Genomic DNA, 281,894 nt, shown 5'->3' with positions numbered 1-281,894 from the left:
GACCCTGGACTCCGGCAGGCCACTGTTTGCAGTATACTCTACAGGCCATGTCCATGCTGACACTGCTATTGTGGAGGGCCTGACGAGCCTGGTATGGGGCTCCTGGGGCTACAGACCCGGATCCATGCCAATCTGCTACAGAAACAGCTCAGGACCATGGACATCACCATTGGACTCACCTCTTGCTTTGTTTTCTCCTGCCATGGGCTGGGTCTTGTCACATTTGGAGAGCTACAGGAAGCAGGAGTGAGGGGGACTGTCCTCTCCTTCACCTTGTGACGTGACCATCCCTGGTCTGGTCTGTCCTCATCATGTCTGCTGAATTCCTAGCTGGCCTCCCTTGGATCATGGCCTTCAGTTACAATGACCTCTTCTATAATCATGACCTGTTGATTTTCCATAGTGACATCCTGGGACCACATGTATCAGTTTATAAGACCCTGCTCTGTAGCCCCCCCCCCCCTTGTAACAATGTCTACTTAAACCTTGAAAAAATATATAGACATCTGTTTAAAGGTTTGCAGTTCAAATAGCTCAGGTGAACTTACCACAAAATATTTGTTGAAGCTGTGCCAAAGACCAATACAGCTGTCATGACTAACAGTTGAATCTTTGTGGTGCATTAAGAACCCATGGCCCAGGGGTGCCTGGGTGGCTCAGTCGTTCAAGCATCTGACTTCAGCTCAGGTCATGATTTCATGGCTTGTAGTTCAAGCCCCTCATCAGGCTCTCTGCTGTTAGCAGAGCCTGCTTCAGATCCTGTCTCCCTCGCTCTCTGCCCCTCCTCCATTCACTCTCTCTCCCTCTCTCAAAAATAAACATACGCACACAAACCAATGGTTCCAGTACAATCATTTGAAGAGCTCTAAAAACACAGTTGTCTGTTCTCCTCCCCCAGAGACTGAGAAAACTGGGAAGGGATCTTGGCATTGTTTATATGAAGAGTTTTGCTTTCTTTTTTATTTCTTTGGATGAGTCTAATATACAGCTCCTGTTCAAGACATACTCACTGTCTGAGACCAAAACAAAAATACTAATGCATGATTCCCAATCATGGTCCAGAATTCTATGGAACTTAAAAATATATTGGAGAATTTATAAAGTGATGGCACACACTTGATGCAAAGAGTCATGCAGTATTGTGGTAAGCTTTTCTACCAGTGTTTTGGAGATTGAGAATGTTAAATCCATCAAGAAGGAAATCAACACTAGATAATCTTAATAAGACTAGAACGCTTACTACCCATGGTGAACAAACATACCAGTTTGATTATTTTATGGGTGCAGTTACTCTCGTAGGAGTACTTTATCTCATGATTCCACCTCCCCAAAGAAAAGTTTTTTTATTTTGTTACTTTATAAAGTTTTTTTTTAATATGAAATTTATTGTCAAATTGGTCTCCATTCAACACCCAGTGCTCATCCCAACAGATGCCCTCCTCAATGCCCATCTCCCACCCCTCATCAACCCTCAGTTTATTCTCAGTTTTTTAAGAGTTTCTTATGGTTTGCCTCCTTCCCTCTCTGTAACTTTTTTTTTCTCTCCCCCTCCCCCATGGTCTTCTGTTAAAGAAAAGCTTTTTAACCAATTATAAAAGCTTTGAAATAGAATCATATTCTAAACTTAGGAAATCACACTTTTACTTTAAAACTGGTAGCACCTTTAAAACGAGAAAGGTCACGTGGTGACTCCATGAATTAGATGTTGTTTCTGCAGTTCAGTTTATTCTCTATCCTGGCACTTTCAAAAAAATAAAATATCTGGCATATTTCCATGAAAAGCACTCAACAGGTTTTACTTCATTTCAGGTGTGGTTGCAAATAAAGGGACTTACTTAGTAAGCCACTTCGGGATATAAGTCTGTTTTTCTCACTTCTGGAAGCAGATATCATTGGCTAGTTATGGATCCTAGGATGCTTGCTCTTTCCCTAAAATCCCTGAAGCACTTTCTATATTTGCCATTTATCTAATCCCGTATTTACTGCTTATTGTATCGTGATGTGAATATGAAACAAATGACTCAATGTAACACACAGGTCTTCTATCCGTCAGTTTTAACCTCCCCCTCAATCTAATACAGTTAGATTAATTTCACCTTTCCCTTTATAAAGAGCGCTTTGAACTATTAAATAGCCATAGACAAAACAGGAATAATTCACAACTTGGATACTTCATTCCTAAATAATCAAAAAACATGAACCTTGCAATCTGAAACTTAGTAATTATTTTTTTGGAAGTACTGAATTACTCCTACTCTATTTTAATATTTCTACTACCAAGACAATCTGGTCTTGAAAGATAGAGATGGACTGAGCATTTACTTACCAAATCCCCAAACACTACAATTTGAAGTATAAGAGATAAAATCTACTTCAATAAAAAGCAATTACTATTTAATAAGACAAATGGTAAGCTCACAAACCTTGCATTATGTCAAGCATTTATAAAGTGAAAAAAAATTGAAATCGTTTTCTTAAATCGTTTTCAAACTACCACTGCCTCAAGAGTAACCAAATAAAGAAACTGCTCAATGATTTCCCCCAAATTATCCTCTTTTTTTCTGAGAAGCAGTATAATGGAATGATAGAGCTGGAGATCTGAAGCCAGACAGCCTGGATTCATATCCTGGGTCTTCCACGTGCTTGCTGTGGAACCACGGGCAAGTTCTTAACTCCTGTGCTTAATTCAGGTTTCCTCATGTTCACTCAGAATCACTCAGAAAGGGGTAAATCGCTCAGAAAGCGGTATCTGCAGTATGCATACTACCAGTTAAGTGCTCAAAAGATGCCAAGTGATTGGGTTACCCGACCCTCACAGAAAAAGGCATTTCAAATTGCTGCCTACTTGGAAGATTTCGGTGTACTGTAGCACAAGATGTATCATTTCAGTCACTAGAGCTTTGGAAGAAGTAAAGGGAAAGTGAGACTGCCTGCCTGGAGAAGGATCTGACCTTGCCGCTTTTGAGGCAACAAACATACCCGCTCTATCTTTCGAGGAAAGCTTGCTGTGGAATGTTCAGCCTTCCATTCGAATCAAATCAGACTTCAACGCTGAGGCTGGTAGAACACGTTTAGATTTTCGGTAGCTCATACAAACTGATAAAAACCTTTCAATAATGCCATTTCCATTCCTTGGCCTAGCTAGACAATACCATGAAACGTGTCATTTGTGAGAAGCAAATGACAGTGGTTAGGAACAAAGGAAGCAGATGCCTGGTTACCCCTGGCTCTGCTGCTTAGCAGGTGTGTGACCTTAACAGGCAAGTTACTTTTCACTTCTCTACCTCAGTGTCCTTATCTGTAAAGCCTGGATAATTGTTTTCTTAGGGTTGTTTAGAGGATGAAATGAGTTAATTCGTGTAAAGCTCTTAGAAGAAGGCCCAACAGAATAAGCACCAAAAGAGGTTATGGTTATTATTAAAATCTATTCGTGTAAAATATTTCCTTGGTATTAATGCCATTACTGTATAAAAATACATCTTGATCCCACCCAGAAAAAAAAAAGAAAAAGAAAAAAAATCCTAAAATCTGAGATTTCCATGTTTTAGTTATTTGTATTGGTACCAGACATGAGGTAGGAAGTACAAATGCAAAGGAGGAAGTACAAGGATCACATCTTCATGCAGTTAACCTGTTGCCTGAAGACTGGACCTTAGGCCAGAAAAGAAACTCACAAGGCTGATGACCTGGTAGGATGTTAGAGTGGTGTCACACATCTGACAGAGACTGGACGAAATATTTTCACTGAACACCTCGTTTCCATCTTCCGTGTGTGAGATTTCTCAACTTCCAAACATGGAGTTTCTTTCCCAAGTAATTTTTAAAAAACCAAAGGCATTAATAATGCTGATAATGCCAGTAGCCTTACCAAAAGGAAGCACAAACTTTGTTTATCAAGACAGCCATCACCTCAATAATTGTATGCCAATTTCTCACAAACTGATAGCAAGCAAGCATAAATAGTTGGCTTAGTTTACAAGGTTGAACTGGTGTTTTAGTTTGAAGAATTTTAAAGCAAGCCAGGTAACTGTATAAAATTTAAATTTTATGACCATGTTTGGACCTTTTTACATGAAGCACAATGGAAATTTTCATATTTATTTTCTTCCCCAAAGGAAAAATTTCTGAATCATCACTATGTTGCACAGTGGAATAAAAATAGGAGTTCAGGTACTTATTCAAGTTTCTAAAGAATGCAAATAACAGACACGATTTTACTTCCAAAAGCTGAAGTCATCAACATGATTCTGTAGTACTGTATCTCAGGCTTCATTTAAAAAGTCATTATTATTCCGATAAAGAGAGCCCCCTGGTCACACTTTTTAGAAAGCCTCTGCCCCACCACCACTTCCTGAGATCTGTGAAGAAACTGCAGTCTTGTGATCAGGTTCCATATAGCACTGGCAGTTTTGTACTGTAAGGAAAAATGGTGACCGATTTGATTTTACGTGTCAATCAGTTGTAGTCTGCTGATCTGATTGGAAGCCTTGACGAATGCCTGGTGGCGATTGCAAATAACTGCCAAGCATATGGGGATAATACAATAGCCCACCGTTTTGGGGTCAGCTCTTGTACAAGAATAAAGGAACAAAAACATCTGTAAGTAAGGGATCAGGAAAATAATCGTCCAAAACCAAAACGGCAGGGAGAGTAACCGAGCTTTCAGGGAGTGGGTCCATGTGGTTCCTTCAAGGGGCTCTTCCGGGTGCTGCTGAATGTGTTCCAAGGCCAGCCTGTTGTAAGTCTCATTGATTTCAAAAACATAGTAAAATGCTGCTGCACTCGCTAACAAATACAATCCCACTCCAATCCATCCCATCCTCTGACGGAAGTTCATCATTCTCCATGCTCTGTGCCTTCAAATTTAAAAAGAAATTACAAATTAGGGTCTAGTAAGGCGGTCATGGCAACTATTCCATTAATGCATTTAAAGTTCAAAATCATTAGATTTACATTTTCCAAGAAACGTAAACAACTCACGGCTTCTTTTATGTAATAATTACGAAGAAGTAAGGTTTCACTGCATATTGAGAGTGCTTTTTATGTGACTCCCACAGAAAAAAATCAAATCACTATATTCCGGCTGAAACGGGTCCAGCACAACTTCCCTTGAGAAAGTGGAATTAAACTGGTTTCCTACGGAACACTTCACTTTTATAGTTCAAATACTTTCTGGCTTAAACAGTACTGTTTCAGTAATGTTTTACGTGAACATTCGATTCTCCAAGCCAAACCAATGTCGGAGCCCCCAAGTTAAGACAGTAACTCTTAAACACTTACAATGGTCCCGAAAATCTTCCTGTTCCCACGGCAAGCGTTAAAGAGTCACTCAGTTCTGAATAATCGGGTGGTTTTGGCATTTCAGAGAAAGCCACCATAAGAGAAATCCCCGGGGTCACCGGCTGGGAGAAATGGGAGCGCGGCCAGCCCGGAGCACAAGCTAATTGTGATTAAGCACAGCGTGACTGCGGCCAGTCACGCGGCGGCCGGGCCACTGTGGCTGCGGCCGGAGCCCCAGCCCGTGTCACCCGGCCGGGCCGGGAGGCTCCCCAGCCCCCCGGGCCTCCCCGGCAGCCGGCCCCGCCCCCCGCCGCGGTGCAGCGCCGGCGGCCGCGACCAAGGGCTGCGCGGGCGGCGCCGGGCCCGGGCCTCTCCGCCTCGCCGCGCCGGGAACCCAGCGCCGGACAGCGGCCACCGGCCGAGCCTGCAGGAACGAGCAGCGCCCGGATCTCACCTTCCTGTCCCGTTTGGCCCGCCCGCCCGCCGTCCCGGATGCTACCACGGTCGGGACTTCCGGCTCGGGCCGGAAGGGCGCGCGCTCCTCCCCGTCGTGACGCCGCGCCGCCTCCCCGCGCGCCGGGACCGGGGACCGCAGCTGCGACCCCGGGGGTCGGGGCGCATCCCTTTCCGGGGGCGGCCGTCTGGGCCGGGCGACTCCGGAGCTCCTCGGCCCGGTCCCCGGTGGCTCGCCGCGGACAGCAGCGCGGCTACGGGGCGGACCGCCGTACCCCGGTTGCGCCTGGCGGAGGATAGCGGCGAGGGGCGCCCGCGGCCGCAGAGAGGGTGAGACGGCCGCCTGTTGCAGTGGGACCGGTGCGGGGCCTCTCGGGGCCGGGGTCACTGACACCTGCAGCTAACCTGACTGCTTTGTCCTCGCAGGCCGCCGGTCGGGACGTTGACGGCACTTAACCTGGGGTGCCGCAGAGAAACGCCGTGAATTGCGGGGGCATCAGTACCCCGGCCAAATTAGAATTTAAATCCGTTGTTTTGAGCACCATGACGCTGAGACTTTTAGAAGACTGGTGCAGGGGGATGGATGTGAACCCTCGGAAGGCGCTGTTGATTGCCGGCATCCCCCCGACCTGCACTGTGGCGGAAATCGAGGAGGCTCTGCGGGCTGGTTTAGCGCCCTTGGGCGAGTACTCACTGCTGGGGAGGATGTTCCGGCGGGTGGAGAACTGGAATGTAGCCTTAGTAGGGCTAACCGAGGAGACTAGTCATGCTCTGGTCCCTAAGGAGATCCCTGGAAAAGGGGGTGTCTGGAGAGTGATCTTTAAGCCTCCGGACCCGGATAATGAATTTTTAAGCAGATTAAACGAATTCTTAGAGGGAGAGGGTACAACACTGGGTGAGTTGACCAGAGCTCTTGGATATGGAAACGACCGTTCCGACCTAGACCAGGACAGGATCCCAGAAATACAGGCCCCTGTGTTGGCACAGGCATTAGATGAGGCTCTTCAGCCTGCCCTGCAATACCTGAAATACAAAAAGCTGAGAGTGTTCTCAGGCAGCGATCCTCCAGAACCAGGAGAAGAAGAATTTGAATCTTGGCTGTTTCATACCACTCAGATGATGAAGACATGGCAGGTGTCAGATGCAGAGAAAAGAAGGCGATTGCTAGAGAGCCTTAGAGGCCCAGCATTTGATGTTATTCGAGTCCTTAAGATAAACAATCCTTCCATTACAGTCGCTGAATGCCTGCGGGCCCTTGAGCAGGTTTTTGGGGTTATCGACAATCCTAGGGAATTGCAGGTCAGATATCTGACCACTTATCAGAAGGATGAAGAAAAACTGTCCGCTTACGTGTTAAGGTTGGAGCCTTTATTACAGAAGCTGGTAGAGAGAGGAGCAATCGAGAAAGATGTTGTGAATCAGGCCCGCCTAGACCAAATCTTTGCCGGAGCAATCCACAGAACGCTTCGCAGGAAGCTTCCCGTGCCAAAGGACGGCCCCGCCCCTGGCTTTTTGGAATTACTGGCACTGATAAAGGATGAAGAGGCAGCTGAGGAGGAGGAGGCCCTTCTGTTAATGTTTCCTAAGTGTGTCATAGACTAGGAAGGATGTAGTTCTGCACTAGTATTTATGTATTTAAATTTACCCCTGTGAATTTGCCATATAAAATTGTACAGAGGGTCTGGCACCGCATACATATGGTGCTCCGAGAGGACAGGCAAGGCTCAGTTGCATGTGCTGACCGTTGAGATGTCAGCTTCTGTGGTAACAGGTGCAAAGATAGCATGTTGGATGTGATTATTATAGATTTTAGATGTGTGTTGTCTATTATGAAGATATGAGCAGTGGTTAAGATGCTAAGGTATTTTCTGTTTCAATCACAATTTTACTGATTCTGTGCAATCAGAACAAGAGGCGGAATCAAATGCTGAGGTTGATAAGTTTGTCAGCTGTTCCCTCGAACCCCAGATTCCTGATATGTGTCGTCAGAACATCCGTGCCGAATGCCATTTTAATAGGTGTTATAAGATGACCTGTGTGAACTTCTAAAATAAAGGAATGCTGATAAAATGACCTTTTTTAAAAAAATCTGTTTTATTTATATCAAGATTCCAAGAGAGATTTCATCTGAACATACGGTTCCAGCCCCGCCTGGGTGGCTCCATCCGATAAGCATCCATCTTCTGCTCCGGTGATGATCTCACAGCTCTCTTGAGTTCAAGCCCTGCTTCAGGCTCTGTGCTGACAGCTCGGAGCCTGGAGCCTGCTTCAGATTCTGTGTCTCCTCTCTCTGCCCATCCCCCGCTTGTGCTCTGTCTCTCTCTGTCTCTAAATGAATGAATGAATGAATGAATGAATGAATGAATCTTGGGCACCTGGGTGGCTCAGTAGATTGAGTGTCCAACTTCAGCTTAGGTCATGTTCTCACAGTTCATGAGTTTGGGCCCTACCGTGGGCTCTGTGCTGACAGCTCAGAGCCTGGAGCCTGCTTCGGATTCTGTCTCCCTCTCTCTCTCTCTGCCCCTCACCTGCTCGTGCTCTGTCTCTCTTTCTCTCTTAAAAATAAACAAACATTAAAAAAAAAAAAAAGAAGTGGGAGATGCACGGGACGCCTGGGTGGCTCAGTCGGTTAAGCGTCTGACTTCGACTCAGGTGAGTTCAAGCCCGCGTCGGGCTCTGTGCTGACAGCTCAGAGCCTGGAGCCTGCTTCAGATTCCGTGTCTCCCTCTCTCTCTGCTCTTCCCCCGCTCGTGCTCTGTCTCTCTGTCTCTGTCTCTCTCTCTCTCAAAAATAAATAAACAAAAAAAGGGTTCCAAAAGCATAAATCTGAAAAACACCAGGGTTAACACAATCTTACTCCCTTGGATATTTTCCTCTTAGTGCCGAGGGGTAGGGAGTAGTTTTCTAAGTGAGATTGCCAGGGGACCTTGTATTGATGCACAGTGGAATGAACAAGATCATACACAAATTAGTGCATCAGTGGAAACCAATGCATCCGTATGTCGAATTTGGGGAGTGAAAGGAAAGAGATGAAGGTTGTGTGCTTGTCCATGACAGACTGGATGAAATTAAAGCTTTCCCATATGTTTTCTCATGTAATCTTAAAAATCCTGCAGTATAGGAAAACTCAGCTTCTCGCTTGTAGAAATGGGCACAGGAAGGTTAAAAAATGCTTGCCCAAGGCGAAACAACTAGTAAGTAGCGGGGCCAGAATTCTATCCTCTGCCCTACCGCACGGCCCATATTCTTTCTGTTGCCAGAAAGAGAAGCAATCATAAGGGTGTCTGCACCCAACAGCCTCACAAGGGAAACACGGCAGATGTTAACCCCATTTCATAAATGTCTTCTATGCATTATGTAGAGTACGTTGTTCCGAATCATTACTGCAAACGAGACATTATTAGAAGTAGGGAGTATGAGAACCTGTAAGTCCTAGGGGCAGCCAGGTGGGTGGGCATGGGTTAGTGATTTGGTTCCTAAAAAAACAAAAAAATCACAGCATGAAGAAAGTTTGAAAAGTGGGAGAAAAGTCTTCCTCTTTAAGAGGTAGCTGGGTGGCTCAGTCAGTTGAGTGTCTGACTCTGATCTCTGCTCAGGTCTGGATCTCAGGGTCGTGAGTTCTAGCTCTATGCCGAGTGTGGAGCCTACTTTAAAGAAAAAAAGAGTCTTCCTCTTTAGTAAAACTAGCCCAAGAATTTTGGGATTTACATCATCGGTTTAGATTCAAGGGCGTAGTAAAATGTTTGTGTTAATGTCATCATGGGACACCTGGGTGGCTGTTGATTTCGGCTCAGGTCGTGATCGCACAGTTGGTGAGATCAAGCCCTGCGTCAGGCTCCGAGCTGACCATGTGGAGCCTACTTGGGATTCTCTCTTTCCCTCTCTCTTCCCCTCCCTCACTTGCATGTTTGTGCATCCTCTCTCTCAAAATAAATAAATAAACATAAAAAAAAAAAAGACTCAATGTCCTGGTTTCATTCTTTATCAAGTCCTCCCACCATGGGAAGCTAAATACAGATCAAACCATCACATTATACACCATATATATATATATATATATATATATATATATATATATATATATATAAAATTTTTACTTGTCAATTAAGGCGAGAAACAAGAAGCTAAATGCTAGATGGCATAGACTAGATAAATTCAAAGGTACAATTCTGATCTTGTTTGTAAGGTGCTTCGTTACCTTAGTCCTGGGGAGTGGCACCTGCAATTTGCTGATAAACAGACACTGTGCTCACACACAGGTGTTAGTTAGTATTCACTGTACCCCTCCTGTATATAAGGCACTGAGATGGGCGGTTGGACTATATAGTTAAATTTAGGTTATAATGCCTGCCATGGAGGTCTAACCAGGGTTAATAATAACAGATGACATCAAACACTTGCCGTGGGCACCGCTGCACACATTTAATCCAACAATACTGAGAGGCAAGGCTGTTTGCTTTCCCCATTTTACAGATGAAACCGAGGCACAGAGAGGTTAGGTAACTTGCCCAGGTTTTCCCAGCTAATAAGTGGCAGAGTCAGGCTTTACACTCAGGCCATCTATTTCCAGAGTCTTGGCCTATGATGCCTGGTTAAAATCTCACAGAAATCTGTAGAACAGACCATCATTTCCCTGTTTTATAAATGAGAGGCTTCAGGCTCAGATTCAGTGCCAGGAGCAAGGGCACATAGTCTGACTCCAGAGAACTTTTCTTAAGGTATTCTGACTTCTGCATCTGGTAAACACTACATAATTATCAAAAATGGCAGGTATGTTTATGAAATCATGTGAAGTAGTAAAAATATATTCTTTAAAAGCTGTTTCTGGGCCCCTGGGTGGTTCAGTCAGCTGAGCATCTAACTTGGTTTCAGCTCAGGTCATGATCTCACAGTTTCATGAGTTCAAGCCCCGCATCTGGCTCTACACTGGAAGCACAGAGACTGCTTGGGATTCTCTCCCTCTCCCTCTCTCTCTGCCCCTCCCCTGCTCACGCTGTATCTGTCCCTCTCAAAGTAAATAAACTTTTTTAAAAAAGTTTTTTAAAGCTATGTTTCAAAAACGTGAACGACAAAAAAAAACACTAAAAAGCTAACTAGTTGTATTGGGATGATGGAATTGTAAAGGTAATTTCATTTTCTTTTGCTTCCTAAAAGTGTTTTTTCTTAATGTTTATTTACTTATTTTTGAGAGAGAGAGCACAAGTGGGGGAAGGACAGAAAGAGAGAGAGAGACACAGGATCTGAAGCAGATTCCAGCCTCTGAGCTGTCAGCATGGAGCCCAATGCGGGGCTCGAACTCATGACCTGAGCCAAAGTGGGATGCTCAACCGACTGAGCCACCCAGGGACCCCGAAAAGTGTTTTTTTAAAGTAAGTTCTACGCCCAATGTGAGGCTTGAACTCATGACCCCAATATCGAGAGTCAACGGAGCTAGCCAGGTGCCCCTAAAAGTGTTGTTTTTCTTTTTAATTTTTTTTTAACGTTTATTTATTTTTGAGACAGAGAGAGACAGAGCATGAACGGGGGAGGGGCAGAGAGAGAGGGAGACACAGAATCGGAAGCAGGCTCCAGGCTCTGAGCCATCAGCCCAGAGCCCGACACAGGGCTCGAACTCATGGACCGTGAGATCGTGACCTGAGCTGAAGTCGGACGCCCAACCGACTGAGCCACCCAGGCGCCCCAAAAGTGTTTTTTAAATGAAAAATAAATACGCAAAGGAAGTGCTCAAAAAAAAGGAAGGCACAATGTCAGAAGGACAACAGGAACCAGCCTGAAAGAGCTCCCACTGGTGAAAGCTACAATTTGAACAAAACGAATAGCACAGCATTCGGTTATTACCCAAAGTATAAAATAAATATCCACAAGTTCATGCTGATATAAATACACGACTGTATAAGTACATGCGGGAGAAGAGTTAAATTTTCCTTCATTCAATTTCAAATCATTTATGTGGATACTCCCCCTTCAGGAGGTGGAGTTTATTCCCTTCTCCCCCTGAAGTATGGCCTGAATTTGGGAATGGGGTATGGAAAGGGAGAAATAGTAACTTTTCAGTGGAGAAAACTGGCAAGTTCTAGTTAACATCTAATTAACTAATTAACTAACAGCTAATTAACATCAAGGTTGACATCAGAGAATGCACAATTTGGTCTGAGAAAAATACCAACAAACTAAAATTGAAGGGTATTCTACACTCTTCAAAACTGTCAAGAGCATGAAAAACAAAGAAAGAGAAATTGTCACAGACCAGAGGAGACTAAGGAACCTTGGTAGCTAAATGGAACATGATATACTGGAAGGGCTTTTGGAACAGATAAAAAGGACTTTAGTGGAAAAGTAAAATCTGAAATAATCTGGAGTTTAGTTAATAGTAATATATCAATGTCGGTTTCTTGGAGGCGACAAATGTACCATGGTAAGATAAGGTGTTAACGATAAGGGAAAAGTAGGTGTGTATGTGTATAGGAACTCTCCGTACTATCTTTGTAAGTTTTCTGTAAATCTAAACTATTCTAAAATAAAATGTTCATCGAGGGGCGCCCAGCTGGCTCAGAGCATGCGACTCTTGATCTCTAGGTCGTGAGTTCGAGCTCCATGATGGGTGTAGAGATTATGTAAATAAATGAACAAACAAAAATAAATAAAATATTCACTGAAATACATACACAGATACTTGCATACATACATGCACAAGTAAATAACAAACGACCTGGCATGCCAACCAGTGAAATAAGTCACTAAGGAGTGAATAACTGGAGTGCCCACCCTGCCTAAAGACGGCTATTCATCTAAACACCACCAGGTGGCAGTAGGTACTAAGAGTAGTGTGCGTCCAGGCCAAGCAGAAAGGGATTATGTCTTATATAAGTGGTGTCATACTTGCCCCCGTCAAAGACTGGAAATTTTCTCAAGCCCTTATGTGGAAAAATATTTAAATGCTCAGTCTGGGCCAGTGACTTCCTCTCTAGTCCCTGACACTTCTAGAATCTTCTAATTAGCTTGTCAGAGAGGCCTGGCCTAGGCAAATGGACTAATCTATGTAAGTGAGAACATCCTTAATGATTGCATTTCACTTCCAGCCAGAACATTTCCTAAAATTGGAAACTAGATGGTTTTAGAATTCAACTTCAGAAATTCTCTTATTTTAAGGAGTATGACATGTAGGTCTAAGGTACTCTTTAGCTGTGGTGGGTTTCCCAAATACTATCCTGCTTATGCTACCAACAAGCCTAACTCTGCTTTTAGAGATGTTAATTTTCTTATGTACACATGGATTACCATATAAACTGGACCGATATATTAAATAATTCAGCGTCCAGTAGGGTGGTAAGGCTCTCAGTCATCATTCTGAGAGTGGGTCAGAAGGCGGGGTTCTAAGCAGCACCTGGCTGGCTCAGTTGGTGGAGCATGCGACTCTTGATCTCAGGGTTGTGAGTTCGAGTCTCACGTTGGATATAAAGATTACTTAAAACTAAAATCTTGAGGGAGGAGGAAGTGGAGGAGGGGGAGGAGGAGAAGGCTGGCATCTAAAATGATAGAATTTGCCAATGAAGTGAGGCCAGAGATAAGTGGCTTGCTCAAGAACGTACAGCTAGTTAGTGGCAGAGCCCCAACTTGAACCCGATCTGAGCCTCCTTCTGGCTTGCTCTATGACCTGCAAGGAAAGGCATTAAATTCCTCTTGGAATTTGAATTAAATTCCTCTTGGTTTACTAACCTCCAAAATCTATGGTCTCTTTTAGCTCTAAAACTGTATGACTCAAAAGATATCCTAGTTACCTTTATTTGGATATCCTTAATTTAAAAACTGACTCTAAATTCTTAATATGCCTAACATAGGTCACTTAACATGTGTTCCCAAATATTATCGGAATATCTTTGGATGAGTGTGCTTTCTAGCTCCGCAACTAAATTCTATGTTCCTCTTGATATCAAGGGATGTTATATCCCATATAAGCCCAACATGGTGTCTCACACTTGGAAGGCAATATTTCACAACTAACTAGTAAGGCCCTGATGTGCCTTATATATAAAAATAATCATGGCAATCTCGCTAAGCTCTTCCTCTGTGCCAAGCATGGTGCTAAATGCTGTACACATGTTACCTCATTTAATTCTGACCACAGTCCTTGTGGGTTGATTACGATCCCTAATTTCAAACGAGGAAACAGACCTTGGATGGGTAAAGTGGTTTGTCTGGAGCCACACAGCTGAAAACTACCAAGATCTCTGGTTCCAGAGCCAGTACCACTATGCTAGACAGCCTCCAAGAGTATCTTGGCTCTGAACCAAACTACCACCTTGTCAAGAGTGGTGCATGAATATAATCACCGGTGAACCAGTTTCGGGCCATATAACCCGAATCTTATCCATCACCACTTCCTGCTGTTTCCCTCCAAAAATAAATAATAATAATAATAATAAATACAACCCAATGTTTGCTGCAGAAGAGACAGCACTATTAGCTACTGCCCAGCCACCATGAGTCCTTTTCCTCCTTTGTGTCTAAGCCAGATTGTTCACCCATTTCGCAGAACCATAATTTCAGGGGAAACCCAGCTGTTCCATAGCCCCCGCAGAAAGCGGGGGTGGTAAATTTTGATTAAAGATGAGCCCATGCCCTTTGCCAGACTGCTTGTTTTAGGCGTGGGCAAATAATGCGATTATAGCCAGTGGAATATGAGCAGCTGTTTTTAAACCTTTATTTATGTGAGCAGGGCTCTGACTCCAGAACGCCTCAGTTCGCATGCCAGCTTCACTATTTCCTAGCTCTGTGACTCTGGGTGGGTTTATTTACCCTTCGGGGGCCTCAGTTTGTCCAAATGAAAACGAGGGTAAGAATGGCACTTACAGCGTCATTGTGTAGACCAGATGAAATAATCATGTAAAGTGCCAGGGACTGTATCTGCCACGTGGCAAGTACAGGGAAGCAGCCACTGTAAGTGCTCCCTACTGCTGCACAAAACCTACCCCGAAACCCTGTGCCTGAAAACAGTTGTTATTTCGAAGTGTCTGTGGATCAAGAGTCTGGGAGCAACTGAACAGGGAGGGCCCGGCTCCCTCGCAGACTGCAACAGAGGTGTTGGCCAAGGCCGTGGCCATCTCTTGGGAGAACTTCCCAGCCCACCCGTGGGGGCCTCTCCACAGAGCTGCCTCATGACACAGCAGCTGATTTCTGCCTGAAGCAAGCCGTCCAAGAGGGAGTGAGAGAATATCCCAAGATGGAAGCCACAGTCTTTTTAGAGTCTCATCTCCAAAGTGACACCCCATCACTTCCGGCCTATTCTATCCACTAGAAGCAAACTCACAATCCCAGCGCCACTCAAGGGGAGGAAATGACACAAGGGTGTGAATTCCAGGAGGTGAGAACCCTGGGGGTCAACCTAAAGGCTGCCTCTGGCAGCTATTGTTACTTTTCTTTACAAATGCAGAGAACAAGCTTGTGCTTTTGTTACCTTCTACTTTATATTTTCCCTTTAAATGATAGAATTCCTCTACAGAGATCCAGGCTGGAAGAAAAAAAAGCCTCCATTACCTTCCCTGTCACTAACTCGCTCATGTATCACAGCAACAAACACAGGAGGCTTCTTTGTCCACTCCAAGGCCGCCATGGGCCCTCTTGGGTTTTACAACCAGCACGTATGTTCAGCTTTTTAGAGCACAGGCATAACTACCCCTGCAAACTCTCTCTACACCAAGCAGTAAATGTCCGGCTGCATCTCAGTTTCCAATTCCCTTCTGATCTCGCCTCTCTCCCTTTTGAGTGGCCTTTTAGGAGAAGCAATAACCCGCAGGGCCCCTGACACTCCCATCCTCCCGGCAGCGGGGAGATTTACCTCGTACCAAGCAGCTTCTGGCTTCTCAGAAACTATACCTCTAATAGACAAGAGAAGCTTTTTAAAAAAATTTCAATGTTTATTTTGAGAGAGAGACAGAGACAGAGCTCGAGTGGGGGAGGGGGAGAGAGAAAGAGAGAGAGAGAGAGAGGAAGACACAGAATCCGAAGCAGAGTCCAGGCTCTGTGCTGACAGCTCAGCACAGAGAGTATGGGGCTCGAACCCACAAGCAGATTCTGACCTGAGCCAAAGTCGGACCTTTAACCAACTGAGCCACTCAGGTGCCCCTGCAACAGAAGCTTTTAAAATGTTCCTTTTATCTAATTTATAGAAATGGCCCCTAAGAAACTAAGACAGGATGTCCACAAAGAGTGGGTTAAGTTTTCCCTTGTAATTTTTTTTGTATCGTTGTGAAAAGCTAGAAATTATATAAATGCCCAAAACAAGTGACAGGTTGAGTAGACTATCCCATGTCCAAAGGGTAGTATATTCTCTGCAGCCATTAAAACAAAATTGTGTTGGATGGAACATGATGGCTGTTTTCGTGGGTCAAAACTGGTTAAATTGTGGTAATTTCATATGGTTCAGCCTAATAGGAGGATATTTCTTGGTATGCGAATGCAAAACAGTAGTTCTCTTTCGGGGACTGAATTATGGGAAATTTTACCCTTTAAAAAAATGGGGTTCCTGCTTTTCTCCAGTGAATACTTCCCATCAGTGTAATGTGTACAGATTCTTAACTAAAAAAAAAAAATCATGAGATAAATTTCAAGAGGCAAACACAATATTCTCTTATTTTGTATTAGTGATTTATAATGATTAGGCAAAGCAGGGGGGAGGCAGCTTCACCAGAGGGAGCAGATGTACCAGTTCTAGCCGGCTGGAGGGCATTCATCTCAGTCCTGCAGAATGACCTCGCCTGGGTCACTCAGAAGACAAGTTTTGTCTCTAAGTGCCTGATCCCCGTTTGGGTTTAACTGAGACCAGCACAACTAAAGAAATGTGCATATTTGGAGGGCCTGGCTGGCTCCGTCGGAAGAGCTAGTGACTTTTGCTCTTGGGGTTGTGAGTTCAAGCCCCATGTTGAGTGTAGGAGATCACTTAAATAAGTAAATGAGTAAGTAAGTGAGTGAGTGAGTAAATAAATAAATAAATAAATAGGGGCGCCTGAGTGGCTCAGTCGGTGAAGCCTCTGACTTTGGCTCAGGTCACCATCTCATGGCTCTTGGGTTCAAGCGCCGTATCAGGCTCTCTGCTGTCAGCATAGAACACGCTCTGAATCCTCTGCCCCTTCCCTGCTCATGCTCTCTCTCTCTCTCTCTCTTTCTTCAGGATCTGGTGTGGGTTTTACTCGCAGATTCCCTCTCCCATGGCTCAGCCACAGTTTAGGGCATGGATGGGTGGCCTAGACCCAGGCTAATCAGTGAATCACACTTGCACAAGGTGAGCATGAGATGGGATCAAAGCCAGAGCAAGAAGTCCACGGCCCCAGCAACCTCGTCCAGGCTTTGTGGTGCATTTTCTTTTCTTTTTCTTTTTTTTAAGTAGGCTCCATGCCCAACATGGAGCCCAGCGTGGAGCCCAACATGGGGGCTCACACTCAGGACCCTGAGATCGAGACCTGAGCTGAAATCAAGAGTCAGACGCTTAACCCACCGATCCACCCACGCACCCCTGTGGTGAGTTTTCCATTCACTTACAGCACTACTTTCCTCACGCTTGTTCCTCCTGTGTGATCATTCCATGTGTATTCATTTAATGGCTTATTATCTCTCATGGTTTCTTTGGGTCAGGAATTCAGACAGGGCTTAGTGGGGCTATTGCATGACATCTGGAGCCTCAGCTAGAAGACCCTAAGGCAGGGGCTAGAAGCCTCTGAAGTCTTGGCACTCATTTGGCCACAGACGGTGGTGTCGGCCCAGGGCCTACCTGGGGATGCTGTCTGCCAGGCCTTTCCTTGTAGCCTAGGCTTCCTTGCCACATGGTGGTTGGGTTCATGGGCAAATGTCCCAAGAGTCAGGCAGGAGCTGTATCCCTTTTATGACCTAGCCCCAGAAGCCATACAGCATCATCTGTGCTGGATTCCCTGGATTACTGGTTGGGCAGTCGCATGGCCTCTCCCAACCCAGATTTTAATAAGAGTAGAGATTCCAGGTCAGTGCCACCGTGAGAAGGACATGTAAAATGGGATAGACAGATCACTGGAAAATGCATTCCGTCTCAGGGGCTGATTGCCCTTTATTCCTGCTCTTGGCACATTTATTCCAGTTTGGTGGTTGCTGTTGCTGGCTTTTTAGTTTATTTTTTAGTTTTCTAGTCTTCCCTACCGTGTTATTGTTTCCTCAAGTAGATCCATCCCTTGGGTAAGGCAAAAGGAACAGCTGTCCTGAGCCTCTCACTTGGTAGCAACGCTCAGGGGGCTGCATCTCATGACATTTATGTCCCGTCTATGGGTAGCCCTGCATCCAAGTTTCTTTTTTCTATTTTCTTCTCCCTTCCGTGTTGGAAGCTTTTTTCTAATGAGTCTGAGAGAATGTATGGTGTATTCTCAAATGCATCGTGCTCCTCAGCTGTCGGTCAATTCTCCTCTAAATAGCTGATCCTGGGGCACCTGGGTAGCTCGGTCGATTGGGCGTCCGCTTCGGCTCAGGTCATGATCTCGCCGTCCGTGAGTTCGAGCCCCGCGTCAGGCTCTGTGCTGACCACTCAGAGCCTGGAGCCTGCTTTGAGTTCTGTGTCTCCCTCTCTCTGCCCCTTCCCTGCTCATGCTCTGTCTCTCTGTCTCTCTCTCAAAAATAAAGAGTAAACAATTTTAAATAAATAAATAAATAGCTGATCGTAAGTGCTGTTTTCGTAGATGCGACTGGTGGTGGGACAGCAGGTCAGCTTTTTGGCTGGGGGACCCCCGAATGTCAGTAGCTGACGGTCTTCTCTCTCAGGCTGTTCGGTTTCTCCAGGGAACAATCGTTTCTCTCCTGCCCAAAGGGGTATCGCCTGACTACTTACTTTCGGGGGCCAGGTGGGAAACAGAGGCCCTGGGTCTCCCTGTTGGGAATGCAGACCCTTGTCAGTCTCCTGGTTTTCGGTCAGGAGCCTCCCCTGCACCCCACACTGTGTCTGGTGTCCCTGGGTCAGGAGCATCTCAGGTTCAAATTAAACTCATCCAGAGAGTAAATCTCCCATCTCCTGCCAAGGGAGCAGCACAGGGTAGAATGGGGCTCCAGGTGTCTTACAGCACCTTCTATCTGACACATTCCTTATATCTGGCAAACTCTGAGTAGCTCCCTGTGGCCACTATGGCAACTTACCATTCACATGGCCTTCTCTTCCATGTCTGTGTCAAATCCCCTCTGCTTCTTTTAATAAGGAGTACATTTTGGAAGGTCCCTGAGGGGTGAATATTTGCTTTCGTTTTGTTTTTTTTTTTAATGTTTATTTATTTGAGAGAGAGAGAGAGAGAACAAGCATCTCAAGCAGACTCCACACTCAGTGCAGAGCCCAATCCCACAACCCTGGGACCATGCCCTGAGCTGAAATTAGAAGTCAGTCACTCAACCAACTGAGCCACCCTAGGCCTTTTGCTTGCTTTCTTTCTTTCTTTCTTTCTTTCTTTCTTTCTTTCTTTCTTTTGTGCTTGTTTTTGAGAGACAGAGAGAGAGAGCAAGAGAGAGCATGAGCAGGGAAGGAACAGAGAGAGGGAGACAGAGGATCCAAAGCAAGCTCTGTGCTGACAGCACAGAGCCCAATTCAGGGCTCAAACCCATGAACCACGAGATCATGATCTGACCTAGAGTCAGACACTTAACTGACTGAACCACCCAGGTACCCCAAAATTTGCTCTCACTGGGTCCCCTCTGCAGGGCCTTATGGTGTAGCTTCCTCTGCTCTACTAGGTCAGTACTATTCCCTCAAGACAGGCATAGTCAGGGGCGCCTGGGTGGCGCAGTCGGTTAAGCGTCCGACTTCAGCCAGGTCACGATCTCGCGGTCCGTGAGTTCGAGCCCCGCGTCAGGCTCTGGGCTGATGGCTCGGAGCCTGGAGCCTGTTTCCGATTCTGTGTCTCCCTCTCTCTCTCTGCCCCTCCCCCGTTCATGCTCTGTCTCTCTCTGTCCCAAAAATAAATAAAAAAAAAAAAAAAAAAAAAAGTTGGAAAAAAAAAAAAAAAAGAAGAAAAGACAGGCATAGTCAGAGATATTGTGGGTTCGGTTCCAGACCACTGCAACAAAGTGAAAATTGCACTAAAGTGAGCCAAATGAACTTTTTGGTTTCCCAGTGCCTATAACAGTTACGTTTACAGGGTGCCTGGGTGGCTCACTTGGTTAAGTGTCCGACTCTTGATCTCAGCTCAGGTCACAATCTCAAGGTTTGTGGGATGGAGTCCTACCTCGGGCTCTGCGCTGGCATCACGGAGCCTGCTTGGGATTCTCTCTCTCCCTCTCTGTCTGCCCCTCCCTCACTTGCTGTGCTCTCCCTCTCAAAATAAACAAATAAACATTTTTTTAAAAGTTGCGTTTACATGATACTGTAGTCTATTAAGTGTGCAATTGCATCGTGACTAAAAAAAAGTATATCCTTTAACTTAAAAGTACTTTATTGCTACAAACTGCTAACCATCATCTAAACTTTCAGTGAATCATAATCACTGATCTCAGACCACCAAAACAAATATGATAATAATGAAAACGTTAGAAATATTGTGAGATGGGGTGCCTGGGTGGCTCAGTAGGTTAAGAGTCTGACTCTTGGTCTACAACCCAGCAATTGCACTACTAGGCATTTATCCATGGGATACAGGGGTGCTGTTTCAAAGGGACACAGGCACCCCAATGTTTATAGCAGAGCTATCGACAATAGCCAAAGTGTGGAAAGAGCCCAAATGTCCATTGATGGATGAATGCATAAAGAAGATGTGGTATCTATATACAATGGAGTATTACTTGGCAATCAGAAAGAATGAAATCTTGCCATTTGCAACTACGTGGATGGAACTGGAGTGTATTATGCTGAGTGAAATTAGTCAGAGAAAGACAAATATCATATGACTTCGCTCATGTGAGGAATTTAAGATACAAAACACATGAACAGAGAAGGACAAAATGTAAGAGATTCTTAAATACAGAGAACAAACTGAGGGTTGCTGAAGGGGTGTGTGGGAGGGGGGATGGGCTAAATGGGCAAGGGGCATTAAGGAAGACACTTCTCGGAATGAGTACTGGGTGTTACACGTAGGGAATGAATCACTGGAATAATGAGATCATTATTGCAGTATACACTAAGTAAATTGGATGTAAATTTAAAAATAAATTAATTAATTAACTAATTAATTTTAAAAAAAGGAGTCTGGCTCTTGGTTTCAGCTCAGGTAATGATCTCACGGTTTGTGAATTTGAGCCCCGTGTGAGCACGATAAAACCAGGAACGCCCGGACTTCTCCACGTTCCAAAAAGGTGTTGACATCTTGCTATGGTCTGAATGTGTGTGGCTCCCAAAGTGTTACGTGTTGACATCCTAACCCCCAGAGGTGATGGTATTAGGAGGTGGGACTTTGGGGAGATGGCTGGGTCACGAGGGTGGAGTCTCGTGAATGGGCTTAGTCCCCTGGAAAAGAGACCCCGAGACCTTCCGCCCTGTGAGGACAAGGCGAGAATTCTGCGATGCAGAAGCCCTCACCCAGCCATGCTGGCTCTCTGATCTTGGACTTTGAGCTTCCACACTGTAAGGAATAAAGGTCTGCTGTTTATAAGCTCCCAGTCTTCCTGAGTGGACTGAGCATACTTCTTGGCAGTGGATGTAACCCGCCTCCTTGTTCTGGGAGGCTTACACTTGTTTTGGTCCTTGACTGTCATTTTGGATGAGTTTCAAGTGGAAATAAATATTAACATATGTGTTTAATATACAGTGTGTAACCACATGTCTCTCCACTGGTTTTAAATATTTTTACAAATAGCTTTATTACTTCTTCCATTTGTTACAATATTTATTTGCTTGTTTTCAAAAATAGTCTCATACTAAGGGTAGGACAACGAAACGCTAGAAATCACGCCTCTTACCTAAATGCAATGGTTGAAATTCAAGTCCACTGTTAACCATGTTTTTTAAAGCATATCCCAAACGTTATGGCATTTTTGTCTTTACATACTTTGTACCTCTTTTAAAAATCTCCCTTTTCTTATAATGCCAATATCACATCTGATAAAATTGTAAGTAATGACTTGATCATCTAATATCCAGTTCATTTTCAATTTTCTCTGATTACCTCAAAAATATCTTCTCACGGTTGATGGGAACCGGGATCGGTTCCAAACAAGGACCACACGCGACTCTTGGTGTCTCTAGAGTCTCTTAGCTAAAGCGGCTCCCTCCCTTTTCCTCATGCCATTGCCTAGTTGAATCTCCAACTTTAAGAAGACACTAAAGTTGGGTGGCTCAGTTGGTTGAGCGACTGACTCTTAATTTTGGCTCACATCATGATCCCAGGGGCGTGGGATCAAGCCCTATGTCTGGCTCCGTGCTGAGTGTGGAGCCTGCTTAAGATTCTCTCTCTGTCTCTGTCTCTGTGTGTCTCTCTCTCAAAAACATTTTTTTTATATTCCCTACAGTGCTCCAAAATGGCTTTGAGAGTCTAACGGAGCGCACTATTCCTCCATAGAAAGACGTGTGAGGGCAACTAACAAGTCTAACGGAATCAGCTAGGTCTTGCTCCGATACCAAACTCCACCCCAGACATGTTGTCCCCACACAGCCCTTTTACTCTGAAATTCAGACTTTTTGAAAAGGCATCTGCTTTTCACCCCCAGATCTTAAGTAGCCCTATCCAGGCAGTTATTTTTGGATCAAATACAATCCAGGAGAAGGCGGAGACCCCAGATAACAAATTCCTTCTGCAGGGCACGCTCGCTGCCCTTGGTGAATTTCCTCACAGTTGCGTACAAACCGCTGTTACAGAAGAAAGTTTAAGGATCTGCCTCTTGAATTGCTTCAGAATATTACTGAAACAAGTATGAGAAAAGGAAGTTTCTCTTTTTTGCTGGAGGAAGAGAGGTGGCTCCCATACCTTCCTCTTATATTTGAGGGTCTGCCCACTGTATTGGTTTCCTCGAGCCACCGTCACAAAGTTCCACAAACGGGGGGCTGAAAACAACAGCAACGTATTCCACAATTCTGGAGGCTCAAAGTGCAAACTTGGGGCGCCTGGGCGGCTCAGCTGGTGAAGCATCGTACTTGAAGCATCAGGTCATGATCGCACAGTCTGGGAGTTTGAGCCCTGCATGGGGCTCTGCGCTGACAGCTCAGAGCCTGGAGGCTTCTTCAGATTTTGTGTCTCCCTCTCTCTCTGCCCCTCCCCCGCTCACACTCTGTCTCTCTCTCTCTCTCAAAACTAAATAAAACATTAAAAAATTAATAAATAAAAAATAAAAATAAATAAAAGTGCAAAATCAAGGTGTCAGCAGGGCCATGACCTCTCAGAAGTCTCTAGGGAAGGATCGGTTTCATGCTTCTCTTCCAGCTTCTGGTGTTGCCGGCAAGGTGTTCCAGCTCCTTGGGGTTCCTGGGCTTATAGACGTATCACTCCAATCTCTGCCTCCAGCATCATGTGGCCTTCTGCCTTAGGTGTCTCTTTCTTGGTTTTCTCTTCTTTTTTTATTTTTTTAAATTTATTTTTTTTAACGTTTATTTATTTTTGAGACAGAGAGAGACAGAGCGTGAACGGGGGAGGGTCAGAGAGAGGGAGACACAGAATCTGAAACAGGCTCCAGGCTCTGAGCTGTCAGAGCAGAGCCCGATGCGGGGCTCGAACTCACGGACTGCGAGATCATGACCTGAGCGGAAGTCGGCCGCTTAACCGACTGAGCCGACTGAGCCACCCAGGCGCCCCCCCTTGGTTTCCTCCTCTTATGAGAACACCAGTCTCAGGTGCCTGGGTGGCCAGTCAGTTAAGGATCTGACTCTCGGTTTCGGATTGCGTCACGGTCTCGTGGTTCGTGGGTTTGGTCCCCACGTCAGGCTCTGTGCTGACCGTGGGGAGCCTTCTTGGGATTCTCTCTTTCTTCATCTCTCTCTGCTGCTCCCCCACTCACTCTCTCATTCTCTAAAAATAAATAAATAAACTTGAAGAAAATTTAAAAACACCAGTGTCTGGGTTAAGGCCCACCCTGATCCAATATGACTTCATCCTAACGACTTACATTGCAAAGGTCCTATTCCAAATAAGGCCACGTTCTGAGTTTCCAGGGGGCCATGAATTCGTGGAGAACACTATTCAACCCGGTGTGCAGTTGAGATACAGAAACTATGGAGCCAACCTTCTTTTGTAGAAAATGAAAACTCCTGGTGAACATTTTCCTCGTCTCCCTGTCAGGTACCACACAGATGTGAGACCTGGGCTTGGCCAGTAAAACACCCCTGCATAGGATTCTGTATCTGGACCTAGAGCTTTTTCATAAAAAAGCAGGAGAGGAGAAGGGGTACTCGGGTGGCTCAGACGGTTAAGCGTCTGACTCTTGGTTTTTGGCTCAGGTCTTGACCTCACGGTTTCATGAGTTCGAACCCTGCCATCAGGCTCCACGCTGACAGTACAGAGCCTGCTTGGGATTCTCTGTCTTCCTCTCTCTCTGCTCCTCCCCTACGTGCACTGTCTCTGTCTCTTTCAAAAATAAACTTATAAAAAAGGGGGGGGGGCGCCTGGGTGGCTCAGTTGGCTGGGCATCTGACTTCGGCTCAGGTCATGATCTTGCAGTCCATGAGTTCAAGCCCCGCATCGGGCTCTGCTCTGACAGCTCAGAGCCTGGAGCCTGCTTCGGATTCTGTGTCTCCCTTTCTCTCTCTGCCCCTCCTCTGCTCACTCTCTCTCTCTCTCTCTCCAAAAATAAGTAAACATTGAAAAAAATTAAAGAAAAAAAAAGAAGTTGGCCCATTAAAAAAAAAACAGGGGGCGCCTGGGTGGCTCAGTTGGTTAAGCGTCTGACTTCAGCTCAGGTCATGATCTCATGGTTTATGAGTTCGAGCCCCGTGTCAGGTTCTGTGCTGACAGCTCAGAGCCTGGAGCCTGCTTCAGATTCTGTGTCTCCCTCCCTCTCTCTCTGCTCCTCCCCCACTCATACTCTGTCTCTCTCTCTCTCTCAAAAATAATACACACTAAAAAAAAAAAAAAAAGCAGGAGAGGAGAGATTCTTCTAGGTGGTCATGTGCACTTGTCAGCTTCTATCATGGTAAAAAAAAATACACCCCAAATCTCAGTGATTTCCACCAGCAAATATGTTCCTCACTCACAGTCCTGTGGACAGGATGTTGGCGACCTGTGGTTGGGCTGGTTTCTATTGGACTCCCAGAGGCTGGGCTCCAGGCTGCAAGTTGGGTTCAAGTGTGCTTCATGTCTTTGCAGGGCTGTGGCTGGAGGAGCCGCAGCTCCAGGGAGTATGTTCTCCTCATGCAAGAGGGCAGGAGAGTGGGGCAGGAACGCTGCTCAGAAAGGGCACACCATCATTTCAGCCATATTCCATGGGCAGGGCAGATCCCATGGCCACGCCCAAAGCCAGTGGGTCAGGGAGGCTTGGGGTGGAAGCAGAGAGAAGGAATCCCTCCTGGAAAGTAACAGAATCTAGCACGCCACGGCAGCATCAGATGCCGTATGGCAGCAGTGTCCTTCTGATCTGGTTCTGAGCCAATTTCTAATCTCGTTTCTCAAGCCAGTTCTGTGAGATACCCAAAAGCCTTTGGTAAATTCCTTTGCAGCTTCAACTGGCCAAAGTCAGCTTCTCTAGCTTGCAACTAAGAGTCTTGAATGAGATGCAGGATATTAACTCCTCTTTGGCTTTAAGCACGTCTTGGTGGTCACTGGCCCAGTGTCTCTCAGCTCCCAGCCCACCTGTCTACCTGCTCTGTTGCTGGGACTCTGAAAACTATACTCCAGAATCCTTGGCCAGCTGATTTTCCAATGGATCCAGCCCCTGTAAAGAAAGACTGGCAGGGAGAAAGACTTTCCCGTTGTTGCTTGACCCTCTTGTCTGCGTTGTCTTGGCAACAGTGGTCAGTTCCCAGCTTCTGTGTTCCTTCAGCACCTCTGAACCTACTCCATGGTGCCCTCACAATGCACCAGCAGTGGCTGGACAGTGCCCCCTTTCCAAGTGTGTTTTCCCAATAGGGCCAGTTGGTGACTGGGTCACCCCCGAGGTTAGGGACCTCCAGGTTGAGTACGTTCTCCCATGAGTGCAGCTTTGAGGCCTCCTCTCTTCCCTGTTGTGGGAGGGACTTGGGGCTCTCAGGGGTCCCGGAGCGTTTCAAGAAGGCGTCTACACTGCATGGTCACACCAGGACAGAACACAGTCTTGTGGCATCACTGGGTGCCATCCCCACTGGGCAGTCGCCGGTGAGAACCTGACCCTGTCCTGCATGCAGATCACAGAGGTGTCTGTATCCAGAGTTCCCCTACGGAAATCTGGGAAAATTCCAGCACAGTCCCTGGACTCTCAATAGAGCTTCACATGCAGCCCTTCCCTCTTAGTCCCCTCGCACAATAGCCCCACTCTCTTTTCTTTCCTGGTAGACCCTGATGGGCCAATAAAACCGGACACTAAATCATTACCCTTTGATAAACTGGCTTTGCTTGCCCAGAGGGCTGGAAGAATTCATTCTGCATTTACCACTGGAAAGAGAAGGGAAATATTTGGAAATATTTGCACTGGGGTGAATGCTTGGAGGTGAAGGGGAGTCCCCCTTCTTAAATTGTATTGAACCCTTCCAAAGCAGGGATGAAAATGAGGAAAAACAAAACTTAAATTTCCATATTTAAAAAGTTCATATGCTGTCTCAGCTTTAAACCAAAAAAAAAAAAAAAAAAAAAAACTTAAAAATACAAACAAAAAGTCATAGCTGTTAAATGAACAATATTAAATCAAAGTGACGGGTGATGTTTTACTGAAACTGAATCACTGTGAATCACTGGTGTGTGGTTTAATGGGGGAAGAAGGTGTATTTTCAACTTGAGTTTTGCTTTGTTTTGGATAACGGACCATTATTTGAATCACTGACATTATTACTGTTTATTCTTTTTATGAATAATAAACTCCTTTTTAACCACCTAGTCATAATTTTAATGAGTCAGTCCATTTAATCATGTACCCCCAAATTATAACATAGAGGGGCACCTGGCTGGCTCAGTTGGTAGAGCATGAAACTCTTGATCTTGGGGTTGTGAGCTCAAGTCCCACGTTGGTTGGAGAACCCACTTAAAAACAAAACAGGGGCGCCTGAGTGGCTCAGTCGGTTGAGCGTCTGACTTCAGCTTACGTCATTATCTGGCGGTTCTGTGAGTTCAAGCCCCACATTGGGCTCTGTGTTGACGGCTCAGAGTCTGGAGCCTGCTTCGGATTCTGTGTTTCCCTCTCTTTCTGTCCTTCCCCTGCTTAGGCTCTGTCTCACTCTCAAAAATAAATAAACATAAAAAACCCACAAAATATAATAAGGAAAATATTTAAATAGTATTTCGTAGAAGCTCTTCATGGTTTATTTATAAACCTTACTGTTAGTACCTACTGTCACATTGGATGGGAAGACGATTAGAGCTGCAAAACCCTTCATTTCATAGGACCATCTTTCTCTTGCCATCTTTCTCTATTTGAACTTCAGTGAGACATTTGCCTTTGATGATACTGCATACTGATTCATCTGCCATGAACATGACCCTAGTCCAAATGGAAAACCAGGTTTTAAAATCACGAGGGGCCCTTGGTTCTGGGGTGGGCATCCAGATGACCCAAAAATGAAAACACAACATTTGAAACTTTTGGTAGAATTCAGAGACCACCGCCCCCTCCCCGGCCCCGCCTCAGAATATACCTACAGACCCTAGTTTGAAAAGTACCACCCTGAGTTATGAAGGGAGAAGGTTAGGATGAAAAGAGGTTGCTCAGGGGCTGCAGGCATGGGTCCTGGAGGTATCCACTGCCGCCCTGCAAAAACAGGCTAGGAAGACTCCAATAGAGGAAGGAAGTGGGAGTGAATTTCCAAGGACAAGAACAGATAACTCCTATCCATGCAAGGAAGAAGTGGCTTCCTCCAGGCAGCCTGGTGCAATCCTACCCAAAGTGGGGCTCCTTCTGGAAGTAAATAACATAAGATATATGATTGCAGGGGTGCCTGGCTGGCTTGGTCAGTAGATCATGTGACTCTTGATCTCGAGGTTATGAGTTTGAGCCCCACGATGGGTATAGAGATAGCTTAAAAATAAAAAAAATCTTTAAAAAAATGTTCAAAGGGTGATGTCAACTATACTTCAAAAATAAAAAAACAAGGGGCACCTGGGTGGCTCAGTCGGTTGAGTGTCCAACTCTTGATTTTGGCTCAGGTCATGATCCCAGAGTCATGGGGTAGAGCCCTGGGTCAGGCTCCGCATTGTGTGTGGGGCCTGCTTCAGATTCTCTCTCTCCCTCTGCCCCTCTCCCCTGCTCACACATGCTCTCTCTCTAAAAAAGAAAAAAAAATCTTAAAAACAAAACGATATATAATTGCCTTTCCACTGTGCTTTCCTGAAACTTAAGCTGCAAACTTCTCAAAATCTCAAAAATGGTGGAGTTAAAAGATTTAAGTAAATCTAGTATAGTGTAATTACATTTTATGTGAATTTTAATTATGCAATCTGAATTACAGTAATGTAAAAATATGAGTAAGGCCTCATGTTATGTCCCATCATTGAAATACAAAACGCACCAATTAAAAAATTAATAAATACAGGAGCCTGAGTGGTTCAGTTGGTTGAACAGTGGACTCTTGATTTCTACTGGGGTCATGATCCCAGGCTTGCGACATGGAGCCCTGCCCTTGGCTGTGTGCTGAGTGTGAAGCCTGCTTAAGATTCTCCCCCTCCTTCAGGGTCCCTGGGTGGCTCAGTTAAGCCTCTGACTTCAGCTCTGGTCATGACCTCGAGGTTTGTGAGTTCAAGCCCCACATCAGGCTCTGTGCTGATGGCTTGGAGCCTGGAGCCTGCTTTGGATTCTGTGTTTTCTTCTCTCTCTGCCCCTCCCCTGCTCAAGCTCTGTCTCTCTCTGTCCCTCAAAAGTAAATAAAACGTTAAAAAAAAAAAAAAGATTTTCTCTCCCTCTGTCACGCCCCTGCTTGAGTGCACTCTCCCCCCCCCACTTCTCTTGAGAAATAAAAATAAATCTAAAATTAAAAAAATGAATATTTATTTATTTTTGAGAGAGAGAGAGAGAGAAAGAGAGAGGGAGAATGCAAGTGGGGGAGGGGCAGAGAGAGAGGGAGACACAGGATCCAAAGTAGGCGCCAGGCTCTGAGCTGTCAGTACAGAGCCTGACATGGGGCTCCAACCCACAGACTGCAAGATCATGACCTGAGCCGAAGTTGGATGCTTAACCAACTGACTCCCAGACGCCCCTAAAAAGTTAAAAAAATATATTCAAGAATCCCTTAATTGCACAACTGGAGGGACAGGGGATTGTACACTATTCATGAAGTTGCCACAGGGTGGCGCCACTTTAGTGGATAAACAGAAGTCCACCTCCTGAGTCAGCCTCAGGGCTGTTTGGGTGTTCTGGGACTTCTGAGTTCAAGTGTCTTGGAAGTGCTGAAGCTGAAAGATGCATCATTGTTGTAATCACTTCCATGGAAAGGTCAGCTGAGATAAAGTGCTATGAAGGACAGTCACTGTGATAGCTCTTGGTTGCTATTCCTGTATGTGTGAGCATTTTGCAAAATACCAGAGACGGCACAGAGAGCAAATTGTTCAGGGGCACCTGGCTGGATCAGCCAGTAGAGCACGTGACTCTTGATCTCCAGGTTGTAAGTTTGAGCTTCGTGTGGGGTGTAGAGATTCCCTAAAAAAATTAAATCTTAAAAAAAAAGTTCAAAGGATGATGTCAACTCTACTTCGATAATAAAGGTTAAAAAACCAAGGGGCTCCTGGGTGGCTCAGTTGGTTAAGTGTCCAACTCTTGATTTTAGCTCAGGTTGTAATTTCACCGTTCATGAGTTTGAGTTTGAGCCTTGAATCCTCTGTGCACTGACCGTGTGGAGCCTGCTCGGGATTTTCTCTCTCCTTCTCTCTGCCACTCCCACACTTACACACGTGTGTGTGCGCGTGTGTGTGCTCTTTCTCTCAAAATAAAATAAACTTAAAAAAAATTTAAAATAAGACACATTTTTAAAAAGTTCAGCGGGAGTACAACACTACAATGGCTGTAGAATTTGTGCTCTGAGGCTCAAGCCCCCAACATTACAGTTATTCTTACAGGAAAATTATTCTTGACTTATTGGGTTTTAAATGGTACAAGTCTCCTTGTCATTAAATGTGATGGATCAGATTCTGATTCTTAGCAGTAGATCAGCTCTGCTGGAAAGGGAGCCCTCCCAGCCTGTCCCAGAAAACCCAATTCACTCCAGGATACACTAAAAGAAACAGGCAGGGTTTTTTTTTTTTTTAATTTTATTTATTTATTTGAGCCATCTCTACACCCAACAAGGGGCTCAAACTCCTGACTCTAAGACCAAGAGTTTCTTGCTCTTCCAAATGAGCCAGGCAGGCACCCCAAAACAAGCAGTTTCTCAGCTCCATTTCCTAGTATGTTATTTTTATCCACCTCCCCTCATTGAATCCTTCGAGTCCTACCTGGTACTGTTCTACACCTGTCCACCCTACAGGTGATCTCTTGTCCATTTCTTTCCTTCCTGCAACAGACAAGGAAGCTGAGGCTCAGAGAGGTTGGTTAATTTGCCCAAGACCCCACAGCTGGCTATTTGTGGAGCTGGGATTTGAACTCACATCAAGTTGACACCCAAGCCTGCTTTATTCCTCCACATCAGCGTGCCATTAAGCTATGCTCGGTGCTGTTATCTCTGCCATCAGAAATTCAGCAGAAATAAACAGGTGTCTGTGTGTGATAGGGTGGAGAGAAGGCATTTCTCAACGAGATATCATGGCTCTTTCATAAACCATTAGAACATTCGAAGAGTCCTTGGACAAGGTGATTTTAAAGATTATTTCAGCAGAAGTCACACCTCTCCAGACATAATGTCACCGTGTGTGGTTAACAGCAATGGCATGTCCATCAGCAAACTTCCCAATCAGTGATTCACTTGCAAGGTTTCAGTCTAGTTGAGTCAGCAGCCTGGTAATTTCATGGAGTCAAGGAGAGGTTGACGGAGGCAGGACAGAAAGGGTAGAGAATTGTGATAAAGCAGGAAGATCACAAACCACAAATGCTTCCCAATCCTTTGGGACACTGTAATGTTATTTATCCATCCACTAACCAAACACAAATGAGGAAGTAAAAGCATGAGATCCTGGATCACTTATTGCCAGGTTAACACCAGCCAGCTGCCGTGTAAAACAGCATCATTCTGGTTGTGCTCTTGATTAAACTAAAAATAGAGATGAAGTTGAATCCCCTAAGTATGATTATAGGGGACATACATACTACGTTTTTCTTTTCAAAACGTTTTTACACCTGTTGTCTTATCTCTGCACAACCTCCCTGCCTTGACGAAATTTTTATTACAGCACCATTGCCCTGTAGTTAATGTTTAGTGCGTATGTCCGTCTCTCCCAGTGGTTTATGGCCTTCTTCAGGGCAGAGACCTTGCCATATTTATGCATTTAGAAAGCCCTAGCATTTGGCAAGCTATTGGCTAGGGCTTGTTTCGTTGAGAAAGATAGAAACCCACTGGATGCAATTTAAGCAAAAAGGGGCTTTGTTTCAAGGAGCCCCAGGGCAGGGGTGCAGCCACATCCCAGGAGAACAGGCACCAGGCTCTCTCACTGTTCCTCATCTGCCTCATTCACACCTCCTCCGTGCAGAAGTGTCTTTCCCTGCTTCGTGGACCCCTCGACTAAAACCCGGGCTGCCAGCATAGCTCCTGAGTCAAGGAGCGACTAGTCCAACCGGGAGCCCGGAGCCTCATCACCCCCGCCAACTCCCTAGTCCCCAGGGGTTGAGACTCTGATTGGCCCAACCTCGGTGAGGTGTTCACCTCCAGTCCAATCAACTGTGGCCAGAGGGGTGTGGTCCAATCGCAGGAGCAAGGTTGTTCCTATGGTAACCACGTGGCAAGGGCAGGAAGGAAGAAGGCACAATTCCCTGAAAAAAAGGGGAAGGGGCGGGGTAGTCGAACAATAGGGGGCCATATCCCGTATATACTTGGTGCTCCATAAATGCTTAGCGATCTGCCTGGCTCTAAAGGCTGCAGGGTGTTGGCCTTCTTTTAGCTCCCCAAGTACAGTGGGACCTCTTTCTGGTCTCAGGGCCCCCAGACTCTTTTCCCCTTGGCTCTTCTGCACCTGCACCCCCTCGGCGTGGCTAATTCCTGCTCCTCAGTCTAGGTTCAACACCTCTTCAGATGGCCTCTCCTGACCCCCTTCCAGAATATCCTGCTCTAGGGGCGCCTGGGTGGCTCAGTCAGTTAAGCGTCCAACTTTGGCTCAGGTCATGATCTCATGGTGTGAGTTCGAGCCCCGCGTCAGGCTCTGTGCTGACAGCTCAGAGCCTGGAGCCTGCTTCAGATTCTGTGTCTCCCTTTCTCTCTGCCCCTACCCCCCCCCCTCCGCCCCCCTTCATGCTCTCTCTCTCTCTCTCAAAAATTAACGCTTTTTAAAAATTTAAAAAAAGAAAAGACTATCCTGCTCTATTTCTTCAAAACATTTATGACCGGGTGGTTCCTTGTTCACCTCTAGCCTTCCCCCCAAGATTCTTCCAGCCTGGGCAGAAGCTCCAATAACTCTTCCCACAAAGGAATAACCCTTGTACCCTTGGGGTGGGGGATAGCAGGGAAGTTCAGTCCCCAGTAGTCAAACTTTGACCAATAGGAGGTGGGAGAAGCAGCTAAATTCTTACCCTTTTCCCCTCAATGGACTGTCCTGAAGTGAAATTTATGTGGCTTTTGAGAAGCAGGTCCTGCATGATGGAGCCCCCTCGTATTGGTGGCCCCTCCCTCACTTCTCTGTCCCTCAGGCCAGAGGCTCTGTCGTAGGTCCCCACCCCCCCCCACCCAACCCCCGCCCCATGTGGGTTTTCTGGGCGTCAGTCCTTCTTCTCTTCCCTGCCTTAGCAATCGCACTGTGATCCGTCCTTAACTCTGTGAGTCCTGGGCCTAGAGGAGTTCGTTCTCAATCATCCCTAATGCCTGGTAAGAGAAGCCACCACACATTCCACACTCACCACACCAGGGAAGGAGTCTAAGTGCTTGATGGTTATTGACTCATTTCATCCGCAGAGCAAACACCCTCTGAGAGCAATGGATTGACCTTGCCTGGAACACAATTTGAAAAAAGTCACGGTGAAAGACCTTTTGGAGATCTTTAGGCAAATCTGAATGTGGACTGGGGATTTGATGACAAAAAGGAATTGTTTTCACTTCTGTGAACTGTGAAAATAATATTGTGGTTACTGTAGGGAGAAATATTATTTTGAAGCACAGTCATCAAAAACATTTTTTTTTTAACATTTATTCATTTTTTGAGACAGAGAGAGACAGAGCATGAGTCGGGGAGGGGCAGAGAGCGAGGGAGGCAGAATCTGAAGCAGGCTCCGAGCTGTCAGCACAGAGCCCAGCGTGGGGCTCAATCTCACAAACCATGAGATTGTGACCTGAGCCAAAGTCGGACGCTTAACCGACTGAGCCACCCAGGTGCCCCAGCGTAATCAATCATTTCGAGGTGAAGTTTAATGATGCCTCTCCTTGTATTATTAAAAAAAATTTTTTTAATGTTTTTTATTTTGAGAGACGGTGTGAGAACGGAGGAGGGACAGAGAGAGGGAGACATAGGATCTGAAGTGGGCCTTGTGCTGATGGCAGAGAGCCTGATGCAAGGCTCGAGCTCAAAAACTGTGTGGGATCATGACCTGAGCCAAAGTTGGATGCTCAACCAACCGAGCCACCCAGGTGCCGTGATGTCTCTGCTTTTGAATAATTCAATAACACTGACAACTAAATGAAACAAATATGGCAAAATGCTAAAAACTGTTAAACGTAGGTCATGGTATATGGGTGTTCATTAGAATATTGTTTCTACTTTGGTGTACATTTGAACCTTTTATAATAAAGGGCAAAAAAAATTAATGAGACAGAAGTAATATCAGTAATCCCATTTTACAGGTGAGAAAGCTGAGGCTTGAAGAGGTCAGATAGCCTCCCCAAGGTCACAGAGCCTGAGTGGCAGAGCCAGGATGGAGTCCCAATGCCTGCAGTACCTACTGCCTTGTTCTATACCCGGTGCATGCTCATGGTTTCTGGATTGATTCGGCCCCTGCCTCACCCCTAGTGTCCTAAGGTTTCCCTGGAGGGCAGCCAGAGGGACCTTTCTGCAGTGTGGTTCTGACCCTGGAGCTGCCCTACTTCAAAACCTCCCTGCGTTTTCCACCTAAGATTGTGTTGCCATTGTTGCTGTTGCTTTATCTTGAAAAAAAATTTTTTTACGTCTCTTTTACTTCTCTGAATAAGTAATAACGAACACAACTTTAAAATTCAAAAAACGCAGGGGCCCCTGGGTGGCTCAGTTGGTTAAGCGTCTCACTCCTGATTTCGGCTCAGTTCATGATCTCATCGTTGTGGGAACCAGTGCTGAGTCAGGTTCCATGCTGGGCATGGAACCTGCTTGGGATTCTCTCTCTCCCTTTCCCTCTGCCCTTCTCCCACTCATGGGCAAGCTCTCTCTCAAGAAAATTATTTAATTTATTTTAATGTTTATTTATTTATGAGAGAGAGACAGACAGAGCGCAAGCAGGGGAGGAACAGAGAGAGAGGAAGACACAGACTCCAAAGCAGGCTCCAGCCTCTGACCTATCAGCACAGAGTCCAATGCAGGGCTCGAATCTATGAACCACGGGATCATGACCTGAGCCGCAGTTGGATGCTTAACCGTTTGAGTCACCCAGGTGCCCCTCAAAAGTGGTTTTTAAATAATATTCAAAAAATACAAAAGAAAATCTAGTAAAAACTGATCCCCCCCCCCCCCATCCATTCAGCCACCTGGTCCCTCTGCCTAGAGGCTACCACTCTACCCAGTGTCCCGTGTATCTTTCCAGAGCTGGTCCACATGTATGGAAGCAAATAGGGAGGGGGAGAAGGAGCAGGACCTTCTTTTGCTCCAACTCTCACCCTGTCTACCAAGGAGCTCCATTTTGCTTTTTATAGCTTGTCCTCTTGTATGACATTTAAAACAATTTAAAAAAAATTTTTTAAAGTTTATTATTTTTGAGAGAAAGAGAGAGAGAGACAGCATGAGCTGGGGAGGGGCAGAGAGAGAGGGGAACAGAGGTTCTGAAGCTGGCTATGTGCTGACAGCAGTGAGCCCGATGCGGAGCTTGAACTCACAAATGGAGAGCTCGTGACCTGAGCTGAAGTCAGATGCTCAACCGACTGAGCCACCGAGGCGCCCCACGACATTTCACTTGAACACATTCCTAGTGCTAAGAAAGGTTTGAAGCCACTGACTACATGGATGATGGCATCCACAGCCCTTCTCCTGCCTGGTCCATCCGGACAGCTGTGTACTGTCCCCTTCCAGCCAGCTTGAGCTCTGGCCACACCAAGCTGCTGTTGCCATTTATGTCCTGCACTTTTCTGCCTACAGCTTTGCATCTGGTACTGCTAGAATGACCCGCTCTGTTAGCCTTTCTTTGTTTCTGCTCGGTTAGTTCGTTCTTGAACATCTGCCTCAAGTATCACCTCCTGTGTCAGCCACCGATTGCTCTCTTGCTCTGTAACAAAGTGCCTGGAAACTCTGCACTTAAAACAACAAATGTTTATCACCTCCCCCTCCCACGCCTCCTTTTCAAGGGTCAGGAATCTGAGATTGGCTCAGCTGGGTGGTTTGGGCTCCCGGTGTCTCATGAGGTTGCAGTCAAGCAGGGCTGCAGTCTTCTCTGAAGGACTCACTGGGGCGGGAGGATCCACATGCGAGCCCACTGGCATGGCTGTTGGCAGAAGGCTTCAGTTCTTGGCTGAATGGACCTTTTCTATGCCTATCATGTGGCGGATGGCTTCCTCCAGAGCAAGTGACCCAAGAGAGCAAGACAGAGCCTACTCAAGGTGGAAGCCACAGTCTTGCATCACCTGTATCATCTCTTCACACACACACACACACACACACACACACACACACGAGAGCAGTGTGGGAAGGAACTACACCCCGGGCAGGGACCCCTCAGCTGCCTGTCGCAGTCCTCAGGGGATCCACCCTTTACACATACTTCTTGCCAAGCTTTTGTCCCACTTTGTTATGGGTGCTCTGCCTCACTTCCGTACTGCAAACTTTTTTTTTTTTTTGAGGGCAGTGATTAAATTTTATCCGTTCTTCCCCTTATTTTTAGCTCCATGTATGGCCTAATATAGAGTATATAGTAAATAAATGCCAAATTAATGTTGAAACCATGGACGAGTAAGTGAATTAGTGGCTATCTGGATGGGCAGTTCAATAGACTAGGGAGCATGAACTATTATGTGATGAATTTCCCCCAGTTTCTGCGGGCCAAGACATCTCAGGAGTCGGTTGCTCAGAGTTGGCTTCCTTTTACTCTGGTTACTTCTCCTTCCCTGATACCCAGAGGCAACAGCGTCAGGGGCCTGGTCGCCATCTTGGTGTAAGGCCATCCTCACAGCTGATTGGACCGGAGCTGAGCACCTGACCTAAGCTCGACCAATGGACTCCTTCCCCAGGGAATTTGAAACTGGGACTGGGAGGCCAAGCTTGTCTGGCTGCTTTCTGTCGAGAGGGTCCTGAAAACCTGGAAACTGTTGGCGATAGCGATTCTTTGCTGCATGGATTCGGGGGCAGAGAAAGCCAGTCTGCCACAAAGGAAGGAGAGAAGAGCAAGAGGAAGGATAGCCCATGTTGCAAAAGCACGCCACGTCCTGCTCCCAGTCCGATCAGAGACCCAGCTACAACTCCAACTTGGTCCCCGCGACATAGGCTTGTATTTTTATTATAAATGGGGCTTGAGCGATGCTGCAGCTGGCTCATACTGGAAGTTTACTGTACATATTTCTTCGATGGCATCACAATGGCAGCTTAAAATAGGTCACCGCGGCAGTGTTTACACCGCAGAAAATGGCAAATACTACGGATCCCTCGCTAAAAGCTGGTTATTAAACATTTGCGAGCATGCCACTGGGTTTAAGACAGTTCCAAGGGGCTTCTGTAACTTACAGCCCAAAGAGTTTTTCCGACTAAAACATCTGGGCAAACTCCTGCTCAGACTTCAGGACCCAGTGCATCTCCTATGAGAAGCCTCCCCTGGTGTTTGTGAGAAGCTAGTTCTGTATGTACTCAGTGCCTAGGAGACAATCCAGAACTCAGTTGCATGATATAGGACATGGGTAAAACAGACACCCCACCTAGGCAATAAATGCCTATTGCCTTTGAGTGAAGTCCATGCTCCTTAACATGGCAGGCTGGCCCTCAGTCGGTGGCCCTTGCCCTCCCTACCTCTCTCCAGGCTTTTTCCTGCCAGCTCCTTCCCTGCCCGCCCCATCCCCACCCCATCCCCACCACCCAGGCTTCCTCTGCCTTCTCAGCCTGTAGCCCAGAGTCTCTGCCCCACCGGTTGTCAATCACCTGGGGAATCTGATAAAGATCTCGGACCTTCACCCCAGAGGAGACACACGGACATGCACACATCCATTTGCATATAGTTTCAGGAGATTTGTGGACAAATATCCTCTTTCCTCTGAAGACTGTCTTGATTCCCACATCCTGTGTGCCCTCGCCACCAACCACAATCTCATCACCTTCAGTGCTTCTACATTTTAGGTTTTTTTTTTTTTTAATGTTTATTTATTTATTTTGAGAGAGAGAGCACACAAGCAGGGTAGGGGCAGAGAGAGAGGGAGAGAAAATCCCAAGCAGGCTCCTTGCTGCCAGTGCGGAGCCCCATGTGGGGCTCAAACTCACAAACCATGAGATCATAACCCGAGCCAAAGTCAAGAGTTGGTCACTTAACCGACTGAGCCACCGAGGTGCCCCCACATTTGGTTATTTTCGAGTCTTTTGCTACACTGGGAGTTTCCCTGTGGAAGCACTGACTATCGTCTTATTAATGACTACATAGGTGACTGAGGGATGACAGGTGTGTCCTGACACCCAAGTTCTAACCTTGAAATTGGGGTGCAGCTTCAGACACAGCCTGCTGTCTAAGCACAAAGGTGCGTCATTGAGGATGGCACCACCGTTGCTAAAGGGAGAAAATGCCAACCAAAGACAGGCCGTGACACACACAGAGAATGAGGGGCAGGGATCGCTATGGCCAGTATATTCAGGGTGCGGGCGGTGCCTTGGGCAAAGGAGGAGGAGCACCGTGGGAAGAACCTGAACTTTGGGGTCCCGGATTCTGACTCTGTCACTAAGGCTTGTGACCATGAGCAAGTCACTTTGTCTCTGAACCTCCGTTTTCTCTTTATTGAGTCACTGTTAAGATTAAAAGAGACGATGTATATGAAGTGCCTGGGATACAGGAGATGGTCAATAAAAGCCAATTTCTCCTTTTCCTGTGTTCCTGTCTTGTTAGTCCTACCCCCCAAAAGCAACTCTGTTAAACTAAAGCAACACAAGAAATTTATTTGTAGGAGAGGCAGAGGCTGCTGACTGTCCCTCAATTTCTGTCATTCCTTTCTTACCATGACAAAATAATTTTTTACCTGGGGGCATAGCTGCTCAGCTAAACACTGCATTTCTGTCCCCACCCCCCAACCCCACCGGCCTCCCTTACAGATTGACATGACTTGGTTGGTGACTGTGGCCTGGAGGTGAGATGTGATTGGAAGTGATATATACAACTTCTAGGTCAAGTCCTAAAAGGGAAGGCACATACTTACCTCTTCCTTCTTTTCTCTCATCCTTCTGGCTGGAACAGAGATGTGCTGGCAGAGGTGGAGCAGCCATACTAGCCCATGAGGTAGAAGATGAGTATTGAGGAAAAACTAGACAGAGGGAGCCCCGTGTCCCTAATGACTTAGCAAAGGAGAAACACCACACTAGCTTAAAAACTCCGACTGCCAAGTGCAAGAGAATTAAACTTCTATTTGTTTAATTAGAACACTTCTATTCTCAACCTTTGGGTTTTGTTACAGCAACCAAACCTATCCTATATTCTGCCTAAAACTCAATGCTATAGACTAAATGTTTGTGTTCTTCTAAAATTCATATATTAGGGGCGCCTGGGTGGCTCAGTCGGCTGAGCGTCTGACTTTGGCTCAGGTCATGATCTCATGGCTCGTGAGTTCAAGCTCTGTGTCGGGCTCCGTACTGAAAGCTCAGAGCCTGGAGCCTGCTTTGGATTCTGTGTCTCCTTCTTTCTCTGCCCCTCCCCTGCTTGCACTCTGTCTCTCTTTCTCTCTCTCTAAAAAATAAATAACCATAAATCAATCAATCAATCAATCAATCTATCTCATATGTTAGATCCAAACTCCAGTATGATGGCATTTGGAGGTGGGGAGTTTGAGAGGTGATTAGGTCATGAGGGCAGAGCCCCCCTGAATGGGATTAGTGCCCTAATTGAGACCCCAGAGAGCTCCCTTGTCCTTTCTACCAAGTGAGGATACAGGGAAAGATGGCAGGTGGGCTCTCACCAGAAATGGAATCTGCCAGCACCTTGATCTTGGACTTCCCAACCTCCAGAACTCTAAGAAACAAATTTCAGTTGCCATCCAGTCTATGGTATTATGTATAGCAGCCGAGCAGACTAAGACACTCAGTGAACCACTAAGGAGCTCACAGCACCCAAAAAAGAGCCAGACAGATATTTCTGTTGTTTCGGCTTTGACTATCGGGAGCTCGTTCTGTTGGCTCTTGTGTTATTTTGGTATATATGCACCATTTTGTTTTTTGAATATTTCCTTACATTTGGCCCAAGGTGTTCCAGGCTCATCTTGTAGTTTCCATGCCTCAGCCTTGGAATTAGCCATTTCGGTGATGAGTTTGAGTTGTGCTAGTGGGGAACGGTAATCAGAAAGCAGATTCTGGGTATGCTAATTGTTACTGAGCTGTCACTGCCACTAGGCTGTCCAGCAGACAGAACTGGGAAGTGTGTGTGTGTGTGTGTGTGTGTGTGTGTAGACAACGCATACATCTAATATCAACTTCTGTATCTCTGTGTATATTTAAAAACCGTGAGTTAACGCCAATATCTCCAATTCTAACTCATACACAGGTTTACTCTAGTCTTCCCCTTTTCCCTAGGAAGTTCCTCTCTTCTCTGACAGTTAGAAGTAGGGTCCCATCATCTTCACTCTATTTCCGTGTTTGCTCAGTCCCATGTGCGAACCAGCCCCTTGACCGCTCAGGTCCTTCCTCTGGCCTGGCCCTGTCATGTCCTCAGTCTAAGGAAAAGGGGAAGTGACCAGATGCATATTTTAATAACAATCCCTTTCCTTTCCCCCTGCTCATCAAACTGCTTCCTTGTTACAATTTGGCCACCCATTTAGCTTGCTTATAGGTACAGAAAAAACTGACCTTCTGGAGAAGTCACTTCCTCCTCATCCCTGTGCTACAGGAAGCTGGGATTGGATTTGCCTTCTGTTTGAAGACAAAAAGGTGCTAATTAAAAGGACGCTTTTGCAGGAGGACCCCAGAGGCACAAAACCTGGATGCTTCTCCACCACTAGCCCCGGGTTGGGGTTCCTTTCCTTACTAGGGAGCCCAACGCTCAGGGAGCTGTTCTTTGAGAGAGAGTCCAGCTAACCCCGTTCTCATCCTCTGAGCCTGTCCTCAAGTACAAGTACAAGAACAGAAGAAGTATCTATGCCAGGTGTTGTGCTGGAGGCTTTGCATATATTATCTCTTTTATTTTAATTTAATTGTTTTAAGGCTTATTTTATTTTAACGTTTATTTATTATTTTTGAGAGACAGAGCATGAGCAGGGAAGGGGCAGAGAGAGAGGGAGACACAGAATCCAAAGCAGATTTCAGGCTCTGAGCTGTCAGCACAGAGACCAACCTGGGGCTTGAACTCACAAACTGAGAGATCATGACCTGAGCCGAAGTTGGATACTTAACTGAGTGAGCCACCCAGGCGTCCCCTGATTTATTTTATTTCTTAAAGAGAGAGTGTGTGTGCGGGCTGGAAAGAGAGGCAGAGGGAGAGAGAGAGAGAGAAAGAGGGAGAGAATTTCAATCAAGCTGCATGCCCAGCACCGACCCTGACATGGGGCTCGATCCCATGACCCTGGGATAATGACCTGAGCTGAAATCAAGAGTCGGACGCTCAAACGACTGGGCCACTGAGGCACCCCTGCATATATTATCTCTTTTTGTCTTCACAGCAATATTAGGGGGTGGCACTGTTTTGGTCCCCATTTCACAGATGAGAATACTGAGTCTTAGAGAAGTGACTGAACCTATCCAAGGCCACATAACAAACATCAAGGCCAGAACTTGAACCCTGGCCTAGCAGTTCTACTGTCCTGCTTTGGCCCTTGACTCCTCACGTCACTTCTTCTGTTGGCCTGAAGCTGCCTGTGATCTGGCTAGTTCTGGCTTGGTCCTGGGCTCACTGAAGCTTTCAGTGCCAAGCTTTATTTTTGAGACAGAGAGAGACAGAGCATGAACGGGGGAGGGTCAGAGAGAGGGAGACACAGAATCTGAAACAGGCTCCAGGCTCTGAGCCATCAGCCCAGAGCCCGACGCGGCGCTCGAACTCACGGAACGCGAGATCGTGACCTGAGCCGAAGTCGGACGCTTAACCGACTGAGCCACCCAGGAGCCCCATCCAAGCTTTTTTTAAAAAGTGCTATTGGGGAGCCTGGGTGGCTCAGTCGGTTAAGCGTCCGACTTCGGCTCAGGTCACGATCTCGCGTTCCGTGAGTTCGAGCGCCGCGTCGGGCTCTGGGCTGATGGCTCAGAGCCTGGAGGCTGCTTCCGATTCTGTGTCTCCCTCTCTCTGACCCTCCCCCGTTCATGCTCTGTCTCTCTCTGTCTCAAAAATAAATAAAAAAACGTTAAAAAAAATAAAAAAAAAGTGCTATTATGTGATATTTAACACAGGGGGAAAAGGTATCATACATATGTAAGTTATAAATCATCATAATAAAACAACCCCCATGTCCCCATCCCTACCTCCTAACTTAAAAATACACTAACAAGTTTAAAACAAATAAGCTTCATCCTTTCTATTTTTAGAGATCTGCTGTGTTTCCAAAATGTAAAACCTTTTCCAGTTTAATCTCCTAACTGGAAACCTGAATATCCCCCGTGGGTTAACCAGCTGCCTCCCTCTGTCATTCTTTCTCTGAGGAGAAAGCCCTGGACTACTGTGTGTGTGTGTGTGTGTGTGTGTGTGTGTGTGTGTTTTACATCACACTTTCATCAACAAATCCTGTGGGTTTTACTGTCAAAATGCATCACAAATCTGACCACCTCTTGCTCCCCCATCCGTCATGGCTGGACCACGGCAGTAATTTCCTACCTTCTCTCCATTGGCCACCACAGTGAGCTTTAAAAAAACAGCGGGGGAGGGGGACTCGTGGATGGCTCAGTTGTTTAAGCGTCTGACTCTTAATTTCAACTCAGGTCATGACTTCACGGTTCGTTGGATCAAGCCCCGTGTCAGGCTCTGCAATGATAGCACAGAGCCTGCCCGAGACTCTCTCTCTCCCTCTCTCAAAATGAATAAACATTGAAAAAAAGGGGGGGGATGGGAATCAGATTATATCTCTCCCTTGCGCCATCCTGGGGACATGCCTGTCCTGCCACCTCAATCCTGAATCCTCGGTGCTGACCAACGGGCAGGGCCAGATTCCCTGGTCTCTGCCATGGTTGACAAGGCCCTTTCCATGGATGTTCCTCTCTCTTTTGACTCAGGTGTTTTCACACTCACTGTTCCTTCTGCCTGGAACGCTGTTCCCCAGATAAGCTCGTGGGTCCTTTCTTCCTCTGCAGGACCTCTGCTCATTTGCACGTTTGCCCAAATGCTCCTTTTATAAATTTCACAGCATGAAATATATTGACAGATAATGAAATCTACCTAAGCACATACTTTAAAAAATCAATAGGGCACATTGTAATTTAAAAAACTGATGAAAGAAAGTTAATATTTAATAATTTGATATGTATCTTAATATATGAATGTTCTTACAGCAACCTGTTTTTATACCTGGAGGTATTATAAGTGTGACAGTGACAAAGATATGATATATATATTCTTTAATGTTTATTTTTGAGAGAGAGAGAGTGAGTGAGCATGAGCAGGGGAAGGGGTGGGGAAGAGAGAATTTGAAGAGAGGATTTGAAGCAGGGTCTATGCTGACAGCAGAGAACCTAATGAAGGGCTTGAACTCATGAACCATGAACTCATGACCTGAGCCGAAGGCTTAACTGACTGATGTGATATGTTGACTCAAATTCCACACGGATGGGATTTCCTAAAACAGTGACCAACTCTTAGTGGAGTCCCGAACAAAACAAAGTATAACTTTCCCTCTGTATATGTAGTTCTTGAATGCCTGGAGATGCAGTGAATGTGCAGTTTGTGCACAAAATACTTTGCGCTCAATTATAAAACCAAGTTAGGGGGTGCTTGGGTGGCTCAGTTGGTTAAGCATCTGACTTCAGGTCAGCCCAGGTCATGAGCTCACGGTTTGTTGGTTCGAGCCCCGCGTCGGGTTCTGTGCTGACAGCTTAGAGCCTGGAGGCTGCTTCTGATTCTGTGTGTGTGTGTGTGTGTGTGTGTCTCTCTCTGCCCCTCCCCCACTCACACTCTGTCTCTCTCTGTCTCTCAAAAATAAATAAATGTAAAAATAAAAATAAATAAATATTTTATAAAACCAAGTTAGGTTCCAGGCTTGTATTATAAGTATATTATAAGCAGATTTTTCATCCACATGGATGTCTGTTGGAACATTCCAGAATTGCATGAAGGGGGTTGGTCCTCAGCACTTCATCCTTTCATCTGTCTTGTGTGTCCTAGAATGTCTGGTGTCCACGACACAGGTCAGCTAAACTAGTGTGTTCCCCACAATGTGACAACCCCGGGCATTTCCAGAATATCCGCTAGGTGTCGCTATCGTCCAGAAAGAACCATAGCTGGGCCTTCGTTTTATTTTTCTTAGCAGCCACCATTCCCTGATCTTGGAGACTACATTTTTTAATATGTGTAGTGCCTGTTGCCAATACTAGAATGTGAGCTGGGAGGGGTGGAGAGTGGCGGCAGGGCTTTGTTTCTGTCGCTAATGCATACCCGAGGCCTAGAAAGCGCCTTGCTCATGTGGGCACTCTGAAGTAGTGGGTAAAGGAGTGGTGTCCAGGGTCACCCTAATTTCAATCCCTAGAACTCTGCCTTACAGTGCGGTCACAATCGTCTCAAAGAGGATACAAGATTTGAAAGTCAAAGTAGGTCAAAGTTGGCTTACGTCCAACCCCCAACTTTGTACAACTTCGAGATTTTTTTTTTTTTTTTAAGTAGGCTTCACACCCAGCACGGAACCCAATGTGGGGCTTGAACTCACACCCTGAGATCAAGACCTGAGCTGAGATCAAGAGTTGGATGCGTAACCAACTGAGCTACCCAGGCACCCCCAACGCTGAGATTTGTAACAGAGTGACCACCCCCATCCCTTTCTTTGCTCAAATCACATTTTAAGCAGATCTTAGAATAACAATAGTTCGCGGTAGTCACTAAACGCTGATCATGTGACCAGCACTGGTCAAGTACAGCATAAGGATCATCTCTTTGATCTTCTGGGAAATCCCTTGAGGGAGGTGCTAGCGTTATCTCCATTTTACAAGTGGGAAACTGAGACCCAGTAGAGAGGCTGGGAAACATTCTCAATGTCACGTACCCAACCCAAAACCTAGGTTTTTGAACACCAGGCACTCAACCGTCCACATGTGGAGCCACGAAGCTACACGCCCCTCTTGAAATACTCCGAGCGGCACAGAGTAAAAAGAAGTCTGGCTTAGGAACCAGAGTCCTGGGTTCAAGGTGTTGTTTTACCACCAACTTGCCATGTGACATTGGGCAGGCCACTGAGCCTCAGCCTCCTTATCCAGGAAGTGAAGGGGTCGAGCCAGTCATAAAAGCTACTGACCAGAGGCCGCAGACATAGGCACATTGCTCTCTACTTCAAGAGAATTCAACTCTGCCTGGAGGCAGCCAGGGGGGCTCAGGGGGGCCTCGGAAGTGGCTCAGAAGGCAGCACCAGCTAGAGGAAATAGGGCCATTCTGGCCTGGGGACCGAAGACCGGAGGGGAGGCGGGGTAAGGGTGGGGTGACTGTCTTCTTCTCTCTGTAGGGCAGCCCAGAGGGCAGAGTTGCTGTACTGGCTTTCCACAAATCCCAGTAGTATCCAGTGCTCCTGACCCATGGTCAGGGTCCAGCAGAGAGGTCAAGGTTCACACGGCAGAAGTCAGAGAGGAGGCTCCGCAGAGTATCCTCGGTCTAAGGTTAGTAGATAAGATCTCCTGAGTCCACCTGAGGCAGCTGGAGGTGAGGCGCTAAAAGACAGAAGTGCTTTCTGGAAGTCCGGGTGTGGATGCCAAGTGGGCTGCCCTGGGGGGAGAGGAGCACTCTGGGTGAGGAGAGGTTCTAACAGGTCTTTGGGGTCCTTCCACACCACAGCGCTGGGGAGATGGTCCCTGACATCTCTTTCAGACTGGCCTCCCTGCGTGGGCCCCCAATGGTCTGCATCTCAAGGCTGAGTGCTGTTTTTCTCTCCCCACCCGCACGGCCTTGAAAATCCTTGAGGGGCTTTCCTCAGGGATGACATGAAAAAAGCCACTTCTGACTTATTCCACCAGCTCATTTGGGCCCAGGCCTAGCTGGATATTTCTGGCTCTCCCAAAAGAAAACAAATCTTTACCCACTAATGTAAGCGGGCAAAATCTTTACCCAACAAAACAAGCAAACTAGCTCTTCTAGGCCTGGCCCAGCTTCCCGAATATGACATCAGGGATTATATCCTTGGAAGCCAATCAACATGGATAGTCCCACTCCCAGAAGAAGAGGGACTAACCCCAGGTGGCCCACAAAGGTCACATTCACACTGAGGTGGCTTCAAAGATTGGATGGGGCTTTTCAGGGGTAAGGTTGTCAGATAAAATACTGGCGGCCCAGTTAAATTGGAATATCCTATGAAAACCGAATTTTAAAACAGTGTAAGTATATCCCACAACCCATTTGGGATATACTTATACTAAAAAATTATTCACTGTGTATTAGAGATTCAAATTTAACCGGGCTTCCTGTATTTTTATTTATCCAATGTCTCAACTTTGGGGGCTACATGTAAATAAATATGGTAAGCAATCAGGGGCTAAAACCAGTGTCTTTAAAGCAAGTGAGCGAGCACCTGTCAAAGAAGGACGTCCCTGGTAACGCTGGTAATTCGAGGCTACAGCACATTTGCATATGAAAACTCGGCGCCATTTGCACTAGAAATAGCGGACGCAGACGCGGATATGGCCTCTCTGAGAGTGGGAATCACCAACTAAAAAGCCTTTGCAGGAAGCTCAAGTCCGTGCTAGCCTTTGGGAAATTCCGTTGACTTTTTGCCATTGAAGCAGTTTGACCCCGTTACTCCCCTCCGAGGAGTCATTTCCAAGGACAACATCACAAGTGAGCTTTGGGGATGAAGACAGCCAGCACGATCTATGATCATTGCTAATATGTCCAGGGCAGTGCTGTGCTTAAGCGAATTGCTTACTCCTCACAGTAAGACGAGAATAACTCTGGTGTTCAATATCAGGGGACTAGTTAAGTGAGGTGGTGGCCTAATCACTAGGCAGAATAGTAGGTCATTAAAACTAATGATTTTTGAGGCTGTTCCAACGTAGAGGATGCTTAATGAGTGGGGAGAACACAGGAAAAACAATTAAAATAAAACTCGTTACCAATTTACAGAGAAGACACTGGAAGGGAAGGAAGTCCACGCTAACTGGGATCGTTAGATAGTTTTTGCTTCCACGGTCTCTTTTTTCCGGAAATCCTTTAATGAGTGTGTATTAATTTGATCATCAACAAACAAAACAAAACGGAAGAGTCCTCTCGTAGGTAGAAGGTAAACGTGCAGAATCCAGAATCTACCCATGGTTATGCCACAGAGGCCTACACTATAATTCTCTCACCTTGCCTCCCGTCCTCCATTAAATTCAAAATAACATTTAATCAACACCTCCTCGGTAAGAGGCACGGGCCTACAACAGAGCAGTTGAAAAATGGAGTTGAAAAACACACAAGGCGGCCCTAGAGGGTGCTAATTACAGCAAAATGTGTTTATGTAGCACCTGCTACTTAGCCTGCTCGACCCGCCTCTTCCAGGATGCCTTCCAGGATACCCTGTCCTTGTGTTCCCGTAAAGCTCCCTACATACTTACCTAATTTTCCCATTAGATCATGAGCTTCTGGAGGCCAACCAAGGCTGTGCCTCTTTCCACTGACTCCCCAGGGAGTGTATTTTTGCTAAGTGGATGCTTCATATATCCTACGAACGCACAGAGTTTGTGGAGGGTACCTCTCTCTTTTTAGTTTGTCATTTTCCTTTTCTTAGTCAGGTGCTTGCTTCAGGCCCGGCCTAGCCTAGCCTCCAGAGGACTGTTGCCAGATAGACATACACGAGAAAGGTGAATCTTCCTGTTGCTCTGTTTTTGTGGCCTCGCACATTAGTGCATTCACGTTCATTCGCCGCTTGAAGTGATCCACCAGAAATCTTGGACAAGCAATCAGCTGATTTACCGTTAAATGACTCTGTAAAAGCAACTTTATACATGTTCCCATTTAGCATAGCGTGGGGGGTGTGTGTGTGTGGAAACAGTAGTCAGTTAAAGTGTATAAAAAAGAAAAGTGGAGAATTTACAAACTGCGTGACCATTCAGAGCAGGGGTCAGCTAACCTTTTCTGGAAAGGCCCAGAAGTAAACATTTGAAGCGCTGCAGGCCGTCCGGTCCCCGTGGCGATTATTCAGCTCTGTAATTACAGCAGAAGCCTCGGCCACGGACAAGACGGAGAACGGGCGGCTGTGTGCCAATAAAACTTGATTTGTGGACACGGAAATCCGAATTTTGAATAATTTTCACATGTCATAAATTCTTCTTTGGATTTTTTCCCTCCACCATTTAAGAATGGAAGAACCATTCTTAAATGGCCCAGCTGATGGGCCGTATAAAAACCAGATGCAGGTAAGGTTTGGCCAGGCTCTAGTTTGCTGGTCCCAGTTTATAGTGTGGACTCAGGGGCCAGCTCCACATTCACCAGCCACTTATTCTCACTCCTTTAGCCTCTTAGTCCCTCAGTGTCCTTGGGTGTCAAACGGGAGGAATTAGCTGTGGCCCCTGCAAAGTGTCCTCATGAGGACTGAAGGCTGCATGTACACGGTCAGAACCTTATAAATATCTGCATGTGTCCCGTGTCAAACGGGAGGAATTAGCTGTGGCCCCTGCAAAGTGTCCTCATGAGGACTGAAGGCTGCATGTACACGGTCAGAACCTTATAAATATCTGCATGTGTGCCTGGGAGCTATTTTTTTTTTTCCTTTTTTTTTTCTTTCAGCATTTTATTATTTAAAGGTTTTTCATTCAGTTTTTTTTTTTTTAATGCTTATTTATTTATGAGCGAGAGAGAGAACGTGAGCCAGGGAGGGGCAGAGAGAGAGGGAGACAAAGAATCCCAAGCAGGCTCCACGCACTCAGTGCAGAGCCCAATGCGAGGCTCGAACCCATGAATCGTGAGATCATGACCTGAATGGAAACCAAGAGTTGGATGCTTAACCTACTGAGCCAGCCAGGCTCCCCTAATAAGCTTTTTATTTTAATTTCAGTATAGTTTACATATAGTGTTTAATAGTGTTTACTGTATCAGTTTCAGGTGTACAAGATAGGGATTTAACAATTCTATACTTATTCAGTGTACTTCATGATAACTGTACTTATTTCTTTTTTTGGAGAGAATCTCAGGCAGTCTCCTTGCTCTGCGTGGAGCTGGATGTGGGGACACAATCGTGACTTGAGCCGAAACCAAGAGTCACAGGTTTAACTGACTGAGCCACCCAGATGCCCCTGTACTTTTTTAAAAAAATGTTTACTTTTTTTTGAGAGAGAAAGAAACAGAGCATGAGTGAGGGAGGGGCAGAGAGAGAGAGAGAGGGAGACACAGCATCCAACCGGGCTCCAGGCTCTGAGCTGTCAGCACAGAGCCCGACACGGGGCTCGAACTCACGAACTGTGGGATCATGACCTGAGCTGAAGTCAGACGCTTAACTGACTGAGCCACCCAGGCATCCCTTTTTTTTTTTTTTAACTGTAAAGAATATTGGGTACCTGATTATAGATGATGATGATGATGATGATGGTGGTAATTTAAAAAAAATTTTTTAATGTTTATTTATTTTTGAGAGAGACAGAGACAGAATGCCAGTGAGTTAGGGGCAGAGAGAGAGGGAGACACAGAAGCAGAAGCAGGCTCCAGGCTCCGAGCTGTCAGCACAGAGCCGACGAGGGGCTCGAACTCACAAGCTGTGAGATCATGACCTGAGCCGAAGTCGGACACTGAACTGACTGAGCCACCCAGGCGCCCCGTGGTGGTGATTTTATGACTCATTTCCCCCCTGGACTGGTATAGTGCAATAGTTCTCTATCCCATGTGCCTCCAAGTATCTTGGGGAAGACTGTTTCGTTTCTTGCATTTCTTAATATTGATCTTAGGAGCAGACGATTTTAAGAATTGTTGCCTTCGTTGCACTTCATCATTGCTGGTACGTGCAGAATGCTGCTCTCATTTATTTTTTTATTTTGAATCTCCCTCCACAGAAGAATTCTGATCCATTGGTCTGGGCGGGGCGCCGACAGAGATATTTGTTTTTAAAAGATCTTCAGGAGCGTGTGGGTGGCTCAGTCAGTTAAGCAGTGGACATCAGATCAGGTCATGATCTCACAGTTCAGTTCGTGAGTTCGAGCCCTGCCTTGGGCTGTCAGCATGGAGCTTGCTTCAGACCCTCTGTCCCCCTCTTTCTCTGCTCCTCCTCTGTTCATTCTCTCTCTCTCTCTCTGTCTCAAATAAATAAATAAACCTAAAAAAAAAGTCATCGGATTAAAAAATAATAAAATAAAACTCTTCGGTGATTCTAATGTGCAGTCAGGGAACCAGTGAATTGGTGTTTTATTATAGTTGTTAGTATGTTGCTGGTAAAAGTCACCCATGGACCGGTAGCAGCATCTCTTGCTAGAAATGCAGGGTCCCGGCTCCCACCCCCGGGCCCAGTGAGTCAAAACCTGTACCTTACCAAGATTCCAAGGGATTTTTGTGCTCTTTGAAGCTGAAGAAGAACACAGCTCTTGTACCGTGTGTGGGTTATGCTTCCCTTTCTGCAATCGACGTGTGCTTGAAAGTGGTGTTTGAGAGACCGTGCTGTAGATGGAATCACGTTTCAGACCCAAGTGGGGCAGGTGCGGCTGGTAAAGCACCGGCCATTGAGGTCCATGTGCTGTGAACTTGTTTTGTTTTGTTTTTCCTTTTTTAATTTAGGTTTCTGGTAAAGCAAGGTCCCTCTGCAGTTCTCTGTCTGGCACAGCCCAGAGGGCTGGACTGTGCCAGGAAAAGCAATTTAGGACTCAAGAGGCCACCAGGGGCCTCTTTCCCCATGACCCCAGAGAGTGGACGTCACTGGGGCTCAAGGGGCTGACGGGGGTGGGCTGTGGATGGCATTTCTTAATATAGTTAGTCAATAGCTATGTTTTCTAAGTGCCACAGAGGATTAAAAGAATGTCACTAAATGTTTGGCGTGGAGGAAACTGATGGTTTTGAGAGGGACATTTCCCAGGCCTTGGAAGGAGAACAGATATCATAGAAGGGGGCTTTCATGGAGACAAATCCCCACGCATGGGCCTGATCACTGCTTTTGAACACTTTGGCTCAGGGTTTGAATAGAATGGCGCGGGCAGAGAACTAGCATTGCTCGAGGAAGCTCTCTGCGCCTGCAGTCCTTGGAGCCTGGCTTTGCTCAGCTTGCAGGAGAGCTGGAGGCTGCGGCCTTCCTCCCTGTGCCGTGGTGTATTGGCCCGGATCAAGGGCGCGTTGCCCCAGCTAGCAGCATTTCGAAATTGGATTGCACTGTCTCGTTTCTGTATTTCCTTCCTTCTTTCCTCTGGAGGTCTTGAGAAGAAGGTTCCTGCCCTCAACTCCTCTTTGCCACTTCCCACAGTAACAGGAAAGAGGGAGGAAAAGCCCAGCATGGGGTCCAGGCCCCACTCTGCCATCGAGGTGTGACCTTCACCTGGGCGTTTCACCCCGGAGGCCCTCATTGGCTACAGTGGGAGACACACTGCCTTCTCTGTGACGTCCTTACTCCAAGTATCGAAGGGTTCTTTGCCCACCAGGCTCAGGGGCTCATTAGCTGTGTATCGTCTACATGAACATCTCTTGAATTGAATCAGCTCCCTCCCACTGCACCTGCAAGGTCACACCAAGTCTCTCTTACCTCACTTTTTCTGGGGATGACTGCTGACTTGAGAGTTTGGTCAGTTGTGCAACTCTTGAGGAAATCATGGGCTCGGGCAAAATTACCAATTTCTTTTTGGCGTTCAAACCATAGGAGGTGTATCAGCAAGGGAAAGGATGACAAAACTGTGACACGTTCACTCAATGAAATAAGACAATAATGGGGAAAACTCTTGATACACACAACAATACGTATGCATCTCGCAGACAATACTGAGTGAAGGAGTTTATGCTATAAAATTCCATTTATATGAAATATAGAAGCAGGCCATCATCTGGGAAGGGGCAGGAGGGGAAACCAGCCTCTGAGTTAGGAACAGTGTCTATCTCGATTTGGGCTATGGTAACGTGGGTGGATACATGTGTAAAAATCCTAGCACAAGCAGACCTAATGTATTATTTTTTTAAATGTTTATTTTTGAGAGAGAGAGACAGAGCATGAGCAGAAGAAGGACAGAGAGGGAGACAGAACTGGAAGTGGGCTCCAGGCTCTGTGCTGTCAGCACAGAGCCTGGAGTGGGGCTCAAGCCCACAAACTGCGACATCATTGCTTTAGCCAAAGTCAGAGTCTTAACCGACTATTGAACCACCCAGGTGCCCCAGACTTTATGTATTTTCTAATGTACAAATACCATCTATAATTTTTTTTCAGCCAAAAGCTTTTTTTTTTAAAGTTTATTTATTAAAAAAAATAAAATAAAATAAAGTTTATTTATTTATTTTGAGAGAGCAAGTGATCAGGGGAGAGGCAGAGAGAGAGGGAGAGAGAGAGAATCCCAAGCAGGCTCCTCATTGACGGCATGGAGCCTGATGTGGGGCTTGAACTCATGAGCCATGAGACTGTGACCCGAGCTGAACCAAAGAGTCGGATGCTTAACTGACTGAGCCACCCAGGTGCCTCTAAAGCTTTTTATCTTTTTAAAGTTTATTTATTTATTTTGAGAGACAGATTGAGAGAGAGAGAGAGAGAGCACATGCTCAAGAGAGCAGGGGAGGAGCAGAGAGAGGGAGAGACAGAATCCCAAGCAGGCTCCTCGCTGCCAGCACAGAGCCCAATGCAGGGTCTGATGTGGGAGCTCAACCTGGAGCTCGAGCTCACCAACTGTGAGATCATGATCTGAGCCGAGGGCAAGAGTCAAATGCTTAACTGACTGAGCCACTCAGGTGCCCCTCAGCCAAAAGCTTTCAATTTGATTCTAATCAAGTCTTTAGGTCTAACTTCCAGTTTCCAGGAAGTGTAGGGATAGATTGGCCGGCTAAATGCACCACGATGATGCAGACAAATCCAGAAGGTTGGTCCTTCTGCAGGACAACCAACCTAGTCTCTTTCACAAGGTGAACTGGTCAAGATCAGAAGAGATCAGGAGACATCCCAACCAAGGGCAATTTGAGGTCTCAGTCTGAATCCGGTTTGGCCAAACCAGGCATAAAGGCAGATTTTAGAGGCAATTAGGGGTATTTAAATATGGATCAAGTTTTAGATGACAGTAAAGAATTATTTTCCATGTTTTAAAGTATGATATTGCTAATTTGGTTCAATTAGAATATGTTTATATATTGTTTTTAAGTTTATTTGTTTATTTATTTTGAGAGAAAGAGAGACAGAGAGCACAGAAGGGGCAGAGACAGGAAGGGAGAGAGAATCCCAAGCAGGCTCAGCACCATCAGCACAGAGCCCAGTACAGGGCTCAAGCTCACGAACTGTGAGATCATGACCTGAGCCGAAGTCAGTGGCCTGAGTCACCTAGGCACCCCAGAAAATGTTATTTTAGAAAGGTGCATACCAGAAAACAATTCTGATCCATTTCCTGCTGGAAGTTCAAGCCAACCCACAGGAGTGCCTTTCTTTACTTTTTTAATTTTAATTTTTATTTATTTTTGAGAGAGAGAGAGGGCAGGGGAGGGGCAGAGAGGGGGACAGAGGATCCAAAGCAGGCCCCACACTGACAGCAGTGAGCCCGATGCTGGGCTCGAACTCACGAGCCTCGAGATCATAACCTGAGCCGAAGTCAGACACTCAACCCACCGAGCCACTCAAGGTGCCACTCACTCTGTTGAGTGCGTTTCAACAGAAAATGTACGTTTATTGGAAATTGCTGTGTGCCAGTGTTTCTCTACTTTCTGACTTCATTCATTATAATCATATGTTTTTCCCTTTTGTAACTATTTTTAATTGAAAAAGTAATCCATGTTTGATAAAAACTACTTTAATTGCCAAACAAATATGCAATGAAATATGAGCCCCCTCTCACAGCGGGGGGGCCCGTTCTCCTCCCCCCCTCCCCCCCCCCCCCGCTTCCTCTCCCCAAAGGCAACCACTGTTAATGTTTCTTGTGTATCTTTTCAGAAACACACAACATATATGTGGATATGTGGCCCTCGACTTTTTTGCTTGGTGGCAGCCTATCGTGTGTACTGAATTACATTTGTGGGGTTTTTTGTGTGTGTTTGTTTTTGTTTTTGTTTTTTTACTTAACGTATTTGAGAGACTCTTCAATACTCAGTCTCAGGAAGGACACCAGTGATCTCCCACTGTCAGGTCCAAGGTCACCTGTCTATCTCTCCATCGTTCCACTAGCTGATTGCTCCTTCCTCCTGGAGTACTTCCCTCATGTGGCTCCCAGGGCTAGAACTCTCCTGGGTTTCCTCCTGTCTCTTCAGCTCTTTTTCCGGTTCTTCTGCTCCTCCCTGACCTCTGTACATGGTCATGCCCCTGAGGCCCATCCTTGAACTTTTCTCCACCTACACTCACACCCTTGGTGATCTCACCCAAGTTCACAGCTTTCAGTACCATCTGGGTGCTGACAACTCCTGATTTTATATCTCTTGCTTGAGTCATGCCCCCGAACTCCAGATTCCTTATCGAAATGGCCTACTTGATATCCCTCAGACAGATATCTCAAACCTAACCATTCAAAACCGAACTGATGTAATCCCCAAACCCTCACCTACTTCTGTCTTCCCCCATTTCAACTGTTGGCAGCTCTGTTTTTCCAGCTGCCAGGCCCCAGACCTCAGACTTCCATAATTTCTCTCTTGCGCTCAACCCCATTTCCCATTTCCCAGCAAATCCCACCGCCCCTTCCTTCAAGTTCCATCTGTAATGTGACCGCGTCTCACCGCCTACACTGCTATGGCCTGGGTCTGAGCCACCATCGCTCCCGGGCTAGATTATTGCAAATGAATCTTAACCATCTCTTTCCCCCATCCTTGCTGCCTCACTGGGTCTCTCCTGCACACAGTGGGATCCCAGTAAAACCAGAGGCGGTCCTGTGCTCCTTCAAGGAATCCCGTCTTGCTGGGCGGAAAAGGCCTTCACGGTGGCCTGTGAGCCCTGCGTGATCTGGCCGTTCTCTCTCTGGCTCTTCCTCTTCCTCCCTCTTCTGTTCATTTTGCTCCTGCCAGACTGGCTTCCTTGTCAACACTCAGGCCTGAGCCTGTTTTAGGGCATTTGCTGTTCTATCTTTACGACTTGCTTGCTCACCTTCGTCACATGTTTGCTCAAATGTCACCTTCCAGTGGGATTTACTCTGATCACACAATTAAGATCACAGTCCGCTATTTCCTGTCTCCCTTAGTGTGGCTTGTTGTGTGTAGTATGTATCACATGGGTAACATACTACACAATTTATTTACTTATTTTGTATATTCTTTGCCCACTCCAGGAGAATATAAGTTCCATGAGGGCCCAGATTCGGTTTTTGTCACTGTGGTATCCCTAATGCCTAGAATATAGAATATATTGTGCCTAGAGTATACCCCTATGGCCTGGCACATAGTAGGTGCTTAGACAATATTTAGCGAATGACTGAATGAACCGATATAATTCTATTTGATTCTTTTAATCGCTGCAGAGGCCCACACTATGGATGATGTAGTATAGCAGCACAGCAGTGGCTAACACTTATAAGACATGTCTGATACAGTCCTTCATGAATTTACCTCCTTTACAGATTTATAGTCCTTTACATACCTACACCCATTTAAACTTCTCGACGATCCTATGAACTAGGTTTGATCATTACTCCCATTTATTTTTATTTTATTTTCAAAGTAACCTAATTTTGGTTGTTCCCATTTAATAGATTACAAAACTGAGGCTCAGACAGATTTATTAATTTGCCCACAGTCACACAGATAATAAATGGTCAGGCCAGGCTGGCTGCGTCTTGAACGAGCACATTTAATCCCTTGTGCCAAACCATTGCAGAATGGGTATACCGCGACTAACTTTTTAAAAAAATGTTTATTTACTTTTGAGAGAGATCCCCGTGTGCATGCACGCGTGAGCACGGTGAGCGTGTGCTAGTGGGGGAGGGGTGGAGAAAGGGAGACAGGATCCTAAGTGAAGCTGGCTCTGCACTGACAGTAGTGAGTCCAACTCGGGGCTCGAAGTCAGTGACAGTGAGATAGTGACCTGAGCTGAAGTCTGACCCTCAACCGACTGAGCCACCCAGGCGCCCTGCCGCGACTTTCTTAACCAGTCTCCTTGTAATAGATACCATTTGAAGGGTCTCAGACGAGGTGAGCAAGGCTCAGAGAGGTTAAGTAGATTGTTCAATGTCCATCAGCCGCATCCAAGGTCGGAATTCTCAATTACTTCATTGTCTTACTTTCCAAAGCCCTAGTTTCCCCCGGGGAGAAAGATTGGGGTTAGGAGAGCTTCCCAGGTGAACAACTTCTACCCCTTGGCACTGCTCTTCCGCCCCAAGGCCCTCCCTCTACTATGGGTCCACTTCCAACTCTGGAATAATCCTTTCCCAGATGGCCCCAGGCCATGGACACACAATAGCTCCTTTAATCCCTTAATGGTCCATCTGCTTCCCAGAGGGAATGTAGATGTCTCCAGGTTCCTGTTCTGGAGTTTTCCTAGTTTTGCCTCTCTTACCTCAGGTGAGGTCAGGGACTGCCTGGGGGGGGACTAACCTGACATTCATTTATTCAGTCACTTTTATGGAGCAGTTTGGCTTCCGGTGCATCCAGACAGAACCCAGACTCTCAGCCACTGTCTACTATTGTGCTATCCGCTGGATATTGTGGTGGGAAGAGGAAAACACAGTTCCTGCCCTCGAGGGCTCACAGTTAGTGGTGGGACAAACATTAGTAAAATACTCAGCCCCAGTAAGGGTCCAAGTCTGATTACCATCCGGGTCATTGAACTAGACTGGTTGAGATGACAGGAAGGGACCCCTGGGCTGGGAGCCGGTGGATGAGTTAATAAGTAAAAAGAGGGAAGAACGTACCAGAACAATGAACTGAATGGCTAAGGGCCCTAGGGACAGCAGGGATCACGGAGGCCAGGTTGGTGGGGGCAAGGTGAGGAGATGAGGCTGGGAAGCAAGGAGTTTTGGCTTTTATTCCAAGTACAGTGGATTTGTATTCTGAATACTGTTCTGGCTGGAGTGGAGAACAGACCAGCTGGGACTACAAGGGGACAGACAAGTAGGGAAGGGTTGACAGGCTTTGTGGCACTCAAAGAAGTGGAGGAAGTCGCGAACCGAGCAATACTTGGCCCGAGGTTTTGCCTCTCCCCAGGGGTCAGCTCGTGCCCAAAGACCGATGGATTGGGCTGGAATGAGGCCGGCAAAATGGTTCACTCCTTTAGTCCAAGTGGGACAGCTCTGCAGCATGGTTTTACCCCCAGAGCCCCCTGTGGGATGACCAGGATCTTAAAACAGAGATAAAACCCATAGAAGTTCCCATTCTCTGTGGAGAGGAGGCTTGAGGCCAGCACCTGCCCAGGGCTCCAGGGAAATGTAGGTGGGGCCCTGGTCCCAGCGGTGCGTATGGAGGATCCCGCTATACCCCGGGCGGCCGTCTGCTTCTCAGAACCTGTCCCTTCTCTCTCTCATCCCTCCTACCTCCAGAAGGATGGTGGCCTGGGGTTGCTGGTCCTGGCTTTCCCACTTACTTGCTCGGTGGCCTTGGGCAAATCCCCTTCCTTCTCTGGGCCCATTTCTTCCTGATAAGAAAGTAAGCTGGAGGGGCACCTGGGTGGCTCAGTCGGTTAAACGTCCGACTCTTGATTTCAACTCTCGATCTCATGATTTGTGAGTTTGAGTCCCGAGCTGGACTCTGTGCTGACAGTGCGGAGCCTGCTTGGGATTCTCTCTCTCCCTCTCTCTCTGCCCCTCCCCCGCTCACGTGCACCCTCTCTCTCTCAAAATAAATAAGTAAACTTAAAAAGAAAGCACATTGGAGTAATTAGTGACGCTAGGGCTTGCTTGGGCAGCACATATGCTAAACTTGGAGTAACTATAATGATTTTTTTTACATTTTTTAAATGTGTATTCATTTTTGAGGCAGAGAGAGAGAGAGACAGAGACAGAGACAGAGACAGAGTGTGAGTGGGGGAAAGGGCAGAGAGAGAGGGAGACACAAAATCTGAAGCAGGCTCCAGGCTCTGAGCTATCAGCACAGAGCCTGATGAGGGGCTCGAATCCACGAACAGTGAGATCATGACCTGAGCTGAAGTCGGACGCCCAACCAACCGAGCCACCCGCGTGTCCCTGGAGTCATTAGTGATTCTTAACTTCTGGGGCAAATCACAGAGTCACAGAGTTTGTAAAAAGCTCTGAACATTATGTACATGATTTCTGGCAGCTGCAGGAGTTCCTGAAGCCCTGGGGGTGGGGGTCGGGGGGCTCTCAACTGGGCTTCAAGTGAAGAATCCTTAGGTTCTTGGATCCTGGGATAAGTCAGTAACGAGCAGCATTTTTGAAGGCCTGCTGAGGACCAATCCATGACCTTGTTCTAATCCGTGCTGCAATCTTTGACGCTCCGAGGACTAGACTGACTTGCCCAGGTGCTGAAGTGGGGCTCCCAAGTCTGGTTCTTTCAGAAGCCAAAGACCGTTCTTCCCATTTCGTGAGAGACATCTCTACTCTCATCTTCTTTCCATCCCCTCACGCCCCACAACATCATGCCTTTTAGACCCCACAGCCACTGCTCTTTTGCAGTCTGAAGTGCTCTCACCGCTTATCTCTTGAGGTAAAGATGGAGGACCCGAGGCTCAGACGGGCTGAGCGGACCGCGAGGTCACACAGCGAGCACAAGGTGAGGTGAGTGGTGGAGTGCAAGCAGAGAGGTGCAGTTAGCGATGTGTGATCACTCCTGAAGTCCCGGAGTGGGCCGGCCTCTCCTAGTTGCAACTTGGAAGGCCAGCCAGAAGAAGGCTGGGGAGGTTGTAATTAGGGGAAGAAGGCAGACCCCTAGGGCTGGGCCTTAAAGAATGAGCCCAAGTTTGGTCAAGGAGAGTCTGTCAGCCCTAACAACTTGGTTCTTTCTCCCTGCCTCAATTGTAGCTATTCTCCCTTCTAGGGCCTACCAAAATCGTCCTTATTTTCCGAGGCCAGCTTAAATTCTCCCCTGAAACTTTGAGCCCCACCCCTCACTCATTTTTCCTGCCGTTTTTCTCCTCCTAGACCCGGGGCTCTTTGAAGGCTGGATGCTCCCCTACTGTCCCACAGGGCTGGAGCAGGGCAGAGCGGGGTTCAGTGAATCAAGGACCTGGAGGCTGCTGCTGGCTTGCGCTCCAAAGGGAAAGGGGCTCCTGGGAGTGTTCCACCCCCATTTTAGATGTTTCTAGTTCCTGCCTTGTCCCCACTCAGTGGGAAGGGACCAGAGAGGCAGTCAACACCCTACGTGTGAGAAGGCCCTGGGTGCTCAGGTCACCACCCCAGAGGGCCCCGTCCTGGGCCTGGGTCTGTCTCCTCAAGGGAAGAGAGATGATCTCATTAAATGTCCGTATCCCCCCCCCCCCGCCCCCCACCCGCTGCTGTTCCAGTGAATTACCCAGCGTGTTGGGGGGGGGCGCTGAATACTGCTGGGGGTACAGAGATGCTTTTGATTTAAGAAACTCGCAACGGACAGGCCGCAAATGCCCACAGCACGACTCCTCTCGCTCCTTTAGAAAGCAAAACCCACTTGGCAATGGCCGCCCCAAACCCAGTCCCGCGCCCTCCGACCCGAAGCTCATAAGCCTGAGCCCCGACGCAAACAACCCCAAACGGCCAGCCGGGAGGGCGCGGCGCCTTTAAGAGGCGGCGGGCGGTGCTGCCCCCTAGCGGCCGTCGCTGCGGCGCTTCCTCCGCCGCGGCGGGGTCCAGCGGGCCGCCCGGCCGGGTCAGCGCGGCGGCGGCGGCGGCGGCCGGGTTCGGCGGGGGCGCGGGCTGCGCGCGGGGGCGAAGACGAGGACCGGGAGGCGGCGGCGGCGGCGGCGGCGGGTGAGGACGGTGGGCCGGGGCGGGGCGGGGCGGCGCGGGGGGCCCGGGCGGCCGCGTGCGCCCCGCGGGGTCCGAGCGCGCCGGGAAGGGCACGCGCCCGGCTCGCAGCGGCCGATCGCACCGCCCCGGGCTCGGAGTCCGGGGCCGCCGGCGCGGGCGGGAGGGGGGGAGGAGGGGCCTCGAGGGGCGCGGGGGCCGGGCCTGCGCCGCCAGGGCCGCCGTGGGGGGCGTGGGGGGGGCGCGTGCGGCGCGGCCCCCGGGCTCCGGGCCCCGGCCCCCGACCCGGCCCGGCGCTGGCGATCTGGCGCGCCGGCGAGCCCCGCGGGCGGCGGGGGCGTGGGCGGTGGCGGCAGCGGCAGCCAGTGGCACGCCGCGCTGAGCGCCGCTCCCTCCGCCCGGGCGCCCGCCCCGGCCCGCCCCTCCCGGCAGGACTGCGCGCCCCGAGTCCCGTTCCGCGTCCCCGCCGCCGGAGGAGGTGCCCGCACGCTCGCGGCGCGCGCCGGGCCGCCACACTCGGCCTGTGGGCGATTTCCTCCGGACCCGAGCTCCCCGCCCGAGGAGGAAGATGCAGACCTTTCTGAAAGGGAAGAGAGTTGGCTACTGGCTGAGCGAGAAGAAAATCAAGAAGCTGAATTTCCAGGCCTTCGCCGAGCTGTGCAGGTAAGGAGGGACGGGGCCCCGCCGCCCGGGGACCCCCGGCCCGAGCCCGGTTCAGCCTCAGCCGCTGTTTTGGGAGGCCGGAGCGTTCGGGAAGGAGCGGTGCTCGGGGACATCGAGTCCCAGCGATCAGGTGGTTGTGGTGGCCGCCGGCGGTGCTCGAGGGGAGCGGCGGCCAGGATGGGCGGTGTGGCGCGGACCGGGGCTTCCAGGTGCACCGTGACCCTCGGTGGGGAAGCCCCCAGCTGCCTAGAGCGCGTTGGGAACGCTGCTAAAGGTGGCAGAGGGACCTGGGAAATCGGGGGATCCACGCTGTCTGCCTGTGGCTGGAGGTTACTTTTGGACTGGAGTGTTTTTCCTCCTTCCTTCCCTTCCCTTGGTGGAGAAGGGCAGCACTGTTTATATGTTTGCAGACCACCTACTGTGTGCCCCGCGTGTGCAGCCCTTGAAGCTGCCATTGCGTGTCACTGGGTTAAGCCTCTGTGCAGCGAGTAGCAATACTTGGCATGTATGTGATGATTTGCTGTCTCATTAGAGCGTCGCACCAGCTTTGAGAATTGACCGGGGTGGTGATTCTGGGCCATGTGTCTGAGAAGGGGGAGCTATCTGCAGAGAGGTAGGGTACCCTGCCCCGGGTCCCACAGCTAGGGAGTGTCTGGTGCAGAGGAGGTGGGGTAAATGCATGTGGTGTAGAATGGCCTTCCTCCCTCCGACAGGCTTCCCCACCCCCGCCCACCCCCACCCCCAAGCTGGTGCTCAGTGGTGGAGATTCATGGTGTTTTAATAAGATTACATTCCTAGTCTATTATGGAAGCATCCACTCTTGGGTCAGGTATACCTCACCTTGTTCTACAACTGTGGCTTTGCCTCTGGGAAGCTGTTAGTGAAATCCTGTTCTTATCGAAAGCCTAAGAGAATCTGGTTCCCCAAGCCTTTTGCAAAGTCTTGATGGAATCCTTTTGTTATGCAGTGTCCCCACTTGGTAGATTTGATTCTGGGAAATGTGTTCCACTTACATTTTTGTCCCTGTTGGGTCCCCAAACATGTTGCAGAATTGAACAATTGGGCTTCCTTATCTCCTGGTGCTCAGAACAAGTGGTGAGTCTGAGCTGGCCTTCACATGCTGGCCTGGCTTGTGCACTTCTGTGCCCCTGATGCCTGTCCCAAGGCTTGTTGCTCCTTTGCCTTGGCAAGCCCTGCAGGCACTCTTGTCCCTGCAGCCAGAGGGGCGCACCTTGTGTAAAACAGCTCCTGGCTCTGCATTTTTTGGCCTGGGGATGGAGTTGGCTGCCATTTCTCAGGCTGGTCTCTTAAGGAGAAAGCAAGCTTTTCATGGTCGGTAGGGCATGCCAAGCAGCCCGGGAATTCACAAGGAAATCAGGAAATCAGGAGGAGCTTGCAGCCAGAACTTTGAAAATGGGTCCGAGGACTTTTGGAACGTTAAAAAAGGACACTTGAAGTTTGCGCCACAGATACATACAGGGAAAAAGTGCCCTAGACACAGGAGAAATGTGAAGCCCCTTTGACATGTTTTGCAAGCCCCTTTCTGCTCTTGGACTCCAGAGTCATCTCAGACTTGGTAGATCCCAGTTAATACCTTGCACCCTTTTTTCCCCAAGGTCTGTCTGTATTTGTGTCATCCTGTGTCTGCAGCTAAAGCATGAGGCTTGTCATCTGGCTGGTATGTTTTGCTCGTTAATTAGGAGGCTCTCGCAAAAACAGTTCCAGCCCAGACTCGGGGCTGGGTCCTGCTGCTGGACTTGCAGATTGCCTTCCCTTCCCACAGACACCCCCTGCCTTTAAGCAGGGCTGGAGGGGTGTTCAGGGCAAGCCCTGAGATGTTAACCATTCTGAGGGAAGTCCAGCATGGAGGGTTAATTTCTCTGAAAAGGTTGTTGCCTTCAAAGTCTGGATGCCTACTTCTGGCCGGAATATTGGCTTCAAAGAGAAGACAGAGAGCGTCTGGGTCATTCTAGAACCTCAGGAAGCCCACTTGTGTTTTCATTAGGGAAGCTCTAGATATAGTGTCTTTTAAGCTAAAGAGGGAAAAGAAAACACCAAGAAAGAGTTTTTCTTTTTTTTCTCTTCTTTATTACTTTCAGGGCAGCGCCCCCTTGTGGCCACGTTTCTATACTTGATGCAGAAAGCTCCCATTCTTGACCCGGTGGCCAGAGCCCTTGGAGGTTGCTGTGCTCTTGGTAGGGAAAGCTGCTTCGATTTCAGTGACCCGAGAGGTGATGTGGATGGACATGTCACGTTTTTGACATTCACAGTCTGGAGGTGCAATGCTCCTGCTTTGATGGATGATGAATTGCCTGTGACTTTCTCTGATGAGAAAGTCCAGGAATGTTTGAAAATGATCTGAAGCTCTGCTCCGAATGTTTAGGGCAGTGTCAGCGCCAGAGAGCATGACCTGAATGGACCAGATGAGTTGTTTAGTTGGATGTCAGGCCTTGTAAAAACCTTCGAGCCGGAAGGGATGTTGGGGATCATCTCCTCCAGCCCATTTGTTTTACAGATGGGGAAGCAGGCATGAGAAGGGGTAGGTTCCGTACTTTTGTTCTTTTTTGTTTCACTTCTAGAATGAGCCCAACTTCATGACCTGGAGACCCCCACAGAAAGCCCTTTCTACTTGGGCACCTCCCAACAGTAAGGCGGAGCCCCTCTTCCCTTCACAAGGGTCCAGCTGCTGCCCTGTTATCCCGGAGATGCTTCCTTGCCTTGTTCCGCCAGGGGGGGCATCGCATGTGGATGGTGGCCGTAGGGGGCTGGTACCTGGGCCTGGATACGGCAGGTGGGCATAAGGGCCCACCCTTCACACCCTTGGGGCACCTCGATAGGACAGCCCTCTGACTGACTAGTCAACAGATGGGCCTTTGACTCCGCTTGTTTTTAGTGGTACTGTTTGTTCCTGTCACTGTCCTCGGTTTCTTCTCCCCTCAGGGACGGGGACATGGATGAGGCTCTGGTTTGTGTTCTCTTTTCCTCTGCCATCCTCCTTGCCCTTCTGCTCATAGTGGAACAGCCTCACAGTTCCTTCACATCCTCTCCTGTGCCCTTTTCTTTCGTTTTCTTCTTCTTTTTTAATGTTTATTCATTTTTGAGGGTGGGGAGGGGCAGAGAGAGAGGGAGACACAGAATCCGAAGCAGGCTCCAGGCTCTGAGCTGTCAGCACAGAGCCCGATGCGGGGCTCAGACCCATGAACCGTGAGATCATGACCTGAGCTGAAGTTGGACGCTTAACCGACTGAGCCACCAAGGTGCCCCTTTAAAAAAATTTTTTTTTATAAATGTTTTCCTTGTACCCTTTTCAAGATGCCCAGAAGGGACTCCCAAGGGGAAGCCAAGAAATGAAGCTGGTAGTTGGGAATGTTGGGGGGTTTTTGATTTTTGATTTTTGAACTTCTCTGATGTCTCGTTTGGAAGTGCTGGCTGGCCCCCACCTCTCTGTTCCCTTTGTTTTCTGTGTCTCTCCTCCATTTCCTCACCCTCCTACCCTTTTCTGTCCTGTGCTTGAACCTGTACTGGGGGAGGTAGTGAAAAGTCACAGGATGTCACAAAGCATTTTGGTGTAAGATGTGGGCGGCCCGCTGTCTGTCTTTACTGTTCTGTCAGCTGCCTTTCTAATGCAGTCCTTCCTGGTACCTCATGTCACTTCATGCTCCCAGCAGCCCGGGACGGAGGCATGGGGACACCGAGGCCTGGGGAGTAGAAGGAAGAGGCTCCCACAGCCCGTTCAGCTTTCCTGTGCCCGGTCCTGAGGCCCCTTCACCGGGGGACATGGCTTCCGTGTTAAGTCTCTTCTGTGCCCAGGTTAGGCCGGGGCTTCCTGGAGGCTCCAAAAGCAGAAGAATGTCTGTGAGGTTCTCTTCCTTGAGAACCTTAGAGGCCAGCACGGCCCACTGGGCCCACAGGAAACGTGTTTATGGAGCAATCTCAGGCCACATTATCATCGCAGACCGTCCCACCAGGGAACCTTTATTCAGTTCCCTCAGAGGGAATGGGGACTGGGGTCCACTGAGGCTCAGGTTGACTGAGCACCTTCTGGGGGGGGGGGCAGCAGGTTGGGGAGCAGCAGGGCAGAGCCCCTGTCCTTGTGGAACTGGGAGTGTGGTGTTGACAGCAACCTGGGCTAGGGAAGCGTGCCAGGGAGGGCATGAGGGTGCCATCAGGCCTTCCCCTCCCCTCCTCGTCCTACATTCCTTCCTTGAAGAGGGGGCATCTCGAAGGTCCCTTTCTGCTGGGATGGCTGAGAATTCTGGGCTGGAGTTCTTTCAGGAGATTCTTAGGGGGAAGAAGGAGCATCTTTTCCAGGATTAAGTGATGCTGGTCTGTGGGTAGGTGTTGCTCTCTTTGTCTCAATGTCTGGATGTGCACCATTTTGGGGGTGTGGGGGTGGGAGGAGGTACTGACCAGGTTTCCTTTGCACCAGTGCCCCGAGACTGTCCATAACTCAGCCTTGCAAAGAAACGCTTCCTTCCCGCCTCCAAGGGAGAGAACTGGACTTACCGGTGGCAGAAGATGTCCATCTGGACAGTGTTGGTCCCCAGCCTGCTCCACAACAGACCATCCATGTGACCCTGGGCCCTCTGTGCCTCAGTTTCCCCACCTGCCAAGCGAGGGTGTTAGCACTACATAGCGCAGGGTGGTTGTGTACGTGAAAGGAGTCAGGACTCCGGGCATGTGAAGTGCCTGCAAACTGTAGATGGTGCCCGCTGCTTGTTTTTAGAGCTGTCCTTGGGGAGTAGGGGAGTGGGCTTCCGCCCAGGGATGCCTCTCTGTTCCAAGATCTTTGGCACTTGGGGGTCTAGCATTCTTGGCCTGGGCCATTTGCGAGGGACTCTGAAGCCCATGATGGGTGCTGCCCGATCACCCTGCTGGGTGTGGGCTCTGTGGGGCCATCAGAAGCAGCCAAGGCGGTGCCCATCCGGTGGGGTGTTCTCCTTTAACACGGGCTCCCCCCCACCGGGAGGCAGGGGTGCCGTCCTCCCCTCATTTACGGATGAGGAACCTGAGAAAATCATACACTAATGCAAGATGGCACTTCCATTTTTTATTAAAGTTTGGAGATTCAGGGTGCCTGGGTGGTTCAGTCGGTTAAGCATCTGACTTGGGCCCAGGTCATGATCTCACGGCAGGTGGGTTCCGGCCCTGCATTGGAAAATTGTGCTGGACTTCCAGAAGATGCTGAGTCTTGATGAACAATCGTGTTACTATTAATGGTAACTCTTATCGTTTTCTTTATCTTTGTGAACACTTAATACGTGCATACGTCAAAAAAAATATGAAGAATACTCAGAGGACAACAAAAAGTCAGTGGCTCCCTTGTTCCCGGGTTCCTGTCACTCAGGGACAGCTGCTGTCGGCAGCCTCTCTCTGTAGATGTTCTGTGCAGACGGGCACACGCGTGTTCTGGTCTCTGCATATGTACCATTCTGCCCGCGTCTCATTTCACGGAACACCGTGTCTTAGAGAAATAGCACATCTCTGCTCCTTTGGGAGGTAGATCCATATCGTGACCCTCCTTTATTTACTGGCCGAGTGGTCCAGCTCCTAACATGATGGACTAGATCTCGCCCCCTCTGGTTGGCCTCTGCCGGTGTAGACAGTGGGGCAGCGAGCGCCCTGCCCCATCGCCTGGGCACTCCCTGCCAGATGAGTGAATGCTGGGTCAGAGGGCACAGGTGGCTCACTTTTCCAGGGCAGTCGTAAAGCTGCTTACAGAGAGATAGCACTGCCCACAAGCGTTAGCAAATGGGAGAGCCTGTTAACCACACCCTCCCCAGAGCAGCCCCTGGCAAACGTTTTTGATCTTGGCCATGTGCAGGGGTGAGGTGGTACTTTTGATTTGCATGTCTCTTTTGACAGTGAGATTGATTCATGCTGTCTAGGCAGGGTGGGGTGGGGGCGACTGCATGAGGCAGGCGCCAGCAGGCACGGCGGCCTGGGACCTCCATTCCTAACCACCAGGCCATCCTGCCTCCACTGGTTATGTCTCCCGCATGGTTTCACAGGCTCAGGGCATTCAGTAAATGCTTAGTGAAGTGCCTCATGAGTGCAGTTCCCGAACAGTTGGAAGTAAATAGGGTTTCTGTTCCCACTCGTATTGTGAATTCGGCTGGTAAGCTAGCTTTTTGAGGGAATGTTCTGGTACCTCCTTTTTTAAAAAGTAAGATTCAGTTTAGAAAGCCAGGCATCATTCCGGAGCTGTGCACCCACTCCTTCGCTCTTCCTGCGTGAATCGGGCCGACCTCAGCCTTTCACCCTCCACCGGCCCTGGGGAAGCTGGCCTGGGCTTGTGTGGCCTTGCGTGGGGAGAGTGTTGGTTGGGTTCCCAAGGGGGAGACCCAGGCCTGGCGGGGTGGGGCAGCTTGTTCCAGGTCACACAGTGAGATGTGTGTGTTGGGGGGGCTTACCTGCTCCAAGACCACCGTGCCCTCCCCACTGCCCGCCAATGCCTCTTAAACAGTACTTCCTCCGGAGTTACGGACCGGGGTGCCTGGGGAGCAGCCAGGCCCTTCCCGTTGGGCCGTTCGAATTCCGCCTGCTGCTTTGTCTTGCCTGCTGCAGGCCTCCCTCAGAAAGCAGTCGCCCTGTGGCCCGCACCTCCCCAGCTGGGCCTCACGGGCTGGTTTGTGTAGGCCCGTCATGTGCCAGGCTGAGGATTGTGACAGCTCCTGGGGGTGGCTCTGGCACTGCCTGTGGAGATTGGAGAATCACTCCCATGAGGAAGTCCCAGGCCGACCCTGTCGACCGCTCTCCGTGCTCCAGGCCGGCCCTCCGGCCCCTGCAGGGAGAGTCAGGACACGCAGTCAGGCTGCGGTCCCTCCAAAAGGTAGCTTCTGAGAGGTACCTTTTATTTCCCTTTCTCTTGGAATCTTCAGCCCCCGGTGGGTTTGTTCTTTGTCTCCGGATTTGCGTGTTGTCCTTGAAGGTGCTTCCGTAAAGGCGGAGACCGACCGGCAGTTGTGTTCGGGCAGAGACCCAGGGCCTCCGATAGCGCCCGTGGTGGGAGCACCAGAGGGTATCTCTTCGTGGATGAGGGAACTGACTGGTGGGTTGCGGAAGCCTTTTGCACGTCCGTGTGGCTCAGCCAGGAGCCACTTGTGGCTCTGGAGTGCTCTGGGCCCAGATGGAAACCCTGGGGTGAGAGGAGAAGGGGGAGCCCAGGCCAGGGAGGAGCCCCTGAGCTCCGTTCCTTCGTTCTTTTATCCACAGAGCAAGTCTCGAGCACGCACCCAGCCAGCCCGTGTGCTGGGTGCCGGTCCCCGCCCTCAGGCACCTGCATACCTGGTAAGGAGATGAAGGTGAGGGCAGCACACAGACCACTTCAGTGCTGCACCGTGTAGCTCGTGCCGGGAAGCCCGCAAACAGGAGAGAGCCGTGGCCAGGGGCGGCTGAGGCCACCGAAGCGCTGTGTGGTCACAGGAGGCCTCTCTGAGGAGGTGACGTTTGACCAAAGAGGCCGAGAACCCCGTTCTTCTAGGAGCTGAAGAGCTACAGGGTGGGCTCCGTCTGCTGCCTAGAGGCCACACGCCCCCCCGGCCCGCCTCTTTTGTAGCCCTGGCTTCTGTGTGGACTGTGGGCAGCTGTCTTGGGAAGGGCCGGCTGGTTTCCACTTCAGACAGGTGGCCCAAGGAGGCACTAGAGTGTCCTTGGTGTCCTTGTTCCCGGACGGTGTGATGGGGGGCCAGGTGGGTGGCCCAGGGACCTTCTTTCCACCTGAGGCCGTAGCTGTGATCTGGGGGCCGGGACAGGAGGCCACATGCTCCCCTAGGGTCAGGCCCAGTCCGGCCTCTGTGTTCAGAAGGAGCAGTGAGCCGGGAGCCTTGGGGATCCCCTGGCCCTTATTGGTAGTCCCTAGGCCAGCTGACCTTTCCCCTTCCCCAAAGCTCAGGTTTGGCCTCAAGGCGGAGTCTAGGGGTGGCGGATGGAGGTCACCGAAGCTTGCTCTCTTTAGTTTACCTTCCTCCAGGCCAGTGTTGGCGAACCTGCCCCTCAGAAGTGGCACCTGGAGGCCCTGCTGAAACATGCACATCCTTCAGTCTTCCCTCTCCGGAGAAGGGGCCTGGCGGCTTTCTCTTAACATCAGTGCCCTGGTGATTCTTCGGGGAAACCCAGAGTACGTTACTAGGCCTCACCCCCAAACTGTTAGCCACGTTTGTGTCGAGTTAAACAGGCGAGAAGTGGTCTCTCGGGGACAGGTCCTCTCCAGGAGGGCATCTGGATGTAAAGGTTCCCCGGCCGGTCCGTCTTGGGGGTCCCCATGGGGCACTTGTGTTCCTCGGAGCACACCCGCCCAGCTCTGCTTGCTGGTTGCTGCCCTTCGGACAGTCTTCTCTCCTCTTTTAAACATTTCTGACCTCTAGCTGCCAGTCTGTGCTGGAATTATTTAAAGGTGGATCCCGAGGGACTGGCCTGGCCAGATGTCACACCGGTCAGCGGTCCAGGGCCCGGAGCAGAGGCAGTGGCACAGCCCGTGGTATTTCCCTTCGCGGTTTGCTCTGCACCCCCATTGGCTTCCCATCAGAGGTCTGTGTGCTTGGGTCTTGGAGCCCGAGCCATGAAGCCGGGACTTGGGGCTCGCCCACGCGGCCCTCCAGGCTTCAGCAGGACTGTGGTGATATTCCGCCCCATCCCCAGATCGGTGGCTCACATCAGAGCCCCGCGAGAACCCACCACGGGTCGGGCACTGTTGCAGGTCGGAAGTCTGCCCTCCAAGGTGGCTGGCGTGTGTCCACGTGCCAGATGAGAGTGGCAGGGCTGGGATTTGCCCCAGGGGCTAGCTGACCCCTGAAACCACGCCGTTTCTACCCTGTTCGGTGGCCTTCGCCTCCACCTTGAACGTAACATCCGAGTACCATTGGCTTGATAACCACTTCAGAAGAAAAGCAAGGCGTTCTTTTCTGAGCACTCTCTGTGTACAGTTACGGGGCCCAGAGGGGTGGCGGGTGGTGGGGACGGCAGTGAACTCGGAACACAAGTCTCGCCCATCCGTTTGTAGATGACTAGACAAGCCACTCTGCCTCCCCTGAGCCTCTGATCCTCTGCCTGTAAAGTGGGCATAATTCAGCCACCTCTAGGGCTGACGAGGATGGCAGATGCTTAATAAACGATAGCATTCCCCCTGTGCCCCAGGAGGCCACCTCCCCAACCTTCCTACCTGTCCAAGCTGGGGCCTGGGGCCTCTGACATATCTCTGGTGGGAGCCCTCGGCCCAGGGCAGACAGGTGGCCTCCCTGCCTCCCTTCCTGATCCTTTTCCTGGTGTGGGGGGTCCTCCAGTGTCAGTGGCCAGGACGTGCCTCTGGCCTCCCAGCTCACTGCTTCCTGGGAGGGCCTGGGGGTGGTGGGTGGGTGCTGAGAGTTTCGCTTTCATTTCTGCCTCACACCGTATTTCCATCCAACATTGGAGGGCTGGGGTGTGGAGGTGAGGAAACATCTGGGCCCCCACCCTGGGGTGCTTGTCCTAGCGAAGGTTCAATTATTGAGTGCCTGCTACATGCTGGCCAGTCTTGGGTTCTAGGGACCCATATAGCAGTGAGCACCCTCTGCCCCCAGGGGCAGCCCCAGCCCTTCTAGGGAATGTTTGCTGCACTGGGCCCTGACGAGGGGCGGGTGCTACAGGGAGGTGCGGGTTGTGTGGAGTTCTGTTCTCCCAGGGGTCTGGGGAGAGAAGGGACATGTTGGTGTGTGTGGGACGGTGTTTGTGAGACCCCAGGTGCCCATCCTGGAAGGGCTGGCTCCTGCCCTTGTAGGATCCTGGGCATCTTTATGAGGAACATTCAGTGCTGTGGGATTGTTGGTTTCTCTCTAGGCTCTTTACTTTTAATTTAACAAATTTTTAATTTTATTTATTTATTTATTTATTTATTTATTTATTTATTTATTTATTAAAAGTAATCTCTGTGCCCAGTGTGGGCTTGAACTCACAACCCCAAGATCAGGAGTCATCTGCTCTACTGACTGAGCAAGGAGCAAGCCAGGCGCCCCTCTCTTGGTTTCTGTCTGGAATTTCCTCTTTGCACCCACCCATCTTACAGATGGGGAAATGAAGGCCCAGCAAGGAAATGTAGCCCCAGAGTTGTAGAGCTGGTGGGAGGGGCAGCTTGGAATTGAACGTGGCCTTGCTGACACTAAAGTTTATTTTCTTTAATATTGGATTCTTTTTCTGTTTGTTTGTTTGGTTGTTTAAGGTTTATTCATTTTTCAGAGACTGAGAGACAGAGAGTGAGCAGGGGAGGGGCAGAGAGAGAGAGGGAGACACAGAATCCGAAGCAGGCTCCAGGCTCTGAGCTGTCCTCAGACAGGGCTCGAACTCACGGACTGTGAGATCATGACCTGAGCTGAAGTCGGACGCTTAACCGACTGAGCCACCCAGGTGCCCCAGTGTTTATTTATTTTTGAGAGGGTGGGGTGGAGGGGCAGAGAGAGAGGGGGACAGAGGATGTGAAGCAAGCTCTGTGCTGGTGTAGAGCCTGATACAGGGCTCAAACTCTCATGAACCTTGAGATCATGACCTGAGCCGAAGTCGGAGGCCCAACCGACTGAGCCACCCAGGTGCCCCAATATTTTATTCTTAAAATTAAAAAAAAATTTTTTTAAATGTTTTTATTTATTTTTGAGACAGAGAGAGACAGCGTATGAGCAGGGGAGGGGCAGAGGGAGAGGGGGACACTGAATCTTAAGCAGACTTCAGGCTCTGAGCTGTCAGCACAGAGCCCGACGCGGGGCTCAGACTCATGGACCGTGAGATCATGACCTGAGCTGAAGTCGGACGCTTAACCGACTGAGCCACCCAGGCGCCCCTTAAATCTTTATCTTAAAATTCATTGCAGGATTCTTGAAAAGAAAAGGAACTCTGACCATTCCCTCAGAGGCCTGTTCCTGCCTCTTTGTGAGCAGGTATGGGCAGGGCTTTGGGGTCCTGTTGGGAAGGAGTTCTGCTTCCTGAGGAATCAGCCTCCAGACCTCTTGGCCCTCACCTTGACTTGGGCGCAGCCAAGCTGTGGACTTTGCTCAGGGCGCTTTGGGTCCCTGGTTCCTCACTGCTCTGGGGAGGAAGGTCCAGGCTTGAGCCTTTGGGCCTCATGGAGGCCTTTGTCTGTAAATTGGGAAGTGTCCCTGCAGTGAGGAGGGTGCTTCCTCCGTCCCCTGGGGTCGCCGATGTGCCTGCCTCTGGTGTGGAGGGGCGCTGTGGGGTCCTCCTCCAGAAGCGCAGCCAGCCTCTGCCAGAGACAGCAGAATGTCCCTGTGGCATTATTTTCAGCAAAATAAGAACAGTTCAGCCCCAAAGTAACAGCGCTCTGGGCCTGTCACTGTGCTCTGAGTCTTTCAGTCCATAGTTTGAAATTGAGGCTCCAGGAGGGTAAGCGACCTTCCCGGCTCTCATGGCTGCTGTCTCCTGGGGGTAGGAGTTGAACAGCGGTCTGCATGAATCCAAAGCTGTCCCCTTGACCATGATGGAGGTGTGTTGTTTTTGGTAGGTGGATCCAGAGGATGACAGGATGGCTTTCCTTTTGTTTGTGCTCTTTTCCAGCGCCTCATCCTCAGCGCCCATAGGTTATTGGCTTTTTTCCATGTCCCTCTCAGTTCCATTTGGATGTCCTCCTTGCCCAGAGTCAGGAAATTTAGGTGCTGACTCTGTTGATCTCTGCTCAGCTGGGGAGGCTGGCCATGGATTCCGAGTGATGTCCTGGGGACAGTTGTGATCTGCTTGGTGGTGGGGTTTGAACCCTGGTTTGGCCTCTTACTGGATGGGTGGCCCTGGGTGCGTTGCATCCCCTTGCTGGGCCTTGATTTCTTCCTTGTTAAGAGTCGGCTTTGTGCCCGTGCGCAGGAGGTGCTCAGCGTGCAGACCTCCTCCTTTCTTGAAGGGGCCAGAGACCATCCTTGAAGGAAAAGGGGGGCTGTCCCTCACTTCCCTCACCTGTCATCAGACCCTCCGTGTCTACAGGTGACAGCAGAGAAAACGTCCTCTGTTGAAGTACAGAGGTTTGCGATCTTGGAGGAGTAATTTTCCAGAACCTTTGAGCTACAAGGGGTCTTTGCAGATGAGGATTTACAGCTCGGGGCGCAGGCCTTGCAGCTTGGTGCCCACAGCTGTGTGGCGGGCCAGGCTGGGCCTCTGCTCCGGAGCCCACACATGCCCCCACTTTGGCCTTCAGGGAACCGTGTGTGAGGGTGAGGCAGGGTCTGTTCTGTTCCGGGCTGTTGTTGGCAGACCCCAACCCTGGTCAGGATGAATTGTTTCGGTCCCGGGGCCCAGAAGGTTGGGGTCCCTCTGCCACCACTCACCCCTGCAGTCTTTCCCATCTTTCCTCCAGCCTTGCTGGGAGTGCTGAAGGGCCAGCTCTTTGGATTCCGGAAGCTTCCCTGGGAAGGGTAGGGGAGTGGGCAGCCGTGTGGGACGCGGGCAGTTCTGTGGGTGCTTCTGCACCGTCAGCGGACGGGGGCTCCCCTAAGAGCGAAACCTGTGGACCTGGCCATGTGCCCGCAAATCTGTCCCCATTGCTGAGGACACCGTGGCAGCTGTGTCATCTAGTCCTCTTCCTCTCTCAATCAGTGTCGACGATGTCAGAATGAAGTTAATGACCTGAGCAGAAAGTCAACTGTATGATTGATTCCTACAAGTCACAGAGATGATGGGTTCCTGCGGAAACCTCAGTGCCAACTAGGTTCAGTAATGATGGGGCTCTCTGTAAGTGTTCTCTCCATGGAGAGTTCTGGCTTCAGGCATAGGTGGAATCAGGTGCTCAAACGATGTCTCAGGACCTGGCCTCTCATGTTGGCTTTGTTCCCAGTCTGGATGGTTCCAGGTGAGTCCTCACTCTGACCTTTATCCTGAACCAGGCAGTGTGCCGAGTCCCTCGTGTCCTCTCGTGTGATCTGCACTAAAGCCTGTGAGGGTGTGGGCTTGTACCCCTGTCTTCTAATAGGAGAAATGGAGGTACAGAGAGGTTGGATAACTTGCCCAGATCACACAGCTAGCAGGTGGCAGAGCTGGGATTCAGGCCTGGGTAGGTTGGCCCCAGGGCCTCCCTCCAGCCTGGGTGCAGGTCCCAAGGGACCCAGGATTCATTCTGAGTGGCCCTGATGGATCAGCCTGAGCCACATGCCTGTCCCTGAGCCAGCTGCTGGGGCCAGGGAGTGCCTCTTTCCCGGCCACATGGTCTGGGTGTGGGCAGGGCGGACCCCACACAGGAAGTTGGGGACTGCTTGCTGAGTAGACTGTGATGGCTGTTGGGCAGTCAGGGTGGCAGGGGTGCTTCCTGGTTCTGGGTTCTCTGGCCGGCTGGGGTGAGGGTGGGGGCTGCTTTCTGCCAGCCTGAGGGGCCACACACGTGGTCTCCTGGGCTAGGGTGGTGCTCCGGAGAGGGGAGTGAAGAGAAACCCCACAAGTCAGAGCCAGAGGCCGGGCCCCTGGCTCCATCTTTGTCCTCAGATAAACCCACAGCCAGCTGGACACAGGTAGATTCCGAGGGCCCGGGGCCCAGGGGTCTGGCAGACGCTGGGCATCCTGGAGAAAGAGCTTATGTAATTCTGCCTCTAGGGATGGAGTTTGATGGGACCTTGGGGAAAGGCCAAGGCTGCCAGGATTCCAGTGTGAAGGCTGATGATGTCCTCCCTGCCCCACTGTGCTGTGTGGAACCTTGTTGTTGGACAGTGTTTTGGGGTAAACCAGCCCCATGTTATGTAAACGATTGCTGATGGCCTTGTCCCGTGCCCAAGGAACGTTTAGAAAGTGTCTTTCTTTCCCAGACCAGGAGCCTGGAGAATATCGCAGCTACAAACTGTCCGATTGGGGAACTGTGGAGCTGGAGGGGGGCTCAGTCCACCCTGAGGTGGGGAGTGTGGGTGCAGGGCACGTAGCTGTCCTGTCCTGTCCCTTCCACCCTGAAGAGGCCCGGTGGGAGCTGCGGGGAGGACACACTGGGAGTGGTTACACCTGGAAGGGGGAGGAAGTGAATGGTGAGTGTCCACATCCAGGCTTGCACACTTCTCAGGGGCCCAGTCCTGCAGGCCCCGGGTGAAGGGGCTAGGCTGAGGCTGGGAGAAGGCTCAGTGTGGTGGGGCCCGGTTAGCGCTTGAGGTCCCTTGTGGTTCCTTTCTGGAACTGGTGAGGAAGTGAGGAGCATTGAGGGCCCAGAGCCCTTGTCCTGCGTGGCAGGTACCTCCACCTGGGTGTTCCAGAATTTTCACAGGCCGGTGGCTCTTCTTAGTGGCATGACCTTCTGAGGCAGATAGATAGAGGTGGTACTTGCGGGACAGGAGTGGAAGTGAGGGCGATCCTGGGCTCTCCCTTTTGCTGTGCCCGCTACAGACAGCAGGCAAAGCTGGCCTGATCTTTGTGAGCCCCAGAGGACCTTCTTGGTGCTGTACAAGGTGGCAGGAGCCCGGGTCAGGGAGCTGAGGTCCTGCTGTTTAGTCGTGGGGCCCTCATAGGAGTTCTTATTTGAGGACCCTCTCTCAGAGTCCTGGGAAATGAATTTGTGACCCACTGCTTTCGGTGTAGCTGGTGAGACTGCTGTTTGGACCTGAGCTGTCACGCCAGACAGGGAGAACTGAGGGAAGTATTTCGTATCTGTTACGTGAGGCTGCGAGGAGGGGTCATTTCAGTTTGTTGACTGATAAAAATAGAGCTCTTGAAACCAAGTTCAGGGAGTTCGCTGACTTGTCTGCATGAAATTCCAGAGTTTCTCTTGAGTACATTCATACGTGACTTGTGAATACTAAAAAGAAAAAAACAAAAAAAACCCTTTCTTCTTTTTCTTCTTCTTCTTTTTTTTTTTTTTTTTTAATTTGAGAGAAAGAGAGGAAGGAAGAGAGTGGCAGAGGGAGAGAGAGAGAGAGAGAGAGAGAGAGAGAGAGAGAGAGAGAGAGAATCTCAAGCAGGTTTCATGCTCAATGCAGAGCCTGATGCAGGGCTTGATCCCGTGACCCTGGGATCAAGACCTGAGCTGAAATCAAGAGTTGGACACTCAACCAACTGAGCCATCCAGGTGCCCCTAAAAAAACAAAACAAAATACCTTTTCTTAAAAAGTAACATTTCAGGGCTGCCTGGGTGGCTTAGTCGGTTAAGCGTCCGACTCCTGATTTGGCTCAGGTCATGATCTCACGGTTCATAAGGTTGAGCCCTGTTTTGGGCTCTGCGCTGAGAGCCTACTTGGGATTCTCTGTCTCCCTGTCTCTGCCCCTCTCCCATGTACTCACGCTCGGGCTCTCTCTCTCTTTCTCAAAATCAATAAATAAACTTAAAAGAAAAAAGAACACTGAGCCTCGAGCGGGGAATGGCGAATTTCTGTGAAGGACCAAATGGTAAATATTTAGAAAAACAACAACAACAACAACATTTCAAAGTGAAATTCTGCCAAGGGCACAGAATAAAAAAGTATTCTTCCTCACATTTGACCCTCATCCCTGGAGGCAACCCTCATTCCACAATCTTGCCTCCTCTTGGACGTGTGCTGAGTCTCACAAGCCAGCGTGTGTGCACACCCACACACAGCCTTCCACTTTCGTTTCCACACCAGTGGTGGCCCATTACCTGTGCTCTCCCACCTTTAACTTTTTATTCATTTAGTATAGCATAGAGACGACTCTGGACCTACACTGTATCTACACTACGCAGGGCCCCTTGTCAGCCTCTGTGTGGGGTTCTAGGCTTGCCCCCAGGGCTTACGCTTTACCTTCTTCCTTAAAATAAGCTCGGGCTATTATGACAAATACCACAGACTGGGTAGCTTGAACAACAGGCGTGTATTCCTCATGGTTCCGGAGGTTGAAAGTCCAGTCCTTGGGGAGAGCTTTCTTCCTAGTTTCTAGACAGCTGCCTTTTTCCCGTGACCTCACACGGAGGTGGGGCACTTATAGTGCCTTTCATATAAGGGTACTAACCCCATTATGGGACTCTGCCCTTCTGAGCTCATCTAACCCGGATCTCCTCCCGAAGGCCCCACCTCCAGATACCATCACATTAGAGGTTAGGGCTTTCATATGAATTTTGAGAGGACTCAAATATTTAGTCCATAGCATCTCTCCTGGTGGGGGTTATTTATACAGCACCAGCTGCTATCTGTCTAAGTGTGGGAGGGGCCTCAGCCTGGTTTGGTCCCTCTGCCTCCTCCCCCTCCTGCACGTGGCCCCAGTGCAGGTGCTGCCTGGGGAAGGAGGCTGAACAGGTGTGCTGGCCGGTGACTTCTGAACCCAGCCCCAGCGCCCAGGGCATGGCTGACTTTGGGCAGGTGAGGGGGCTCCCTTTCCTCCTCTGTAAAATGGGTACATCAACACCCAAGTGCGGGGCAGATTGGGTGATCAGAGAGATGATGGCTGAATTGCTGGAGGTGGGTTCTAGCACATAGCGGGGGATCTGATTGTCATCCCCCCCCCTTTTGTTCTGTCTGAAGATAAATCTTAGAGAGCTGAGTGTCATTTCTGATCTTAAAACTGGCCAAAGGAAGGGGCTGCTGGCGTGATCCCTTAAACTTGGGAAGGACAGATCTTGGTCGATAGCCCCCCACCACCCCTCACTCTTCCCTGCCTTCCGGCCAGCCGGGGTGGGAGACACTGGCCCTTGAGGGGGCCTGAGGGTCCCCTCCACAGCCTGCCTGTGGCTTCCCAGCCCCACACCCTGCCGGAGGGCCCCCCCACCAGCTAGCGCCTCCTTCATGCTGAGCCCCAGCTGAAGGAAGTGAAAGAATGTGTCATCCTTTTTCCTGAATTTTTTTTTTTGTCCTCTGTGAAGACAGTTTAACATTATGAGAGCAGAATTTGAAGAGACAAATCATCCCTCTCGCCACCCCCTCCACGTCTTTCCCTCTTTCCCTCTTTCTGTTTTGTGTGTAAGAGTCACAGGGTTGAAATCATTATGTGCACAGCATTTTGACTTTTGTTTTCTGCACGTACCGTGGCATTTTGTTTTTGCTTTCTGTACATAGCATTGTGGTGTAAACAAATTCCGTGTTTCTACACAGTTTTCAGAATGATCGTCCTAAAATGTAGTTTTTATGAACCTTTAATATGAAAATTTCCAACATATGCAAAAGAAAGAATAAAAAATGAACACAGCTCCCCCCCCACCTCAATAATATGTGTTAACCGTTATTGACTTATGGCTAATCTTGTTTTTTATCTGCCCCATGTGATTTTGAAGCAAATTGCAGGCATATAATTTCGTACGTAAATATTTCAGCATGGCCTTTAAAACATAAACGTAGTGCTGTTACCACACCTGAAAATAAAGTACAACAGAACATGATCCTTTAAAATTTTTTTTTTTATTTAGAGAGGGTGGGGGGATGGGCAGAAGGAAAGAGAGAGAAAATCTCAAGCAGGCTCCACGCTTAGTGCGGAGCCCAGCGGGGAGCCTGATAAGGGCTTGGTCCATGACCTTGGGATCATGACCCGACCGAATGAGCCACCTAGGAACCCCAGAGCATAATCCTTGAATCACTGTGGAATAGTTCTTTTTATTGGACATCTGTACTCTGATACAGTAAGCTGTAATCTTATTACTGAATATTTAGATTATTTCTGCTTTTCTTGCTGGTGTAGATAATGCTGCCTCGGACATCTCTGCGTGAATATAAATGTCTTCCTTCCCTTTCTGATCCATTTTGTGTAAGGAAGAGTTTGATTAGTTAACGTAGAGTAACAGACCATCTGAGTGTTGCGGCTTGAAGCGGTAACCATTGGTTTGACTCACCATTCAGTGGGGTGACAGTTCAGACCAGACTCCCTGGTGGATTTGCATCAGCTGTAGGTCAGGGTTGCCCTGGGCAGGGAATGACTGGCCACGTGTGTTCATCCTCCCGCATGTGGCCTCAGTGTGTTCTTACCCAGGAGGCAAGGATTCAAGACACACTGGGCATGTCAGAGGCTTCTGGAGGCCTGATGGCTCGACCACGTCTGTTGGCCAAAACAAGGCACAGGGCCAGCCTAGATTCAAGGAGTCAAAATGAATTTCACCTCTTTTTTTGTTTTTTTTTTTTAAAGCAATAAATGGAACTTATTGGAGGAAATATAGTCTTTCACATAAATCACCTGTTTCTGTAGAACAGAACTTCTTAGCCTTTCTTGGGGGTTATCGATACCTTTGAGATTCAGATGAGAGCTATGGAACCTACTCCTAGAGGGGCTCCTGGGTGGCTCTGTCAGTCAAGCGTCCGACTTTGGCTTAGATCATGATCTTGCAGTTCGTGAGATCAAGACCCGCGTCGGGCTCTGTGCTCACAGCTCGGAGCCTGGAGCCTGCTTCGGGTTCTCTGTCTCCCTCTTTCTCTGCCTCTCCCCTGCTTGTGCGCTCCATCTCTCTCTCTCTCTCTCTCTCTCTCTCTCTCAAAAAATAAACTTAAAAAAAAAAAAAAACACCTAATTCCTAGAAAAACACTTGTAGTGGTACCAACATATAAATAATGCCACAGATTCTCTGAAGTCAAGGTTCTAGGGATCCGAGAGAGACTTTTCTTGTTTGACACTTGTGGTTTAGATTTTTGGGAAAGACAATATACAAGCATTCTTCACAACAGGATTTCTTACAAGATAACTCGCTAAAGAATTTCTGTGGTCACATAAGTTTGGGGAGCAATGTATCCCGTGAGATTGAAAACACATTTTATCTTTGTTTAACTTAGTGTTTTGCATTTGACGTATTAGCATCTCAAAGAAGACATTTGGGGAGATGTGGGCAAATACAACTTGGTCCGCTACCTGCCTGTTCTGCAGTTTACTAGCTTTGTGACCTTTGTCAAAGCACTTAGTTCTGTGAACCTCGGTTTTGTAATCTGTGACATTTGGACGGTGACACTAATACGATGCCACAGTGCTTAGCTTGCACAGTGAACAGCACCTCTTGAGCAGAGCATAAAGTCATTGCAAAGGGCACAGACCCTGAACGGGGTCAAGAATTGAGGTCATTTCTGTACACAAGGGTGTGGGATCTGGCCGTGTGTGCCAGCCGGGCACCCCACAGACCCCTCCTTCTTTGGTACCTGGCAGGTGCTCAGAGGGTGCTGTGCTGGGCACGGAGGGGGTGGAAAAGACGTACCACCTTGGGAGACCCCAGGGTGCTCGTTCCTGAGCGGACTCATGAGGGATGGATGCCTGTTTATTGTTCAGGAGACATTTCTGGAAACACACTCTGTGCCCAGCTCCAGCCAGGTGCTCTGTGGCCTGGTCCTCTGGAAACTTGGTGTCAGCTTACGGAGAGGACGCTCGCATTGGTGACTGATGAGGGGGGACCTTGGCAGGCATGGTTGCCCTGTGTGCGGTGCTGGGTTTTGGTCCCGGTTTGTAGCCTGGGGTTACCTGTGTGGCAGCCCCTCTTGCTGAACCTCATTTTATTTAGCTGAAAGAAGAGAAAGAACAGAGGAGCACCCGAGTGCTAGACTGTTCCAACTGGGCGAGCCCCTGGGGTGTTCGGTAGGGAAACCAGCAGGAATCCGGCCACCACTGCCTCCTGCACTGGCGGGGGCCATCATACTTCTGCACTGCTTCCAGGCCCGGTGTCTCCTTGTTGGTCTGCTTCTGTGTGCTTCCAATGGGGCACCTCCGGCATCCCCCCCGTCCGAGTGTCTGTTCGCAGACATCTGTTGGCATCCCTCCGTGCCAGGCCTCGTGAGCCACCGTGGACGTATGTGAGAGACCGGTGGCAGCGAGGTGGACAAGTCCTTTGCAACTTCAGTCTGTGGGGACAAGTTGGAGGAGAGGTGGTGACAGGTAATGTCAGCCGGCAAGTTAAAGGGGGTCATTTCAGCAGGGATGCGAAGAGGATGGGTGACTGTCCTCAGGGTGGACACAGAAGGCCTTTTTAAAGGAGAGAGACCTGGGGCTGTGGCCTGACTGGTTAGAAAGGAGTTATCTGAAAGGCTGGGGCCAGAGCCTCTCAGGTAGGGGCAACAGCAAATGCAAAGTTCCTGCGGTGCTTTTGAGCAAGGGCTTTGGTGTATTTGTGGAGCATCAGGGAGGAGGGCATGGCTGGAGATGTGAGGGAGGGAACAATAGAGAGGCAGGTGGGGGCCAGATTGTTCAGGGCTTTCCAGGCCATGGTGTGTGGTGTAAGTTTTACTTAAGGGCGGGGGGGGGGGGCAAAGGCTCGCATCCAATTACTACACAAAACAGTCTGTGGACCTTGATGACCTTTTTAAAAGCTTTGGGCAGAGGGCCATGTGGGTGGCTCAGTCGGTTTGAGCGTCCGATTTCGACTCAGGTCCTGATCTCACGGTTCATGAGTTCAAGCCTCGCACTGGGCTCAGAGTCAGAGTCTGGTGCCTGCTTCGGATCCTCTGTCCCCCTCTCTCTCATTGCCCCTCCCCTGCTCTCTCTCGCTGTCTTTGTCTCTCCCTCTGTCTGAAAAGTAAATACATAATTAAAAAAAAATAAGCTTTGGGCAGCGTTCACTAACAATAGGGCGGTTTTCCAGAGTCCCATGCTCAGGTGCACAGGCTGTGCCTATTAGGGTGTTAAATGGCACCTGCAAGAGCAGTGCTCCCACCATCCCTGGGGCTGTGCTCAGCCCTCAGATGGGTGACTGTGCCCTGGAGCAGGCAGTTCTGGGCTGGGCGGACTCCTCTGTCCACACGGGGCAGCCTGGGCTGTCTTCCCTCCAGCTGCCAGCCAGGCTGCCCAGGCCGGCCTCGGAAGGAGGGCCCTTGCTGCTGTCACTGTCCAGCTCTGTGGTTTTGGGCCAGTTCTTGAGCTTCTTTGTGCCTCCCGTTTCTACGTCTGTAGGACAAGCTTGCGCCGAACCTTAACGGTTGGTGTGTCAGTTGGAATAACAAGCGTAAGGCCCTGCAGTTCACTCTCTGCCACATTTATTTATTTATAACTTTGAGAAACACCCCACTGGAGCTCCTCGGTAAATGGTAGGTGGATGGTATTATCACTGCGATGGGGGTGTCACTCAGTGCTGTGGGTCTGTGTTAAGACACGGCGCTAGGTGCTGGGGATGCAGACATTCCCACGCCCTGGGAGCTCAGGTGGGAGGGCGCCTTGAAGACTTGCTCAAGGAACGGCGGAGGTGGGGGGGGGCACTTTCTCTGTCTGGGAAGGTTGAGGAAGGCTTCGTGCAGGCGGTGACCCTCAGCTGGGTCTTTGAGGGTCAGGAGGAGCTCGCTGGGCCGACAAGTGTGGGTGCAAAGTACTTCCAGTGGTGAGCCAGCACAGGTGAAGGTGTGATGCTGTGAGGTCAGGGGCCCTCAAGCAGGGACTCTGGGCATGTCGGGTTGGGGGACAGATGGGGGCTGAGGGAGCCCCTGGAAGCCTGGGCTGAGAACGTCTGGAGAGCAGCAAAATAGAGCGTAGGGGGAGGAGTGTGCCTAGGACCGTGGCAGGTCTCGTCCACTTTGTGAGTGGCAGGCGTGGACTACACCCACACCGAGTAGTTAGGAGCCTGGAGCCCAGAGGTGGCCCCCTGGCTTGGATCCTGGCTGCCCCACCGGGAGGCCACTGCAGGTCTGTAAGCTTCAGCGGGGGATGATGACAGGGCCCATCTCCCTCAGCTGCTTTCGGGGGACCGGAGGTCCATGCAGAGCACTGAGCACGAGGCAAGCACTTGATGATAAAATGGTGGCTTTTAAACCTGCTCCTGGAGGGTGAGTCTGGCTGACAGCCTCTCGTTGATGCAGCCGCAGGGGTGGTGTGCGGGGGTGGGGGGAGGTCCCCTCTCGGCCTCCTCTGAGCTGTGGGCACAGATGAGTTTCCAGAGCAGACTGACAGAGGTGCGGCCCTGCTTCTTGTTTCCTTTCCTTCTCATTCTGAAGCGGTCCGCAGAGCAGCCACCTTCCTGTGTCTGCCCCAAGCCCCCTGCCCTGGCAGTCTCTCCCCACCACGGGAATGTTCCCGGCTGGGAGCAGGCAGGAGGGGATGCCCACATCGTCAGGCGTGGTCGTCCTGGCATTGAACGGATGGGGAGGCCAGAAGTTGAGTATCTTCCACTGGGGGGACCCCCCCGGCCCCTCCCTCCTGGGGTAGGTGGAGCTGAGGCCGCAGATGCCCCTAGGAGCCTCCAGGAGCCTCGGCGTGAGGGGTGAGCCCGGGGCAAGGCCAGGTGGCACAGGGTCCTGTAAGCCATCATTGTGCGCCTGGCCTTTGTCTCGGAGGCTGTGGGAGCCCTAGCAGGCCAGTCGGCAGGGCGGGCCGAGGCCCCTGTGGGCTCTGCCAGCTCCTCGGAGGACAGACCGGAGATGACGAGACTGGGGCTCTGGGCTGCAGGGTGGGAGGCTGCTGTGGTTGACCAGGCAGCGGGGAGGGGCCGGACTGCTGGCCAGATGTGAGGACTCACTAGGACCTCGCCACTCGGGGTGTGGTCCAGCGTGGGCTCGTGAGAACTGCAGCATCTCCTCGCACCCAGACCAGCTGATCAGGATCCGAATTTTAGCAGGGCCCCCAGGAGGTCATGTGCCTGTTGTACACTCATCTCTAAGGAGCACTGGTTTAGAAAACCTGCTGCCGCTTGGGTGCGGGCCTGGGAGAGGGAAGGAGGGGTGAGGCCGACAGGGGCCCGGTGGGGAAGTGGGCTGTGCAGGTGAGGGGGCCGGCGGGAGGAGACCACGTAGGATTTGGGATGTTCAGTGTACTCAGGTTCCCATCGCAACCCCCCCGCCAGGGGAGTGTGAGGACCACAGGGGTCACTGAGAAGGCCTAAAAGGGTTGGGCTCTGCGAGGCTGCCCACTGTACCCAGTTCTGCCCTCGGGGCTCTGGAACCTGGAGGCCCGTCCCCTGTGAAGCTTCTCTTTAAACCTGGGATGTGTCTACCCCCTGCAGAGTTAGGCGTTTATCTCCTTATTGGGCCAGGAAATGGGCCTTGAGTCCATAAGTGCATGGGTAGTGGGTCATAGGAAAGAACAAAGTCCTGCTTTTATGAGTGGTCATTCCAGGAGGGTGGGGCAGAGGGTGCAGAGTGCGCAGGGGCGAAGGCTGGGGGAGGAGGGGGGAGGGTCAACCTGAGGACCAAAGGAAGCACCTTCCAGAAAGGCTGGCCGGATGTCCGCCAGGCCTTGGTGAAGTATGTTTCTTTGGGGGACGTGGTTAACATGATGGGGGGCGGATCTGGGGAGGCAGGTGCCCCTGGCAAGAGGACTGGGTGACTTTAGTGCCTGGCGCCCGGGAGTAGAGCTGAGGCAGGGTGAGCACGCCCTTCCAGCCCGCCTTCTGGATTCCTGGCTCCTTGCCCCTCTGGAGTCCGCTGGTGCTGAGGCCCAGTGGGGCTCAGGCCAGTGAGTGCACGCTGCCTTCCGCTGAGGCTGGTTGTAACGGGATGGAAATTTGGCTGGCCTGGTTGGCATCAGCCGGGACTGTAGCGTGGCCAGCTTGGGCTGGGTCACCCCACAGGCTCTGCCATCAGCCGTACCCTGATTGGGGCTGCCAGAGGCCCAGCTTTGTGCGTGTAGGTGGGGTGGGCACGTTGGGGGGACGCGTGGAAACTCTCTGTGCCTCTTTGCACATCTGACTCGAGGCTCTAGTTCGTTCTTAGTAAGGTGTTTTGGGGTGGTTGACCTTGGGTTATTGTGCTCAAGAGGCTTTCAAAATGTGGAGGTTGGGGAGTTGAGGGAGACTGTGCACATGCACAGGAAGTGTTATTTTTGACAGAATGCATGTGCATTGAAATAGACAATACAGTCCCATGATTCAAATCAAAAGGTAAGAAAGGACTTACAGTGAAAAGGGTCTTGTCCTAGCTGTGCCCCCTTCACCCCTAGCTGCCCCCTCAGAATCGCTTCTTGTTTTTTTTTATCCTTCCAGGGTATTCTAGTACATGCAAACCACACGGGCATGCATATATCCACGTTTACATAAATGCGTATGTACGTACACACATACATATTTATTTAGTTGAAAGTTCTGGTTTTTTGAACCAACTGCAGGTCTCGGCAGATCCGTGTGCTTGTTCACAGACGAATGTAGCTCGGGGCTCCTCAGCTTGGGCACTGTTTGCATTTTGGGGCTGGATCCTTCCATCTTGTTAGGGCTGTCCTGGGGCATTGAAGGATATTCAGCAGCATGCCTGGTCTCCATGCTCAGGGTGCCATTCCCTGCCCGCCCCCCTCCCCCCGAGTTGTGACAACCAGAAATGTCTCCAGACATTGCCAGATGTCCCCTGGGGGGCTGTCCCTCTCAGTAAGAACCAGTGCTAGCTGTGCCCCCCCCCCCCCCAAAATGGCTCCTGTCTGGCTCCCAGCCTGGCTTTGTTGCTACCCGGTCACAGGTCTGGCCTGCTTTGTTTGCCGCTCACTGTTCTCACACACCTGTCGAGGCCCTCATGGCTGTGTGCTCATGGCTACTTAGGGTGGCCGGATCTCTGGCCTGCAAGAAGGGAGGCCCGGATGGAAAATCACGGCCCTCCCTTGTTGGGGACCCTGAACCTGTCCTGTTAGGCTCCTCCAAACCTCGGTGTTCTCATCTTTCTGTCTTTGGGTGCTGGTGCGGATTGTGGATGCTGGTGTGTGGTCCTCCCCATCCCCCAGTAGTCGGCTGTCATGGGTGCCTGATGACAGTTAGTTGATCTCCTGACTCTCCCATGACCTTAAGTCCCTCTCAGTCTTGGCCTTGGTTCTGTTGTGTGTGAAATGGGGGGACCCAGTGCGGTGCAGGCTCCCGAGTTAGGGGGCACCTTCTGGTGAGAGAGGGGAGTAATGGAGGCCGGCCACCCAGCCGGAGCCTGTGATGTGTCAGAACGCAGACCCCTGAAGAGGGTCGTGTGCTTAAAGCTGGGGAGGGCCAGGCTGCCACCCGCCGTCCGAATGTACACTGAGAAGCTCAGAGGGACACCTTTTCCACCGTCCCCTGAGCCTAGCAAGGATGCAGCGTGACACAGGTGTGGAGCTTGGACTCAGGTAGAGCTGTGTTTGCATGCCTGCTCTTCACCCACTCTGTCGGTGTCTCCTGTATGCTGAGCCCCAGGTCCACATTTGTAGAGCCAGCCAGTGTTCTTCGAGGGTTCAGTGGGAGGAGGGGGAGGGGGATTGCGGTGGCATCGACAGGGCACGCACTGTGTGCTAGGCATCATTCTCTCCTCATGTGATGAGTTCCACGCCATCAACACGCCCATTTACAGATGGGAAAACTGAGGCGCGGAGTGCAGCACTTGGCCGTAGGAGGCATCCAGTAAGTGAAGCTGCCCTTGTTATTAACTGGCTGCTCTTGGGATCTGAGTCTGAATATCAAGGACTCTGAAGATCCAGAAAGAGAGAAGAAAGAAGAAAGGTGTGCCTCGTGCCTTCCTGGGGAGGGCCCTGTGCTGGCGGTGGAGGGAGTGAGGCCGGTTCCCAACGTGCTGGGGTTCCTGGGCTGGTGCTTCCCCTGGGCAGCTGGGAGCGCTTCTCCGGGAGCGGGAGCTGTCTGTCTGGCTCCAGCGCCTCTGTTGGCTTCGTTATTTTTTGCCTGCAGGGGCCTGAATGATCTGAGCTGACGATAAAACATTTGTCGGGCTGACGCTGTAATCACACTGCAAGGGACACTTGAAATTATATCCGCATTTGGGAAGCTAATTTTAAAGAGCGTTTGCCTTCATAATTATATGCAATCAACCAGCCAGTGTTATTGGGGGTTCTCTTTTCCCCTCAGCCGAGAGGCCATCTGTTTTTCCTCTTCCTGCTTCTCCTTCCAGCATGCGTAGGCCACCTCCCTGGGGGAGGGACCCCCAGGCCTTGGCTGCCTAGAGGCGCAAATGAAAGCTTTTTGTGGTGACTGATGGGGTGGGGGATGAGGGAGAGGAGAGGTGGGGGGGGATGCCGGGCTTCAGCTGGGCTGCTGGATGGGTGCTGGTGTTGCCATCAAGTTTGAGGCACAGGTTGTTGGCAAAGGTGGTAGAATGTGATGCTTTGGTTTGGATGTTGTGAAAGCCAGGATTCTTGTGGATGTGAATGACAGAACACCCAGTTCAGATGAGTTTAAGCAAAAAGGGAATTTCTTGGCCCAGGTTACCAAATGGCACAGGAACAGCCCCTGAGGGCCCCAAGATGTGCCTCTTGCCTCTCTCTCCCTGCACTGTGATCTTTTCTCAGTTCTTCAGCTGCTCGAAACTCTTTCCTACCTCAGGACCTTTGCACATGATGCTGTTCCTGCTTCTCACAGGCACCCCCCCCCCCCCCCACTATTGGCCTCTTAGCCTTTAGACCTCAGCACAGTCCCACCTTCTCTGTCTCAGCCCCTTGAGTGGTCTTTTCAGAACATGTCACACGTTGTATTTATTTCAGGCGTTTGCTTGTTCACCCTTCCCTTTATGCTCTAAGTTCCTTCAGGATAGGAATCCTTTCTACTGTCTTTACTGTCGTATCCCCGGTAGCGAAACCATGCAGGGCACATAGTAGGTGCTCAGGAAGTATGCATGAAATAACGTGCGTGAATGAATAAAAGAATGCTCTGGACAGAAAGGCAGTTTGTGAGAAAGCAAGTTATCAGGAGGAATTTAGTTTAAGACAACCCTGGCCAAAAAAAAAAAAAAAAAAAAAAGCCCCCTCTGTCTCCCCCTGCTAACTGGGCTCATTCCTTTCTGTCTGGAGTTCTTATCCTGGCAATGACCATCATTCCTGGAGAGCTGTCCAGCAGAGTAGCATCCTGAGTCAGGACAGTGGGCTGGGATGTTTAGAGGTCCCGCCGTACTCAAGGATGGGCGTGGGCTGTGGGTCTTACCTTTGGTAAGGAGTCTGGTTCTGGTTGTGCTCTGACTCCCTGGGCTCCTCATGGGCCTTCCCCTTGGGCCGCCCCCTGGGTTCTGTTGCGGGTGAGGGTGGCACGGGGAGTGGGGGGCTGCCCGCGTGGGCAGGGAGTCGGAAGTGTGAGAGCAGTGGCCTGTGGGGGAGGGCATGGAGCCAGGTATGCTGGGGACAGAGCTGCCAGCAGGGGTGAGGTTCCCTGGACCAGGAGGGAGGCACCTGTCACAGAGGCCTCGGTGCCAGTGGGGGTTGGGGGAAGCCGCAGCCGATTTGGGGGTGCGGTGAGGTGATGAGTCATGTCTTCAGTGTAGATGTCACAGGCTGGGGGAGTGGGGCTTGCGGAGACAGCAGGCTGGTGGCCTCCGGGGTAGGGAGGCTGCCCTTTGCCCAGACTCAGGCTTCTCCCTTCTGAGGAATCAGGGCCTTCTCTTTTTGGCGTTTTTCACTTCTGCGCAGGGCCCAGGCTCTTGGCTTTAGGTTGCGGCTGTGACACCCTGCGTGGGGCTCTCTGAGGGATTTGTCGAGACGTTTGGGGCCCGTTGCCATGGCTTGCGGCTGCAGAGCCCGGCAGGGTGGGAGCCCGAACGTGAAGGAGGTGGGGGGGGGGGTGTGCCTGTCACCGGGAGCAGGCACTGGGTCCCCCGAGGCCTGACCGGCCTGTGCTTCCGGGCGCCTTTGTGGTCTCCTTGAGTCCAGTGACCTGGCCAGCTGCTCTCTCTCTTGATGGTGGATTCAGAACCTTCCTCAGACATCGGTCCGCCACCTTCCCTGTGTACCAGGGTCCCCACCCTGATGGCGGGTGTTCAGCCCCTGCAGTCGGGCCAGTCACCGTCTGCCTTCCTTGGGGAGCCGCAACCCTTCCGGCGACAGGGCTGAGCTCTGCTTCCATGGTCCTTCTGCTTGGAGCACGTGGGTTCCAAGTGACACCCTAGTCAGTCAGCCTTGTGGAGAAGGGACAGACAGGTGTCCTGTGGCGCGTCCAGTCCCCACTCCACGGGGTCTCGGCACATCTGAGACCGGTCACAGCCCCTGGAAGTGCCTTCTGGCTCTTCACCCACAGGGCTCCCCCGACCTCCCCAGGGTCAAGTGTGGAGGAGGGGTTTCGGCCCAGGGTTGGGGCAGTTGGTGGCATGGGGGGTGGGGGGCAGCTGTGTCCGGAACTGTTGTGCCTCCAGAAACCCCAGAAGCCTCACCCCCAAGACCTGGCTGGACCCCTGCCCTCCCAGGCCACGGAGTGAGGAAGGTCTTTGCTGACAGACGCAGCTTTAGATTGTGGTTCTGCTGTGACTTACTTGCTTTGAGCTTTTGGACGAGTTTCTTTTTATTTTTTTAAATACGTGTATATTCTTTCCAGCTTTATTGAGGTATAACTGGAAAATAAAACTGTAACGTATTTAAAGTGTACGATGTGGAGGGCGCCTTGGTGGCTCAGTTGGTTACGCGCCCGACTTCAGCTCAGGTCATGATCTCACTTCATGGTGTTCGAGCCCCGTGTTGGGCTCAGTGCTGACAGCTCAGAGCCTGGAGCCTGCTTCGGATTCTGTGTCTCCCTGTCTCCCTCTGCCCCTCCTCCACTTGTGCTCTGTCTCTCTCCATCTCAAAAGTAAATAAAACATTAAAAAAAAAAAAAGTGTACGATGTGATTTGTTGTATGCATAAATTGCGAGATGATTGTCACAACGGAGTTAATTAACACATCCATTGCCTCACGTATTTGTTTCTGTTGGAGCTGGTGAGGACAGTTAAGTCCCACTCTCGGTAAACTTCAGTAGTCACCATGTCCTATACTGGATCCTCAGATCTTATTCATCTTGGAACGGAAAGCTTGTCCCTTTCACCAGCCTCCCCCCATTTCTTTTCTGGTCTCTGTTCTATGAGCTGAATTTTTTTTTTTTTTTTTTAGATTTCACATGTAAGTAACACCATGCAGTCTGTGTCTTTCTCTGTCCAGCTTCTTCCATTTAGCATAACATTTGGGTGAGCTTCTTGACCTCTCTGAATTCCCTCACTTGAAAAAAAATAGGACCGTCATACCCCTTAATGGAACCTGTGAAGTGAGTGCCCTTTCTGGCCCCTGTCTCCTCCCTTGTCCCCTCTCCCGGGCTCGGGGAGACCAGGCCTGAATGGGGAGTGAGGGGACTCAGGAATTAACTGCCTTTGCCAATCATTTGTTCGGGTTGTGCCAGGGCTTCGGAACCTCCCCTAAATTTGAGGGCTCCAGGAGCGCCAGATGAAGCCATTGCCTGTTTCTAGAGTTGATTGTGTCTGGGAAGGGGGCGGAGGCCAGGGCCTAGCACCCCTGGGCCTGTCAGTGGGGGACCCAGCAGGCCCCTGTTGGCTTTGGCATGCCTCGTGCTGGGCTCAGGTTCCAAACACCTCTCTTTGGGAGGTGTCTGTCACTGCTCAGAGTCACTTGGCAGGGTCTGAGGGACTTGGCCTTCAGTGAAGCCAGGTGGCCTTGAAGTGAGCGGTGGGTAGGCCTGTCTGGTCTGGGCATCTCTCATGGGCTTTACGGTGGGCCCAGGGGTCAGGAATATTACCCCTCCCCGCAACTTAGGGCCAAGGCTTCCGGGTCTGGGGCCTTAGGTCTCTATCACCCAGGCCCAGGGCGCTTCTCCCCATCAGGGATCCCTGTGTCGGTGTTTGGTTTTGCTCAGTGTCTCTTTATGTGTTTCTTATTTCTTTATTTTATTTTTTTAAAGTTTATGTATTTACTTTGAGACAGATGAGAGAGAGCGAGAGAGCAGGAGCAGGGGAGGGAGGGAGGGAGGGAGGGAGAGAGAGAGAGAGAGAGAGAGAGAGAAAATCCCTAGCAGGCTCTGCACTGACAGTGCAGAGCCTGACATGGGGCTTGAACTCACAAACCTCGAGATCATGACCTGGGCCAAAATCAAGATTTGGATGCTTAACTGAAGTGTCCAGGCACCCTGCCCATTGTCTCTTTAGAATCCTGTGAGCACGTGGGGGCTGAGTTCCCATATCCTCCTTGGTGACTGTTGAAGCTCCTAACGAAACTGGATGAATCCTGATCTGCACCCGGCCTGCCTCTGAACACTGCAAGGGAGTGTCCGAGATTCGTGGGATGGCCGAGAGCTGCAAGAGCCTTGTGTTGGGCTAGACAGAATAAAGTCCCCCCAACAGGTGTCCTCAGAACCTGTGAATATGGTCCCTGACATGCAGAGGAGCTTTGCGGATGTGGCTAAGGTCCAGGATCTTGAGGTCGGAGAGCATCTTGGATCACCTGAGTGGGCCCAGCGTAACCGCACCAGTCCTTGTAAGAGGGAGACAGGAGGGGCGGAAGGAGATGCGACCACGAAGCAGAGGTCAAAGCAGTGTGGCCACAAGCTGAGGGATACAGGTGGCCTCAGAACCCGGGAACGGTAAAGGCGTGATGTCTCTGGAGAGCCTCCAGAAGGAAAACGCAGCCCTGCTGACCTGTTCCTGACCTCCAGAACCGAAGAGAAGTTTGTGTTGTGCTCAGCCACTGCATTTGCGGTGGTTTGTCACAACAGCAATAGGAAATGAATACCGTGTTCCTACGCACTGCCTTTCTCTTCCCCCCGGCTGGGGGCTGGTCTGTAGGAGGGACTTGGGTCAAGCAAGGTCAGAGTCAGGCTCTGACTCCCTGTCCTTCATCACAGACCAAAGGATAAGGCTGTGACTTGACTGACTTCTTGGACCTGGACACCACTGCCATCCTGTAAATAGCTTATTCAAAATAAATTTTGAATAAGGCGCTTCGTGGTTTAAGTTTTCTGAAATCGGGGCGGGGGTAACCTCACCTTTCCTTTGATGGGACTGTAACCCTGGTGCCTATGGCAGAGGGACCCAGGGAACCCCAGTGTCCAGAAGGCCTGGCTTTGCCCCGGCTGTGTCTGGTGCTTGGCACGCCCAGGCAGCCTCCTTCCCGGTCACTCTCAGGGCTCAGCTCCAACAGCAATCTTAAGTAACCTTCCTGTGCCCCCTCCCATCCCCCAGATGTTTGCTGTATTCAGGGGCCTTGTGGCCACCAACATCTCTAGGCGGGGACTGGTGGTTTGGGGTCCCCTCTGTGACTAGGCCAGCCCAGCAAATGTTTGACGGCAGTCATGTGGGGAGCTCTGCGCTTCTGTGGTGGGAGGCCGGGCAGCAGGGCAGACACCCCCCCCCCCCACCCCAACCGCAAGGGCTCAAAGAACCCTTCTCATGCTCTTGGAATCCAGCCGTCTGGCCGGAAGGGAGATTTCAAATGCAAGGGAGTGTTAGCAGCAGGGTCTGGGCGGATGGAGATGTGTCACGTAATGTATGCTGGAACGCAGCCTTTGAGAGTGTCACCATCCCAGATGTAGGCCCAGGACACACACTTGTGCAGTTATTTTAAGGGTGTGTGGTGCCTTGAGGATAGGTGCTACAAAAATCAGACATTCCTGGGCAGGCGTCTCTCTCCCCCGGTGGCTCCAAAGCAGGGAAATGTCAGCGCTGGGACTCCTGTTTCTCTTCCTGCTCTAGCTTAAAATGACTTTGCACTCTTGGGAATGAGAATCTGCTGGGGAGAGAACAGGTTGAGTCATTAGCCCCCAGGCAGGCCAACTGACAACTGGGTGGAAGGTGGTAGGTAGGGTTGGTTTTGCTGGAACCAACCCTTCCTGCAGCCCCTGTGGGTCTCCGCTTCTAGAAACACCCTCCCCACCCCCCACCCCCCACCTCCTGCAATTTAGGGCTCCTCCCTAATTAGAAGAAAGAAAAATTATGGCACCTGTAAGGGGGTAGTAAAAGACTCAAAAAGAATTTGTTAGAGAATTTTTATATTAAAAAGTGGGGGGATGCCTGGGGGGGCTCAGTCGGTTGAGTGTCCGACTTCAGCTCAGGTCACGATCTTGCGGTTCCTGAGTTTGAGCCCCGCATTGGGCTCTGTGCTGAAAGCTCAGAGCCTGGAGCCTGCTTCGGATTCTGTGCCTCTTTCTCTCTGCCCCTCCCCCACTCACACTCTGTCTCTCTCTCTTGCTGTAAAAAAATAAACATAAAAAAATTAAATACTAAAAAGTGGGAGCGTGGCTGGCTCAGTCAGAAAAGTATGTGACTCGGGGCGCCTGGGTGGCTTGGTCAGTTAAGCGTCCGACTTCGGCTCGGGTCATGATCTCACGGTCCGTGAGTTCGAGCCCCGCGTCGGGCTCTGGGCTGACAGCTCAGAGCCTGGAGCCTGTTTCAGATTCTGTGTCTCCCTCTCTCTCTGCCCCTTCCCTGTTCATGCTCTGTCTCTGTCTCAAAAATAAATAAACGTTAAAAAAAAAAAAATTTAGAAGAGTATGTGACTCTTGATCTTGGGGTCGTGAGTTTGAGCGCCACTTTGGGTGTAAAGATGACATAAATAAATGAACTTAAAAAAAAGCCAGAATGTGTTGAGTGCCATTAAGGGGTCTCAACATTTGTTTTCAGATGAAAAGTTGGAGTGATCTGAAATGGTGACACTTAAAAAAAAAATTTTTTTTTTAATTTATTTTGAGAGAGAGAGAAAGCACGAGCACGGGAGAGGCAGAGAGAGAGAGAGAGAGAGAGAGAGAGAGAGAGAGAGAGAATCCCAAGCTAGCTCCACACTGTTAGCACAGAGCCCGACGTGGGGCTCCATCCCATGAACTGTGAGATCATGCCCTGAGCCGAAATCAAGAGTCCGATGCTTAACCGACTGAGCCGTCCAGCTGCTCCTGAAATGATGACACTTTGGATGCACTTCCTTGGGGGATATCTAGCCCCCCACCCCCCGCCTCAATTTCCCTATCCTGAAAGTTAGGGGTGGGATTTGTGCTCTCATGTGCCAGTTAGTCCTGGCGGTTCTGCTTTCCTCCAGGAGGAGCTGGGGAGGTGAGTCACTAGCCCTGCCTCTCGCCCACCTCCTGGGTTCCTGAGGGAAAGCTGCTTCCAGGGACCCCTTGGGTTTGTCCTAGGTCTGAAAGAACACGCTGACTCACGCTACGGTGTCTGCACTGAGGAACCTGTGGCCTGCCTGTCTCCTCCAGGTGGGGCACCTAGTATGGGGGCAGGTCTTCAGTTAGGAGGGGTGGTGGCTGTCCAGTCAGGGGAATGGCTCTCCCTTCCCCTCCCCCCCAAGGAGAAAAAAAAAAAAGACATATGGCAGCTTCCAGTTTATCTGGTTCTTTGCTGGGGCTGTCCAAACAATTCAAATGTTTGTACTGGCTTTGAAATCCTGTTCGTATGTTGCCTTTATATTGGGCCATTTCAGTTTCTGGCATTGTAATAAGAGGGAAATCCAAGTTACAAGACCATCAGCAAGTGAACCAGACTGCCGCAGAAGCAGATGGGCAGGGATGGCTCAGGGTCAGAGCCTTGGCACCGGGAGGCTGGGACATCCATTCAGGAAGAGCTTGCAGGGCTCCTGCCAGGTTAAGGGTCCACGGTGGGCAGGGTGCCGAAATAAATAACACAGTCCCTGCCCTTGGGGGTGGAGGCTCCTGGTCTGAAACGGAGCACAGAGCAGTTCTAAGTATCAGATGGCTGTATGGCTAAAGAGCCGTCATTTCTGCCCCGGGGAAGGGGCAGGGGAACAGCCTTCAGCAGGAGTGATGTTTGAGCTGTTTTTGATGGCTGAGCAAGAGTTTGCCAGGGGAGGAAGGGCATGGCAGGCAGAGAGAACAGTTTGTGCAAAGGCACAGAGTTTTGTCAGGCTCAGGCGGGTTTAGAAAATGGGGTCCTTCCTGGGAGGGTTTCATGAGAAGGACTCGTGCTGCTTTCCCCCCAGTGCCTTTATGCTGCACCTCCAAATGCTACGTGTCAGGTGTTGTGCTCAGAATTTGGCGTGTAGACAGAGGCCACAAGCCCTGTTTCTTCAAGGGGCGTTTATTGGTCAGGATAGGCTGCGAAAACAACCCCAAGAAGTTTGCGACAGTAGATTTATTTATAGCTCGTTCATAGTCCGGTGGCTCCTTGCTGGTCTCCACACCCCGGCATTTCTCAGCCTTGGCACCGTGGACAGTTTAGGCTGGAGGGTCTTTGTTCTAGGGGGCTGTGCATTGTAGGGCCTCTACCCTCTGGATGGCAGTAGGCCTTCCCCTCATGTGACCATCAGAAATGTCTCCAGGTGTTGCTAAGCGTCTCCTGGAAGTAAAATTGCCCCAGTGGAGAACAGCCACTAGCTGAAGGTCCTCTTAACAGTTTCCTTCTGGTTCCCAGCCTGGCTTTGTTGCCACTCGGTCAGGTTTTCTTTTCAGGAGTGGGTCTGGGCCAGCTTTGGGGGCCATCTGCGTCCTCGTGCTCCCACGAGGATGTCCTGGAGGACTGGCTGGGGAGTTGGACCCTGGCAGTTGAAAGTGTCTGCTTGGAAATGACATGGGTCACTTCTGTGCGCATTTCATTGGCCAAAGCGAGCCGCGTGGCCATGCCTAATTTGGTGGGGGGCGTGGGGCCAAGGGAGCGCCCAGCAGAACCGCCAGCAGTGGTGGCCACCATTCACGTCCACCGCAGTGCCCTTAGCCTAGTAGGAGTCAGTGACACGGAGCCAGGCAGCCTCTAAGGTCTGCGCTCAGTGCTGGGGTTCCGGGGACTCTGAGGAGTTTGGGAGCCAAGGAAGGAAGGTTCCTAAGGAAGTGACCTCGAGTGGGGTTAGCTGGTGACCTTGGGGCTGCACTTGAGGCAGTGGGAGGCATGTCCCTCTGCGCACACTGGTGAGGGAAGAGGCCCCGCTGCCTATTCAGGGAACCCCAAGTCCTCCGGAGGCACTCCGGGGCCTACCCTCTGGGGGGAGGAAGGAGGCAGGAAGCGGGGAGGTTGCCTGCCTGCCTCGTGGGTGTTAAAGGGCGTTATTATTCGGGGCTCCTAAAATCTGGCAGTTACCAAACTGCGCTACAAATGGCTTGGATGAACGTGTGCCTGGCTTTCCACTTGAATAATTACACACTTCCCGTCTCTAAGTGGTTTTCAGCTCTGGGTGCAGGTGCAGCGTCTTTCTCCTCCCCTGTCGGTGGGAGGGAGCCTGCGTTTCCGGGTTGATTCCCTCTGCTATGAAATTGCTCCAAGGAGGCCTGGCCTCCCTCCGCAGCTGGGTTATCCTGTAGGGCCCCTTTCAATAGCAGCTTGCCCCCTGTGGCCGGTCCTCAGCTGTGTCTGGGTAGGAGGCAAGTGACTGTGCCCTGGCAGATTGCAAGAAACCGGTTCTTTTTTTTTTTTTTTAAATGTTTATTTTTGAGAGAGAGACAGAGAGAGAACAAACGGGGAGGGACAGAGAGAGAGGGACAGAAGATCTGAAGCAGGCTCCATGCTGACAGCAGAGAACCATGAGATCATGACCTGAGCTGAAGTTGGACCCTCAACAGACTGAGCCACCCAGGTGCCCCGAAAGCAGTTCTTGATGAGCCCGAGCGTCCCCTTTTTTGACAGACTGAATTATTTGATTGCCACTCTGCTCTCTCTGAGTGCCTGCAGTTCTCGCTGTCACCACCAGGCTTTTCTCTCCTTATTAGTCAGAGGGCACCTCTGTGTCTCAGCATCACCCTCTCTCTCTCCCTTGCTGATTCACCATCTCATGTGCTTTACACACATGTCTGCAGTCGTCAGGTCTTACACCTGCCCTAGAAGGTTCTGTTGGGCCAGAAGGATCACACCCATTTACCAGATAGGAAAGCTGAGACCCAGGTCCGTGTCTGCTGCTGGTTTCTACAGGGCCCTGCTCTGCAGTGAGGCAGGCCTCCCGCTTGACGGGAGTCGTCCCAAGATATCCTGTGTTACCCTTCTTAGTGCCATATGCAGTGGCCAAGGCCCAGGCCTTATGTGGCCTCCTTGTGGGGGCCTCCTTGTGGTATGGGTTCGTGGACACTTCTCCGTCTAGGTGTTCTGCCTCCCTGGCTTCTGGGACCTTCTATTTCTCCTGCTTTTGACCCTCTTCATTGGGCCCCTTTGTTGTCTCCTTTCCTCCCACGCTGGGTTATCCGGGTAGTTTTGTCACCTTCAGGAAGTGGTAGCTGTTGTCACTTACTGAGCACCTGCTGTAGTAAGCAAGACAGTGACCAGTGACAGAGACTCAGGGTAAACTGGCTTAAGCAGATAATCTGCAAGTGCAAGTCTGGAGAGGACAGGCTCCAGGCCGGCTGGATCGGGTCTGGAGCTCCAGCAAGAGGGTTACGGCTTTTCCTTCTGGTGCGGGCTCCTCCTTGTGAGTCTGGCCACAGAGAGGTGATGGCGTGCCAATGCCCCTGGCCGTGTTCTTTGTGCTGTGGACAGTCCCCCAGGACCTGTCCTGGCAGGGACCAGGACTGGCCTGGCTCAGGTCCTGTTCCTGTCCTTCATCTTACCGAGGTGCCAGGCCACGTGCCACCCCTGGAGAGGGTGCGGCCCTCCCCTGCGTGGTTTGCTTGCTTATCAGAATCACGTGAGATCAAGGAGGGATAGTTCTGGAAGGCTGGAGGGTAGTACAGAGCAAAGTAACAGAAGCCCACATTCCTAGTGTGGGCCCCAATAGCCCTGTGAGGTGAGTTGCAGGATTCTTCTCACCTGACAGATGGGGAAACGGAGGCACAGGTACAGTTAGGTCTGGTTCCATGGTCTCCTCTTAGGGACGCACCCCGCCTCTTACCTTTCACCTGCCTCCCTGATTGCATTTTCTGAGCCCTGAGCTGTCACTCAGCTCAGTTCTGGGTTTCTGATCACCTGCTGGCACGACCATGGTCGGGAAGATGGAAGACTTGACCGTCGTCATGCAGCGTGCTCTCCGTCCTCTGCTGGCGCTGGCACGTGACCTTGGCCTGCTGCGCCCAGACTATGAGTGTCACAGCTATTGTAGTTCTTGCATGTCCTTTAGTCCTGTCCCCGAGACCTGGAAGGGCTGCACCTGAAGGAACACCTCCCGGCCTCCCCTCCCCCAGTCTGGTCCTGCTACTCCTCAAGCGCAAGCTGCTGCTGCTTCTCACACCTGGCTGCCCCCTGAGCAACAGCTGGGGCTCGAACAAGCCCCGAATCCCTCCCTGGCCTTAGACCTTAGACCTCCGGAATCAGAGTCTGCAGGACTAGACCTTGAATGGGTATTTTTGACAAACCCCAGTGGTGATTCTTAGTCATCCACCCTGGTATTTGGGACCCACTGGCCCACAGGGTAAGGGCCAGGCTGCGCTGTGATATTCTGGGCCTCTGGGCCTTGCTCGCATCTTCTGTCCACTTCTCATTGCCCCTGCCCACTCCTCGTAGTGGATCTTATGCTCCCACACTCCCTTTTGGGAAGGGGGGCACTCCTCATGTTATTCCTCTTTAATCTCTCCTCCCTAGTGTTGGTCTGTAGTTTCCCTTCAGTTGTCTTCCAAATGGCCAATGCCGCCTCCTCCCGGAAGTTTTCCCTGATTGCTCTCCGTCCTGTCCTGAAAGGCTAGTTTGTTTTGCAAGTGAGCATTTAAAATTCCTCAAGGCTGTGCTCTCCTTAGGCTTCTGGTGAGGAAGGGTCTTTTTACGATATAGATCCTCCCTTCACAGCTATCCAGTTTTTGGAAAAACATTTGGAAAAAGTTTATGAGTTGTGGGGGTAGATCTCTGTCCAAAACTTATCAATGTAATAGGTACTGAGAAAGTGACAGTTTTAGAGCCTGTAGAAGTTTTCTCCAGGTGCAGGCTTTTTAATAAACTCCTTTGATTATTTAACTTTAACTTTTAGTGTTACTTTTTCTATCATTTTGGGAGTAATATCTATCCTTATTGTAGGAAACTAGAAAATACACAGAAACGTATGGGGCGCCTGGGTGGCTCAGTCGGTTGGGCGTCCGACTTCAGCTCAGGTCACGATCTCGCGTCCATGGGTTCGAGCCCCGCGTCGGGCTCTGGGCTGATGGCTCAGAGCCTGGAGCCTGCTTCCGATTCTGTGTCTCCCTCTCTCTCTGACCCTCCCCCGTTCATGCTCTGTCTCTCTGTCTCAAAAATAAATAAACATTACAAAAAAAATTAAAAAAAAAAAAAAAAGAAAATACACGGAAATGTAAAGGAAAAAAAGCCACCCGTCACTTTTCTGCTGTGTCCACAGTTTACAGGCTTTGTGCTCCCTCCTGGTCTGTTTTTCAGATACTCGAATATTGAAATGCCCTTAGAATCCAGACTGAATGCTCCTTCTAGGGCAGTCTGGTGATTCCAGAATGGGCATTGTTTCAGCTCCTCTTTGAGCACAACTTGGAAGCTTTTCTAGATGAATCCTGAACTCCTGCTTCACTTTACTGATTGATTGATTGACTCATGCTTTATCAGGCATTTACCTTATGCCAAGTACTGAGAATGCTGGCAGCTGGAGCTTTACCTTTATTCATTCATTCATTCATTCATTCATTTATTCATTTATCTATCTACCTACCTATTTATTTAAAATATTTATTTTGAGGGAGAGAGAAAATGAGTGAGTGGGGGAGGCCAGAGAGAGAGGAAGAGAGAATCCTAAGCCCGACGTGAGGCTTGAACTCATGAACCATGAGATCGTGATCTGAGCCCAAATCAAGAGTCAGATGCTTAACCGACTGAGCCACCCAGGCGCCACTGGAGTTTTACCTATTATTTACAAGACAATTCAAAAAACACACTCCTCTAGTTTTTGAGAATATGTTGTTGGATGCACGTGGCACAGAGCTCAAGCATGAGAGAGCACAGTGAAAAAAAAGTCTTCTCACCCCACCCCCCGGCTGCCCTTGCCCTTGACCAGAGGCCATCCCACTACTGTTTTCTTGTGGTACTTTCAGATTCATTCTGTATATATGCAAGCCCTCCTTCTTGTGCTGGATGCTGTTCTGAACGCAGGTAATTGCACACCGCACACGGGGTTTTGCACCTTGTATTTTCACATAGCAGTGTCTCAGCGAGAAAGCCTTGAGGGTGCATGGAGGACTTCTGCATTCTTTTTACTCACTGCCTAGTATTTCTCTGACCACGTGTGGTTTGTTAAAGGTCTCTTAGGGTGTGTAAGTTGCTACTGGTCTTCTGCTGTCACAGCGTGGCAATTAACAGCCACAGCCTGGAACACTGCACATTTGAGGACGTCTGTGGGGTGCGATGAGGGACTGGAGTTTTCAGGGGGAGCAGTTAATCACTTGACAACGAGTTCTCTGGTTTATCTTCCCCTCCGTCTTCCCCTTGGGCGTCCTGAACCAAATTCTGAACGTTTGGGATTTCAGGAGCCTGCTGTTTGGAAAATGAGGGTTGTTGGTCGTTTTTGGGTTGGGTTTCCGTTCTCCTTTCCCAAGTGGGCCACAGTGGTGTGCGTAGGGTCCTGCCACCATGGGCCATGTGGTTTTCTGCCGGCCTCCTCGCCTCCCCTCTTACACCGAGGCCCTGCAGCATGGAGACCAGGCTGGTCCATCTCAGTGTCTCCTGTGCCGGCTCTGCTGGGCCTGTCAGTTGCCACCCAGGTGTGGGCGAGCCTGGCTGCAGAGCCACTGCGCGCACTTCCTGAGATCACCCAGCCTCCGCTTGCTCATCTGAGTAATGGGTCATCACTGCCCCTCCCTGGTTGGGCTGCGGAAGCCGTCAGTGAGCAGAGAGCATCCGTCACACCATAGCTGCCCTCGCCTTGAGGGTGTCTCGCGTACTTGTGTGGCCTGATGTGGGCTGAAAGGGGAGCCGCGCCCCCTCCTTTCTGCCAGAGTCACAATTTATCCTGTTCTTGGAGCTCTGAGGCGCAGAGGAACTGGTCTGGCCCCTGACAGCTCAGCCACACTTAAGATTTTCAGCCTGCCTGTTCTCAGGATTACTGTTTTGTTTTATGTTATGGGTCTCTTGTGTTTTCAGAGTTAGCTCAAAGTCAGCATCCTGTTTGTTTTTTAGGACCGGGGGAGGGAGAGCTGACTGGGATGAGGTCAGATGTAGACGGATTGGAAGTGACCCGCAGTTGGCTTCATAAGGAGATGAGAGCCACACGCCGGGATAATCGGGATGCCGTGAGGATTAACGAAGAGGGAAAACCCAGGTCTGGGCTGCAGCCCAGCGGAAGCCCTTTTCTACCTGGTGCGGGTCACGTCTACTTGCGCCCTCTGTCTCCTTCAGTGCTGTCCATTTTTCCTGAGGTGTGGCTCCAAGTCCTTTGGGACTGGCTGAGGGGGGCTGCTCCCTTAGCTGTTTGAAATTTCTGTCCTGGGGCAGGGACAAAGTGCGGAGTCACACTGAACCTTACCTGGCTGGTCACAGTCCTGAGCCAAGTGCCCTAGGACCGGTTCCTATCACCCATGCTCCGTGGGGCGGGACAATCTGGGAATGAGGCCAATGCATTGAGGTGTCCACAGGGCTCAGAGATGATGTGGGTTGTGAGCTGGTGCAGATTTCTCAGGGCGCCGTCTGCCCCCCTGCTGTGGGTGCTGGTGGCCCAGGGCTGTGCTCTTGTGCCCAGTCTCCCCTCCATGAAGTCATGGCAGTACATCGGTATTGGCTGTCATTCCTTCTGGAACTCTAGAGAAGCTGAGTGATGGTGGAGACCCCGGAGAGCATCAACCACTGTGGTTTTCCCACTGGGTTCCTTGGGACCCGAGGTTGTGTTGAGGTTGTTGGGGGTTAAGGGGAGGGCCGGTTTGGCGTATCCTGCAGTGCGAGCCGGTCCGCCCTCTTGGACTGACCTCATGGCTTCCTTCGGAGGTTCCACTTGGTGCCCGGCTCTCAGAAGGTAACGTGAGATTGGTAGCTGTCACCTCAGCTGTGTTGTGTGAGGGAATGGTGTCGGTGCCCACTCACTGGTGCCCAGAGACTTCCCGGGGGCTTTGTGCCCACCTCCTCCCCTAGACCGTGAGCCCCTCCAGGGCCCGAGCGATGGCTGTCGCATTTATTGTGCCCCTGAGTGCTGGGCCAGTCTGGGCATGGGAACCCGAGCGAGGTGTTTATGTACTTACGTTTAGGGAGTGTCTGTATGCCGGGCGGGCCCCATAAGTAGGCACAGGGTACACACAGCCATTGAATCTGCCATAGTCCCTGCTCTAATTTCTGACCTTTCCTGGTCACGGGTCCTTTGAGCGTCCGTGGGCGGCCTAGCCTTTCTTCTCAGGAAAACACTTGTGGGCATGGCCATTGGCAAGCCATCTGCATTCCATGCATCCTGCGCCTTCCCTAGCATCCTGCCCCAGGCGACAGCCCACTGGGGCTCTGGAACGAAGGGCTGGGATATAGTGGTAGCCCCAAGTTCTCGGGAATATTCTGGCTCTGGGTGGGTCAGTGGGGCGAGGATGTCGTGGGTCAGGGAAGGCTTCCTGGGAGAACTTCTGTCTGAGCCACATCCTGAAAGCTGGGCTGGAAAGTGTGGACCAAGACTTGGAGAAGGGGCATGGCCCTGTGCCCAAAGGCTTTCAGTGAGGAATGTAGGGCAGGGGAGGTAAAGGTGGGTGTGTGGCAGGGGGCCTTTGTGCACTGCTCAGAGCCCCTGATCCTGTCTGTAATGGGGTGGGGTCATTAGGGCATGTGTGTAGGTGAATATTGGCCATGGGATTGTGGGTGAGAGATGGAAGAGGCAGGGCCCGGGCTTGCAGGAATATTGGCGAGGCCCGTGATGGTTGAGTCAGGGTGGAAGGATGCATAGGGGGTCAGTGGGGGCTAAAGATGGCCAGGATTGCACTGAACTGAGCAGGGCTGAAGGGTTTGGGGAACTCCTGCCGTGTGGGAGAGCAGATGGGCTGAGGCAGACCTGGGAGGCCAGGCCGAGGTAGTAGACCTGATATGGGAAGAAATGGGGAGCCATGGGAGGTGGTTGAGTCCAGGAGGGAAGGTCAGGCCATTGGGGGTAAATAAGGTGGAGGGAAGGGTACAGGGGTGATCCAGGCTGGAGCTGTGCCCATGAAGGGCTGGCCCTGAGATTGGAGAGCGGGATGCCTATGAGGAAAGCCAGCAAACTTGGGGTCCTTGTAGAACTACAGCCAGGTCCCTCTCAGGAAACAACTCTCTCTCTCTCTCTCTCTCTCTCTCTCTCTCTCTCTCTGCCTGCCTGAAGGTGGCTTTGAGGACTGGCTAGGAGTTTGCAGACTTTCCCTTTGCAAATGAGGCTGTTCTGGGGATCGTGTTTGAGAGGTGCAGCTGCAGCCTGTCCTGCCATCAGCTGGCTGTAGTGAATGTTCTGGAAGGATGCTTCCTGGCTGCCTGAGTAACCTTTGTTTTCTTTGTTTCTCTCCACAGGAAGCGGGGGATAGAAGTCGTGCAGGTGAGTACAGACCATACCTTCACTGTTGTTCGCGTGGGCGGGCCTTTTAGGGCCCCCTTTCCCCTTCTCCCTCAAGAATCTGGGTGCTTTTTTTTTTAAAATTTTTTTTTTTACATTTATTTATTTTTGATAGACAGATACAGAGCACAAGTGGGGGAGGTGCAGAGAGAGAAGGAGACACAGAATCTGAAATGGGCTCCAGGCTCTGAGCTGTCAGCACAGAGCCCGACGCAGGGCTCGAACTCACAAACCGTGAAATCATGACCTGAGCCGAAGTCGGATGCTTAACCGACTGAGCTGCCCGGGCGCCCCAAGAGTCTGGGTGCTTAGCTTCTTCACTTGCATGTCATTTTTAACTTCTCCCCCTGTGGAATCTCTGTGGTTTCTGCCCTGGCAGAACGTGGGTCATGCTTGGTGGTCTCTGGGTCTTGTGGAGTTGCAGTGGGGTCATCGGTGGAAGGAGCTGGCTTGGGGGAGAAGTGGGGCTCTGGGTGGGAGTGGGGGTACAGGGTGCGGGAGCTTAGCCACCCCGCCAGACATCCGTGGTCCTGATGCCCCCACGGTTGGTCCATGCCTGCCCTCCGTCTTTGCTGAGGGAGCACGAGTCCCCCTGGGCCCCTGCCTTGGCTGTTCAGCCCTCTGAGGGTGAGTCTTCTCCTATCTTGGACCATTCTTGTGAGTGGTATCATCTCCAAGAGTACTCTTTCCCCTCTCCTTTCCCCCTCCCCCTCCCCAGGTCAGGTGCATCCCCATCCTGCTATCAGTTGGTGACACCCAATCTTCTCTGTGGGCCACTGGCTCCTGGAAGGTGGACCGAGTCAGTATGGGGGGCTCCTGACCCTTGGGCTGCCTCACTCTGGGGCAGACTTAAGTCAGGTGCTCATTGGCTGGAGAAGGAGGGATGGATGGAGAGAGAATCCCTCCCAGGGCCTGGGGCGGGCTCTGTGGCCCCAAAATAGATGTACCTGCTCTGACATTGGCCATTGGGGGTGGTTGGTGGGGTGGGGCTGGGTGGCTCTGTCTGGAAGCCTTGGTCTCCCTCTGGTCTCCCTCCTTGTAGCAGGTTGAACTTGTCACCTGGAGGCTGAGGTTGGTTTTGGGGGAGGAGGCAGTTTCTGGAAGCCCCTCATCAACTGTAGAGTTTTCAACCAGGCTCATTTTGGCTCTGCAAAGTTGTGTGATCTGCACTGAGTTTTTCTGTGGACCTTAATTTCTTACACATTAAAAGAGGGAAGTCGGAATTCAGGAATGGCTGAGAAGTATGCTTTCGGGGCCGCTTCTGATTGATTGGTAGTGGCTGCCTGGAGGAATCTAAATCTGTGAGTGGCTGAGGGCAGGGGTTGATTGATAATGCCTGTCAGGGGTCCAGCAGTGGGCAGAGGAAGTGCAGTTGTACCTTGGTCATTCTGGGGCCAGGTGTCTCACATCGGTCCTGCTCCAGGATGCTTTGGCTTATTTTGGTCTCTTAGTCCTTACCTACGGTTACCTTGGATGTCACCAGATCCTTTGCAGATGCTGCTGTACCCACCATCAAGTCCTGGCCTTAAAGTTGGAGCTGTAGCTGGAGGTTGCTAAGAGAAGGTCCAGGTGCTTCCCTGAGGTTAACTATAGCGCTTGTCCAGGTTCACGAAGAAATTTCTGCGGGGGAGCGATATTTAGAGGAAGTGAATTCACGTGCTCACCAATAAACACGTTACTTAAAAGGGGAAAAAATGTGCCCTTCCCCCAATACCTGATTCCTGTCCTGGAAAATCTTAGACTAACACAGTAGGGTGCCACTACCCCTACCAAAAGAGGGAGGGGGGGAGGGGAGAAGAGGGGAGAGGGACTTGGAATTTCAGGATGTGAGGAATAACCTGGGGGTTCAGTGTGTTTGCTTTTACATGGCTTCCTGGGAAGGTTTAGATGAAAACCTCTAGTTATTTATTTATTCAATTTTTTTTAAAGTTTTTTTTTTTTTTTTTAATTTGAGAGAGAGAGAGAGTGCATGTGTGAGTGTGAGTGGGGGAGGGGCAGAGAGAGGGTGAGAGAGAGAGAGAGAGAGAGAGACACAGAGAGAGAGAGAGAGAGAGAGAGAGAGAGAGAGCATCCTAAGCAGGCTCCATGCTGTCAGCACAGAGCCCAACGCGGGGCTGGGACCTCACAAACTGTGAGATCACGACCTGAGCCAAAATCAAGAGTCGGATGCTTAACTGAGCCACCAGGGCGCCCGGGACTAAAACCTTGGAGCCATTGTTACGGAGTGTACCGGGCAGAAGAGTTACGAAATGCTTCCTTGATGTGTCTGCTGTTCCTTTTGGTGATGACTTCGGGGAGGAAGTGGTGACCGGGCACCAGAGAGAAGCCAAACTGGACGCTTTCCACGCCAGTATCTAAAAATAAAACCCACCGCGACGCCTCCCTGTTCACCTCCTCCTGGCAGCCCCGAGTGTTTGGAGAACTTGAAATTTCAAGATGTAGAGAAAGACTCTTTGCAAAATCTGGAAGCCAAGGCACTTGGCTGGGTTTTCAAAATTAGCCAGGCCTCTGTGCGCCAGATCCCCGGGCTGGTGGGCCGCTGGGTGCTGGAGATGGTGGGTGCTCGCCAGATACGAGGTGTCAGTGACTGAGGGGGCGGAGAGGAAGCGTGCCGTCAGCCAACATCTAGTATCTCTTGTGTCTGGTCGCCCAGTGGCAATGTCCCTTTTTGTGCAGCCGTCCAGTGACACGAGTAGTGTTTTCATGCCCATCTTAGAGACGAGCCTCCATTGAGGCTCAGGATGTTGTGACTTCCCCTGGGGGAACTCAGCTGGTAAGTGGTAGAGTTGGGTTTTGACTGTGGGTCAGTTTGTCTCCAGAGCCCGTGGTTTTTCTGCTCCATTTATTGACTGTTTCCAGGCCTGTTGTCACCTGGGCTTTGGCTTCTATTTAGAAAAAGGATATTGGGGTCCGGGGTCAGGAACCGAGACTGTAGAGTGCTGGTAAGATCCCAAGGTACCCTCCCGTCAGGGAAGTTATTTCTCTGCCTGGGATTTAAAGGCAGTAGTAACAACGTGAGTGTCGACATTTATCGGGGACTGTGGTGTACCAGGCACTGATACCGTTTACTTGACAGAAACATCTGTGGGTAACCTCTCCAAGGTAGGATGGGAGCACATTCAAGAAGGCAAAATTTGGGGCGCCTGGGTGGCTCAGTCTGTTAAGCGTCTGACTTCGGCTCAGGTCTTGATCTCGCGGTTCAGGAGTTCGAGCCTCACCTTGGGCTCTCTGCTGTCAGCACAGAGCCTGGAGCCTGCTTCAGATTCTGTGTCTCCCTCTCTTCTCTGCCCTTCCCCCGCTCGCACGCTCTCTTTCCCTGTCTCAAAAATAAATAATATTAAAATTAACAAAAACAAAAGAAAGCAAAATTTGCAGGTCCTCAACTTCCTCATGTGCTCATTTCCTCACCACATCTGCTTGGGAAGGAGCCTGTAAACCCTCCTTCCTGGCACCCTTTCCACATTGGCCTCCTCCCACTTCTGCGGAGGCAGTGCATGCAGCAGTGAGGGTTAGGATCACCTGGGCCCAGGTTTCTGGCTGTGTGACCTTGCACTAGATGCCTGACCACTCGGAGCCTCAGTCTCCCTGTCTGTAAAATGGGGACAATACTTGTGCCTGTCCCCCGGGATCACCTGAGACCTAATTGAGTTAATTTGGGTAAGGCAGCTGGTACCATACTTCGCACACAGCAAGCTTGTTATTTACATTGTCAAGGCAGATACGACCCTGGGGCATAAAACCCACCTGGGCCTTGTCACCCATGGTCCCCCTGGGGCAGGTAAGGTTTCTCCAGTTCTTCCCTTGCAACAAAATTGAAAGAGGATCTGAACGAGTTGTCAGCTGATAGATTTTTGATAACAAATGACTATAATTCTTAGCATATACTTTTGAAGGAATTCAGAGAATTTGCTATGTAAATCTCTTCCCATCCCATCCTTTTGCTTGAAGAAGGGGTGTTAGCGCTTGCATCTATAAACATTGAAAAATACAACTGACAGTGAGCTCTGCCTTCATCTGTGGGTACTTGAAATACTTTTGAAAAATTCCCACTCGTCTCTTCTGAGATGTGTTCCTAATAAGCTGTGATGTTTTTCCTTGTACAGTCAGTGATGTTTCGGTCATGTGCATCCGTTATGTACTGATAGTAATTGTAATAATAATTCAAGCCAGAAGAAAATTTCTGACACTTAGAGCTTAATGGTCACACGAAATTAAAAAATTGAAACCTTTATATACATACAGTTCTTTTTTGCCTAGTAGTGTAATAGACTACTCAGTAAAAGGCTTTTAAACATAGAATTCACTGAAGGATGCGGGTTGGGTATTGGGCTTGGAGGAGGCAAAGGGAACTTTTCTAAATCTCCCAGTGTTTAAGAGCACTGGATTCTGTAATTTTAGGATGGATGGTGGTGGACCTCAAATCGCTATGGTATTTAGATTCCACTGGATCCATTTAAAAGAGAAACAGGAACAGTTTTATTTTGAAATGTTAATATTTACAATATGTTGGAAATTACATCCTTTCCAAGTATTTAAACTTACGATGAGAAATTTTAGATGTCAACTGGAAAATGCACAAAAAGATACGTAATTGTAAACATTTATTCTGGGGGCTTTGGTTGGAAGGCCACTGCTTTAGGACGCTACCCCATTGACTTCTCAGAACTGGGCTCAGAGGCAGGTGCCATCTCCGAGGGGGCAGTGGCTTGGCTCCTAGGCCATCCAGACGCTGGGGCCTGTGCGGCCACTGAGACCCAGAAAAGCCTTGGCAACGGGCCTGTCTGCGGGCCGACTGGTGTCCCCTAACCTGGGCCTGTTAGGCCAGGTGGTGCTGTAATTAGGAAAACCTGCTGTTCTCTGCTCATGTAGCAGGAGAAGCCCCCAGTCCGGGAGGAGTGCTGCCTTGTGTTTAATGTCGGGGCTCAGGCAAGAAGACAAGGGGAGAGTGAGGCACACTGTGAGATGGGGTGCCCTCTGCTCCCAGCTCCGGAGGGGCTGCCTGTCATGACAGTGATGGTCGCAGGCACCTGTTTGCCTCGGTTTCTTCCTCGGTATTATTGTAATGAGGATGCCGGACACGCCCTGACTCCTCCATTTCAGGCCTTGCTTAGCCACTGAGGCCCCTCACGGCCAGCAGGTGTGGGTTGGGAAGACTGGGCTCTCCCCGTAGCGGCATTCAGCGCATCTTTCTTGGGTGCCTGCGGTGCGCCAGGCCGCGGGTGTGGGGGACTCACCGTGCCAAAGCCTGGTTCCTTCCTTCTGAAGTCTGCAGTCTGCGGTCGGCATCCAGAGCCAGAGTTGGTGGGGGTCACTTGCACAGGCGTGCAAGAGATAAAGTCAGGAAGGCGTCCCAGAGAAAGGCAGAGTAAGCCTTGCTCATGGCTATAGGCCTCGTCCACCTGACAGAGCCTAGCTGAGAGCCACGTTCAAACCCATGGTCCCGACAGGTGCTTCACCTATGTCCCAGGCTGTTCTGCTCCTGCTCCTGCAACACACAGGTTGCAGAAATGACCAAATGCAAGCTGTGGCACAGCCATCAGTGTCCCTCCACCCACTGAGCCTTCATTTGGAGAAAACATTTCTTGACCTCCTGGGTCATCTGTGGCCTCGGGGGCCTAGGGTGTGAGCCTAGGGCTCTGCCGAAGGCCAAGCAGGAAGTTTGCATCAGCCTTGAAGGATGGCGTTACCTTGGGAGCATTTTCCACTCTGACCTGATCTGTGGGGAAGGCTTGGGAGGGAAGCCTGGGAGGTTCTTTGTCCCTGGACCCCATTGCCCCTTTCTAGGGCAGCCCTGAACTTAAGGGAAGGAGATCTGGAAAGAACAACTCATCTGTTGTCCTGCCACCTCCAGCCTCAGCATCCTCGGGAAGGTGTGTTTTGCATCCCTGCCTCGCACATTATGGGGGCTCTCACCAGTTTGCAAAGCCCAAGGGGAGAAGGAGAGGGCTGTTTGCAGGAGAGGGGGCCGGAGTTGTATTTTAAAATGCAAACGAACAAGCTGTAAGTGTGGGAAGTACAGCCACCCGTCATAGATTCACTGCCTTCCTTCCAAATTCTTTGAGAATCCAGACATTACGAAACCCAGTCCCCGGAGCAGCCGCTGTTTCTCAAGTGGGCAAGGACGAAAGAAGTTTCCCCAGCTTGCCGGGCAGGCGGCAGGCCTTTGCTCCGGGTTTCTCCAGAATTGTTGCTTGCTTGAGATGTTGGAGTGCTTTGTATACATGTTTGCACTGTTCCTGTGCGAACCATTCGGGAAAGGAGGTTGGGTGGTGGTCCCTCAAGCAGAAAGGGAAAGACGGGCTGAGAGCTGGAGGGGGCGTGCCAGGCGGTCTAGGGCTCGTCTGTGCTGTGGTGGGGGCCTGTGAGGACACAGGGGTGGACGGTTAGGGGAGGGTGGACAAAGGATGAGGAAAGCCTTGTAGGGAAGTTGATGCTTCTTGATACAGGATATACCCAGCTTAGGTTGGGGGGCGGGTAAGATATTTGAATGTCGTTACAGGCAGAGAGCACATGTGAACAAGGACCCAGAAGCTGGGCAAGGGGGTCTTTTGTCTGTGAGAGGCTTGGAAACACTGGGTCCTTGGCCCCGATGGAGTTGGCAAGTAGTCAGGCCGGAAAGGGTGGCGGGGCCAGACCTAGAAAGGGCTGGTGATCTGTTCATGGGTGTGGGTTCAGTGGGCATTAAAGGGCTTTTGTGTCGGAGAGGTGTGTGCTCCAGTGAGAAGGCATGACAGGAGATCCCACTGCAGGGCATATGGAGGATGGTTAGATAAAGACTGGGCTGGAAGGCAGAGAACTGGGTCTTCTGGAAGGAGCCCGGGACCATGGCCTGCAGTGGTGGTGGTCATGGTGATGGGGTCTGGCTGGGATTAATTCAGTAGTGGAAGGCAAGGGGAGACAGATGATGGGACGTGGGTGGATGTGGCGGGTGAGTGAGATTGAGGGTCACTTCCCAGACTTCTCACTTGTTTCTGGACATGCATGGGGGTGCAAGGAGAGGACCAGTGAGGGGGGAGGGCTGGTTCAGATAGGCACGTTGAATCCGGTAACTGGCTTATTGAAAGCCAGAGGGAGAGAGTCTGTTGGCTGAGCAGGGTGCTTCTTTCCAAGGTTTACAGATGTTGAGTTCTCTGGCCAGCTGTAAGAAATATATTTGTTATTTGGGTAATATTTTCAGTGGTTCAGAAATTGCTTTAAAAGGTATGTACTTAGAGACGCCTGGGTGGCTCAGTCAGTTCAGCATCTGACTTCAGCTCAGGTCATGATCTTACGGTTTGTGAGTTGGAACCCTTGTGTTGGGCTCTGTGCTGGCAGCTCAGAGCCTGGAGCCTGCTTCGGATTCTGTGTCTCCCTCTCTTGCTCTGCCTCTCCCCTGCTCATGCTCTCTCTCTCTCTCTCTCTCTCAAAAATAAAAACATTAAAAAAAAAAAAAAGGTACGTACTTAAAAGTGTCAGATGATTTAATCCTCGCCTGGGTTCACTCTGCCACCAACACCGTCTGCACGGTGCTTTTGCTGCCTGGCCTCGTGCCCTCACTAGATTTTATTTCCAGGTGGTTGGGGCCCACGAGGGGTGGACATTCTGCCTTTTGTCCATCCCCTCTGCCGGGTGTTTGGGAGCCAAATACAGGGGCTCCGAGAATACAGGTTGTCTTGGTGTTTACTGGGGGCCTGACGTCCTCGTAGCTGGAAGAGCTCATGGCAGTTATCGAGCTGTCTCGTCATGGGCGGGGGCTATTCTCAAGGCTACCAGAATGTGACTCTGACCCTGACCTCTGATAGCAGGCAGCAGCACCTCTAGGGAGCATGGCCATGAGATTGGGAAGTCGACTCTATGAAGAACGTTTCCATGGTTGTTTGGGTCTGTGATTGGGATACAGATTACTCTTTTTTTTTTTCAATAAAAAAATTTTTTTTAATGTTTATTTATTTTAGAGAGAGAGGGAAAGAGAGAGAGCGAGCGAGCGAGCCAGTAGGGGAGGGGCAGAGGGAGAGGGAGGCAAGAATCTGAAGCAGGCTCCAGGCTCCGAGCTGTCAGCACAGAGCCTGATGTGGGGCTTGAACTCACGAACCGCGAGATCGTGACCTGAGCTGAAGTTGGATGCTTAACCAACTGAGCCACCCAGGTGCCCCCAGGTATACAGATTGTTCTTGTCTGTGCTTGACCTTCCCGAGGAGCCCAGAGACCTGAGTTTGAGTTTCCATTAGTTTGTCTTCTGAGTATGTGATCCTACCTTAATCATCTTTAAAATGGGAGGACATTTACTACACAGGACCTAAGACACCTGATGGAAGCTTAAGGAGTACGGGTTTATTGTCCCCTCATCCTTTGTTACGAACCATGTGGCTTAAGGGTGGAGGGGCACAGCCGTAAGTGAGGCAGTGCTTAGAAAAATACGTTGTCTACTGATCTCTTTGCTTTGCCCTCCCCACCTTCCATCATCCAAGTAACACTTTTTGGTTTCTAGCTGTGTGAATTTAGCTTAACTCCTTTTTTATTTATACTTTATTTTTTTATTTTTGAGAGAGAGAGAGAGTGAGTGGGAGGGGGCAGAGAGAGAGGGAGACACAGGATCCAAAGTGGTCTCTGTGCTGTCCACCGGATGCAGGGCTCGAACTCAGAAACTGGGAGATCATGACCCGAGTTGAAATCAGATGCTTAACCGACTGAGCCACCCAGGCACCTCTGAATTCCTTTTTAAAAGATACATGTTATTTCTTACCATTTGAAATGCAGGTATTTGTATTTCTTTTTTTCAAAACATTGAAAAGTATTTTCATTCTCCGTCATTTACTTAGCATATATATGTAACAGAGTCAGACAAGTTTATGTGAAAACATCAGGGTATTTTTTACAATAATGGTGCATGGGGCGGGGGAAATGTTCTTTAAATCAGGGTCTGCTCTTATCAGATGTTTTTAGGAGCTGTTAAGAGACGCATCTTGGAGGACGACATGGGAAAATGCTCATGAGCTGCTACGTGCTGCCCATGTACGCTGAATGGTTTCAGTTCTGTCAGTTTTATTTTTATTCTTGAGCTTTTTAGGCTTGCTGTTGCAAATAGAAACTGTCTCTGGCGTCGGGGCAGTCCTGTGTGGCTTCGGAGGCCTGTGATTCTCAGTTCTGGGGTGTTCTTTCCCCAGCCTTTGACTCGGTGAGTCAACTTGAACTTATCCTTAAAACAGAAAGCGGCCCTGCCAGGGAAGCCGGGCACCGGTGCTCCACGGTGCCAGGGTGTGCCCTGTCAGGACCCAGGCTTCTCCATACCATTCCACACGGAGTCGGGGCCCTGGGTCCCTGGTCCCCTTCCGCGTAGTGACCATACAAGCGAAGAGATGAAAAGAGGCACGTGGGGGAAATAGGAAGGGAGGAAAAGGGCAACCGAAAGCCGTTGCCTGTTTTGAGGTTGCTTGGAGGTGGTGTTGTCCAGGGCGTCACTCCTCAAAATGTGGTCCTGTTGGAGTGGCCAGCCCAGAGCTGCTCAGTCCCGGTCCTCCGTGCAGTTGTAGGAGTGCCAGTGCAGCTGGGAGGGGGGGCCCTCTGGGGGCTGAGACTGGGCGAGGCGGGGCATTGACTGGAGGGCCCTGGGCGCACGGCCTGCGCTATGAGAAGCAGGCATTGCCTTCGGCTCAGGCTCGCGGACCACCAAGCGGCTTGAGTCTTTCATTGGCCAAGAAGCTGGCATCACCCTCCCCACTGCCATGTTTTTATTTGTGCCGTTAGACGTGTGCTCAGGTGTCACCTTGCCCGTGACACCTTCCTGGCTCTCTCAGCGGATCCCCCCCACCCCCGGCTTCCCATGCCTAGCTGGAGCTACAAGTCGATGTCTTCTCCTGGGCCAGAACTTTCTTGTCTCTGGGGAGTGCAGGGCCTGGCCCTGGTGTGTGCTCCATTTACTGGGTGATGTGGGTGATGGAAACCCTTGATTATTCTTTCTTCATGAAGTACTATGTGTTCGTTTCTGAAATTTGGGGAGAGAAAGACCGGCTTAAAGATGCAAGCCCAGAGATAATCTTTGAAACACTTATTTCGGTCTTTTTTCGTACCTTTACCTAAAATACGTTGTTAAGTATTGTGTGAATCCAGGTTGGGCTTTTCTTATCTGTAGGTTTTCTGACCTGCGTTTGGAGGATGGACACACGTTGATTTGCTTGTGCTGTTTACTCCCCTTGGAAATGATCCTTGCGAGGGCGGCACCAGTTTTCTGCCGTCCCGCTGTCTCAGCCTCAGGAACCTTTGCTCTGCTCTGGAACCCTAGGTTCTAGTGGTTTCTGGTTTGCTGTTCCGAACAGTGCTGCCGTTCTCTCTTTGGTTCTCTGTTTGGATCGCCCTCTAGAAGTGACGTTACTGAGTCTGAGGCACCAGGATCTTACAGTGTGTGGAGCCCTGTGGCCTGTAGACCGTTTGTGGCCCTGAGCCGCTGCCCACGGTGTGGACTCAGTGGTGGTTTATCACAGTGTCCCCTTGCCTGGCTCTGTGCCAGCAGTGGGGGGGGGGGGTGGTTAGGGGACCCAGGGACGGACAGGCAGCCTTGGCAGTGGCTGATGCCTCTGAAAGGCTGTGTGTGGCTGCCACTCGGCCACCCTGCCTGAAGATTGCAGTGGCTGCCCCTGCACTGTGCTAGTCTCTGGCCTCTGGGAGGTGAGGGAGGACAGTGCTGGGGCAGGTCTTTGAGGCCCCTGGGCCTAGAGGGAGGGGCAGACCGTTAGAAGCCCAGGCTGTGGGAGAATTGATTGGGTCCTGAGGAACCCAGTCAGATGGGCAACTCCTTAGGGAGGGGTCACTATAACGGGTGGGGGAGGTGATCAAAGCAGATGTGCACACAGCCTCGTGTGGTCTGGGAACTTCCGTAAGCATTTACTACGTTAACTAATTTAATCCCCACGACAATCCAGAGAAGGACGGTTAGTACTCTTATAGGTGCTGTTTAATGGATAAACTTCTGTTATCCCCACTTTACAGATGAGGCAACTGAGTCCGAGAGAGCTCGCCCCAGTCCCTGAGCTAGCACGAGGCAGAGAAAACCCAGCACGCTGGCTCCCTGGTCCATCTGTGACCCTCCGCGCCCCACTGCTGGTTTTGCATGATTCTGAAAGCAGCGCTTCCTTGCGATTCCTTTGCCTGCGGTGTCTTGAACCCTCTCCTGGACCGGGCCCATCTGTCTGCTGGCCAGCTGCTCAAGTGCTCTTTCTCACACAAGCCCCATCTTGACCCAGCGAGGCCGCAGCACCAGGGGGACAGGGTGATGTCCCATCCCTTGGAGGGGTTCATGAAGCCCTTGACAGTTGGTTCCCACTCCAGGGAACCTAACCCGGGCCGCTTCCTCAAGTGCACCCCAAAGCACCCCGTGCAGAGGCCCAGCAGCCTGTGGCGAGGCCTGGTCCTCCGCATGCCCTCTCCTGGCAGCCCGCCATGCCTCTCCTTGTCCATCTGGCTGACACTTATTAATCTGTCTGAACGAGCTCCCGGCCGCCAGCTCCTTAAGCCTTCCTGGATACCCTAGGCCGAGAGAGCCCCTCCCTCTTGTGGGCCGCAACATACCCTGTGCGCCCCACCTCCCAGACACAGAAGCTTCCATTGCATGGTGTAATCGTGGACTGTGGGGGCTTTTCCCACTTCTCCGGAGCCTCTGTAGGGCCGTGGACCATGCCTTGTTTTTCTGGAGACTGTGCAGGCCTAGCATTCTGGCTCATAGATGCGCCTGATCAAGAACTCTTTGGAAATCAATGGAAACTAATTAAATATTACAGAAATACATGAATTGGCAAAGTTCCCCATCATCTTATTCTCTAGAGGTAATCACTACGAACCTCTCCATTGGTTTTCTCTGGCTATAGTAACATACTTTTTTTTTTTTATTCTTTTGGTTCCTTAAAACCTACTTAAAACCCCTTTTTTAAAAAAATAATTTATTGTCAAATTGGCTTCCATACAACACCCAGTGCTCAGCCCAACAAGTGCTCTCCTCAATGCCCATCACCCACTTTCCTTCCCCTCCCACCCACCCCCCCATCCACCCTCAGTTTGTTCTCTGTATTTAAGAGTCTCTTATGTTTTGCCTTTAAAAACCTTTTAATGAGTGTGTAATGTGATGGTTCTGACTGACAGTGCCTTTGAACCGACGAAATACGGTAATAGCATACTTGTATATTGTGGAAATTTCTTAATCTGTGCCTGCTAATGTGTAAAGGCAGGGCCCGGCTGAGAGATCTTGGCATGTCTTTTTCAGCAACAGGTTGATGTGTCATGTGGCACTGCTTTGAAAGGTCAGAAAGTATACATGAGTTGGAGAATCTTCCTCGTTCTTACAAAGTGCTAACTTAGGAGATAATTTGCCATTTTAGCTACTCAAAGAACGAGCTTTCATGAATTTGATAGTCTAGGAGATTCCTCCCTTTTAGCGTTCTGTATGCTTGACGCTCTCTCGCTTTCCCCAAAGGAAAGGTTAGTAACACAGAAGAAGTAAATCGAGGTGAGGAACAGAGGAGATGTAATATTGGCTGTCGGGCCTGGTGCTGTGAGGACACACTAGAGTGGTGCTGAGCTTCCTGGTAGCCAGTGCGTGCAGAGAAATGAGATTAGAACTCTCAAGTCATCAGGAGAGAGAGAGAGTAAAATCTATGGAGAGGCTTGAACCATCCTTCCTAAACTGTTGAAGAACATAGAGTCACAAATAGGACATGGTTGTCTTGATGTGCATGAAAACAGAAAATTGTAAGACAAGCAGAAATATGTGGCCTGAGCACATTCTCCATGACTCTCCGTGAGAGTCATGCCAAGGATATTGTGTTTTGGGGGGATCTCTGCCTGGCCGGCTTTCATCCTCCTAACACCCCTCCACCTGCAGCTTCACTGTGGAGCCGTCAGGATTGATATTTGGCTGCCAGTAGCAGATTGGGAATAGCAGTGGCTTAAATAAAATCTTACATTTATTTCTCTCTATGCCAAAGAAACCGGATGCAGGCTAATCTGGGGCTGGTGCAGGGGCTCCATAAAGTTTTAAAGAACCCCCTTTTCTCTGTTTGTGCCGCACTATCTTCTAGGCCCAAGCTCACCTCCTTGTAAAAGTGGCTGCTGAGGCTCCAGCCGTTGTGTATACATCCCAGGTCATGGGAAAGCAGTATGGGAATAGGGCACCCCTGCCACACACATGAATCTATTCTCATTAGGTGATCTCCTTAGAGATCCCGTGTTATACTGCTGCCCATGCTGGCCTTGGTCAGAGTCGAACGTTCTAATACCTGGAGGCCAGCAGGGTGGGAAGTGCCGTCTTTCTGCTGGGCATGCTGTCACCTCACAGGAGCTTGGGGTTTTGTTACTGAAGAAGAGGAGAATCGGGAATGGGTGTTGGGCTGCAGCTAGCCGTGCCCAGTGCCCTTGGGCCCAGTGACCCTCAGTTTCCTCATTTACAAAATGGCAATAATAATGGAGCCAGCCTCAGAGGTGGGACATGGACGTGATACGGCTGAGGAGCAGCCCAGAGCCTGGCACACGGCACGTTCTCAGAAGGAGCTGCTCCTTTTTATTCGCTGGTGCCACCATTGTTGATGTTATCCTTAGGGGCCCATGGAAATCAGTAGGAGTTTAAATGAGGTGTATTATTGAGTGATTGGATGGGTAGATGAGCCAAAATAAAAGGACCCTTGTTGTTTGATTTGTTGTCACAAGAAAAGAAGCTGGAAATGTTATCGTGTAAGTTGTATCCATCTGGTTTGCTTAGGGAGGGGCCGACAGGGGTAATGTTCCTGCTGTGGGCCAGCGGGGTCCCAGCTCAGGGTGTTCCCTCCTGACTGTGGAAGCCCGAGGCCTTCTCCTCGATGCGGGGGCGAGTGCAGCCTGCTTTGTGGTGCCCCCCAGGATCAGAGAAGAGTCTGCCCTGGCTGGGGTGCGTTCGAGGGCATAGGCTGATATATTTACTTCCTCCCTCTGCATCTCCAGTTCCAGCCACGGTGGGGTAAAGGCATCATCATCTCTGAGAGTATGACTTCCTGACCCTGGACACATAAGACCCCCGTCCCCCGTACTGGCTGGGGGCAGGTCCTGGGAGTCCTGTGCGCAGCTGAGATTTCACTGCTTTTCCCCAAATTTTGCAAATCCAGAGCCATAACTTGGCTCACTTTCTTTCTTTCTTTCTCTCCTTCCTTCCTTCCTTCCTTCCTTCCTTCCTTCCTTCCTTCCTTCCCCCTTCCTTCTTTCTTTTCTCTTTTCTTTTCTTTTCTTTTCTTTTCTTTTCTTTTCTTTTCTTTTCTTTTCTTTTCTTTTCTTTTCTTTTCTTTTCTTTTCTTTTCTTTGTTTCTCCCTTTCAGCCACCCTTGCCTGGAGAACTCCCCCAGGAAGCACCACAGCCCCATCCTACCCCTGAGTTCTCTGATGTCCTATACAAGTGGCTGGCAGGGTAGCCCTTTCAGGGACCTGGTTGTTCTGGGTCCCTTGTTCCCTGTCTGCACAGGGCAGGACTGTCGGTATTTCTCTCTCTGAACTTTCTATGATGGCCTTAGAGCAACCACCCTATAAGGAGATCCTGGCTCGCGCTGTGTCTGCGACTTGGCGGTGCAGCAGGGCACGGTCATCGCTCGCAGAAGTCACTTGGGAGGCGCTCCGGGGTTAGGTGGGGGTTGGGTGGTGTTTGATCAGGGGTCCTGGGGGAACATGTAGGGCGGGGCTCCCAGACATCCAGGCAGTAATCACCTAGTAAGATCGCTTCGGAGGTCTGAGATGCCCTCAGAATAATTTCAAAATGCTTTGGTGTCTTTCCAGCCCGGATAGCAACAGTGACAGCTCCCGTTTGTGCCTTGCTTGCCGGGTGCCACTGTTAGTGTCCCCGCTTGCCAAGTGAGAGCGCTGAGGTTCAGACACCTGGAGTGCCTTTGCCTTGCACCATCCAGCAAGTGAGCAGCAGAGTGGGACTGGACTCCACGGGTGGGCGATGGCAAAGCCAATGCCTTCAGGCTGCCTGTCTGGACTGAGAGTCTGCTGATGTGCAGCCCTGGGAAGTGGCAAAACCCCTCGGAGGCCCACCTCCCAGATAGCGACAAGACAGACGAATGAGATAGGGCAGGGTTAGGTGAGCAGGCCCTCCTTAGGGGGTGCATGAGCACCTGAAGTCAGGGATGGGGTGTAGGGTGGTATGTAGGGTTGTGGGGTAGTAAGGACCTCTCGGCAGCTCACTGGTTTTCTTGTTCCTGAAATGACTTGAGGGGTCTTATAAAGCCCACCCCCTGTCTAATTGGGCAGAAGTTTGGCCTCGACACTGAGCCTTTCCCATCCTTGGTAGGTGGGGGCCCGGGGGGGTCTCTGGGCAGGATGAGTGTGGGTTTCCTGGCGTGGAGAGGTAGCCCCTGCCTGGATGATATTTTTTGCTGCAGGCCCTGCCAAGTGGAAATAAGTTATTTACAGTGTTTTGACAGGATCATCAAAAGCCTGGATAGGAAAGGATGCCTTTGGGACTGAGCTAATGGCCTAGGAGTGTGGCCTGGGGGGAGGGGAGCCTGGTATGGGAGAGAGAGGAGAGACACTTAGTGGGGGCTAGGGGCATGCTTGATTGAGCTTCATAAATGTGAAGGCCTTCCCTCCCCTAAGCTGAGGGCCTGATAAAGTTGTGTGCTGATTGGCTATTCCGGGCTGACCATTTTGGGCACACATGTTCATTAGACCTGGGTGTCCCCAAGCCAGCTCTGGGCCTCAGCCTCCTAATTTTGCTGTGTGAGGCCTTGGTGCTGTCATTTGTCTAATGGGGACAAGGGCCTCTGCCCAGCCAGCGTGTCCTGGGGAGAAGGGGAAACAAAGACAAAACAGGAGCCTTTGATCCTCCAGAAGGGGTTTGAAAGGGGTTTGAAAATGTGTTTCAAGGGGCACCTGGGTGACTCAGTCGTTTAAGCATCCAACTTCAGCTCAGGTCATGATCTCACGGTTCATGGGTTCGAGCCCCGCGTCAGGCTCTGTGCTGACAGCTCACAGCCTGGAGACTGCTTTGGATTCTGTGTCCCCCCTCCTCCCCCCGCCCCTCCCCCACTTGTGCACACTCTCTCTCTCTCTTTCTCGAAAATAAATAAGCATTAAAATAAGAAAGAGAGAAAATGTCTTTCAAGAAGGTCCAGAAGCCCCTCCGGGGTAGCTGGTAGTCCAGAGATAACCAGCAGTCAGACTTCAGGAACGCCCTTGAGTTTTTTCTCTGCATGTAGAAATGGAAGACGTATTTATATATTTTAAACAAAATTGTTATCCTTTTGTAATCTGCTCCCCACAAACACGCTTAGCATATTGTTAGTGTTTCCCCTTTTGTTAAATGTTCGATTTAGGCTTGTGTTCTTAGTCGCCACATAATCTATCCTCTCTGTAACCAGAGTTACTGCGTTCCCTCCGTGGATGTTGGTGGGGGTTCTGGCTTGTCGCTGTGATGCTGCTGTCATGACCATCTGGTTCTGATAGCATTCGGGCAAGTCTGTGATTATTTCTTGGGCTATATAAATAATAAGTCGTATTTATTGTTTTTGCAGTTTATAAAAGGAACATGAACTTCTTGGGGGAAAAGCCCTGAACATTATAGAGAATTGAGGAAAGACACCATTGTTTTAGAGTTTGCCCTTCTGGATTTTTGAATGCACCCAGATCTTAGGCAGAGTCTGTTTCTCTCCCTTTTACCTTCTGTCTCCCCCTGTTCTTTTTCATCCATGCCCCAGACCCTCCTCTCTGCCCATTGTGGCTGTGGGCCTGGGCCAGGCTGCAGCCCTGCCCCTGGGCATTTTGCCTGACCCAGGGAAAGGGACAGGGAGTGTGCGCTGGTGGGGAGGTGGCTGGTCCCTGGGTAGTCCCCAGTCCTGCTTCTTTCCAGCACAGCAGGCTGCTCCCCACGCCTGGCCTGTCTGCACTGTGGTCCTACCCACCGCCGCCCCCCCCAACCCCGCCCTTCCTGCTGGCCTGTGCTTTACTCTGGTTTACATGTATATGCAGGTTGCTAGCCAAGGGGAAATTCTGACCAGACCAGGTAAGTGAGCTGGGGGAGCTACCACCCCTGCTAACTCCCCCTCCCCCTCAGCAAGCATTGTGCTCCAGGGACCAGCCTTTACCACACAACTGTTGGTGGCCATGGGCTAGTTCTTTAGCCCTGGGCCTCAGCCTCCTTGCCTAGAGGGGGTTGTCAATCACCTACCCCCTAAGGTTGAGAAGACTAATTGAGATAGAGTGTCAGAGCACTTACTACAAAGCCTGGCCCAAAATCTATGTTCAGTGATCCGTGACCAGCTGCCAGGTTGTATTCAGGGAACTGAGGACTGGGAAAGGAGCTTTTGAAAAGGCATATCAAACACCACTTGCGTGCCTGCTTCCCTCTGGGCTGGGGGAGTTGGATGTAGCCGTGAGTTAATCTACTGCTTCCCTGATGGGGTGGGTCCAGCCCAGACTTGGGAGGAGAATTTCCAGTGTGGATATGGGCCACCGGCCCCCAGTGAATTCTGACCACATGGCTTTGAGCTAATTCCTGGTCTTTGCTGAGCCTGGGTCCACATCTTTCTTGGACAGTTTTACTTTATCAGACAGACTGTCTCTGTGATGTGGGATCTCTTTATTATTCAGATGAAGAAATTGAGGCTCAGATATGTCACTTGCTTAAGGATGAATCTGAGGTCACGGAGCCAGCAAGGACCAACTGCTGTGGTCTTTGAACCCAGGCGGGCTTGATCCCAATGGCCTGGGCTCTCTCTGTTCCAGTCACCCTCCCTACCCCAGCCCTCGTGCTAATCTGACCTCGCTCGTTTCCCGTAGAAACCTGTTGTGCCCTTCCTGAATTTTCCAAGGCTGCCGTGAACCCAGCCCTCAATATCTTTTTTTTTTTTAATGTTTATTCATTTTTGAGAGAGTGTGATTGGGGGAGGGACGGGGGGGGGGGACAGAGGATCCAAAGTGGGCTCTGTGCTCGAACTCATGAACCGTGAGATTATGATCTGAGCCGAAGTTGGACACTGAATCAACTGAGCCACCCAGGCGCCCCTGCAGCCCTCAGTATCTTGCGTGGGCCTTTGCAACAGAGCTGGGCCACTCCCATTCCTGAGCTCTGTCCACTGTCCCCCATGCTGATGCTCACCTGTTCCAGCCTTCAACTGCTCAACCTGCCCTCACTGCAGGTGAGAAGGTTCACACCCTGTCTGCTCTGAACAGCGGTTTTATACTCCTCTTTCTGACTCATTTGTTCCCATTGTTCTGATCCTAATACTGTTTGAGGACTTGGACCCGTCCCTGCTGAACCTCCTCTACGTGGCTCTGGTGATGTGACTTTAATGTGGGGACTACATGCAGAGGCGTGGGCAGGGTGAAGGGACCAGAGCGGGCTGGAGAGGCTCCAGGAGCCTAGCTGTGTGGGAACTGTTACCGTTCCCAGGGCCGGCGAGGCAACTGTAGTTGTGCTGGGCTGAAGCCCCTGCCCAAGGCATGTTGTTGAAGCGGGGAGAGGAGGGATAAATACCCCAGCCTCACTTTCTTCCTGCCCTCTGATCTTCTGGTACCTTCTGTTGGGCAGATGTAGCTGGAAGTCCAGAGGTCCTCAGAGGTAAGCCTCCAGGAATGGAGCAAGGTGGAGGGGGGGGCGGGGGGGGGGGCGGTCAGCAAGGAGTGACCCGCACCCCTCTCTCCCCTGCTTTGTGATTCGGTGGACCCCAGGGCAGAGCAGGATTGTGTCCTGTGGCCCAGAGGTGCCATCCCTGGGCTCTTGGGAGGGCGACTCAGGGTCCTCTGTCCCTAGGCTCTGGCATGACCCCCCAGCTCTGACTTTCTTGTCTGACCCTCCCAGATGTCCCTGTGGCTGTTATCCTACACAGGCCCATTTTGTGATTTTGATTGAGAGAGTTGACACTTGCAGGACTAAGGCCTGGGGCTGGTCCCTTGATTCTTTGCATCACAGGGTGCTTGCTTGGGCCCCTGCCAGTCGACCCTCTGTTGTCCTCTGGGAACACCGACATAACCCAGTCTCCCAGGGTTCAGCCACCTTGGTGCCCGTGCCTCTGGGAGGCAGACAACCCTAGGGCTGCATCAGAAGAGCAGGAGAAGGGCAGGCCCTTGCCTTGACCTGGGGGCTGGGGAGCTCTCCTGTCAGCACAGCGTGCCCGGAGCTGGTGTGTCTTCCCCCACCCACCTGTTTGTGGCCTCTTGAGATGATTAGTCTATGGCTGAACTGGAAACTCGGGTCGCGGAGCCAGCAAGCCTGGAGAGAGTGACCAGGAGAGCACTTGCAGGTGCTTCCGAGATATATGATGCTTGTGGGAAGAAAGGACGTTATTAGGTCAAGGTGGCTGGCTCTGGGGGTCCCTGGCCCGGGCAGCAGGAGCTCCAGGCTCGCTGTCTGCCTGTCGTGCAGCTGGGCTGGGTTCTGGTTCCTTCTCTGTGAAACAGGCTAATGCCCCTGATGGGATCTCTGGCGTTTTATCTCACTCTCCCCTCTTGTGAATCTCCGAAATCTTCAGAAAGCAGGGGTAGGAAGCCTCCCCCATGCTCTCTCCATCTCTGTCTGCTTATTTCTTAGTCTTTCATCTTGAAGACAGCCTGGTGGAGTTGCCTCAGGGATCTGAGCCTGCCTGCCCCCTGGGTGAATTTGTTGATCTGTTTGAAGCAATCCCCTTTGATGCTATTTAAGTAGGACAGATTTCTAGAGAATACAGCCAACTCCCCACATCAGACTCACTTGGGTGCAATTCGTGTGTTGTAGGCAAATGCACATGTGGCTGCCTGTGTGTGCACAGTGTTTTTGGAGTTGGGCTGGCCTGAGTTTGCATCCTCTCTCTGACCTTGACCAGTTCTGTGTGACCTTGAGCAAGTCGCTGTGCTGCAGGCTCTTCGTCGATTTCAAGGCTCATCCTCATTATGGTGTTATTCCTACTTGCCCCAGTGTCTCACAGGCAGCAGGTGGGTCAACGCAGGTGCTTTATAAACTGTAAAGTGCTCTCTGAGGTCAGCAGATGTGAGGACGTGCTCTCCACAGCAGCACCAGCTTTGGAGTCTCAGGGAGCATTCCTGGCAAGGCCCAGTTTTTAGTCTCGAAACATCATGCTCAAAAAATGCTCGCATGCGGTTTATTTAACTTTAAGTGGGGCAAATTCTGAAATGGGTTGTTTATTGTCCAAGCTGAATTTTTAATTTCTCATAAATTCCCCACAAATTGCTGTAGTACATCTATATTTATTGAATCTGTCAGGGTTGTTTATGGCACAGAGGCCTGGGCTCCTGTGTTTGCGGTTGTTGCCATGGTGACGCTGGGGTCTGAGGCTCTAGAGGAGAGGCGCAGTTCTGAAGCAGCATGGAAGGTTCTGGAACAGGCTGGCCGTGTGAAGTAGAGCAGTGGCTGCCACACTGAGGGCCAGCCTTGGGTCAGGCGACGTGTTGAAGACTCTGCATTCCATTCCACCTTTACCTATCTTCGTTGGTCCCTCTTCCCTTGGGGTGCGGGGGTGGGGGATATACGGCTTCAGTCTCCATTTCTGTGCCACACCCTTGCTACCCCAACTGTGTCTGGTGACCTCTCTGTGAGGGTGACCTCTCTGCGACACCCCCAGGGTTCCATTACCCTTAGGACAGAGCCCAGAGGTCTTGGCCTGGCAGTTCTTTGTCCCCGCCACCGTCCTACCCCATGATCTTTCTAATTCATCTCCCTCATTTCCTTATGTCCTGCCAGGAGTGGACATTTCCCCTCAACCCCTCCATATCCAGCCCAGCCCTCTGTCTCGCACACGTCAGTCTCTGCCTGTGCTTCCCGCCCCAGCCTTATGTCTCTGGGGAATAACAGGCATCCCAGAAGAGGCAGGCCCTGAGACCTCCATCTTTCTGTGAGGCCCTCTCTGCTTTGCCTGGACCGGGTCAGGGCCAGCTTTGCTCCAGCTCCCCCGCGCCCAGAGGCCTCCCCTGCCCCAGCCTTATGGGGCTGTTTGACCCACTTCCCCAGCTCACTCCTCTGACCTTGAGCTTGCTGGTGCTCTGACTGCTGTCTGCCTGTCTCCTGGGGGCGTGGCCTGCAGCCTGCACTCAAGAATGCCACTCCAGTCAGCCGGCTTTCACAGAGCCAAGACTTGAGCCTGGATTTTTCCCAGGAGCCTTTACGTTCCATCCTGGGGAAGGGACTCTGTGCAGCAGCAATGGTGGGGATTGGTGGGGGGCCCAGTCTTTGCTCAAGGCCTAATTGTTAGCTATGGCTAGAGACTGGAAGAGGGTGTGAGGGGGTCTTCCTGGGCTTTGGGAAGGCACCCACGGGAGGAGGGGACCAAGGGGACAGCTGAGAGGTCCCCTGAGCTCCTGTGTGCAGGAGAGAATGCAGGAGCTCAGTTGCCCTACAGGTGTTTTTCCAGCACCTGCTCTGGGCTGGGCAGAGTCAGGGCTCAGGGGGCCCTGTGGTGCCCAGACCTGCTCTCAACGCGCACCCACATCTAGAAGGATGAGAGACCAAACACAGGCAAATGAGGATGTGAAGTGAGGATGATGGTCGACATGGATAGGAAAGGAAATGAAGCAGGGCAAGGGGCTGGAGGTTGATAGGGGTTTTGGAACATGCTTTCCTTAAAGCTGAGCATGTGCTACCTTTGGACTCGGCCATTGCACCCTCGATAGAGTGCTTATGTCCACCAAGAGGCAGACATAGAGTGTTCCAAGCAGCACTTGGCCTAATAGCCTCAAAGTGGAAACCGCCCAAGTGTCCATCAGCTGTAAAATGGGTACATATAATGTGTTATATTTGCATGTTGTAATTCTATTAAAAAGCTTTTTTTAAAGTTTTGTTTATTTGCTTTGAGAGAGAGAAAGAGAGAGAGTGAGGTGGGGAGGGGCAGAGAGAGAGAGAGAGAATCCTAAGCAGACCTCCAGCGTGGAGCCCAGTGGCAGGGCTTGAACTCACAAACTGCGAGATTATGACCTGAGCCTAAATCTAGAGTCGAATGCTTAACCAACTGAGCCACCCAGGTGCCCCTTAAAAAATTTTTTTTAATGTTTATTTATTTTGAGAGAGAGAGGTAGAATGTGTGTGTGAGCGAGGGGGGCAGAGAGAGGGAGAGAGAGAATCCCAGGCAGGCTCCTCACTGTCAATTCAGAGCCCGACACGGGGCTCCATCTCAAGAGCTGTGAGATCATGACTTGAGCCAAAATCAAGAGTGAAATGCTTAACCGACTGAGCCACCCAGGCGTCCCGCCTGTGTGGTGTAATTCTATATAGCAGTGAGAATGAGCCAATGGCCGCTCCATGGAAACCATGGATGAGTCCCATAGACATAGTGTTCAGCCAGAGAAGCTGGCCCAGAGGAGTGCTTGACGTATGATTCCATGTAAGTGAGGTTCTCGAAAAGGCAGAACTGCTCTGTGGGAAAGAAGACAGGTTTGTGGTTACCTTTGGGGATAGGGTAGGTAGGCGGGAACATGACAGATCTGCTGGGTCCTGCAGGGATCTCTTCTCAGGCTTGATCTCGGGTGTCAGTTTGAATATTCAAGCTGCTCGCTCATGATACACGCTTTCTCATTTATCATTCGTTAGACAGTAAAACGCTTATAAAACAAAAGGCAAAAAAAGCCACAGGAGGCAGGGGCGTGCAGTTTTCTGTAATATGTACTCTTGGGGTCTCTCTAGAGCATTGGTTCTCAAGCAGCAGTGCCTGTCAGGACTGAGTGTCCCTCTTCTTGAGGCTCCCCTCTAGGAAAGATGCTCCCCTTGTCACTGACGGTACAGGGTCCAGAGGAGACCGCCCTGGAGGAGATCTTGCCCTTCACGGGCCTGGAGCCTCCCTCTAATCAAAGGAATGCAAGTTCTGCGCTCTCCCCGCCTCTGGCCCGGAACAGGTGCTCTGTGAACATTTATGGGATGAGGGGTGTTTCTGTCCCGGTGCGTCCAGCCTGTCTTTGGTAACGTAGACATGGAAGGAGAGGATTCCCTCTTTTTTTTTCAAAAACATTTTTGAACGTTTATTTATTTTTGAGAGACAGAGAGACAGAGCACGAGTAGGGGAGGGGCAGAGAGAGAGGTAGACACAGAATCTGAGGCAGGCGCCAGGCTCTGAGCTGTCAGCACGGAGCCCGACGCGGGCTCGAACTCACAGACCGAGCCGTGAGATTGTGACCTGAACCAAAGTCAGACACTTAACCGACTGAGCCATCCAGGCACCCCGAGAGGATTCCCTCTTGTGTTCTGCTCTCTAACTCTGGCTTCCAAGCCAGAGAGGTGGTGTTGGCAGGAGATGAGAACGTTCGTTGTCTGGACGCCGTTTTCTGTGGAGCAGACACGGGCTCCAGTTTGCACCGGCCAGTTGAGGGCAACCTGTGTTTATTGTGTGTTTACTCTGTGCTAGGCGCTGTATTCCCATTCCAGCGTCTTAATACCTTCTGTTTCCAGGTGAGGAGACAGGTGAAAGCAGGCACACGCTGGGGACATGCTCAGGTTCACGTACTAGCTAGTGGGGACTGTGGTTGACCCCGGGTGGGTAGAGTGATGCTCAGGCCAGCGTTTGCTGCACTGAGTACACTAGAGGGGGAGGAGTTAAGGCAGATGCTGGGAAGGAAGAAGTTAAAAGCAGAGTTGGAATGAATGAGTCCTTCCCCGCTTCCTTCCCCACTCTGTCTCTCCCTCCTTCAGTCACGAGTATGACTTCTTTCCTTCCATCATCTTCTTTGACTGCTTCCGACCTGCTGACTCTGAAGCCTGGCTGTCCTGCCTCCGGTTCCACAGACTACAGGATTACAGTCACCCGGGAACTTCTAGGGCTGTATATTCCCAGCACCCCTACCCCACAGCCTTCCCCCAATCAACAACCCCCACCAGGGGAATGAACCGGACACATCATAGTCACCCAAAGCCCCTAGTTTGCCTTGGGGTTCACTCTTGGTGTTGTCCGTTCCTATGGGCTCTAACAAATGTGTGATGACACGTACCCCTTGTAGTATCGTATCCTGATATCATACACCTTATGGTATTGCCCAGCTTCACTGCCCTAAAAATCCTCTGTGTTTCTCATATTTCTTTTTTTAATACTTGAAACAAACAAACCAACAACCCCCCACCACTGGGGCGTCATCAGGTATCTGGGTGGGTCCTGAGCATTGGCTTGTGTGAAAGCTCCAGGGTGACTCTGATACACAGCCGGGTGCGGCTCGTTGGATGCCAGCTGTGGTTCTCAAACTTGAGTGTCACCGGAATCCTTGGGAGGGTCTTCAACTAGGTGGTGGCCTCATGCAAGTCTCTGAACCGGTATGTGTTTCCTGGTGATGTTGATGCTGCTGGTCTGGGGACCCTCATCTTAGAGCCCCTGGCTTTTTTTTTTTTTTTTAATTTTTTTTTTCTTAACGTTTTATTTATTTTTGAGACAGCGAGAGACAGAGCATGAACAGGGGAGGGTCAGAGAGAGAGGGAGACACAGAATCTGAAACAGGCTTCAGGCTCTGAGCTGTCAGCACAGAGCCTGATGCGGGGCTCGAGCTCACGGACCACGAGATCATGACCTGAGCCGAAGTCGGACGCTCAACCGACTGAGCCACCCAGGCTCCCCTAGAGCCCCTGGCTTTAAACGGTGGAGGTGGAAGATGTCCTGAGGCTAGATGTGCCTCATGCAGAAAGCCACTGGAGCTCTTTCTGAGTCTTTTGGGGCATCTGGGGGTTCTGCCTGGGCGCTTTTCATAGATGCACTGCCTGCTGTCAGACTAGGGACTGAATCTGGGATGGCAGGTAGAGTGCATCTTGTCTGTGTCCGAGCCCATGCACTGCAGCCACCGGCCCCTTGGGGATCCTGAGTTTGGGAGGAGGGGGGTGGTGCCGGCGGGTATTACACCGAATGCAGGGTGGGCCCGGGGAGCAGAGGGGATTGGAGGCCAGGTGAGCTTCCAGCTTGCTGAATATCACTCAGGCAGTTTCTGGGGTTTCTTTAGTATTCCCACCGGGACACGTGTGCCCCCAAGGGTAAGGGCAACCCAGACCAGCCTCCCTGGATGGGGATGTCCGTCAGGTCTGATATCAAGACATGGAGCCTGTACAGAGCCCAGGATCAGGTATAGAAGACCTTTAGCAGAAACTGGTCTGCTCTGCTCTGCTTGAACTTCTAACAGCCCGATAGTAAAATCATGTAAAATACAGCTAACATTTGGGAGTGCTTTATAAAGCACTTGAAAAAAATCCCTCGTATAAACCCGACAGTCCCATGAGCTGTAGGGATGAGTAATTGTCCTGCCTCTTAGATGTGGAATCTGTAGGGTCACCGAGCTGCTAATTGGCAGAGCTGGGATTTGAGCCCAGATCGCCTTCTGCTGCCTCAGCCTTCCCCTTGCCCCCAGGTGCACTCCCCCCTCCCCCCCCCCCCCCCCCCCCCCCCCCCCCCCCCGCCGCAAAGAGACGAAGGCTCTTCCCAGGCAAACTCTGGCTACAAAAGTGAAGTTGCTGGTGCTTCCAGGGGTGGAATGTGCTAGAATTTCTTAGAACAGAGTTGTTCTTGAAACGGGTGATAATTCTTGCCCTCCTCCCAAAAGGTGTGGAAACGAGCACCCCATGTCGGTGACAGTGGCAGGGATTGGTGAGTTGCTCAGCTTTCAGATCGGAAGGTTCCTGCTATGTCAGCTGTTAACTTCTCCCACGCTGGAGAGTTGTGAGGCACGGGGGTTTTCAAGCTCATTGGATTCGGGTTAGCAAGGGGATAGCACAGCAGTTTCCAAACTGGGCTCTTTGAGGAACCTAGGGGGTTCCTTGAAGGGGGCGTGCCTGCTTTTCCAAGGGGCACGCTGATCCCCAAACACAACAGCCTCCCTTCAAGTAACAGCAACTTTGATCTGTTTTTGATTTGGGAGTCAGATTTCATTTCAGGCACGACACTGGAGTTCAGGGGTGTTTGAAAACCACTTTTCTGGGGGACAGAGCCAGGAGGCGGGAGCCAGGGTCCTGGAAGCAGGGCTATGGTCCCTGAGGCGAGGTGTATGCGGAGCGCAGTGGGGCTGCTGGGTGAGCAGGACGGCCTCGGCTGGGAGGTCTTGGGAGTGGAGGCTGGCCACCCCTGGCTCGGCGTATTCCTGGGCTGTTTGTCACCTTCGTTTGCCTGCCGGACCTGGTGGGCCCTGTGCTGAGCATGGGGGGAGGGCGGGGGGTGGGGGGGGTGGGGATGCAGTTGAGAACAGAATTGTCTCAGTCATGGAGCTTCCAGTCACTGGGAAGACAGATGCTGGCTTTGGTAGACCTTCAGTCTCTTTCAGCACCTCTGGGCGCTATTATCAAAGAGGGTAGCATTTTAATCTGCACAGATACTGCCGCTGCTCTCATTTCTGCTGACAAGTCAGCGTGACTGGTCAGCATCACTCACTTCCTCTCCAGACCTCGAGGGTGCGCCACCTACTGGACACTGCCGGTCATAGCGGCTCTACGGTCTGGTCGGCTGGGGCTCCCTGGGTCTCTAACCCACCCTCTTCGGACTCCATCTTTCCAAGAGTAATGCTTGCCAAACCTCTCACCACCCAGGACTTTGATTTGCCACCTTTCTGAGTGGGTGACGGGGGAGGAAATGTTACTCATGCGAAAAGAAGCGGAGGCCAGGTAGGACCTTGCAGCATGGGGACGGGGTGCTTTCAAAGGCCAGCTGCAGGAGATGCCCACTTGGCCACTCCTGACCCCTGGTATCAGCCTTTGTTCCTTTGACTCTCGTGGTGACCAGGGCCGAAGTTGCATTTTGGGACTCTCGGAGAACCATCTGGAATGCATGGTGCCCTAGAGTGAAGGGCCTCCTTGTACAGGACAGGGACCTGGTGGTTTATAGGGCAAGCGGAGTGGAAGTGCCGGCCTCCCACCCCTGCTGCACGGATGTGGTCGAGATAAGAGGTGGTATCCTGCCCACTCGAGGCTCTTGGAAGACAAGACTTTTACAAATGCAAGCTCAGTTCCGATTTTACAGGCTGGCAGCACGCACGGGACAACCAGCATGACCACTGGGCTTTCTTTAAAACATGCCTTGTGGGGGCCCGGAGCGCCACCCAGCCCTCCTTGTGTAAACTCTTGCACACCAGCCAGAGCAGCTTGCTTCTATTTAAGGCAGTCAGAAGATCTTCCTCAGCTTGCTGCCCCCTGGCCCTCCCCTGCCCCAGGAAGGCTGTTCCTCACACGGCCGTTTGCAATTGGGCGAAACTGGGCGGAGGGTGCACTTCCCAGAAGGGAGGTCCATTCAGTCTTCCAGCCCCCCACTCCCCACCAGCGGGCCTACGATGTTTGGGAAGCACCTCGGTCTGGAGGCATCATTTTCTGTAACTTGACTCACTCTTTTCCTTTCCAAACCTGCATCCTCTCCTGTTTTCTTGGGTCATGATGAAGGTCCTGTCTCCCACCCAGGCAGCCTGCCCAGATGCCGCTGGCCCTCCACATCATCCACGGTCTCATCGGTTTGCGGGGCCTGTCGGTTCTCCCTCCGGACTCTTCCTTGCCCGCTCCCACCTACATCCTCTTGTCCTAGGTCCCCCGTCCCCCCTTACCCAGTATTGCCAGCCCTGGCGGGTGTCCCTGCCTCCTGGCCCACCCCTTGCCTTGCAGACTGGTCTTTCCTGAAGAACACCTGCATCTCTCCCCTGCTTTCCGTTGTCTTTAGGTGAAAGTCTAGGCCTTGAGGATGGTTTATGGAGCTCTTCCAGTTTTGCCGTGCCAGCCTCGCCACCTCACCTGCCACTCCCAAGTCGAACACCCGCAACCCCCCACTGTCGCCGTCTCTACACCGCTGCACACACGCCCTTTATGGCCCATCTTGGCACACCCAGCCAGGTGTCCTTGCTGGCAGAAGCATTCCCAGACTCCCCCTTTGTCTCCTTCCTCCGGCTGCCTCTGCCGGTGCCCAGGCTCCTCGGGCTCTCTCCAGGCTCTCCGCTGTTTTGGAGGGATGGCTCTCTTTTACTCTTCCCTGTGAGGTACCTCGAGGGCAAGGAAGGGTACTCGGCAAGGAACTTGGCACATGGGGAGCCCTTGATAAATGATTCTTAGGTATTTGTTGAATTTACCCCAAGGTCAAAGTAAAAGCCACAGGTTTTTTGTTTGTTTTTTTAGGACTTTCAGGGGCACAGGGACTCCATAATTTATTATCTTTACTATCTGGGGAGTTGCCCTCCCAGTACATCGTCTCTCTCCATCTTGTACACAGTCCCTGTTTTGTTCCAGGTAGCATTGGTGATTGACACAGGCCTGTCATGAAAACACAGTTCCCATTGTCAGAGACTCGCATCCCAAGCCTTCCTTGCGCCCAGGGGCACCCATGTCTTGTAGTTCTGACCAGTAAGATATAAGGAGAAAGAGTATTTCCTCTCGAGAGGGGTAGCTCCTTGGCTTTCATCCCCTTTTCACTGCCTTCCAGATACCCTCTGGGGATAGAGTACCTGGAGCTTTGGCAGCTGTTTTGTGACCATGAGGTAAGAGGAATGAGGACAGAAATCTACCATAGTAAGCATGGCAGAATAAAAACTTGAAAAGAGCCTGGGGTTCTTGCTGACATCGAGCCGTTGAAACACCAGAGACCCTCCAAACTTTCTGTCCTTATGTTGTAAGCCATTCTTAGGCAGCATTTCTTTTTCTTTTTTCTTTTTTAAATGTTTATTTATTTTTGAGACAGAGAGAAACAGAGCATGAATGGGGGAGGGTCAGAGAGAGAGGGAGACATAGAATCTGAAGCAGGCTCTGGGCTCTGAGCCATCAGCACAGAGCCCGATGCGGGGCTTGAACACACAGACCATGAGATCATGACCTGAGCTGAAGTCGGACGCTTAACCGACTGAGCCACCCAGGTGCCCCTGGCAGCATTTCTTTTTTTTTTTTTTTTTTTTTTTTTTTTTTAAATTTTTTTTTAATGTTTATTTATTTTTGAGACAGAGAGAGACAGAACATGAATGGGGGACGGGCAGAGAGAGAGGGAGACACAGAATCGGAAGCAGGCTCCAGGCTCTGAGCCATCAGCCCAGAGCCCGACGTGGGGCTCGAACTCACGGACCGCGAGATCGTGACCTGAGCTGAAGTCGGACGCTTAACCGACTGCGCTACCCAGGCGCCCCTGGCAGCATTTCTTAAAATCAAACATATCTTCTCTGATTCTTCTGAGCTTGGCTGATTGTTTTTTGTTGTTGTTCTCAACAATCAAGTGCACCTTTGGGATAAGGACTGGCCATCACAAAACTTTGAAGGCTGAAGGTGTGTGCCAAAGAGAAGGACACTGATGCTTGAGTGTTGTTAGCATTTGTGTTGTAAGTGTAGGTGCCCGAGGTGACTGTTGGGGACCCCTGTTCATTTGGACATATGTTATGTTAAAAAACTAAATTGTATGCGATGAAACTTAAAAGGCTCTTCAGGTTGTAAGCAACAGATTTCCATTATGGAAGGAAAGACTTCAGGAACTATGGGTAAATAGAGCTAGTTAGCAGGGATGTCTCATAAAGTCCAGAGGGGAAGTGTGGCCAGTTGCAGGCCCTTGGGGACTCGAATTTATGTCATCAGGCATAGTTTTACTTCCCAGCCTCCTCGTGTGGGGCACATTGGGGGAGGTTGGCCAAGTCCCGTGGAAATGATGGCTAGCGGCTCCAGCCCGTCAGCATGACAACCTCGCGGGATACAAGCCTCTCCCCCTGCCCCGAGTTCCCAGGAAAGTGGCTGGTGCTTGCCGGTTCTGACTGCTCTGGCTCAAGTTACCTGCCTCTCCTATTAGTTTCCTGCCTAACAAATTGAAACAACAGAAATGTATTCTCCGTCCTGGAGGCTAGGAGTTGGAACTCAAGGCTTGGCAGGGCCACTTTCCACCTGATCCTTCTTTGCCTCTTCTGGCTTCTGGTGGCTCCAGGAGTTCCTTGACTCGTGACAGCATCACTCTGGTCATTGCCCCCATCTTCACATGGCCTTGCTCTCCCTGTGTGTCTGTGTCTTCACCAGGCGGTTTCCAGTTCTTCTAAGGACACCAGCCGTGTTGGTTCCGGGCCCTCCGTAATGGCCCCATCTCAACTTGATTACATCTGCCAAGACGCTGTTTCCACATAAGGTCACACTCGCAGGTGTGGGGGTAGGGACTTCAGCCTGTCTCGGTGGGGGGAACACAGTTCAACCCATAGCACCTGTTCGCAAACCATTCGCTTAGGTCTGGATGATGTGATGTTCTCATTGCCCTGTCCTGAGTTGCATGCCCACGCCGGAAGTGAGTGGGGGCGGGGGTCAACTCTCTGGAATTCTGTGGCTTGAAAGTGGGAGAAGCGAGTTCTCCAAGGGGACTAGATTAGGGCAGGCCACGGATGCAAGGCTGGCAGGAACAGTTCTGGTGGTTTGCTGGCCGCTGGCTGCGGGGGCCCTGGTGCTTCAGGTTATGTGTGGTGGGTCTGTCGGTCTGATTCTTCTCCCCCTCTTCTGGCACCTTCCATCCTTGGCCTCCAGGGAGGGGGGCGGTTCATTCCCTTGGGAGGCGGATGGAGCGAGCACGCAGAGCAGTAGCCCGGAGGCCTCTGGTTTGCTTCCTCCCCGCTCACCTGGGGCGGAGGCTTCCAGCGGGCGGGCAGCCGGGCACACAGCACCCTGGCTGTTCATCCCTCAGGTGGTTCTGCTGACAAGAGCTACTGTTGTGGGGACGCAGACCCGGTCGGCTAGTTAGAAGTTGAGCTTTGCCGATAAGGAACAGTGCCGTTTTTGTTTATTGGAGGTTCTCGGCTGCCGTGGAGGCCGGAGTAATATCCTGGGGCGGGACGAGGGCCGCTGAGTGTTCAAGCCCATGGAGAAGTGGAAAAATACCGATTCCCCGATGCCATCCCTTGCTTTCCAGTTGACCACTCATTCGGAGATATTTTTGTTTGCACTGTTTTCCCCCCGTCCGTTGGGCCGTCCCTCCCTCCTCGGCCCTCCCCTGAGGGTCCCAAAGCCCCAGAGCACCCGGATTCTCTGGACACCAAATTGAGTCCAGCCGTTTCCCCACTTCCTGTATGCTGGCCTTATCTCTTTTATGACGGGGACACGGTTCATAGTTTTCTTTTATCTAGAGCACATGAGGGGGCACATGGTAGAGGAAACTTGAGCCAGGCCGACCGGGCGCGGGTCCCGGTGCCACCACCGCGCGGCCCTTGGGGCCCTGGGTGAGCGCTGTTTCTGAGTCTCCGTTTCCTCCTCTACGAAATAGAAAATGATACTAGCCCCTGGCCTGCTTACTGGTTGTGGTTTTTCCTGTAAGCAGTTTCCTGTAAGCAAGTTTGTGCGTGTCTGAGACCCTGAGCGAGCACAGGCCACAAAAAAGTCTTAGGTGGAGCCTATGGTTGGCCGGGGAGGTGAGATCAAGATGCTCAGAGAGTTAAGACAGAGGTGTGTGGCTTGCTTTAAAGCACACATGGGTGTTCACAGAAGAGACGGTGAGGAGGGGTCAGAGAGGGCTCTGTGTGTGCGTAGGCTGAGGGCTTGGGTCAGGTTCAGGGACCAGGGGTGGACCAGTCCAACCAGAGCAGTGAGCTGTGAGTGTGGTTCCTGGTCTCGTGGCAGTGGGGAGCCACTGAATGTTTTTGACTGTGTGAGAAGAGCAGTTTCAGGATGGGTACCCTGGCAGTTCTGACCCAGGGTAGGATTAGGTTTTGCCCAGGCTGTAGATGAGGCTCTGATATCAGTTCTGAAGCAGTAAAAGGTCTGAATTAGAAACTTTAAATAGTAAGAAGATCGTGTAATTTTAATGACTGGTCCTTGTTAATCACTTCTCTGGTTTACGTGTAAACCGGGGTCTCTAACTGGCTTTTGAGAGCTGAAGGACCTTTTAGCTAGGCGCCCTGCCTCCTTCCCTCTGCCTTTCCCCCCATGCTATTGAAGGGGGAGGCCCAGCATATGCTTCAGGCCTCTGGGCTGCAGTGGTGTTCTCTGGGGTCCTTGAGGAACTGAGTTAAAATAGAAGGCAGCACCAGCCTGGCCCCCGCCATTTCCCGCTGGCCGAGTGGCCCAGCACCTCGAGGAGCTGTGTGGCAGGTGGGTCCCAACAGGCAAGGAGAGAGGATCCTGAAGGTCTGTCCAGAGAGGAACCTGGCCTCCCTGCTTGTTTCTGAGAGGCAAAGCGTGAGGGTTTGATCTGGTCTAGGAACACTGTGCATATGAGGGTGAGGACAGTGGTGCCTGGTGAATCACCAAACCCTCTAAATGCAGGTGCAGACTTTAATCTTAGTCTGAAAGGCCATATGGCCTGGGCTGTGAAGTCAGGGTCCTGGTTTTTTAGGGTACATCTTAGGGTGGGAGCCGTTAGATGCCCCTTCCTCCCACCTCCCTGGCTCCATAGCCAGACTGGTCCAGGCCCCGGAGCCCAGGCCCTGGAGGGTCCGGCCGGGGTTCCTGGAGTTGGAGCTGGTGGGTCACGTGGTCATTGCTTCTCTCTCCTCATCCGGCCTGGGTGCTTGAGGTGACCCGTCACACGGGGCTGGGATGCAGACCACACCCTCTTAACCACCCTGCAGTGCCAGTGTCCCCTTGGCTACTGTCCCTCCCTCCTGCCGGATCTGAGATCCCCATGGGGTTGGGGGATGGTCAGCATTGGTTACTTATTGCATACAGATCTATCCCAGCTGTCAGTCCTGTATCTGGAAGGCCCTGTGGATCATCCCAGTCTGAGTTCCCATCTGCCCTGTCCCTCCCCAGGGCCACAGTTGAGCAGGTGGGGGAGGTGGTTAATTAGCACTGGTCTAGGCTTTGGGCTGAATTCTGTTCTGGACTTTCTTAGTAATTACCGATGTGACCTTTGTCATGTTCCCCTTCCTTGTGGCTGAGCCTCAGCTTCCCCATCTGTGCAGAGCCGGGTGGACCAGGTCACAAACTGGTGACTTGGATGGTATCTGGCCTGCAGGTGACTCACTTGGCCCACACAGGGCTCTTACATCCTTTCCTTTGAATTACTTGCCAGTTTTTTTTTTTAAGGTTTATTTTATTTTGAGAGAGAGAGAGAGAGAGAGAGAGAGAGAGCGCGCGCATACAAGCAGGGGAGAGGGGCAGCGGGAGAAAGAAGTGACTGTTAAGCAGGCTCCATACTCAGCATGGAGCCCAACACAGGGCTCGATCCCATGATGCTAGGATCATGACCTGAGCCAAAATCAATGTCACATGCTCAACTGACTGAGCCGCCCAGGCGCCCCAAGTTGCCAGTGTTTAAACCACTTGCCCACAGTCCCTGCCACTGCCTGCTGTCCCACACCAGCTGCCATATTTACATTTCTTCTCTCTTCCATTTACTTCTAGGCCCCTCCTGTCTCGAATTTCCCTGCTGCCTCTGGCTCTGGCCTCCCTGGGTAATGGGGCAGAGGTGAGAGGCTGGCCATTTACTAGCCCTAGCCATATTCCAGAATGGTGGGAGTCGAGGGCTCTGGGGGGCGAAGAGAAGGTTCTCCATGTGCTCAGAAGTCAGGGTGGGGATGCTGCTTGAATAGTGGACTTTGAGGCAGCAGACATCTCAGGGACAAAGTGGAAACCGGGACTGTAGGCAGGTGTGCACGGGGCTCTCAGGTGGAAGGGGGGTGTGGTGTGGGAAGGGCCAGCGGGCAGCTCCCTGTAGGGGTCTGGGCAGGATGCCAGGCCTGCCGTGACAAGTCCAGAAAGATTGTGGTTTAGGTATGACCCCCCAGAGCCCTGATGTGCTGCAGTAACATATACCTGATTACAGCATCCCCAGCCCCAGGGCTTAAAGATCTTGGTAATCAAGTCTGCCTTTAATCAGGCCACAGATAAGAGCCTCCTCCCAGCCAGGCTGGGGCTGGCCGAGGCCGGGTGCACATTCCTGCCTGGTGCACTTTGTTCTTCCAGGGAAGGTAGGGCTGCGTGGGGTGGGGCTGCCCTGCTACTGGGGCTCCAGGATGGCATTTTCCCTGCTTGGCAGGGCCCTGTGGAATTTCCTGCTGGGAATGGCCCCAAAGGAAAGCATGGTCAGTGGGTTGACTCATGTGTATTCATTTCTTGCAGTGACCCCAAAGAGCGTGGGGCTTTTGCCGCCTTCTGCCGGTGCTCCTGCCTGTAGAAATCCACCTGGCCTGCCTGGTTATATGCCTCCCTCGGGCCTGCACACACAAGGACGGCTTTAATCCTGGCCTCCCTAGCTGTGTGATCTCGGGCAAGTCATTTCACCTCGCCGAGACCCAGCTTCATAGCTGTGTGTGCCGCGAACCCACCTCGGGCCCCGGTGGCCAAGCCGGGTCAGCGTTTTGTGCAAGTGCCAAGAAGTTTCTAAGACTTGGCTCAGAGTGTGGGCCTTGGTGGATGGCCTGGTTTTCTTATCCTGGCAGTAGCTATGTGAGAAAGGGTTTGGACTTCCAGTCAGTTTGTAGGGATGGGGTTGGAACTTTTAATTTTCTTCTCCTTGTCTGAGGCCCCTCTTCCTTTCTCTGTCTATTAGCACTCCCTCTGTTCCTGAGCCCCCCCCCCCCCCATTGTGCAGCCAGTACCCGGCTCACCTCACAAGCCCCAGGTCCCCTGGAAAGGCAGGCAGCACACAGGTCGAGTTTCAGAACTTTTCTCCAAAGCCCTGTTAGGACCCAGTTCTACTCTGGCCCAGTTCCCAGCCCTGTCCCTGGTGAGGGTGTTCGACCCACACCCTCAAAACGGGGGAGATCACAGCCCCAAGCAACTCCTTTTGCCAAACGGCTACACATCAGAGGGGTGTTTGGTGACCTGAAAAAAGTACCGGGTGTTTTCCAACCCCCCCCCGCTCCCCCCCCCCCCCAGCACCAAGGCCCACCCAAGCACTGGGATCAAAGCTGCCTGGCTGAGGAGAAGGGGACCGACTCATTTTTGTTCTTAGTGACACATTCTCTTCATCCATGGCTATCATTCATTCAGTGAACATTCAGTATAACACAAAGACAGGCAGGTTCTGTGAGCACAGAATTGACCAGGGGGCTGACATGAGCAGAGAAAAGGGCCACGCTGAAAGGTCACTGTGCAGCTCAGGGACCGCAGGAGGCCAAAAGCGCCATGCCCAGAAACGGGACCTCAGCAAGAGAAGCTGCACCCAGAAGCACAAGGCAAGTGGGCCCCACAGTGTCCGATGGAGGACCCGCCACCCAGCCCAAAGCCACGCACACAGCACACGCCGTCCCAGCTGGCACCCACCTCTGCAGCTGAGCCCTCGTGACGAAGGCTCCCTGTCCCTGCCTCCCAAACACTAAATTCTCATTCTAAATTTGTATATTTTATTTTAAATTTTAAAAAATGTTCATTTATTTATTTTGAGAGAGAGAGAGAGAGAGAGAGAGAGAGTGTGTGTGTGTGTGTGTGTGTGTGTGTGTGTGTGTGCGTACCAGCAGGGGAGGGGCAGAGACGGAGAGAATCCCCAGCAGGCTCCATGCTGCCCTGCACAGAGCTGGACGAGCGGCTTGAATTCGTGAACCAAGAGATCATGACCTGAGCTGAAACCAAGAGTCGGTCACTTAACCGACTGAGCCACCCAGCCACCCCTGCAATATAATATTCTAATATGAGGCAGTGGAGTAGGAAGAAACCCATGTTTCAAGTTTGTTAGACCTGTGTTTGAACCTTGGATCTGTTACTGTGAGATCCAGGGTATTTCAATCATCTCTACTCTAGAAGGTTAATTTCCTTAACCTAAAATAATGATTTTAGTTGCATCCACTGCAGTGGGTGTCCCAAAGATTGAGATACGAAGGTGCCTGCTGGTGGCTGGTGTGTAATAGGCAGTCAGTGCTGCTGTTGTCATTTTGTAAGGCGGCCTGTGGCTATCGGAGGCCGTGGGCCACAGGCTGGGTGAGGTGAAGTCTTTGCTACCAAGAGCTCATGATCAGAGAGGGTCAGTGTGAGGCCACTGTAGAGTTTTGCTGTGTTTGGGGGCCTCCCAGTATCTGAACCTCCTCCCAGTTGACATCTGAGGAATTCTCTTCCATATGGGTCATTGGAAGCCAGGCCAGAAGGGCCTTCCTGGATCTCGCCCGTCCTGCATATGGACATGGGCACATGCTGGGTGTGGGCACCTGCCTGGGAACCTGCCAGCCCCATGTGCCACCTGGCTTTAGTGTTCGGGAGGCAGGGACAGGGAGCAGCACACTCCTGCTAGGGGGCCAGGGTCATGATCCCTGCTCTGTATTGATTAGTGGGGATGGGGGGAGTGGGGGGAGAGGTGTGTTTATGGCTTCTGCCCTGAGCTCAGTGAGGCACCCGTCTGGTTTAATCTCCATGACACCCTGTGGAGGACGTTAGATCTGAAGAGACGGCCTCAGTTAAGTAACTCACCCTGTTCCCAAGGCCATCCAGCCAGTGGGGCAGGACTTTCTGTCCAGCCCCCCTGCCTCCCAAGCCTGGCAGTTTCCAAGTCCCCACATGACCATGCTTGGGGGAAAGAGAAGGGCAGTGTGCCAGGGTGGGCTGGGATGCACAGGGATGCTTCCCGAGGAGGGAGCGTATGAATGGCCCCTTTGGAGGATGCTGGGAGCTCACCAGGCAGGTGAGGATGAGGGGGAGGAAGCCCCAGAGGCCCAAGCCAGCATTGGCCTTTGGGGGGAGCTGGGTTTGGGGTGACTGGCCTGTGCTGTGTTTGTGGGGGTGCCCAGGCAGGAGTGGTGGGCAGAGCGGCGTGACAGAGGACCCTGTGTGCTCTGGTCGGGGACTTGGGCCTCATCCTGTCGTCGGTAGGAGCTGGTGCAGGTGAGGGTTGGCATTGGTGGCCGAAGACCTGTGTGCCCCCAGCCCCCATCCTTATACCTCAGGGCCATGGCCAAGAGCCCTGCACACAGGCCCCACTTTCCTAGCAGGGGTAACCATCCTGGGGTGGGCCTGGGGCCACTCCTCTCGAGCCTTGCACACACCCTCTGAGTCTCCCTTTCTGTGGTCTGTAGAATGGCTGTGGAATCACCTTTCTTCACCCAGGGAGATAATGAGGGTGAAGAGCCTGTGTATGTGTGAATATGTAGTTTTTAAAACGAAGTGTCTTTTACTCAAGAGGAACAAAACGTGTCAATATAGAAAAGGCACTGTGTGGGAGCGCCTGGGTGGCTCAGTCGGTTAAGCGTCTGACTTCGGCTTGGGTCATGATCTCACAGTCTGTGAGTTCGAGCCCCGCGTCAGGCTCTGTGCTGACAGCTCGGGGCCTGGAGCCTGCTTTGGACTCTGTGTCTCCCTCTCTCTCTGCCCCTCCCCCACTCATGCGCGCGCTCTCTCTCTCTCTCTCTGTCTCTCTCTCTCTCTGTCTCTCTCTCTCTCTCTCTGTCTCTCTCTGTCAAAAGTAAATAAACACTAAAAAAAAAATTTTTTTTTTTTTTTTAAAAGAAAAGGCACTGTGTGTTCTTCCATTGGCCTGCCCTGGAGGTGAGGCACCTCCCAGTGTGGTCGGGCATGGGGGACACCAGTGTGTACTGTGACCTCATCCAGGGAGTCAGGTGGAGAGCATGTAGGTCTGCAGAGCAGGGACCCTCCCCCCACCCCTGGGAAGAGTCCCTGCACGGCGGGGCCGGCGAGGGCAGAGGAGGTCCTAGAGGGGGAAGTGAAAGTGTCCCTGTTCCCCTCTGCACCCCTAGACTTTGTGTCCTGCCACCGCGTAAGCCCGGGAGAAGTGCGGTTCTCTCGTCACATCGCTGGCCCGTCGCACCACCAGCTGGTGGGGGTACCGAGCTGGGAGGGCATGGTGGGTGCTCAGGAGGCTGACATCTGTCAGGAATGACTTGACAGTGACCCTTGAGGGGTTGGTGCCTCCTCTGGCCCATAGCAGAGTTAAGTGACCACCTGGGGCCGGGGGGGGGGGGTCTGTGGGCCCGACGCCAAGCTCCTTAGGTTTACAAAGCCGCAGGCATGGAGTGGAGGTGTGGGATTCCCGTAGAAGTCGATCCGGGAAAGCCTGTTTGAGACAAGGAGGTGGTGGGGTGGTGCAGGGCGTTTCTGGGAAGCAGTGAGCAATAGTCTTGCTTGGATGGCAGGTGCATGGGGTGAAGTGGGGGGAAGGGAGCCCGTGGCAGGTTGGGGCCAGATCCGGCCGAGAGGCCAGGCACCCAGGGACTGCAGGCTTCATTTGTAGGACGAGGGGAGTTGGTGGTGGGCTTTGGTGCAGCAGTGCCCCCACGAGAGCTGGCTGCGGGAAGATGCCACAGTGGCTGGTGGTGTCCACAGATCAGTGGCAGTAGTAGTCAGCTCGCTCCAGAACTTGGGGTATGTCTTGTTTTGGGGCTCAGTTCAGAGAAAAAGAGAGTGAGAGAAAGGTCACAGGTTTCAGGAATTGTTATTGAACATTTTATTTTCTGGCATGACAAGGAAATGCAGTTTTCCACTAAATGTGCTTCAAAAAAAATTTTTTTGGTGTTTTATTTATGTTTGAGAGAGAGAGAGAGTGCATATGCACAAGTGGGAGAGGGGTGGGGTGGGGGTGGGGGACACAGAATCCGAAGCAGGCTCCAGGCTCTGAGCTATCAGCACAGAGCCCGACGCGGGGCTTGAACCCACGGACCGTGAGATCATGACCTGAGCCCCAGTCGGACACTTAACCTACTGAGCCACCCATGCGCCCATGGATCCTACTTTGTAATTAAACATGCTGTCATGTCCGACTTCGACTCAGGTCTTGATCTCATGGTCCGTGGGTTCGAGCCCCAGGTCGGGCTCTGTGCTGATAGCTCGGAGCCTGGAGCCTGCTTCGGCTTCTGTGTCTCTCTCTCCTTCTCTGTCTCTGCCCCTCCTCTGCTAGTGCTCTCTCTCTGTCTGTCTCTCTCCCCCTCAAAAATAAAAAAACTTAAAAAAAAAAAAAAGAAAAGCTAGGATCCAAATCTGTTTATGTGGTTATGGTCCCAGCTGGGGGGAAAAATATTTCCAAAATTGGAGGGATGTATGCAAAATACCATTGGTTGATCAAGGAAGAGTTGTCTGGTGTGAATAAGTTAACTTGGAATTCAAACACCTCTTCCCGTGAGCCTTTGTTAATTTGACCGGGATTTTTTTTTTTTTTAAGCTGCATTATGTTATAGCCACATCTGGTGTCCGTCCACACTGCCCGAATTTCACCGTCTCCACACGGGGACACTCTAGATTCTGAGTTCCCAGGTGAGCTCCATCTCCCCTTTGGGGTCTTACGGGGTGCCAAGTGGCATTGCTCTGGGGCTTTCGGACCACACCTTCCAGAAGCCAGGTATGTGTTCGGCCCTGCGACCTCTAGTGGGTGTTCTGGAGTCCTAGGCCCTTTGTGAAGTGGGGACAGAGCCTGCAGGTGGCTCAGTGGTTCAGGCTGTTCCATCCTGGGGTCGAGCCTGGAGCCTGGAGCCTGGAGCCTGGAGCCTGGAGCCTGGAGCCTGGAGCCTGGAGCCTGGCCGGGCCTTCAGCTGCAGCTACCATTTCATTCTGACAGTGACACCCAACCTTCACGTTTCTTGAAATACCTTTAATCCAATCCCTACTAAAGTTTGAATTTTTATTAGATGTTGGTATGAATTTGACCCTTGGTCACATCTTGGGAAGGAGGGTAGGACCACGGTCGCATGCCCCCATCCCCTGCCCTTGTAAAACAGCAGGTGGGATCTGACCTCAGAGGTGAGGTCATTGCTGCCCTGCTAATAACCATGCAGGGGACACAGAGGTGGCTTTGCCTTGGGGTCAGGGGTTCCGCTCTGGTTAAGGGGTTTCCGTGTGGCCCCCGGGGACTGAGACTGACTTTACCCGGCTATGCCCTAGAGCAGGGAGCCACCCAGGGAGCAGGGGGGAACAGCCCTCAGAGGTGGCCTTGTTAGACAACAGAGCCCTGGCAAGTGGGGTCGCTGCCCAAGAACAAAGGAAGTGTTGAGAGGGTGGGGGTGGGGAGAACAGCGGGGTCATCCCTGGCAGGAGGGCAGGCAGGAGGGCAGGAGATCGAGTTCCCTGACCCAGCTCCCAGGCAGTACACATTGCACTCTCTGGCAGGTAGGTCCTTTTTCTTCCTCCAAGGTTGCCTTTGCTGAGTTAGCTGCGCCCCTCCCAGCTCCTCCTGTCTCTGTGCTGGGGAGAGTTTTTCTTAGCATTTCCCAGTTCTTGGAGCCGCGTCCTCCCCCTGCTCCCAGTATTGAGATGACAGCACATGTTTTTGGTCGTGATCCCAGAGCCTAGAGAATAGGGTCAGTGTTCCCAGGGCAAGTAATTATCGGAGCTGGCGGGGCGAGCCCTGTACTCCGCTGATGAGCCCTGCTCCTCCCTCTCCAGGAAGGTGGCTATTCAGAAAGCTGGCCAGGCTTGCGGGGGAGCAGTGGGGAGGTGCCGCCCGCAAACAGCAAGGGCCCGTGGGTCGGATGGGCCACCTGCCCCGCCAGTGTCTCGGAAGCAGTCATGCATATTGAGACACATGTCACATTTCTGTTCGTTCTCTTGGTGCCTCTGACTTTATCTTAAACCCCAGTGAGACATTTGTGGTTTTTCTCCTGTCACAGAGAAGCTGACCACTGTGGCCTTGACCAGGCGCCCTTTGGATGTTTCTGTCCCTTGTACCTGGGCATCGGCAGTGCCCCGTAGACCAGCTTCCCATTCGCCACCCCTCTCTCCTGACAGCCCTGCTCTCTATTTTATTTTTATTTATTTATTTTTAATGTTTATTGTTTATTTTTGAGAGAGAAAGAGACAGAGCATGAGCAGGGGAGGGGCAGAGACAGAGGGAGACACAGAATCCGAAGCAGGCTCCAGGCTCTGAGCTGTCAGCCCAGAGCCCGATGCAGGGCTCGAACTCACGAGCCATGTGACCTGAGCTGAAGTTGGACGCTCAACTGACTGAGCCACCCAGGTGCCCCCCCCCCCCACTTTTTAAAACTCTTTAAATGTTTATTATTTATTTTTGAGAGAGAGAGAGAGAGAGAGAGAGAGAGAGAGAGAAGCTCTGCTCTCTAAACCTCATTTCCAAGGCAGTGCTGCCCGATTGGCCGACTGCTGACCCCACATCTCCCCCTGGACTTGAGGTACAGAATTTCTATAGCACTGCAGTCTGCAGTGTTGGCTTGGGCCTACTTGGCGTGTGTTGGCAGATGGCACATGAGGGCACTGGGCCCACCATCTCCTCGGCTCTGCTCACCAGCCACCTCCTCTGGGTTGACGTCCTGACCCCCACTTGAGTAACCTCACCTTCCTTTGTGCCCTCACTGTATTCTTTCCGGTCATTCAGGAAGAGCCCCAGCCTCTTTCGCCTCACGGCCGTGATGGCGGCTGTGTCTCCTCCTGTGTGGGGTTAGGTACACGGTGAGTGCTTGGCTTTCATATGTTGAGTGAATGACAGTGAAGTGGTGTGACGAAGGTCCCAGAGACCCTCGGCGGCGGGGTGGCAGTGTTTGTTTCAAAGGAGATGGTGGGCGGGGGAGAGCAGGGCCCTGTCCTGGGAGACAGGCACCCAGAGAGGTGTGTGCTGGCCATGGCATGGGTGCCTGGGGAACGTCAGTGCCACCTGTGGTGGGACGGGGAGGGGGGGAGGCCTGCGGAGGTGCTGCGGCCCGAGAGGTGAGGGAGATGACAGGAGGGCCCGCGCATCGAGGTGGAGGGAACCGTGGAAGCCTGGGCCCCTCGGCCACTGCCCACTGCCTGTGTGTGGAGCCATGGCACCTTCTCGACCGTAGGCACGACTCATCCACTCCACCCTTGGTGAGTTCGCGCTCGTGGTTCTCCCCTCAGAATCTTGGTGGGTCATCGGGCGTCCATTCAACCAGCCACACACGTTTGCCAGATCCCCACCTCCTACGGGTTCTAGGTCTCAGGGGTACCCGGGTGATTAGGATGCATCCTGCCCTGTGAGGGGGGTTGCATAGCAGACAGATGATCCCAACCCAGGACCGTCGCAGCTGTGGTAGAGGCCACCTCCTAGTTCCTTTCCTGGTGGAAGGTTCTGGAAAAGCACACAAATGAGTAAAGGCATAGCTGGGTAGAGGGACTGGAGTCACCTTCTGAGGAGCCCTGTGGGATCCCCAGAGGGAAGAAGCGTTATCTGCGCCTGAAGCAAGGAACTTAAGGGCCTCTTTGCGTTCAAGTAAACCCAGTGGCTTTGCTCTTGGTTGGTATGGGTTTTCCCAGGATTTCCTGTGTCTTCCTCTTCTGCAGAGAGGGAGGGGTGGTTGCCATGGGAACCACCGTTGCTGTAGGTGCCTGTATGCCCAGGGGGAAGCCACTTCCTCAGTCAGTCAGCCCTTGGGGGGGCCCGCTGGGGTGGGATGCTGAGGGAGGGCACCTGAGGGAAAGGTGTTGGGTCATGGGTTAGGCGGGACCTGCCAGAAAAATACTAGACTGCTTTAGCAGGCTCACGCTTCGGTTTGGGGGCTGGGATCCCAGTAGCAGAACCCACTCTTTTCTCCCCATTCTTGGCTTTGGGGAAAGACTGCTGGCCAGCACTCTCCTACCCCACCTCTTGGTGGGAATCTGTCCTCTGTGTGCACCCACCCCATCCTTGGTCCTGGCCACTCAGTCACTGTCTCTGCCTCTCTCTCCCCCCACCATTACTGCCCTGGTTCTAGATACTTCTGTTCACCCCTCTGCTCTGTCCAGGAGCCCTCCTGTGCCTGGGACTTAACCCTGCCACCCACACATAGGCCATTCTCTCCCATTATGAATCCTCCCTGGCTCCCGAGGCCCTGGGAATCTGTATGACCCTCTTTTGAGCCACTGTCCTCTGTCCTGGCAGGCCCCACCGCTTGTCTGACCTGAGCCTCTTCACTCAAGGGCCCAGTGCTCCACACTCAGGAGCCAGTTCTGACATTGCCTCGTCCCTGACAAAGCTTCCTGTCTTTTGATTTCACCAGCAGGAGGGACTACCCTGCCCGTGGCTCCCTAATGCCTCACACATCCTGCACTCCTGTCCTGGCCAGCCCGGTGGTCACTGTCTCTGGATTCACTGGTCTGCTTCCTCTCTGTGCTGGCCCTGGTTCTTGTGTCTGGACCCAGCATGGGGTCCGGCCCAGGGAAGGTGCTGGGGGGTGTGGGAGGGGGCAGAGTAAGTCTGTGGCTCCTGGGAAGATGAGAAGCGGCAGTGACGTTACGGGAGGCAACCCTGCCGGTTGATGCAATGGCTGTTTCTTTGAGCTGCTGGAGGTGCACCCGTGCTAACGCACAGTTAGTTTAAACTTGAAAGCAACCGCTCTAGGAAACCTTCCTTGACCCTGTCCCCCACCCCACAGACGTGGCTCAGATGACCCTGGGGTCTTCCTCTCATCGGTAGGACTGTAGGAACTTAGGCCTTGGGGCAGAATCTGTGACACAACAAATCCAAATTTGCTGATCTAATTTGTAGACTCTGGGAAAGCCCGATGCCTGATTTCATTCCACCACTCTGCTCTAGAAAACCATGCCTTTCACGTGACCTGAAGGCCTTTTCACATCTCTGCTTTCATTCTGAGTCCCTTGTGGGCGTCTCTGTGTCTCGGCCTGAGCGGCTCCCGAGCAGCTGCTGCCACAGTGAGAGGCCACCCATCAGGCCCTTTGCAGAGGCCCAGGCTCACCCTGCAGAGAAGGACCAGCTTTGCCGGGTACATGAGCCGTCCTGGCTGTGCTCACCCATTGACTGAGCTTAAAACCTGAGTTTAGGGGCGCCTGGGTGGCTCAGTTGGTTGGACATCCGACTTTAACTCAGGTCACGATCTCACAGTTCATGAGTTCGAGCCCTGCGTCGGGCTCTGTGCTGACAGTTCAGAGCCTGGAGCCCCTTGCTTCGGATTCTGTGTCTCCCTCTCTCTCTGCCCCTCCCCCATGTGTACTCTGCCTCTTTCTCTTTCAAAAGTAAATAAGACATTAAAAATAAATAAATAAAAGCTGAGCTGAGAAGCAGCTGCTCAGAGCCACGGTCTGTAGAATACAGTCTCCCCATCCGTGAGTCCTAGCAACTCAATGAGGTCACCACAGGCTAGTGCAGTACATCATTAAGCAGGAGCTAGTCAAGGGCATCGAGCTGCCCCCTTGCTGCTGGTATGTACACGATCCATGGGGATTTCCTCTCATTGCAGAGCTGGGGTGGGTCACGTGCATTTTCTAGGCTCCCCCATGATGATCCAGTCACGTTTCTAAATTTCTGCGACCTGGCATTATTCTCTAGAATTTTCCCAAGTGAGTTTGGGGTCCCTCTGTGTCAATCTCCAGTGAACACGGGCATTTTAAAGTACCCAAGAAGTCCTGTGCCAAAGACACCTGTTTAACTTGACCCAAGGCAGCACCATTTCAAGTGATTTTGAGTACTGAACTTCTCTTTATCATGGAATGTGTTTAAGTTTTTTAAAAGGCCCTTTCATTAATATTACATCAAATGCCAGCTTGGAAAGTGCCTGAAGGAATGGTCTTTTTGGACTGGAAATAAGTGAATATAGAAAGAGTACTGCTTTGGGGCTTAAAAATAATCTATGCAGGCTTTGTAGCAGTTTGACTCAGAGTTTTCCTGCCTTATTGTTAAAGGGGTGCACAGAATGTATGTATTTTTGGCTCGGAGAATGCTTGGCCGTTCGTGGCCTGGGCTGCCAGTTGCCGTCCTGGGAGGAACGTGGAGATAAAGGACACATTGAGATGTGTTTTCCGTTGTCAGCAGAGAAAAACATCCTGGGCTGTGAGCCAAAGTTGGGTGGGGAAGAAGGGAGCATGGTTTGGGACATGAAGTGGGGTTCCTGGCTGGGAGCGGGTGGCTTTTCTCATACCAGGAGCTCCTAGAGCCAGATCCCTGGACCTCAGTGGGGTCTGGGACCCTCATGGTAAAGACTGGGCCCCCAGGATACAGAGGACTCAGTGCCAGGCCTCTGACCCACGACTCCTTGCTCTCTTCAAAGCATCCTAGAGTTTGAAATTCTTACCTAAGCCCCTTGTTTTGTGGGGGCCACAAAAATGACAAGCTGCCAGGGTGCCTGGGTGGTTCAGTCAGTTAAGTGTCTGACTTCAGCTCAGGTCGTGATCTCAGGGTTCATGAGTTTGAGCCCTGAGTTGGACTCTGCTCTCAGCACGGAACCTGCTTTGGATCCTCTGTCCCCCTCTCTCTTTGCCTGTCTCTCTCTCTCTTTCTGTCAAAAATAAATAAACTTAAAAAAAAGACAGCTGCCAAGTATTAAGTGCTTACAATACGTATGAGGCAGGGTGTTGACGCCTGACAAGTGTTAACTTCCAGAGTGGTCTCTCCAAAAGGAACTGAGAGCATAACTCCCTGCCCGACGCCCTTCAGCGGCTTCCCCTCCCCCCGGGAACACGTTCTGCGCAACCTGCCCCCTGTCCTTGTCCCCCTCGCCTTCAGACCCACGAAACATAACCTCTGCTCTGGGTTCTGCACTGACTTTCCCAGCTCCTTGCAGCTCTCGTCCCTCGGATCTTTCCTGGGCCCTTCTCCTCGTTCTGGTTTCTAATCAGATGGTGCTTCCTTAGGGAGCCTTGCACGATTTCCCTGGGCTGATGTAACAAATTTCCACAGCCTGGGGCCTGAACAACAAACCAGTTGTCCCGCAGTTCTGGAGGCTGGATGCCGAGACCAGATGTGGGTAGAGCTGGTTCCTTCTCAGGCTGTGAGGTAGAGTGGGTCCACGCCTGTCCTTCAGCGTCTGGTTTTGCTGGCAGCCTCTGGTATTCCTTGGGTTGTGAGTGCATCCCGGTGATCTCCAGCTTCATGCTCGTGTAACATTTTCCGTGAGTGTGTGTCCGGGCCGGAATTTCCCCTTTTTGTAAGGACACCAGTCCTATTGGATTAGGGGCCCTCCCTACTCCAGTATGTCCTCATCCTAACTAATGTTGCGTCTGCAGTGACCCGTTCCCAAATAGGTCACATCCTGAGATACTGGGGGTTAAGACTTCAATATAACATTTTGAGGGAACACAGCTGAACCCATAACAGGCCCCCTACCCTTCCCACCTTGCTGTTTGCACTGATTTCATTGCTGTAATGCTTGGTGGTCATCTGGAACAATTTTCCGTGTGTTCGTTGTCCATCCCCCCCCCCCCCCCCCCCCCCCCCCGCCCACTAGAGTAAGAGCCTAGAAGCATGGACCTCGGCCATCTTGTCTACTGCTGTCTTCAGGGCCTGGACAATGCCAGGCACAAAGTGTTCACTTACAGGAATGAACGAATGAATGAATGAATGAATGGGGGAGTGAATGAACGGATGGATGAAAACACAGCCCTGTGAAGCAGATACTCTTGTCCCCATTTACCACCCACACGAACCGAGATTTCAAGAAAACAACAGACTAAAGGACAGTCCTTTACGTGTGATTCGTGAACGGTAGCGGATTCTCTTTTATTTAAATCTGAAGGAGCAGAAGCAAGGATTGCTGTTACTACATTCTCGATGTTCTGAGACTTTGTCAAACGGGGCGCGTCTCCCCTCGTTTTGTTTTTGCGTTTTCCCACCAGTTTCTGCTGAAAACACACGTTCACCCTGGTAGCCCGCGGGGTGCTGCTTCTGTCGCGCCTCAGTCACCACGTGTATCTGATCATGCCGTTCGTGTGAGGCTTTGGTGGGTCAGGAGGAGGGTGCAAATGCGTTGGGCACCAACTTCAAGTTTACTATGTGGGACGGAGGTTGGGATCCAGGTCTGGCAGTAGGGCTCGGTCTGAAATCTCCCGTAGGAAGTGACAGGAGAGCGCAGTTGGGGGGGCCTGGCAGGGGGGTGGGAGCCTTTGACTTCGTCTGGCTGGGAGCTCAGATGGAGACCCGTACCTCACGGGAGCTCAGGCTTTTAGCTTTGGGAGATGGTCAGACAAGGAGTGCTGAAGCTTGTGTATGGGCCTCCTTTCTTTGTCCACCTTCTTTATTTTTTAAGTTTATTTATTTATCCATTTATAATTTATTTTTATTAAAAAAAATTTTTTTAACGTTTATTCATTTTTGAGACAGAGAGAGACAGAGCATGAATGGGGGAAGGTCAGAGAGAGAGGGAGACATAGAATCTGAAACAGGCTCCAGGCTCTGAGCTGTCAGCACAGAGCCTGACGCGGGGCTCGAACCCACGGACCGCGAGATCATGACCTGAGCCGAAGTCGGATGCCCAACCGACTGAGCCACCCAGGCGCCCCATATTTTTAATGTTTGTTTATTTTTGAGACAGAGACACAGCATGAGCGGGAGAGGGGCAGAGAGGGCGACACAGAATCCAAAGCAGGCACCAGGCTCTGAGCTGTCAACACAAAGCCCGATGTGGGGCTTGAACTCATCAGTCACGAGATCATGCCCTGAGCTGAAGTTGGATGCTTAACTGACTGAGCCACCCAGGCACCCCTAAGTTTATTTACTTTGGAGAGAGAGAGTGGGAGGGGCAGAGAGAGAGGAAGACCGAGAATCCCAAGCAGGCTTTGCACTGTCAGCGCAGAGCCGGACGCGGGGCTTGAACTCACCAGCTCTGAGATCATGACCTGAGTCGAAATCAAGAGCCAGTCGCTGAACCGACTGAGCCACCCACGTGCCCCTTTTTATCCACCTTCTTGGGTCTCTGAGACTCAGTCTCAGAGAGGCTGGTGACTCTTCCGTCCTGCATTATGCTCAGCTTAGACACCTAGAGTCAGGGGCTCTCGAGATGCACATGGTCTGCTTGGGAGGACAAGACTCAGGCCTAGGAAGCCGTGCGAGCAACTGAGGTGTGGCAGCTCTTCCCTGTGCCCCTTTGTGTTGTGCTTCGAGCCCTGACGTCTCTGGCACCCAGAGGTTGGAGCCTGTTGGTTTGGCTAAAGACACAGTTGCTGTATAGCCCTTAGGCCTCTCGGACTCCATGGAAGCCCCATCTCTTTCTGCAAGGTGTATGTCCTGGGGCTGGAACCAGGTGTCCATGTCATCTCGTCCATTCCCTGGGCTTGTATGTCCTTGATTGCTCCATCAAGGAGGCTCCCTTGACTGTCCAAACCACCCCCTCACCCCCCGCCCCCGCCCCTGCCTCAGAGTGTCTGCAGCTTGTTCCTGGGGCCACACAGGACTTGAGGAGTCTTTGAAGAAATGCCGTGGAGCACTTCCCCTCTCCCAGCCCAACACAGGCTTACTCAGCTTGGAGGCCCTGGGGGTCCAGGCCCTCGGTGGATCGGTCTGCTCAAGACAGAATGAGGTGTGATGGCCCTGGGGAAAGGGGTGGGTAAGAGTTTGTGGTCAGAAATCCCTTGGGCCTGCCCCCTATTGGCAGTGATCTAGGCCAAGTGAATCTCTCTATGTCTTGTTTTCTTTCTTTTTTTTTTTTTTTTTTTTTTTAAGTTTATTTATTTTGAGAGACAGACAGAGTGCAATGCAAGAGTGCACTTGCACGGGAGCAGGGGAGGGGCAGAGAGGGGGAGAGAATCCCAAGCAGGCTTGTGCTGTCCACGTGGAGCCTGATGCAGGGCTTGATCCCACGAACCTATGAAATCATGACCTGAGCTGAAACCGAGTCAGATGCTTAACTGACTGAGCCACTCAGATGCCCCTTTCTGTCTCATTTTTTTTTTTTTTAATGGAGAATGTGGATAACATGTACATGGAGGGGTGGTTTTATAAGCGCTCAATAAACATGGTGTGCATGGATGGTGGGTGAATGGATGCTATGAGTCTTCAGCCTCAGGGATTCATGTTTGCTGACCCCTGGCATAGCCAGGCACTGTGCCAAGGCCATGCGGAGTCACAGGGAGGAGTAGGACACAGTTCCTGACCTTGGCAAGGATGGACAGGCCACAGGGAAGTCTTTTTCTGCAACTCATCAGTCGTGTAAGCACCACGCTTGGGAACCAGAGTGTTTGGAAAGTCCATTCTGACCTGAATGGCAGTTACTGGTGGCATCAGGGGCTAGCAAAAACTGAGACTGATGAGGGTCTGGTGGCACTGAGAGCAGAAAAATCTCCAGGAAGGGAGAGCTGGTGGCCTGCTCCTTGGGATCCTGCTTTCTAGAAGGCCTGCCGTGGGCCCGGCATGGTCTGGGCTTCACCACCCCTGTCTCGTCGAATGCGGAGGCAGGTGTCGTTGGCTCCATTTTATAGATGAGGAAACGGAGGCTGGAAGGGATTGGAGGTCACTGACTGAAGGCCCAGGCTCTGCCCACAACTGCCTGCCTTCCTCCGTTTGTCCCCAGCACCAGAGACTTGGCATTTGGCACACAGTGACAGATGTCCTGGGCAGAGATTCTCCTGGCTGGGTGTGTTTGTCAACAGAGGCCAAGCTGAGCCACTGTAACAAACCCGATGTCTCAGAGGTTTAATACAGCGAAGGTTCTATCTCTTGCTTGTGTCACGTTCTGACGGAGTCTCGTGGTCTCTCTGGAAAGTAACTCCAGGCTGTGGGTTGCCTCTATCGTGTGACTCTCATCCTGGAGTCCTTCTCTCTAGTGACGTGGATGAAGTCAGGGGAAGCCGCACCGGTCTTCAGAGATCTGAGCTCCCCTAGCCTGGGCGCATGGTGCTGCAGGTTCCCGCTGACGTCCTCTAATGGTGGAAAACCAAGAACCAGCTCCTCCTTCTCCGCGGCTCCCTGGGTGACAATGCACTGACACCAGTGTGTGAGGAGAAGAGGGCGGGAGGATTCCCTCCGGCTTTGACACCCCACACAGTGAGTGGGGGGAATTTTCCAGTGGACCCCTTGCTGCTCTTGACAAAACCAGGCTGGTTGGATGGACATGGCTGGGAATGAGCAGTTACCATGTCTGAGTTGGGGATGGGGCCAGGTGGCAATGGAGGCCACTGCCCTTTGCGGTTGGCGGTCCCATTGCTGACTGGGTGTGTGTGTGTTCCAGGACCTGGGCGATTAGTAATGAGAGGGCGTGTGTGTGCGGTTGTCCACGTGCACGTTGTTGAATTGTCTGTGTCGTGGGCGTTCGGAGCCATAGTCTCTGGAGTCCGCTTCTCCAGCTGTCTGGCTCCTCTGTCTCCCTGGTGGCCTATCCTGGTTCCTCCCTGATTAGCTGTGTGAACGGGGCCGGTTGTTCACCTTCTCCAAACCTTGGGGTCTTCATCTGTGTAACGGGAATAATAATCGTCTTGCCTCACAGGTGGTTGTGAGGCTAATTCATGTAAAGTGCTTATTACAGCAGTCTGGCACACAGCAGGTGCTCAGTGTATGTTAGATATTGGCTGGATTTGGATTCAGGTCCGACTGCGAACACGTGCTCGTTATACATGCTGCTTACCTGGTAATTTAAAAATTTACGTAAAGATACATGCCACTGGTTGGAAATGAAAAAGCTCACAACTGCTCCCGGTAAAGGCTCCTGGTTCTTCTCTCTGGAGAGTGCCACTCTGACCAGTTTCTTGTGAACTTCGTTAAGATACGCTCCCCATTGTAGCACTCTGTACTTGGTGATCTGTACCTTCTTGGAGGTCTCTCCTCAGTACGGAAGACACTCCCCGTTCCTTTTTTTATGGCTGTGTAGTGTTCCACGTTCAGGGTTACCATTAGTGCCTCAAGCAGCCCCTCTTGGTGGACTTGTGTCTCCGTCTCCCTCCTCCTTCCTCCTTTCTTCTTCTTGTCCTCCTCCTCCTCTGCTGTGCAGCCACGCATAGCAAATGCAACAGCAATGCCTAACCTAGCACTTCACCTGGGATCAGTTCCTCGAGTTGGACCTGCTGACCAGAGGGCGACTTAAAATTGAGACAAGATACTCCCAACTTGCCTCCTGTTGAGATGATTCGAATTTGCACTCCCCACCGCCAGGGGTTTCAGCGCTTGTTTCCCCGTACCCCAAGAGTGTTTTATCAGTTTCTCAGACTTTAGCCAATATGGTGCACAAAATACAAAAAGTGGTAATTCCCTTTTGTCTTCTCTGTGACGTTTAGCATTTTTAACATTTATACATTTGGAGCCATTTTTCTTTTCTTTACTTATGTCTGAACGTATCTTTTGTTCATTGTAATTTCTATAGCGTTGTCTCTTTCTTAGCAGTTTGTTGGAGCTTATTATATATGAAAAAAATAGACGTTGGTGATGTGAGCTGCAAATACAGCATACCGTGTTCTTCTCGGTAGGACAAGTCAACATCAAACCATGAGTTTTCTCTAAATCATCTGTAAATGTAACTCACCCCCAGTCCCAGTCCTATTCTAGAAGGCATGTAGACAAAAAGAAATGAGCGTGACTCTCAGGGACATTCCAAAAAAAGAAGAGTGAGGGGGAACTAGCTTTTCTAGGTATTAAACCATATCCTACAGATACTGTAATTAAAATAGTGTGGGCGGGGAAATGAAACAAAGCCAAACCACTGTGGTATTGGTGCCAGACTATACAAATTAATGGAGAATCCAAAAAGGGCAAAAAAAAAAAAAAAAAAAAAAAAAAAAAGAAAAAAATACACACACACACACACACACACACACAGGGATTTTTTAAAAATATATATGGGAATTAACATATGAAAATAGTGGAGGCATTTTTGAGTCTGTCAGGGGCCTGGATTCTAGATTTTTCCATCCTGCCTGCTGCCCACGCAGTATGCCACGGTCCGCTCCACAGAAGCTCCCCAGCCAAGTGGGCTGACACTGGCACCTCCACCAGGTAGGAGCAAAGGCACCCATGGCGCGGTGATGACACCTGTGTAACATCCTCACTTTGTGACCCTTTTCACCTGACTCGAGGTGATTTTGCTACCAAGCAGGCTCTGCGTTGTCAGCACAGAGCCCGATGCGGGGCTCGAAGCCAGGAACCATGAGATCATGACCTGAGCCAGAATCAAGAGTAGGATGACTGAGCCACCCAGGGTACCCCTGATGTTTTCATTTTTTGATTCTTAATGCCCAAAAGCATTTCTTTTCTTTTCTTTTTTTTTAATTTTATTTTTTAAAATTTACATCCAAATTAGTTAGCATCTAGTGCAACAATGATTTCAGGAGTAGATTCCTTAGTGCCCCTTCCCCATTGAGCCCATCCCCCCTCCCACAACCCCTCCTGCAACCTTGTTTGTTCTCCATATTTAAGAGTCTCTTCTGTTTTGTCCCCCTCCCTGTTTTTATATTATTTTTTTTCCCTTACCTTATGTTCATCTGTTTTGTCTCTTAAAGTCCTCAGATGAGTGAAGTCATATGATTTTTGTCTTTCTCTGACTAATTTCACTTAGCATAATACCCTCCAGTTCCATCCACTTAGTTGCAGATGGCAATATTTCATCTTTTTTGATTGGTGAGTAATACTCTATTTTGTGTGTGTGTGTGTGTGTGTGTGTGTGTGTGTGTGTGTGTGTGTGTATCTATATCTATGTCTATGTCTATATCTATATCTATCTATCTATCTATACACACACATACGTACATGCATACATACATACGTGCCACATCTTTTTTATCCATTCATCCATCGATGGACATTTGGGCTCTTTCCATGCTTTGGCTATTGTTGATAGTGCTGCTATAAACATGGGGTGCCTGTGTCCCTTCGAAACAGCACACCTGTATCCCTTGGATAAATGCCTAGTAGTGCAATTTCTGGGTCGTAGGGTAGTTCTATTTTTAGTTTTTTCAGGAACCTCCATGCTGTTTTCCAGAGTGGCTGCACCAGCTTGCATTCCCACCAACAATGCAAAAGAGATCCTCTTTCTCCGCACCCTCGCCAACATCTGTTGTTGCCCGAGTTGTTAATGTTAGCCATTCTGACAGGGGTGAGGTGGTATCTCGTGGTGGTTTTGATTTGTATTTCCCCGATGATGAATGATGTTGCGCATTTTTTCAAGTGTCAGTTGGCCATGTGGATGTCTTCTTTGGAAAGGTGTCTATTCGTGTCTTCTGCCCATTTCTTCACTGGATTATTTGTTTTTTGGGTGTTGAGTTTGATCAGTTCCTTATAGATTTTGGATACTAACCCTTTATCTGATATGTCATTTGCAAATATCTTCTATTCTGTCGGTTGCCTTTTAGTTTTGCTGATTGTTTCCTTCGCTGGGCAGAAGCTTTTCATTTTGAGGAGGTCCCAGTAGTTCATTTTGGCTTTTGTTTCCCTTGCCTCCGGAGACGTGTTGAGTAAGAAGTTGCTGAGGCCAAGATCAAAGAGGTTTTTGCCTGCTTTCTCCTCGAGGATTTTGATGGCTTCCTGTCTTACATTTAGGTCTTTCATCCATTTTGAGTTTATTTTTGTGTCTGGGGTAAGAAAGTGGTCCAGGTTCATTCTTCTGCATGTCGCTGTCCAGTTTTCCCAGCGCTGCTTGCTGAAGAGACTGTCTTTATTCCATTGGATATTCTTTCCTGCTTTGTCAAAGATTAGCTGGCCATACGCTTGTGGGTCCATTTCTGGGTTCTCTGTTCTGTTCCATTGATCTGAGTGTCTGTTCTTGTGCCAGCCCCAAAGTATTTCTTAAATTTTCTCGTGGTTTCTCCAGGTATTTCTGTTTTCAGCTTGTTTTTTTTTTTTTATCATTAAATCTTTGCTTGCTTCAATTCTTTGCACTTAGAATTTATTTATGTGGAAGATAGGAGGTGTGCATCTCCATGTATTCTTTTTTCCAGATGGATATTGAATTACCCCAGGACGTTTATTAATAGTCCATCTTTTATCCCCTATTTTCAAATGCCACTATTTTCATATATTAACTCCCACATTTATTTTGCTCTTTTTGGAGCCTTGGGCAAGACCATGTACCTGTCTGTGGTGACCCCAGGCAGACACAGTCCTGCCTCCAGTCCCGGTGGGTGGGAGTGGCCTGCAGACTGTGTCTTAGATCACATTGCAGCCACCGCAGCCCATTGCTGTCACCTTGAGGAAAGATATCTCTCTGGCCACTCCACTTCCTAAGGAAAGCAGAGGGCTTAGGAACATCTGTCCTGGAGCCATAGGGACTGGGGGGAGGGAGGTGGAGACCTGTGTCCCCCACTTGCTTACTGCTTATATAACCTTTGACAGCTGCCTTTGCCTCCTGGAACCTTCCTTGCTGCATCTGCCTGGGGGTGACAGCCACCCCTGCTTCCTAGCGACATTGTGAGGATGAGATGGAATGGGTTGTGAGGTGCTTAGCACAGCGCCTGGGATGTCCTACGAGTCCTGGTGGTGGTGATTATTGGGATTGAGCTGGCAGAGAGGCAAACAAGGCAGGAGAGGCTTAACTTGAACCTAGAGAAAATTCAGCCTCCCGTAAGGAGGAACATCCTAATGACTGACATCTGTGCACTGTGTACAGGTCCGTTCACACAGGGAGCCCGTGCCTGTCTCCTCGTGGCATGCTGGTGATGGTTTTAGGAAGGATGTCTCTTTACCTCTTTCCTCACTCTGCAGGTGGGGAAGCACGCTGAGGGAGGTGAGGGAAGAACCCTCCCTGGGCTGGAAACCTTTGCGCCCTTCTGCCTGGGGTGGGTGCGGGATGCCTCTGAGCTTCTGGCGGCTCAGGAAGAGAATTGGCCTGCAGGAAAGCAGGGTGTGCTAAGGACAAGGGGACTCTGGGTTTCCTCCTCTGGACTGGGGACAGGGGATTGAGTGGGGGACCCCCCCCATCCTGACTCTCTCTCTCTCTCTCTCTCTCTCTCTCTCTCTCTCTGCAGTCAGCCGTTGTTAACATGGCCTTTGACTCTTCTTCCCCTGGGCCCAGATCTGCCAGCCCTTTTCATGCTGTTTTCTTTCTTTTTTGCCAGTCTTGGTTCGAGCTTTTTCCTCAGGACAGGACCAGGCTGGTGCCTGGCACCAAATGGGAGGGTCTCGTTTCCACTGCCCTGACTCCTGCCAGCAGCCACCACTGTGAACCGTAGCGAGTTGGAAGCAGCCTGTTTAGCTGAGCCACAGAGGGTCGAGGGACTCCTTGGGCAGTTTAGGGGACTGTTGGTGGACTTTTCTGGGGTGCTGGAGAGCAGCCACTTCATGGTGTGGGTCCATTCAAGATTTCTCCCTTCCAATCCTAGAGGATTGGACATTGAATCTTTCCCCCTTATAGGATAAATTCCTGTTGTCATATTGCATCCAAATACTGAATTATTACTTAAAAAAAAAAAAAAAAGCCCAGTCTCAACCTGATAGGTTACCTGTAAGTTATTATTTGCTTTCATTTACTTTTCTCCCCCTTTCCCCTGCCCTTCCACCACTGCTGTTTGAACAAATGAAAAAGAGAAAATTTAGGACTAGGGTGTGCTGTGTTAACAAATAACCCCAAGTCTTAGCAGCCTAAAACAGGGGGGTTGTTATGTCTCACTCATGGGGGGCAGCTGGGGCCTCTGTTCATAATTGCTGAGAGATCAAGGCTCCCCCTTGAACATCGCTATTGCTGTGCCAGCGGGAAAGAGAGGGTACTGGAGGCTCTGGCCCTTGCAGGTAAATGTTCTGCCAGGAGGTGACGGTTCGCCACCTCACAGGTCATTGGCCAGAACAGTCACGTGATTGGGCCCAGTTGCAAGGGAATCAGGAAGTACATCCTGCCCTGTTCCCAGATGGGCTTTAGACCCACAATGACTCCTCTATGCCCAGGATCCTCTCGTGTTCGGGTTTCCTTTCCAGCTTTGTCCACAGCAAGTGTGGGTTCACATGGTTGGGACACACCTTCACACTTGTCTCCCTGAGGCCTTGTCCATCTAGTAATTCTTCAGTGTCTTCTGGTGTGGGGGTGCCTGTTGTTACCTATCCAGTCCCCCGTTTGGGGACATGTATTCTGTGTCCTGTGCCTTTTGTCAGTGTGGCCTCAGCGAATGTTCCTGGGCCAGGAGTGATTTTCCACCTGTTGATTTTTTTCTTAGGCCAGCTTCCCAGGAGTTGGCTTACTGGGTCAAAGGGCATGGGTGTGTTTATCTTTTTAATCTACTCTTGAACCTGGCTCCCTGGCATTGGGTCAGGGCCAGGGTTTTCTTAGCTCCTGAGAACCTGGGGTCAGCCTTGTTCTTAAGGAATCACGCTTGCTGAGTGGGTATAAGCTTTTTGGCTCTTTGAAATAAAGTCAGCTTGCAAATGGCCAGAACTTTGGAACTGTAAGGTACATTTGTCATGGTTCCATTTAGTCAACTTTGGCTCCTCATTCATCTCCTAGGGGAGAAAGGTTATTCACTCTTCTGCCTTAACCAGATCGCTGTTTCTTATTACCCAGTAACTGGAAACCAGTTACTAAGAAACTGGGGAATCGGGTCAGGGAGTGTTGGTGACAGTTCCTCTCCTCCTCCTGGGGCAGGAGCTACTGGGGTGACCAGCCCTGTCCTTGACCCTGCCTGCTGGTCTTGGTGGTCAGCCCCACGTGCCCTCCAGCTCCTGACCTCTCTGAGGGCCACTTTGAGCTCCTTTGGGAGTGAGAGCTGCCCTTGCTGGGGAAAAGCCTTCAGTCTTCTCTCCCCGAGAAAAGGCTTGGGGAGTCCCAAACTTGTCTTTTGGGACCAATCCTGCTGAAGAAATGCACGACCCGCGCTGCATCCTCCGAGGCCAGGTTCCCATTTGAAGTCTGACCGTGAGGCACCAGACCCGACTTTTCTTCCGCGGAGACCTGCCCCCTGCGTGGCGAGGCTTTAAGTGTTGGAGATGGCCGCTCTATCCCAGATGCCCAGACCCATGGAGAGTGCAGAGGAATAAAACAGACTGGCGCCCCCTCGCCTTTCATCCGGGCTGTTTCATCTGGACCTTGGTTGAGACAAAACTTTTCATCTAGTGACTTCGATCGGAAGTCACTGCTGAAACCATACCACTCTGCAGGGGTGGATTAAGGGAAAACGGGATGGAAGGAAAGCCCCAGGCACCCAGGACACCCTTTGGTTTAGAGGTTAATTGTCTGGCTTTGGCAGGAGAGAGATGCGAGTCTCATGCAGCTGTAACCATGACCCCGAGCACGTTACTTGACCTCTCTGTGACTCAGTGTCCTCATCTGTACCTCACGCGGTGGGCTCTTGTTAGCGTAGTATGTGGCCCAAAGTCAGAACTTTGTAAATGTTCATCATCATCAACAATGACAATACATTTTACTGTGGGAGCAAGCACTTTGAAGTCTAATGTGAGTCAGTACAAGTGACCTAGCTTTGCAAAATTCAAATTCTGACTTGTATTTGAGTCCTTCTTGATAGAAAAGTCAGGGAAATTTCCACTGGTCAGCAGTCATGTGAAGAATGAGAATAGGGAAATGTAATAGCTGGTATTTATGGATTGTGCTATCGAGTAGGGAAAACGCACCTCCCGTGTTTCTCGTTTGCTGTCATCACACTTCTTCACAATCAAAACGCTTCTAACACTAGGTGTGCGGGAATGTTTTCCCACACCAAGCAGTGCCATAACCCCCGTTGGGTGTCTTGCAATGTAACCCAGTTCTGATGCCCTCTACCGGGGGGTGGTGTTGGATCCCACAGGCAAAGGGCTCAGTCCCACAAGACTGTCCTTTGGCTCGCACCCTTCAGATGCTACTCTCCAGTCCAGCTTGTCATCCGTGTTCCTGACCAGCCGGCTCTCAGTTGGAAGGACCCCCTTGTCAGGTTTGATTAATTTGATTAATTTGCTAGAGTGGCTCACAGAACTCAGGAACAAATCACTTCCTGTTTGCTGGCTTTATTATAAAGGGATATGATGAAGGACCTACTTGAGCATCCAGGTGGAAGAGACGTGCAGGGCAAGGTGTGTGGGGAAGGATGTGGATTCTCCCTGTCCTCTCGGAGCCCCTTAGCACCTCCTTGTGTTCACCGACGCTCCCCAAGCCCCGTACCTTTGGGCTTTTTATGGAGTGTTCATCATGTTGGCATGATCGATCATCAGCTCAGTTTTCAGCCCCTCTCCTCTTGCTGGAGGACAGGAGATGGGGCTGAAAGTTCCAGAGTTCTCATCATGGCTTGGTCTTTCTGGTGACCAGCCCTCATCTGGAGGCCCCCAAGCTGTGCGTCATTAGAACAAAAGACCGTGCTAACACCCAGGGAGTCCCACGGGGTTGTTTCACCACCGTGCTGTTGGCTGGGAATGGTTAAGAGTCTGTGTGCGCTGTGAGTCCTTGGTGTGTTATTCAATCCCTGTGCCTATAGTGGGTCCCCATCTCAGGCTGTTGCAAGAACTATATGATAAGCTATACGTGTAAAGTGCTTAGAACAGGGCCCAGCTCAGAGCAAGTGGGCGAGAGCTGCGTCCTGGCCACAGGACAATGGGTCTTTGCACCGTGAAGCTGAGGTTCCGGGAGGAAGGTCCTTAAGCCTGTCCGACTCCCACGTGGGCTGCACTTGCAGCCCGTCTGACCGTTCAGAGAGGCGTAGATTGTTTTCAGCAGCCCAGGCTTCTGAGGTCATAGGACACCCTGCATCTTGTATCCAGAGGATGAGCGGCCCCAGCATGGGTTGGGAGCCAGTTTTCCCCGGGTCCCCAGCCTCCCTGATGAGCCCCAGAGATGGTTTTACATTTTTGTTATATCTGGCTGCTTATTGATCCTGTCAGGGAAGCACGTGTGGAAGTTTAGGTGAGAAGGAAGAGCTGGAGCTCCCTGCCCTGTTCTCATCTTGGGGGGCCCTTCTCCTCACTCCACACACACACTGTCCTTGGGGACTATATTCGGGGAGGCAAACTTTCAGCCTACAACCTACAGATTTTGCCTTAACACACTCGAGATTTATTAGGTGTTCACCCCACAGCACAACTGTGGTCGTGGGAGGTGCCTGGCTCCCTAGGATCCCCTGTTTCCAGCCTGCAGATGCAGCATGAGAGAGGGGTGGTCATGGGCCACCCCTGCCAGGGTGGCATTCAGGGGTCAGTGCCGTAGGACAAGCTCCTTCTGCAGAGGGTAGCCTGTGGCACGTGATGCATTTGGACTTGACAAGTGTCAGTAGGCCTGCGTTACACCTGTCTTCCTCCAGCCACCTCTGGAGGTCCCGTTTTGCTCTCTCCCTCCTCCTCCAGGAGGCCATTTGTAACCCCCTGAGGAGGAGAGCGTCACCCTGCTTCACGGGATGCCCCTTCCGGTAGGCCTGCATCGTTCACTGTGTTCTTCAGAACTTCTGGTTGTGTTTAGCACACGTTAGCAAGCTCTTCCCTGGGGATGCCAGGCCCAGCCCTGGTGTTTGGGGATCTCAGGATCTGGTGGACGAGGCAGGATTAGAGGAAGGACTTTATTTTATTTTCTTTTAATATTTTTTAATGTTTGTTTATCTTTGAGAGAGAGAGAGTGAGACAGAGTATGAGCGGGGGAGGGCCAGAGAGAGGGAGACACAGAATCCGAAGCAGGCTCCAGGCTCTGAGCTGTCAGCACAGAGCCCGACACGGGGCTCGAACTCACGGACCTCGAATTCATGGACTGCGAGGTCATGACCTGAGCTGAAGTTGGATGCCCAACTGACTGAGCCACCCAGGCACCCTAGGAAGGACTTTATATTTAGAAGTTAGGTAGCAGTCCCTGAAGGATACGCAGGGGGTCCCAGGGATATGGGTGAGACCAGGGAGCCATTAAATCTTCCTGTTTGGGGTAGAACGAGTTGAGAAGTCTGGAAAAGGATTGAGCTTTGGAGCTGGGACTTGTCACTGTGGGGACAAGGGGACGTGGGGCCAGGGGATATTCTGGGCAGAGGGGCGGCTCAGACACAGGAGCTCGTCTCCCATGTGGGGCCTGGAGTGACATGTAGCTGTATAGCTTGAGCCACCTTCCACAGTGAGCTGGGACACTCACTGGGTTACTGACAGCCTTGAGAGGGGAGCACAGGGACTCTGCATCTAGTGCCCAGGAGGTGCCCAGGGGATACTTGTCAAATGAGTAGGCAGAGGCGGGTGCTTAGTTGTCTAAGCACCCAGAGCAGTATTAATGCACCTACTGGACATCTACCCTGTGCCCCATCCATAAATGGGATGTTCTAATCCCAAAATAGCCCAGTAAGGTAACATCCTCATTTTGTGGAAACTGAGGTGCAGAGCAGTTAAATCCCCTGCCCAGCCCAGGAGCAGCTGAGCTGTGATGGGGTTTCCAGGCTTCTGCCATGCACATCTTCCTCCCAGACCGGGTGGTGGGAGACGTGGGGATAGTCAGAGTCTAGCTCACCTTGGATCCTAGGCTGGGCATGATTGGGTTGCTTGCTTCGGGAGTCAGAGGTAACTTTCTGGCCATTGGGGTTTGCAGGCCTTTGTCCCAACTGCTCCCGGCGCCCCCTGCCCCCCATCTCCAGTCGGCCTCCTGCCTACGTAGCTGAGGGAAACAGTGGGTCCTTGTTTCATCCGAATCCTGAGCTCTGAGCTCTGTGCAGAACAGCGTCCGGCATTGGCCTCACAGGATGGCGTGACTTGGAAGCATGGCACCCACAGACCTCCTCTGGCCACAGCGGGCAGCCCTTTCATTGAGACATCCTTGTTCCTGGCTGAGGGACAGATCAGACCCTTTCCGCAGAAGAGAACAAGTTCCTGGGAAAGTTCCCTTTTCTGGAGGCAGAGTGTGGTCAGAAAAACAAAATGACAGTTGAACGAGTTCCCTTCTGCCTGAGTCCCCCCTCCCCACCCCATCTTGAGAAATGAAACCTGGCCCACCAGGGTCCCCTCTTCTGCCGTGTCCTGGCTTCTTGGGAGCCAGCCCCTCTCCCAGCATGACCCTGCCTGAGTGCCCACCTCCTCCTTCCCAGCCAGCAGTGAGAGACCAGAGTCCCCTCGAGGCATTTGTAGGAGGATAGATCCCTTAGGGCGATCATGGCTTATCTGGCTACTTGAGGAGAAGATGTGCTGGGGAACCTTCTGGAACCAGTGACAGCTCCACTCAGGCCTCAGCAGAGATGCTGCCGTGAGAGAGACGGCCGAGCCAGGACCAGACCAGGCCTGATGTGTGTCCCAAGTTGCCGTTCTCGTGAAAGGGTTTTACTGGCATAAAAATGCTTGGAAAATATACAAAGGAAGGTGGCTGGCTTCCAGAACTCAACTGTTTACCTTCAGTGGAGCGGCCGGGAACGTGGAGAGCTTGTTTTCCAAACAGCCCATGCCTGTCAGGTCTGCAGGCTGCAGGCTGATGTCAGGCAGGGACGAGCCAGGGGTATCTCCCTTGTCCACCTCCTTCCCCAAAACCACAGGGACACATTTGTGTCCCCTCATACTGCACAGGAGACCTGGAAGCTTCTCTTTGGAGGAGTGGGGATGGAGCTTCCGATAACCCAGCATCTCCCATGTGACCCAGTTCTCTTCTATTTCTAGCTGCCTTGGTCTGAAAATATCAGTCTCCTGTTTGTGGCACCTGTCATGGTGGAGCCACGGGTTACGGCAAAAATGGGTTGGGGCCTATGGCATCTCTTGCGAATTTGCTGTTCTTTGCCCAGGTTAGCACCTCCCACCGGCTTTGGTCTCTTCCTTCAAGTTCTGTTTCTCGTTTTTTGGTTTCCTGGGAAGTGGAGTTGGATGGGAATGTAATACCGAATCCACAGACAGAACCAGAAGGGTCCTTGCAAGTTCCTCTGTTTGTCGAAGGGGAAACTGAGGCCCGGGGGGATGATGAGCCGGGCTCGTGCATTGGTCCAGCACACTGGGCAGCTCGGCTGCAGGCTGAGCCCACAGGGGCTACTGTTTGGCCTCCATCCAGGCCCCAGCTGGGCCTCTTCCCAGTCGCATTGCCTTGCCTGGCCACTTAGTGGGTGCCTTGGGCTCTTGGTGTCCTGGTCTGTGATGGTGACAATGTCACCCTTAGCTCTGGGGCTTGATGTGAGGATAGCAAGTGCTGCTTCCCTTCCCACCCAGGAGCCCTAGAAGGGAAGGTCGGCTTCTCAGCTAGTCTGACTTTTTGTTCTGTATACAGGCTAGTCACCATGGGGTGGGAAGAGTCTCTTTCAGTATTATTGTGAGATCCATGGGATTAAAAAAAAATGTTCATTTATTTTTGAGGGAGAGAAAGAGGGAGAACACACGCAGGGGAGGGGCAGAGAGGGGGAGAGAGAGAGAGAGAGAGAGAGAGAGAGAGAGAGAGAGAGAGAGAGAATCCCAAGCAGGCTCCACACTGTCAGCGCAGATCCCGATGTGGGGCTTGGTCTGACTAGCCGTGGGATCATGACTTGAGCTGAAATCAAGAGTTGGACACTTAACCAACTGAGCCAGCCAGGTGCCCTGGGATTTTTTTTTTTTTTTTTTTTTAAATAGGAGAAGTCCCTTAACATCTTTTCTGGCAGATATTAAAAACAACAACAACAAGGAGTTAAGGATACCACGAGGAAAGAGCTGGTACTTTCTGAAGGTTTAATTAGATAAGAGTTTAAATAAGAGAGGATGACAGGTGTGGGCTGGGTCAAAGCAGCCAGCAGGATGTGGTGAGGCACCCCAAGAGTGGCAAGCTGTCACCACCCCAGGCCGGAGGGGACAAGGGGAGGGAAGGTGGTGTACGGGGGCCCAGAGGCAGCGGAGGGACTGTCTGCTTGGCAGGGATGGTGGCTATTGGCAGAAATACGGCGGGGACGTGAGGACAGTGGGAACAGACAGCCAGACTTTTCCCTCTCCCTTCTTCTCACGTGCCTCCAGTTGGCCACTCGGCCAGAGGACAGGGCCGCTAGGTGGTTGTGGCACTAGAGGACAGCCTCCCAAGGCTCACAGAGGGTCAGGGATGGGGCCGGGGGCACTGAGTGACAAGCCCAGCCTCGCATGTGCCTGTGAGCACCACCACTTTCCCGCTGGCAGATCCTAGTGAGGTTTCCAAAGTCCATATTCCCCACTCTCCTCATTTGTAAAATCACCTCTTATCCCCATGGTTGGAGCATGAAAACGTAGTTTTTATCACCCAGAGTGAACGTGTGCAGCCGTCACTGCGATTTCTCTACTCGCAACTTTGAAACAGTCAGCCTTGACTCCTGGAGGGAGCCCCACTTGTGCGGGGATGGGTGTAGGGGTGGGGCCGGTGGCTTTCTCTGGCCTCTCCTGAGGCCATCCAGGGGGTCAGCCAGGTGCCGGGCTGGCGCCGCTGCCTCCGAGGGACCGGCCTTGCAGGTGGCGGTGGCCGTGTGCCGGGCGGCAGACATCTGGCAGGTCAGGAAGCGCGGGGTCAGGCCGTCCTGGCTGTTGGCAGGTGCTCCTGTCTTGGGGTCAGGTGATGCCGACTGTCTGTCAGCTGGGCGGCTCTGGCTCCCTGGGGGTGTGATCTTCCTAACCCCGCATTCTTGAAAAAATAAACACAGCCCCCAGTGGAGCGGGGCCAGCTGCGCCTCACGGGCTCCAGGCAGCCCCGCACTCCCTCACCGTGTCTGTGATGAGCCCTGATTTCTGTGTGAAGTGCAAGCTGCCGGCCTGTGAAAGCAGCGCCTCTTTGGTTCGTGAAGATCACAGCTTTGCTGAGACTGTAGTTTCGTGGGAAGCGTGTCTCCTTAGATCTCAGTTTAGACCCGGCTGTGTGGCTTCAGAGCCCTCGTTTCCCTACCTGAAAAATCCAGGTCATGGACCAGATGGGACACGTTCAGTATACGTTTTCTCTATAAAACGATTTCGTAGTGATGCCTGCTTAACCAGTAGATGCCTCGATTTCATGTGTGTGTCTTCTATAAGCGGGGTAGCATGGGGCTCGGGCCCTGCCCTGGAGGAGTCTGGGATCTTCGTGGGTGTGTGCTCTCTGTCCCGTCCGTGTTTCCCCAGTGCGTCAGGGACAGGCGGAGGGGTGGGGAGTACGGTGGGGACAGTTGGCCCAGGTGCTGACGTTCTTCTTTTTCTCGGTGTCCTTCTGTCTCCCCTGGCAGCTGAACCTTAGCCGGCCAATTGAGGAACAAGGCCCCCTGGACGTCATCATCCACAAGCTGACGGATGTCATCCTTGAAGCCGACCAGAATGACAGCCAGTCCCTGGAGCTGGTACACAGGTTCCAGGTGAGCAGGGATGGTGAGGAGGGAAGGCCTGAGAAGGGCTCTGTGCATCTCTAAAGCCATAGCAGCTGTCTTGCTGAGTAGTCCGTGGTAATGGTTCTGTTGCTGCCCCAGCACATGGCCTGGGGTCAGGTGCTTCCCTGCCAGGGCCTCCGTCTCTTTGGGTGTAAAATGGGGTCCATCCAGGGCATGGTTGGCACCCCCTCTGCTCTCTACCTGTGTAGATCAGGGCACTGTGGAGTCCAGATGTGACCCCCACACCCTCAGCACATACAGTCACAGTCAGTGGTTCTGAGTTGGCATGAGGGGTGGGACCCTCTTGCCAGGCTTTGAGAAAGGGAATCCTAGGGGCCTTTGAAGTAGAACACCCTTGGGGCGCCTGGGTGGCTCAGTCAGTTAAGCATTTGATTCTTGGTTTCTGCTCAGGTCGTGATCTCATAGTTGTGAGATTGAGCCCTGCATCAGGCTCTGAACTTACAGTGCAGAGCCTGTTTGGGATTTTCTCTCTCCCTGTGTCTCTCTGCCCCCCCCCCTCAAAATAAGTAAATAAATAAACTTAAAAAAAATAACAATAGCCTCACTAGCTCCCCGAGTCCTGCCTTGGTGGGAAGCTCCCTCGCTGTGCCGACTGCTTTGACCCCTGCGTGCCTGTCTCTGAGCGTGGACTGGATCCTCTTGGCTGGTCCCTCCTCCCGGTCCCATTTCCTCCCACAGCCTCCCAGATCTTGACCCCGTGATGACCCACCCGCCACCTCGGGAGGTGCTGCCTTTGCCCCCGCTGACTTGCCCTGGGTTTTCTCTGTCGTGGACAAGACCGTGATTCATTCCTCTGGAAAGCAGCTCGAGGGTTACGAAAAACAAAGTCATATTATCAGTGAAAATGCAGCCAGAATGGAGGGCCTCCCTAGCGGGAGGGGATGCTTGAGCGAGCACTTGTCAGCGTGTGATAATTGGAGATGTGACGTCCTGTCTTTCTCTGTCAGGACAAAGGGGACTCTCCTTAGTCTCCTCACCACACGGTAGCCCTCCTGCTGACAGCATTTTCTTTCCTCCATGTGTCCAGGGCCCTACTTGCCTCCCTGTGACTCTCACCCCCTCCTTGGCCAGCTTGGCCACAGATCCCCACATCCTGTGTGCAAGCAGCCCAGAAGCAGGTGTGGCCTGCCGGTGGCCCCCATCCCGGGGGGAGGGGGTGCTGCCCCCATGTCGCGTCCTTCAGGGCCTTTGCCTTGCCGACCACCTGAAGTCCCTCCCGCTTTCATAGGGCTGGAGGCCGTGGGAAAGGCGCATTCGGGCTCCTCCGTGACCTTGCTGAGACTCTGTGTTCTTATCTATACAATGGTATTAGGATCAGGAAAACTTTGTATGATGTTGGCTGGAGTACCTGACACTGCTCGGGCCCCAGCAGGTGCTTAGTAGAAGGTCAACTGCCACTTTGGTGACGTGACTTCCCTGAGCCTTGGTTTCCTCTTCTGTAAAATGGGGATGCTGCTAGTTCCTGCTCCTTAGGATGGACAGGTTGCTGTGAGAAGTAAACGTCCGTGTGCATAAAGGAGCTGCTTCTGCCTCTCGGACTTGAGTACGGCCACCACTGTTACATTCCTGCTGTCCTCCTAGATCAAGGGTGTAGCCCCCAGCCTGCCTCAGTGCCCTGACCAACCTCCCATGGGGGGATCCCCATCCCTCACTCCCCATAAACACATGCACAGCCCACAATCCCGGGCAGGGGATGGCTAAACCATGAAGGAGAACTGGGTCCCCTGTGTTGTGTTCTTGGTAGAAGAGAAAGTTCCGCAGGGCTGGGGGAGGGGGTGGGATGTGGGGACGTGTGGCTTCGAGGTTTCAGCCACCGGGTGCATTTCCCAGGGAAGTCTTGACTGGGTTCCCTGGAGCCTGTCCCAGTCAGGGCACACATGCTCGGCCAGCCCTCAGATGACTGAGGTGACCTCAGTATAACCTTCCAGCCTTGGTATTTTTGGGATAAATTTTCACTGTGCTCTGTGCTCGAGCATGAAGCCGGATATCTGATAAGGCCAGGACGTTTCCTCCTTTGTGAAGAGAACAATCCTTTAGGGAAAAGGGTGACAGGCTGGGCTTTCCAGAGGCCCCAGGAAGAGAGGGGACAGGCGGGGGCCGGTGAAGAGAAGGACCAAGGGACGCCGGGTGAGGGCCAGGGGAGAGGCCCGGTCGGCTACACTCCAGCCTCCCTCCTGCCATCAAGTCACTGTCAGCGCTGACCTGGTCACCCGCTTCTGCTATAGGATTCAGAGCCAGACCCGATAAACTGGCGCTTGACCTTGGTCACGTCCCTTGTTTTCAGATTCTTGTTTTAATATATATGCTGGACTTTAACAAGGAGATGTTGGCTTGGGTGGGTAAGGACCATAGGGTCAATAGCGGGGAAGCAGAACCCAGGGCTTGGGTTTGCAAAGCTGGCCTTTCTGCAGTTTGTCGTGAATAAGAAAACAGAGTATAATGGTTTGCCCCAGAAGGGGCTTGTCTTGAAGGGCCTTCTCCAGATGCAGTACTTGAGTGCAGGAGAAGTGAGTCAAGGAAGAGGAGTGTCTGAGGTGTTCTGACCAGCCCTATGGCATTCTGCTCCCGGGAGGCTGCCATGAGGCCTTTAGCCTGAGATAGAAAGGCATTCTCAGAGCCGAGAGGTTATGCTTTTTTCCTGGCTGCCTTTGAGGACAGGTTGGAGGGTGTGGGCCTGGGGTTCACTGCAGATCACTAAAGCTGGTTGCCATAGAAACTACTACTTAAGTCTTTTTTTTTTTTTTTTTCTCTCTTTTTAATATTGGCCCCAAGAGAGCTTTGCTTGGAGAATTATCAGGATGATTCAGTTGTTTTTCTGCACCAGGGTTCATGTGGAGCCAGCAGCCTGGTGCTGCTGTCTCTCTGCCCGAGATTCATGTATCAGTGCACAGACCTTGAGGGCCCTGCCCATTTTGGCAAGTGGGGCTGCGGTGGTGGGAGGGTCCCTGTCCCCGTGCTCAGGGGAGCCCTGGCCTCTGAAGCTAATTCCTCAGGGATGCTTGGAGAACCTTCTTCTCACTGTGGCATCCAGGGCAACCTGGCAAGACAGGGGCTGGGGGCAGACCTTCTGCTGCCCCTTCCAGCCCCAGAATTGCCCAGAAGGGTTACAGTGATTGTGTTCTGTGGGGCATGTGGAGCTTTCTAGGAGGATCATCCTGGGGCTTTCCCTGAATGAGCTTGGAAAAATGAGGTTTGAGTTTAAACTGACACCTCTTCTCCTGTCTTGATTAGGCTGGGAGATTGTGAAGTGTTCCACAGATAGTCCCGGAACCCCTAGTCTGAATACCGGAGCTGTTCTTTGCGCGACACGCTGTTTGCCGAGCACCTTCCACGCGAGGCCGAGCCCCGCGGGGAGACCGAGCAGGAACCCAGGAGCTGTCCTCACAGCTGCCAGAGTGATGAGTTAGGGCAAAGCCAGATCTGATCACCTCCTGGTGTCTAACCACGTACCGTCTCTTTGCAGCCATAACAAAGACTTCCGTTTTTAACAAGGCCCACGAGGCCTGTGTGATCCGGCCGTTGCCTCTCTCCACATCTTCATCTTGTCCCACCTGCCCCTCAAGCTCTGAGTTCTTGGCCACCTCAGTGCCTTTGCACAAGCTGTTCTTGTGCTTGAAATTCCTTCTTCGCTCTCAGCTCAGGTGCCCCTTCCTTAGGGATACCTCCCTGATTATCTCACCAAGGACATATCTGCCATCCCAGGCCCTCGTAGTTTTATGCTTTTCCTTCCCTCACTTTGGAATCACATCATGCTTTATCAGTCCCTACTGTCTGTCTGTCCCTCTGGGGGTTGTTAGTTGCAGGGGCGGGGATCGCATCTGCTCTGAGCTCACCGGCTATCCTCACTGCCTCCCGTGGTGCCTGCTACGTAGGAATTGTGCCCGTGTGTTTGTGCAGTGAAGGAGCTTTGTGGTGCTGGCTTTGCAGTGCTGGCTTCGTGCAGGGCATCCTGGTGGGTCAGAGAAAGGAGCAAATGGCTCCAGGGGACAGCTGGGAACGGGACACAGGGAGGGCTCATGAGGCAGATCGTGCTGCCTGGTGGGTGCGCCTGGGGAAGCCTTGGGGTGTGGAGAGCCGCAGGAGGAACAGGCTGGGGAGCTTGGACTTTATCCTGCAGGCCGGGGGTTAGAGTGAGAAGATCCGATTTCACTGGAATGAGAGAGGGCCTGCTTAGGAGGGGGAAATTGCCAAGGCAAGATGAACTCTGAGTAGTGAGGACACCATAGTCTTTGGAGCCTGGCAGTTTCTGCAGTGAAGAGAGAGCTCATCATGCCCCTGGGGGCTCAGCACTGCCCCGTCCTCATCCCAGGGCCCCTGTGATCCTCTGAGCGCCCCTACCACAGGCCCACGACAGGCCCATGAGGGGCAATGCCCCACTCCCCTCTCAGGTCCCCGGCAGCCCTTTGATTGTATGAAATGGATCTGGGAAGGGAGCTCTTTCCTCGCCTCCTGGTTGCAGGCAGAGAAGGCACGCTTTGCACAGTTGGTTTTTTTAAATGATTGTTTTACCTGAAAGGAACCAGCTTTTTGAATCAACTCTCAGTAGCTCGGCTCCCCACCCCCCACCCCTCATCTTGAAAAACCGGTTTATTGAGATAGAACTCACATGCCATTCCGTTCACTCACTTAAAGTGTATCATCGATGGGTTTTAGTGTATTCATAGATCTGTGCAGTCCATTTTAGGACATTTTCCTCACCCTGGAAAGAAACCCCAAATCTTTAACCGTCACCTCCCCTCCCGGCCCTGAGTAGCCACCACTTTCTGTCTTTGTAGATTTTCCTATTCTGGACTTTTCATAGGAACGGAATCACAGAGCACTGGACCGCATGTGACTGCTTCTTTCACTTAGCATAACGTTTTCCAGGTTCATCCCTGTCGTGGTGCGAAATGGTGCTTCCTTCCTTTTGATGGCTGTAAGCTTCCATTTGGATACACCACGTCGTGTATCCAGGTATCAGGTGACGGGTTTCCATCTTCTGGCTGTTAAGAATACCACTTGTAAGCTTGTATGTACACATTCTCATTCCTTCTGGTAATATACGCCCAGGAGGGGGATTGCTGGGCCACGTGGCAACTGTTACTCGATCCAGGAGCCACCAGACTGTTTTTCCTAGAGCCGCACTGTTTCACATGCCCACCAGCAGCGCAGAAGGGTTTTGCTTTCTCCACATCCTCACCAGCACTTACCCAGCTCTGACTTTAGCCATCCTAGCGGGGGTGAAGTGGTTTTGATTTAAATTTGACTTAAATATCTTGTGGTTTTGATTTAAGTCTCCCTGATGATGGCCGATGCTGTCAGGCATCTTTCCGTGTGCTCGTTGGTCATTTGTATACCTTTCCTGGAGCCCTTTGTACACTTCGTGCATAGATGTCTGGAGCCCACAGATTTGCCTTTTTCTTCCTCTGGCCTGTTATTATCCCCCAGAGCAGACCGGTTTGGAACACCGGCACGGGAGTCCGTTGCCTGGGTTCAGAGCTCTCCCCACCGCTTCCTGCTGGTTGGCTTTGGGAATGTCTTTTAAGTTCCCCTGTGCTTCAGTTCCCTTATCTGTAAAATAGGGGCAGTCCTAGTCCCTGCCTCCCGGGGCTGCGGGAGGACCGAGTGTGTTGACGTGGGCTTGACGGCCTCGGAGGCCAGGCAGGGGCCTCTGCTGGGGCCCATGTGTGGCCTGCCGCTGCCTCCCAGTCTAGCTTCAGAGTCCGGTTTCCTCGGACGTCGGAGGAGATGGCTTCCAAGGCCCTTCCTGCTCTGGTCTGTCCAGACAGGCTCGGCCGCACCGCAGTAACAGGCGGGTCCTGCAACTCAGCGCGGGCTTGTTCCTACCCTGGGGCCCACGTCGTCAGAGGGCAGGCTGAGCTCTGCACGCCTGAGAGCTGGGGTGACAGAGCGGCAGCAGACCGGTCCTCACGGCAGAAGGAAGAGAAATCCGCGAAGCGCGCTCTGGCTCATAGTTTCTGCCCCAGGGTGACGCGTGCCGTGGCCTCATTGATTCTCGTGGCCGTGACTGACCGCAGGGAGTCAGGCACTTATGATCTGCTTGCGGGCCAGGGGGCCGTCTGCGGTGACAGTAATCCAGCAGCCCCACCGTGCGCTTTCCTTCTGAGGCTTAAACGTGGCAGTTGCTGTGAGGCTTGAGCAGCTGACAGGCACAGTGCCCTTGGAGCGGTGCCTGCTCCGAGCGTGTGCACGCGTGTACACGTGGTCCCCCGCTCTTCCTTACCAGTGGTGCCTGGGGCGTCATGACAGGTGTAGCACTGAGTGACCCTTCCATCATGCCAGCCTATTATTATTATTATTATTATTATTATTATTACTGCCACCCCACCACAACCACCACCATATGGACAGTAGCTGCGCGTCACAGCTGACCTAGGAGTTCTCAGTCACGATTGTAGTCAGTGAGGCAGCGATTATGAAAATGTCCCCAGATTGGAGGTGTTCTTTGTGAAATGAGCACTGACTTCAACTAAAGGCAGGGCCCGGTGGTGGTCGGGGGACATGCCCGGCTCCGCCCCTCCCCAGTCGCCCCACCTGCCGTCCAGGGAACGTGCTGGGATGGCACCGTAGGATGGGGACATTGAAAGCTGCGGCGGCCACCTCCGAAGGTGGCTGCCGTGAGCAGCGGTGATCACCTCCAAGACCAGAGCTCTGCGCGGCCCCCAACCCCTAGGGCTCAGAAATGATTTCCCAGCCGCGCTGGATCAAACCCTTCCAACCTCAGATGTTTACTGGGTGGGCCGCCAGCCTGGGGCTCTGTGCCGCAAGCTGGAGGGATGGAGGGGAAGCAGAAGAAACCAGATTCTGTTGTTCCAGGCCTTCTAACCTGATTAGGGAGATGATACCTAAACCTGATGTAAATTAAGCGAGTTTCTGTCAGTTTGGAAGCAGCGCTTAGTGGCCTGTGGCCTCCTGGCTGGTGGTGTCAGAATCGGAACCCTGGGCGCCAGCAAAGGATCTGGGCGGCCACCGTGGAGCCCTGCGAGAGGCTACCGCTTCCCGAGCAGGTCCCAGCTGGCCTTCGGTGCCCGGGGCGCTCCACATCTCTTATCTCACTTTGTGCTTCTGTCAGTGCCTGGGAGAATGGAGTTACTTCCCCGTTTTCCAGGTAAGGATACAGGCCCGAGGAAGTTAAGGTACTCGCCCGGGGTTGCTTAGTCCAAACACGTCGGAGCCAGGATCATAGCTCGTGCTCTTTCAGATAGGCCTCAGGATGGCTTTGGGGTGTGAGGGCCAGTGATGCAGGGGCACCTGAAGGAAGAGGTCACCACCATCTGGGATTGCCTCCGACCCAGCTGGTGCTGCACAGTGATAAACGTTAACCAGCAGGTGCCAGGGGAGGCAGAACTGGGCATAGTTGGTGACCCTGGCCTCAGAGGACAGATCCTGTCCTGAGGTGGCCATGAAGTCAGTCTCGTCATGACTCCTGCCCTGGGTTACAAGGCCACCCTCCCCACCCCCCGCCATGGTGGAGATGGCCACACAATCTGCCCATTGTGCGCCCAGATCAGGCGGTGACGGTGAATCATTCTTTCTCCCCAGGGGAGGCTGGTGCCATTTAGTGCCATTAGCTGTGTGCAGGGCCTTTCCTGTGTGGAGAGGAAGACCGGTCCCCCAGGCAGACCCACGACTTTATGACCCTGTTACCAGCCCCAAGCAGAGCAGGACTTTGTACAGCACCAGGCGGTACAGTGGGAGGGGCCGGCTGCCCTGGGAGCCTGAGCTCTGACCCAGCACACTGGCCATGTGTGTGTTGGGGGGGGGCGCGGGGGAGGGAGGCAGTCAGGGTTTGAGGTGCATTGGGTTTCAGAAATCCTAACGTTTGTTAGTAATAAATTTTTCCAGGGTTGACGAAGGAACTTTTATGCACGTAGTTTCAGGGTTCCTTAGCCTCGGCACTGTTGACTTGTTAGGCTGGATGATTCTGTACTGTGGGGCCATCTTGTGCACTGCGGGGTGTCCAGCAGCATCCCTGGGCCCCACCCACTAAGTGCCAGGAGCGCCACCCTCAATTGTGACAGCCAAAACTGTCTCCGGACACTGCTGCGTGTCTCCTGGGGGCAGGCTCGCCCCTGGGTCGAGACCCCTGCCTTTCTGGGAGCTCGGCAGCTGTGAGAGCTCCGGTGGGTAAGTGAAGCCCTTCTGATTTAAAAGCGTGGATACTGAGCCCTCATTGGATACAGTATCTGAGTTTTGGGGATTGGGCTCTTCAGGCCAGGAGGTCTGGAGTCTTCGTGGATTCTTCCTTTGGTAACACCTGTAGCAGAAAGCTCGCTTTCTTCCATCCTCCTCCTGGCCTGTTTTGGGGCCATGACTTCCTGACTTGGCTTCCACGTTCCCCGTATGCTCTTAGGGTTAGGGTTAGAGTTAGGGTTAGGGTATGCTGTACGCTCACAGTTAAGCCATTGTGGTTTCCTTCACCTTTGGTAAATCACAAAGCTTCTCACCAGCCAAGCCGGCCTCTGCTGACCTCAGTCCTCCGAGGCATGAGGACCCTCCTTCTCTGAGCCCCTCCCTGCACAGCTCATGCTGGTGGGGTCCATGCCCACTGTCTCAGGCCTCCCACCGCCCACACCCACTTGCTTCTAGCCCCTGACCCGGCCTGCGCCTCTCAGCCTGTTCATTGATCTCTAAGATCAGTCATTGAAGATCTGTTAATGTCATTCATTCAACGAGTCTTAGTTGAGCACTTCCTCTGTGCCAGAAATCCTCAAAGAAGTTGCAGGTACAGTGATCAATAAGACAGATGAGGTGGACTGGGCCCCTGCCCCCACAGAGGTGTATCTGTGTGTGTGTATGCAGGGTGTGGGGAAGGAGAATGCAAACAAAACACAAGCAAATAGGAAAAAGGAACACAATCTCCAATTATGGGAAGTTCTAGGAAGAAGGAAACTCAAGGCTTGTCTAACAGGGAAGTTCTTGCCATTTCATCCTGCCGCCTCTCTGAGGAGTTGACAACTGGGACTGAGGTCGAAATTTAAGGCCTTTTGACTGAGGGGTGATCGTGGAGCAGGCCGGGGGGGCACGTCTACCAGGCTCTTTGGCAGGACAGGCACAGAGGACACTGAATAAGCCGGTGAGGCTGAAGCACTTGCCCAGGGGAAGAGCATACAAAGTGAGCATACCCAATGCTTGCTGGTTAGAGCAGGGCCGAAAAGGACACTGGGAAGTCAGTGGTCTGCGGCCCCATGGTCACTGCCACGGGGTGTGGTGTGGCAGCAGTGGCTCCCTGTCATGTGCGGCTGGGGCCTGTACTGGAGGCTGGGAGGCTGGGGCAGCTGAGCACAGAGGTAGGGGCCCAGGCACCTCTGGCTAGAGTGGCCCTTGGCCTTCCCAGAGTTCAGCAGCGTGCTGCAAAGCCTGCACTGGTTCCACACGACTCCTCTACCCCCACCGACAGCAGTGTGGGCACCCCGAGTTCTGTGACTAACGCTGGCACCCCCCCAGCAAAGCGCAGGGGAGTCCGTGGGCATCGGGGAGGCCTTGGCTTGTTCTGGGAACTGAGAGTTCAGCTCTGGCTGCAGGGCTGGGGGAGGGTGGGCGTGTAGGGCAGGCCAAGCAGCCCTGTGGCCTGGATCCTGGGAAGTGGCCCGAGGGCAGGGTGGCTCCATAGCCTCATCTGAGCATTGTGGGGACGGGCATGGGGAGCAGGTGGGCATGTGGGCCTGCGTGTGTGGAGGGGGCGCACGGGGCTTAAAACAGGTGCTTGAGGAGTGCGGCAGCTGCTGCGTGACCCGGGACCGGGCAGCCCCTTCTGGTCCTCACTTTGCTCAGCTGCCAGCTCTGACCGTGGGGTCAGGTGACTGCTGGGACCCCCCCCTGTGGCCCCCACAGCGACCCCTTAATAGAAATGCTAGTCTCTCCTGGTTTAGCGTCAGCCTGGGAGGGGTGCCTTCTGACCAGCACCCAGCCCTGCAGGCCCCTTTCCCAGGTCCGTAGGCGCTGTGACAGAACATGTGACATTCGTCAGGGTGAACAGCCTGGCCAGGCACTGTGCCAGCCTCTGCTGACGGAAGATGGAGAACGTGTATAAGTTTGGTGCTGAAGTCTGGGGATAGAAAGGGAGGGATTGTTTTCCATGGGGGCCTGGGAACGGCGGGGAGAAGGCATTTGCTGTCTCAAATAATAGCCTTCTATTTACTTCCAGCCCTTTCTTCCTCAGCATTTGGGGTGATGTTTTGGCGGGAGCTAATTTCTCCATAGGCTTTTCTGTCAGCACTGCGAACAACAGTTTCTCACCCATGGGGACCACACTGTCGTGCTCACGCTGCTCGCCAGGTGGCCGAGTGAGGCACATGACATTAGATTGTCTGGGAAGATGACCCAGATGGACAGTCGTGGGGGACATCTGGCTTTGGGGGACACGTGACTTGGAGGCCAAAGGCGGGGACACCGAGGCTAGCGTGCAGAGCCCCACGCCCAGGAGAACCCGTGGTCTGTGGGGCGCTCGGGCCCTCTCACAGCACCTCCCCTCCCCTCATCTGGAAAGGGTCTGATGTCCCATCAGCGGTATGAGTCTGTACAGCTCACTGTGGGGACAGGGTCCTGGCTGCTCCGACCTCTCCTTGTCCCTCCTGAACCCCTTGTGCTGTGACCATTCTGTTCGTCAGCAGGGACGGGTGCGGGGGTGGTCCTTGCTGGCCCTCTGCTCCATGGGAGCTTTGTCTGCCCCTCCCGAATGCCCCAGTGTTTCTCCCACCTCGTGCCTAGCCTGGGCCAGTGAACCTTTCCAGTCATCTCATGGACTGTGATTCTGGTGGATTCCTTAGGTGTGGCTCTCAGTGGTCCTGACCGTCTCCTCCCACCTCTGCTGCCCAGTCGGCCCCTTCCCATCTTAGGCACAGCCACAGTCGGCTCCCCACAGCCTTGAACCTTTTCAGGGGCTCCCGTGTGTCTGAACAAAGATGGTCTTCCCTTCCCCACACAAAGCCATTGTTCTGACACTAGATCTTGGAAATGACTTCACATCAGCCCTTCAGGCTGCCTCGTTCTGTTTCATGGCTGCATGGTATTGCTTTAAATCCTTTTCTTAACCAGCTCCCCACTGATGTTTCAGGAACAAGCCATAGTGATGAAATAATCTGTATGCGAATCTGCGTGCACACGTGGGGAGTTCCGTGGGATGAATACCTGGGAATGGAAATGCCAAGGTTGTGTGTTCTTAATTTCGGCTGGTGCCCAGTGTCTTCCCATAAGGTTGTATCAGTTTACATTCCCACCAACCTAGAGCTGGTCTGTGTCCCGCCCCCCCCCCCCCCCACTTTTGGAAATGCTTCTCATTGGTTTAATTTGGCATAGAGTTCTGGAATATCAGGGGGTGCCAGACCCTCACCGTACCCCCATCCCATTGTGTTTGCCACTGGCACTCAGGGCCCTGGCAAGGGCAGTGTCTGTGCCAGGCTCACGCAGCCTGTCTGGACCTTGACCCCAGGCCACCTCGCTTCTGTCTGGTGCTCCTGTGTTCATACCTCGCCTTTCTCTCCAGAACTCCCTGTGCTGTGAGGGCCTGAACACCCCAGCCCGAGCTCACGGGTTTAAATAACGGGTCTGGAGAGCAAGTACGCTGAGGGGCAGAGGGCATCATTTTCCTCTCACCGGCTCTGTCAAATCATGCCAGAGGTCAGGCAGTAGCTCCGTCCTTCCTGCACGGCTGAGTCTGGCACACATGTCCCTAATGCCGGCTGTGTTGGACACACTGCTCAGGCCCATCCCTTCCAAGTTCGGCCCCTGGGCCTCACGTGCCGATAGACTGGTCACTGCAAAACTCAAAGCTGGCCCCGCCACTCCCCGGCACAGGACCCTGTTGCTTTAGGATCACATCCAGACTCCCTGGCTGGTGTATCTCCAGCTGTCTGTTCTGCTTTCTGCCTTACGTAACCTCCCCTTTGAGACCTATGTCTGCCCAGCCATGCCGGCCTCCTTCACCCCGTGCCTCTGCGTTTGCTGTCCCCTCTGCCTGGAATGCCTTTTCTCCTTGTGGCCCATGCCGGTGACCCTTATGCCTCCAGCAGCACTGGCCTCCGGAAACCCTGTCTATTCCCTCCACCCCCCTCCCCCCACGGCCAGATGAGTGCCGTGACCCGCATCCCTGCATATTCACATATGGCAGTGCTTCCCTACTCTGTCCTCACCAGTCACCTTTACATCTCTCCACACTTAGGGGAGCCCCCAGTGAGGGTGGGCAGAATGCGACTGCCTTGTAGCTGCAGAGGTGCCCCCCACCCCGATGTGCGCACGTGCGCACACACACACACACACACACACTCTCTCTCTCTCTCTCTCTCTCTCTCTCTCTCTCTCTCTCCTCAGGAGCTCCGTCTCTTCCTGGCCTCGTGTTCTCTGGGAGGCCTCAGGCTGAGGTCTCAGACACTGGCGAGCTCCCCAGAATACAAATGAGGGCCGATTAAGACCAAGGTGTCTGTGGGCGTGGAAGGCCAGCTCTCCCCAAGGAGCCATTTTAGAAAAGTCAGAGACGTAGCGGGTGAGGAGGTGCCCTCTACATACCAGGGCTGGGTCTGTAAGGAATGGAGGGTTATCTTAGTCACTGCACAGAAAGGCAGTCCCGGTACGTGTGGTCTCGCTCAAGCTAGCGAACTGATGTCTGTCCCTGATGTGGAGCCATTGGCTATCCGCCATTCGTGTTCCTGTCCTTCCCTCTACTGTTGTGGGAATGTGTGTCACTGTCCTAACAAGACCGGGTTCTGTGTAGTTCTTACACTGTGTACTTGCTTGAGGGCAGCAGGCCCTGGGCTCCAGGACCCAAAGAGCTTTTTTTGTTCACTTATCACTTCAAAGTATCAAAGAATCCTAGGACTGGAAAGTCAGAAAGGATATAAATGCATCATTGCAACCTACTGGTTTTTAGATGGGAGAACTAAGATACAAGTGACTTAGGTGGCTTTCAGAAGTATGCATAAAGTTAATGGCAGTCTTAGGACTTGAAGCCGATTTCTTTTTTTTTATTTAAAAAAACATTTTTTTTAACGTTTATTTTATTTTTGAGACAGAGAGAGACAGAGCATGAACGGGGGAGGGTCAGAGATAGTGGGAGACACAGAATCTGAAACAGGCTCCAGGCTCCAAGCAGTCAGCACAGAGCCCGACGCGGGGCTCGAACCCACATACCGCAAGATCGTGACCTGAGCCGAAGTCGGACGCTTAACCGACTGAGCCACCCAGGCGCCCTGAAGCCAATTTCTTAATTCTGCCTCTACCTTAATTTTCACAGTGTCTTAGGGTCCTTTGTGTTGGAATCGGGATCACCCAGGTGCAGCTGGGCTGAAAGAGATGGTCAGCCAGTGACTGGAAGGCAAAAAAGCCTCGACTGATGGTCAGGGACTGTTACATGGTGTGTGTACTGCACAGCTCAGTGGTAGACTGCGAATGGCACCATGTGTGGCAGGACTTGGCAGTTCTGTCCCTGGTATGGACCAGGTGCTGCCACAACCTTCTCTTGGCCTCTGGGAGCCTACTCCCAAGGTTCAGCTGCATGAATCTCCAGCCCCAGCCCCATGCCAGCCCTGGCTACCTCTTCAGACCCCTGGCTTGTGATTCTTGAACAGCCGTGGGTGCTTTGGTCTGGCTAGGGCCATGGTTGGCTGCCTGGCACAGTCTGATGCATCCAGGCACTTGGGTCTAGCGTGGATTCCTCAGGACTGTCTGTGGTATGTGATTTTCTGTAAGGTGTAATGAACAGGCATGTATTCTGGGTGGTGCCGGGAAGGCTTAGCCTGGGGGACATTTGACCCTGGCTTCAGATGATTTCACGTCCGTGAACAGCGGTTGATTTCATGGCTTCAGTAGTCTGCGCAGAGGATTCGTTAGCTGTCCTCCCCAGAAAGCTTTGCTCAGCACGGCTCATGACCTCATCCTCCTGTGGAGCTAGTCTCCCGGGAATGGGGTTCACTTTCTGCAGAAGCGTACTGTGCCTTTGATGGTGTGATTGCTCATGACACCGTTGTATCTGTTTGTCCTCCCTCCGGGGGTCCCCCGCCTTCACCGCAGGCATCCTGTGCGTCCGGAGACGCACGTGCTGGCCCTGAGAATTCTGCACGTGTCCTTCCCTTGGTGCTGCATGGATCTTCATCCCAGAGGCCTTTGTGGACTCCGGCATCTGGCCCGATCATTTGCTTATTCTCCTGAGAGGTGGCTGTCTTGTGGCTGTTGTTAGTTTGTCTTGATCCGGGCTCAGGAATAGAAGCAGAGACTCTGGCCCAACGTGTTGGCTCCTTGGGGCCTTTGGGAGCAGAGTGAACCAGGGTGGCCCTGGGGTGCCAGGAGGAGGAGATGGGGTTGTGGGCTCATCTCTGCCGCTTCGCTGTGTGCCCTCGGGCTTGTTTCTACTTCCTTTCACCTTTCTGGAAAGACGGGCTAAGGGGCCCTTAGGTCTTGCGAGGTCTGACAGTCTGTGACTCTTCCTCTGGCAAAGGAACTTGCAGACTCTATTGCCATTTTTTCTCGGGTGCTTTACCTTGTCCTCGCACCAGAGGCCGCGTGCTTGATCTCACAGGCTGTGCCACCAGGCTCACAGCCGAGGCTTGGGTTGACAGCACACGAGAAAGATGTACTTTTCTTTTTTTAACATAAATTTTATAAGAACACACATGAGAAATCCTGGCCATGGCTAAAATTTAGATGCTTTTCCTTTGGCCAGGCCTCCCCGAGCCAACTAGAGGGCTCTGGAACCAGATGGCCTGGATTCAGATGCCATCGTGGCTGCTTCCTTACTCGGAGAGCCTGGGCCAGGTACTGAGGCGCTCTGAGTCTTTGTTTCTGTCTGTCCAGTGGGGCTGCTAATAGGACCTAGTGCGTAGGCTGGTTGTAAGGAATAAATGTGTCGGATCCTGAAAGTGTGTAGAACACTATCCATTACTTGGTGGGCATGCAGGAAAAGTTAGCTGCTATCATCACCATCATTACCGTAGTTATTAATAATAACTCATTGTAACATCTTGCCGGGACCTCCATCTTGGTGTTAAGACTTTAGGAACTGGAAGCTTCCTCGCTTTCATCCAGCACTTGGTGTGGAAGGAGCTAGTTCAAAGGGCAGCCTTTGTGGTCATCAGCTGGAAGGTCTGGGCGTGGGTTGTGCTATCAGGAAGAGTCAGAAGGAGTGAGATTATGTTGAGTAAGCCCAGGGTTACCTCTTTCCCATAAAAACCCCTGTGAGTAATTTCCACCGGCCGCAGGTCTTCCCCAGCATTCGTTTGGTGACTAAGCACTAATTAAAACACGCCAACCCTGACTCACGGAATCAGCTTGGAGAGCTTGTTCTGTGCATGGCACGTGGGATTCACCCTGAGTGCCCATGCTTATCTAACTTCTGGAACCGAGTGATGATCAGGATTCTGAATCCCACGTGCTGTGATCCCCAGCTGATCGCTGCCGTGATCTGTGGTGATGGCTGCCGTGGTCTTGGGGAGGTGTGGTGGAATTGTGCCCCATTTCCCATCCTTGATCCGCTCCACGTAGAAGGCTGGAGTCCCAGAGAAGGTGAAGACAAGGCAGGCTATACTGAGAGCAGGGAGCAGGTCCTTGCTTCCCTGCTTAGTTCAGTGCTTTCGTTCTCCCCCACCCCCCCCCTTTTTTTTTAATAAGGTGAAGTATAATACATACGCAGAAAACCGTGGGTATAAGTGAGTGCATGATAGATTTCGCAAACCAGATACACCTTGTATCCACCACCAGATCAAACTGTAGAGCAGGACTGCTCCCTAGAGCCACTCGTGGGCTCCCCACTCCTTCCCTGCCTGTGCCCAACCTGTCCTGCCCCTTCTTTCTCTTTCCACTCTCAGTGAGGACTTCTGTCCTCCCGTGTGACATCTTCCTGGGGGAGGGGAACAAGGACCCTGGAAGGAAGGAGGCTGGTTACCAAACTAGAAGATGAACTTTCTCCGACGTGTTGGATGCCCTCAACTCCCTGTTCCATGAATGGCTTCCAGTCCAGTCTTCCCACACCATTCCTGGCCAGCAGGGTTTTTCTGAAACCGACTTCAATCCTAAAATTCTCCTCTTAGAAAGCATCTCTGCCTCTCCCTCCAGCCTTCAGGTTAACATGCAGAATGCTTGGCAGGGGAACCTGGCACTTAGCTTGCCTGGCCCTGCAGGCGACTCCTTCTTAGCATTCACCATGCTGCTTCCTGTCCCACCTCTCTGGAGATTGAGAGTTCTGGACATTTAGAGTCCCGAAGAACAGGCAGGGCTTGCTGTCCCCACAGTGCTTGCTTAAGGTTTCCTCTGTAAGTGCTTAGATAGGACTACTCAGGAAGCCATCGTTCAAATAGGCGGCCTCCCAGAGACCCAGACTGCTTGGTCCATGGGGGGGGGGGGTGGGGGTGGGTGGTCTGGGCAGTTCTAAGGCTCTTCGTTCTTGTCCTCCCACTGCTGGCCCCAGGCTTCAGCTCTCTCTTTTCCTGTTCTAGGCCTGCTTGACTGAGTTGTGCACAGGTTCTCCAGCACTTAGATTCGAAATGGGTCCTTAGACTTTCTGGGAATTAAAGCACTTCAGCCACATAACTTGTGTTTGGGGAGGTGACAGGGTGCACTGCAGGGGCCTTGGGTTTGACACTGTAATGGCTGGTTTTGAATCCTGACAAAGTCGCAGCTGATTGCGTGGCTTTGGGCCAGTCACTTGGCCTCTCAGATGCTCAGTGTTTTCATCTATAAAATGGGAATAAAAATACAGGTGTTTACTCTATAGACCACAGAGATTGCTTTGTGAGTCAAATCTAGCGTTTTGTGTGATTGTAGCTTTTAGAAACCAGAAAAATGGTTTATTAGTATACCATGGTGGGCTTTAAAATTAATTAACTAATTAATTTATTTATTTATTTTGAGAGAGAGAATCCCAAGCAGGCTCTGCACTGTCAGCACAGAGCCTGACGCAGGGCTCGAACTCACGAACTAGGAGATCATGACTTCAGCTAAAATCAAGAGTCGAATGCTCAACTGACTGAGCCACCCAGGTGTCCCTGTCTGCCATGGCAGATTGTTATGATTACTACCTAAAATATCCATGCTTGAGGAACTGAGAAGTTTTGCAATCTTTTGTATTCTTAACCCAAGAATATATGGTATATAATCCAAGAGACACGAAAACGTTCATCTACACAAAAACCTGTGTACAAATGTTCACAGGAGCTTAATTCATAGTAGCCATAAGATGAAAATAAACCCGATGCCCGTTAGCTGTTGAACAGATCAACAGAGGCGGTATATCTACACAGTGGAATATTGCTCAGCCATCAAACACAATGAAGCAGTGACACGTGCTACAGCATGAGTGAACCCTAAAAACGTTATGCTAAGTGAAAGAAGCCAGTCACAAAAGACTGCATTGATTCCATTTATAAGAAATGTCCAGGGACACCTGGGTGGTTCAGTCGGTTAAGCGTCCAGCTTCGGCTCGGGTCATGATCTCACGGTCTGTGAGTTCGAGCCCCGCGTCGGGTTCTGTGCTGACAGCGCTCAGAGCCTGGAGCCTGCTTCAGATTCTGTCTCTCTCTCTCTCTCTCTCTCTCTCTCTCTCTCTCTCTCTGTCTCTCTCTGTGCCCCTCCCCTGCTCGTGCTCTGTCTTTAAAAAAATTAAAAAAAAAAAAAAAAGAAGAAGAAGAAGAAATGTCCAGAATAGGCAAGTGTCTAGAGGCAAAAAGTGGTTTCCAGGGGCTGGAGGGAATGGGTGAATTGAAGCTGATAGCTAAAAGGTATGGGATTTTTTTTTTTGAAGTGATGATAATATCTTATAACTATGCTTTTGGTTGCACAACTCTATCACATATTGGAAGCCACTGGATTGTAAGCTTTAAGTGGGTAAACTGCATGGTATGTGGTCAATAAACTGTTTTAAAAAAACATCTCAGGAGGTAGGGGCTGCGACCCTCTCCATTTCACAGAAGAGGACTGAGGCTTATGGAGGCCCAGAGTCGCAAGTAGGGAAGGCAGGATTCTACCCCAGGTCCAGCAGCCCCCCGCTCCCATGCATGGAACCTCTTCACAGGATTGGCTTCCACCTTATAGAGGAGGAAGAGGCCTAGAGAGGAGAAGGGGCTCCCAGTGCCCTGTGTGGTGCTCCTTCCTCCATCCTAGCTCCCCACCTCTACAGGGGAGATTTCTAGAACCATCCACTGGGCTTGAATCTCCCACTCCTGCCATGGAGGCCAGAGGTGAGGAAGTGCCCGGCTGGGCTCTCAGGCACACACACGGTCCAGCAGGAGGCCTTTCAGTGGCTGGGTCACAGGTGTGATGAGATGAGGCCTGTGTGCCAGGTCTGAGGTGGGTGGTGTCCTTGACTCACAAAAGCTCTTAATGTCGATGGCGTCCAGTTTATTTTTTCTTTTCTTGATTGATTATACTTTTAGATTTTTTTTTTTAATGTTTACTTATTTTTGAGACACACACACACACACACACACACACACACACACACACACAGAGCGGGAGCAGGGGAGGGGCAGAGAGGAGAGGGAGACACAGAATCTGAAACAGGCTCTAAGCTCTGAGCTGTCCGCACAGAGCCCGATGCGGGGCTTGAACTCACGAACCGCTAGGCCATGACCTGAGCCGAGGTTGGACGCTTAACTGACTGAGCCACCCAGGCGTCCCTGATTGTACTTTTAGTATCGTGCCTAAGAAACTGTTGTCTGATTCAAGGCCAGGAAGATGCGCACCAGTGTAATCTTCTGAGAGTTTTATAGTTTCAGCTCTCACGTCACAGGAAATTTTTTTGTCGTTTTTTGAGAGCTAGAGTGCACGTACATACAAGCCAAGGAGGGGCAGAGGGAGAAAGAGAATCCAGGATTCATACCCAGTGGGGAGTCCGACGCAGGGCTCAATCCCATGACCGTGAGATCATGACCTGAGCCGAAATCAAGAGTCGGACACTCAACCAACTGTGCCACCCAGGGGTCCCACCTCATAGGATTTTTATATTAAAGGACATGGTGTTTGAAAACCATATTTCCCGGCAGTGTGTGTATAGCTGGTCCTGGGTATGTGGTGGCTGCTATTATTTAAAAGTTATGGAGTGCCTGGGTGGCTCAGTTGGTTAAGCAGCCGACTTCGGCTCAGGTCATGATCTCGCGGTCTGTGAGTTCGAGCCCCGTGTCGGGCTCTGTGCTGACAGCTCAGAGCCTGGAGCCTGTTTCAGATTCTGTGTCTCCCTCTCTCTGACCCTCCCCCGTTCATGCTCTGTCTCTCTCTGTCTCAAAAATAAATAAATGTTAAAAAAAAAAAATCACCTTTACTTAAAAAAAAAAAACAAAAAAGAAAAAAAAAGAAAAAAAATAAAAGTTATGATGATGATGATTTTTATTTATTATCATCTTTTCCATAATTAATCTCTCACTGGGTTTCCCATCTGGCTCGCTGCCTCTTGCTCCTTCTGGAAAGACAGTGTTGCTGTTTGAACGTGTCTCTGGCAGGAGAGGTGTGTGGGATTGAAGAAAAGGTACATCTGGTTACTTAGCCCCCTCCCTCCATGCCCCCCCCCCCAATTTTCTGTTATTGCAGAGAATTTAAAAATACTTGGTGGACTCCTTAACACACTGCTGGGTCTCAGGACCCAGCCTCGAGTTAACTGCTTACGACCGCTCTTGTCTTGCCTCTGCCTTACCTCACCGTCCCCTGTGCCTGGTTACTTTGAAGCAAATTCCACACATCATATTTAATCATAAGTCACTTCGGCATGCATCTCTACAGAATGAATCAGCCCTTTCTAAAAGGGGGTCTGCAGTGTTTCGGGGGAGTGGGCCAGAGTGCCCTCTGCCTCTGAGAATTGAGGGGGCAGGAATTGTGCTGGGTGCCTCTCTCACTCCCCTGTAAGGAGCCAGCTGGCGTCGTGGGCTCGGCCAGGACCCGAGCGGTCCACGGCGGGGTGCACCCTGGAGCCTGGGCTGCCACAGGGCAGGGGATTGTGTGGTGCTCCGGGCGTCAGCAGAAGGACTGACCCCAGGGGCAGGGCTGGCATGCCCCTCGGTCTGCTGGAGGGGGCAGGGCAGGATGAGCTCAGAGACCTTGGGTCAGGTCTGCTGCCGAGAAGCCACACGTTGTCCAGTCATGAGAATCCTGTTTGTTTTTCTACCTACCAACTCCTTTCCCGTCTGGGTCTTAACTGCCCTCAGCCTCTCCCTGACATAGGTTTTATTCAGAATGTGCATGTTGCGCATCAGGAAACAGAATCTCAGAGATTAACTGCGGTTTCTTTTTCACAGACCTCGGGTGAGTGGTAGACGTAGGATTTGAACTTGGGACTTGTGCCTGCGTTTTCCGTTAGATAAGAGCAGACGCTTGCGTCTCCCTGCTCATTTCCTGTCCATAAATGGAACTGCAGAGGAAATGGTATCTGTGATGTTCACCCCGGTTCTCTCATCTGGCTCACATTCTCAGTGGGGAAGTGTTGACTTCCCCCAGCCCAGCAGACAGCGCTCGGTTTCCCTCTTGGCATCATCATCCTATGGGCCTTGGGTCGGGGGGCACCTGGCTGGCCTCTGCCCCTTCGTCCCCTCAACGGACAGCATTCTCTGGCCCCCTGACCAGGGCCGTCTGTGTCTGCTCTCCCCTCTTTTCAGGCTCCCCCCTAACGTCCAGGCTCCCTTTGTAGGTGCTCGGTGGCAGGCGTGCTGAAGGAACATGTGTTTACCATTTGCCATGGAGACTGTTTGGGCCTTTCTTCTTCTGAGTGGCGATAAAACGGTACAGGGCGCTCACCCTTCCAGCAATTTGTTTGGTAATTCTAAGAGACTTGTGAAAAATGCATGAGGCCTGTGGTACAATAGATAAGCTGAAAGGCTTGGAAGGAAATCCACTTGTGGATAGTGGGGCGATTGGAAAAACTCTTTCTTTGCCCTCTCTGTCCTTGTCCCAAAAGAGATTGTGTTTAGGAATAATTCTTCTGTTAATACTGATGCTTTCATCCTGGGTCAAAAGCTTGTTGGCGCCTGCTTGTCAGATATTTTCCCCTTTGGTTTCTTCTAATTTCTTTCCCTCGTGAGTTTGGCTTAAATTCATGTCTTAATGATTCTGAGTTCTCTCTTTAAGGGTCACTGCCCTAATGCATAAAAGTGGAACAAGGTCCAGCAACCACTCGGATACTCCTCTCGGGGCTTGGCTGGGGTGGAGGGGGTGATTTTTGAGGGGGAGGAAGGAGCATGTCCGGACTTCATGGGACTCCGTTGCTGGGAGAGAATTGGGCTAGCCCATCAAAGTGAGCATCTCTGATACTATACTGCCTTCTCTTTGAAGGAAGGCAGCAAGCATGTGTGTGGGTCCCCACCTTTACCCGCAATGCCTCTAGCAGGTGGCTATCTGTCCAGTTCTAAAACAGGCCCCATGTGTGGCCCTGAAGTCTGCCTCCATACATACCACTCGGCAGTTTCCTCCAGTTTAGGCTTTTAAGTCACAGATGAGGGAACTGAGACCCAGAGAAGCCAGATGACCTGCGCAAGGTGACCTTGGGAGGTGATAACAGTGGGGGCATAGGTTTCTTGAGTCCTGGGCCCTTACTCTTCCCTCTGCACTAGGCTGCTTCCCGGAGTGTTGCGATGGGGGGGGGGGGGGGTGTCAGGGTAGTTCAGTGCCTTCAGGTCATAACCCAGAACGTGAATTCAGTGGCCAGGGTTACAGATCCAGCAGGGCAAAGCATAAACGGCTTTCATTCATCCATGTGTCTCTAGTACTCTGCACGATGATCTGAGCGCTGTGAATGATGTGCAGTTGGTTGAATGAATGACCTTTTACGTGAAGACAGTGATATGACTTCATGTGTATGTGGGAATCTTGGTGTCTCCTGAATGGCATGCTCTTGTGGCAGTGTAGACCTGGTTCAGAAGAGTGGTGCTGGCACGGATAGTTGCTGTTGCGGAGCCTGCAAGCCCTTCGGCGAGGCCGAGGCTGTAGGAGAGCGGATCTGGGCACGGTCCCTGGCCTGTAGGCATCTCTGGATACACCTTCCTTAAGGACACTTCCCAGGGGCGCCTGGGTGGCTCAGTCGGTTGAGTGTCCGCCTCGTGATTTTGGCACAGGTCCTTATCCCAAGGTCATGGGACTGAGCTCCGAGTCGGGCTCTGTGCTGAGCACGGAGGCTGCTTGAGATTTTCTCTCTCTCTCTCTCTCTCTCTCTTCCCCTCTCTCCTGCTCACACACACTCTCTCTTAAAAAAAAAAAAAAAAAAAAAAAGACCCTTCTCAGCCTGCCTTCGTGGTCCCTGTGGGTGGCAGATGTGGGCTTGCCCTCATCAGCTTGGGGGCTTGTTCTGTATAAGCCGGCAGGTGGGCCAGCCACTGAGCTGAATGCTGACAGTCGCCTCCTGCAGGGGGAAGAGGAAGGTGGCTTCTCTTCTGTGTTTACATCTGTGGGATGGGTGTGCAGGGAGGAGGGGATGAGAGCGTGTCCGCCCCAGGAAGTTCGTGGATGTGAGGATGGGAAGAAGGGCTCCTCACAAGCATGTACTGGCCACCCCTTAGGGACAGAAAAAATTTTTAGACATTCAAAGAAAAAGACACAAATGAGCCCATAACCAGATACTTTGGTGGGAAACACAAGGGGGGGAGCCGATTTCAGAGGAGAAGGAGATATAAATCTCTGGCTTTGTGTTGAGAGCTCTTAAAAATGATTACTAGGAACCAAAATAGGTTCACTGAAAAAAAAAGTGGTGGTGGGGGGGAGTAATTCCAAATGGAGCTTTCTTTTTTGTTGATAAGGCTTACTTGAAAAGAAGCATTGTGGCTTTGTTTCTTGGCCTTTGCTGACCTCGCAAACGGATCTGGTAGACTGGGCGGGCAGGGGGATGAATCAAGCTGGTGTATTCATTCCCTGGGGTGGCCTTGACAAAGTACCACAAACTGGGTGGCTTAAAACACGGGAGTTTGTTTTTTCCCTCTCACAGTTAAGGAGGCTCGAAGTCTGAAGTCAAGGTGTCTGCGGGGTTGGTTCCTTCTGGAGGCACCAAGAGAGAATCTGTACCCCGCGTTTCTCCTACTTTCTGGCAGTGGCCAGTAGTCCTTGGCCAGCCTTGCCTTGTAGCTGCACGACTTCAGTCACTGTCTCTCTTGTCCGATGGTCTTCTCCCTTTGTGTCTCTCTGTCCAAATTGTCCTCATCTTAAAGACACCAGTCAATGGATTAGGGGCCATCCTAATCCCGTATGGTCTCATTTTAGCTTGATTCCATGTGTAAAGACACTATTTCCAAATAAGGTCGCACTCCCAAGCACCAGGGCTTAGTAGGGCTTGAACAGATCTGTGGAGGAGAGCACAATGCAGCTGACAATAACAACAGCTGGTGAATGGCCTCCCTCACACCCAGCCTTTTCTCGGAGCCCCTCTCTCGTTACTCCAGCACTCCATGTTTTTATCCTTAGAAACGCAGTGTTTTGGGGCCAGAGGGATGGTCTCATTTACTGTGTCTGTCTGATGTGCTGCTCTGGCCCACTGCTATGGCATGGCTTGTGTAGTCACGGAGGTGACAAGGGGCAGGGCCGGGATCCTTGTTTCCCTTTCCTGGAAATATTTTGCTCAGTTTCATGTTGAATTCTGTTAGAGTTTCTTGTTCCCCATGTGCATTAGTGTCATTTCTCCCAAGGAGACCGTAACTTCCTTAAAGGCCGGTTTGGCCATAGTTCTGCTCGCATGCCCAGAGTCTAACCCTGAAGCTAGTAGGTACTGAAGAAGCATGTTGTCCGGAGCACTTGAGGCAAGGTGGCTGCCCTGTGGTGTGTTGGTCAACAAGCCTTCACGCAGACCTTCTACTGAATGCCGGCGTTCCGCTCTCGCTGGCCCTGCCTCAGAATCCTTATCAGAGCAGGGTGCCGGGCCACTCTCCTTGAGTGCAGTCCACACATGGAGCAGATCTAGTTTCAGGTGAGGCTTTATCCAGGGGCCAGACGAGCTGATCAGGACCTGGTTGTGCTCCCTTTTCTCAGCTCTGTTTTTCTCCCTTTGGGCTCCATTTCTGAGCTTTGGCTTTGTCCGGCCTGGCCTTCGCATCTCAGGGTGACTGCTCCCAGCTGCACAGTCTCTGTGCTTCCTCTTCTCCCCAGTGTGGAAGACGATGGTCTTGTCCCAGCATTCCTAGTGAGAGCTCCGAGCCTGCCTCTGATTGGATCGACTCTGGTCACATGTTCTCTCCTGAACCAGTGGCCAGGGTGGAATATGCTGATTGGTCTGACCAATGTCATGTGATCTCGGTGTGGCTGAGTGCGTGGGGGCAGCTTCCCCAGACTGTGTGAACCCCCAGACGGAAGTCAGGGCTGGTGGAGGGAGGGGGAAGGGAGGGATGGATGAGGGAAGGGCACGTGGGATGGCATCTTGCGGAAGCCTCACGTCGTCGTCAGTCCCCCACCTCCAACCAGAAGAGGTGTGTTTTCCTTTCAGGAATACATCGATGCGCACCCTGAGACCATTGTCCTGGACCCCCTTCCTGCCATCAGGACCCTGCTTGACCGCTCCAAGTCCTATGAACTCATCCGGAAGATCGAGGCCTACATGAAAGGTACGGACACATGTGGCTTGGTGCCTGTGGCCGGTGGCAGTCACAGGGAGGCCACTGCATGGGGTGGGAGGCGGGCGGGGGAGTGTCTGATCTTTTTAGGCCCTTTGGGACAGGTAGCAGTTGAATTCCGTGGGGGCACGCATTCTTGGGAGGGCCCTTTTCTCTCCTGTGACCAGCAGAGTTAGGAAAGAAAAGCCCCAGGGTGCTCACTGGGAGAGAGAGTGGCTGCAACCACTTCAAGACGGTTTTGTTTTGTTGTCTTAAACCCACAGAGTGGCGATGAAGTGTCCCGATAACACAGTGGTTAGAGAGCAGGAGTGTGTGTAGAATAGCTGAGCAGCGGGCGGGGAAGGGGAGTTATGTAACCGGGCAAAGGAGACAAACAGAAATTGAAGGGCCTTTAATCAAACACATGGAGATGTGTAATGTGGCGGCTGGACCTCGTGGGGTACGCTCTGTTCTGGAGGGCAGGCGCCTCCCGCTTAGCTGCGGGAGCTTTTCCTGCCAGCCACATCCTCTTGTCCTTGAGGACTCATTCTCCCCACCTCCCTGGGCTGGGCAGCCCCAGAGAAGTGGGACTGCCTTCCTGAGGTGTTTATTTATGTGAGAAGGGCTTTTTTGGAAAGATTCGTGTTAACAGTGACTTAGTTCTCTTTGCCTGGTCCCAGCATTCCCTGCTGAGAGTTCTGGTTTAATTTTAAGGAAAAGTGCTTTGCCTGTGTCCTGGGCCTATATGACGATTCATCGTATAGCCCCCGTTCCCGCCATCCAGATCATGAGTGTGGCCTGTCCGGGCTGCCTTGAACCCGGAACCCTAGTGACTTGGTCCGTTGTTGTTTTGTGTGATGGTGGAACCGGTGGGGACTTTGGCTTTGCCGGACCAGAGGCAGCCCGTCTGCAAGGTTATGCCTTCTTACATTCCTTCTTCCAGTGCTCATGAAGGTGGCCTTGGTCATTCTGCTTTGCAGACAGTAGTGGAGACTGAGAGCTTAGCAGATGGACTGACATCACACAGCCTGTGGGTCGCAGAGCCAGCATCCAGTCCGGTCTCTCCAACCCGGGCTCCTAGCTCCTAGCCCTTAAGCTTAACTTACATGTTCATGGCCAGAGGGCCCTGGATCTAACAAGCACCTTGTATGGAGCAGTCATGGACCTTGGCCAGGAGAGTTGGAACGTGTCCTGTGGAAGAGCTGGGTGTTGGACGTGGCTGTCCTCGAGGGGGTCTCGAGGCCTGTTTCCCTGGGTGTCTGGCATTTAGCAGGTGGCATAGAGCATGGGCTTCCTGGGTGGCCCCCAAATGCCAGGCTCTCTCAGCATGCCAGCATCCGTTTTCCCTTGGGCCTGGAATGGCCAGTGATGATGTCAATTTCCCTTCCCTTTGCATCGTTTCCCTGGGTCCCACTAGAACCCTCCGATGAGAAGGAAGATCCATAGGGACATTGTGGCTAAACTTTGCTTCTAGAAATCCTCCTCTTCTCAGGAGTTGTGGGCATTGGATATCAACTCTGTGAAGGGACAGGAGATGACTCCAGTCCTGATGAGAAGGCCCAATTGGCGGGAGGAGTTGAGGTCAGCAGCCATGTCTTATGTCAAGTCCATGAGAAGAGTGAGGCGTTCTAATGGGGTCAGGGAGGTCACCACTGAGACGGCTTTTTCAGAGCAAAGAACACAGGCTTTGGGGGTGGGGGGACAGACTGAGGTTGTATCTGAATCTGGGCTCTTGTTGCCATGTGGCCTTGACCAAGTCCCTTGACCTAGCTCTGCTTGTTTTCTGTAAGATGTTGGTAATAAGTGGTTTATCCACAGGGTCTGGGGTTGAGCTAATTGGGATGACATCTGATGAGCATGGGTCCTGGCTCATGGTGTCACCGGGAATGGCAGCTGTTGGCACAGCTCCCGTTACCCTAGCAGGGGCTGGAGCGTCTGGACTGGATCTTGGAGTCTCTCTCAGTGTTCATGCCTAGAGAATCAGGGCTGGGGTCAAGGGTGAGCCTGGGCCTGGACTGTGAGTGTGCACAAGAAGCAGGGCTGTCCCTGGTGGGCGAGACTGAGGGGGACAGCCTGGGGCTCCCAGGTCAGGCGGTCGTGTGAGCAGAGTGGGAGAGGGCCGCAGCACGGGGGGCTTGTGTGTGACCTGCAGACCGCTGGGTCGGTGTGGGGGACTTGGAATGCCTTGTGCAGTTGGGGACCTCGCTCATGAGCAGCCACTGAAAGGGTGTGAGCTGGTGAGTGAAGGGTTCGAATACACCTGCGATCAGTGTAGGTGTGGCCTGGGGACAGGTTCTAATGGGCATTACCTATGTGCTGTTGTAAGGGTGCCCCACACCGAGCCACAGGTGCGAGGGCCCGGTGACCGACCCCCAGTGGGGAGGGAATCAGACCCCATGCTGCCGGGTCTGAGAAACCTCAAACTCAGGTGTCATCAGCTCGGGAGCTGCCTGCAGGGTTGGGGGGTGGGGAAGCCCCCTCCATGGCCAGCAAGAACGTGTTGACCAAACCCTCCAGGCAGGCTTGGTCCTAGGCCAGCAGGAATTGTTTTGTGGGTGGGCCATGACCGCTGCGCCCTGGATTTTCCTTATCGTGCACACCGAGCCGGGCTGGCATTCTTCCAGGAGGGTGGGCAGAAGCTGGGATTTCCTGGAGCCTTTTCCTGCCCCCATCCCCCCGCGGCTGTTCTCGTGGAAGCACTGCGGGCTCCCACCTTCCATCCTCCCGGAGCGGGGGCTCCTCCTCCCTGCAGATGCAGAGAACCTTCTCTGGGAGGCACATCCCCGGCACTCCTCCGCCCCACTCCTGCTATTCCTGGAGGCAGCCTGTTAAGCCTACTGTAAATGGCCGTGATTACCCTGTAAGCTCCTCAGGCAATTTAAGCAGTCCAAGTGACGCTTGGGAAGAAGGGGCTGGGTGGAGACCTCCTTGAGGTGTCCTGTCCTTCAGCTGAGGTGGCTCTCTCTGCCTCGGAGAGCCTGGGCTGCTGCAGGGACAGACCCGGGGAGGCTGCTGAGGGGAGGTGACCAGGGCTGCCCGCTCGGTGAGGGTGGGTGTGGCACAAGGGGGTGTGGGGGTGGAGGGGTCCACGCCCAGGCAGGCCTTCTGTCTCAACGTTCAGCGTCAGCTGTGCAGACAGGGGAGGCCTGCTGTCTGGAGCCCCTGGCTCCCCGTCAGACTACCTGGGTGGCATCTCGGTTCCATGCTCCCAGACCTCACCCTCTTCTAATCCAGAGCCTGGAGGGGAGGCCATTTGGTTAGTGCGAGGGTTGCCGTAGCAACAGAGACCGGAAGTAACGGTGGCTTAAATCAGATGGGACTTGGTTTCCGTGTCATGGAAAAGCCCAGAGGGAGAACCCAGACTTCTTCCAGCTGATGGTTCTGTGATGTGGGCCTCCTGGTCCACAGTGGTGCTGCTGAGACTCCAGCCGTCACATCTAAGATCTAGACAAAGGGGTGGGGAGGCGCTAAGGAAAAGGAAGCAAGGGGAAACAGCCTTAGTTATCTTTAAGGAAAGGCCCTGGAAGCCATACCACGATGCTCTGTCCACGGCCAGGACTGAGTCCCAAACTGAGCTGCAAGGGAGTCGGGGAATGTGCTTTCTGTTCTGGGCAGCCATGTGCCCAGCTACAATGTGCAAGCTTTGTCACTGTGGAAGAAGGGGGAGAACAGATTTGAGGGACAATTAGTCCATCTGAGACCCCTTCCTTCCTTCCTTCCTTCCTTCCTTCCTTCCTTCCTTCCTTCCTTCCGGGAAGTGGGTTGCTACGTGGGGAATCCATGGGTGAATGATTCTTGGAATGACAATTTCTCCTCCGGGTAGCCAGAGGCTATGGCCTCAGCCTGTGACCTTAGCAGTAAGCTCCTTCCACACAGCAGCTCAAAGCAGTGTCAGGTCACTAGGCTTGCAGAGTGAGCCACCCCAGAGCGTTTGGGCCACAGGTTTCTCTAATAGATGACTGTTTCTGGGCAGGGTCACACCCACACGCCTTAGCCAGAGGCAACAGATGGCACTAACCTGGATCCAATTCAAACCAAGTGCAGGAACCTCCCAGAAATGAAACATTGCCTGGTGCAGGCTTGGGGACGGGGAGGGAGTGAGGGGAGGGAGGCTGGGGCAGTAAGTCGTGATTGCCCAGCACGTGTCTGCAGGCCTTTTCTCTCCCTGCCACCTGCTTTGCCGCCCAGGGCCAAGATTTTGAGATGGAAGCCCCGAGGCCCAGGCCTGGCTCTGCCACCCCAGCTGAGCAATTCTGGGCAAGGCTCTGGCTGGCTCCTGAACTGGCCAACGCGATACGAGAGCAAGCTGGGCTGTGATTGGATGACACAGGCTTGTCTTCTTGACCCCGGGAGTCAGGGGTGGGGTGGGGGCAGTGGCTGATGGAGGGTATCGGGACATAGGGCTCAGGAGACCCTTCAGAGCTGATGACAGCTGTGGGTGATGGGTGATGTGCTCTGGAGGTGACAGATGGCCATCGGGACTCCAGGCCTCCCTGGAGAGGGAGGTGCACACCACGGATGGAGCAATTCTGCCTGTGGTTTTATGGGAAATTAATCAGGGCTCCTCTTGGAGTCCATTGGGAAGCTGGATTGAAAATGGAGTCATCTAGATGGCAAGTGAAGAGAAAGGAACATTCCTCAGAGCCTGGAGGAATAATTCCCCACAGAGCCTCGGTTGGGTGAGGGTGGCCAGCGGGGGAGGGGTGTGGTGGAGCTGGGGGGCGCACAGGCCTGTGGGTGTGAAAGAAGAGGCCAGGGAAGGGGCTTGGGGTCAAGGCTCGGGGCTCCGATCTGCCTGTGCTCCCTGCCTTGTGACCTGAGCAGGTCGCTTTCCTCTCTGAGCTTCCTCTGTCGGGGCTTGGGCACTGAGGCAGCCCTTCTTGCAGACCAGGCACTGTTCGAAGCACTTTAGCTAATTTAACCCTCGCAGTGACCCTATGAGAAAGGTTCGACACTGAAGTGCATGGGCTTGTCAGTTCAGGCCACAGAACTACTTTGCGGGGCAGAGCTGGGATCTGAACCGAGCGCCATCCGTCTGTGCTCTCAGCTGCTGGTCCCTGAAACCCTGGGTGTACTGCTTGCTCCTCCCGCGCCATCCCCGACACGGACCGACACCCCGTCCCCGACACGGACTGACTGAGGCAGAGGCCTGGATGGACACAGAGAGGGGCTCTGCTGGGACTGCCAGCTGGTGGCACTCTTGGGTGCCCTCTGCTGTTCAGGAGGTGACACCGACCCCAGAAGGTCCCTGGGGCCCACTCCACCGAGAAATGAGCAGCTCTGCTTGAAACGGTCACTGAGGCTCTGTGCCCCAGAGTTCCGGAGGAAACGGGAGTCCTGTCTGTTCGGTTTGAGAGCAGCCACATACGGTGGTGGAAAAGAACAGGCTTTGGTCCCGACAGACTGGGCTCAGCTCCCCTCGTTGGGCCTGCGTAGTCACTGGTTCCCTCTGAGTCGTTTGCTCATCTGTACCGAGGGGTTGCCTTCACCTCCCTGGGGGCCAGTGTGCAGCGGGTCGGGCCCTGTTTGTTGCAGCGAGTGCGGGTGGCCCAGAGTTGGGTGTCCCATGCCGTCGGCTCCCTCTCCTTGGTCCTGCTGGGCGCCCAGGTTCTAGGCGGGAGGCATGTGGCAGAAACTGGTAGTGGGTGGCGGGGCCTGGAGTCGAGGACAAGGAGGACAGGAGTGAGCGCACCCCAAGGACTGTCAGCCCCGAGTCAGCCAGCTTCCAGCCTGATTTTGTGCAGGAGGCTGGAGTTTTGAAACAGCCTGCCAAATAAACACTCCATACGTATTGAGTGGGCTTCACAGGAGGCCTTACGGTGCCTGCCTGCTTGTGTCTCCCTTGAGTGTCAGCCAGCCTGACCCACAGCCCTGAGGCCAAGGGGACAGAGCACCAGGCTGGGCCTGGGCAAACCCCTGGAGCAGGTGGCTGTGCAAATGGCACAGCTTCTACAAGCTTGGGTGGGGGTGGGGGCTTTGGGTGGGTGCTTGGCTCCTGGTTTCCCTCCTGGACTTGGGGGCATGTGGGAGAAACACTGTCCTCATTTTTCATGTCGTCCGCTTCCTGTGACCCAGGTAGAGACCCCATGTTCAGATCGAGGCAGAGGGTCGCCAGAGCAGGATGGTGGGTAGAGCACCATCTGTGGGCCCGGCCGAGGTAGGCACCTTCCCAGCATTAGGTGGGGCCTGGGCCTGAACCTAGTGGCATTTTGGCGGTGCCCTGGTGAGCCTCCCTTTGTCACCTGCCAAGAGGAGGTAGATGCTGAGGATAGTACTGAGGACCATGCCTGGCCCTGGGCGGGCAGCTCCTCCTCTCCTCGTGGTGAATCCTCTCAGCAATGAGAAAGTGGAGGCTGAGAGAGGGGAGGGTTTCAGAAGTCTTCACGTCGAGCCCTGTGCCGACTCCAAAACCGAGCCTCCTTCCTACACCAGATGCATTTTGCAGCTGATTCTCTGAACCCCACCCATCTCCGTGCCCTCTGCTCGCCCTGGGTGGGGTCTGCTCCTGTCCTTGGCTCCGGGTCAGAGGCCACACCTGCCGTGCGGGCCTGGGGCCAGGGTTCACCTCTGCTGCTGTCCGGGCATCCGGCCCTGCAGGGACTCTGTGTCTCTCTCTGCTCCACCCACCTGCCTGCCGGCTCATCCTCAGCCCTCAGAGGTCCCCTTCTGAAGTGAGGCCCTGTATCACCCGCAGGAATCCTGAGGGTGTTGGCCCTGCCAGACGGGCTCACAGTGGAGACCGCAGAGCCCAGAGCACGGGAGGACTTCCCACTGGCTCACATCTGCTCACTGCTTGTCCCCGCCTGCCCCCCACAGGCCTAGGCCTGCTCATTCTCCTCCTGCCCGAGAGCTGTTTCTTTTGTGTCTCCCCACCCTGGCCTACCTGCAGCGGGGAGATGACAGGTACCTTGGGGAATGCACAGACCCCAGCCTGCTCTTCAGCAGCCTCCATCTTGACACATTCTGCGTTCCAGAAGGCTGAGGGCTGTGCCCGGAGGGCAGCGGCCCCTGTTCCCTGGGGAAACAGACTCAGCTTCTGCCTCAAAGCTCTCAAGGTCCAGGCCTCCTAGTGCCGGGGCCCAGGGGCTGGTCTTACTGGGTCAGGGACGTGGAGATGCAGTGACTCCCTTTGTGGGGAGGGTGCAGGTGTCCCCTCACTTCTTGTTTTCTGCAGTTATACCGGAAGCCAGAGTCCCAGAGCTGGTATGGTCTGACCGAATGACAGCAGACCAGCACCCAGCTCCCCACCTTGCCTTCCTGCTGCCATGGCGGCCTGATAGGGGTGCCTGCCCCCTCCATGCTGGCGCTGACCTTCTCTCTTTGGCAGTCCTCTGCCAAATTCCTCACTTCCTCTGCCACAGTCTAGGACACAGGACTGGAGGTTCCAAGGAGAGATTCCGGGAGTGAAGCGGGCTCTCATGGTGGCTGGTTTGCAGCCTCCCAAGGAGACTCAGGTCCGTTCTTGGAAAGAACTTTCCTGTTTGTGCCCTCAGAGCTTCTCACTGGACCTTCCAAGCCTTTGGGACTATAGCAGCCAGGAAGGGGCAGCCCCTTCCCCCACGGGTGCCTCCCTCCAGCTCCGTCTAGCCCAGTATCTCTGCATGAGATACCAGGCTTCTTGCTTGTGTGCTGGCACACAGACCCCACTGTCTCCTCCTGACCCCGAGACACACCCCTCCACCCCTCCTGACTGACCCCACCAGGCTCTGATGGCTCCTCTAGGCCGGTCCTTTCTTCCCTGAATATGCAGGGCTGCCCCCCAGGGCCAGTTGGTGAGCCAGATGCTGTTTGTCTTTGAGACCCTGGCTCCCTTTTCTGGAGTTTCTTTCCCCTTGTTGTGATGACCAACCCCTGCAGACTTGAGACTCCCAGGAACCTGCCCCACATCCCCCATCACACTCAGAGTCTCCCAGCACCCACAATAAGAAATCTCAACATCTTTTCCCTGAGACATAGTAGGGCAGACGGATACTCAAAACATACTTGTTGGTCACGTTGATCCGAAAGTATCAGATATTAGTCATTTACACTTTAGTGTGAATTTAAGGCCCACTTTGTATCTTTCCAGCTGAAAGAGATCTTGAGCTCTCAGTGCCTCCAAAGCTGCTCTTCTCTATATCTTTAAGATGAGGAAAGGGGCCCAGAGAAGTTGTAGGACTGAGCCAGCACCACTCGGTACTCTTTCCATGGGCCCCACACCTCTGTAGCAATCTCCTCAGAAGCATCACGAGTCAGACTGCCTGGGTTCGGATGCTGTCTTTACATTAGCTGTGTGCATTTAGGCAAGTTATTTAACTGTCCCGAGCCTGCGTTTTCCTATCTGTAAAATGGGGATAATCATAGTAGCACCTTCCTCATAGGGTGGTTGTGAGAATGAAACATGATTATGCATTGAAGGCTTACTCAATAGACCGTAATTCTGGGTGACACTGCATTGTGGTTTCAGACCACACCATGTGCGTTGTGACCCTGCCAATCTTGAGTTCTTTCTCTTCTGTTTAGCACTAGATTTGTGCTGGTGAGCTGGATTGTGGGCCTTCCGACCCCCACGAGACCAGGCCCCTCCAGGGCAGTGCTCCCCTCTGCTTCCATCCTCCCCGAACACCCAGCCCCATGTTTGTCAATGCGTCGCCTGGGTCTATTTCCCCCAAACAAGAATTTTCAGGGTGACCCCCTCATGTAGCACACTCAAGGCTTTTGTCCTGTTTCCATTGCCTTTTTTTTTTTTATCAGTTATTATAGTTCTATGGTTAAGTTCACATTATACAGTTTTTAGTGTAATTTTTTTTTATTTTTAAGTAATTTTAGATTTACCAAAAAAGTTGCGAAAAATGGTACACTAAGTTTCCTTATGCCCTTCCACAGCTGTGGCTTGTGTCAACATCCATGTGACTGTGATACAGTTCTCTAAGCCTGGGAATTCACCTCAGTAGCAATGCCATTGATTAACAGTTTCACCAGCTTCCTCACCGCTGCCCTTCTCCTGGTCGTTCTTGTCTGTGGTCTCCTCCCATCTGGGGCAGGGCTTCAGGCTGTTTGTCTTCCGTGACCCGGGCAGGTTGGAAGAGCCCTGCCCATTTATTTTGCCAGCCTCACTTTGGGTCTATCAGATGTTTTCCAGTGTTAACGGGATTCGGTTGACATTCTGCGTTTTGGGCAGGAACGCCACACCAGCAATGCTGTGCCCTCCTTTGCACATCCTGTCTATCAGGAGGGCATGACGTTGCTGTGTGTTCTATCTGGTTAACTGATCATTTGGTCGGAGTGCTGTGTGTCACGTTTCTCTACTGTTCATTTCTATTTTTCTCTGTAATTAGCAGTTATCTTATAACCTTTGCAGACACCCTGTTTCTCGTCATACTTTTGCCTGCTATTTTAGAACCATTGATGGTTCTTGATGACAAGTGTTGCTACTGTGGTACTTGCCAAATGGTCATTATATCGAATTTTTAAAAATAAGCATGCCCCTCTTCAAACCAGGGCTTTTGCAGACATCCATAAGAGGACACTTTGTGGAGCCCTAGCATATTCTCATTTGTAAGTAAAGAGAAAGGTGAAGATGAGAATTAAGGAAGAAGAAAGGGGATTGCATTGGAGAAAGTTCTTTGCCACAGGACTTCTCAGAGCCTTTAATATGTCAATTTAACTCTCGAGTCTTCTGGAGGGTGGTGTGATGAATTTCACCACTGATGGCAAGATATAGTGGTAGTTTATATCCCACAAATAGGGGGCAAGTGCTAATTAAATTGTGATACAGCATCAATGATGAGACACATCTCAACCTCAGAGATGGAAAATGAAAAAACATATGTCTTAGGGGCGTCTGGGTGGCTCAGTCAATTAAGTGTCTGCCTCTTGATTTCAGCTAAGGTCATGATCTCATGGTTTGTGGGTTCAAGCCCTGCGTTGGCTCTGCACTGATGGTGTGGGGCCTGCTTGGGATTCCCTCTCTCTCTCTCTCTCTCTCTCTCTGTCCCTCCCCTGTTCGCTCTCCTCCTCTCTCAAAATGGATAAACACTTGAAAAAATTTAAGAAAAAGAAAAAAGAAAAAACACATGTCTTAGAATCAATGGAATATGGCAGTATTCGGCTTTCCCCCCCCCAGTCAGTTGTAGGCCCTCCTGCTCCTCTCTGTAGGGCTTCTGGTGAAAGGCTTGCTCTGCCCACCACACTCTAAGAATCCCCAGACTGGGTGCTGCTCACCTCCAACTCTGCGCAAACCTGACCTTGAATTCCCTCCATATCGACAGGCAGGGCCCTGGTTGTTGGTGACTCACTTCCCAGAGGCAGCTGCTTTTAACGGTGTGGAATCCATCCTTCTAGACCCTTCTCATACACGTACAAATATATGTATGTACTTTAAAGAAGAAGAGAAGCAGAATCATACTACACGTGTTCTCATAAAACTTGTTTTTTCCCCTACTTAGTATGTATCTTGGCTTCTTTCCATGGCCCATGAAAGATGAGGGAGATAGGTCTGCTTGGCTCATTTTTGGTGGCAACATAATATTTCAGCACATGATTGATAGAATCATAATTTGCTTGATTATATTGAGCTCATAAGGACATTCCAGTTTAATTTTTTTTTATTCAACCGGGCTGTAGTAAACATAGATTTTTGCGTATTTCTCTAACATTAATTCCTAGAAGTAGAATTCCTCAGAGAGAGATTTTTGTAAACATTGCTCTCACATTGGCAGGTACCGCTGGATTGTTCTTCAAAAAGTTTGAGTAAATGTCACTCTCCTGTGCCCATCGTCCAGGGAAATGATACCTATCTTAATTGGCATTTCTTCTGTCATTGACAAGATAGAGCATCTCTCTTTTTTTTTTTTTTTTTAAAAAAATTTTTTTTTTCAACTTTTTTTTTTTTTTATTTTTGGGACAGAGAGAGACAGAGCATGAACGGGGGAGGGGCAGAGAGAGAGGGAGACACAGAATCGGAAACAGGCTCCAGGCTCCGAGCCATCAGCCCAGAGCCTGACGCGGGGCTCGAACTCACGGACCGCGAGATCGTGACCTGGCTGAAGTCGGACGCTTAACCGACTGCGCCACCCAGGCGCCCCTCTCTTTTTTTTTTAATGTTAATTTATTTTTGAGAGAGAGAGAGAGAGAGAGAGAGGAAGGGGCAGAGAGAGACGGAAACACAGAATCTGAAGCAGGCTCCAGGCTCTAAGCTGTCAGCACAGAGCCCAACGCGGGGCTCGAACTCACGAACCGTGAGATCATGACCTGAGCCGAAGTCGGACGCTTAACCGACCGAGCCACCCAGGCATCCCTGATAGAGCATCTCTTTATACGCTTATTGGCCCTTTGCATTTCTTCTATGTGTGAGTCTCTTCATTTGCCCACTTCTCTGTTGGGTTGGTGGTCTTCTTCTTCTTGATTGGTTGCCATCCTTTCTGGATTAAGGAAGTTGTCTCCTTGTTTAAAATATAGACTGTTTCATCGATGGAAGCTTCATCTTTGCACTGGGGCCAAGCTAACATTTTCTGTTCTGCTTTTAGAATATGAGCTGCCAGAGAGAGCACTTTAAACATTATTTTTGAAACGTCTTGAAAACAAAAAAAGGCTGCTGCATTTTGGGAGCTGGAGCTGAGTGGGGGCAGCGAGTGTCTGCCTCGGTCCGGAAGGGGCCATAAATCACTGGAAACAGCTGCCATGGAGTTAATCCACATTTTGCCAGCAGCCGTTTCCATCAGCTGGAATAGGGCTCAGGAATGTCCGTGTCTCTGCCTGGGCCCGTGTCTGGCTCCTCTGTTCCGGGGCTTTGTGAACGTCCCAGTGCAAACAGCACTCTGGGCCCTGGAGATGAAGCAGGTCATTAGCTAAGTCAGATGGGAGGAAACTGCTCATCCAGCTGACCAGGGCGGTGTCAGACCGGGAGATGTCCGAGCTGTGGCATTTCTTTCTCTCTGTCCCTGCCCACAAGCCACCCCCCTCCCTCGGTTTCGGGCTGATTCCACATCTTCCAGTGTCTGCCCCCTCCTCCCGCCACCACCCCGACCACTCACCTGTAGCCAGAGAGCCTGAGGCTCAAGCTGCGGGCAGGGAGGTAGCAGCTGCGGCAAGGCCTTTGGGGCCCTCAGAGCCTCCAGGGAGCAGCGTAGGGGCTGCAGCCGCTGGTGAAGAGTGCCCTCCACCCACTGGCTCCAAACGACAGTCAAGTCAAGGACCCACGTCAGCGAGGCCGCCTTTGGAGAAGACTGCCAGGGAGTTTTCACTCCGCTGCCTCAGAAAGCTCTGGCCGTGGCTGAGAACACTGTCAGGCCTGTGAACGTTTCGTCTGTCTCATGTTCTCTCGGCCCGTTGCTGACGTCGCTGTTTTTCTGATCCTGCTGGGGACTGACAGCTCACATCTGACCTTGTCTTCTGAGCCTGAGGATGCTGCTCGAAGCCGAGCGCTCTGCCGAGGGGAGAGTGGTGGCCCTCCGGGAGATGGCCCGCATGTTGGCTGCCGGTCCGCTTTAAGAGTCCCAGTTCTGTCTCGGTGGACAGATGGACGAGGAGGCTCCGTCTCCCTTAATGCTCGGCGTCAACGGCACTGTCTCCAGGCAGGAAAACGCAGGCGCGATGTTCTTCCACGTCCACTCCCTGCTTTTCCCTCTCCCCAGGGGCCTTGTCGGGCCATGCAGAGCAGTGCTGGGCTCACTGAGGTGATCTTAGACTTTTTCAAATGGTAGCCCTTCGAGTAACCGCACCAGTACTCAAGGTGGAGGGATGGCGGGATCTGTCACTTCGTACCAGTTTCTGTTTGAAGTGTCTGTAGGTCAGTTCGTTTGATCCTGGCAGCAGGCCCACGGACAGGACTGAGGACTGTTCTTACCCCCATTTTACAGACCAGGAAACCAAGGCACGGAGGGGTGAGGAACTTCCTCAAGGTCGCACATACTCAGGCAGCCTGGGATATCCAGTCACACAGTGTTGGGGACGCATAGCCAGCTTGACGCCTCTCTAACTCCCTCTAGGCCCAGAGACCTTTAGTGGGACTGAGGAGAGGAGGGCAGTGAGGTTCCACTTAGGCTGCCGCGCTGAGGGCATGGCCGTGGAGCCAGGCTGCCTGCGTGGAAGCTGGCTCTGCCACATACTGGCTTTCGGCCCTGAGGACAGAATGTACCCTCCCGGGGCCTCAGTGTCCTTCCATGCACAATGGAGGTGACGGTCGTGATCTGTGCATAGCGCTGCTAGGAGAATCCCGTGAGTTGAGACCTGGCACTGGGCTGTGTGCGCCTGCCTGGGTCCACCTCTCGGTGGAAGGAGCCGCGTTGCAGGCCCGCGCAGCTCTCCGCAGAGCATAGCCAGGGCAGGCCTGCAGCGTTCTCGGCTCTAGGACAGGCCCCACGTGTACTGAGGTGAGCAAGGCGGTCCCCCAGGCCTGTCAGGGGTGACTGGGTACCAGGATTGGGAGGCACATGCTGGGGCGTGAGCCCAGAGGTGGGAGCTTGTGTGAGAGACTGAGCGAAATCTGTTTTGTCCAGAGCTCAGGGGTGGGTGTGGTGGGAGGTATAGGCAAAGCTTCCACCCGTCACTCCTGCCAGGCCTCCCTCACCCCAGCTTTCCCCTCTGCTCTGTGTGAGCAGGAAGGAGACAGCACAAGCCCCCCCCTCCTTCTCAGGAGGTGCCACTTCTCCCCTCACTTCCCCTGCTGCTCCCCTCGGGCGTCCTGGGGAGGAATGCCGCCCGGGCCCGACCCTGTGCCCGTTAGCCTCCCGGCCCCTGCCTGGTCTGTGTGGTCGGTGACCTGGGCAGAAGGAGCCCTGGCGGGCCTTCCCTCACACCCACTGTCCTCACAGGCCCTTTGAGGTGTCACGCCCTTCCTTCCCTCAGCTGCTCTGGATAAACTGGACTGATGAGTGGCACCCAGTCCTGCCTGCCTTTCAGGGACGCGGTTCCCTGTGGGCCGCTCTCCCTGTCAGCCTCGATTGCCCTCTGGCTCCAGCTGAGCTCCTCGGTGCCTGGGCAATGTGAGCAGGGCCCTCTTTCCTCTCTTGTCCCACAGCAGCTGCTGGAAGAGGGCACCCCTGCCCTGTGCCTAGTAGTCCTGAGACAGTCCTAGCTCCTGAGGAGCCCTCAGCTCTGTCGTAGGTTCGGCCTGGACCCTGGGGTGTTGGCTGGACCTCGGGGAGGAAGGAGAGCAGCCCCAGCTGTGACTGGTAACAGCAGTGAAGCCATGTCTCCTGCTGCTTATTGCTTACTACCTGTGGTCCCGGCACGGTAACTCACGGTGTCTTAGTTAGTCCTCCTAGTGGTCCTTGGTGTGGTAGCTACAGCTGTTATCCCCATCTTGCAGATGTGGAAACTGAGGCACGGAGAAGCAGCTCAGGGTGAGCCAGGGGCCCTAGGATTGGAACCCAGGCACTTGGCCCACTAGTGCGTATACCCATAGGCTACGAGGGACCGGCTAGGAGGAGGAGGATGAGGAACCGCTTCTCCTGGGACTGACCCGGAGTCCCGGCAGATTTCCAGGTGGTTTCCATGAGTCAGGCTCCCCAGTCCCCACATCCCCAGGGCATGCCGGCTTCGAGGGCTGCAACGGTCTTAAACCAAACAAAACATATTGTTTCGGCTTCATCTCATCCGAGGCTATGAATGGTGTGAAGATACGCACGATGATGTCACTGCCGTCCAATTGTTTCCACCCTTTTGAAGCGCAACTCAAATCCCCCCAACAAATCCAAGGGGCCCTCAGGGTACAGGGAGAGGTGAGTCACCTGCCATAAACAATGCAGAATGAACTGGGGAAGTAGGTGTTCAGGGACAGAGAGGACAGCTCAAGGGACCATTCGTAGGCATAACTGGCGGGAATCGGCAACAAGGAAGAACAGATTCTGACTTAGCTGATGGAGGGGTGGCAGGTGGTTGGAGACATGGGCAGTGAGGACGTCCTAGGAGAGGACTCGCCCAGGAGACTGGGGAGGTGAGGACGGAGTGCTGCCTGGGGAAGGGCAAACGGTTGCTCAGATAGTGCCAGAGCCCTTCCTGGCCAGGCCAGGTGGACAGGACACTGTGCTCTGGGCAGTGACAGCAGGAAGTTGTGCCAAGGACAGGGATGCCCTCTGCAGGCCCAGGCTCAGCTCCAGATCAGAGACCGGTTCCCACATCCACTTCCTCTCAGCCATGGGCCTGTCTTCTGGGCCCTTCCTGGGCTCCCAGCCCGGGCCTGTCGCAGCTCTCCCACCCCCACATGCCTGTGACTCGACTGTTCCAAGTTACAGGGGGGCTGCCATCACCATGAGCCGAAGAGCCCTTCGGATTATCTTCAGAGCTGCTGTCAGGCTGAAACTTGGTTTACCCAGAATGCTCGGAGCATCTTTCCCTGCCTAGAATTCAAGAGCATGTGGCTTCTGGCCCCTAACAGCTTACCGGCAGAGGGAAAGTGACTTTGGACAGTCAAGCACTAAATGAGTCACGGACAGTGGCGCCTGCAGGTTGGCAGGCCAGGCTCTCAGGGCTTTACCCCTTCCAGCCCAATGCCAGTCATCAGGGCTGTCCCAGACCAGCGGCGCCACATAGTGGCCGCTTGGGGAGTTGCAGGCCACCCCCTTTGTGTTGTTTCCAGTGCTCACAGCTCACTTTTATTCTGTCTCTCGGTTCATCTCACACATGTGCACTTGCCAGAGAGATGTTTCTTGCTGCCACCTCAGAGCAGTGCTGGAGTGGGGGAAGGCTGGATCCTGACCCCAAGGAACGTACTGCCTGGTTCCTGAGCCAAACCCCAAACCTGTGGAAATATAACAGGGTCCGAGACATGAGCAATCAGACAAGGTAGCAGGGCAGGAGAGCGGTGGTGCTGGAACACGCGAGGCTGCTGGTGGAAGGTTCTGGGTGAGACACTGCCGGGAGGTGGTATCAGTGGGAGACCACTTGTTCTCGAGGGCACAGGGGAACTGGATGAGTGGGTCATGGCCAAGTGGTGGGAGGAGGGGCATCCCAGAGGTGAGTGTGGGGAACAGTGAGAGCTCCGCCAGGAGCCAGGGTTTAGCTGGCAAGGATCTTGGGTTCTGTGTTGCGGGAGGACTTAGGAAGTACATTAGTTGGCTAGAGCTGCCCCAGCTAAGCACCACAGACCTGCAGCCTCAACAACAGAACTTTATGGTTCTGGAAGCTGGAAGTCCAGGATCGAGGTGTCATAGGGCTGGTTCCTTCAGAGGCCTGGCTCCTTGGCTCGTAGGTGGCCGCCTTCTCCCTGTGTCCTCACATGGTCATCCCCCTGTGCGTGTCTGTGTCTTAATCTCCTCTCATAAGGACACCAGTCAGATTGGATTAGGGCCCGCCCGGATGACCTTGTTTCAACGTCATCACTTCTCTAAAGGCCCCGTCTCCAAATACAGTCATGTTCAGAGGAACGGGGGGTTGGGACTTCAGCATATGGATTGTGGGGGAGCACAGTTCAACCCGTAACAGGAAGGTAAGCAGGGGCAAGTTGCAGAAGCCTGGAAGGGCTTTGGACTTCCACTTGAGTCAGCCATGGACAATTCTTGAGCTGAGAATAGCCTCAGTATACACGTGGGAGCTTTAGAAAGATGACCCAGGATCTGATAGCGATGTGTGGTTTGGGTTAGATGGTGAATAAGGCGGGCGAGGTGCCAGAAGTCCAGTGGTTTGTGGGGAGAGCAGAAGCTGTGGGGAGAAGATGGTGATGGGGGTGAAGGTACCAAGAAGGGGGTTCCCTGGTTCACAGACTCCAGGATCATGGAGTCAGGCAGCTGGGAAGGAGCCCCAGTGCTCGTCCACAGCACCTGTTTGGTCAGGGTCCCAGGAGGACGGGCTGAGGCCACTGTAGCTGCCCCAACCCTGGGGTGGTGCCTCCCCTCCCAGAGGGAAAGCGCCTGCAGAGATGCCCTGAGGAGGGTGGTATGTCTAGAGAAACAGGGCCAACTCCGGTTCTCACGTGTTTTCAGATGCCCGTCGTGTGTATGGCCTCACCAAGTGTCTGTAACAGCTTGGAGGTGGGCAGTGTTGCTTTCCCATTTTACGGATGAGGGAAAGGGTCAGAGAGGGTCACTGGCCTGGCCTGGGTGGCACAGGTTGCAGGGACTGGGCTGGCTCTCAGCTGCAGAATCGATGCTCATCATCGCTGTCACGTTTTGCTTTCTGGGCCCCCATGTGTGGTAACGGTCTCCTCCAGGCAGTCTTCCATGACTGCCCTGGCCCTGAGCGTCATGGTGGACATGTCGGGGTATGTATTTGGCATATGATCTGCCTTCCCTTCCCCAACACACCTCACTTCTGCCACTCACGCTTGGTAATCTGTAATTTAGCTGTATCAGTTACAGTTTATTTCTTGTTAAATAAAAAAGGTTTGTTGCAACTATGGCGAGGTATGGACATATAGTCTGTACTTACGGACCGTTTCATGGGGGGTGGGGGACAGCCCTGTGAAGTAGGTACTGTTGCCCTCATCTTCTAGCGAGGAAACTGAGGCAGAGAGTTAAAGTTGCTTGGCCAGAGTCACAAAGCTCCCATGAGGTGGAGCTGGGATTCAAACCCAGGTAGCCTGTGTCTCCTGCGGACCGTCCAGGGGCGCCCAGTCTGTGCCAAGTTCGGCACATCATTAGTCACCAAGAGATGAGCCAGCAGAAGGGCCCTTTTCCTAGATGCACAGAAGGTGGCCTGACGAGGCTAGGAGGACAGGCAGCAGTTCATCAGGCCGAGAAGGGGCTAGGAAAAAGGATTTGGTGGGCTGGGGGACCAGCATGTGCAAGGCTCCGGGCCTGGGACATCAGGGCACTGTTTTTTCCTCAGCTCTGAGAAAATGGAGTGGGAACCCGACCTGTCTGCCCCTGAACCTTTTCCTGTGCCTGCTCTGCCAGTGACAGTGCTGCATAAGACCATGTCCCGCCCTGGGACATGGGCCCCTGGGCATGGGGAGTGGCTCAGGGAGGCAGGACGGAGCCCGGCTCTGAGAGGCAGCATCTGGGGGTGGTGTGCAGGACCCCGGGACGAGATGCTGCTGGTCCTGTGGGAACCGAGCTTTGATAGGGGCTGCTTCTCTTGGGCTGGGAGAGGTGGGAGCCCAGGCCAGTGTCTGCTTGGTTCACTCATCCGCCCCTTCACTGGGGTCGGGCCGTGAACGCGATGGAGGAAGCCCCTGCCCTCCCAGAGCCAACGTTCTGCCCGCAAGGTGGACCTGAGTCGGTGCGGCCGCTCTGGCTGAGGCAAGAGGGTTTGTCCAGATGGAAACTTCTTCCCGCCTTGGCTAGGGCCCACGGGCGTGGCCTCCTCCTGTGAAGCCCTCCCTGTGTCTCCAGGACGCAGTTACAGGTCTGCCTCCTGAGCCACGTGCTTCCTAGCGCCCGGCCTGGGGGCGCTGCCCCGTCGGCAGCCCAGCTCTCCCGCGGGTTGGGGAGCCCCGGTCGGCTGGCTGGAACTCTGAGTCACGTGCTTTCTCCTGGCCTTGCCTCCAGCACGCCACGGGGTTGGGGTGCTTCTGTTGCCTCTGCTTCTGTCCCTGTCTGGAGCAGGGGGCGGCCAAGGGCCCTGGCCACCACCCGGCTCACGGTGGCACCTGGGCCCGGAGCTGTGCGAGGAAGGTGTGAACAGATGGCAGGACGGGGCCCTTGGAACGGCCGGCTCCTTTGCCTGGCCTTGTGCGGGCTCCACGGCACTTTTTCCGTGTCCTCGGTTCTCACTGCGGCGCCAGCGCGTGGACAGGGCCGGCTCGTTATGACTCCCATTCTGCCGGTCCGGAGCCCGGGGCCCAGGGAAGCCGCTGGGATTGCACACTGGTCTCCAGGCCTCAGTTCAGAGCTTTTGCTCTAGTGACTCCCCACGCCAGCCTCACGGTCTCCGTGCCCTGCTCACTGTTCCAGGCGGCCCGCTGGCCCCCGAGTGACCATGTGTGCAGCGATGGCATTGTTGCCCACGTCACCCACTGTCCTCCTTCCTAAAGGCACTTCCCAGATTTCTGAAAGTAGGGCTACCCAGGGCTGACAGGGCACGGTCGAGACCATTCACTGCAGGTGCCACAGCAAAGACCTGCAGTCCTCTTGGGAAACGGCTCAGTGTTGCGCAACAGTTACCGCAGAAACGGCGATTCCCGTGGACCCCGAAAGTGACTTCTGGGAATTTGGCCAATGGAAGTGGCTCACCACAAGCACAAATCCTTACGTGAGACACATTCATCGAAGCCACGTCTGGTGGAGAAACATTGGCACAAATGTAAATGACTTCAGGGGAAACGTCACCAGTCAGGTAACCAGGATACGCGAAGTCACAGGAAGACAGCGGCAGCAACGGTGTTTGGGAAAATCAGAATTAAGAAGGCAAGTCCGATCACAGTCGTAGCAAAGTAGGTAAAGAGGATGCTTGTGCAGGGGATGTCCTTCAGAGGGCGCAAGGCCAGGCTGAGCAGGGATGTATGTGACTGCTTTCTTGTTTCCAAGTGGAACAAGCCCGGAGGTGGAGGGGTGTGACGACATGATGGCAAGAGGCCTGTGCGCAGGCTGGGTACAGAACGTGGGTCAGGTGGTGCCCTGACACGCCGACCACATGCCCCGTGTCTGTCCAGATGTGCCCCGGACGCCCGAGGAGCCAGCCTTGTGCTTTAGGCAACAGTGACCCCTTCACACCACAGGTCAGATCACTCACTCGGCAAGTGTTTGTTGAGCAGCTACTATGGGCCAGGCAGTGTTCTAGGCACTGGGCTATGGCTGTGAACAAAACCTAGAAGCTCCTGCCTGTCCTTGTAGAACTGACCTTCTAGAGAGGGAGACAAGAGCTGGCAAAGATAGGTATTTCCTCTGGCACACTTTCCTGATGTCGTCCCACTGCTCTGGGCCACACAGCAGGCTCCTGGCCCCCTGGGTCCCCTTCCTTGGCTGCCTGCCGCCTCTTCTCCCCTCTGCCCAGCCCTAACTCCTGGGCGTTGTTCACTCGTGGGGCCCTGCCTGCCACAGAAGCTTCAGAGGCTTCCAGCCCTGCATGTCCTCGGAGACTGTCCCTGCCCTTGGGTGGTCTTTGCATCAGATACTGCCTGGGTGAAGAAATTACACCTGTCCAAGAGAAGGGAACCAAGACAGGGTCCCATTACAGCTGTGCCCAGTCTCTCCACTACCACCAGGGTTCTGCCAAGATGTCTTTCACAGCCACGGGAGGACAGACTGCTCTGCCAGCACCACGCTGGGTGCCCGAGAGAGCAAGTGAGGTCGGGGCCCGGCACCCGACACGCCCCAAGAGGCCGGACATGGACCAGTGGCCATGTGCAGCATCGGCCTGCTCCCCTGTGGGTGTCCCCAGCTGGCCTTGCCACTGCGGGGTACCTGTTACGTACCAGGGCTCCCGACAACCCTCCAGGGAGACAGTGCTCCCATTTTACAGATGAAGAGAATAAGGCCCAGCAGAGTTTAGTCAACTTGCCAAAGGTTACAGGTGATGAGCAATTTACCCCAGGTTCACAGTCAGGCTTCAGAGTGCCGTCTCACCCCTAGCTGTCCTCTTATATCCACCTGTTTGTCATTGGTCTTTTACCTTCTTGGTAGTTCTGTAGCAGCTGCCTGTAGTCAGATAAGAGCGTGGCCACCTGGCAGAGTGAGGCCGGGTGTGACTCAAGACGCCTGGGCTCTCACCCTTGGTCTGCCGGTAACTTGTGTGTGGCCTTGAACTGTTCTCTTTCCTCTTCAGACGTGTGGACACATGGCTGGGACTCGCTCATCTCTGAGGGCCTCCAGCTTCACATTCTGTGATGAGGGTGGCAGACGAGGGAGGACGGTGCTGTTTCAGTTTCCCAGGGGCTAACGTTTCGGCTCTGAACAGAACACAACCCACCATCCGACTAAAAAAAGCCTCTTTCCAGCTCCCATCCAGAAATAAAGATGATAGATAAATAAGCAACAGTAGCCTTTTTCTGGGAACCAGAAATAGCCTCCCGGGCTCCCAGGGCTGACTTCTAGAAAGTCTTCAGTCTCTCTTTGGGGGAGAAGAGCTGCTGGTGATGTTGCGAGTTTCCCACGGGAGAGCTGGCGGAACCCTCTGCTGTTGCCATGCCCTGCGAGGCGGGGCCTCCGTGCCAGCTGCCATCAGGGTGCTGGCTCTGATGCTACCGTGGCCTGTCCCCCTCCCCCCTCCCCCCCCCCCCGGGAGCACGAGCACACTGACCCCAGATGCATCGCCTTTGCCACCTGCTCACCTTCCCTTGTCTCTGTTCAGCAAGACCTTGCTCCCTGACCTCGCCCCTGCTCTGCTGGCACCCCTTTGCGGCACGCCACCAGCACCATCTAGGGGTGCATCTCACTTAGCAGCCTGGTTTGCTGTCTGGGAGTGTAAGCTCTATGCGGGTGGGCACGTCTGTTTGTTAAGTGCTGTATTTCTGGCTCCTATGATTTAGCAGAGCCCCAACACGACACGTATCTTGCCACTGGTGGCGAATGGTTGTTGACCCCAAAACAGGAACCGTAGTCGTTTCTAATTCAGTGTGATTTCCCGGACACGCAGGATGATCCTGGTTCAAGCAGTAAAGACATCGTCGTGTCCTGTACTCGAGTCCAGAGAGGAACAGGCCTGGGGCGTGGAGTAGCCATGGCCTGGTGTGGACAGTGGTCCCTTCCAGCCTCTGCCCTGCAGGCTCAAGACTGCCTTCACCCGGTGCTGCCTCTTGCTGGTGACTGAGCTCTGACTATGGGTCCTTCTTGGCAGTGTGATTGGCCAGTCTCAGTCCCAGACCTACCCCTGGAGCAAGAGCAGGGTGGGCACCCAGTGGTGCCTGCTGCTCAGAGTGTGGTCAGCAGGCTCCAAGTTGGGAGAAGGGGGGAAGACCGTGACGGTGTGCGTGTGCCCCTCCTTCCTGGTGCCACCTCTCTTGGGCCCCGCTTCACATCACAGCCTGAGATTTCAGAAAACTGGGGCTGTCTGGCCTAATGCTAGATGTGGCCCATTCACTGGAAGTGTCTCGTCTCTGCTTTTCCTCTGGACCCCAAACATCTCTGGGGGAAGCACTTGCCTTGGCCTTGTCTGACTTCACCCTGGACCTGACGACGGGGGGTGAGGGAGGGGGAGCTGCAGGTTTAAAAGAGACGCTGTACGTGGAGTATGCACTTGAGAGATGGCAGCTGCTGCTGCTGGGGAATTTTTCTTGTTGTTTCCTTTTGGTTGATACAGTGCACATGCCATAAAATCCACCTTTTAATTTATTAAAAAAGTTTTTTTAATGTTCATTTTTGAGAGAGAGAGAGCAGGCAGGGGAGGAGCAGAGAGAGAGAGACAGACAGACAGACAGACAGACAGACATAGAATCTGAAGTAGGCTCCAGGCTCTGAGCTGTCAGCACAGAGCCCAACATGGGGCTCGAACTCACAAACCATGGGATCATGACCTGAGCTGAAGTCAGATGCTTAACCGGCTGAGCCACCCAGGTGCCCCTGAAATCCACCTTTTTAAAGTACACATACAGTTCAATAGTTTTGAGTATCTTCCCCAAATTGTGCAACCATCACCATTATCTAAGGCCAGAACATTTTCCTCATCCCAGAAAGAAATGTACCCGTTTGTAATCAGTCCCCATCCCCGCCAGCCCTTGGCAACCACTGTAGACAGATTTGCCTATTCTGGACATTTCATATGAATGAAGTCACACAATATGGGATTTTTGTGACCAGCTTCCTTCGCTCAGCATACAGTTTTCAAGGTCATGTTGTAGCCCGTGTCGGCACATCTTTCCTTTTTCTGGCTGAATGATACCCCATTGAATGGGCACATCATATCTTGTTTACCCACTCGTCAGTTGAGGGGCATTTCGGTTGTTGCCACTTTTTGCCAGTGCTGCTGTGAACGTTCCTGGGCAGGTTTTTGTGTGGACATAGGTTTCCATTCCCTTGGTTGCATATCTGGGAATCACACTGTGACTCTGTGTTTAACTGTTTGTGGGACTGCCAGACTGTTTCCCAAAGCAGCTGTATCATCGTACATTCCCACTGGCAATGTTAGCACTTGTTATTTCCTGTCTTTTTTTTTTTTAATTTTTTTTAAACGTTTATTTATTTTTGAGACAGAGAGAGACAGAGCATGAATGGGGGAGGGTCAGAGAGAGAGGGAGACACAGAATCTGAAACAGGCTCCAGGCTCTGAGCAGTCAGCACGGAGCCCGACGCGGGGCTCGAACTCACATACCGCAAGATCGTGACCTGAGCCGAAGTCGGACGCTTAACCGACTGAGCCACCCAGGCGCCCCTCCTGTCTTTTTGATTATAGCCATCCTAGTAGATGTGAAATAGGATCTCCTTGTAGTTTTGATGTGTATTTCCTTGATGGCTAATGATGTTGAGCATCTTTTCACGTGCGCACCGGCCATCTGTGTGTCTTATGTTGAGAACTTTCTATTCAAATCCTTTGCCCATTTTAAATTTGGGTCATCTTTTTATTGTTTATTTGTTAATAGTTCTTTATAGGTTTTGGATATTAGGCCATTATCAGATACATGATTTGCAAATATTTTTCTCCATTCTGTGGGTTGTCGTTTTTACTTTCTTGACAGTGCCCTTTGAAGCACAAAAGTTTTGAATTTCGATGATGTCAGATTTGTCTTTTTTTTTTTTTACTTTCGTTGCTTATGCTTTTAGTGTCTAAGAAACCATTACCTGATCCAAGGTCATGAAGATTTACACTCATGTTTTCTTCTAAGAGTTTTTATTGTTTTAGATCTGCAGTTTAGATCATGATCCATTTTGAATCAATTCTTGTGTATGGTGTGAGGTAGGGTTCCAGATTCATTCTCTCACACATGGATATCCAGTTTTTGGATTGGTTGAAAAGACTGTTGTTCTCCCTGTTGAATTGTATTGGCTCCCTGGTGGAAAAGCAGTTGACTCTCTTTCTGGTGTCTCAATTCTAGTCCATCGATGTGTATGTCAGATCTTGTACCACTACCATACTGCATGATTACTGTAGTTTTATTGTTAGTTTTTAAATTGGGAAGTGTGAGTCTTCCAACTTTATTCTTTTTCAGGATTTCAATACTGGCTGTTCTGGGTCCCTTGCATTTTTACATGAATTTAAAGATTAACTTGTCACTTCCTGCTAAAAGAAAGCTGGGATTTTAATGGGGATTGTGCTGAATCTGTAGATCAGTGTGAGAGTGTTGTCAGCTTAATGTATTAAACCTCTTATCCATGAACATGGGACGTCTTTCCATCTATTGAGATCTTCCTGAATGTCTTTCAATAATATTTTGTCTTTTCCAGCATTTAAGTCTTTGTTAGGTTTATTTCTTTTTTTTTTAATTTTTTTCAACGTTTTTTATTTATTTTTGGGACAGAGAGAGACAGAGCATGAACGGGGGAGGGGCAGAGAGAGAGGGAGACACAGAATCAGAAACAGGCTCCAGGCTCCGAGCCGTCAGCCCAGAGCCCGACGCGGGGCTCGAACTCACGGACCGCGAGATCGTGACCTGGCTGAAGTCGGACGCTTAACCGACTGCGCCACCCAGGCGCCCCTGTTAGGTTTATTTCTTAAGTGCTTTTATTTTTTGATGCTAGTATAAGTAGAATTATTTTCTTAATTTCACATTCAGATTGTTCATTGCTAGTAGGTAGAAATATAATTGTTTTTTGTGTGTTGATCTTTTATTCTGCAGTCTTGCTGAACTGGCTTATCTTCATAGTTTTTGGGGTTTGTGTGTGTGGATTCCTTGGGATTTCCTATAGAGAAGATCATACCACCTGCATGTAGAGGTAGTTTTACTTCTTCTTTCCAGTCTGGATGCTTTTGATTTCACTCTCTCCTAATTGCCCTGGCGAGAATACCCAGTATGGTATTGAATGAATAGAAGTGGCGAGAACAGACATTCTTGTCTTGTTCCTGATCTTAGGCGGAAAGCATCCAGTCTTTCACCCCAAAGTAGGATGTTTCTGTGGTTTTTATAAATGCTCTTTAATCAGTGAAGAAATTCCCCTCTATTCCTAGTTTGCTCAGTGTTTTTATCTTGAAGGCTGTTGGATTTTGTCAAGTGCTTTCTCTGAGTCTGTTGAGATGATCATCTCAATAAAAGCTTTGTCCTTTCTCCTGCTAATATGGAATGGACACTTTTTCTACTAGGGAGCCAACTGCCCAGGTCTGAGCCCCCCACCCCCGCCCCAGCTACACCACATTCTCACTGTGTAACTCTGGGTGGGGAGCTTCGCCTCTCTGTGCCCCATTTTCCTCTTCTGTAAAATGGGAGTGACAGTACTTTCTCATGGGGTTCTTGTGAAGGGGCTTGAGTTGCTGTGTAGACTGTGTTGTTTGGCACATATCAAGTGCAGTTTATTGAGAAGTTGGCTGTTGTCAGTGACATGTAGAAGTTTGGGTAGGCTGGGGTGGGAGGGGACGTTGACAGGGATATTGCAAGGCAAATCTAAAGGCCAGGCAGAGGCATCTGCTCTGAAAAATCTGGTGATGGGGTGTCTGGAAGCTCTTACAGGAGGTGGCCTGTTGGGCCCCAGGGATCTCTGAATCTTCCTGTGGGAGGGGGTGGGCCAAGGGGGCTCCGGGCTCCAGTCAAACCAGGTGAGCCCCTGTCTACTGCAGATTGAGGCCTTGAGTGTCACATTCTGTTCGGGTTGGGCTGCAGGGGCTGTGCTTTTGCAGCAACAAGCTTTCCCACCCCAGCTCTGAGTCTAGGCTGGGGGTGCAGAAATGGGGCCTTATTTAGGTAGTGGCTTACAGCTAAGAGCCAGGACGCAGCCCCAGTACGTCCCCACCCTGATTTTCCTGACTTCTCTTTTCCTGGCCTGCCCTTTGAACCTCTGTCATTGACCATCATGTGACTTGGGGCAGGCTGCCTGTTTTGGCCTCTGCCCGTGGAGACACCACCACAGCAATTTGAGGATTAAAGGACTTCTGTGTTTGGAAGGCCTGCAGCACTGTCTGCCAGGGCTCAGCAGACGCTGCCCCCAGACCACCCTCCCGTGGTCCCCAAGAAGTCCTGCAACCCCTGAAATCTGCCAACACCCGACAATTTTGCGCCAGTTTGGAGCCTGGATTTGGGGGGGGGGGAAGGAGGGGCGGGTAGAAACATTTTTAACATGCCCTGTGTAATTCTTGGCATTCATTTTTATGAGCTATATGAGGCTGGATCTTAAACCTTGGTTTAATGTACTGACCTTAGCCAGCCAAGTAGCTAGAAGCTCCTGGAGACAAGCCACTTTGCTTGTTTACTTTTGGTTTGGTTTCCAAGTTGGGGGGGGGGCACCACCCCCTCACTAACGCTCGGCCTTTCCTGGCCTCTGTGCCCAGAAGTACAGGGTGGTCCCACCACCTCCTGAGGAGCTGCTGGCCTGGTCTGAGAAGGGGAGTAGACAAGAAGCAGTAATAACAAACCGGTAATGTAATTTAGCAATCAGTAGAGAGCATCAGAGCACCTTTGGTTATCCCACAAATAATCTGTCTTGGCCTAGCTCAGTGCCTGGCACCAGGAGCGTCCGGACAAGCAGAGCAGACCCAGCATCCAGAGCTTTTCAGAGAAACCAAACATGCCGAGAACCCACTGGATGGGCACCCCTTTGAGCCCGGGGACTCAGGAAAGGCAGGGTGTGAGAAGCTGTTGGCAGGGGGGCAAGGCCGGGGCTGGAGTGTGTCTGCAGGAGGCTGGAGAAGGGTGGGGAGTGTGCTTGAGAAAGGGAGAGAGGGAGGGAGAGAGTCAGGAGGCCAGACCTGGCAGGCAGGTGGCTGATGAGATGTGTCCTTTAGGTAGCGAGAGGGTGAGGGCCCTTGTGTCCCCAGGCACAGGAACGCTTGTGTAGCCTTGGGCATGCACTTTAATCTCCCTGACGGTCAGCTTCCTTCTCAAAGGATTATTTTGCAGACTTCAGAGGTGATGCATGCAAAGTCCTCTGCACGGTGCTAGACATGTGCCAGGAGCTAAGCACGTGGCACCACTCCTGCAGTTATTGTTAAGCCGATGAGGCATACGGTGGGAGAAGCCTCTGTTGAACCAGAACAATGCTCATGGTTTGTCGAGAGAAAATCTGGGCCGCAAAACAGGATCCTCTTGTAAAGTTCTGCGTGCATAAAATGTGTATATGCCTCAGGCTGAGAAGTTTGTTGTCATAGTCTTATCTGTGAACGCGTGTGGTTCTTACTTTTTTTTGAGTCAAGTTTTACACTCCTCACATACTGGTTTTGTAATTATGGAAACGTTAGGAAATGTAATTAAAGGGGCGCCTGGGGGGCCCAGTTGGTTGAGTGTCGGACTCTTTTTTTTTTTTTAATTTTTTTTTTCAACATTTATTTATTTTTGGGACAGAGAGAGACAGAGCATGAACAGGGGAGGGGCAGAGAGAGAGGGAGACACAGAATCGGAAACAGGCTCCAGGCTCCGAGCCATCAGCCCAGAGCCTGACGCGGGGCTCGAACTCATGGACTGCGAGATCGTGACCTGGCTGAAGTCGGACGCCCAACCGACTGCGCCACCCAGGCGCCCCTGTCGGACTCTTGATTTAGGTTCAGGTCGTGATCCCAGGGTCATGGGATGGAGTCCTGAGTCGGGCTCTGTACTGGGGTGGAGCCTGCTTGGGATTCTGTCTCTCGCCCTCTGCCCCTCTCCCCTGCTCACATGCACAGATGCATACATACTCCCTCTCAAATAAAAATTAAAAAAGAAAAAAGAAATGTAATTGAAGAATATGCTGCCATTACTGTCAGTGTGTGTGTGTGTGTGTGTGTGTGTGCACGCGCGCACTCGCTGCGGACTTGGGGGTGTCTGCTCAGGAGAGCAGGGCTGTCGAGCGTGGCCCTGAGGAGGTGGCTCTGTCACAGGAAGTGGGCCCGGGGGCTAGTAGGCAGGCGTGCTGACGTGGGCTTCTTTGCCGTCCCCAGATGACAGGATCTGCTCGCCACCCTTCATGGAGCTCACCAGCCTGTGCGGAGACGACACCATGAGGCTCCTGGAGAAGAACGGCCTGGCATTCCCCTTCAGTGCGTACCACGCCCAGGCCCCGCTGGGCAGGCTGGCCGGGCCGCGGGCCGGGTGGGGATGGGGGGCTGTCTGTGCTCCCTGGGATGCGTGAAGGCCATGGCCACCAGGGAGGGCTTTGCAGCACTCAGCGGTCACGGGTCATCAGGTGGTGTGGGCGGTGGGTGCTCTTTTGCCGGCCTGGCAGTGTCTGTCCAGACGCCTGAGTGCAGATGCTGGCCGTTGTTGAGTCCGCGTGTCTGCTACCTCATCCCCACGGGCTGCTGGAGGGTCAAGAATTTCTCCCTGTACCGCGAGTCAGGCTTTGTGGAGAATAACCTCACTGATTTCTCTCTGCTTTTCTCTCCCTGCTCCATAGTTTGCAAAACCAGAGTGGCTCATGGCACCAACTCTCATGAGGTGAGTGGAAGCTTTGACTGCCCTGTGTCCCCATCTCCCCCTATGCCCCCACCTTTCCAGCTCACGGTGTCTCTCTGGGAGCCCGCAGGGGTCTGTGTGCCAGATCTCACACCTGCTGCTCCGGCTCCCTGTCCTGCTCCTGCTTGTGGCTTTGTGCGTGGTCTCCAGCTTCTCCCCGTGCCTGTCCTGTCCCCAGGGGCGGGATGGGTGTGCCAGGGGTCTGCCTGCCCGCCGTGAGCCCCAGCAAGTCACATCACGTCCCAGTTTGACCTGTCTGACTTTCCAACCTTTGGCTCATCAGTGTCGATAGCTCCCTGGGCACCTGCTCTGTGCCAGCCACTGCCCCAGGCCCCTCTGAGTGCTGCTCACTGGAGATGTGGTGTCCCTGCCAGCTGCTCACAGACTGGCTGGTCCTGCTGAATTTAGAAGGGAGTGGGGGAGGCAGCGGCACTCTACTTGCCAGTGTGTGGGGATTCCTCCACCCTCTCTGTCATTCCTTTATTCCCCCGTGGGCATTCCCAGCCCCACTCAGTGCCCGGGGAAGAACGCATAGGATGTGCACCCTGCCCCGGGGGGTAGAGACCGAGTCCCAGAGACATAGCACCGGTGAGATATGGTGTAGGACCATAAGCAGAGGAGGCCTTCCGGGGGTAAGGGGAGCAGGTGGCCAGGCAGGGACTCCATTGGGTTGCCCTTGCTGTCTTTGGAACCACACTGGGACATTGCCCTCAGGGCTTCCCTCCACCCCCACCCCATCGTCTGCATTTCATTCCCTTACAGGCACGGCCCGGCCTGGGGGCCTTCCTGTTTGGCACCGGGGAGGGTGCACTGGGCAGTAGACTCAGCGCCCATCCTGAGGGCCCCGTGGGGAGAGTCTGACCCAGTCAGAAGTGCTCCCCGAGACCTTAGGATGAAACCTGGACAGCCCCCCAGCAGTGCCCGGAAGCAGAGTTCCGTGGTGGTCTTTCTCCCTGGCATACGTTTGTGGCGACGCTTATATGCCTATAAATAGAAAGTGTCAGGGTGATATATGGTACATGGTGTGATGGAAGCTGCTGGGCCGAGGGTGTGCCTCTGCCCGTGGGAAGGAATGTGGGGGCAGCCCCGGGAAATCGCGGCCTGCTGCAGAGGTCAGCCGCCTCGTAAGGCTGGTTGCCCTTGGGGAGCCATCCCTGCCTGGGCCTGCCTGGGCTCTGGGCCAGGGATGTGCTCCATGCCAGGCACTGGGAGGGAGCCGGAATGCTTCAGAGCAGCCAGAGTCATGTCGCCAGAACCCACATTCCCCTCAGCACCTGCCTGCCAGCCTTCCACCTGCCCCTTCTCACTAGCACCTGGTTCCTCTGTTGGTCAGTGCCTTGCAGTTTTCTGGATGGAAGGATGACTCTAATCATCATTAGTGTGATTAGACCATCCTGATGCAGAAAAGGTCAGCCTGCAGGGAAGAAACCACTTCTGTCTTCACAAGAGAACTCTGAAATCTTGTGGACCTGGGAGCGGGTCTGGCTCTGGGCACTGCCAGCGGTGGGACTTGGGGCAGATTACCCAGCCTCTCTGAGTGTCTGCACGTGGGGATGGCATAGCGGTCGCCGGGGAATGAGGGAGTTGCCATACGTGCTGCCCTGCCCCTGTCGGGTGAGCTATTAGGGAACCAGCTGCTATGGAGCCTGCCGGGGCACGGGAGAAGCAGTGGGGGTTCCAGGTCCAAGTGAGTTCCCTCCTGCCAACGTATGGGGTCAGTGCCTTTGGGGGCAGCTTTCACCCCTCAGTCTTGCTGTCTGAGTCTGGCTCCAAAATGTACACATGGGTACCTCCCTGTCTCCGCCCCCCCCACTTCTCCCAACCCACGGTGTGCTGTTTCAGGGAGGGGCTCCCCCAGATCGGGAACGGAGGAGCATCCAACATTGGGATCTGGAGACTCCCAGGGAGTCTGTGTGTGCTCTGGGCTGCCTGCCTCCTGGCAGGCTTCAACATCAGAGGGATGCCCCTTTGAGTGGGGTGCCCTCCATGGCATGAGCCTGGGCGTTGAGGAGCAAGGCTCTTCCCCTGTTTCACGGGGGCCTGGGGATGTTGGGTGCAGCAAGGATGGAGGACAGGTCTGTGGACGTAATTCGCTTTAAACAGAAAAGTGAGGCTTTTTTTTTTTTTCTAATTTAAAAAAAAAAGTTTATTTTTTTATTTTTGAGAGAGAGCACAGTGGGGAGAGTTAGAGAGAAAGAGACAGGGAGACACAGAATCCAAAGCAAGGCTGGAGGCTCTGAGCTGTCAGCACAGAGCCCAATGCGAGGCCCAAACTCCCAAACTGCGAGATCATGACCTGGGCCCAAGTCGGATGCTCAACCGTCTGAACCACCCAGGCGCCCCAAAAGTGAGGCTTTCTGATTAGGGTCCTTCCTTACCTGTACTGAGGTCTGCCTGACCCCTCCCTCAGAATCCCAAGCTCAACTAAAGTCAGCTGGTTTTGGCAGACCACTCTTTTTATTTCCTGCTCATAGAGCTGTTTGTTTTTTGTTTTGTTTTGTTTTTAAGCCAGTGCATGCACACTGATTTGCTTGGCAGTGAAATCATCATCCTCCCCCCATCCCCCTCCCCCCCCCACCTCTTTGTTAAACCACTAAGCCAGAAGCTCAAAGTGCCCCTGAAGCATCTATCCCATGGTAGTTATTGCTGCTGTTTTACAAGTGAGGAAAATGAGCTTAGGGTGAGTCCCCTGTCAGCCCTCATGCAGCCAGGTGCTGGAGCTAGGACTTAACCCCGTGTCTGGCTCGTCTGGCTCCAGGGCCGCCTGTGGCCTTTCTCTTCCTTGTCAGAAGGCTAAGGAGACGGTCGCTGCGGCACACGCATGCACTCACATGTGCACACACATGCACACAGATGCACACATTTTTTGTTTCTGCATGTGGCCTGCCTCTCCACTCCTGCCCTGCCCGGCTGAGCACCAGGAACGTTGGGGTGGTGCTCTGTGACAGTTGACGTCAGGGGTGGCTGCCAGTGCAGGCAGCCAGCTGTCCAGGCTCCGTCATTCCTGCCCATGGTTCTGGGCATCTGGTGGCTCCTTCCTGGGGCCTTTGGGCTGCAAGGGATTAGTCATGGTCCCGGCTCTGGCAGCTGAGCCAAAGCAGAGATTTTCTCCAGCTGTGCCTCTGCCCTCCCTACCTTCGTGGCCCTACCAGATCCTCTCAGTGGGGACCTTTGTCCCCACAGGCATCGGAGTCAGAGCAGCACGTTCCCATTTCTCAAGCATCCATGTGGTTTGCTGAATGTGTGATGAGGCCAAGACTTCGTGCTGGGCAGACCCAGTCCCAGCCTGGGCTCCATCACTTTCCAACCAGCCACTGAGCTGCTCAGGGCCTCAGTTTCCCCATCTGTAAAAGGTGCATGATAGCAGTGCCCACCTCAGAGGTGCAGCGTGAGGACAGCACCAGGTGACTCGCATTAAGTGGTCAGAACAGGGCTGGGCATGTTCTGAGTGCTCAACCAGAGATGGCCCTTACCCTTATGCAGACTTTGACCCGAGGCCTCCCAATTCCCGATCCATTGCCTTACACTCCCTGCCTCTCCTGGATCTTTGTGGAAGAATCTCTAAGGATGTCATAAGGATTGAATAGTATACAGCCGGGGGTCCCGTTCCCAGGATTACGGTGTGGAGTTGGGCAGTGCACAGCCAGCTCAACCCTACGTGGACAGCCTGATGGTACAGGATTTCCAAATCCCCACAGCAGGAGTGAATCGACCCCCAGGTGTTCATTCTCGAGTCTCACTCCCCTCGTCCTGGCTTGAGATTCTTCCTGGGGCGTCCTCAGTTCACAGGGATGGCTCTTGGTGCATCTGGTCAGGTGATGTGCCCCTGGGTAAGGCTGAGTAGCTGGTGGATTCTGACAGAGCTCTTGGCTCCCTGTTTCTATAGATGGCCATCGTGTTCAACCAGGAGGGCCTGAGTGCCATCCAGCCACCCTGTGTGGTCCAGAACTTCATCAACCACAACGCTGTTTTGTACAAGGTGTTTGTGGTGGGCGAGTCCTACACCGTGGTCCAGAGGCCCTCGCTGAAGAACTTCTCCGCCGGCACGTCAGGTAACCAGGCTTCCCGCCGTCGCAGGGGCCCGGCTGGGACAGGGCGTTGGCCGTCTGTCCTGCCGCACTTACCCTGCTATCCTGTGGTATTTTGGAGGGGGCAGGGATGATGTGATCTGAAGGGTGGAGGAGGTCTGCTCAGTAGTGAGAAGTCTTGGAGAACGAGGTAAAACCCCACTCCACCGGGTCACTGTAGGGGCTTCATCCTCCCGGACCACTGTAAGCTCCGGGACTCCTCCGAAAGCTCTCTGCGCCCAGGGCACTTCCTGGGGGCCCCACAGAGATGACACGCATGAGGAACATGCTGGAATGGGTGATTGGCCCTTGAGGGAAGTGAGGGTTTGGGAAAGGGCCCCTCTGATTTTTTGAAGGCCAGAGTGCTGACCCTTTTATCATGTCTTTTTTTTTTCCAAATGGGGAGGCCCAGCGTTACTTGCTGCTTGAGTGGATGTGCGCTCCGTTAGAGGTCACACAGGGTCCAGCACTTCCTAGTTGGGGGACCTCAGGCAGGTCCATGTGGGCACAGTCACCCCACCGCGTCCCCCCTTACAGGGGTGAGGACTGAGTGAGCATGTTTTGGATCCCAAGTGTCCCTCAGATGGTCACAGGGTGGTGGTGTTTTTAGGATGCTGCCATCATTTGGGGGCATTTGAGGGGATCCTGTAAGGAGGCTGAGGGGCTCCACAAGCTCAGCTTTATTAATTAATTAATTATTATTTATTTAGGGAGAGCGAGTGCATGAGCAGGGGAGGGGCAGAGAGAGAGAGAGAGAGAGAGAGAGAGAGAGAGAAAATCCCAAGAGGCTCTGCATTGTCAGCACGGAGTCTGACACAGGGCTCGAACCCACAAACCACAAGATCATGACCTGAGCCGAAACCCAAGAACCTGACCCTTAACCGACTGAGCCACCCAGGCGCCCTGCTCAGCTTTTTTTTTTTTTTTTTAGCTACTCTCCTGACACCAGCTGATCCTTGGCCCTTTCAGAAACTGACACTAAGATACGGATTTGCTGGTGTTGGGGCTGCTCAAAAGAATGTTCTAGTGGTTCTGAAGGCATCTCTAAGGCAAGTTCCAGAAACCTTTGGAGCAGAGTAACCGTGTCTTTGAAATAAGCACAGCTTTCTAAGAGGATCCCTTGCAGGATATTTGATTGTCCTCATGTGCTGTGCTCAGGCATGCCGTGCATTTATCTCTGCAAGGGAAACCCGCCATCACCAGATGCAGTGAAATACCGGGCCGTTCTGTCTCCATCTGAGTCAACAGATGTGTCTTCTTAAAGTCCCTCCTGCTGGGATTGCCTGTCACCATCCGTTCCTGGTGGCTTTAAGCCACTCCTCTTGAATAAAGTTCAGCTGTTCATCCCCAGGACAGCTTTTTTCTTCCCATTAACGCAACACAGAGAGCAGACACTTTGAAAATGTGTGCCCGTTTTCACTTCCTTTCTGGGTGCAGGCAGCCTTCCCAGCCAGGCGGGGGGCTCCAGGACTCGAGGCTGCATTGTCAGCATTTGGGACATCCCCAAAGTCCCCCTGGTCCCAGCTCTCGCACACTGGGATGATGTAATGATGTGGGGGTGAGGGGACTAAGATCTGGAGGGGTCTTTTTGTATATGACTGTATAGCAGCAGGAGGCATTCTTATAAATTGTGGGCTGGAAGAGACTATTTTTTTTAATTATGTATTTTCTCTGATTTTTAAAAAGTACGTGCTTTAAGTCTGTGGAAAATATATTAAGAGTAGCATACCTTACATAGCCTCCTTTCTTTTTTTCTTTTTTTATTAAAAGAATTTTTTTTTAACATTTATTCACCTTTGAGGGACAGAGCACAAGCCGGGGAGAGACAGGGAGGGAGACACAGAATCTGAAGCAGGCTCCGGGTTCTGAGCTGTCAGCACAGGACCTGACGTGGGGCTCGAACCCACTAACTGCAATATCATGACCTGAGCCGAAGTCGGACGCTTAACTGACTGAGTCATCCAGGCGCCCCTCTTTTTTTTTATTTTTACCCAAGTCCCCTCTACCTGTAAGAAATTTACTGCCACGTTTCCTTCCTTTCCAGACAAAGGAAAGGAAGTTTTCTCCTTTTCCTCCCTGTTACAAAGTGCTGGGCCAGTTTCTGTCTCAGCCCTGGGAGCCGTTTGCAGCCAGGCGCAGGCTCTGTGTCCTGTGTCTTGAGGATGAGGCTCCATGTTTCTGTGTCTTCTCATGACTGTGTTTCTTCTCATGACAGGTTGCCAGTTTTCCATAAAATGTAGGCTGGGGAGTAGGTAAACTCACAGAGCCAATGCAGGAATGTTTATTATGCTCAGGCAAGTTGAATGACTTTCAGCATGTCTGTCCATCCATCCCAAAGCCGATTTCATGTTTGCGGTCTTCAGGGCATCGTGCCAGGGAGCCGGCGCGGGCTTAGTTCTCTTTATGTGCGTGTTCTTTCCAGATGAGAAGCATAACTCGACAGGGGTCCTTTAAGCTGGACCAGTTGAGCAGCGGGCTCTGGGGCTCTGGCCTCTTTCCAGCCCCCACACTGGCTTTCCGGTTTCCCTTGTCCAGTGTGGCCTACAGCTTCCCCATCCACGCAAGGAGCTGTGGGATTCTTCAGGACCTGGGGGGCGGGGAGCCAGGGACACTAGCCTTCCCTCCATAACGACCATGCTCTGTTGATTTTCAGGTGCACTTGTGGTTTTCCCTGTTAACGTCTCTGAAGTCAGGTGATGTTTAGAGCCAGTGGCGTCTTCTAGTTGCTTCTGCTGGAGTGAAAGTCAGGTTCTTACTGAGAGGGTTGGTGTTGGCTTGTGTCAGCCACTAGGAACACGTATCCTATGCCTGTCGTTCACAGCTGGGGAGATTGCTCCCCTGTCTCTACCCAGTGCCAGGACCGAGATAGGCACGTCTCTGTGTTCCCCTTTTGTGCAGTGGATTTACTTTTGTTTCCTGTACTGTGTGGACTAGTGCCTTTATTTTACCCTTCTTCCTGGGCCTTTTTTCCCTTAGGGGTACATCAAAGAATGATATCACTTGCCACGTAGAGCTGGGGTCAGCAGACTTTTTCTGCAAAAGCCTAGATAGTAAATATTTCCAACTCTGTCATAATTATTTAATGCTGCCCTTGTGGCATGAAAGCAGCTGTAGACAATATGTTAGCACCTGGGCCTGGCTGTGTTCCAATAAAACTTTATTTACAAATGGCAGGCGACAGGCTAGATTTGGCTTTCAGTCTCTGGTTTGCCGATCTGTCATCTAGAGCCTCTCTAGTGTAATGGATGCCGTATTTCCTTGAGCCTGCCATGTGCCCAGCCCTGTGCCTGGTAACTGATCCAGTAGGTGACTAGATAGTCAGCCAAGTATCCTGCCCTCATGTGTTTCTATTCTAGTGGGAGAACCCACACATGCGGAAAGAAAGAATAAAAAGATGCATTGTGGCATAGATGAAGGGCTCCAGAGGAAACAGTGGGTCCTGGGACACCGCTGGGTGAGGGAGCCAGAGCTGGCCTCTCTGTGGAGCTGATACTTGTACGGGATCTAGAAGAAGATCTGGGCCTCTGTCTGCAGCACTGTGACGTGCCCCCCTCCCCAGAGACACACATGAAGAGTAAGCAAGTAAAGCTGGAGAGAGTGTGGTCCGTGCTCATAACTGCTGAGTTACTGCAGTATTTGGGGATTAAACCTGTCATTTACTCTGTTTTGAACCTGTTCTTCTTGTGTATCCATCAAGGGCCGAAAGCACCCATATTCCCCTCATTGCCTTCGCGCCCCCCGTGGGGCGCTGGTAGTGGTTCGTTACTCAGACTGTGTGTCTCAGGACTGTTCCAGACACTGGGAGTGAGTGGATGGGGTCCCACATCCAGGGTGGTCCTGTGATCGGAGTGTCAGGGCCCAGCCAGGTCCGTCTTTAGCTCCCCAAGGAGCTGGCATCGGAGGACACGTGACCCACTCTGACCCGTCTCCCTGGGCCAGGGAGTGTCTGGAAGTTGCCCACACCCCCTCTGGCCGCTGTTCAGGCCACACACAGGTGGTACTTGAGCAGAGGCCCCCCCCCCGCTCCTCCACTGCCACTGTCATTGCTGAATAGTCCTCTGGCCTGAGCCCCCGGGTCAGAGTTAGCCCAGGAGGAGAAACAATCTCCTTGGAAAACGGTCCACGTTTTTGATTGGTGTCCCTTCCACAAGAAACTGTTGGGTGATGTGGTCTGTCCAGTCCAGTGAGTGCTGGGTGTGCCTTTCTGAGTGCCCAGCTTCTTCCCTTCCTGGCAGAGTTAAGCACCGTGGTGTTTCCTTGTGGCTCCTGCAGGCTTCCCAGCCTCCCTGAACTTGGCTGTGTCTCCCTGCTCTGTGTGGCCCCCCTCCCCAGGCTTGCTCTGCTACCCTTGGGGACCCTCGGGGTGGGTGGGAGGCACCCTGAGCTTGGTGGGGTTGGGCCAGGCCGGGCTACAGGGCAAAAAGGTGGGCAGTGCCCGCAGAAGGCCAGAACACCTGTTGCAGCTGCTCGAGGCCCACTCTGTCCTCCGGCCCACAGGGCTTGCCACCCCTGAAGGCCCCCTCTTCTTGGCTCTCGGAGCCCAGGAGTAGAGATTGGTGGGGCTGCTTGGCACAAGTCCTGCAGGGTGTTTATTTTCCCCAGGCTCCTCCCCAGGACCGTCTCTCGTGCCCCCCGTCTGGACTGGCTCTGGTCGGAGCGGCGGGAGGACTGTCGGGCACACCGGGGCGGCAAGGGGCCTGTGTGCCCCACTAGCGGGAAGGATGCCAGGTACCTCTCAGCGCCTGCCTGCTTGGCCTCCGCCCGAATCACTTCCTCATGCATGATTGTTGCGGCGCCGTAATCCTGGAGCTGGTGGGGGTCGTTGGCAATCAGAGCGGGTGCCCCGCTGTGGCCTGGCCCCTGCACGCCATGGTGCTTCCACCAAGGCCCTTCCTGTCCTGCGCTTAGGGACCCAGGTCCCAGGGATGAACAGTATGTCCTGAGGATGGGAGCCATAATGGCCCACTCTGGAAAGACTGAAGCAGAGGCTGCTGGGGCCACATAGGGGCTCATGGCCCAGGACATCCCCATGCCATTCTTGGTGGGGGGCACGGGGCGGTGGAGCTGGTGGTTTTGTGATTCTTGCATTTGTGTGCCCCATGCTTCCAAGTGCTCGAGAGAACGTGTGACCGACTGACCGCACTCCAGGGGGTGGACAGACAGACCAGCTGCTTGTTGCTCTCATTATTGTTGGGATCAGCCTGCCCCTCTGGGTGCCCCAATGGGACTGAGGGTGTGATGGGCGATGGCCATGGGTCAGGGAAGTATGGGGTGGGAGGAGGTGAAGCGCATTTCGGGCGGGCTGTGCCGGCTTCCAGAGCCAAACAAATTACTCTGTATGCTTTCTTGGATGGATCCTATAGCAGCCCGTGTTCTGATTTCCTATTTTTTCCCCCTAAATAGTTGGGATACAGCAGAACCCTTTATATTTGAAACACTCACGTGCCAAGTAGCAGCTTGGGCATTTCTCACGTGCTACCCTGAAAAGGAGTTCTCTGAGCAGATACCGGGAGGGGCTGGGAATACTGGATTCAATGGCATTTACTGGTCCTCCGACCTTGATTTTACTTGCCATTGATATTCTGGTACACCGCATTTCCCGCTCACTCGGCCACCACTCCATCCCCTTTCTAGTGCCATGTCCGTAAGACACATTAGACACACTTTGGGAATGGGGCCTTGGGTGTGGGGGAAAACCAGATCTAAGATACCATAAGATCATAGCAGAGACCTCATTAAGGTCATTATTTTTGTATGGGAGGAAGGCTTGAAGCGGGAGCCCTGATCAGGCGTGTTTCCGTCCACGGGGCAGTGTCTTCTTGTCGTGGGGGCGCCCGGCTCACTGGGGCCCCGGGTTGGCTGCTGTTGGACGCTGAACCCTACGGCCACCGTGGCCGTGGCTGGGGTGGTGCTGCCCCCTGGTGTCAGGTGGTGGAGTCACCATCACTGCTTTAAGCTCACTCCGGCTCCTTCTTGTCTTTGCTTTTCAGACCGCGAGTCCATCTTCTTCAACAGCCACAACGTGTCAAAGCCGGAGTCTTCATCGGTCTTGACCGCGGTATGTTCCCTCTGCCGTGTTGGCCGTGTTCCCTCCCGAGCCTGGGTGTGCACAGTGTGCTGTCGGTGGTGAGGCCCAGGCCTGAGCTCCAGCAGAGCAGGGTGGAAGGACCTTCGTCTCCCTGCCGGGGGCCGGAGACCCCTTTGCTTTGCTTGCTTCAGGCTTTCGTGCCGATGGCCGTCGTAGCCACACCCGTTTACCACTAGTTTCCTCCCAGTGGAAGCTTTTCTAACTCTTCTCCCAGAATGAGGACTCCCTCCCCTGACACATCCCCGCCCCCCGCCACCCCCCGCCCCATGTCACTGATATTGTGGAGACCTGCTGCCTTTTTCCTGATTTAAGAAAAGGGGTGGGAGGCGACACCATCTCGGCTTCCTTTTTCTTTCCTTGTCCACGTGAATCCAGTAAGCGTTGTCAAGGGCCTGCTGCTACTTCTGTGGGGGCAGGAGGGCTCGCTCGGGGCGACCGTTCCGTGAACGTCCCCGTGTGTCAGGAGCCATCCTAGACACCGCAGGGCATCACAGCCAGGTCTGGACACAGCCTTGCGGGAGCAGGGCGGACAGCTCCATTTTCCTGAGCGGGGAGGCTAATGTTCGGCGAGGTTGAGGAACTTCTCCAAACTCACAGGACTGTTCACTCAGGGGCCAAGCTAGGGTATGACCCCGGATTGGTCTGATTCCAAAGCTGGGTCTTTGGGGAATTTATGGCTTCTTATCACACTGGTATGTGCAAAGCAGTCTTTACCCAGAGCAGAGAGTTAGAAATTGCCATGGGGCAGCTTCTTAATGTTTATTTATTTTTGAGAGGGAGAGAGAGGGGGAAGGAGGGAGGGAGGGAGGGAAGGAGGGAGGGAGGGAGGAAGGGCAGAGGGAGAGGGAGCCACAGAATGTGAAGTAGGCTCCAGGCTCCGAGCTGTCAGCACAGAGCCCGCTGTGGGTCTCAAACCCACAAACCGTGAGATCATGACCTGAGCTGAAGTCGGCCGTGGGGCAGCTTCTGCCATCCCTCCCAAGTCCAGCAAGCCAGCGGCCTCTGCTGTTGCTTCCCCTGACCTTGGAGCCCTGAGCCTCATCTCCTGCTCCTGAGTCATGGCCGTCCCGGCTAATCCGGGAGGATCTGCCTGTGTCCTGGGATGTTCTCGCCGACAACATCCACGATAGGCCCCTGCCCCTGGGCCTCACACCCCCACTTCCTGTGTTGGGGGCATGCACTTGCCTACTACCTCCTGCCCCCCTGCTCCAGGCCACCTGTTCGTTTCTTGTTTGTGTCTGGTTCCTCTGAGGAGCCGGCAGCGTGCAGAGGGTTTTACAGAGCATGGGTGTGGACAGGGACCTGGAGGGAGCACCAGTGTCCCTCCAGATGCTGATAGGTGTTCCCCAGGAACAAGTTCCATGTTCTCCAAGGAAGCTTAGAGAACAACCAGATTTTAAACAGAACCCCACAGCGCCTGTCTGTGTGCACTGTAAAAAAGATGGAAAAAGCTGTTTTGTGCAAGAAAAGAATTTCTGGTCTTCCGGCCCTCGGAGACTTTGGGCTGGTGCAGTTCCTCGGGACTCGTTCCTGAAAGGCTCTCAGACCTTGTTTGGCTGGTGGCTCTGGGCAGGGGTGGCATTCCACGGACTTGTGGGAAGCTGTCTCTGCCAGTCCCAGTGTGGCTCTTGTGGCCCCTGGGGCTGTTAATTGAGGCCAGCGGGTCCCAGGTAACCTTGGGTAATCACCTGTCTATTGCTCGGCCTGTGTCTTCATCTGTGGGCTGGGAAAGCTTAGAGACACTTCTGAGCCTCCTCTCCACCTGTGCTCCACCATCACCTCCTTCCCCTCAGCTCGTGACTGCTCTTCAGGAAGCCCCCAGAAGTGACACCATGTGAAACTAGACAGGGGAATGACACTCAGCCATACCCTTCCTGTTCAGGATGCAAGCCCCTCCTGCACACCCACAGGCCAGCCTGACACAGTTTGACTCCAGACTCGCCTCCTAGCTTCCTCCCTCCCACCATCAGGGCCTCATGCAGGAAGCCTTGTCCTGGCCTTGAAGCCCTACCTTCCTCCCTGGCTGGAGGCCCCTGAGGGTGAACCCGACTTCCACACCCAACTCACAGGCCCCCAGACACTGCTACATAAGAGTGTGGACACTGACAAGATTGGCTGGCGTCACCCCCAAGCTCCACAACATTTTGGCCGTGTGGCCTGGGAATCGCATTGTCGTCTCTCTGAGCCTCTGTTTCCCCATCCTGCCGCGCAGGGCGGTCATGGGATTCGGGGAGTTACTGGATGCAGAGCGCCCAGACGTGCACCGGAGTGTGCCGGAAGCACTCAGCCCACGATGCTGGGGGAGGAGGGTGATCTTGGTGATCCGGAGGACCACCCCTCACCTCCTGTGTTGCCTCCCCATTCCCCAGAACATCACTGTAGCCTTCGCACTTACAACCCAGGGGCAGGATTTCCGTGCCTTTATCTTGTCCTGGGATGGCTAGTTAGTTTAACGTAATCAGACAGCTTCGGGAGGATTTCTGAGATGCCTTGGCTGAGCTGAGAAGGTGCTTTTGTAAACAGTGTGTTAATACGGCAGCCGTACCCCACCCCCCTTGCTGGTGGACCTGTGCTGCAAGCCTGAAACCTTAGCTTCTCGGATCCTACGTCCCATGGTGCAGGTGTTTTTATTACCTCATTTATTGGAGTGAGAAAACAAGACCCAGAAGCGTACATTACGGCTCAGGGCGTGCGGGAGGGAATGGGCTGTGCCATGGTGTCTGCCTGGCTCCCTCTGACCTGGGGAGGACCTGGGGCCACAGATCCCGTGGCTGAGCTGCCTCGATGCGCTGAGCCTCTGACTGGCGAAAGGGAGCACAAAATGGGGGATACCTGCCCAGGCTTGGGCGGGTGCTAAGTGACAAGGGCTTGTCACAGGCAGTCTGGCACTGGCCCGTTAGAAAGTATTTCCTCTGATAGCACACCAAGGCAGCAGGGTCGTGGGTTTGAGGGGCCCCGCCAGTTGTGCAGAGCCCGCGGGTGTGGCTTCACAGGGGACCACTGATGGTGCCCGCCGTGGGCTCCTCACCCGGGGCATGTGTGCAAGCTCCCCATCGGCCGTTGTAGCTACCTGTGCCGGGGTAAGGGCCATTTGTCCTTGGTGCCCAGGGCTCTGTCCCCAGCCCTCCTGACTCAGCTTCACTTTTTTTTTTTTTAAATGGGGTGAAATTCACATAACATACAACATAGCCATTTTAAGGTAATAATTCAGTAACGTTTTCTGCATTCGCCATGTTGTGCCTATCACCACCTCTGCCAAGTTCCGAGACATTTTCGTCACCTCAGAGGAAAACTCTGTACCTATGAAGCATTTCTGCCACCTTCCCTCTTCTTCCCAACCCCCACCACCACTAGTCTGCTTTTCATCTCCACGGACTTGCCTGTTCTGGACCTTTCGTGTTAACCTGTAAATATTAATGTGTAACCCATCGTGTTGGGCTTCTCACACTTTGCCTGACGTCTTCAGGGTTCACCCACGCCATGCCATTGTATGGCTGAATAATGTTCCATTGTGTGGGTAACACAGTTTGTTGATCCCACGTTTTGATGGGCGCTTCGGTTGGTTTCCTTCCACCTTTGGCCGATGCTCTGAACATTGGGTTACAACTACCTGTTTTCAGTCTTTTGGCTACACATACCCAGGAGTGGAAGTGCTGGTCACGAGGTAATTCTGTGTTAAAAGTTTTTGATCCAGCATCAACTTTATTTCTGACGGATCACTCACCCTTCTTCCTCTTTGGCTTCTGAGCCCTGTAGCCCCCAGGACTCCAGTATTTATTGAGCACCTCCTGTAACCTTCTCCTGACTCAGAGGTCACACAGTGCTATCCCTGCTCTAGAATGCAAGGGTAGCACCTCCTCCCAGTGAGGCAGACACTGTTCCCACCACATCAGGGACCTCCCCATGCAGAGGATAGGGACCTCGTTGGTCCTGTTTGAGCAAACTGAGGCACAGTGAGGCCGAGTACTTCTCCCTAGGACCACAGAGCTAGAAAGTCACTGTCAGGATTCAGATCCATGTTCCCTCGATCCCACACACTTCTCAAGGTTCCCCTTCCTCTGTGGCCCTTCTAGGGGCCGAGCTTGAGCCCGTGAAAATCTGTGTGGCTGTCCCAGGCTGGCTGGGACGAGAGCAGAGGACGATTGGGGTGGGGCAGTCCTCCCAGCTTGTTACAGGGACTAGAGGGGTCACGCACACTGTATACTTCGCTCCTGCCCAACTGGTGGGACGTGGGAAGTGGCCATGTGAGTGCAACTCACCAGGGGTCTGTCCTGCCTCCTTGCCTGACGGTAATGCCAGGCTTGGGGCACCTGAGGCAGGGTCTCTGTGTCTGGCGTGGCATTGCACCTCCCCACTGTGGCCTGACTTGACTTGCATGTGTGTATATGTTGGCAGCTGGACAAGATCGAGGGCGTGTTTGAGCGGCCGAGTGACGAGGTCATCCGGGAGCTGTCCCGGGCCCTTCGGCAGGCGTTGGGTGTGTCGCTCTTTGGGATCGACATCATCATCAATAACCAGACGGGGCAGCACGCTGTTATCGACATCAACGCCTTCCCAGGTGAGCGGTGGGGCCACCTTTATCCGTCCGTACACTGGTGTCCTTGGGTAATGGGGCGGTTGGGCCCGGCTGATCAGCTTCCTCCCTCCCTGCTGGTAGGGCCTGGGATAAATGTGGTCCCGCTAAGCCTCAGCCCCACCTGCAAAATGGGTTTATGGTATGTGGTGAAGTTGGCAAACAAGGTCGGTGCATCCAGCCAGGGTGAACACTGGGTGCTTAACGGGCCCGCACTAAACCCATTCTTTGACCTTCCTCACTGACCCTGCGCCATCAGTGTTAGCCTTTGTTGGCGGAACCTCAGCTACTCTGTTGGGCTTGTAGATTTCGAGACCTGAAAGGACCCCAGAGAGAGTACGTCCTCCACAGTTTATGTGCAGGGAGTCGACTTTCCCAGGGAGGGAGAAATTACCGCACGCTACAGTACTGGTTGGTGGCGGGGCCGTGCTCCTGCCCCCACCCTGAACTGTAGTGCCGGGGACGGGCCTTGGAGCCGGCCAGCTCCCCGTGGCAACGGCGCCTGCTCCCTGCCGTCTGCCAGGGCCCTGAGGCAGGCAGCATGTGCTGGGACCCTCAGGGCTGCTGGCACAGCCTGGCTCCCCCGTGCTCCTCTCTTCTTGGTGGGACATAGCACCCGGAGAACCTTCAGTGGGGCTGTTAGCCTACAAGGATGATGGCCGTGACGTCCCCAGCTGACTTTCCCCGGAATGAGCCCACTCTGGCTGGGGGCACCCTGAGGCGGACTCGTCCACCCTCCCAGCTGGCTTTGATTCTCACCTTTATTAAGTAGCAGCGGTGGAGGTAAAGCCACTCACTGCTCAGTGGGTATAAAAACATTCAGGAAACGATTCGTACCTTAGGGAGGTTAGCATCTCCAGGGAGAGCCCATGCGTGGCATGCAGGGACTGCTCAGGGGTGTCTGCAAGGTGTGAGACAAGACCTCATGTGCGGGGTGCAGAGCGTGACTTCAGGCTGTGCGGCTCCTGGGCGTCAGGCTGGGGGCCTGACATGTGTCCCCTTGCACTCCTCAGGCCTCACCACCATTACAAGTCATAGCCAGGGAAACCAAGGCTGGGAGGACACCACTGGCTCCTTAAGTCATTCAGTTGACTTTTATCGAGGGCCTACTGTGTGTCCCAGCTGGTCATCTAGTAACAGACATGCAGGGCAGGTACAGTGTGACCATGATGGCCAGAGCCCTTCCTTCAGAGGACAGGAGGTGCCCAGGGGCTCCTTCTTGAGGTGGTGGCATTGGAGCAGAGCCCGGCAAGGAGGGAAGGAGCTACCCCCCAAGGGCTCTGTAGGGGACCGCGACAAGGAGGGCCAGAGATGAGCCTGCCATATGCCATGGTGAGAATGCAGGCTTTCGCTCTGAGCTGGACCAGAGCGGCTGACTGAGGCCAGCATTCCTTTATAGAAACTCAGGCCTGTTAGGACAATGGCCTGTGTTCCTCCAGTCACCCTGGGCTCAGCCTGAATGGAGACTTGGGTGTTGCCGGAGGTGGGGTTTTCACGAGGAAGTGACGGAAGTGACGGAATGAATGAGAGAGATCAAGGGAATACAGGGCGTGTCAAGGGAACAATTACAATGAATCAGAGGATCTAAACCCGGGAGGACGTGGGGGGGCTGGCAGAGAGGTAGCCGAGTCAGCGGGTTGGTTCAGCGGGTTGGTGGGACGAGGAGGGAGCAGTGCCGGGCTGTTGGGGCAGAAGTTCCAGAAGGATGGAGATGGGAGGTGGTGAGAGCATGAAGCTCTGCCCTTGAGCTTCGGCTTTGTGCAAGGTCCTGAGTCGGCCCCCTCTCAACATGGGCAGTTTGGACTGGGTGTCACGAGGGCGTCCTCTATGCTCAGGGGGGACCGTGATTGTGAGCCCAGATGGCCGGGAGGCTTCTGTCCGAGAGAAGGGCCGCCCAGATGGGGCCAGGCATGGAGGTGGGGGCTGAGGCAGCCGGAACGATGGGCCGAGTCCAGCAGACGCTGCCTGAGGGAGCCTGATGCTGGGGGAAAGCCGGGGGAGCTCAGGGCAGGCCGTGTCCGGGAGACAGCTGCTCCCCGGCCTCTCCCGGCTTGTTTTGCAAGCCTGGGTCTGGAGCACTCGTGGACCCGACCTGAAGAGTACGTTCCTGGGGAGGCTGCCTTGGGGCCCTGGGTGTTCAGTAGCCCCCTGTCGAAGGGGCCGCGTGCTGGGCTCTGGGAACTAGTAACAGCAGTAGCCGCGGGTGCTGTTGACACGCTTACACAGCAGGCCTGCTCGGAGAGCTTTACTCCCATTTTGTCCACGCAATAGCGCGGCGTGCAGTGAGCTGCCAAGATCTCCCTTTACCCCGTGGAGACATGGAGGTAGGGGCTGGGTGTCTTGTCCAAGCCACTGGCTACCAAGTGCTGGAGCTGAGACTGGAGCCCTCCCCTCCTGACCTGTCAGCCGAAGCCGTGGGTTCCGATCTTGGCCCTGCCCTTCCAGGCTGCGATGGGACAGGTCATCCGGGGGCGGGGGTTGTTCTCAGCGTTCCCTTCTGCGCAGCGGGAGCAGTGATTCCCCCCACACGGAGACCGAGGAGATGATGTCGGCACGGTGCCCGGCCCTGAGCTGGCGCCCCGCGGTGCTGGCTCAGCTCAGTCTGTTCTCCCCAGGCATCGGGAGCTGGCTGCCTGGCTGCCGGCCAGTTCGGGCCGACCCGAGGGGCCTCCCCGGCCTCCAGTTCAGCTTCAGGCCTCCACACCACCCCAGGAAGCCTCAGGAAGCACGTATGTCCTGCCCTGGGCCTTGTCTGGGGGCCTCAGAACAGGACTGCGTCTGTTCCCCGGTGTGGGCCTGACTCGGTTCTCAGCTCTGCTCCCTCTGCTCGTATCCCTACCCTGGAAGCCCGGCAGCCCGCCTGCTGGTTGTCCCTTAGGGGCTTGGCCTGGCCTGGCCTGCCTTTCGGCCCTGTGGCTGGAAGAAGCCCCCCCTGTCCTCGGTGGACCGCCCAGGACCACATGATAGTCAAGGCACAGATGGCACCAAAGGGCCTGGTTGAGGTCCTGGCACTGCCACTTGGGAGCTTTGTATCCTCTGTAAAATGAGGGTGGCCCTGGGCCCCACTCCCCAGGGACTGCGAGGGACATGCAGCATGCGGCCTGGGGGCCAGCACTTCCTAAGCCTGGGTGAACACCAGCCGTGGGCCCCATCACTGTCTCCATCCGCACCATGAGCCGTCACGCGTCTGTCCGCCTGTGGAAGGGGTCAGTCACTTCACTCTCCGTGCCTCTGTCTCCTCATCTGTAAAACGGGAACAGCGTTGTGAGGAGGGATTAAGGGCACATGAATGCACTGTGCATGCCAGCCATTGTACGTGTTTTTAGTTTTGCCGTGGGCATCTCTGCTTCCCCTTCTCGGCCTCGGGCCCGCGACCGTCGACGACTGCCTCCGCCGCCCGGCCCCGGATGGGCTCTTTTGTGACAGGTGGTGCGCCTGCCCTCCTCGCCCAGCCCGTGCCCACGCGGCAAGGCCCATCCTGGAGGATGCGCGAGGGTCCCGGTGACCTCTGAGCGGTGGTGGAGGTCGTCCTGGTGGAGGGAGAAGCCGTGCGGGGTGTGAGCAGTGCCTGGAGCCCCTCGCAGAGTGGGCACCTGTTTCTGTCCTGTTCCTGGAGCTGTGTGCCCAGTTCTCATGCCTCCACACTGGATCGGGGAGGTGGGGGTGGCAGACAGGGTACTCATGTTGAATTTCTTTCAATGCAGTTTTTGGGGCAGTTAGCAAAACTTCCTTGGCCTAGATGGGAAACCTGCTTGGTGGGTGGCGCCCAAGGATTTGTTTGCCGACATTTGCCTTCGTGTCTGTGTTGGGAAACGTGGGCCGTGGGCAGGCCCTGGCAGTTTCTGTTCGGGAACCCCAGGCCCTGCTTTGTTAGAGGCACAGGTGTAGGTGGGCAGTGGCCCTGCTGGGGGCACCCGGTCTCCACCCCTTGGCTTTGATGCTCAGAGCACATGGCACAGAGGGCCTCCCTGCAGGTATTTTGGGGGTGAGAAGGCAACAGACTCTGTTCCAGGGGTAGCCGCTCTGGATCAGGGGTCTCCCCGGGCATGCCCGCAACGGCCTCCTCCCCCCGCCCCCGAGACCTCTCAGTTGACACAGGAGGAAGCTGAGGCTGGGCCATGTGGAGTGGACGGCTGTTTATGATTTAGGACGGGAGGAGCGGGCCTTCGGTATTGCCACGTCCCTCCATGCCACGTCCCGCCACATGCATCTTGGCACATTTGGGGCGGTGATTAAACGAGACCCTGAAACTGTACCCGAGAGGGACAGGGTATGGGGCGTTTGCCTGTCTGCTGGAGCGCCAAGCGTCTCACACCATGGGGACAGCCGAATTCAAGGGCTAGCCCGCCCACACCCAGCTTTGAGTCTAGGCTTGATGGCTTCCATCTGTCCCGTTACTTAACTGAGCCTCGGTTTTCTCTACGTCTTGAGAGCGCCCACCTTGAGTCCGGGAGCCCCATAGTCCACCTGTGCCCCGCTCTCCCTGCTGCCCGTCTCCATCCCAGCCTGGCTCAACGCCCTGTGCTGTCTCTTTCCTGCCCACAGGCTATGAGGGCGTCAGCGAGTTCTTCACAGACCTCCTGAACCACGTGGCCACCGTCCTGCAGGGCCAGAGTGCAGCCGCGGCAGCCGCGGGGGACGTGGCCCCACTGAGGCACAGCAGGCTCCTGGCGGAGCAGGCGGGCAGCCTGGCGGGCGAGCGGACGTGCAGCGCCAGCCCGGGCTGCTGCAGCAGCATGATGGGCCAGGACCCACCCTGGGCGTCGGAGGCCGATGCGGGCGGCGTGGGCACGGGCAGCACCACCAAGCTGCCCCACCAGAGACTCGGTTGCACCGCGGCGGTATCTCCCAGCTTCCAGCAGCACTGCGTGGCCTCACTGGCCACTAAGGCCTCCTCCCAGTAGCCACGGAGCCCAGGACCTGGAGGGCGGCACGGGCCGCAGAGTGCACCTGCTGGGCAAGCAGCTCCCAGCAGTGACGCTCCTACTAAGAATTCCCAGTGATCTGATTCTTTTTTTTGTTTTTTAATTTGTAACCTGATTTTCTGATGTCATGATCTAAACAAGGGGTGGTTGGGGGGGGGGAGATGGAAGAGAACCCCAAGTGGCCCAGCCTCGGGGAAGATGCCTGATACCTGCTGTGCAGATGTCTTCACTGGGTTTACACTTGCTGTGTCTTCAACACTAGGTCTGAATGTGAGGTGGGGTGTGCGTGTGCACGTGTGGCTGCTGTGCGTGTGCACATCCACGTCTGTTCGTCTCGATGGCTGCTGTGGACCAGGCCTAGGGGACCCTGGAGGGGGGCCGTCCCGGGTCAGGCTTTTGGCCACTGAACAGAGTGAGTGAGAGGTTCCTCATCTCTCGCTTTCCTCCAAGCCCCTCGCACCCAGGCCTGGCCCCCTCACTGTTCCCCTCCTGCTGGCGGCCTCCACGGCTTTGTGAGGAATGGGGCCTAAAGCCCCAAGCAGGTGTACGGGTGTCCCTCTGAAGAGCCAGAGGAAGCCAGAGGCACACCTACTGTTTCCTTGTGGGGGCTTCGTGCAGGGGGTCTGGGCTGTGGTCCGCCTATTGCCCACTCACAGAAAGGAAGAAGGAAGCTTCCTGGGGGCGGCTAAGGTCCTGAGTTGGCCTCTACTCTCCACGTCCAGCTCCCTGGAGTCCGCCAGGCCCTTCAACTTGTGTCCCATGCGGCCCTGCAAGGGGGCCTCCCACCCTGGCCAAGCGCCGCTCCCCAGGACCCCGGAGGAGGCTGCCTGGTCAGGAACCCTCGGGCTGATCTTGCGTGTGCCAAGGATTTGTGCCGTGACTGTGGACAGATCATCCCAGGAGTTGCTGGGCCTCCGTGTCCTTGTCTCTGATGAGCCGTTGAGACCAGAGACCTCTGAAGGGCAGGCTTGGTGCCCTACACCCTGCGGTGCAGTCTGCCTCTCTGAGAAGTCAGCCCGATGAGCCTCCCCTCGGCCTCGAGGTGATTTGGGGCCTCTTCCCCCGGCCAGGTGGGTGGGGGGGGGGTGCTGCCTGTACGCTTCACATCTTTTCGCACCGCCCAGCAGGCCCGCCCCACCCTTCCTGCACTCACTGCAAGCCCCAAGCACAGAGCCAGCCAAGTGTGAGGGGAGCTGCAGCCCCAGAGGTGAGGAAGCAGTTACCCCTCCTCCGTGAGAGTCCCCCCCCCAGCCCCTGACGGCAGCTTACACCACCGGCTGACCACTCCGCTCCCGCGGTGCAGGCGGGCAGACCGCCCCGCCCCTCTGCAAAGAAGGGGGCCGGTGAGGGGCTTTGCCAGTCCTGGGACAACGTGAACCTGGGCAAAATGCATAGGACCCCCTGAGCATGATCTTGTGTCCTGAGACATCCATTCACGTTGAGAAAGTGGGAAAGGCGTCCAGGCTGTCGTGCACGGTCCAATGAGGATGGCCCGAGAGAGGCTGCTGAACTGGGCACTCAGAGGTACCTTCGGGCCCGGCTCAGCAGGGGCGTGGGGGTCACCCACCTTTGGGAAAGGAAGGACTGGGTGGGGGCCGCCCTCAAGCTGCACTGGGCCTAGGGTGAGGACAGGTGCTGTTGGGACTGCCCGGCTGCCCTGGAAAGGAGGGCCCACCGACTAACTGCGTTTACACGACTTGAGTGTTGAACCCCGATTATAATGTCTGTACAGCGCCTTTCCTAGTCCATCCCTGAGCCCCGGGGAAGCAGGAAAGCGTGGCTGGCCTCTTGCACTGCTTTGTCTCCAAAATAAACTACTGAAATCGAACTGCATTTCACATGTGTTTACAAATGCTGTTGAAAGTTCATGCCATTCTCCTGGTCTCTTAATAAAACAGCTTTACCTTCTTAAATGAAATTCCAATCCCGATCTGTCTCAGGAACAGGTGGGGGGGGGGGTGCAGTGTGACCCCCGATGCCGGGCTGGGGCCTCTGGCCATATCGTGTTCCTGGGTAACTTACGTCATCCCCCAGGGTCACACGTGCTCAGGTCCAGAGCCCAGATATCAAGTAACTGTTCCCCACTGGCCTCGATGCGGGTGGCAGGCAAGGTGACCGGTTTTTCTGGAAGCAGAAGCCGAGGGGTGGAGTCTCATTTCGTAAGGACCTGGGAGCAGCAGGTGGTGGGAGAGGGAAAGGCCCTGCCTGGCAGCAGGCATCTTATCTTCCCTGCATCGCCCCTGTTCAGCGAACACTGGCCACCCCTGATGTAGGGGTTTCAGGAGCACAGACAAGGAGAGGGGCCATCACCCCCTCATCAGTGGTGATGAGGCACCAACCAGCGACCTCCACTCCCAGGGTCACTTGGGTGCACACTGACTTTTTTGGGTGCCAGGACACACTCTCCGTAGAGTTGATTTCCCCTCAGGCCTTGTGGTTTCCACATCAGGGAAAGACAGATCCACTAAAATGCCACGTCTTCCTTGGCCCCTTAGCAGTATCTCCCCCCAAAGGCTTGGTGGTATTCCCTCTGGGTCAGAGGCTCTGGAACCTTGCAGGGCCCCTGGGAAGGGTCTCCTGTGGTGTGTGCATGTGTAGCCCCTAGAGTTGGCCCTGCCAGGATCATGGGGGCAGTTAGGACTCTGATTCCCAAGCCTCTGTTTGCCAGTTGGTGGGCATGTTGGGGTCTGTGGCCCTCAGCACCTGTCTTGGTGGTGTTCAGTGGCCGGGGCTCCCGGAGGCACTCCTGATTTCAAGGGCTCCAGGAGCAAGTACCAGGGCCATATTTTGGCTAGGGCCATGGGTAAGTGCAGAGGGTCAGTTGCAAGGTCTCTGCCCTGGACAGCCTGTAACAGAGACCTTGGGCCAGGTTCTGCTTGCGGATGCTTTGTCCAACGATGTGATTCCACAGACATTAGGCTCCACTTGAGTGCAGGCCCTTGATGTCTGTCGTCTTCAAGAGGGCCCAGCAGAGTCTCCTGGTGTAGCATCCTTGCCATTCATGGAAGCGTCTAGGTTTGCGGCCCACAGTGGGTCGGGCTGGGCCTGAAGACACCCGGCACGGCCTGGACGCCTCGAACACCCAAGGAGTTGTGTGGTGTATCCTTCAAGTGGGCCTTCATCAATGATGGAGAGAACAACTTGGAAAAAAGAGTTTCTCTCTAACCCAGAGGACTGTCAGGTGGGCCTTGCCCGTTGGAAGGGCCATGGCAAGAAACTAGCTTTCCAGCCAGCTGCGATAAGCAGCTGTTGTCACATGGCCACTCCAAGACCAAGGGAGACTACACGTCCTTGTCCTAGTCTGGGAGATCGGTCCTCTGCTCGGGCACTCACACTGGCCACTGGCCACACAGCCGGTGAATGGCTTGACTGCTGTCCCTGGCGTCTGCATCTGCCTCTCTGTCCCCTAGAAAATGATTCGCCCGGCAGGCGCCCCGACAGGCCCTCGCCCTCCACGGGCCCTTGCCCCGAGCTAGCGATCTTGAGCTGGGTGCTGGCTGTCCTGAAGGCGCATAGCCAGCCCCTCCACCGAGGCTTACCGCGAGGCAGAGAAGTTTCCAGGCTTCTCCCTCTTCTATCTGCCTGGCCCCGCCCTGATGCCCCACACATCTGTCTGTCCTGCCCACACCTGAGCCTGAGCCTGAAGTGATGTGGCTGAGGCTTCAGGCCAACCACACTCCCATTGTTTCTGCCTTTCACGAGGAAGGGCTTGTGCTTTGCCCATTCTCTCTGCACAGCGCTGCCAATGTGATCTTGGAGTGACACTGCCCACCCCCGACACTGTTCAGAGGAGAGCTGTTCCTTGGTCCCACCTGGGCGCTCTCCCTTCTGGTTCTGACCACCCGGGAGCCTTTTCCACGAATGGTTGCATTTTCCCTTCCCGATTTACCCTGACCCGACGGCTTAGAGGGGCTGTTCCTTTCCCGTAGCCTGCCTGACCTCTTCCTCCAGGGCTGCATGTGGGAGCACACCTCTTCGACACCTGTTGCCTCACAAAAAGCTGCTCCCATAGTGATTTCACCGGGACGTTGGTGGTTCTAGTTCTAGTGACACCTGTGCTTTGTGACAAATGCTCAGGCCTCCGTCCTGTTCACAGGCAACAGGCAACACTTCCCAGAACCCCAGGCTGCCTTGTACTCGATCTGTGCATGTCCGTCCGTACGGTGTTTCTACGAATACACGTACTGTATATAAAATCACCGCTTTTGTAAAAGCCAGGAGACTTTGTCCCTGGGCTCTTTGGATTTGTCTTTACGGTTGTTCTGTGTGGTTATAACACAGGTGGCCATCTTTGGGATGGGTTTTTTTTCAGGGACAAGGTGACCCCGTGTTCCCTTTGTTAACTTGTCTCGGGAGCGGATGTTTTGATAGCTGACCGCCTAGTGGGATACAGTTTGCTGTTGTGTTTGTTCTTTCTGTAATGGTTGGGGGGTAGAGTGCACCCTTGAAAACGTGTGAAGAAATAAACAATGACTCCTGCTCTTTGGAAGGTGTCCCTCTGTGTATCAGGGGCTGGTTAGCAGCAACAGTGGGCAGCTCCCTCCCCAGCCTCATGGGACAGGCCTAGCCTTGGCAAGACTGTTCATGTGATTTGTATCATCATCATGGTTTTCTGGTCCAGGCTGCGTGGGCCCTTTGAACCCTCATCACAATCAGATGAGGAAGTAGTATCATCCCCATTTTGCAGATGAAGAAACTGATGTTGAGAGGTGCAAAGTCGCTTGCCTGTAGTCCCACAGCAACTTGAGCTCCCCTTGTCCCTTTGCCCAAATCTAGTCCCTCCCATCCCGCTCTGAGTTAAGAGGCGGGAGAAGTTCAAAGAAACCAGAAAGAGCCCAGAGCAGTTTTATTTCTCCTTAGATAAATTTTGTACAGAATATATTACAGTCAGGAGTTCTCAGCTTTCACCAAAAGGTCAGAAGTTATTGCAGTTGTGCCCAATGGCTCTGACGATGGAAAGGAAACTTCTAGAAAGCTGCCTGTGTCCAGAGAGAAGATAACCGTTTAAAGTCGTGGGGGGTGTGCCCCGCAGAGGGGCACACTGGGGCTGGAATCCAGAGCAGAAGGGAAGGAGCGAGGGGGCAACAGGGTGGCCTGGGCTTGGGCGGGCTGGGAGCGGCCTCTCTACCAGAAGCAGTGCCCGGGCCGTCTGGCCAGGACCTGCAAAGGGGACAGGAGAGCCAGGACTGCTGGGTGCCTCGGGGCCCTGGCTGGGGGGGCCGGCTGGCGTGTCAGCCCCGGCGCAGTGCCTGCAGCTGGCGGGCCACCTTCTCCAGCTCTGCCTCGATGGCCAACAGGCTTTCCAGCTCCTGGTCCTAGGAGAGAACATCAAGGGTCATTCACATGGAGGGTGCAGTCTGCCAGACTGGTTGTGCCACTGGCTAGCTGTGTGGCCTCAGGTGGCTTTGCCTCTCCCAGCTTTAGGGCTTTCATCCAGATCATGGGGACAGAGATGCCACCCTGCTGGGCCGCTCTGAGGATTACTGTGCACAAGAAATGGGCATAGGGGCCTTGACCCCACACCAACCCGGTAGCCTCATCCAGACCTGCCTTCCCCTGAATGGCTCTGGGCAGGCACGTGGAAAATGAAGCCTTCGGTGCTCTTCAGTGTTCCTTAGCTCCTCACCCCAAGGCCTAGACTGTGACAATGGCCCTGAACGTGAGTCCAGGCTTCCCTGCTTGAGGAGCCATGGGCCTTTGGCACAGGCTTGAGGATGTGAGGGCTTCCCTGCTTCTACCTGCCTAGGGTTGGGCCTGGATGCTCGGTCCCAATCATAGGGGGACCCAGCTCTGGCTGCCAGGGTGGTTCAGGGCAGCAGGGGACCCTTCTGTGACCTCTGCTCTGTGCCCCAGCCTCAGGAAGCTTTCAGGGTCCCCTGAACTGGGGCTGATGCCCACAAGCAGATGCCCTTGGACTTGGAGCAGGAGTCGGGGAAGGCCACGCCCTCACCCTCGGTCTTGACCTGGGAAAGGTAGTCTTGCTGGGGTCCCTGCCAGATGCCAGGCTGTGGAGGGCACCCATTGGGACCACTTGGAACAGACAGACAGTGGTTGTCATGGAAATAGGGACCTTAAAGCCTTCTGTCTTGCAGTGAAATTCTGTGAGGCCGGAACATTTCTAAGAAGACCCTTGAGCTGGGTGGAAGAGGCCTCTGTCCTGTCCTGTCCACAGGACTCTGGGGTCCCCATTTCTGTGCTCTGCAGTCCAGGGCTTTCTCTGCCCGTGGAGAAGGGAGCTGGCAGGCATCTCAGGGTAACTTGCTTGCTCTTTCCAGCTTCTGTGGGTTGGGGAGGGGCAAGCAAAGGTGCCCAGGCTTGTCCTGGTCCAAAGCTAGGGATGGAGGGCAGTCTCCTGGGCACATAGAGAGATGACCTCTCCTAGCTCCTGCTGCCAAGGAATCTTCTCCCTCTAAGGCTGCCAAGACTCTGGTCCCAGCCCAGAGAAAGGTTGGGACCCAAGGAAGGGGCCACATCCTTTTCTGGGTGGGCAGAGAGAACTGGGGTCATGGGTAGATTCCAGTCCCCAGCAGGGCCCTGACTTCGACCTGGACACTGAGGCCTGAACCACGGAGCCCTAAAGCCTCCTCTAGCTCCAAGATGGTACTGCCAGCCTGGCAGGGACCCCAACTCCCACTCCTCACCTCTGGGGCTACATCCCAGCATCCTATTGAGCTAACCAGGTATCCCTGAACATGGCCAGGTTTTGAAAGCTCATGTGTGTTCTGACCATAATAATGAGGTGAGCAGAAAGGACTCCTTACCGCATTTGAGAAATGGGGGAACCAATGAGGCTCAGAGAAGGGGAGTAACCCGCCCAAGGTCACACAGCTAGGAAGAGGCAGAACCCAGGTCTCCTGGCACATCCATGCCTCCCTCACCCACTCACCACCAGGCCCCGTGGTCCCACTGGCCCGGCCCTGGCCCCACCGGAGGGAGGCAGGGTCTGAACCTCGGAGGAGGGTGTGCCTGGGCTGCCTGGGGGCCAGGAGAGGACATTGCTGGACCAACCACAGGGATTTCCCAGGAAATCGCCGGGCACCTTCCGTGCCCTCCCAGCTCTTGGGGGCACGGTGCCCTCCTCGGGCCAGTCCCTGCCAGGTCCTTTCCTTTCCAAGTTCCCTCCGTCCAAAGCTCCAGCTTCACCCCTCACTCCTGCTTCACACCCAAACCTGCGGGGGCCCCCTATCACCTCCAGGACAGAGACCCACGAAGTGCCTTCAGGCATTGGCTGAACCACCTCTCCTGTCTCCACGACCCGATCTGGACAGCCCTCTCTTGCCTGCCTGTCCGCCAACTTTACCGGGTGCCTCTGTGAGCCAGGGTTCACTCGCCTCCCTGCCTGACCCATCCTCACCCCTGCCCCTGCTCTGCCCCTCTCCCGAGAGCCCCCCGTCCAAGTGCCTCTCCAGCCTCAGACCCGAGGGGACGGTGTGTGTCCCCTCAGGGGGGCAGGGCCCACACTCTGGAGGCCTGGCCTGGGGCTGGCACCCGCCCCCATACCAACCTCCGGTCTGCGGTTGGCACTGCCCTCCTCCTCCTTCTTCTCCTCCGGGTAGCTGCGCGCCTGGAGGGGCAGGCCCGCCTCGACGCTGTCCTCCCGGGAGGACGGCCTCCAGCCTCGTCGCAGCTGCAGCCCAGGGCCCCTGAAGTCGTAGGCCCGGGCCCGGAAGGAGAGCTTCATGGAGCTGTCGGGGTCCTCCTCCTCGCCCTCCCCCTCCAGCCGCTTCTCGGCCGTCAGCTCCTTGGCCAGCTGGTCCATCCTGCTCCATCGCTTGGCATCTTCCCACTCGTTGGACAGCTGCTCCTCCTCCTGCTCCTGCTCCAGCTCCCTGCTCTTCCCGCCCCGGAAGAGGCCTTGAGGGGCCTCTGCCATCTCCTCCTCCTCCTCCTGCCGAGAGTGCTCCCGCGCCCCCTTCCCCTCGGGGGGCTGAGCCTCCTCAGCCCCGGTCTTCCTGGCTCCATCCACAGCCAGAGCCTTGGGCCATCCTGGAGCTGGTGGTGGACAAGAGCAGGAGAATGAAGGAGGGCCCGCCGCTTTCCCTGGTCCCTGCCACTCCCCAGGGCCTCTCTGTGGCCATCGCTGGGGCCACAGACCATGCTCAGGGTCCAGCCCAGCCTCTCCGCAATAATTGCACTTGGAGGAAGAAGCCATCTTGACACCGTGCTTTGCAAGACCCTCTCAAAGCTCAGAGGGGTGGGCTGGCCGGAGCTTGCCTCTTCTGCGAGCCTTCTCCTCTGAGGAGCCCCCGATCCGGGAGCCACCCAGCTGGGGAGGGAGGAAGGACCCTTACAAGGCCTCATGGGGGGCCAGGGGCCTCTCCCAAACCCTGGGTGAAGCTGACACTGTCCCTAGACCAGCCTGCTTTCGGCTATCAGGCTGTCCCTCTGTTCCCGAAGCCCACCCACCCTGCAAAGCCCCTCTGGCCTCCTTGGTTGGAGGGGAGGGGCTGTGTGGACTAGTGGGAGATGCAGGGTTTTGGAGTCAGCCAAACCTGGGTGGTTGGAATCAGCTTTTGCTACAAATTAGCTGTGTGACCTTGGGCAAATTACTTAACCTCTCTGAGTCTCAGTTTTCCATCTGGAAAATGGAGATACACCTACTTTTCAGGGTTGCTGTGAAGGTGCAATGAAATTATGAGTGAGGTCCTCCCTCCCACCCTCTGCCTGGCACATTTGTTGAGGGGTCTCAGACGTCATACATACCCTCGTCCCTCTGGGTCTCCTTGTAGCCAAGGCTTGGGCGGGGGTTAAATGCTGCGGTGGGGCCTTCTTCTTCGGGGACAGCCTTCTCTCCAGCCTCTGTGTCCTCCTCCTCTTCCTCCTCCTCTTCGCGCTTTGCCTGCTGCTCTTGCTCTACACCCAGGCCCTTCTCTCTGTCCACTGGACCCTGGGAGAGGCTCCCTCTGTCCCCCTGGGCCTGTGGGCCTGAGTGTTTCTGGCTGGGAAGGCTGGCTGGGGGGTGGGCGTTGGAGGCTTCCTGCTCCCCTGGGGCCTGGTTGTCTTCCTCGACCTTGGACCCTTGTTCAGGCTCCGGGGAGGCCTGGGGCCTGGCTCCATCTGTGCCTCCATCATTCTTCTCTGTCTCTTTAGAATCCCCTCTTTTCTCCGCAGCATCCTTGGAGGATGCCTCTTCTGTCACCTCTGCAGAAACAACAAAGTCAGGCCCTGAGGGCCAGGCCACACACGGAGTGTCCCCGAGAGCCCAGTTGCAGAACTTAGTCATTGTATCTTTTTTTTTTTTTTTTCTGAACAGCAAGCAAAAGTTTATTAGAGTATAAGATTAGAAAGTAAGAATAGTAGGAAAGCTCTCTCTACAGAGAGGGGACATTCGAAAGTGAATGCCCTAGTCATTGTATCTTTTGGCTTCTAGAAAGTCCAGACCAAGACTTGTGACACAGTTAGCATTACTTGCTCTGTGTCTGGGTCTGACCTGAGTACAACTGGCATATCTTTCTTCCTTTATAATTCTACTTTCTTTAAAAAAATTTTTTTACTGTTTGTTTTTGAGAGAGAGAGACAGACAGACAGAGTGCAAGCGGGAAAGGGGCAGAGAGAGTGAGAGTCACAGAATCTGAAGCGGGCTCCAGGCTCCGAGCTGTCAGCACAGAGCCTGATGTGGGGCTTGAACCCACGGACCATGAGATCATAACCTGAGCCAAAGTCCTACACTCGACCGACCGAGCCACCCGGGCGCCTCTGTAATTATACCTCTTAAAGCAGGAAGTGATTAAAAAAAAAAAAAGACCTTGAAAGGTCTTAACCTCTGTATGAGAGGCATCATCACTACACATTCCTTCTCCTCTCCGTGTGAGGCTTCTCTGTCTTGATGTCCTGTGAAAGTGCTCAACTATTTGTAGGGTTTCATTAAAAGGCATTTTAGGGCAGCCTGGGTGGCCCAGTCTTTTCAGCGCCTGATTCTGGATTTTGGCTCAGGTCATGATCTCATGGTTCACGAGTTCAAGCCCCGCGTCGGGCTCTTGCACTGACAGTGCAGAGCCTGCTTGGGATTCTCTATCCCTGTCTCTCTCTCTGCCCCTCCTCTGCTCTCTGTCTCAGTCTCTCTCTCAAAATAAATAAGCTCTAAAAAAACAAAACAAAACAAAACAAAAAAAACCATTTTCGGCTGGCTGCCTTGAAGATAGGCTTTTACCCGGTAAAAATCCCTCCCTGCACCAGAGTGATTACTATTGAACAAAGCCTCGCCAAGTACGTGCCGCCATTTGACTCCAGGACTCCAGGTGAAAGTGCTCCCATCCCGTTTACAGAAAGTCCGCCTGATCCTCAGAGGGTGACCTGTCCATGCTCACAGTCCGTGGGCAGCAGGGTCTTGAATCCAAGTCTCCAGATGCTAAGTACAGGGTGCTCTTTGCCCTGACACATAACTGCCTCCCCCATTAAAGCCTCCAGGTGCCCCAGATGGAAGTCCATGGAGATCCTTGGTCCTAGAAACTGGCCTGCCCACCCACCTATGTGCAAAGAGCAGGCCTTGCGGGGATACTTTGTAGCTGTTTCCGGGCAGGAGGATGAGTACTAGGGCATCACCTTGACCTCAGCCATGATCTCTTTGGACCTTAGAAGCTCTTGTGGCTTCAAGAAAGATGATCCAGGTTCATTCAGTGTTTGAGACCTCCTCTCCTGGGACCCTCCTATGACAGGACTATGCCGAGGCACCACCAAATCCCAGGAGGACAGGTGCCAGGGGCAGGGGTTCTTCTGCAAGGGCTTCTGGGAAGATCCAGAGTTGAGGCTGCCCTCCCACCAGACCAGAGACTTCCTGCCCTGAGCATGAGCCCCTGTGGTGGGCAGGCTTTGCAGTGACATAGACCCGGATTCGCATCTCGTTATGCTGCTTACCTTGGGCAAGGTACTTAACCCCTCTGGGCCTCAGTTTCCCCATTTTTAAAGGGAAGACTGAAATGATAGCTCCTTTACAAGGCCTAAAGGAGGGTCTCCTGACTCCAGGGAGACCTTGATCTTATGACTACTGTTATGATCTCCTCCGTCCCCAGCCTCCAGCTAGACTGGCCAGCACTGACCTTTCAGCTCTGCCTGGTCATTCTGCTTCTCAAGAGCCTCTGAGAGTCCATCCTCAAGACCGCTGTGTTTCTTCTGATGTGCCCTCTCCTTGGCACCTGGTATGAGAAAAGGAGGGGAAAAAAAAAAAAAGAAAAGGAGAAAAAAGTCCCATTTTGCCAAGCCAGCCCTGGGATATTTGTCTGTGAGAACGAAGGCTTCCGTTTCCTTATCTGTAAACTGGACATGTCATGTTCCAAGTCTGCTTAATGAGAGACTGAGGGGGCAAGACCCAGGCGGGGGGCCACCCCTTCTCAGCTGGGGCTCATCAGGCAGCCACGGCACCTGTCCACACTCAAGTTTCCCACCTGAGATAAGAACAAGCCCTGCTTGCTGCCTCTTAGAGCAATAAAGACTCAGATGGAACACAGGGTCCCAGGGGTGGGAGCAGAGAGGTAGCTAGGGGACTCTGCAACAGGAGACAGCAGTGACTGCTTGCCCCCTCATGGGGGATCTTGAATCAGGTGAGCCCTGTTCCCCCAGGTCCTGGGGAGAAGGCCAAGCACGTGCTTGAACCCCAGTTCTGCTGCCGTGATCCACACACCCCTCTCCCTGCATGGACCCCAGGCTGCTGCTATTTTCCCCATGCTGGGAATCTCTGGAGTGGCCAGAGGCACCGACACAGCGGTTGTGGGCCAGGGAAGGAAGCCCAGATTTGACCCCGGGAAGGCCTTGGTTCACACCTCCTGGCGATTCTTTGCTCTGTGACCTTGGGTAACTTGGTCTATCCAAGACTTGGTTGCTCATCTACAAAACAGGGCTGCTGCTTGGTACACAGAAGTTGTTCTGAGTGCAGAAGAGGGAGTGGATGGACGGATGGTTGGATGGGTGGAAGGACAGGTGGACATATAGCTATGTCCCATACTCTTTCAGTAGAAAACAGTAATATGTATGTGTATTGGAAACTGTTCATAATGGATACACGCACATATGTGTGTATACAGGTGTTTCAGGACACATTCCCCCATAACAGTCTGTGTTGACACTATATTTAATTATTTAAATGTAGTATCTTAGTCATTCAATATTTAATTTTTAAATTATCGTATTGCAATAAAACATTTAATGTTCAGCTAAAAAAAAAAACCCACCAGGGTCAATGATGATGAAATTAATGAGACAGGCAGTAACTGCCACGGCTCCGTTCAGCACCCGCTCTGTCCCAGGCACTCACTTCAGACTCCCAGCAACTATACGAGACAGGTGCTTGCCTTCCGTTCTCACACACGTGGCCTGGTCCTCTCCAAAGGCCTCAGAGTGGGGGTCTCCCCAGAGCTGGAGAAGTCTTCATGCCTCCGATCCCACCCCCGACCCGAGACAGAAGCCCAGCCCTCAAGACAGACCCTCACTTCCTTTGGAAGCAGATGCAATGTTCTCGACTGAGGTCCCATTCCCAGAGAGAGGCACAATGCCAGCGGCCCTGCCCCCAAATAAATAGCCACTTCCCACAGGATGTCAGCTCGGGGCAGATGCAAGGCCAGAACGCATTTTGTTTAACTTTCCAGGTTCCTATGAACGCAGGAAGGAACCTGAGGCTGGGCATCTGTGGGATGACATCAGTCTAACCCTCCATCCCAGCATCCTGTCCCGGCTCTGCTTGAATATCCTCAGTGACAAGGGGCTCACTCCCTCACAAAGTCACTCCATTCTCAAGAGTATCAGTGGATTTTCTTAATCTCTAAAGCATGCTGAAAGTCTGGTCTGTGTTTTGGGGGTGAGCAAGACCTTGCTTCCCGCATCAACCCCTTGAGCAGAAGCTCACAAGAAGAAAGGGGCCTGTCCTGTCTTCTGGAGACCAATTTTCTTTTAACAGAGGAAAGGGATTCTCTCTGTAACCTAGTCTTAAAAGCGCCCCCACTGAAATGACTGAACTGCAGAGATGGGGTATTTGGAGAGCTGCGTCTGGTCTTGGCATGTCCTTAACTTACTGTGTGACCTTGGACAAGTCGCTCAACCTCTCTGGGCCTTACTCTCCTTAACTGTATCAATGACAAATTGGACCAGGGCATGAAGGACCCCATCTTCCTACTCTATAACTGGAAGAATCAGAGAGAAATAGGGCATTGCTCAAACTCACACCCTGGTTTTCTCTCAATTACTGGAATTTACCCAGTAAATTCATATGCAGTGACTGGAAAATACCTTGGAGAGCAAGATCTTGGAGTTCTTTCAGCAAATTCTGATGTCGCAGGATTGAGAGGATCCGTTCATCTGCAATGAAGAGAGTCGTTATGGGTGGTTTCCAGAGAACAGCCAAGAAAGAGATGACTATCAATATTTTCAGCTGAACACAAGGAATTTATTTTGGACACTCAAAACCTGGGCAGCAGCCTTAAGATTGGGTCTTGAGAAGACACTTTTGAAATGGCCTCCTCTCCAAGGTGCCAATTCTTCCTACTACATCAGCAAGGTCAGCCACTGGCCCAGCACCCAGACCTCAGCCAAGAGGTGGCAGGCCCCCAGGTGAGGTAGGTGTCTCTACCCACATCGTGTCTTCCAATATTCATCCCCATGCCTGATCCACCTGGGCTATCCTTTCCTATCTACTGATTTCCAACCTTTCTCTGAAAGTCCAACCCAATGTTGGACCCATCCAACAGCTGATCAGAACTTGACTGCTTGGTTGGAAAGACTTTGTCCTTCTCAGGCCAACCCCCACACTTCTTTATTCATCACATACCTATAGATTGTCTAGCAGGTGTTAGAGGCTGCTCTTGGCTCTGGGGGTCTAGTACACAAAATCTCTATTCACAGGGTGGACGGCCCTGCTTTCATTCTGCCCAGAATTCTAGTTAATTGAGTTCCTATCTGTTCCATCCGCCAGTCTGTAAGTTCCAGAAGCACAGGGGCTGTGACCCCCCTCATCTCTCCAGACCACTCAGACCCTAGCACAGGCCTGCCCAGGGCAGGCACTCGATCAGTGACTGTTGAATTAAGTCACTGAATTCTGCTCAAAGCCACACACCCGGATCCTCACCCCCAGCCCTGCCCGTACCTCCTCGGAGGGTCTCGAAACACTCCTGGCTGACAGGCATGGGGCTGGGCTTGGAAAGCGTGTCGGAGATGACCTCAACGATGCACTTCATCACCTGGAAAGAGAGTGGGTGGGGGGAAGGCTGGGGCTGGTTTGTGTATGGGGTTCAGCCCCAGAGGCTCCACAGCAAATTTCTAATGAGAATATAAGGACATTTGCTTTTGTCTTCAGGAGTCAATGGATGCCCGTCTGAGGGGCACAGCTTTGTGTTCTTAGCCAGACAATAACCACAATAAAAGAAAACCCTTATATGGTGTTTGCCATGTGCCCGGTGATGTAATCACATAGCCAGCAGGTGCCCCTCTGAGGTACCAAGCGTCTCTCCAAAGAAGGGGAAACTGCTCCTGGGCATGGAGGTATGGCTTGCAGAAGTCCTTGAACCTTGCAGATGCCTCAAAGGGCAACTATCTCCAGGAAGTATTTCTGGACTGCCCAGAGGAGAACAAAGACCTTCCCTGGCTTTACTCTGTCTGGAAACAGGATGTGGATCACTGTCTCCCAACATTCGTGATGTTGTCACCTGCAAGGAGTGACAGCCTCCCAGTCTGGCTCTACATTGGGCCAGGGGATGAATCCTGTGGCCGGAGGTGGGCACACATCAGCTACATCGACGCGCCTGCCTATTCCAGGCCCACGGCAGCCATATCTCCGAAGGTTTTGTCTCAGGCCCAGAAAGGTGCTGTGGATAATCAGGCACCTGGTAAGTGGATATTGGAAGGTAGTGCTAACTGGAGTGCAGCATCCTAGCTGTGTGATCTTGGACATGTGACTTGACCTCTCTGAGCCTCAATTTTCCCACTTGTAAAATGAGAGTGAGAAGACTTTCCCGCTCCCCTCCCAGGGTGATCAGACACAGATGGAAAAACACTCTATAAAGCATGAAGTGCCCCACACACCAAGAGAGGGATTCACAACTTTCAACCTGCTTCAGCTGCCTAGAGCAGGGCAGAAAACCAGGAGGTGCCAGACATGCATCAGGGATTGCTGGTGGGGAGTGAGGGGGTGGCAGGCTGTGTCTATGGGCTGCCAAAGCAAGCCATCCAAAAATTCAGGATGGCAAACTGGCAAAGAGGCTCTACAGTAGTCACAGCATCATAGGATGGAATATTTAGGTCTTAACCAGCTGTTATGGTGCTCCTGCCCCAGGCTGCTAGGTGGAGTATGGTGACCACGGTGTCTCCCATAGAGATCTGGTAGGAAGAGCCCTCAGGTGTTTACCCTGCATCCCCCTGCAACCCCGTACCTCACACTGGGAATGGCAGATAGTCACCAGTCCATGAGGACAGGTTCTGGGACAGAGGAACTGGGCATGGGCCCCAAGAATAATAAAGAGCCTCAAAAGGGAAGCCCTAGGAATAATGGTGCCCATTTACTGAGGACCTGCCATTTGCCAGGCACCTGACATCTATGATTCCCTACTCTCATGACTTCCCTCAAGGGAAATACTACAGATGGGAAAAGTGGAAGCTCAGAGAAGCTCAGGAACTTTACCAAGACCACACAGCTATAAGAGTGCAAGTAAATTAAATCACTAAATTCTGCCAAGTGAAATACAGGAAATATAATTGAGCAAATAGAGGCTGAAATTGCTTTGCTGTTTTGGGTTTAACCATAGCCTCTCTGGAATGGAAGAAAACAGCTCCTGAAAAGGTGAGGAGTAGAAATTTCCCTGAGTCTCAAGTGGGGGTATCTGTGAGCATCAGAAACTGGAAAAATAGCCCCAGCCTAGACATGAATGGATTCCAAATATATACCCAACAGAGTGTCTGTCTCGCTGGCTACAGAACTCCCCATTGGTATCTCCTAAGGCCCTTTCGGAGGGGGACATGCACCATAAGCCCTAAATGGCCAGCACCCTGGGTACAGAAGCCATGATCAAGAGTCTTCTCATTCTGGCCCTTTGGGAGAGCCAGGGCTTGAGTGCCTGGGGGGTGGGGGTGGGAGGGCAGCTAGCAGAACCTTGGGAGGAGGGGAAGACCAAAGGGGGAGGCCAGAGCCAGAGAAATGAAGACCATCCTTGCAGGTCTGTGGACAACCACAGCCACAGAGAAGTCCCCCCACCTAACCCAGCAGCTCATGGTAGGCCTGCCAGATGTGGAGTGTTCAAGGCAGTAGGCCTGGCACCTTGGCCCAGCAGCTAAGACACAGGCCCCATCGGCAGCATACCCAGCTCAGATGAAGCTGGGGAAGTCCCCACAGCAGGATGGCAGGGAAATCTAGCAGTCTTTGATATCTTCTTTTGCAAGCTGTCCCCAGGCTCAGCAGCCGCAGTGCTGGCTCTTGGCTTTATGCCAAACTCACTCCTGCAGCTGCCTAAAAACTGGCTGTGAGGCGTCCACTGGGCTTCCTACCCGCCATCCCGGGGGCATCCCCATTCCCCTTCTTACCTCGGTGTCCCCTTTATTCATAGGGCTGTTCACAGGGAGGGCAATGACTGGGGAAAAAATAGAGAACTGGAGTCACTCCTCTGCTCCAAGGGGAGAGCCCAGTCCTTCCTGACCCAGTTTACAGGGGGCCCATTCATCCCAGTGCTCCCCTCAAAACTGCCCCCACCCAGTGGTTCTGTTTCCTTTCCCTGGCTGCTGCTCCCATGGGTATGGCCCCCAGAGGCTACACTGAGCTCCCTAACACTGCCTTTTGGGAAAGTTCCTGCTCTGGGGGGGGGGGGGGGGGGGAGGTGGGGGGGGGGAGGCAGGGGAGAGGAGTGGAAGCTAATGCTAGGAAAACAAGGGCAGCGGCTGAGTGGGATTGGGGTGGAGAAGGAAGCGAGGAGAGGAAGACAGACCCCAGAGGTGTGGGAAAAGAGACGGAGGAGGAGGATTGTGAGAGATGATGCGGAGGGGTAGAAGCCAAGGGCAGAAAGATAGAGCAGGAGGGGGGAAGAGAGAGACGAGAGCGGGAGCCAGCAACGGTTCTCCCATCTCCCCCAATGACCTTGGCCAGCCACGGCACGGAGCCAGAACTGGCCCAGATGCAGTCGAGACGTCGAGCCCAGACAAGGGGTAGGGGGCGCCGGGGTGAGGGGGAAGGGTGGGTCCTGCCCCGCGGGGTCAGGAGTCTGGCCCGCCAAAGAGTCCGTCCGGTAGGTCTACGGGTTTGGGGCCGAGACCGCTGCGGGGTCAGCAGGGAGGCGGTGGCGCTGTCCGCGGTGCTGAAAACTCGCCGGGCCGGAGGGGAGGCACGAGGGGCGCGCGGCGCTGCGCGGAGCCTCGACCTCAGGGCAGGCGGGGGCGCCCAGGACCCTCTCCCACGAGACCCCGCGCTCGCTCACCTTGCCCGGCGCAGAACAGAAGCGCCAGGACAGCGGCGGAGCGCATGGCGAACCCGAGGCGCAGAGCAGTTGGCGGTCTGGGCCCCGGCACCGCAGGCACCCTGGCGAGGGCTGGCTGGACGGGCGGCCTGGGAGCGGGTTGTGGCGGCGCTGGCGCGGATTGGGGGCGGGGGGCGCGGCTTCCCTCTCGGCGTCCGTCTGTCGGCCCACCCACCAGCCTCTGTGCAGTGGGCTCTGGTACTGCAAGAATTTATATACCCCCGACCCCGGAAATGACGTCATCGGGACCGCCTCTGCCCCCTTTCCCCACCCCTCCGGGGGGTCCGGCAGCAGCTCGCTCCGCCCTCAGCTTCACGCCTCTGGCTTCTGCTGTCCGCCGCTGGGCTCTCTTGGGTCGAGCTGTGAGACAGTTCTCTGGCTTCCAGGAGGATAGCAAGGGACCTCAGCTGATCCTCCACCCCTCGACGGTTCCACCGACTTGCTGTGGGTCCGTGGGCAAGTCACTCCCAGTCTCTGGGCCGCCTGTTCCTTCAGTGTGTGCTGAGGTCCCTGCCAGCACTAGCGCGCCACTTCATGCTCCTGAGATTCCCACAGCGGGGGCGCGCTTCCCCTGATGCCAGAGTCTGGAGGCTTGCTCCACACTCAGGGCTCCCTCAACTATCTAGCAAGTCCTGCAGCGGCCTCCCGACCCCCTTTTGGAGTAAGGCACTCCCCCCCGCCCCCCGACAAACCCGTTTTGTGCCTTCACAATTTGTAATTGTATTATGTATTTATGTATTTGAAAACGTTTGGTCGCCATTGCTTTCTGAGGGCAGCACCTGGCACAGAGTAAACGCATTTAATAGATACCTGTTGAATGTACTGATTGAAAGTTCAAGCCAGGGAAGAATGAGTGAATCCTGGGCTCTGGCCATTGTTGAACAGCTCTCCTGGGGGGTGGTGAGGGAAGAGTGGGGGGTAGTTCTAGATATTAAACCAAAACAGGAGCTCTTGTAATTTCTGCTCATTAGCCCTAGTTCAGCCCCCTTAGGATCTGCTTCTTGCTGCTGCTAACCCACTGTATATTTGAGAACAGCTCTCATAGTCTCTTTGAGTGTCCTCAAAATCTGGGCGTTTGGGGGCACCTGGGTGGCTCAGCTGGTTAAGCCTCCGACCTCTGCGCAGGTCATGATCTCACGGTTTATGGGTTCCAGTCCCAGGTCGGGCTCTGTGCTGACAGCTCAGAGCCTGGAGCCTGCTTGAGAGTCTGTGTCTCCCTCTCTCTCTGCCCCTCCTCTGCTTGCTCTCTCTCTCTCTCTCTCTCTCTCTCTCTCTCTCAAAAATAAATATTAAAAACTTTTTTAAAATCTGGGCATTTTGTGTGTCAGATTGGTTTCTTGGTTTGTGTCCCTCTGCCCTGGGGCCACATTGCTGCTCTCAACCTGGATGTCACACTGGAAGCCCTTTGCCACCTGACCCCAATGTCATAGTGAACCTGGTATCTGGGCTACAGTTTGGCATCAGTTGACATTGTCCAGAGCCTCCTTCCTGCGACTCTGCCCACATCTGCTGCTGCTATTTCCTACTTCCTGCCCCACCCCATGCCCACTCCTGCCCCTAAAGGAAAACCTGGCAGGAGCTCATAGGAGACCGAAATGATCCTTTTCATGTGTTTATTCTGTCATTCAGCCACTATTTGGTTAACACCTACTATGTGCTTAGAACAGCACTCAGCTATTCTCGGTGCTGAGGATACAGCAGTGAACATAACAGACAAAGGGCTGATTCTTATGGAGTTTACATTCTAAAGGTGAAGACAGAAAATGAATAAGTAAAGAAGTGAAATGCACAGTTGTCAGGTGGAGACAAGTACTACAGACAAAAATGAAGCAGGGAGGGGGATGGGTGTGTTGGGGAGGGGTGGGGATATGTTTTAGACAGGGTGGGTCTGAGAAGTCTTCACCAAGGAAGTGATGTTTCAGCAAAGATCTGAAGGTGATGAGGGAGGGGGTTGCAGGTGTCCAGGGGAAGGGGGCCCCAGGTAGAGGCAATGGCAAGAACAAATGTCTGGTGGAAGGAATGTGCCTGGCATGTTCAAGGATTTGCAAGGAGATAGGGTGAAAGGGACTTTGAGAATATAGCTGAATAGTAACACATAGTCCATCCCCAAAACTTGGAAAATGCACAGAAATGCAGGAAAGCACCTGTACTCACACTACCCAGAGGTAAGCATCAATAATTTAAAAGTATGTACAGTATTCTATAGTCTTTGTTGAAGCAGCTCCCTTTGTAAAGGGCAGTTCCCAGAAAAAGACTTCAGCTGAGCACAGACAGAATAAGTGCATCAGGCCCTTCTGATGTGGGATCATCCTGAGTGTGTTACAAAGGACCGCAACATGCTTCATCTCCAGAGTCCTATCACACAGACTTACCCAGTCATGAGTAGAGTGGTCTACCACAGTTTATTGTGTGCCACAATTTGTTTGACTAATAGACAAATAGATTTCCTAGGGCCCCCTGAGTGGCTCAGTCAGTTAAGCATCTCACTCTTGATCTCAACTCATGAGTTCAAGCCCCATGTTGAGCTCTGTGCTAGGCAGGAAGCCTGCATAAAAATAAATAAATAAATAAATAAATAAATAAATTAATTAATTAAATAAAATAAAATAAAAAATGAATAGATTTTTTTGTTTTTGTTTTTGCTGTTATATATTTCTAAATGTTTATTTGTTTATTTTGAGAGAGAGAGTGGGGGTGGAGGGACAGAGAGAGAGGGAGAGAGAGAGAATCTCAAGCAGGCTCTGTGCTGTCAGCTTAGAGCTTGACACAGGGCTCAATCTCACGAATGGTGAGATCAAGACCTGAACTGATATCAAGAGTTGGACACTTAACCAACTGAGCCACCCGGGCACCCCTTGTTTTTGCTATTATAATGAACAATCTTATAGACAAACCTCTGTGGCATTTGCAATAATTTCGTGTAATGGTAGGTGAATTCCTCAAAGGAAATGGATGTTTTTAAGACACTTGGTATGCATTGCCCAACTGCCGGGAAAGTTGAACCGCTTCCCAAGCTGAGTGGATTTTTCTCAAGGGAAATTTCAGAGCTCCTGCCTGAAGCCTTCTAAGGCCCCCAGTTCTCCAGGAGCCTGATCCTGCTTACCCCATGAAGTTGAGCATAACCAACTAGCAAAAATGTCCCAAACTAGGCTTCTAAAATGACAATGCCAATAATTGACATTTGCATCATGCTTTATAGCTCTTCAGAATGTTCATTGTTGAGCCCTTATGGTGCCCCTAAGCCTAAGGTAGAGTGGAAGTTTTTTGTTTGGGTTTTTTTTTTTTTTAGAGGCTGCTTTTATTTTGTTTTTCAATTTTCAATTTTTTTATTTTTAATTTGTTTATTGTTTAATTTACATCCAAGGTAGTTAGCATATGGTGCGACAATGATTTCAGGAGTAGATTCCTTAGTGCCCCTTTACCCATTTAGCCCATCCCCCTCCCCCAACCCCTCCAGTAACCCTCCGTTTGTTCTCCATATTTAAGAGTCTTTTCTGTTTTGTCCCCCTCCTTGTTTTTATATTATTTTTATTTCCCTTCCCTTATGTTCATCTGTTTTGTCTCTTAAAGTTCTCATATGAGTGAAATCATATGATATTTGTCTTTCTCTGACTAATTTCGCTTAGCATAATGCCCTCAGGTTCCATCCACGTAGTTGCAAATGGCAAGATTTCATCCTTTTTGATTGCTGGGTAATACTCCATTGTGTGTGTGTATGTGTGTGTGCATATATATATATCCATTTCTTCACTGGATTATTTGTTTTTTGGGTGTTGATTTTGATAAGCTCTTTATAGATTTTTGGATCCCAACCCTTTATCTGATATGCCATTTGCAAATATCTTCTCCCATTCTGTCGGTTGCCCTTTAGTTTTTCTGATTGTTTCCTACACTGGACCGAAGCTTTTTATTTTGATGAAGTCCCAACAGTTAATTTTTGCTTTTGTCTCCCTTGCCTCTGGAGACGTGTTGTGTAAGAGGTTGCTACGGCAGTAGAGTGGAAGTTTTGACCTTACCTTGTGGATTTGGAAACTGAGACCCAGGCTGTTAAAGTGAGCCTCCAAGGGACCGCATGGAAGGTGAATGGTAAAGTTGGACCTAGAGCTTGTTTTGCCCAAATACCCATGATTTCCCCATCTTATAATTTCTCACATACTGTTACTTCTCCCTGGGATGCCACTATGGCCTGATGAACCCCTCCATGCCTCTCAGGGCCTGAGGCAATTGTTTCCTCCTCTGTACCTCACAACACTTGCCTGAGCATTTATCACAAAGGCTGAAGGTTTTGTCTTCAGATCCTTCTATCTCATTACACTTTGAGCTCCTTGGTGCTTGGTCTATATCCTGCTCATCTTGTGACTTCAGTTCCTGGCATAATGCTGGGCACGTGGTAGGCACAAGGGAAAAATTAAAGAAGGAAAAACAACTCACATCCCTTGGTCTTATCTTTGGGCTTGGGGCTGGATTAATTAGAGCAGGATAAGCTGATGGAAAAAAAAAGACTCCAAAATATAGTGGAGTATAATGGGATCTTGTTTCTCTCACATGCAACAGCCCAGAAGTAAACAGTGGTGTGGCTATGCCATTCTCAATATGAGATTTCCATCTTTGATACTAAGGGAGCTACTTCAGTTTCTGATATTTCTCCACCACTGCAAGGGGATAAAGGGTAGATGGAGGCCAAACAGCTTCTTTGTAAGGCTATGATAAAGAACTTGCACGATCACTTCTCACAACCCATTGGCTAGAACTTGGGCATACGGCACACCTAGTTGAAAGGTAGGCTGGGCACCCATTGAGGGTGGTTCCAATTACTAAAGGAAGAGGGACTAGTGGAAGACAATTACTATTCTATACCACACAACCCAGGGGGATGATGATAAAAACTAACCCTCATAGAAAACTTGCCAAGAGCCAGGCACTGTTCTAAGAGTTTTGCATTAACAGCCCTATGAGGTAGGTGCATTATTATACTTGCTTACGGATGGAGTTCTGTAAGAGAATTAAGCCCCAATGTCCTAAGGCATTTAATATGCAATAAAATAAGGTCTCTTGTGTGCACCTGAAATGGTACTAATTGTGCACCATCATTGGGAAATTTGAGAAAATAGTTGTTAAGATAATTTCTGTGTTTCACGGTTCTGATAAGGAACCTTGTATAGTGTAGTTGATAGGTATCTTTCAAGGAGTCACGTACTGGGTTTGATTTCTGTCTTTGTTTGGATTCCCCCAAAAGCAGACCCTAAGACAAGGATTTGGTACAAAGAGTTCATTTGGAAATTATCCCAAGAAACACAATGAGGGAGCAGGGAGGTGAGACAAGGAAAGGAAAAAAGCCAACGAAGGGTGTGGTGATGAGTTGAGTCACCACTGAGGACAGTGGAGACTCAATCTTGCTGGGACCTGTTGAGAGACTGCGCAGAATACATCTCAGAATTTTTCCACTGGGGTGAGAAAGCTGGAGTTCTTACTTGTGGATTCCTTACCCTCATTGAGGGTCTCTCCTGGAGGCATTGATTTCCCAGCACTTCTGGTCTGTTCTGAGAAAGGGCCACGCAAACTCTCACTGCCTGAGAACACCTTCCGGCAGAGAACACTTGCAGCCTTTGGTAGGTATAGGAGCTATCTACAGGTAACCTCCAAGGTGGCCCAGACGGAGGTAGGTGGGACATTGATATCTGCTACAGGGCTTTATACATGGTATTTTATTTCATCTTTACAATAAACCTGTGGCTAAGTTACCAGCATCCCTGCTTCTCATATGCAGAAGCCAAAGCTCAGAGGGATGGAGTGATTCTACCAAGGTCACACAGCTAGGAAATGGTAGAGTCTAGGGGCCACCCATCTGTCTTGTATCACTCCCTGCTCCCCTTCCTCGGCCCCAAGCCCTCTACTAGCCTGTTTTAACAGGTCCCCATCAATAGCTCCCACCAAAAAATTTTACCTTCAGGCTTTCTTGGGCTTCTTATTGCTTGAGAAAGACAATTAGTATTTTTGCAACCTTAAGTGGATGAAGCTTGAAGAAAGGCTATTTTTATTGCTGTGAGTATATACATACAATCCCCATCAAAGTCATGTCCTTGCTTTGTATATTCAGCTTTGGACAAGTTCCCTAGCCCCCATTTCTAATCAGGTCACTGCCCCTGAATTCCTCTTATCTTGTCATTCTGGAGCTGCCTCTGGTAATAACAAGTACCTCTCATCTGGTACTCATGGTCAGGACCTTTTTTTTTTTTTTTTCCACAGACAAATGTTCTTACTGTGAATCATTCCTACTAAAATGCAAAGGCCTGGGACATAAAGCCAAGATGTGGTTAATTGTCCATTAATTACACAGTAAGAGGGAATCAGAAGAATATGATATGCTTCGAAGGTGGGCCTAGCAGCCCATCTTGGAATCATGTTAGAGCTCCAAGGGGCTGGTAGTTCTCAATGTACTCGCTGTTCACTGGTTCCCCTTGACAGTTTTCCAGATCTGCTGCCAAATCTTGATTCATGCATAAAATGTGTTTTTGTTAAAGCTAAGTATATACAGGCATACCTTGGAGATATTGTGGGTTCAGTTCCAGAGCACCGTAATAAAGTGAGTCAATGCATTTTTTGGTTTTCCAGTGCATATAAAAGTTATGTTTGCACTATACTGTAGTCTATTAAGTGTTCAATAGCATTATGTCCAAAAAAAACCCCCATGTATATACCTTAATGAAAAAATATTTTATTGCTGGGGCGCCTGGGTGGCTCAGTCAGTTAAGTCCGACTTTGGCTCAGGTCATGATCTTGAGGTTTGTGGGTTGGAGTCCCGTGTCAGGCTCTGTGCTGACAGCTCAGAGCCTGGAACCTGCTTCCAATTCTGTCTCCCTATCTCTCTGCCCCTTCCCCACTCTCACTCTCTCTCTCTCTCTCTCTCTCTTTCAAAAATAAATAAACATTAAAAAAATTTTAAATACTTTATTTAAAAACGTGCTATCATCTGAGCTTTCAGCAAGTAACAGAAGGTCTTGCCTCGAAGTTGATGGCTGCTGGCTGATCAGGGTGGTGGTTGCTGGGGGTTGGAGGGACTGTGGCAATTTCTTAAAATAAGAGTGAAGTTTGCCTCGTTGATTGACTCTTCCTTTCATGAATGACTTCTCTGTGGCATGTGATGCTGTTTGATAGCATTTTGAACTTCTTTCAAAATTGGAGTCAACCTTTCAAAACCTGCTGCTGCTTTATCAACTAAGTTTTTGTAATACTCTATTGTTGCCATCCCAACAATCTTCACAGCCTCTTCACCAGGAGATAATTCCACTGAAAATAATCACTGTCCTGGGACCCCCGGCTGGCTCAGCTGGAGGGACATGTAACTCTTGATCTCAGGGTCGTGAGCTCAAGTTGGGTGTAGAGATTGCAAAAAAATAAATACATAAGTAAACTTTTTTAAAGAATCACTTTCTTTGCTCATCCATAAGAATCAACTTTTCATCTGTTAAAGTTTTATCTCATTCTCTTGCTATTTCTACCACACCTGTGGCCTCTTCCTCCACTGAAATCTTGAACCTCTCAAAGTCATCTTTGAGAGTTGGAATCAACTTCTTCCAAACTCCTATTAATGTTAGTATTTTGACCTCTTCCCATGAATCATGAATGTCCTTAATGACATCTCAAATGGTGAATCTTTTCCAGAAGGTTTTAAATTTACTTTGCCCAGATCCATCAGAGGAATCACTACCGATAACAACTATAGCCTTATGTCATGTATACTTCTTAAAGAATAATACTTGACATTCAAAATGACCCCTGATTCATGAGCTGCAGAATGGATGTTGTGTTAGCAGGCATGAAAACAACATTAATTTCATTGTACATCTCTCCACCAGAGCTCTTGGGCCACCAGTTGCATTGTCAATGAGCAGTCAAAATTTGAAAAAGAAGTTTTTTTTCTGAGAAGTAAGTCTTAAAATATTCAGTGAAACTATATTGTAAACAGATGTGTTGTCTCATAGGCTTTGTTGTTCCATTTATAAAGAATAGGCAGAGCAGATTTAGCATAATTCTTGAGGGCTCTGGGATTTTTGGAATGGAAAGTAAGCATTGACTTCAAATTAAAGTCTCCGTTGCATTAGCCTCTAACAAGAATCAGCCTATCTTTTGAAGATTTGAAGCTAGCCATTGACTCCTCTTATCTAGCTATAAGAGTCCTAGATGGCATTTTCTTCCAATAAAGTCTGTTCCATCTGATTGAAAATCTGTTGTTTAGTGTAGCCACCTTCATTAATCACCTTAGCCAGATCTTCTGGATAACTTGGTGCAATTTCTATGTTAGCACTTGCTGCTTCACCTTGTATTTTATGTTATAGAGAAAAGTTCTTTCCTTAAACCTCATGAACCAACCTCTGCTACCTTCCAACTTTTCTTCTGCAGCTTCCTCACCTCTCTGAGCCTTCATAGGAAAGAAGAGAGTGAGGGTTTCGCTCTGGATGAGGCTTTGGCTTAAGGGAATGTTGCGTCTGCTTTGATGTTCTATCCAGACCTCTAAAACTTTCTACATGTCAGCAATAGACTGATTTTGCTTTCTCATCACTTATGTGTTCACTGAAGTAGCACTTTTAATTTCCTTCAATAACTTTTCCTTTGCATTCATAACTTGGCTAACTGTTCGGCACAAGGGACCTAGCTTTGGTCTATCGCAGCTTTCAACAGGACTTCTTCACTGAGCTTAATCATTTCTAGCTTTTGATACAAGTGAGAGACATTCAACTCTTCCTTTCACTTGAACACTAGGAGGCCATTGTAAAGTTAGTAACTGGCCTAATTTCAATATTGTTGTATCTTAGGGAATAGGGAGGCCTGAGGAGAGGGAGAGAGCTGGGGGAACGGCCAGTCAGTGGAGCAGTCACAATACTACACACAGCATTTGTATATTACGTTTGCCATCTTAAATGGGTGTGGTTCATGGTGCCCCAAAACAATTACTAGAGTAACATCAAAGATCTGTGATCATGGATGACCGAAACAAATATAATAATGATGGGAAAACTTGGAATATTGCAAGAATTACCAAAATGTGACACAAATGGGACACAGAGTGAGCAAATGCTGTTGGGAAAGACGGCACCAAAAGACTTGCTTCGCATTGTAGGATTGCTGCAAGCTTCAATTTGTAAAAACAAAACAAAACAAAAAAACCCCCACAATATCTGCAGAAGTACAAATAAAGCAAAACACAATAAAACAAGTTATGTCTGTGTAGTGCCTTGGCTTTGTATGTCAGATGAAGCATTGAGCTGAAGTGGGTGATGGGAGCTGTAGCTCACTGAGAGGAGGAAGTGAGGGGCAAAGCAGAGTCAGGAAGTCTTTGCCTTGTGAAGACACCATGGATTAGATTGTTCAACACCCATCCCAACCCTCTTTCTGGTGGGCAGAAGTAGGGAAGCTAAAAACTACATTTCCCAGACTGCCTTGCAGCTAAGGACCTGGATGTGATTTAGGTTCCACCAGTCAGAAGTACTTGCACAGGAACTGGAGTTGGAGTCATGTGTGGAGAGAGAGAAGCTGCAGAACAATCATGTTGCCAGTGCGGACCTGGCAGAGGTGGGTGGCTCTGGTGACAGCTTCCCTACTTGGCAGCCAGTCTCCTGATCCTGGCAGGGGCTGCAGCACCCATGGCAGCTCAGTTCTGATGTGTGGCTTTGCAAGCTGTTCCTGGGAACAACTGACAAAAGTTGACACTCTACAGTCAACTTCTTCAGCCCTCCCACCAACTGTGTAAGCCATTTAAGATTCTGTTTTCTGCAGCAGAACCCCGGCTGAAACAAGGAAATACTCTGTGAGGGCAGTGAGGGGCTCTGACGGCAAATAGCAACCATGGCCAGGTGAATAGGGTGTATGTGTACATTGTCACTCTGTCAAGAGAAAGGGACTGGTCAATGTCAGGCGCTATTTATTTTCATATCCCAGACAACACTGTTCAAATCCAGTCAAACTACAGGCTTTATAAGGGATGCCAGCACTTTAGGGTTTCATCATGGGGATAGAAACCTCTTGGTTATCGGGCAGTTGTCTGAATGAATGCCTTAGAATGACCAATTTCCCAGTCTGTACGAAACTCAGTGAATGGCATTGGTGTTGCCAAGATTCTAGGCTCGTTCCTGAGCTTCAGAGATGGCAAGGGACTTACTCAGGGTCACACAGCAAGTTGTAAGAGCCAGAACTGGTTCTCTGATTCTAACCGAATCTTACCATTGCTCCAGTGAATGCAAAAAGAATGAAGAAATGGATGAGAGAGGTATGGGACTGGCCCTGACTCCAGAGTCCAAGGGCCAACCTGGGGCTGGGGCAGAGAAGGAGGAGAAGAGAAGGCAGATTTGGACAGTGAGAACCACATTGGAATGCTTTTTAAAAAACCACTCTTTAGTCAAATCCATAGAGACAGAAAACAGAATGATGGTTTCCAGGGGCAGTGGGGAGGGGTGAATGGGGAGTTGTCGCTTAAGGGGACCAGCATTTCTTCTGGGGAAGATGAAAAGTTTATGGGAATGGATGGCGGGGACGGTTGCACAACAGTGTGAATGTACTCAATGCCACTGAACTTTACGCTTAAAGATGGTTAAAATGGTAAATTTTTGTTATGTATATTTTACCACTTTTTTTTTTTTTAAAGCACCCTCTGCCCACTAATGTGTGATGATGTGGGCTGCAGGAAGGTGGCTGCCTCCTAGCCTGAAGGGTGCAGGGCAGGGGACAGAGTGGTGTCCTGGTCTCTCCATGGGGCAGAAGCGGTCCATCCAGCTGGTATATATGGGAGCACCCCAGGCACTAAGCCGGGAGAATAGGGATCCCGCTGGGGGTACACACCAGGGAGGGGCACCAGACCTCCTGCAGAGCTGGTCTCCCAGGACACTGACAGTGGTTCTCACAGACATGCGGCTCCCCAGAACGCTGATACCCAGAGAGACCCCAGAGGAGGCCCCCTCTGTGCCGATGGGGAGCTGCAGACTCAAGGCTGGCAGGAGCCCCTGGCTGCTTCCCAAGCCAGCTGCGTCAAGCCATTAGGTGCAGCCCGAGTTCTGCCTGTGTCTCTGGGACCCTTCAGAGACCTGGCCCGCCTCCCCCTGCCAGGATCTACCCCTCAGTGCCCAAAGCCTTTTAACAGAAACTCAGAAGGCTTCTGGGCTCACATGCACCAGAAGCTGAAAGCCTGTCCTCCACCAGTGCGTCTCAGATGTCCATTTAGAAATACCCCAGGGGCACCTGGGTGGCTCAGTCTAAGTGTCCAACTCTTGGTTTGGGCTCAGATCACGATCTCGCCGTTCATGGGTTCGAGCCCCACATCGGGTTCTGTGCTGATGATGTGAAGCCCACTTGGGATTCTCTCTCTCTCTCCCCCTCTCTCTGCCCCATGTTCTCTCTCTCTGAAAATAAATAAATAAACTTAAAAAAAAAAAAAGAAATACCCCAACTTCCTCATCCCTGGGTGGGATAATTCTGAGGAGAGGTTTCTGGCATCACTTTCCTGTGGCTCTCTGAGGAAGTAAGCTCTGTTTCTCACAGTGGAGTCTAGCTTAATAACACACACTTTGTTGAGTTTACCTTTCCTCCTCCCCCCTCCTCCCCCCACGCCGTCCTCCTTCCCCGCTCCTCCACCGGGGATTCCCGGTATACCATGTCCGCTCACATCCTTGGCTCAGGGAACCCAGGCACGATGCTGGCCCCCGCCGGCTCTGTCTGGAGTGTGAGTGGTCTACCAGTGTCCAAATCTCTCTATGGTCCTCGGTCCTGAGCCACATGGGGCTCAGCCCCTTCCGAGCCCAGCCCCTTCTTGGGCCTTGATAGATCTTTTTCCACGTCTGGTTCTGGGGCTTGAGTGTTCCTTGCCTTAATTTGCAGGGTGGCTCTTTAGACTCCTGTCCTACTTGGGAAGCGTCTTGGCAATGCTAGGCCGCTTCAGGGCCTCTGACCCGTTGAGGCCCAAATGGTGAGGACGCGCCAAGGCCAGAATCCACTGGATTGGGGAAATGAGCGGGCCTTGAATCAGCCAAGCTGCAGCAGTGGAATGCAAAAGTGGGGCAAACCCGAGGCTCCAGGGTCAGTCGGACATGAAGTCTACCCTGGACTATCATTGACTTGCTGAGTGACCCTCACTGGTCACTTTCCCACTCTGTGGTCTAGTGTCCCCACCTGACACATGGCTGTGAGGACCCAGGGCACAGCCATGTTCAAAGAGTATAAATGAAATCTGAACCATAGTAGCTGACCCTTGTGCGTGGATTGACTGCTTTACTCTTCACACACCTGTGACACAGTTGCTATCATTATCATTAATAGGTTAGGAAGCAGAGGTTCAGAGAGGTTGCTTAAACTGCCTGACACCACACAGCCTAATAAGTGGCAGAGTCAGAATCTGATCTCTGGCTATGGTGTGAAAAGCCATCACGTAGAAGTTTGTTGATTTTAGGGGGTGGGAGGGTGTGGCCTCAGCAAACAGGTGGTCAAGGTCAGCCTCATTGAGATGGTGGCTTGAGTAAGGATTTGAAGGAGTTGAGGGAGACAGTCACTGGCTATCTGGGAGAACATTCAAGGCAAATGAACAGTCAGTGCAAAGGCCCTGGGGCAGGAGTATACCTGACAGGCTTGAGGCAGATTGAAAAGGCCAAGGTGACTGAGAGAGAGTGAGTAAGCAGAGGGTAGTTGGGAATAAGACAATATTGGGCCAGATGATACAAGGCTTTGTGGGCCTTGGTGAAGACTTGGCCTTTACTTTGAGAAAAACAGGAGTCACTGGGAGAAGACAGGAGGTGGTGGGACACTCAAGGGCACTGTATGGTTGTGTGCCTCGGACCCAGCTAACCAGCAGCCCCAACACCCCACTCCATCCCAGGGGCCCTGCAGAGATGCTTCTGAGCCAGGGGTCAGGGAGAGGAGAAGAGAAAGCCATTGTCATCATTTGCCCATGGTGGTTATGTATGTCCCTGTTGATGAGTGCCAGGTCCCCAGGAGGGACGGGCTGCTCCTCTGGCTAGGGTTCAGGACATCTCCTGCCAGGGGGTCCTTGGGAGCAGCTTTCTGCCTGTGCCCCAGGGAAAGTGGCAGCTGCTTATCTGATGGGGAAGCCCAGTGCACTAGACGGCAGAGTCAACACACCCTTGACCCTGCTTACAAAATCATATTTTCCAAACACACTGTTCCTCCAAGCCCCTTATCAGGCCTCCAGGTGGCAAAGCCCTGTTGCTGGGCAATGTTGTTTTATCTGCAAGGTCTGCACAGAGGCCAGTATGAGGTGATTTCATTAGATCCTCTCCCATCTGTCTCTGCAAACATCCCCAGGGGCCTCCAATTAAGGTTTGGCTTTTCTTCTTTGGCAGATGTTTGTTTTAATCTAATAAAGCGGTTTACAGGCCTCAATGTGTGGACGAAAGCCTCGGCAGGCCCCAGCCCGGGAGGTGGTGGGAGAGGTGGGGTGCGGGTGTGTGGGCACCAAGCCGTGGACGCTGAGGCTTGCTCACCCAGAGCAAGCACGAGGCACAACAGGATGCAAGGAAGGACCTGGCCTGGCCAAACTCAGATGGAAAAGGTCTTCCCCGTGCTCCGCCTCCTTCCCAGGGCTACATTGCCACGGGGGGGTGGGGGGGACCTCACTCAAGAGCAGGTTGTCTTCTAAGGAGACACCCTGGGGTCTGTAGCCAAGGGGGAGACACCTGGAAGATGGTCTACAGAGGCTCCCCAGAGAAGGTGCTGTGGAAGAATTGCTTAGCAATGTGCAAGCTCCGAGGTCATGCCAAGTAGACCAGAACATTGGAAACCAAAGGCTTTGAGGGGAGAGGATGGTGAGGGTAAGATCCAGGGCAGAGGAGAGTGCAGGGGTTGGTCTGACTTGGCCAAGGCATTGTGGAAGAGAGGGAGGTGGGAGCACCCCTGCACTAAGAACAGGGTCAAAGCAATGCGCTGGGGCTTCTAGGATGGGGCTGGGTAGCCAGGACTCTGAGGGAGAGAGGATCCCTTGCCCAGGCCCAACCTCCTATCCCCAAAAGCATGACTTTTAGGGATTTCCAGAGAAGACTTCAGGTCATTTCAGGGTGATCCTTGTCCCCAGAGCCCCTCGCCAGCTGGGAGAAGCAGCTTAGGATGGTGGAAGGAGCTGCACTTTGGAGCCAAGGAGACCTGGGCTTGGGTCCTGACTCTGTCTAGTACGGGGTCACCTTGCAGCAGTCACTTAACCTTTCTGAGCTTGTTTCTTATTTTGTTAAATGGCCAAATTAATTCCTGTGATTTCTATGAACTTAACTGAGAGAGTTCAGTCACGACGATTGTCTGTGCTTGCTATGTCTCGGGGAGCTCAGGGGTGCTGATGACAGGACAGAAAGCCCCAGCACAGTTCCTGGGTGCTCAGCATGCGTGACTGTCCCTCCCATGTCCCAGGTGGCCGTCTCCCTTCCTCTCTCCCTCAGGCTCTGTCCTCTAGTGAAGCACTTAGTTTGTGAGGTTCTGTTTTGTAGCCTACTGACTAAAGGAGCCACATCCTTCAAGCTTCGCATCAGCAGGGCTGGGAAGATCAACATCTGGGGGAGCCTCAGTTTGCCCATCTGTAAAATGGTGATATTGATAATACCTACTTCTTGGCACCCTTGTGAGGGGTTCACAGAGTTATGTTGTCAGGTGTTCTCACACAGGGCCTGGACTAAAGTGAGTGCCAAGTTAATGTCAGCACCCACCTGTTACCATAGAAACTTCAGGGTGATTGAGTATCTCTGATATCCAGGGCAGTTGAGCTCCCCACAGCTGTGTCTAGTGCCCTACAAAGTTGAACCCTGCCTGGAAAAGGGATTATTGTGTGTGGGGGTGCCCTGGAGACCCGAGGATGTGCTGATTCTGCTTCCATAGGGGGGCAGGCAGTGAGCTGATTCCCCAGGCTTCAGACCCTGCACCTCCCCAGCTATCCCGGTGAAGGTCAGAGGTGCAGGCCAAGGGGTCTTTGGGGAGCTCTGGCCTGGAGGGATGCGCAGGGAGCCCCCCCACCACCACGTGTGGGGCTGCAAGGCAGTGCATGAGCTTCTTACCTTCTCTGAGTGACATTTCAGAGACAGTTAGCTGGGCAGCCTACTCCCCTAGAGAATGGGCTGTTCTCTCACCCAGCTCAGAGGCTGAGCAGCCCCGTTTTTCCTCGTGCTTTCCACCTTGCAGGAGCTGGCAGAGAATCCTGGGCCATGTAGGGTTTAATCATGGCCCTTCCTATTTACCAATACCTAAGTTGGTCCAGGTGCTGACTGGCGTCCTCACCTTCATCTGCCTGGGCAAGGAGACTTCTCTTCCTTCTCCATCTGAACTCCATTATCGGTGCTCCATCCTTGTGGTCAAAGCTCTGCTCCCCACCCCCACCTTCCCCCCAAACAGCAGGTGCCACACATTGGGCTTTCTCAGTCATTTACTCTGCAGTACGGGGGATCCATGCCAGTGGGGTGACAGTTACCAAGCACACACAGAGATGAGGAGGTATTACTTGGGGAACAGGGTCTAAGGGAAAAAATATGAGCTTCTGCCAGAGTTTTACCTTCCAGGAAATTGAGGAATTCAGGCTCTCAGAACGGTCCCCTCATATTTCTTTGGTTTTCTCTCTTATTCCACTCACCCAGCAGTGACTGCTTCAGCCACATCAAATTACCGTCCTGACACTTGCCCACCTCCCCTGTGTCATATGTAGGTATCATACACACTACTGCCCACATACCTTTTTTATACATCCCCTTGCCAAGACTGCCTCTTCTTGCGTCTTTGTCTTCTGCAAACTTTAAGGCTCAGATCAACTCCACTCAATGCCTTTCACTCCAGGAAGTATTTTTGACTAGCCCAACCCACCCAGATCCCTATCCATAGAGATATTTTTTTCCTTTTTTTTCCATAGAGCTCTTTTAGCCTCTACTATCAGCATCACTATTTGACCATCGTCAAATATTATCATGGGCATTAACCTTGATGCAAATATTCTATCTGCTCAGCTAGATTTCAAGCCTTTTGAGGAGAAGAGAACATTGCTTCAAACCATCTCCAACCCTGAATTCACAGAAATATGACCTATGTTTTTTCATGGAAGTGAAAATAGCTTAACCTAAATATGAAGAAGACGACAGAATTTCTGACAAGGTGGGAAGTCTGGTCAGGAAGATGTTTGGGGAGCTAGGAGCTTTCTGGAATTCATATATGTGTATGTCACACTGTAAATAGTACTCACCCTGGATCCTCACGTAGAGGCAGGTAAATTCAAATGATATTCTGGTTTACTTGGCTGCTGTGGATGAGACACGCAGCGCCAAGCTCAGAGGCACAGATAACAAGCTCGAGTACCGCTGTCCATGGTACTCAACCATCACCTCCACCAGAAAACCCAGGACACTGGTTAGAGACTCTTGTCCAAACATATCCTAGGGGTCATAGCTGTAAGATCTTATTTTTTTTTAAGCTTGTTTAAACTTTTTATATCGTTAGAAGATAATTATGATCGTGGCTGTGTTTATCAGTCAACAAAGTTGATTTATTTCATGGCATTTTACCTTATTTCCAATGGATACTTTCTACCTCTGATTAGTTGAAGGATGGAGGCATCATGTGTCTGCTCTATCAAGTCCCTCAAAATTATATTTTTAAGATTAAGGACCCTCATTACTTCATGGGAACTAATGCACTCCTGCCTTTTTGCATCATTTTGGAGACATTGTTTCAGCTCTGCCTCATACTGACTGACCTTGGAGAGGTCAATTCACCTATATGGGCCTCAGTGTTTTCCTTTACAAATAGTTGAAGGGATGGGGGGGGGGGTTGGAATTGATTATATGAGAGATGTCTTTCTTTGTTGAAATGATGGCTCCTGAATTACTTGCCCTGTTCTCCACATCTCCATGAGCGCTTCTTCTCAAACCCTTTAAAATAAACAAGAAGATCTAGGACATTTCCTACATCAAACCCAAAAGACAGATTTTCATGGGTGGCCTCACTGCCCATTGCTAAGAATAATGTGAAAGCTCTACCTGTGATGTTGCCATCTTAGAAGGACATCCTAAACTCCCAGTCTTCTTATATTGAGGTGACTTGAACAATATCTCAGCTTCCTCTGGTGGAAGTCACATGGTGACTGATGTAAACAATGGCTTTTGTTCCATGCATGCCAGCTCTTCCAGAGAAGATCTGTGCCTACCCAGGAGGCTTTAGAGACAACAAAGCCTACTGATTTGGCTTCAGAACCAGAGAACCTCCTAGCGTGGAGCAAGGGTCTCAGAAGACTTCGGCTGCCTTTGTACCCCTGATAAGGGCACTCTGAAGAAGCCACCACACCCCTGCTCCCAGTCCTCTTGGCTCCCAGCTCCTGGAGAGATGGTTCAGGGCAGTGGTTACGTGATGTGGTCTTAGGCCTGGACCACTTCTAGGCTACTCAACCACCCCATCCCAGGATCCCAGTAAGAGATCTTATTCTTGAGGCATTGAATGCTAATAAATAATAAATGCCAAAGTGGACACAGGACAATGATACAGAGAAGCTGGAGAATTTTTACCAAAGATGATAGCTGAGTCTCAAATGCATTTGTCCCAGATTTACAGGCTGTAAATGTCCTTGGGAGATCACCTTGTATCGCCCACAGTCTCCCTGATAGCAGAAAGGAAGAACCAAAGATGCACACAGAGAATTCCAGGGGTCTCCATGCCCGGCCTCACCTCTTAAGAAAGACAACCTTGCCCTGGGTGGGGGGCCTGAGAACCCAGTGCTTCTCTGAGCAGAGTTCACTATGCAATGAGATATCACCACACACCTACTAGAATATAATGTCTAAAATTAGAAAGATTAATTGTACTTGGGGCACCTGGGTGGCTCAGTCAATTAAGTCTCTGATTTCAGCTCAGGTCATGATCTCACAGTTCATGAGTTCAAGTCCCGTGTTGGGCTCTGTGCTGACAGCTCAGAGCCTGGAGCCTGCTTCGGATTTGGCATATCCCTCTCTCTCTGCCCCTCCCCTGCTCATTCTCTCTCTCTCTTTCTCTCTCAAAAATAAATAAACATTAAAAAAATACTTAGAAAGGTTAATTGTACCAAGTGTTCATGATGATGTGGAGGAACTTGAATTCATGTATTGCTGGTGGGAATGTAAAATGAAACAATTATTTTTGGAAACAATTTGTCAGTTTCTTCCAAACTTAAACATATACCTACCATATGATCCAGCCAGTCCACTTCCAGGTGTTACCCAAGAAAAATGAAAGCATTCAACACTTGTACATGAATATTCATAGCAGCTTTATTTGGAATAGTCCCAAACTGGAAATAACTCAAATATCTAAATATATAAATAAATAGGTAAGTTGTGTATCCATATAATGGGCTATGACTTAGCAATAAAAAAGAAATCTAAACTATTGTCATACCAACAATATGGATGGAGAATCTCAAAATAGAAGCGAGACAAAAAGAGTACATGTTGTATAATTTCATTTATATAAAATTCTAGGGCATGCAAATGAATCTATAGTGGCAGAAGGCAGATTAGTGGTTGCCTGGGATAGGGAAGAGGGATTCTGAAGGAGATGAGGGGGAGGGCAGATCACAAAGGGTCAAGAGGAAATTTTGGGAGGTGATGGATGTGGTCACTGCCTCGATTGTGGTAATGGCTTCACAGGTGTATGCGTATGTCAAAACTCACCAGATTGTATACTCTAAATATGTACAAATGTATGTCAATAAAGCTGTTTTTAAAAAAGAAGCTGCCACAAGAATACAGAACACATGGAAGGATACAGGGGGCTATAGACGTCTTCCAGCCCCAAGCTGGCTTTGATTGTCATGGGGGAAAGAGTGATTGTCCCCATCTGACATGAAAGAACCCAGTGAAGAGCCTGGGACCCAGAAAGGTTAAGTGCTGGGACTGAGGTCATGCGGCAAGTCCAGGGCAGAAGCCATGGCAAGATCCACACTTCCTCCTCCAGATCCAGCGCTTTTTCTGTGGGGCACTGGCTGTGTTCCCGGCTTAGCAAGCCCTGGACTGAGGGACAGGGTGTCCTTACCACCTGAAGATATAATCTCCCTTCCACACCACACTCCTCCCCTGATAGTCATCCCTGGGTTTGGCTTGCGCTTGCAGCCAGGAGACTGGCTTAATTTGCAGAGAGAGGCCATGGTTACAGCATCTCCCCAGGGAAGTAATAAAGAGAAGTGTGAGATAAGGGACAAATGCAATTACCTAATAACGCTGTTATCGGTGGTAGAGGACACAAGCCAAGCCAGTGATTCCTGCCCCTGTCCCAGCATCCTGGAGAGGCTGACAGGGCCACCCAGCCCAGGAGAGCACCTGGGGCCAAGGGGCCATAGTCAGGGGTGGAGGGGGTGGGGTGCCAGGGTGGGCCAAGCACCCATTTGGCTTCTGTCCCTGTGTTCTCCCCTGGCCCTGGGGACCCACACAGTGCTTGGGGGCAGAGCCGGAGAGGGATCCTGGAAGAGGTGAAATAGCGTCAGCTTTGTGAATGGACGGACTGGGATGTAAGGCCTGGTGGCTGCTGGGCCTCAGTGATCCCAAACCAAGGAAACAGTGGTCCCTGCCTCATGCATAATGGCTTGTCCCGTAAGGCCGGTTCACCCTGCTTCCCCCTCCCTTGCCGTCCTTCTGGTTTCTTTTCTCCTCATTCTGTGCACGCCAAAGACAGGACGGCTGAGGACGAAGGAGCCGCTGGCCTTCAGAGCAGGAGCCGCAAATGCAGAGAAATTCGGGCAGACACATTTGCTGAGTGCTTACTGTGTCCCAGACACTGGACTGAGCACCTCACAGGCTTGATGCCATTTAATCCCCACAACGAACCACATCACCAACAAAGACACTGAGGCCTCTCTAGACTGTCACTTGCCCAAGGTCACAGAAAGCATAAAGAGGCAGAGGCGGGCCTTGAACAGTCTGACTCCCAAGTTTACGGCCTTGTGGATGAAGTTCCCTACTGGGTTTCCGGGGTCTTTCTTTTTCTGACTTCTGCCCCCAACCCGGGATAGGAGGCTGGGAGGGTGGCCCTGGCTGGGCTCCAGGTTCAGGTGCTCTCTTGCCACCCAAGCCGTCCTCATGACCTCACAGATGTGCACAGCACCCTACAGTCTCCAAAAACTTTCCCATCACTTACACCATTGGGTGGTTCTGACTCCCTTGGGAGAGGAGAGGGCTGCTATTATCCCGACTCCATAGAATCTGTGATGAAGATAGCATGGCTCCTTTCCCAGGGGCAAACGGCTCTATACGCATTGGACCAGGTTTTCTGCCCAACAACCCTGAGAAATAAATATCATCAGGTTCAATTTATAAATGCTGAAACTGAGTTCCAGAGAAGTTAATAACTTGCCTAAGTTTATAAAGCTAGAGAGCAGCTGAGCCAGTATTTCCTCCAGGTTGGCTGGACCCCCAAACGCAAACTCTGTATCACTTTGAAACTGAATTTGAACAGCGTTGATCATTCTAACACCTAATCTAATCTCTCTCTCTCTTTTTTTTAAGTTTATTTAATTATTGTGTGTGAGAGAGAGAGGGAAAGAGTAATCAGGGGAGGGGGAGAGAGAGAGGGAGAGGGAGAGAGAGAATCCCAAGCAGGCTCTGTGTGGACAGCATGGAGCCTGACCCAGGACTCGAACCCGCAAACTGTGAGATCATGACCTGAGCCAAAATCACCAGTTGGACGCTTAGCCGGCTGAGCCACCGAGGCACCCTCCCCCCTCCCCAGAACACCTAATCTAATCTAATCTTCCTCAGTCCCTCCCAGAGGAAGGCTCTGAGGTCCTTGACTGAAGGGTCAGTCCTGACATTTTCTGAGCCAATCAGACAACATTCATTCATTCCTTTGACAAAATGCATGAGTGCTTGCGCCCCAGCAACCATGCGGACGCTGGTTTCTGAGTGCCCACATGTCATGGGCCCTGCCTGGAAAAGATCACTGCCTGGTGAAGAGGGAGAGGAACAGTGTGTATAAGGAACAAAACCCACAGGGACCTTGGTGTCCTCAGATTACCTCATGTAATCTGGTGTCCTCAGATTACCTGCAGAGGTAATCTGCCCTATTCTGAGCCTCGCCATTCAGCAGTTTCCATGGATATCAAGTCATAATAACCAATTAGACGAAGTCAAGTACAAATCAAGTGTCTGTTTCAATCTTTGATATCATCCCCTTCTAAGTTTTTATCCACTTACACTGATTTAGATCATTCATTCAACACTGACTGAACACCTATAAGGCTCTATGCCTGGATAAGTGAGTTACTAATAATTATAACAATCACCCACCAAAAATCATCAACATTGGGTGCTTGGGTGGCTCAGTTAAGTGTCTGACTTCAGCTTAGGTTGTGATCTTGCAGTTTGTGGGTTCGAATCCCGCATTGGGCTCTGTGCTGACAGTGCGGAGCCTGCTTGGGATTCTGTCTCTCTCCCTCTGTCTCTCTGCCCCTTCCTCACTTGCACACTCATTCTCTCAAAATAAATAAATGAACTTTGAAATATATTTTTTAAATCACTAACATTCCCTGAGAATTTATCATGCACTGGCCACTCTTCTAAGTACTTCACATGTATTTCTTTTTCCATTAGAGATGAGAACAGGATAATGTCTTTCATTTCAGTTTTAACACAGTTAACCTACAATGCTATATTAATTTCAGCACTTCGCATGTATTAATTCGTTTATCCCACAACAGCCTGATGAGGAAGGTACTGTTACTATTCCCTGTACAGGATGAGGAAACAGAAAAGATAAGGATTTTGCCCACAAAAAAATGGTATTGGACAGATATGTCATCGTGGGATTTCTGGGTGATCTGAATATACCCAGATCTGAGAGTTAAGACCGTCCGCCAGGGCAGGTCATGTCTTTTTACCAGTCCCTGATTCTAGCATCAGTCTTCACATCCTTGTGGCTTTTATATACAGCTCCACGAAAATAAGAATGGGCCCCCGCGTTACCTCTGAGGCACAGACCTAGCTGCACTAAACACTCAGAATCGAGGTGTGTGGGCCCTGCCCCTTGGCTCTGAAGCTAGGAGGAGGTCTCTGAGAAACACTGGGGGTGGGCACATGATTCCTTTCCCAGCTCTGGCCTCTTCCCGTTGCCCAACACACTCCTTCCCTCATTTGGAAGGTAGGAGCTGGACCACATGGGAATGTCATGGGACTTGAGCAGGACAGGGTGCCACGAGAGACCACTTTTCACCCACATGAAGTTAGAGGATGGAGCAGGAAGGTCCTCACTGCTGAAGTAAGGGTCGGCTACATCCATTTGTTATAGTTTAACTAGTTTAACTGTTATAGTTTAACTAGTTTAACTGTTATAGTTTAACTAGTACCTGGGGGCAAGGAGGTCTTCCCCCACCACCTGTCCAACCTCAAGGGTCAGCTCCTTTCGGGAGCCTTCCCTGACTCTCCAGCCTTCACTGTTCTCTCAGACCTTATCGACCATAATATCACAGACTCTGAAGGAACCCTATGGATCACCTTGATGGGAAAACAAAGACCAGCCCAAGAGCCCGTCGGCCCTGACCTTCACTCTGGCCCCTTCTGATACCCTATGAGCCTTTTGCACTTTTCCAGGACTATGGCCTGGTCGTGTGGTCACTCCACCTGCCTGCCTTTGTCCTGTCGCCTCATATCCTCGTGGGGTCTTATTGAGGCTGTAGGGGTCTTTCTGTGGGTGTCCCCACCTGCACAGCTGCCTTTGGGTTTCTTCCAGAAATGTGGGACCAGTGGAGCTTTGAACTCAGAGGAGCCTGGGGTCTGGTGCTTTGCAGGGCAAGACTGAGAACACACCTCTGCTTTTAGGAACAGTGGCCACTGAGCTCAGCTCTCCGAGGTAAGGACCACTAACCACCCCCACTGCTGCTCTGAACGGGGCACGGCACCAGCAGTAGCCCGGGAAGACGTGCAGTTAATGGTGACGTCAAGACTCGAACCCAGGGCATCTGCTTCCAAGGCGGGGGCTCTTCCACCGGCACCGCGTTGCCTCTCGCCACGGAAGGTTCTTGGAGAGACTGGAGGCTTTGAAGACAGGGGTGGTGTCTTCCGTCTCCTGAAAGTCCTGGACAGGCTGACCGCGGGAGCCGCTCTCCCAGACCTGTTTGTGGATCACATGTTCCCCACTTCCTGTGCGAGCAAGAAGCCCACCTGCTGGGCACCTGCCTGCCCTCCTGGTGCCTGAGGCAGTTGGCACCACGGGGCCGCTGTTTTCCCTCCTTGTTTTCCTGTGGAGGAGTTACCTCCTTCCAGATCGGGAAAGGAGGTTAGAAGAAAATAGCTCAGCAGCTGTCCCGAGACACGCTCGCCTCCGTTGTTTGGCCAATGCAGGGCTGTTTGTGTTGGGTCTCCGTATGGTCTCCGCACATCATCCCCTCTGCCCCCGCTCTCAGACATCAGCTGCCGTGCTGTCCCCGGTGAACGGTGCGGAGTTCACTTCTCCAGGGACGACCCTCCATCAGTGGGGAACAAGCTCTCGCCTCCCTCACACGGGACGGTTCTGAAGTGCATTTTATACCATTCCTCAGGGGTCCCTGGTGGGATGGACCCCAGCTGCCCATGCTGGTGACTCACTCACTAGAGCACATATCGTTGGCATTGCCTGCTTCCTTGTCTCACTCTCTTGCTCCCTCACTGTGGCCTCTTGGGCCCACCTCCAAGTAAACCTCCTGCACCTGAGTCCTTGTCTCAGGCTCTGCATTAGGGAGAAGCCAAACTAAGACCAAAATGTGAGGCCAGGCTGGCACAGAGCATGAGATAGAGGGCAAACCCTTGTCTTAGGAACCAGGAGACCCGAGTTCTGATCTACATCGCTGCTAGTGGGTTGAATACGTAAATGAATGAATGAGTGAAGGAATGATGTGGCTATTACTCAGCCCACTTTGCCGATTTGGAAACATGGGTGGCATTTTTAGGGCACAGCAATTTCTGGCTATACATTGTCATCCTCTGATGATGCCCCCCCCCCCACTTGGATTAAATGTGACCATGCGACTTTCTTTGGTCAATAAAATGTGAGCAGAATATGTCTGACCTCTGGATGAGAGCAGTTTGGAGACAAATATTCCTGTTTCCCTGCTCTGGCCAGCCGTGAAGCCATGTGCTGAGAAGGAAGTGCCAGGAGATTAAAGCAGCCTGAGTGCCAAGTCATCTCATAGGGGACAGGGACCCTGGAGGAGCCCAGGCTGAGAATGGAGTGTGTGTGTGTGTGTGTGTGTGTGTGTAATAAACTTTTGTTATTTTGAGCCAGAAATTTTGAGGATACTTGTTACTGAAGCATGACCTAGCTCACCCGGACTGACACACAAACCAAGCCCTGAGGACACTGATGGCAGAGCTGGGGGCCTGGAACCCAGGCATTTCCTCCCAGCCCAGATAACCCTTGTCCCTGCTAGAGACCTGTACTCATCTCCCCACGTCTGGAAGCAAGGCACTGTGGCCAAAGAGCCGGCATTTCCGTTCTATTCCAGTTGGCCAATCTCAAGGGAGCCCCTTAAAGGTTCTGTCCCTAATCCACGAGTTGACCTGGGGTCACCCATTTATACTAAGAAGAGGTAGGATGAGACCAGCGGTTCCTAAACTACCCTGTGGAGCCCCTGCTCCCACAGGAGTGCTGGGAGCTGGGGCTGGTGGGTGATTGCAGTATTCTCTCTCTTCTTCCTTAGAACAGAACAGCTCCTGTCATGTCTGTTTTGCGTTTGGGGGTTTTCACGTTGGAGAAGATCCATTGACAACAGCTTGATAAACACTGGGCTGGATGATCTGTGGCTTGAAGATGAGGACATTTTACCGCAGATGCCTGAATCTGTCGATTCCCACCCAACTCTCCAAATGAGAAATTCCAGGGCCCTCATCCCTGACCCGCAGACATCCCATAAATGCCTAGATCTCCGGTGCGAACAGAACAAAGGAGACACTTCCCGTGGTCCCGGCCTGTGCGTCCGGGGTATGTGAGCCGCTGGATCCCCGCGTGGCTCCCGATGGGTCAACCAAACACAGAGCTTCACCTGGGGTTGTCGGTCTCACGCCCTCCCCTCCTGCAGTGTCAAAAGCGCTGCGACTGGGGTCTGGAGATCTGGTTTCTAGGCGGAGCTCCATCACCCTCTTACTGAGCGACTCCTTTCCCTTTCCTGCAAAAGAAAATAGCAAACAGTGGAGAGCCAGGCCAGCAGGGTGCTAAGCAGTTGGCATGTCCTAATAAAGAATGTGCCAGGTGAGGGTGAAAGAGGGAAGAAAGGGGGCTTTTGTCTGCAGGAGAAAAGTCAGAGGGGAGGTGAGAGCTGGCTTTAAAACTCTGCGAGACTTTAAAACTCTCCCAGAGAGGATGGGTGAGACCTCTTCCATCATGGCGATTATCAGTAAGTACAGTGCGATGTTTTCTAGTTGTTTATCTAGACTGGCAGCCCCATGAAGACAGGCGGGTACCTTGTCTGTGTTGTTCACTGCCACGTGGAGAACAGAAGTGGTACGTTCAATGTTTATTGAATGAATAAACTTGTCCTGTGTGGCTTGCAAGGGCTGAAAGTTCCAGGGAGGCCGCTGATTCCTCTCTGCCTCCCCATGGCCAACAGCTCTGGTCAGCCCTCCCTCCTCTGCCCTGTTCTCCCTGCACCTCCCTGAATCAGCCACTTCCTGTCTTAATTGGAGTCCGAATCAGACTTCCTGCTGCTCAGGGTGCCGGCTTGGATGAATCTAATCAGGGCTGACGGAAAGTGGGTGATTAATTAGCTGAGGAGGCTGGAGGCAGGTGGCTGCTGAGCTGGGCTGAGCAGAGAAACAAAAGGAATTTATCCCCAGAAAAGGAACAACACCCCCAGCCCATTCCAAAACCTTCATCCAGCACTAAGAGCTCTGAGCTGCTGGCTGCAGCAAAATCCTTATGCTGACACCAGCAGGAGGTGGGGGTGAATTAGAACTCACTGCAAAATTCTAAGATAAATTCAAGGCATGATATGGAGGGTCTCAGGGTGGGGGAAGGTTTCCTGTTAAAACCTAGAGGTGAGTAATACCGGGCTGACGCCACAACTGGGAAGGGGAAACTCCAAAGCCATACCCATCTGCGGTTATATTAGAAATCTATCACCCAACACAAGGAAGGGGATAGTCCATGAAGGGTCAGGCTGACCCAGCCCTTGCTTTACTCCCCTCGTGGGGACTGGGGACCTGGTCCCAAGCCCAAGACCTTCTGGCTGGATCTTCACAGAATCAGCGTGCCAGAGCTGAAGGGCTTTGCAGTCTGGCAGGCACGGCGTTCAGATCCCACCTCCATCCCTGGCAGCTGGATGACACTTCCTGAACTTTACTTTCTAAATGCGCAAAAATGTTGCCAATAATACTTACCTCTTGTTGCAAAGATTAAGCAGGATAATACAGATCAAGAATCTAGCCCAGTGCCTGGCATTTGCTCCACACATGTCAGTTACCTCCTCCAACCCCTCTGCTCTGCCAGCCTCGCTGCCCACCCACAGGCTGCCTGCACTTCTCTCTCTCTGTTGCCTGAAGTGGGGCCCTCTGGTTGCTTCCGTTGTGAGGGCTTTTCGTGACTGCTGGCCCCACCTCTGGCCCCTGCTCAGGCTGTCCTCCTCTGAATGGCCTTGAAGGGCCCATCCATAACGTGGATCCTGAGTCAGGATGGAATTCATCACGTCCGCAGACTTAATCTCATTTACCCCTCCCCCCAGCACCGAGGTAGGAATTATCTACATTATCGTAGATGCACAGAGCAAGGTTCTGCTCTGCCTAAGATCCTACAGCTGGTGAGTGGTGGGGCTAGGATCCCATTTCTGACTCAGGAGACTGTATTTATAGCTGTTCTGTAAACTAGTGTGTGGAAGGTTCAGCAAAGCACCAAGGAAGGAATCATTAGCTCTGGAGCACCCAGGAGGACTTCATGGACGAGGTGACATGTGAGCAGAGATCTAAAGAATAAAGGGGACTCCCGCTGGC

The 281,894-nt window shown here is 52.1% G+C and overlaps 4 protein-coding genes across 9 annotated transcripts; 2 read left to right on the top strand and 2 right to left on the bottom strand.

The window, feature by feature from the left end:
* Positions 1-4,255: 4,255 nt before the first annotated feature.
* Positions 4,256-5,803, bottom strand: TMEM251 (transmembrane protein 251). Of its 2 annotated transcripts, none has more exons than XM_042990424.1 (2): positions 5,735-5,803; positions 4,256-4,856 (listed from the first exon to the last, which is right to left on the bottom strand). In XM_042990424.1, exon 2 carries the CDS (start codon positions 4,838-4,840, stop codon positions 4,445-4,447), a length of 396 nt encoding a protein of 131 aa, XP_042846358.1. In that variant the 5' UTR covers positions 4,841-4,856; positions 5,735-5,803; the 3' UTR covers positions 4,256-4,444. The 2 variants fall into 2 exon arrangements, with proteins under 2 accessions (XP_042846358.1, XP_007095001.1); XM_007094939.3 differs by lacking the exon at positions 5,735-5,803 and adding an exon at positions 5,281-5,562.
* A 36-nt stretch (positions 5,804-5,839) lies between these two features.
* On the top strand, positions 5,840-7,806 carry MOAP1 (modulator of apoptosis 1). Its single transcript, XM_015543436.2, has 2 exons — positions 5,840-6,063; positions 6,160-7,806. The coding sequence occupies exon 2, from the start codon at positions 6,277-6,279 to the stop codon at positions 7,333-7,335; it is 1,059 nt and encodes a 352-aa protein (XP_015398922.1). The 5' UTR covers positions 5,840-6,063; positions 6,160-6,276; the 3' UTR covers positions 7,336-7,806.
* Positions 7,807-59,190: 51,384 nt separating this feature from the next.
* ITPK1 (inositol-tetrakisphosphate 1-kinase) lies at positions 59,191-239,383 on the top strand. Of its 5 annotated transcripts, XM_042990419.1 has the most exons (13): positions 59,191-59,216; positions 59,646-59,876; positions 67,092-67,166; positions 101,616-101,640; positions 164,969-165,094; positions 189,492-189,609; positions 217,384-217,482; positions 217,839-217,879; positions 221,784-221,949; positions 226,567-226,692; positions 227,955-228,022; positions 232,448-232,610; positions 237,171-239,383. In XM_042990419.1, the coding sequence occupies exons 2-13, from the start codon at positions 59,782-59,784 to the stop codon at positions 237,527-237,529; spliced, it is 1,461 nt and encodes a 486-aa protein (XP_042846353.1). In that variant the 5' UTR covers positions 59,191-59,216; positions 59,646-59,781; the 3' UTR covers positions 237,530-239,383. The 5 variants fall into 5 exon arrangements, with proteins under 5 accessions (XP_042846353.1, XP_042846355.1, XP_042846356.1 ...); XM_042990421.1 differs by lacking the exon at positions 67,092-67,166 and having other exon boundaries at positions 59,193-59,216; XM_042990422.1 differs by lacking the exon at positions 226,567-226,692 and having other exon boundaries at positions 59,197-59,216.
* Positions 239,384-242,680: 3,297 nt separating this feature from the next.
* Positions 242,681-255,567, bottom strand: CHGA (chromogranin A). The gene is made up of 8 exons (XM_042990418.1): positions 254,929-255,567; positions 254,045-254,091; positions 251,619-251,712; positions 250,766-250,834; positions 248,587-248,682; positions 246,254-246,691; positions 245,055-245,542; positions 242,681-242,865 (listed from the first exon to the last, which is right to left on the bottom strand). The coding sequence occupies exons 1-8, from the start codon at positions 254,972-254,974 to the stop codon at positions 242,782-242,784; spliced, it is 1,362 nt and encodes a 453-aa protein (XP_042846352.1). The 5' UTR covers positions 254,975-255,567; the 3' UTR covers positions 242,681-242,781.
* Between the last annotated feature and the right edge of the window lie 26,327 nt (positions 255,568-281,894).

Source organism: Panthera tigris, chromosome B3 (genome assembly GCF_018350195.1).
Source record: "Panthera tigris isolate Pti1 chromosome B3, P.tigris_Pti1_mat1.1, whole genome shotgun sequence".
Classification (NCBI taxonomy): domain Eukaryota; kingdom Metazoa; phylum Chordata; class Mammalia; order Carnivora; family Felidae; genus Panthera; species Panthera tigris.
Note: the sequence above shows the minus strand (reverse complement) of the source record. Positions and strands in the feature narration are given on the sequence as shown.

Excerpts from the sequence above, each read along its gene's own strand:
- MOAP1 (XM_015543436.2), top strand. The coding sequence starts at position 6,277 with ATGACGCTGAGACTTTTAGAAGACTGGTGCAGGGGGATGGATGTGAAC.
- CHGA (XM_042990418.1), bottom strand. The coding sequence starts at position 254,974 with ATGCGCTCCGCCGCTGTCCTGGCGCTTCTGTTCTGCGCCGGGCAAG. Across the intron at positions 251,713-254,044 it reads TGAATAAAGGGGACACCGAG|GTGATGAAGTGCATCGTTGA; the intron begins GTAAGAAGGGGA and ends CTCTCTTTCCAG. Across the intron at positions 242,866-245,054 it reads GTGCCAACCGCAGACCGGAG|GACCAGGAGCTGGAAAGCCT; the intron begins GTTGGTATGGGG and ends GTTCTCTCCTAG.
- ITPK1 (XM_042990419.1), top strand. The coding sequence starts at position 59,782 with ATGCAGACCTTTCTGAAAGGGAAGAGAGTTGGCTACTGGCTGAGCGAG. Across the intron at positions 165,095-189,491 it reads AGCTGGTACACAGGTTCCAG|GAATACATCGATGCGCACCC; the intron begins GTGAGCAGGGAT and ends TTTTCCTTTCAG. Across the intron at positions 189,610-217,383 it reads GATCGAGGCCTACATGAAAG|ATGACAGGATCTGCTCGCCA; the intron begins GTACGGACACAT and ends TGCCGTCCCCAG.
- TMEM251 (XM_007094939.3), bottom strand. The coding sequence starts at position 5,378 with ATGGTGGCTTTCTCTGAAATGCCAAAACCACCCGATTATTCAGAACTG. Across the intron at positions 4,857-5,280 it reads GGAAGATTTTCGGGACCATT|GCACAGAGCATGGAGAATGA; the intron begins GTAAGTGTTTAA and ends TTAAATTTGAAG.